This window comes from Bombus pyrosoma, linkage group LG10 (assembly GCF_014825855.1).
Source record: "Bombus pyrosoma isolate SC7728 linkage group LG10, ASM1482585v1, whole genome shotgun sequence".
In the NCBI taxonomy this organism is placed as follows: Eukaryota; Metazoa; Arthropoda; class Insecta; order Hymenoptera; family Apidae; genus Bombus; species Bombus pyrosoma.
Window position 1 is genome coordinate 12343520 of NC_057779.1, and position 288358 is coordinate 12631877.

Genomic DNA, 288358 nt, shown 5'->3' on the forward strand with positions numbered 1-288358 from the left:
TCATATGATCAAATAATCTTGACAAACACTGTTAATATTTAATCAATGATACATAAATGTAAGTATCTTTAATACGTTATCATACGATGTTAAAACACTTGACAAAAATTAGCCATACCTATTGCAAAAACTACATCGTTGTCGTCTTCATTCTGGTTGTGCCTCTGCTGTTCGGTCATCGTTATGTGAAACTCGGTAACGCGACGTCCGATCTCGTCCTTCGATTTCGGATGTATTACGTTCCTATGGGCAGAATGTCGTATTTTGTGGATCTTGATCGCCCTATGCATTTTCTTCCCGGCATGTTGTTTACGAGCGCATGTAACAGCGGACAGCGAAACAGGTGTCAACTTCGCAACGTCTATAACATCACTAACGGGCGTCGCAACACCCCCAAGGATTGGCGGTGCTGGGAAAAGGGGCACGTCCATTGACAAAGGTCAAGGTTCCTCTGCTTATGAAGTACAATGCTATCATCAATAGCGATTTCTTTCTTTAACCTAGTCCTTTGTTGGTTCTACACCAATGTATCAAGGTAACGGAGACATGTGTAACTTCTTTCTTTACACATATAACTACTGCACTGGTGATGCAATCGTTTCCATTCCATAACTTTTTATCCATGACCTTTCGGTATGGACAAATTTAATTTATAAAGAATATTTACAGAGGAACAAAGAAGTTTTGGGTTGAAACTGGTTCGTAAGAAATGTTTGTACAAGAGGAAACTGTTTGGTAGCATTTTATATTTAATGGATTTAAATTCGAGCATCTTTTGATACTTTTGATATTTTCAAGTTTTATGTTTTATTTATTTCTAGTTGTATTTAAAAGAGATAATGATAGGAATGTTCGTTCCATTTCGTGGTCATCATTATATGTATTGCTTTTGTAAAATTTACGTAAGAGTTATAGCTTACTTTATGTTTTTATTTCATAGAATATTATTATAATTTGTTCTTAATATCTTATTAATGCATGTAATATTAGAAAATTTTCTAATTCATTTATGACTTACTATTGCAACAACATCTGAAATAATGAAAACAAATTTCTGCGTTAGTTCAAAATATGAATAGTAACCATTTTGATTCTATTTATTTTCTTTCTATATTTTATCTATATATTCTATTTATCTCCTCTAGTCGATCACTTGCAAAAATTTAATTATTTAATTATACTAGATAAGGTTACTTGAGGCGGTGCTAGGTCTAGATTACTGCACACCTAAGTATATAATACCAGGCAAGGCTCAAAGAGAAAGAGAAGGTTGGGGTTAGAGCAGGGGAAGAGCTTTGAGATATGAAGAGAGTATAAGAAGAGGTGTAGGTGGATTATTAGGTAAAGAATGCGTAAAAAAAGAAAGGAAAATTAGAAGAACTGAAAGTATCAAAGCAAGAAAAGAATGCTTTTAGAGAAGTGATTGCAGCCAGCTAGGTGTAGAAAATTTAAGACAGCAGGAGATTAATATAATTAAGGTTCTGACGGAAAAGGACGAAGAGTTGCAAGGTCAATATGTAATATAATAGAATTTGGAATGTCAAATATAATAGTAGGTACAAATATGTACATAAGAATAGTGGATAAAGCGAAATATCTAGAGAATGAAGGAAAAGGAGGCAGCCAGAGGCCTGTAGACGGGAAAATCGTTACTGGTTGGAAGAGGAAAAGAGAAAATGTATTTTATGTATGTTAGAAATAGGCACTATAGATAGTGCTATAAAAATTATTAAAATGCTGCTAAGTTTCTAGCGTACTAAGAGAGGAAGAGACAGGAGAATAGGGTTGTCATTTATAAAATCACCGGATTTTCAGAGGTCAATTTCGCCCCCTTAAAGTGAATTTGAACAGGAGAAAAAATTTGCTTAATACATTTCTGTGTTTTCTCCACATATCCCCAAAGTTTCTTAATTTTTAGAATTTGCAGGTTACGAATCTTCCGTTGTCGAATGAAAAAATCTCTCCACTACTTCGATAGCCTACTTCTTTACTACCCTGTACTACCACTACCCTCCCTCTTTCGTCTTCAATTCAGTGGTTGGAATATTTGTTATTCTTTCCATTCCTTATACGTCACTATGACATACCTTTGTGCATAATACGGAAACTAGAACCAACCATCCTATATATGTATAATCTTGACAACATATTTCAAGGGCATCAAAATCAGTAAGGAGGTAACTATTCGACAACTTGGCCAAGTTTATTGATATTTATATTATAATCTTCTTTTACTATTCGAAAGAGCAAGATAACAAAACCTAATTTCTGTGTCACCCTATATGATCGTAATAAAAGCTTATATAACGTATTAATAGTAAGTATAATGTAATGAAAAGTTTAAAGATTTATTAAATTAATTTTCGATATTTAACTATCCGTTACAAATGATTTATTTTAGCATATTTTCTATCTGTAATTGTCGATATTATTTTTTCACATGCATATTTCGTTGAATAATCGTGTCAAACAAATTTACAAAAATAAGAATTATATTATTTATATGTTCTTTCACTTTTTAACTCTCATATAATTATACTTATTATATTATACTTCAAATGTAGTTAAGAAATATATAGAATTATTCGTTCAATCTCTGTTTAAAGAATACTAAGTTCAAACCACTCGAACGTACTATAGGTCAATCGTAGTATATCCACGATGCTCGATGCTTAAAAATTATAAACAATGCTTATGTTTCTATTTTCCTAGATATCGAATGCATGCTCCTTTTCCCTCGCGTTTGTGATGTAAATGTAATCTCAAAGTAAACGTTTAAAAAAAGGAGCTGATAAAGGAGTGATAACATAAAAACAAAGCTGATAAAGCTGCACTTAAAGGTCATGTAATATACGTGTACATATTTATCATACCGGTGATTATGTCTTCTTTAAATCTACTCGTGTACTTACCATATACACGTACGACCATTGAATGAAAGTCCACACATCAATATGTAGGCACGACCACACATAATAAACGCGGTTGGTACATCATAAATGAAAGGGAATGAAAGGAATATAAAGTTGAACTTCAAAATTACGATGTTTAGGAATCAAGACGAGACGATCCGTATACTCCTCCGAACAATTTACAGACTACTGGCTTCGAATTGCATTTCGTAGATTTGGCGCATTGCATGCTACGATGAAGGATGTAGTAACGTAAATGGTTCCCTATCGATACACTAAAATTAGAACGTAACCTTGGAATAAATCACGAAGATATTAGCCAAATTTCAACGCACTCCTCGTTTTCTCCAGTAAGATACATCACAGAAGGTCATTGTCGGATGTTGACCTAATGATATATGAATAATTTACAGTAAATACAGTGATCCATAACGCTTGCACAAAATTTTGATGTGTACGTTATACAAAACATTTTAATATTTCATTAACACTCCCATAAAACACAACTATCGTGATTATATCGATAAAATTTGGAGCGGTATTTGAAACGGTAAAATTTAGCGGAGACATTTAGACAGATTTAGGCCACGAGTCACTAGCGACAGAACTGTCGCTTTAATAGTTCTACAGGGTGAGTCACATGAATACTTGTTTTAATTTTGGAGATAAAGAGAAATGTTTGAAACAAAAATTGTTTGGTTCCAAGAAGACCATCATATGGCTGTCAAAACGTTTTATCCGGTGGCTGCGCTTAGAATATTTGAAATTCGCCGTCATTTGTTTAAGTGCAACTACGTATTTTTGAACACCTGCCATTGTAGCCACTCTCAAGGCGATTTCAATGACTACAGTGATTCTAGACCACAAAAGTACCTGTGTGAAAAATAAAAATTCATAAAGTATGCTTCTGAAACAGAACTTTCTATAATATGAAGGCAAACAGTTGTGGATTACTGAAACACTAAAACGCCTACTAACTTTGACACGAGATCAGATAGGATACGAACTTTTTCCATTGTTTTTGTTCCTGCTCACTTTTGAAGCGTGTCCCACATATTACGATACACCCCGTATATTAAAATCGGTTTCCCGCCGAATATTTTTGTTTATGTACGAGGCTGGTAAAACTGTATTTTATTTTCTCATTGGATCGTTTGTGGCAACGTAAAGCAAACAACATTCCCAATACGATAATCCCAAAGGTAAACGTCAACGATTATTAGCTAGCCAAACATCCATACCATACCTTAAAAGGAATTTCCACCTAGATAAGATTTCGGTCTGTGTGCGCAATGAAATATCAGATATTTAATTCACGATAAATTATTAAATCTGTGTCTGTGGGATAGGTCTATAGACAACGGCATGATCGTCTACATAGAGTTTTACTGGAAAGTTGGCCATTTTTAATGAACAGCAAAAAGATGTCTCATCACGATAATACCATAGTACAAACGCTGCATAAAAGCAACCTTGAAATTCTTCATAACAAACACGACAATAATGATCTGCTGATGACATTAAATTACTAATAATAACTTTAAATAGCTTACATATAATCCTACTAGCTATATTCTACGATATTACGAAGTACAATATACATATACATAAATAAAAAGATACATCTCATAATATATGTATGTATATATGCACATACACAAACGTTTTTTCTATTGTACAACATCACATGTATGTCTATAGATTAATATAATAATTTTATTACAATACCTATACCCATACAAATACATTTAATGCAATACCCATAGAAAATGAAATGGTATAGTCCAGTCGTGGTTTTAGTTGCCATTTATTTTATAGCGGTTACTAAAAATTTGAGCTGAGTTTTTCTGTGAATTTAAGCTGAAGTTTTTGTTTTCGTAGGTTTAAATTCTGGCGAATTGTATCGAAGGTAGGCACGCCTGCGCTGTATCGATCCAAAATTGACGGTCTCGTCTTGCCTGAACGGCAACAGCAGTGCCCAAGTACATCTCAGTTCAATGAATTTACCGCGTTTAGAACATGGAAAATTGTCTCTTTAACAATAATGCGTTGCTCTGGTCGAAAGTTCCTAATCTGGTTGAGTTTAATGTTCTTCTTTCTCCTGATTGGTCGTCTCTTGATCGATCGTGGATTCGATTTACCGATACTGGTGATCGGTACTAGCGATATCTTAATACCAAAAACTTATTCAAGTTTTCAGCAAGATGTACAGACTGGAGCACTTGCTTTCGTAGCCGGCATGTACATGGCAGGTCTGCAACCTAGGAACAGAAGTTTCTGCAGATGGTACCATGGCCTGCCGAATATGCTCTCGTATCCGGCATCCAAAGTCACCTGGAGCCCCGAAATCGGTGAGAAGAGCCCCTACAGAATTCTACCGTTTGTATTGCGCGGAACCGAGGAGAGGAACAAGCTGCCTCAGGTGACCCTCTGCACGCACGCCACTGCAGATCAAGTCTATGGAATCGTGGAATTAGCTCGGAGATGGGAGGGTCCATTAAGCCTGGCCGTTTTCACGCCTGGCCTCGACGCTGGTATCGCCGTTGCTCTCCTCGATCGGGCCTGTCGATGCGAACCTGAAATGTACAAGGTTTCCCTATGCACTCGCTCTCAAAACGGGTCGCTAGTAGTATGATTAAACTTCAGGCATTATATGCATATCGCATGTCTAAATCTATTCTCCATCGCGACTATCTCAATTTTCGTTCAATTTTAATTTAGTCATCGCCAACTACTTTGCTTGCGATACGAAAACAACCGTATCTTAAAAAATACAATCTGGGACAAAGATACGTGGATAGATAAAGGAAGTAGGTATCATCGAACTAGTGCTAGTATCACTTAGATTTTAGTACTTAGATTTTATTTGTTATATATCCTTATGGTATATAGATTATTTAGTTAGTTTAGTTAATTTGAAATTAACATTTACACTTTTGTGGAAACAAACTGTCTTCATTGATACCTATCTACACTGCCTGTCCACTTATTTCTGTCCCCTACTCTACGTAATTAACAGCACGCTATAATTTTCTACTGTCACGGTCAGAAATACTGCTAATCGTGTTTTACAAAAATTATGCTCTTTAAAGTGAAATGCAAGATTTTAAGTTTCCTCTACCTTAAAAATTGTATGAAAAGAATAAAGTAAATTACGTTGTTTCTAAATAATCTCTATAAAACACGTGAGTAAACATAAGTACATTTAAGTATATTTTTTTTAATTACTAAAATATATCGCATCGTATTTATATAAGATTATATTATATATAAGATTATGGGTTAAATATAGAGACGAATACACACGTAAGTACACGGAAGTACTAACTACAGTTTTAACGTATGCCCTTTCACAGGTTTCTGTTCATTTGGTATTTCCGGCGAGTCGCCCACCAGCTTTAGGACAGATTACTCGAATTCATGGTGACTGTGCGGCATCCGATCTTCAAAGAGGAGATGGAAGGACAGAAAGGAAACGAAGAAGCATGATTTATCCTATTAACGTAGCCAGAAATGTAGCCAGAATTCAAGCAAACACGACTCGTGTTCTAGTAACCGATATCGAATTATTACCTAGCCAAAGATTAGCATCCGGCTTTATGGAAATTGTCCGAGAAAAAACACCAAAAGGCAGAATCGTCTTCGTGGTACCAGTATTTGAGATAGAATCAAATGAAGTGCCACCATTGACAAAAAAGGAATTGCTTTCAGCAACGAAGGCTGGTCTAGCCGTTTATTTTCACAGGTTTGTAAAAATAATTACAACTGTGGGAAAATGATTTTACAAAATTCATATCGGAGGGTTGTTTTAATTTTATATATATATTAACATGTATTACGTTATATACACTGGCAACAAGAAAAAACGAAAAAAGTATTTGTACACTAATGCGTTTGTTATAGTTAACTAGGTCCAATTATAATAAATTTTGTATCACTTAATGATACATATTTTCATATGATTGTCATCAAAATTTGATATTACGTAAATGAAACGTAGAACTTAGTAAAAGAACGTTTCATTAGAATATAAAAGTATGTATAAATATTTCTTTTAGCCACTGTATAACCATAAAGGAGAAGATACAAAAGATTTTACAGAGAATTCCTGGTTTACAGATTTCTCTGTTCACATTGTCAAAGGTTCCCTGGACTTAGTAGATGGTTAATTAGACCTGATCCGGGTAAAGTGAAACCTCTTATTATTACGAAAAGGGAATATCCACATCATAGATGGGAGCCTGTATTCATAGGAACGCAAAATGATCCCTTTTATGCTGAAGAAATGTCTTGGGAAGGCAGACAAGATAAAATGAGTCAGGTATTGCGCGTATTCGACAGATTTACAACAGAAATAAAATATTAATAGAATTGTACTTGTTCTATAAAATTTTATGCACATATGTATTAATAAAATTTAGTATAACATTCTATTTTAGAAGATCTACCATAATGAAAGGATTTATTAAAATTAAATTTATAATGAATTTATAATTAATTTATATAAATTTATAACAATTTTATATACATATAAATTTTAGTATTTACAGGTTATTTATAATAAAAATATACATAGTAACTACAGATTAACGATTAATCATAAAAGATATCGTTTTAAATTTCAATTAATTTCGTTAACTGTACTGTACATACTAGGATAGATACTAATTATTAAGAAAAAGATGAGCAATATAATATAGTAATTAAGAGCTCAATGTAAGGATATAATATAATGTAAGAAACTAGGAATAAGAATGCAACAACCTGCTTGTAATAGGCTATTGGCCTTAAGTACAAATAAATCGTTATTGTTATTATTATTATTGTTGTTGTTGTTGTTATTGTTATTATTATTATTATTACCATTATTGTAATTATGAGTAATTTCATAATGGTAGATTTTTAAAACAGAATGTCATATGAATAATAAATTTTGTAAATAATAAATTGTGTAAGAAACGTGTTATATTAATTTTCAATATTTTCTTATAGATGTTCGAGATGTGTCTTTTACACTATCGACTAATTATACTTGATGGTGCCTTTTTAGTCCATACACCAGGTATTAAACGAAAAACAATAAAGGTTGACAAAGCAAAGCGAGAATTTTTAAAGCCTCACGAAAGAAAGAACGCTCGTATCTATCAACGTATAATTAGACGTTTATTGAAACAATATCCTGTTAATCGCAAATGCGCACAATAATATTTTTCGATGAAGGAAATCAGTATTCAGAGTAATCGCTTTTACTGTAGGAATAAAATAAACTTTTAAAGATACACGAAGTAGCTAGATATATGCTGCTTGTTTTCTAATATTGTTATCTACATAAATGATACGTTGTATCTATACTACCATCCATTACAAAAGAATGTTTTTATATTTATAAACCAGTAGAAATTAACCGAAAATATGTGCCTATTTAAAATACAAAACATAAAAAGTATCGTAGCAGTAACTCCCTGAATAATGACTATATCACAATAGTTTATTATTACTTAGTAATAGTATAATATATTGTTATTTTCATTTTTTAGTTCAACTGAACATTGAGAAACTTTGTTATTATACATAAAAAATATAAATATATTCTCCCAACTAAAGCGTTACTGCATGTGTTTGATAAAACAAATATAAAAGTTAAAGTTTTGTATAGAAACCTTAGGATATTTTTCCTATTCTGCAAATATTAATGATAAAAAAATATATTTACCTACGTATGTTTCGTACGTTTCAAAATTTTTAATTATCGAACGGAATTTTTTCTTAAATGTAAGTATTTACTTTAAATATTATACTTATCTACGAAATTAAGTAACCATGTTAGTTTAAACAATATTTTCAATTTTTTGCAATTACAAATAATTTACGCATAATTTTATTGAAACGACAATTAATTTATAGTAATGTATATTTAATACAAGAACTTAGGTAATTGTAAGTTTAAGGTATTAGTTTTCCTCAATACGGCACTGTGATAATGCAAAACTAACAATGAGTACAGATTAATTTTTAATGTTTGTTTTAAGTATTAAAATGCATAATTCGATACAGATAGATTATAAAATTTCGTAAATAATACTTCGTATACCAATCGTGATATGTATATATGTAAGACCATAACAAGGTAAGGCATAAATAATTCATAAAAGTATATATTATAATCTTAGTAATTTTTTTATTTTTTGTGACAAACTTTGATATTTCTTAAGAAAAATTAAAATCTTATATTCATTACTACTATTTTTCTGTTGGGATTAAAAGCGAGGTTATCCATAAAATGTTTGTTATCAGAATGATTACACACACGTCTAATGTACATTTAGTATTCGCAAATGATAGTTGTGGAATGAAAATAGATATTAATTCGAATAATCGATTTTGAGTAAGAATTTTGTGGAAAAAAGATAATGATAAGTTATCTGTTTATTTGAACAGAAACAAGAACAGAAATAAGAGTCAAAAGGAAAACTAAGTTACTCGTGTATTGGAGATTGAAGCTACAGGCTCAATCTTCGAGCGGTGGCGTACAAGCGCAGGAAGGTAGTTGAAGTTTGCTTTATTAAAGCAGATTAAGTATGTATTTCTTTAATTATTTCGGTTTTATAACATTTAGTGAATATTTACTGGAATTAAAATATAGATCATCGATTGCAGGAATTCTAATAATGGATATATTAAGGAATGTATCGTCGGCTTTTTGGTCAACTGATGTTTGGTTACCGCCTAATATAACGTGGGAAGATATCAAACCAAATTCAGATAATAAATATGCAGACTATCAACATTTAATTTATCCTCTGCCTATGGCATTTGTTCTTTTGATAATTAGATACGCCCTAGAAAGGTAATCACTCTATTCTTTTGTAATAATATATCAAATTTCTAATTGAACTAAGGTTATAGCGTATTTAAGTAAATATTTATATTTTATATCTTTTGAAATTCCTTATTATTGGAATTTTATTTTTTAAGTATTTCATTAAACTTTCAATGTAAGCTAAATTATAGTACACACATAATCTTTGACATATTATAATAATGTGTATTACATAGAAAAAGATCACATGATACTATGCAAGGACATTCTAAACTCTTACATCAACTCAATTAATTGAAATTACATGCTTTATTAATCTTTTTGTAGGTACTGTTTCGCGCCCATTGGTAAGTCCCTTGGTATAAAAAATACAAGAACAAAAAAAGCTACACCAAATGAAATATTAGAAAAAGCCTATCGTAGCAGAAAAATTAAACATAAACAGGTAAGCATGCATTAAATTAACTGGTTTCTTGATGTCATTAATAAAATTTCAATAAATAAAAATGAATTGTATTATATTTGTTTATTGTATTGAGGCTTATGCCTATTATAATCTTTCTATATATGTGCATGCTTGATACATTTTGTTTCTACCACGGTTTATTGCTTAAAGCTAAATCTTAATTCACTATCTGTTTAAATATATCTTAATGTAATGTGCAGATTACTACAAAATTTCTATGTGTCAGTCTTTGATATTTTGTCCTTGTTCTGATTGTTTTTCTTTGGTCTTTCTATTCATCTAAGCAGAAACTTTCTAACTTCGTGCTTCTCTTTATGAAGTTTGCTAATTCCCATATTTGATTTTTTTGTTTCCATTGTTATTATTTATTATTCTTACTTCTCAATGTGATTCGTCTGATTTCTGTACACATTGTCATCTTCCTATAATGTTTTGGATGTATTTTCTATTACTGTTTGTTGTATGTTGCTTTCCTCTGTTTCCTATAATGTATTGTTATTTCCATATCCAGATCGCTATAGTTTATGCCATAGCTGGGTGATCTGCTTCCCCTTTTTGTCTGGTACCTCTTCCTCCATTATCTTCAGTTTCTCACAGCATTTTCTCTGAAATCTATGTTCATCTGTGCTACCATGCCCCAGCAACTTCTCCTTACCCCTAATTCAAAGTGTGATCTTTCTGTTTCTATTCTTGTCATCTAGTATGCATTATGTAATAATGTTGCTTTTATTACTGTGTCAAATATCTTCTGTGCTGGTTTTTATCCAAATAAAAATTTAATTGTAAATATGTTATTTCAGTCTATTCTATTTGCATATTTTATTATAGAAATATTGATAACTATTTGAATAGTAAAATTTAATTAATGAATATTTTGTTATTATCCATTTTACTCAGTTAATATATAAAGAGAAAAATAGTTTAGAAATATTTAATAAAAAGTTATGGTAAATAGTAATTAGAGTAAATCAATGTTGATCTTCAATACTATAATACACCATGATATTAAACAACAATTATATTGAGAGCATACAAAATTTGCTCAGTTCTAAATTGTGTGTTCAATATTAATTTCTTCAAACAGATTCATGTAATCTAAATCAAAGCAACTGAGAAATTAAATGTTATGGAGTTTTTTGTAATATGTGGATATATTTTAAGATCCTGGCACTGGCTAAACAATTAGATTGGTCTGAACGACAAGTAGAAAGATGGTTGCGATTAAGACGTACTCAGGATAAGCCATCAACACTTACAAAATTTTGTGAAAACAGGTTAGATTTTTAGAGTGAAATATAAAAAACGAAATATACTTCTCAATTTTTCGTTTATATAAAAATTAATAATATGATAAAGTAAATTTTGCATTGAAATTCATACTATGTCTATATATATTTATTTTTAAATATTTACTATAATCTATTCTTTTGTTACAGCTGGCGATGTTTATATTACATATACTCATTTCTCTACGGACTAATTATTTTATGGAACAAGCCATGGTTGTGGGACATAAATCACTGTTATTATAATTATCCATATCATCCAGTTTCAAATGATATATGGTGGTACTATATGATATCAATGGCGTTTTACTGGTCTCTAAGTTTTTCTCAATTTTTTGATGTAAAAAGAAAAGATTTTTGGCAAATGTTCATTCACCATATAGCTACTATTGTATTAATGTGCTTTTCATGGGTTGGAAACCTAACCAGAATTGGCTCATTGGTGTTATTAGTTCATGATTGTGCAGATATTTTTCTAGAAGTAAGTATGTCTTATTCAAACTGCTGGTATGTAATACTGATATGACAAATTTGATATGTACATGGAAAATACATATATTTTTTTTAGGCTGCAAAAATGGCTAAATATGCTAACTACCAGAAATTATGTGATTGTATATTCGTCATTTTTACAGTCCTATGGATTATCACACGTATTGGTGTTTATCCATTTTGGATAATTTATAGGTATGTTCTGATAATTTTAATTTCTAATATATTTCCGTACAATTAAAATTTGTTCATGTTACATTAAATGTTGCAGCACATCGATAAAGGCACCTAAAATAGTACCTATGTTCCCAGCATATTATATTTTCAATTCTTTGCTAATTTTATTGTTATTCCTTCACATGATCTGGACATATTTAATTCTTAAAATCGCATACAACGCTTTCTATGCCGGCCAAGTAAGTTTCACACTTTTTGACACCATATAAATTAAATGTAATTGTGAAATGTTTCAGAATTTTAATTTATACTTGTAATTTTTCAGATGGAAGGAGATATTCGTAGTAGCAGCAGTGAAGATATTTCAGATAACTCCATTGATAGTACACCACTAAATAATTCTACGAATTATGTTACCAAGCAAAATTCCAGACAGAAGGTTCACTAACAAATAAATTTCTAGAAAAAAGGTTATTGCAACAGTAATAAGGCAAGAATTCAAATATTTAGCCGGGCGCCAATTAATTTCAGCGAATTTAATAAACCCTTGCATTTATCGTAGTATGATAATTAAAAACCTTAACTTCGATAAAGTTATTAAAAAGGTCATTGACCTTTAAAACATTCGCCTTCTTTAGTTATTATTTTTTTAAATAATTTAGCACTACAAAGAAGTCATTTAATTGTTTCATGAAACAATCATTCATTATTTTAATGTTTTTACGTGTGAAAGAGTGAATATTAAGAACTACGAATTATTCTTTTTATTATTACTCATACCATTTATTTATATCTATTTTATTTAATAATTTAAGAAATCGTGTTTTTCTTCCTTTTTAAGTAAATTTTGATTATTTAGTCAAACAAATGATGGACCAAAGTTTAAAAACGTTCAATATTTGTAATTTCTAAATCTTCTTAAAGTTTAGTACTTCATTATGTTTAATAATGCTTATTTATTCTTATATGTTTTACAAATGATGTCCCAAATTTTTGAATTAAGGAAATTAATAATAATGTATCAAATGGGGTTAATCCACTTTATCTTTAATTAACCTCCTTTATTATAGTTCTTTGAGGATATTTAATTAATTTAATTATTGTAATATTAGTGTTTCTTATATAAAAATAAATGTATTGTTCATTTTACTCTCCAAAATGTACATTGATATTTAGACTATAAAAGTTATCAAAGCACTATGAATAAAAATCTAGAAAATATATAGTATGCACTAATTTATTTACATATATGACAAGCAAAAAGAGAAATTTGTAAATAAATATTGATTGTGATATTCATCCTTAATGTATAACCTGTCTTGTTTCTACATGTTTCAATTACTTTATCAGTATTGTGATTTGTATAATCTAATTTACAAATATAGATGTAAATGTTAATAGTATACAATAATAATGATTACAATAATGATGAAAATTATCATATATATAAATTATGTATTATTATTTATTGTTATTCTTCATAAATATTATAATAAACTGCACACAATATGAAAAAAATATAGGTATAAAATATCCAAAGTATATAGTACTTACATACAGTCCTTTCGGAAAGTAAGTTAACAATTTTAGATTTAAATTTTTGGCGGGAGCGTTAATTTACTTTGCGGGGTGATTGTATATTACTTTCTATAACACTTGGCAAATAAGACAATTTTCCACTGCGATTCCACTGTTTTAATTATATTCTCAAAAATATGAATTTGCATACAAATTTGCAGTCAAATTATAATATATCAAATACTTAGAAAATTTAAAGTAGGAAGAAATGATTTGGATCATTTCTAATATCATACATTATTTACTGCATAACGAATGACAAAAATTTGAAATTAGCGCCAATTATAGTAAATTATTCGCCATATTTGATAGACATCGTTAAGTGGTAAAGCTTCCACTCTTAAAAGTCGTTTCATTGCAAGTACATACTTTATAAAATCGTATTTTTTTTTTTGACCGGTAGAGATTTGATCGATAGAATTATACTGAGGGTCACCTTGAAGTGTTACTTGAATTTGAGTGAAGTGTAAGGTCTCGTTATACTTTAAGTCGATCGCTATTTATTTTCTAATAAATTTATTTAAAAAAGATAAATATGGGAGGAAAATGGTCAAGTATGGATCCTTCTGAAGTCGAAGTTCCAGAAATAAATGCTTTATTGGAAAGAGATCCATACCTAAAACCTTATGAAAATGAGATTCGCAAAAGGTATTATGTACATTTTTAAACATATGTAAATGTCTGCTTTGGATATGTATAGTTTTAGATACAATTAAGGTAATTCAGGATAAAGTAATATCTAAATGACATCAAAAAGTTTTTATATTTATAATAATTTTTTTTTACCAGATATGCTTTATTTAAAGACTATGTAGAAAAAGTGGAAACCGGCGATGGCACTTTGGATAAATTTTCAGAAGGTTATAAAACTTTTGGAATTCATATAAAAGAAGACAATAGTGTTATTGCAAAAGAATGGGCACCAGGTGCACAAGAATTATTTTTAATGGGAGATTTTAGTAAGTAGATTAAAACTATAAATTATGTGAAACTAATATAAAATTGTAAAAAAGCAAATGTAACAGAAACAGCTTATTCAATTAACCAATATAGAATATAATTAACACATTGAATATTGCATAGGCTGCCAACAGTCCACTAATTGTAGTTATTTTGTATAAAAGAAAATTTGATCATGAAATGCTTTAGAATATAATCAATCGATGCATAAGTATCATATATGATGCAATTATAATATTGTGGGCCATGCATGGCCCATGAAGCCTAAATGAAAAGTCATGTCAAAGTAATTGAACATTTAACATGTTAATTATTAAATACCACTGTATTCAATTGTGTCATTGTATTTATTTTAAAAGATATAGCATGATATATTTGTTTGTGTATAATCCAGTGAATTAATGCATTTTTTTATTTATTTATAATACTAATATAATTGTAATTAAAAAATGAGATTGAGAAGCAAATGTTTGTTAATAGATTAATTTTTGTAAAAATCAGAGAAAGTTTTGTACTATATGTATTATATATACATATTTCAAAATTGAATGTATGATTTATTTAGAGCTTAAAAATACCTATGTTTTTTTAATGATATGTATAATACAAAATAAAACTTTTTTATTGGTCTTAAAATCTTAAGATATAGGATATGTTTGCAAATTTTCTGTTTACAGATTTTCAGATATAGTTTATATCTATTATAGGCTCTAATATTTTTGTTTGGTATTAAATAATGTGTGAATTAGTTTATCTTCTTTAGCAATTCACAATATAATACATAAATTCTTACGTAATAATATATAGCATAAGAGATGTATGAAACAAAAGTATTTTAAACATTATAATATTTTTATATTTTTGTTTCCAGATGGTTGGAATAAGACAGCTAATTCATACAAAAAATTGGATTATGGTAAATGGGAATTACATTTACCTCCTAATGCTGATGGTAGTTGCCCTATAAAACACCTTTCAGAAGTCAAAATAATTGTGAAAGACCATAACAATGAATTATTAGAACGATTAAGCCCTTGGGCTACATATGTTACACAAAATCGAGCAGAAAGTGTTACATATAAACAACGTATATGGCACCCATCATCTGAAAATGTATATATATGTACATAAATATGTATATAATTACTTTATACAACTAGAAGTTTACATTACTTCGAATTAGTTTCATAGTATGTATTAAGACCTCAAAGTGACATATTTTTATTTAGGTTTATAAATTTAAATATTCCAAGCCAAAAAAGCCAGAAAGTCTCAGAATATATGAATGTCATGTTGGTATTGCCACTCAAGAATTGAAGGTTGGTACATATTTAGAATTTGCTGAAAAAGTAATTCCTCGCATTGTAAGACAAGGCTATAATGCTATTCAACTGATGGCTATTATGGAGCATGCCTATTATGCAAGTTTTGGATATCAGGTGTGTACCTATCATGGATAATCTTAGAAGGTTTGTTTATAAAACTAATGTATGTGAATGTTAAATTTCATAACAATATATTTAATTAAATTTAATAAGGTGACTTCATTTTATGCTGCTTCATCTCGTTATGGTACACCAGAAGAATTAAAGCAGTTAATAGATACAGCTCATCAACATGGTTTATATGTTTTATTGGATATGGTGCAGTCACATGCATCAAAGAATACATTAGATGGATTAAATATGTTCGATGGTACCGACGCTTGTTTCTTCCATACTGGTAATCGTGGTCAACATCCGCTTTGGGACAGTAGACTTTTTAATTATGGTGAATATGAAGTGTTGCGATTTTTACTTTCCAACTTACGTTGGTACATTGAGGAATATAATTTTGATGGATTTAGGTATTCGTTTACACTTTAAATTCACTAAAATGTCATTTTATTATATAATATTTACATTGTAAATACTTGTAATATTATATTTTATAGATTTGATGGAGTTACATCGATGTTATATCATTCAAGAGGATTTGGACAAGGTTTTAGTGGCCACTATGACGAATATTATGGTCTTAATGTTGATGTTGAAGGTGTAGTGTACTTAATGCTTGCAAATCATATGCTGCATTGTTTGTATCCAGAAATTGTTACTATAGCTGAAGATGTTAGTGGAATGCCTGGGGTTTGCAGGTATAAAATGTTTTAAGATTGCAATGTTATATAAGTTTTTCTTTTAGCATAAATTTTTCATAAATTAATTACTAATTCTTTCTTTTTTCTATACATACTAAAGGCCAGTTACTGAAGGCGGTATAGGATTTGATTATAGATTAGCTATGGCGATTCCTGATAAATGGATTAAACTTTTAAAAGAGGTGAAAGATGAAGATTGGAGTATTGGAGATATTTGTTGGGCACTGAGTAATCGAAGATGGATGGAAAAAACAGTGGCTTATTCAGAATCTCATGATCAAGCTCTTGTAGGTGATAAAACAATTGCATTTTGGCTTATGGACAAAGAAATGTACACGCATATGAGTATAACGAGTCCACCTAACCCAATCATAAGTCGTGGAATTGCTCTTCATAATCTTATTACATTAATTACACACGGATTGGGTGGTGAAGGTTACTTAAATTTTATGGGTTAGTTTCAAAAACATATTTTTGTAATTGTAACTTCTAATAATTTAGAGTTATATATTTCTCAATATATAAACTGTTAGGTAATGAGTTTGGACATCCGGAATGGTTGGATTTTCCACGAGCTGGTAATGCAGATAGTTATCATTATGCTAGGAGACAGTGGAATTTAGTAGATGATGAGTTACTAAAATACAAATTTATGAATAATTGGGATCGTACTATAAATACTCTTGAAGAAAAATATGGATGGCTGCATGCAGGCCCTGTAAGCTTTAAATAAAAATATTTATGTATATTAACTCCAGTGATAAAACTTATGTGCTTTTTATAGGCATATGTAAGCTGGAAACATGAAGATGACAAAGTAATTGTTTTTGATCGAGCAGAACTTATATTTGTGTTTAATTTTCATCCAATCAAATCATTTCCTGATTATACTATTGGAGTAAAAAATGCAGGAACTTATAAGGTTCTATTATGTAGTGATGATAAAGATTTTGGTGGGGAAAACCGAGTTGATACTAATGTACAACATTTTACCAAACCAGAACCATTTTCTAATTATTCAAATAATATGATGATTTACATTCCTTGTCGTACAGCTATTATTTATGTTCGAGGTAAGTCATTATAATATTGTTTATAGTAATGATAATTTACATATATCAATTTCTTAATTTCAGAAAGCTAAGAGCTTTACAGAGGCATAGCCAGAGGAAGAATTGATTTTAGTGTTACATATAAATAAAAGTTACTATTTTTCCTACCAAAGTTTAGATCAATATATAGTGTTAAGTAAAAGAAAGCAAAATAATATATATTTAAAGCTTTGCAAAGAGTTCAGGAGGTGCAATTAATACAAAACAAGTTAAAAAAAGAAAAGTACAAACCAAAATACTCATGCAATTTTTTAAAGGAATAATTTTATTAAATAAAGGTTTACATATATATTGACACATATACATATATATTGAAATATGCATATTTATATTTGAAAATAATGTAGTCAAAGGACGCAAGTTAAATAAGTTTGCACTAATAATTATGTACAATATGATAAAAGATGTTTTATATTTTGATATCAAATTTTAGTATTTATAAATATTTTTAATAAAGGATTGTGTTTTTCAATTTGTGTATTAATCATTAATATATAGAATTCTTTTCTGGTTCTGGGCTTCTAAGAAAGCAAGATAAAAATAAATTACTTAAATTTATGTTATTAAATGCCGAAACAAATAATGAGTGAGATGGTATATTGTTGTGCTGTTGGATTGTTTGTTATTGTAAATTCGTATTTTTAATTTTTTGTAAAATAAATAACTTTTTTTCATTTCTATGTTTATTTATATTTTACATCACTAAATTGTGCTTCATTTACATCATAATCTTCCATTTTATTCTCTAAGATCCACCATTTATCTAAAAATCCAATATCTACCACTCTTTGATAAAAGGTTAGATATCGTGTTTTTAAGTAAGGACAAGCAGCTTTGTACAAAGAACACATTTTGTCATAGTCATCTAACCAGATTAAACTAACTACACCTAAATTCATCCGTCGCACAATTCCTTCATTGTAACATTGGCCTAACCATTGTACATATTGTTCAGAGATTGGATTACGTATAGCTTCTCCCACTTGCATTATTTTCATGGTATTTTGTAATAAATGTTCTTTGAAGGAACACTCATCTGGATTATGCCTGTGCAGATATACACAGGATCCTAAAACTAATTAAATAAAGTTTTTAGTATGTCGAAAATAGAAAGAACAATTTTTAATATAAACATATATTAGAAATTTTTATTCTTTATATTTATTTCATACTTTAATCTTTTACTAGTCTCCAGAACAAAAATATATACTAATAACTTTTTGTGCTTAACTAATATTGTTAAAATTATTATCGTTTGTTAATGAAACATAAATGTACGCACGAGAAAAATAAATAGATGTTCTAATAGGATGTTCTTTACAATCTTTAGCAGCACCCAATGCTGATTCTTTATAATCCATATAAAGATTCTTCCAATACTTTCCTGTAAATGAAGGTTTATTTCAATTAAAGCAATCTTGTTTTCTTAAAATTTCTTTGTCATAAACAATTATTGGCGGTAATATTTAGACACAGCACTAATTTCAGTATTTCTTTCTTTTAAAAATCATGTTGTTTATTCTATGAAAATATGTACCAGTTACTATACCTTGAAAATATATTCACAATTCTTTCTAAACAATAACATTTAATTATACAATAGACTTTTGACAAAAAAGAGGTTATCTTCTTTGTTCCTTAAATTCAATGCAGTCTTGGTTTTTATGTCTTCTAATATCTGCTGCAATTAATACTAATAATTGTGCAACTTCTGCATAACTTTTATTCATTTCTCTATAATAAGTTACAAGTTATCTTTTATCACCTACTATTCTTTCCTTTTTATGACACGTTAAGTCTTCTGATGTATTAAAAAATATTGATATTAATTTTTCCTGGCGTTCATTATGCAAAACAATTATACAAAATAAATCTATTTTGCATTCAAATTTCCAAGAATTGCCAGATTGCAGAATGTAAACAAATGTCAGAATGTTAGTATGATGTGAAAGTAAAACAATTTTTCATTAGAGACAGCTGTACTATTCAATATTATTTTTAGGAAGTAATTATTTACGCATTTTCAAGCTACAATAAATGGTACATATTCTTGTAGAATAAACAACAAGACATTAGATCATCCTCTCTTATACGAAGTAACAAATAAAGAGATAATATTCGAATATTAATGTGAGTAATTGTAACATAAGAGAGCTACTCACCCCATCGTTGGAGAAACGCTCCTCTCGTCATTGTTGACATTTTGAAACTTTTCTTCTTCAAAACGTCAGTAATATCACGTAATATAAATTGTTCATCTTAAACTTGTAGCGTGCTTGTAACATGTTATTCTAGTTATTCTACTTAGTCTAGTTACTTACGTCACTCTACGCCTGAAGTTATCTGTTTATTATCTCCCTAGATTTTGTAGTAGGAAATGTTACTCCTTTTATAAATGAACAAAAATTGATAATTAGAATTTATTATGAAGAAGAAGGTTTAAAATGTTGTATTTAACATTTTGGAACGACTTTACATTAAATTTTGTTTATTTCAAAATCAAGTGACAAATTAAATTTTGTTTGAACCAATCGGAATTAATAATTAGTACAAAGATTACGCCAAAAAGGAAATTTATACCTAAGTGAATGAAATAATTATGATTCGTGTTTATTAAACTTGTAATATCAATGTTGAAATGAATATAGAATCATTCATAATATTTTTTCAGCTATAACCAGGTACGATGTTTATGTTGTATGGATGTATTAAAATTGGGGTTATCCACGTGATTAAAATAAAAATTGAGAAATCTAGACAACTGATATCTTTATCTTTCAATTTTTTGAAAACTTCGTGTTCGTAAAAAGAATTCATTATATACGATTATTTACATTCAAAATAGTAGTAACATTCTCATGCATTCAAATAAAATGAAGTAAATTTTAAACATTATGCAAATATAAAGGTAGTGATGGATAAAATTGAAACTATTGGTTTGAAATAATTAAGGAAACTTTATCGATCTTTGTCATTATCTTATAATTGATAATATTGTTTTAAATTTATTAAATCATTTATATTTTTAAATTTTAATGTATCATTGGGCTGGCAAATAAGTAATTGCGGATTTTGTCATTACCACCTAATGTCATTAAATTCATAAATATAATTAAACGTAACGCTAATTACGTGCACTAATTAATTTACAACGCCTCGTTTGATGTAGCTGTTACAAAGTTCAACTGTAACAATTATATATACATATAACGTGACAAAAGTTTTTTTAAAACAAACATGAGACAAGTAATGTTAGATAAATTCTTCTCGTCAAAATTTTGAGAATCATTTTCTTGCAATATACATATGTACGGTATTATCTCTGTATTTGTTGCATTGTATAGGAGAAGATGAGTTAAATACCGTATTGCTTATTTTACGAGGATATAGACCATTTGTTGTATCTTGAAAATACGTAAACAATTTCTTCTTAACAATGACATTTAACAGTACAGTAGATTTTTAATGAAAAATTTATCTCACTTTTACGTCACGCTAATATTGTGACACCTGTTTACATTATGCAATCTAGAAATTCTTAGAAATCATTTGAACCGTGAAACAGATTTATTTTCTGCAATTCTTTTGTATAATCGACGCCAGAAGAAACTAACATCAATATTTTTTAATACATCAAGAGATTTGACATATCACAGGAAGGAATGAATACTAGTTGATAAAAGACAACTTGTATCTTATCATAGAGAAAAGATTGAAAGTTATCCTGAAATTACGCAATTATTAGTATTAAATGCAGCAGATATTAGAAGGCATAAAGGAATAGACTGCATCGAATTTAAGAAGGAAAGGCGACAACTTTTCTTTTTGTTAAGAATTTATTGTATAATTAACTATTATTGTTTAGGAAAGAAACTAATTATGTATTTTCCAGCTACGACAAATGGTACGTATTCTCGTAGAATAAATAACACGATGTTTAAAGATTCCTTAATCGACTTAAACGTTATTTTTAGGCCTACTGTCCACGAAGAGTCGCTTCATAGACGTATTAGACGCGTTGATGCTAAGAGCAAGTACTAAGTACGCTTCCATGCAGTGTTTATTGTCAAGTAATGTGCACCTGTCCATGAAACAGCAGCAAACGGTGTTCGTCGCTACATGTTTTCATCACGACGGCTGTCGCTAATATTGTCAGTAGCGAGGCGTACGTTGCAGCTATAAACGAATGCAACGATACAGGGTGAAAAAGGTTTCACTCGTCGCTCGACGTTTTAATAACGAATAACGAATAGACCGCGGATTTCTGATGTAAATTGATATTTTCACGAATACGATAAAATACAGGATCTAGATGGAGATTTGTTTTATCCACTAAGTACTACAAGAAGTACTGTACTTTGGATATCTTATATACTTTTACGTATTATGTGCATCTCTCACAATTTCTCACAAATTTCTCACAATGAACATCGGCGTAGACATATCGTCATGTCTAATAGACTATGCTTAGGCTTTTATGGAACGAAGTTTCGTGGACAGTGGATCTTGGAGTGTCCTCCTTAAAGCGCCAGACCACCAAGTATATTGTCAATATTTCAAGATTCTCAATTAAAAGGATCAATATGGATTGTCAATATTTATTGACAAACCTTATTTTCACTGAGAACTTTGATATATTGGCGATATTATTGATTGTCCGAAGGCACCCTTAGGAAAAAATTTTCATATTTAAAAGATATTTTCAAGCTACGACAAATGGTTTATATTCTCCTAGAATAAACAACACGATACAAGTCATTCTCTCTTACGCAAAACAATACGTACAGCGACAGTACTGTGTCCAAATATTACTGTGAGTAACTGTACACTGCCGAACGCACGACTACGATATTCCACAATTTGAGTGATAAAATTGGTAAGTGATTCCATTGGTAACGCCTTCTTCTTTTTCTTTTTACTTTCGCTCGTTTCTCGCCCTTTGAAGCCTGATACCTTTGCTTGTATTGTAGTATACGTATACGTCTGCCTCGACTGAATACATGCGCGTGTTACTCGGCAAGCAGGAGAACCCGTCGACGGGTTACTCACCGCGGGCGACGCTCCATCGATCGCGTCGCTTTGCGAGGGGTGGAATCGTGGCCAGAGACATTGCCGAAGCGAGAGAGAAATTAATATCAGAGCAGGAGAGAAGAGGCCAGCCAGGAGAGAGGGAGAAAGGGCGAGCGGAAGGGGAGACGAGGAGAAACGACGAGAGACGAGGAACAGTAGGGAAGCCGGGACTCCCCTATGTCGACGTTCAACTCTGCAATGTCGGCTCTTCGAGGGTGTATTTTATGGTGAAATAGGGGAAATGAGGAGCGACGAAGACAGGTTATACGTAAAAAGGAACGGAGCGTTGTAGACATAAAGAACGGAAAGGAGAGGCGAAGGGAAGGGGAGAGACAAGATAGAAAAAAATAGATAGGGGGTAGCAGAGAGCAATGTGGTGGGAGAGAAACCAGAGATTATAAAAGCTATGAGAGAGGAGGATGAGCGCTGGTCGAGGATATAAGATATCCATGAGAGGATTGAAAAAGGAAAGAAGTGTAAGATGGTGGGCGGAAGGAAATCGTAATATCAAATGAGAGAATTTAAAAAGTTATTTTATATGTATTTCATCGGTGGATGGTATGTAATTAATTGGACAATTATATCTATCAGAAATACATATAAGAAATATAAGAATAAGAATATAAATATTTATTTATTTGTTATGTATTTTTTATTAATTTCAAACTCTTTATTTTACATGTTATATATGCTAATACATGTATATGCATTTGCAGAACAAGTTTAAATTAATAAGCATGCAATTTAATTAACTGAACTAATATTTTTCGAGTTCAGATGTATCATGTACAGGCTGTTCCAGATCTCAACCGGTGAACCTTGTCAACATGTTTGGGAGGTCATTTTGAGTAAAAGATCATATATATTCCATGGATCGATTTGTCTTCCTTTTCGAGATATAAAGGGGAAAGTAGTACGAAACGAAAGTAATCAGATGCATTCAAGCTATTCGATGATAATCATTTATTTCAAATTATTTTCTACACTGATTCATACTGGTTTACACAAATTGTTCAAAATCATCTTGTTTCTATGCACAAAGAAGTTAAGTAGCTTGAACGTGTCTGATTACTCGTTCTTTATACTTTCCTCTCTCATATCGAGTTTTACAAAATCAAAGCTAAAATATCTTTTTTTAATTACTCATTTTTTGACTCAATATTTTTTCGCAGAGAATTAACAAATTGCATCGAACGATGTGTGGAAAGATATATAGTTTCATTTAAAAAGAGAAAACGAAGTACACCTTGAAATCTCAAAGGCACGTCCACTAAGATAAGATTCGTGACATTACAAAAGTAAGTTTTATTTGAAACACTTTTTCGAATAATGTGTAGATTACGAGATATTTGTGTGAGTCGCTAAAAATGAAACACTCTGTATATGATCGTAGATATAGATTTTGGCTAGCAACAAAGGAGTTATCGATTGTTTCAATTTTTAGTAGAAACTTTTAGTAGGGAATATGTTTTGCTGGATATATAACATACACAGACGCATAATTTCATATAAAAGTAAATATGTACAGCGTCATTTTATTCGTTGTATGTATAAGTATAAATTAATAACAATCACCTCTTTAGAAAGTTTCCATTTTTCTTTTTTAAAGAAAGAAAGTTAAGAGTAGTTGTTATCAAGTTTATAAACTAGCAATGACAATTGAATCGTAAAGAAAGGAGAAATCATTTTCCTACTGAAAGATATTTCTACAGAAAGTTGTTCGTGGACAAACTTTAAACGATAATTTTGTGGAAACATTGTAGAGTTTGAAATACTTTTATTGCGTAATGAAATTTTATCGTAGTTTCGTATATTTTACAAAATTTCGCATATTATATGAGAAACACGAGTAGAGTAAACAATAGCGCAATAAAAATACGGAAAATTATAGTACAAGATTATTTTTGCACAGGTCGAAAATGAAGAATTACACACGTGATATAAGAAGTATGAAATATTTTGAACAATATCGACGTAGAAGGTAACGCAGTCTAAGTCCATATCTACATATAATTAAGTTCGCAAGAACCTGGAATAAAAATTGGAAATAGGAAAATAATCTGCACGTTAATCAAATTTTTTTTAGTAAAAATTTAATTTATATAATAATCAATATTATAAAATTAGTAGTGGTATAAGCGAGAAGATGACGAGTTTATCAAGTTGCAGAGGTATGAAAGGGTCGATTAAACAATCGCGCAAAATCTTTCACAATTTAGTGGTTCAATATGCCGATCCTAAAGCACTATCATACATTAATTAAAAGTTTTAAGCCTAGCTAATCGAACGTGTATAACAGTAGATTAAATCGGTGCTTTATCAATTATCTCTCAGAGCAAATCATAAATCAAAATCAAACTCGAGCGTTCTTTTCATACGAGTTTAACTTCTTGACGTACAATTTAATTGAGATTAACTTGTCATTGTATACTTCGCGTACAATATTATTACCATTTCTTTCAAGATTTCAAGATAAGATTACCATTATATTTTATCCTTTCTATACTTACATATTATTTCCCTATTACTTTAGTACAAAGCTACTGTTATGCACGTTAATATTTTGTGTATAATGATACGAACGTCGAAACGAAAGGGAAGATACTTGAAAAGCTAAAGAAAGCTGTGGAAGCGTCGTCTCTTATCGTCTATCTATACCATTATTTGCGCGTAATCTTATGAACTTTTCACCGGTCTAGATTAAATTATATCATGTAGCAGAAAAAAACAATTTCTTATTGTATATTGTACTAAATTGTGGGAACAAAGGATTTTTAGAAAAAAAATGCGCTATAAGATTCAAAAGCAACACTGACTGAACCTATGCATTTCTTTCCTTATGAGAAATGTGGAATGAAGAAGATTTATTTTTATATTTTACCATCGTGTCTTTATGCATTTTAACCACTTTCTAGATATATGAATAAATATGTACAAATTTTATATTAAAGCTTTTTTATCTATTAAATCTTATTTTATGGTTGTGAAAATGTACTTAATTCGATGGATTGTATATATCCTGATTAACAAATATTATTCCCAATAAAACTATATATTGATTTGTGAAGAGAATTGGTCGCTTAATCCGCAGCAATCTTCAATTCTATGAATCTGCAATAGTCTTCAATAATTAATCTTCGATCGTTAATCGTTATCAATCTTCCACATATTGGGAAAATTTTATATGAAAAATTGATGAATTATACATAGATTTAAATTATTCGTAAATGAAAGAACAAAAACACAAATACGCACACGTATAGATATGTATATGTTATAATACCCCATTAAAAATGTACATAATATTATAACATATTCATTGTATTAATTCATTCTATACTTACGTTTTAATTTAATCCCTTCTCTTCTATTCTCGTCTCTTTCTCCTTTTAATATCTAATACTTTTTAATTTTTCGTTTCAGTATCTAATTAAAACATTAATTTTATGGATAATTTTGTCTTTCTGATACTCGCAATGTATTTGCTTAGACTTTTTTATGTTTTAATCCCATAAATTGAAAATGTATGTACTCCTAATACATCGTACGAGTTTCATATCTTATTGTTAGAACTATACTTACAATCAGTATGTTGCAAAAGTCGCGATACCTGCTATAGAGAAATCGTGTAAAAAAATATAAAATTATGTTTAAAAAAATAGAGATGTAACAAAATAAATGCAGTGCTGTTAAAAAAAAGATAATAACAAGCGTCAAATCTTTAAAATGCTCTCACCTTCTTTACTTTTTATCAATAATTCTTTCACTTATTGTATATTATATATAACTAAATATTTAATCAAAATTTAGTTCTCTATGCAAAAGTAAACAAGCACATTTACCTCGTCAATATGTTTTGAGTTTCTCCTAATAAATGGTAATAAATAATGAAATTATAAATATAATAAAAAATTGTTTAAAATTAAAATTCCTTTATTTATCACCAATTAATGTTTTGTTTGTATATTTATTTAATGTACCTTTTAATGTATAATATTACAACTGGGTCCGCATAATGTCTTCGTTGTCCAAATGGGTTCGCGAATGGAAAATGTTTAAGAGGCGCTGGAACAAGGCATGAAACGATACGATATTCTAAGCTTGAAATGATCCAATGAAAAAGAACAGGTTGGTGTTTTTGAAGCAAACAAAATACTTTATTGTTAGATATTATAGTACAGTACGTGTAGCCCGTGACACATTAAAACAGACCATTTAGTTACATTTTAAATAAATAGCCTCCTTACTCCATAACCAACCTTGATATGACCCAATTAGTCTTTCTTTCTTTCGTTCGCATTCTTTCATTCTTCTATTCTTATACATGCTTGCACACATACGCATACATATTCATCATTCGTTCATCCGTTCTTTCTGCTTTTATCCCCATTTCATTCTGTTGATCTGCCATCTTTCTTCTTTCTGTAACATTGTTTAAAAGCCAATTGTTAACAATATCAGTTTCACGTGCAACAGGGTAGAGGGAGAGTGAGACGACTTTTTATTAGAAAAAATAATTTTCGCTCAGCGTGTATTCTTTTTTTCTTCCCGTTTTTATTTTTTTAAAACTTCTCTCTCTCTCTCTCTCTCTCTTTCTCCTTCTCCTTTGCTCTCTATTTGCTCGCTATCTTTTATCTTTCCATCACTTTCTTTATCAACATTCCTTTCTCATATTGTTATTTAATATTCGCAGTAGCGTTTTTCGTTCCGTCGCTATTCTCGCAAGTAGGACGAAAGCATTACCGAATAGATTTTTCAAGAGAACACGTCGGATGAAACGATTCGTCTTCAAGGGTTATTCCCCGAAATTCACGTTTCCATTCGTTCTCTTGTGACGTACCGTTTCGAATTTTTATTGCCTCTTCTATTCGATATTGTGTCGTCTTGCTGTCGTCCGCAAAGCTGCAGTATGATTCCTGCGGAGATTAAACGGGTATTCATTTTAATCTGGGTCCAAAGAACGTTTTCACATTTCCTTAAAAATGTAGTATACTCAAAGTATATGTAAATGCGTGTGAAATTTTGTGGTAGAATTAAAAACATTACAAAACAACTTTTAAACCACGATCATCCCACGCCTCGGACGAAGTAAATACATGTCACTCAGGATCTTCCCTTTCATAATATATGTATATCTCAAGATCAAAGTTATTGGAGTTGAGATCCCCTTTTCTACATAAATATCCAGTTTACCTTTAAAACAAAAATGAAAGTTGAAACATTTCATTTACGTTTTGCTTTTACATTTTGCTATTTTCCAATTTTTATTAACGATTCTGGCACAAGAGACGAAAACAATTCCACGAATTAAAAGTTACCGAGCATTTCTCGTTTTCATGGAATAAGAATGTTGGAATCATGGTAAGTATAAAAAATGAACCTATCAACGTGATCTTTTTTTAACCTTTTTATTCTTCATTAAGAAACTATTACCGATAGCAAGATTATTATAAAGAATTTGCGAGTCTTATCGAAATAAACAAATTAGCAAAATTACAGACTAGAATCTGCCATAATCGAAACAAAAAGCGTAAAAATCCACTTTTGATCCGATTTTAAACGATTACCCTTAAAAATATCAGTAGAAACGAAAAGAAGTCTTTACAATTGGCTCCCTCGTTCGTATCCAAAATTCGTCATTCGCCAAATTTCTATTCACAAGCGAATTCACAGTGAAATATAAATAGTTGCAGCTGAAGTTGCCGGTCAGGAATCAGAAAATCATTAAATCGCCAAATCGTTGATCTGTTTCGTAAACCAATAGGTTTCGATTGTAACGTTTGTATTTAGTTATGTTATGTTGTTTTATTATCGTTAAACAGAATATATCTTGTAAGCTGGAATATTTCTTAATTAAAAAATTACTGAATAGTAATTTTAACTTTTGATTTTATTAATTTCCCAATATCAAAGTTAATTGTAGTTCAAACAAACGTTTAGCGTTTTCATGATTTTTGACAGTCTTTCATTGGAATATTTCGCGACGGCACAAAAAGGTTGCACAACTTACGTACATGTATATAAACATATACATATTATGTCATATATATATGTATATATATATGCAAGTACGCGTGATATCTATTTTTTTATGCGTGTACATACGTATAATAGCTACAAATATAGTCACAGGCCAACATTTCGTAGTACAACACAGCACAATCATTGTCGTATCATTATTTTTTCATGTCCGATAGGTTTCACATTATATTACGGTATCAAGTTTAAATAATATAATCGTAATAATATATAATATATATAATATATATAATATTAAAATTGACCGGATATATTCTATTGACTAGGCACACTTAGTTTATAACAAGAAAAAAATTGTTTCCCTTTCGTTCGCTCTCTCTCTCTCTCTCTCTCTTTCTCTCCCTCTTTCTTTCCACACTTGCATCCTTTCCTTCTCTCTCTCTCTCTCTCTCTCTCTCTCTCTCTCTTTCACTCTTTCATTCACTCCTATTCTTTCCTCTTACATTTCGTTTGTCCTTCGTACATATGCAACCCATTCTATAGGCTTGCAATTTAATGCCAATTTAGTGCATATTCTGTTCTCCCTTTCTCCGAGTTTTCTCCTCGTTCCATCGAGTGTTATTAATTAACAGGCCGCGAATTTTTATGCAGATTCATATTTTTATATACACAAATAAAAAAGAATGGAATGTAAGCAAAGACCTATTTCAACTACTGAATATTATAACGAATACTATATTTTGAATATTTGTATTTTATATGAATTCTGGGTACTTTTGTATCTTCAAATGCATAAAAATCCGCAATCTACTAATTGATAATATTAATTAATATCTATCGATATTACCAACAGCATTTAACATGCGGACAAGATAGCAAACAATTCATTCAATAGTCGTTAAACTTCATCATTAACTCCAATACTTTTCCTCCTCCTCATCGTCTTAATTCACTCTTTCCATCTCCCTTCTTTTCTTATCCTTGCCCCTTTCGGACTCTTTCTCGCCATTTCTCATTCTTGTGCAGCTCCTGCATATTGCTCACACACTCACACGTACATACATATTTAATAGTAAATATTATCGTTCCTTACCATAGTATGAAAAAATAGAAACTTCTGACAATAAAAACCAAACAAACGTGAATTTGCGTTCAAAGGGGTAAACGTTTCGTGGATGCGCGAATGTAAAGTGCATAGGTTACTGAAAAATTTTCACTCATCTACGATGTAGAAGAAAAGTTTTGTATTCTTCACTTACCCATATATTTACCCAAATCTTATTCGTTTGTTCTGAGAATTTTGTAAAATTCGATTCGTTTTAACGGCTGAAATCGCGCATCCGTCCATACCTCTTTGACTCTCTCTTAATCGTTTACAATATCGTCGTTATTATTATATTACTCGTAACTTGCTCATCTCTTTGCGTTTCCGCAACCTTACACTATCTATCTCTTTTCCCTCCTCTGATTTCTTAGGCCACCAGTCCACAAAGCGTCGCTGCATAGGCTAAAGGCCTCTATACACGTTGAAACATGTTGTGATGCATGCACCGACACTGGTGACACCTAGGTATCATGAAATTTGCACCAGTTTCAGTTTACCATCGCGTTACCGATTTTCCACAATTTATGGTGTGATGGTAACGTTGAAACACGCGAGTCAAAATGCCTGATTGTTTTTCAACGTCCAGTATTATTATCGATAATAGGAGGTATGTTGATTATAAAAAACGTTGGGATAGAGACAATAACGCCATCCAGCAATAAACAGTACACTTACGCGCTAGTGAACTCGTTAGACAGTTACTTTTAAGCGGTCAGCAAATAAAGTATTCTTGTAAGAAACGCAACAGAAATAAAGTGATCAAAGATTACAGATATACAAGTTCGATTAATCACTGTTCCATCAGTTTTGCCAGCAAAAGGTAAAGAATTAAAGACTAAAAAGAAATGGGTAGAAAGGTGGTTAATTGAGAGAAACAGATTCTGAGTCCACGTTATTAAAAGCATTAGAAACGTATGAACCGAGCGACTATAGAAATTATTTGCGTACGGACAGCTCTGCTTTTCAACGTCTATTGGAGACTCTACTGTAAACTACATTCGGTATCGGTGCCATCCTCTACGCGTCGGAACTTGCCTCCCCATCAGGCCTTGCTCACCAACTAAGACGGGATACCGAACTACATACATTGTAACATAATATCATGAAACCTAAGCGTCGATTCCAGACGATTCCCTCAATCGAGGGAATACACGACGTCACGTTACTTCCCACTGTCACTCTACAGTACGTCGTTTGTGCCACATGACACGAGTTTCGTCTGGGATGTTGTCTATAGTACGGCTCATAACGTCACAAGTCCACTAACAGAGGGAACTTTTCCCTTAATTCTCTCAATCTGGTAACGCTGGATGCGTGCATCGCAACATGTTTCAACGTATACAGGCGCTTTAACAGTAAGTACGCTTTCATGTGTAAGCAAAATTTATCTTGCTGACAGAGCTACCAGACGGTTTTTTAGTCGTACCTGCCATTGCCACCTGTCACTGCTTACGTGATTTTTCGGTCAATACGCGACCTTTATGATTGTATCGAGAGTGGCAATGGGAGTAGGGGTAATCTCTCCCGCCAGCCTGTTGTAGACTAAACAAGGCGTAGACGTATCGTCACGTCTAATAAACTACGGTTAGGCTTCTACGAAGCGACGCTTCGTGGACAGTGGGCCTTGGGTTTTCGCCTTTCTCTATGTGTTCTATCTTCATCCCCTTTGCCCGTCTCAATCCCCTATTCCCGTTTATAGTCATAATTCAAATTTGATTCCTTGAAGTAGTCACGATCAACTTATACTCTACTCCTGCATTTGTTTTTGATACTATTGAATATACGTTACATATATTTTCATATATGTATTACATGTACGTGTATACGTGTATATATGTGCACGCGCACGCGTGTGTACGCGCACAATGTAATATATATACAAAAACACCTACGCACAGCTGCACGCACACACACATATGCATATGTGTGCACGCACGAAAATGTATGCGTGTACGCGCGTGTTCTTCATATGTATATAGGTATATAAGTATCGTGTAAATACTTTATATAGTTTCATGTATGTATTAATGTTGTATATATGATTTTTCAGTGTAGCCTGCTCCCGCGTACGACAGCGGACAAAAGCAAGTATAAATACAAGTGGTAGAAAAAATATCATAATTTTACAAAACAGAACTGTATGCGACGAAAGAAACGAATAAGTATATAAGACGCGACTGCCAGCAAACGTAGTGGAAAATATCTAACACAAAGGTTCCTAATACGTGCATACAGCAACACATTCCAACTTTCTTCTGTCCGCTACTGTAAGTTTCACTTGTTTTTTGATTATTTCCCGTTACTCGATCGATACATGGAATGCTCATAATCGATTAACAAACTAGGTAGTCTCAAAGAAACGACGAGATCACGAGAAATGTTTATACCGTATGTGTAAGTATCGTGTACCTGCTGTGTACGTGTGTGCTCGTAATTAGGTTACTTGTTCCTGTGTATACAAAATAGGTTTATTCGCTTGATGGCGATCGTGTAGCGATGTGTGTGCATTTTTGGCCGATATTTTACGCTAAGACTTAACAACGTCAGATATACACGATACAAAAAGAATTGTCTGTGCTGTTGATTACCATGTCGCGGGATATCTTCGTCCCAATTAATACGGTTGTATACTATTTTCGATTGATAATGAATTGGTTTCGGTGCGTCCAGCCATCAGCTGTGCATCTTTCTGTTCGTTAATCGGCAAAGTTTCACTTGCAATGGCTTTCTTCGTGCAACGTCAATCGTAACAAGTGCATCGCAGTTCTCGAAAACTATTCAAAACAATTCTGCGGTCCGCCTAAAGCTGCGAGATTGAGATTTTGAGGATGGACGTAGAACCTGTTTCTCCATTTTTCTTCTTCTTTTCACTTTAACGTGCCATTAGAAAATGGTACCCCGTAGAGGATGGTTCTCAGAGTTACTTTTTAACATCTTTTTCGAGTAGAAAACAATAAGCTTCTCGATAACGATCAACAGTAATTTTTTTTTTTTTCAGATTACGAAGCACAACGTTTTTGCGAGAACAGTGAATCCATATAGAAAAATAGAAAATCTTTTTACAAAACAAATGGCATCAAAATAATTACGTTTGATTATTCCTTTCAGTTTTTTTCAATATTATTATTCGTTTTATGTTATTATTGCTACATATTGTTCGATAAGTTTCTAAATATGTATATGTTTTTAGGGTCGATAAAATAAAAACCTCAAAATTTAATATTAACAAATAAGACGGTGTTTTGTCGGTGTATGGTATAAACGTAAAAAGTTTATCGTAACGATATTACGCACGCTCACGGGTTTTACGAATCATGTTAGTAGGCCTAGGTGTGTTAATTGTGCAAGATTTTTAACATTTATCTTCTCACGGTGTTTTATTATCAATGCTCCATAAAGGCGTTTTGCAGTTTACTCTTGTAAGTGAAAAGCATAAAACAAGATAGTTGTGACTCGTGTCTTCAGCCATCTTTATATCTCATTTTATTCGTTCAAAAGTATCATTGACTCGTGTAAATATCTTTTCATAGACTGTCATTGTGAATTTGTTAAAAAGTTAGCGTTAGCGTTTCAGTTTAGTAGTTACTTTTGAATCAAATTTCGTGTATCACTCTTACGGATGGAAAAAGAATCATACAGGATTTCACCAAACCGTAAAAGACGTCGATGTATTCACTGAGAACCATAGTACTATAATAAGATTGGTTACGATATGTAGAAACAAATCGGATAAAGTCAATCGCGTCGGACATCGTAAACAAAGCTCAACGCCCAAAAACTTTAATACGAGCCGAATAAATTCGATTTTAATCGAAGTTTGTGCAAACATAGTACAAGATATTTAATACGTGCCGTGTACGGAGATATCAATTAATAACTCGGCATTAAATACCCTATGCTCTAATCATACGCGTACGTTACAGTTAATTTTATTCAAACGTGATATCTTTAATTTTTACCACTCGCTTACTTTTCACAATCTTCTTTCTTTTTTTTTACATTTTTTTTCTCCTTTTTCGTCTTTCTTCTTAATGATACACGCGTTCGCGTCGAACGCTCGACAAATTAGGATCGATAAGAAAAATAGACTAGATACACATGGAGAAACGAGCAACGTAATTTCAACGTTAAAAAAATAACACGAGTCGCTTTCTGTCGTGTTTTTCCCTACAGCGTTACGTAATTCTTCACTTTTTTTTTCTTTGTCTCAAGCATACACGTTTATCTTAAAATCCATACACTCATCCTCGCCTGTCTTCTTGTCGGCAAGCCCTTCTTCGTCTTTTTATTTCTTTGCCTCTTTCTAGTCTTTCACAAGCACGAAAGAGCGCTTGGTCGATTGCAGTTTACAATTCAACGTACAAATATAATTAGAAAAATATAATTGGTAGAAGAATATAGAGATAGAATAGAGTTAGAATCAATTGGCTTTTTTTTCTCTTTTCTTTTTTTTTTTCTTTTTTTTGTTATCGATTAAATGTTAATATTTGCTTCCCTCCCCCCATATTCGCTGGAGCATCAAAGTCTTGCTTTAAAAAAATTACATAACTATTTGATAAGTATGCGTAAATGGTAACATCTATGGCATTCACGCGTCTTCCAACTCTCACGCTAACACAGTTTTCACATTTTCTCTCTTTCTCTCTCTCTTTCTCTCTTTCTCTCTCTCTCTCTCTCTCTCTCTGTTTCTTCCTCTTTCTTCCCTTATTTTTCACACTACAGCTTTATCTTCTTCTGGTTGCCCACGATAAAATATGATTAGAAAGGTATCTCACTTGTCGCTATTCATTTTATTGATCAATGGAATTTCAAGATTCTTAGTTTCACGTCTCGATTAAAAATCGTTTTTCACGTGTAGTTGCACACCGAAGGGAATAGTATGTATTAAAATGTTGTAAAAATATATGTATGTGCCCCCTGAATCCATTTCAGAACTGTATTTCACTTGCCTATCAAAATTAACGTACGGAAGAGTTAAAAGGGTACGTGTTGATAAAATTTCTTTGTTACCTTCTCATCGTGTTGCTCGAACATTGTTCCGATTGCTTTGACAGCATGTATCAAGTCGAATTTGAACTTTTCTTCGAGCGAAACAGTAATATTATCTATGTTTTGTTTTAAAATCAAAATTTCGTTTTACCATAATCGTACATTGTATGGTGGAAGTTGCAACTGGAATTATTATACCGCATGTCCTCCTTTTGTCTCGTCAGGTTGGCGCAAGAACCTTTACACGTGTGTCACGTCATATTTTGCAAGATCAAGTATTCAATCTTAATGCGAACGATCGATGATAAAATCAAATCGTTATTGGTCTTGAAAAGAAATTTTACATACGTGTCGAAAGTAGAATGATTTCAAATTCACTGACTTTAATATTACTTAAACATTCAACAAGTTTCTTTGTGTCTTCTCTCACCTTATTAGGTCTATGATGGACATTTTCTAATCTAATCAGCATGAACGCTAACTTTTCTAATTAATGTCAGAGGATAAAAAAGAAAAGTTTTTTGCCTGTTGATTTATAACGCGAGTAGGAAATTTCAAATTTGTCCATCTACGACGTTACATCGCGTATAAAATTAACAGTGTCGTTTGGAAAATTGATTGGTTTGTAAATGATAATAATAATCGAAGCACGAATACACTCTGTTTTTCGTAACTTTTGGTAAGTATACGGAAAAGGACACGTACCTCGTCGATTTCAACGACCTTGAAATATGTTGCCAAGATCAACATTCTGAACAACTTTTTCTCGTACGTGTTACCACCGCTCGATCCTAATTTCCGAGATACTCGTAAAAGACTTCAATCAAATTTAGTTTCCACCACACTTCATTCTGACGTATAGGTGGCCACATTCTTACGTTACGTAGTCCGATCTGGACAATTTGGGCAATTTCGTATAAAATATGGAAGGAGAGAACACATATGGTACCTAATATTCTTTTTCGTATAATTGGAAAACTAAAATTTTTCTTTTTTATTTACACAATATTGGAAATGCTGGTCGTCTGTCTCATCAATGAATCGAGTTTAAATTGGACTATATAAAAATGCGACCACCGGCTCCAGAATGAATAAAAAGCGTCGTTATGCCGGGTACATTGCTGAATTTTTATTTCATCGGTATCAATTAATACCAATTTTTTACGAATATAATACAATAAACTATAATACGTGATAATAACAAGGAATATGATAAAAGTTACTCAGAATGTCGTTCTCTGCATAACATAATTGAAGGTGGTCGAAATTGGCGAGGCGTGCCCTTTTCTGTACAATTATCCAATCTTTTTCAACGTCATTCTCATTGTCGATCTCAAACAAATATTTCAAACTTAGTATACGCTCGACTTTCTACATTTTCACGAATTTAACGACGGAGATTAATCTTCAATTTGCTGTGAAATTCAACTGCTTAACAGGCTATAATATCCTTACCACATTACGAATGCGCGATTCTTTTTTTAACTACTAGAGTAACAGATATGAATATTAACAGTTATTTTTACGAGGCGACAAATATTATTTCAACATGATTGTTCATACGTATATCAATATTGCTCATTCCCATTTTAGCAACAAACAGGGAAGATGATATTGCAATATAACAACGAAAATTATTGAAGCTCTCACGCGACACGTGCATAATAAAAATATATAATAAGCGATGCTGTTCATTGTGTTAATATACACTTACGAAAAGTGTTAATACGTTAAATCGATTTTGCTTCAACAGTGAACGCCGGCTTTTGTACTGTGTCAATGGTTTCTTGTTTATACTGTATTCATTGAACATATTTGTACTATATACACGGATACAAAATTTGTTGTAACTAAAAGTTATCCGTTCCTCGTTTATTTGCGATGGTTCACGGAATTATTCGAACACTTAGGGAACATTTTTATGAACGTGTCATATGCATTATGCGAAACTATTTTAAATATCGTTGTGCCGTCATTACGATAATAAAATTTGTAATCAATCCGAAAATGTATACATAGATGGAAGACATTTATTGCAAGCATACACTCAGTGAAAAATTAGTACACAGCATGAATAGCAGTCTTAAACGTATAATTATCGCTGAATTTGGTCTCACTAAATATTATGATATATTAATATCGCGAATAATTGACTGTTCGAGTATTTTGCTGATCTCTGGAATCAAGTTATGTTTCCAATAAATGTCTCGTAACTTTCATGTACATTTTCAAGTATGTTTCAAATTTTACCAATATGATCTCTAGACTACGGATTTCTATGGGTTTATAGAAAATTAGAAAATGCAAATATATCCAAAATGTACAAAAAAAATATATATATAAAATATCCAAAGTATAGCGCTGTCTATCATACTTTTTACTTGATTATATTCTCAAAAATATGAACTTGCATAAAAATCCGCTAGTCACGATAATCGCGTCTCGTTGCAGCGCTAATAAAACTTCAAAATGTTTTGTGTAACACAGGCATAAAAAGTTTCTAGCAATGTTCGAATACTCCGTAAGCCACTGTATTTTAGATCAGTGCTGTCCATGAATGATTTCCTGATGGTTTCCTTTCCCTCCGTGCATCGTCGTTACAAACAACAGACCTTGCCATCTCCTAATTCTAAAATACGTCGACCGATCCAATCTGACACGACTTTCTTTCTTTTTCCATTTTACTGCTGCTAAAACGGTAGATGATACATGGGAGAGGGACAAGTATGGTTTCGTTCGCGAGTGAAGTCCACTGTGCACGAAGCGTACTCTCGTATGCTGTTCATAGACGCGCATTAGGCCTGGTGCAGACGAGCGGTTCGGGGCAGTGTCACCGGCAACCGCCGCGTTGGAGAATAGCATAGATTTATACGAAGCAGTTTACACGAGAATGCGAAACACGGCGGCGAATTAACGCAAATCGCTCGACTGCACCGGGCTAAAAGTTGGACGCGTAAACGTGGCGGGAAATTAGTTCGGCAGCTCGTCCGCAGGGTGCCTTAAGCTGCGTCTACGTTGGTCAAAGACCAGTCCAGTGCAATGCAAACTGCAGCACTGGATTGGAATTTAAGTAACGTAAACGGCGTTCTCGGTCCAGTTCGATGTTGCCATTGAAGCAAGTAACCCAGTCGAACGACTGCATCGAAAGTATACTTTTTCAATTACCATCACCATCGAGAACGCAACATTCCAGAGTTAAGCGACTCAATATCCAGTGCTGGCCGAAGCACTGCTTGTTATAGCCTGCCACTTTCAACGGTTTAAAAAAATAACGTAACTAAACTTTCGGTTATACGCGCGCTAGTGACAATTTGTCGCCCTCGCTCGCATCGATCAAAGTTCAATCTCTTCTTCTTCTAATAAGAAAAAGTCGAGCTGCAGTCGCGTCGTCAAGCGTGAACATGTCCATACAGGCGGATGCCCTTTTCGTGGACGACAAGTTGTCGTTAGTGCGCGCATGGGTTTCGTGCCGAATTTATACCGTTTCACTTTGCAGTAGCAATGTAAATTCGGCCTTAGGCGCAATGACGATAACAATACGCTTCCGTGCAGTGGCCACTGTAAAGTGCATATGTCCACGAAACAGCAGCGAACCGCTTTTGTCGTCACGTGTTTTCGTCACGACGACTGGCGTTGACATTGTCAGTAGCAAGATATACGTTGCAGTTATAAACGAATATAGCGGTATAGAATGGAAGCGTCTTCCTCGTCGCTCGACACTTTAACGATAAGACAAAATGTATCTTATTGAGCTTCGTAGACTGGACTGGGGTGCCCTCAGATTATCAACCTATATTGTCAATATTTCAAGATTCTCAACTAAAAAGATCAATATATACTGTCAATACAATATTGTCAATATTTATCGACAAACTGCATTTTCGTTGAGAAGCTTCAAATATTGACAATATTATTGAATATCCGAGGATACCTTTACGCCTCCATGATGCGACGCTTCGTGAACAGCTGACCTAAGACTTGGATAGTATATCGATTAGTTTTAGTTTAAAATTCACTTACAATTGACCTGCTCGTTTGCCAAGTCGGTTAACACCACGAAACAAAAAGTAGAGACAATTGGTAAAATTATGTAGGGTAAGCATCGATCAACTACTTTGGCACTAAAATTTCAAAAGTTTCAAAAATTAAAAAAAAACGGGGTTAACCGTTTTGGCTCATGGATGTCTCGGAATAAGGTGTTTCATTTTAGAGTCGTTCAAATTGCTCAAATTTCTGTCATCTGATCTATCTATCTCATTCTAAGAATCATTTTCCATATCCTCGTCTTTTCCCTTATTACGACGCGTTACCTACCATTTCCGGCTAATTTTCAACAAAGTCTTCGAACGCGAATATTTAAATTTGTTATTCGGAACAGCGATAGTTCCGGTTTTCTTTTGCATATCAAATAGAAATACGCAATCTTCTCTTGCAACTGAATTTCTTGATCAAATATTTTCGTTTTATGCATACTTTGTGTCAGCTTGGTCGTACTTATGTTTTATGCAGTATCGATAAAGCGTGAATAAAGTATAAACAATGCGTTGATTTTCAATAGAGAATAATACTTGTTAAAAAATATATATTTTTTAAACATGAGTGTTATTATTTCTTCAATGTTAACAACGTTTTCGTATACAATTTGATTAGATTTTTTCGATCTACTAAAATTCATACGAGAGATGGGACGAGTTATTTGCTTTTCTTGTGCGCAAGTATGCAGTTGTTTGAAAAAATTAAATACTATAAAAAAATAGTACACAAATATAATTATTTATGTCTCAGCCTGTTTATGTAACAAATATAATTATTTATGGAATACTTCAATCATTAATGAACGAAATTTTTTATTACAATAATCGGCGATTCTGGCGACAATATTGGACAAATTACTTTCGTATTTTCGATTAAGTAGATTTACATTTGCAAGGTTTTCGTGATATGAAAGCGATCGCTTCACCATAATCGTTTGGCAGAAGTTTTGTTTGAAAGCAGCAAGAAAATAAGGGTAACGAAAGATTGTGTTGACTTGTTTTGTACGAAAAATAATCTCTGCCTTTATTTTATATGGCGACGTGTTGCAATCTCCGTCAACGCGAGGATTAATACGAGAAATTTCACCGAGGATGAGTTTAAAGAGAATCACAACGAGACGCGTTTTAGACCACGGTAGTTTTCTTATAATTAGTCCATAAACGTTAGTTATGTATCTTTATCTTTCTGCACGTGTAAATTATTATTCGCGGAAACGAAGGAAGATCCAACTTTGTTTATGAACCAGATAGATGCCTTTTTCTATTTCAGAATAGCCGGAAACAATGCACAAGATATCTGAATATCTGAAACAAAAATATTAGACACGATTGAAACAAATAGCATTGATATAACGTTAAATTTGCTCTATTAGGCAGTGGACAAAATTTGGCGACATTTTTCAAAGATAAATCGATATCGAATTTGTCGTAGTATTTTTCAAAACTAGCGTAACGATGGTAGTTATCCATTTGCTTTAGAGATTTAAGCCGAATTCACACTGTTCCAGTTTAGAGGAACGTTTGGCTTTAGCTCCTAACACTACCGTTGTCTGATCTTTACGCAAAGATTTCAATATCGTTTGGTGACGAAAATTTCATTTCGTTAAACTGTCACTGTAGATATTCGCTATAGAGCAGTCGATCGAATCTGTTTGAAACTTGTGAGAATTCTATCAGCCGTTAGTGGCAGAATGCGTAGGACAGGTAGATGTACTTCTTCAACTATGAAACGATGTATTTATGGTTTCGCGTGGTTTCTCTGATTTGTCAAATCAGTAAAACTTAAAAGTGCAAAGATGTATAGAATGTATCTAAAGTGTAATACTCGTTGTAATATTCAGCGGGTGAAATAGACCCCTGCGTAAGTCCAATTCCTTCAATCCTGTTGAGAAAAATCCGCAGTCTAGAAATAAATTGTATCCGAAAGCCGATAACGAGACCAAAAGTATAGTTAATTCATTGTCTCAAATAAAAATGAAAAATGTTACGTGAATCGAATGTTAATACAACATTGTAGAAAAGTTTAATAAACTTGTACTTCGAGAATGATCAGATTGAACGAATTTCGTACGTACTACAAACCGCGCGAATGTTTTCGTTTGACATAATCGAGAGCGTTTTTCGGATCCACGTTCATATAACTTTCTCCTAAAGTTTGGCCACGTAACTTTGAAAGAGCCTGCGCAAATATGATCATTGAAATTTTGAAAAATTTATGATTTGGAATGCACGTGCAGCGCATGATTGCGACTATGAATTATATGTACTTGCTGCAATCGATATACGATAACGCAGAGTGGAAAATATTTGTTTGCGTAAGAGAATACTTACGACTTTTCACGTAACTAGATTTTACTAAGCTGGAATTTATAACTGCCAAGGCAAAAACCTTTACTCGTATAATCAGTACGTCACGTTGTCTGGAATCTGATAAAAGAGTCCAATTCCACGAATTGGGCATTGCCGTGACATCAGTTTGGATAAATGGAGTTCTACCGTATCGTTTGTCAATGTGCATTCACGTTAATACGAATATGTGTGCGTGTGTCGAAAAAAAGGACTGTTAGGTTCGAAAAGGAAGACGGAAGTGCAGCTTTCGCATGTTTGTGCTCGGTACAGATATTGTACGTTTCAGTCGTGTAATTTTTCTATCGAAATATTATTTTGATTTTATAAATTCCCTTTAAATGAAATATCTGATTAGTCTGAGATGCAGAAAGAAACGCAAAAGTACAGAAACTCTTCTAGTACAACTACGATAAGTATACGTATGTGTATGTACCAAATATGTGTAATTACTAAACCGGGTATTTTTATGCATCTATGGCAAATTTAAAGGTGCAGAAAGCCACGGATTGCATATAATATACGAAAATATATGTGAGATATGATTGAATATATGAATATATAAGAAGCAAAGTACTCGTCGTAATGTTTAGCAGGCGAAACAAATTACTATGTAAGTTTCGTTTTCTTTAGTTCTCTTCATATATGAAATAGCATAAAAATCCACGTCTAGTGATTACAGTAGCGGACAAAAGTGTAAGACGACTATCTCGTCGACAGCTTATCGTACTATATCATTGATACCAAATAATTAACAGTTTTTGTAGTTGTACTCACAATTATACAAAACACGAACGACACTTATGAACGATGAGTATGAAACCTTCTATGCTGTATCAGTTGTGACATTGGTTTGCGACTTTGAATTAATTGAACTACACTCGATAATAAGACTATTATTCAAAATAGCATATTAAATTTGTAACAACAATCGCTAAATTTAAACGAAGACGCGAATGAATGTACGTCCAGAAGATAGAAAAATTATTATACGCAGGGAGAGAAAATATTTGTCAAAGTAGCAAATATTATCGGAAAATGTGAGACAGCTTGTGAACGCGCACAGCTTAAATTTAGAAAAAGCCGATGCTATTATTATAAACGAAGAAGTGACCTCGACAAATTTTAGCAGAGATATACCATCCACTGTTTATTCGAAAAGAATCGTTGTTGGACTACTGAAATTGATATTCAAAATGAAATCTCTGCAACAAATGACTCGAACGTTGTTAACGCAAGGACCGTTCTATGGCGTCTTCGTGATTCTGGCCTCGGAAGAAGCCAATTTATACTCAGTCGTAAAAATCAGGAGCTGTTTGATTGTTTTCACAGAAGCGTGTAAGCACCGTACAGTACAAGATTGGCAGAAAGTGTTACTTTCTGATAAAATTAAATAGGATGCGATAGAGTGAAACTCAATAGCCAACTATTGGCAACTGTTGGTCATTTGGTAACTAGAATATAGTGCGACAATTTATCAAAAAGGTAATCGCCTTAAGCTTTGACTGGACACAGCTTTAAATGTTCTTACTTCGATCGTGCGAATTTTGTACTTTCGTGTAGCTGACAATGAGTTTATGTATGCGGTGTACTCTAACTGTTTGTAGCCGAATTCCAGTTTCCTTCCAGCCAGTTGTTGTGCAAAAATGTTTCTGTATCGTGTGCGGGCTGCCAGAGTTGTGCACCAAATTCTCGTGAGAACTGATCGTTTCTAGTAAACAGGTGCGTATGTTCACTGAAAATATAAATAAATGTCAATCTTTTGTGTCTCTAATGATCAATGATCAATGTTATTTGTTTTTAATTCAGAGAACATAATCTTTGTACATACTAATCATAATCTGTAATTGGCAATAACAATGTAGATTATAGGCGTTTTCCATATAGGGTTTGACAAACCCCGTGCGATTCCAAGACACGTGACCAGACAGTGAAATGTTAAACTATTATCCACTACTGGATATGCGAATAATGGGTTTTTGTTATGGCAGGAAAGTGTTCTAAATGAATATCTGTTTAGAACTGATTAACGCACTAGTCATCAACTGCGCCAATATTATCATTCTGTCATTTTCTTCGCATCTTCGCTTATTTTCTCGTATAGCTTTCATCGAATTACTGGAATTACGTTCCCTCATTTGTGTAAGTGGCGACAATACGGCAGCCGACATATTCAACAACGAAATTGACGCGTTAAATTTTCGAAAATATGTTTACTAGTATCGACGATATTATACATTTAAATGCATCCAAAATAGTATTTCAAGTTTATACACCGATCTTTTTTAATCCTTCTCGTCCACAAATCGAATCTTTTGTGAACATATTCGAATTCGTTTGAAATATGTATGAATGGAATCGACGAATTCCTTTTAAACTCGAAGGGAAGGTTATTTGCGATAGGAGGAGTCTAATTCTACGGTTCACTATTGCTAATCTACACACGTGACTGTGGTCGTCCTAAGAACGAAGCCACCTAATATCTAATTAGTTTTCGGACTTCTAATTGGTTACAGTTTATTTGATTTGCTCATTAAGATCGCTTAATAAACACGACTCACGTTTAAAAGAGGTTCTTCGTAGTATGAAATTTTCAATTTCGTTGCCATTTCGTTTGAAACGCGCCGATGCTTTTAATTAACCGTTTAGAGAAACGATATATGAATAATAAATTGCCAATCTTACTGCATTTTCAACATCGATATAGACTCATATATTTGCATTTTTCTACTGTTGAAGAATATTTCAAATTGGTAGAAGATATGAAAAAGCTCTTATTGGTGTGCACGACTGTTCGTTTAGATTTTCCTCAAATCTTCTTGAAACGTTAAAAATCCCCTTTGCTTAATAAAATGAGAGCAAATATATCATCTTAACGTATTCGCTTTTATCAATTTTCTATCAAACGTTGTGCTTTTATTTTCAATAATGTTGTCCGGGATGAATCAACGTTAAACATTTTGTCTAAACATTTTGGTATTTGTGTTAGTTTATGGTATATGAAAGAATCGATATTTACGACGCGAAAGCTGCATCAATTTCTCGTACAAGATCATTTAATGACAATATCAGCTCTATCTTGCGTATATAATTATAACCATTGATACTGAAATTATCGAGTGGAAATATCGTTTGCGTTTATTTGTTAGAATAATTTACGAAAGAGAATCTTGTGAATAATCGCGTTAATAACGATTCAATTGGCTCGAGAGGAAAATCACCAAAGTAATAAGATTTATTGTTGGATTCTGTAAAAGGCTGAAAACTGTTTGAAACGTTGTCTTACATCGCTGTTAAACGCGTCGATTAATCTCAAATCAATCTCGTCCGAATTACTATCATCGATATTAGATCGTTGAATGGAAACTATATCGAATGTTTTACAAGTTTCTATCGATCTCTCATCGACGCGATATGAATTACAAAATGTTTAATCTTCTAAAATGACTTCGAGTTCGCATACGTTGAGTCGCTCAGAAGCCATACTGATCAACTCCCTAAATTAAAATGCATAGAAGCATGACAATTAGAAACATCGATTTCAAAGTTCACCTCGTAATTTACGATTATTTATACTGCTATCACATTGTAAGAAATAAATTTATGAAAGTAGGATTTCTTTCTCGAGACTGTTGAATGCTAATTATGAATCTGAATAACGCAAAATTGATAACTTTGTAGAAAGTAGAGTTGGCTTCTGAGAGGCTCGTATTATATCAAATGACAACGTTCGATTAAACTTTTCAGTTATTACACAAAATTGTTTTTAGTCCTTCGACGTGCAAGTCGGAATCGCACTGAGCATATAAAAATTAACACGAACCTCTTTTAACAGGAGCATGGGTGCAATTTTATTCGGTAATATAACATACGTGACGGCTGTCGTGAAATATCGTTATCGCGTCGATACCCTTCTGTTTTCTTTCAAATTGATAACAATCGGAGATATCGACAACTCCGATAAAGCAGACAAACAATTTCAAGACATCGTCGATGCCTGGCAAGTGCCATTCTAGACACGGAAGAGATAAATCTTCCGAAAGTTGCGCGTTGCACTTAGATCTTTGTCTTTGACCGATGAAACGCGATAGAACAATAGACTTGCATTGTCAATTATATTATAGTATAGTTAGAATCGAAATCTATCGTAAACAAGGAGCTCTAAAGGAGCGATTAGGAAAGCATACAGTCATATCTTCGGAAGGGAGGAAATTACAAATTTTGAAAGGGTTAATTAGCTCTGGCATCAGGCTGAACCAGAGCATGTGGGAACCACGGCAGAGACTGATTCGGTACACTAAAATAATAAGAAAATAAACGCATGCTCGATATGACTTTGTTCTCGAGAGTTAAAGCTTTCTTCGTCATGCTAGACGTTACTCAGATCGACCATTTTCTGGCAAATGCATAGCTGGTACTGATCTTATTTCCTGATCAACTGGTTCTCCGGACCTGGATCAATTCTGTTATTAGTTACGAAGCATTTAAAATATCTTGTTTATAAAACGTCGGTTGACAATGTTGAAACTCTTCGTTAACGCGACAATCAAAGCTGCCGACGAATCTGCACGAGCTGTTCGAATAGGTTGGTCAATGCACGATGAGATCTATTCACGTTTGTATCGAATCTGGTCTCTTTGAGCAATTTCTCCGAACGTAGGCGGACGACTATTACAACACGAAACAAGCGGTTGCTCGAAGACGAGATCATATTGGTCATATACATATTTGTACGAATATATCTTATTCTAGCGTGCTGAAACAGTTTCTGCCGTATTTGCCAACCGGTACTCGCTCTGTCTAAGTTGGAAATAATTTAGATTAACGGTTTACTAATTTGAGCGTAAAAGTAAATGCGTGGTAGTGTTGCGTAAAATAGGACAAAGTAGGATAAAGCTGCGTCCTCACGGAAACCACTCCGCTGATTTTCCGTGCTTCTTGAAAGCGTTGCTGGTCGTTGTTCAGTGTCTACTACTACTAAACTACTAGTAAAATCGTGATTTTCGAGTTATGTCATTGTCGCGATAAATGAACAGAATGAGCGTAGTGCATACTTGTTGCTAGGAACAAGAGGCGCTTTAACATCGAAACGTAGCTGAAATATTCCTCTATTTATGTTGCTTCGGTGTGGACAAAATCTTCCTACAAATTGATATTTGTCGCGTATTGTTTGAAACACGCAAAAAAAAGTTCCTCGTTGTCGATTCAGCGAAGACGCAGCTTAATGCAACGGGGAATAAAAAGGCATGTAGAGAAACGAACGTGTTTGTTAAAGATATAGATATACATACGTATGTACCACCAGAGAATTAGAATACATCGTTAATTTACCATTATCGATTAGTTGCAATTGTATTTTAGCTGTATTCAGCGGTTATTTGTTAAAAAGGTTTCAGAAAGGAGAACAACGCCCAACTCTCGCGACACGATTACCAGGTGTTCGTGCAATATTAACAGTGCAAGTTATCTCATCGTGCGATCATAACGATCGAGTCTTACTTGTCTACGAGTTCTGCGAGATAAAGCTATGGCCTTACAATTTTAGTCAACAAGACTTTGTATCGTTACAATATTGGTGTTCAATTACAGTTTAAATTATTTTCATTCGTTCTCGACTATCTGACATTTTCTTCTTCTATCCGGTGCAATTAAACTAACGGATTAACACCCCCTTACTACTAACGCTAAAACACATTGCTAACCTTATTATCGTATCGATACGGCATATTTCTTACTCTTAATAAGTTTTTTAATGTTTGCTCGCTAGATATCGAAGTGTACCGAAACAACGATTGGTTGAAAGAGACGTCAAAAACTATGATAAATGACAAATACTCGACTCGCGTCGAGCACTCGTGTTTTAGTAACATTTTATGTTGTCAAACATCAAAAATTTCTATCCGATCAATGGGAAAATCCACGTATCGTAAACACGGTGTTCTGCTACTTTCATTCTGGCCGATACTAGTCCCATAAACGCTACTAGATCTAACTAGACTACTTAACCGTTAAATTCAATTTATCGTGTACATTTTTTTCTTCAGATAGCTATAATATGCTAACGTCATGTCTAATATCGAATAAAATACGCTATACACTTAATGTACATAGAAACACGTAAATATATTTAGTATAAAATGTAGTGTCATAGTGTGCAGGATATACAGGTGTACGATGTAGCAATGTATATGAGTCGATTCAGAAAAGTAAACTGAAATTGTAGACTCCGATTTTTCGATACAATCAATTTTGGAAACTCGTTTTGATACAATTTGTTTAATAGAGTGCGGACATTTACGCGAATTCGCATTTTTATAAATGCAATTGAAACGATGTAATTTATTTCGTCGTCCCTTTGTTACGTATTGTTGCTATTGGGAACATTTCGTTTACTGCAAGTTCCAACACAACCCTAAGAAACATAGTCGATTCATAAGTGTCGATAACGGCAATAGACAAAGTGCATATTCGTCGCTGTATTCTTTATGAATTCCAACAACGATTCGTTTCGAAGAGTTCAAAAGCGGCAACGTGATTTGGAGGAACTGCTGGCTGTGAATTCAGTACAAATGCAAGAACAGCTTGCGAGGCAGTTAGAGATGACACAACAAAGCATTTCGAACGCCTACGCGGAATGGGAAAGATTCAGAAAGAAGGAAGATGGGTGTTCTGTGAAATTGCTGCGAAGTGATAACGCCAGGCCACGCGTCGCTTTTGATACAAAAGACATCGTGATGAATCTTGGATGGTAAGTTACACAGCATTCGGCATGTTTGCCTCACATCGCTTCGTTAGTCTATCGTCTGTTTCGGTCGATGCAGCACAGCTTGTCGAATATGCACTTTCGATTAGATGAAATACAGAGATGGCTGGACGACTTGATTGATAACTTCTTTTGTCTTTTGACACGGAATTCTTGCGAAGTGGAATTTATCGACTGCCTGAAAGATGGCTCACACTTATAGAAAACGACAATGATTATCTCGAATAAAAAAAATTGTTTCACTTTTTTAAAATAAACCTTGAACTTTCCCGAATACTCGCTATTCTTACTATTCATACACTGTATGCATTCTGTGTATTTATGGAACATTTGGAGCAACAAAGTGCGTATAATGTACATAATACGCAAAATAAAATATCCAGGATACTTAAAGTACAGAAAATGTAGTACTCGTTATAATATTTAATAGCTTGAGAAGCAAATAGATCCATTTTCTAAATCACATTCGTAAAAATATGAAGTAGCATGAATATTCGCAGTCTATTAATTATACGTTGAGTTTTTATATGGTTCTTTTATCATATAATAAATATGATAATATAGAAAATGATCAGCTTGCAAACGAACCTTCGTACGACGTGCATTCTCGAATTTTGGCTTACTGTTGCACGACGAATCAATTGATATGCATTTATATCATCGATACTACTACACCGCAATGCTACTACGTTAGAGTGTGGATCCTCGTTAACGACGACGAGCACGGCATCAGTCGCAGCTAAATTTGTTAACGAGAGTTTCTCGATGATCATAGTTACATTGTACGTGGAATTTGATGAATATTTTTCAAGCGCAAGGTACGCACTACACATATACGTTGAAAATTTCAAATTACGGTTTTGCGACCCCGACGTTCGTCACAGTTACGTCTGGGATGTCTTTTGCACGAGAGCAAAAGGACAAGAGTTTTTAAATTCGATCGGAAAAAGGGTTTAAAAGTTAAATTTTCTTTTCAAACAAAATAATTTTGAAGTAATTCAGAGAAAATCTTAGCCCTCCGAAGTGAAAAACTTGGAAACAAATCGACAAGTGGAAGTTTGCTGAACGAGTTTGAGTATAGTGGTTCGATATATGCTTTTTATGCGCGACTGTTCAAGTTTAAACATCGATAGCTTAAAAAATTAACGATCATGAGTGATGCCTAAGCCATGGACAATTTTTTATTTACAGATATATACCCTATAAAATAACGCGCGAATTAGTTGAAATTAATATAACAGATATTCATGCCGTATATTCATATGTATTTGTATTTATACGCGAAGTTAATTATAGCTGGCCGTTAACGTTGCTATTGTTAATATCGTGATACATTTTTGCTATCATTATTATTATTATTGTTGATACTGTTGTTATTATGACCATTATTTGTACATTATATATCGTATGTCGGACCTACGAATGTAGGTTTATATAGGAAGTGAAAATAGCCTAATCGCGTAACATCTATATCGCCAGTTGCGTAAGAAAGTTAAAAGTTGAGAGGTGCCTCTCTCGGAAAGAGAAAAAGAGTCTTTCCTTAGTTCTCTGCGCCTTTCGTTATTTATTTATTTATTTATATTTTAATCGAAATTATACAGACGAACAAAATTTCTGCGTTATATTAGTAAGTTAATTAATGTAGTCGAAAAATACCGATTACCCAAGATAGGATAATTATTTTTAACAAATTATGAATTGATTATTAGTAAAAAATTGATAGGTGATTTACTCTTTTTATATAATAATACAATAATTTGGACTCTCTCTCTATACTGTAGGTTTTCCTATCGTTTCGAATAGAGAGTCTCGATGGATCTTTATATTTCATTCAGTTTGTTACTAATTGGAAAACTAATTTTCTTAACTAATGATCGCGAAATAGAGACTGCGACTGAAATTTTTCACACGATATGTACTTTTGAAAGGTTTGGATTCTTTAAGGCAAATAAGAAATTTTTATAAAAAAAGTGCGCAGTAAAGTTTGAACGTTGACACATCTCGATGAATATTGTTCTTTTATCTTGATTTAAGGGTAATGTAATATCAACAGAATAAACGCAATATATTAATCGGTCGTTCTGTTCGAACTCTATTAATCGATCTATTAATCGATTTTCGTTCGAAACAGAACGTTTTAATCAAACTCCGTTCGTATCTCGTATTAATCTTCAGTGATCCTCGCGCGGACAGGAATTGCATCGATTAGAAGTTTTATTGGTTTGTTTAAAAGTTCGATGAATAAATAAAGAATAATGCAAAATGCAACGAATATAAATTGCAACAGTGATTAAATAGAAAAATAAACAGAAGGGTAATAATTTCCAATTTTTCGTGGATTTCCATTCGTTTTAGCGTTATGGCCCATTTCGTAGACAAAAATGGAGAAGGATGAATAAAATGTAAAAAAGATATCAGTGGAGAAAGCAAGTACGATTCAAGGCAATGATATTCGTTTTACCATTCGAAACGACGATTTATCTTATATTTAGGTAGATAAGATAAATACCACATGTTATGGGCGCTGTATCTTTACTTGAATGTCGTATTCGGACTGCAGATGTTTATACAATTTTATTATTTTTACGAATGGAATTGAAGAAATGGAACTTGAATAAAAATTTGTTTCATCTACTAATATATCGTAACAGCACTCTACTTTGCGTGTTTGCTATATTTTTGCATACTATTACGTGCATTCTACAGACTTTTGGAATCTTCAATTTCCCAAAAATGCATAAATATCCGAAATCTAGTCGTATTATTCAACTTCTACGTTTTATTTATACAATTCGAATACCTGATATTTATACAAATTCTAGCAATCTATCAAGAATATACTCTCGTTTAGTATTCTTTTTATACAGTACTCGTTTAGTATGCTTGAAAAGTGTGTTAAATGTCTGTGCACACAAGATGAAAATATCAAGTATGAAAAACAAAATCTTTTAAGAAAAGGATTAATATGTTTGTATATTTACTCGTTTACGTGAAGAACAATTTTTAATAGATTAGAATCTATGTAGATTTCCTACAAAAAATTGATTCTCAGAAGGAAGGATATTCGCCCTTTTGTAATTAAAATTTGCATTCTCTGTTCGTTACTGCTCGTTTGCTTACGCCCACTATTGCATTGAGAAAAAGTAATTTTTATGACATTAAGGTGACAGCATGGTAAAGAATGCGCATAATTTTTTTTACAGAAAAACGAAGGTTTTCTTAACAGCTCCGTCTCTATTTATATCTTTTACGTTGAATATTCAACAGATGTTAGGTCAATAAGAAGGCAAAAACAAACTACAAGACCGCAGTGGGAAGTATCTACAAATTTTTCTCGAATGCATCAACAGGAATATTTAACGTTTTACGCTCAACGTTTGTACCCTTTCGTCAAAGAATCGGTTACATACTTTCGTTTCGGGTATTTGTAGACTATATTCGACTCAAACCACTTGTAATTACTTCTCTTTCCTTTTTCATTGTTTAGGCGTAGTTTAATAATTCCATGATCAATTTCCACGTTCACATAAATATTCTTACTAAATTGTTGGGACATGAACGCTATACCTCACAACGCACACACATCACTACCGTCAAATAGGAAAACAAAGTATGTTTCGAAAGGTAGTCTGAATATGCGTATTCGTGACGAAAACAATAGTAATATCTAGGCTGCGAATATTTATGCAAGTTCTAGTTACTGTGATCGCAACCGAAGAGCTGAAAACCAAGCAGAAATATCTTTGACTCGCTACTATACTGTGGATATTTTTTAAATGTGCACTCTGTGTGTTCCTGCACTTTGAAATATCCCATGATTGCATAAAAATCCGCAGGTCTAGCGATATCACTGAATTATACAGCTGGATTTACATTGGTTCAGTAGCATTCCAGTTGCGTGATCCAATCCAACACTGAATTGTAGCTGAAATAATGCGAACGGTGTTTTTTCATTTCATTCACACTCGAGTACAATGCCGCCGTTCCAGGAAATAACGTAGCCAAACGACTGCATCGAAAGTCTATTTTCTCAACCCAGTGTTTATCCCATCATCGAGAATACAACACTCAAGGCGTTACTCAATCATCTAGACAGTTCAATATTCAGCACCGATGTATAATAAATAGTGTATCCATTGCCATTACAGTCACTGGGTCACAGGTAATTGCCTTAACCATTTTCAATGATTCAAAAGAGATTGGAATAACGACATCGACCAATATCCAGTCAGACCAATCCAGCGACTGGACTCATGCAAATCCAGCTTAAACATTCTAGGATCTTGCCTAGGATCTAAGTGGGAACTGAAGTTCGAAACATTGGTTTTTTGTAAATGTGAATCTAAAAATTGTGAGCAATGCCTGAAACTGAGGAATCCCTTCGTCGTTCTTCGATTCGCACGCACGCTCAGTTACATACGTTTACACGCATACTCAGACGCACATACACACGCGCGCGCACCTACACACACACACACACACACACACACACACACACATTCTCTTTATACACATACGTGCGCGTAAGTATAATATACACGTATACTTTTATTTTTACTCTTTCAATCTTCTTTCCTTTGATCTCTCTCTCTCTCTCTCTCTCTCTCTCTCTCTCTCTTTCTCTCTGTCAAGAAGAAGCAGAAGCAGTGGACGAATGATTTTTATAAGTGGATGCACATTAGAAAATACGTCAGGTGGTAGAAAAAACACTTCTGGAATAAAAGATTTTCTCAGTAGTGCAAGGGTATTTTGGTATCACCCTCGTCTTTGATGTTCCCTAGAGTAATTGACATGAAGATACTTATATTTTACATTTTCTCTCTCTTCGTGTAACAAGCTTCGAAGACATCCCCTTATTGAACTTGCTCGAAAAGGAAACAAAGAAAAAAGGGAGACGAAGGAAGCCGAGGTGGGGTCGTATAACAATTGGATTTACAGGAAATACATATAAAAAAATCTCGCATTAGAAGAGAAGAATGAATTTTAACAACGATCCTCTTCAAAAAAGAACGAAGCTTCGCTTCGTCGATTGTGCTCTTAACAATTCATCGTCCGATCAGTTCTAGCGTTTTCGTACAGCTTTTCGAACATTTGATGCCCTCCTCCTATTTACTCGCTTGAACATCCACCGATAAGCTTTCGAAACTATATCCGGCTATGTTCGCCCGGCAAAACCAAATTCTCCTATAAATCGCGACAAGATTCGCTTTCCATCGAAACTACCCGACATGGCAGCAACGTTAACTCGTACGGCAGTATGGACTAGTGGAATGATCCAGCATTTTCATAGTGACGGAATATCCATGGTAATATCGGAGTGCAAAAAGCTTTCGATCAGACTAATGCGAAATTGGCTAAAAATATCTTTCTCGCTTTCGTCGTCGTGAATCAGTTTCTTCGATTCCGTCGATAAATCCTCGATGGGACTTGGATCGGGACCGTACGATGACCATTTTAGTGTTTTGATAGCATTCTGTTGTAAAAGAAACGTCTGATCCGTTTTAGCAGTCTTCGAAACAAGGCAAGCTCTCATCGTTGAGGTAGTTTTATAACGCGCGGAATAAACGATAGTTTGAGCGTGCAAGATCGGCAGAATATAGTGGATGGGATAGAACATTCCATCCAAGCTGCACCAATTTTTGTCGCGTAACGGTTGACACATGTGGTCTTGCAGTATATCGACGAACCATGTACGAACTCGCGCCAGGCTAACACGAGAAACACGTACTTGCAGAAACGTTTGCTTTACGCCCTACAGTTCTGCGATGACTAAACAACAATATGGGATTAGGCCAATTAAATTAAGATTAATAGACGTCGTTAAAACTCGGATTTGTCCTAATAGATGGTAATGAGCAATAAAATTATAGATAGAACGAAGAATTGTTTGAAATTAAACTTCTTTGTACGTACGTGATCGCGTGATAATCGCGAATGGAAAAAAGTTTAGGAAGCGCTGGTTTACACGAACTGCGAAACTCTACGAGGTTTTCGTGGGAAGAAATATCAACCATGATTTCTTCAATGCCACAACATATTATAGCAATCATACGCAAACGAGGAAACATGACAGAATATCAAGAAGACGTTAGTTCTTCCTAAATTTAAAATTAACGAATTTGGTCAACCAGTTTTTTCCCGAGACTTTTACATCGAGCGAAATACTTTTTCCACGTAACGCTCGTCGTTCTCTTGTTTCCTTTCGATCGTGAATAATAATAATTTCTGACACGTCGTTGTTACTTTATACCAAGTCCATTTTTTTTTTTTCTACTATTCCATTAGCTTCAACGATATATAATAACGATAGTATACGAAATAAATATTTTTAGCCAGTTTCACGGTACTCTGTCTCGTGAGAAACTTTTTGCCGGATGTTGTTTAGATATTTCGCGAACGTTCGTCGGAAACCAGATCGTACGTTCAAACGTAAGAAGACAAATACCGACGCATAAATGAAACTAAAGAGATCGATGAACGTATATAATAGAAATGAATAAACAAAATCCTGATTTTCAATATTTATTTAATTTCTGCACACTTAGGCTATAATAAAAGCGATTATAAAAATATCAGTATTTTATGAGAAAGAGAATAGTGTCGATTACAAGAAGTACACTGATAGCAATTAACCGTAACTGCCTTGTACATTTCGCAAACCCATACACTCCAATTCTATAACAAACTTTCACCGAATTCTAGAGCAAATGGTATAGTCCATCGTACATTAATAAGCGTATTTCTACACCCTGAAATATAACGTACTCAGCTTGCTTCTCCCCGACGTCGCTTTCTCTTGACTACCACAAGAACAATTTCATTTGTGAACCGTACGAAATTTCGTTAACACAAGGATCGATCGTGTCCATTGTTCGTTTTACAAATAATTCGATCGAGTATCGTTAACAGAATCTAGCGTGTTTTATGCGCAATAGAGGTTCACTATGATATATTATATATTTAACAGCAACGATATTCAGGACGTTAATACGCGTGTTCAGTTTTAAACGCAGTCTTACAACTTGAATATAGACGAGATCGGAGAGTCAACTCGAATAACCATCGAATGATAATAATCAAACGCGTAACAGAAATATTCAGTCTGCTAATCACTTGCCAACAGTATTAGTCGATTATTAGCTTGGCCAAAAAATTTTCTCGTTTCTGTCGGTAGATGACATTAACGCCTCCTTAGGCGTGAACGCTTTCTTTTCTTTTCCAAGGTTTGCGACTACGGCTGTACGTTAGGTTTAAGATTAAGCATTATGAACTGTGCAATCAATCAGGCTTCTAGTTTCCAGGTGTTGCCGTGGCTTAAAGCTGTTGCTCGATAAAAAGGGAAAAGAATTTTCTATATGAAAGGTAACTCTTAAAAGACGCCGCCTCTTGCAGCCCTAGGAATACCCCGTATAGTTGCTTGTATCTTTATCCGAACATAGGGGGGAAAATAAACTCGGAAATCATTTTTCTTTGTTTTGGCAAATGTGCACGTAAGAGAAAGAAAAATATTACCAAAGTTGATATAGTTCGCCGCTTGTTTCGAAGGGTTAAAATGGCTTTTTATCCAATTATGAGAAATTTAAAGATGGAAAAATGCATTTTATCTTGCTCCTATCCTGTTGATCTTACCGAAGATTGTGCAAATATGCTGTGCAAATATGAAAACAGATACATACAGCGTGTGGCGAAGATGCTAGTTGCACGTGGCAATTTTAGTTTGCAGAGGGGGAAATTTAAAAGTTTTCGAAAATGATAATTTTTAGGAAATTGGCCGAAAGGTGCAGTGGTTGGTGGAAAATTGGGGCGAATCGTATAATATAGTTCCAGTTGCAAAACGAATAGAATTAAAATTTGAATACGCTTTAGAAAAAAACGAGGAGACTTTTTGGCCAACCCAATACAAATGTTATCTTCTTTGGAATGTTTGCGACGAGCTGTCATTGCCATTTGTTACATCTACGTATATTACACGCTATCGGGGTGTTATTGCTCTGTTAAAAGAAAATTGTTTCTCGTTAAGCGATTCGTTTCTTCTTTGGAAGTTTCTGTTGCTTTCTTGTCTCGGATTTTCCTAACTTTCGTAATAAACCCGTAACGTACCGACGTTAACTTATCCAGCGTAAAGAGAAAACGAAGGGTGTGCGATAAGACAAGTATCTTTGCTTTCTCGTTATTTCTTGTACCATTTGTTTGTCACTTATATCTTAACAGTCTTCATTTCCTGCGACTAATCTTTCGTAATTGTAAAACTCGTCGTCACGTATCGTAATGGGTACTTTACGCTAGAAATCATAATAATGGCGATAATGACAGGACAGTAGCAATAGTAGTGGTAAGTAGTATGTAGTAACAGTAGCGGTAATAGTAATAGCAACGAAAGAACAAATAATCTTACGATATAATTGTTTTGGTCCATCTTGATAATTTTTCTCCAGCTAATTTCAAGCTTTTCGGATGAAACGTGTCAACGAAGAAAAATGAACCTGATGATTAGATCGTTCGCACTCGTATCGATATATATCATTTCAATAAGAACAGTCAACAGAGATAATTTTTCGAAAATAAATGCTTTTATTATCGTTAACTTTACAGAAAAATAAGGAAGGAATACCGGCCCAAAAATTGTCGCATCTCGCACGGATCGATCGATGGGACGAAAGCTACGCGTTTACGAAACTACGCTTTCCACTCTTTAGCGCGTTTCCCTCTGAAATATCCAGGAATGATGGATGTTTCGAAGGTTAGAAAAAGTTTAGCCGGTACGAGGAAAAACTTTGCTCGCGATCGGACAAAGACGATTTTTGAGACGGAATCCTCCGTAGTGTGCGCGTAATAGGTGCTTTGGTACACTCAAGACGAAGAGAGAATATATTATATGTAAATCGATCGTGGAATCGATCGAGAAAATGTTCGCAAATACGTATTTGGTAAGAGAAGTATCTTTGGTCGATTCGTTTGGCGAACGTATGCACACCGTCGGTTATTAAACCGCGGAAAGAAGATCATGCGACGACGCATCATCGGTGGACATCCGGAAGGCGGCAGGAGGACGTCAAAATGCACGGCCGCGTTCTCGTCGAAGGGTAAAAAGTATCGTGGATCGTACTTTGTCTCGTACGCAACGTCATCGATACGTATAGTAATAAGTTTCGTTTAGTAATGACGATAAGAACGATAATGGCGATCGTACAAAAAATAACGATGTCGACTAATGGTAATAAATAGTAAGTACAACTTACGAATAGACATCGGTGTGTTGTGTGTTCCCAGGTTTTAAATATTTCATAAATCGTCGCGCCCCCAACCCCCCCTTCTCCCCGTGCTTTCAACCTCGCACTCGATTTGCGCACAGCTCTCGTTTCTTTTATTTTCTACTTTGTTTTCTTTATTTTTTTTATTTTTTTCATTAGCGTTAAAATTTAAAAAAATACATATATATCCTCAACCGAGTTAACCGCGTTAACCATAACCGCGTAGATCGCGGTCTCCTAACTATTTTTACTTCGCTTCGCTTCGCTCCTCCCTCCATATTTTTTCGTATTTTCTTTTTTTTTCTCTTTTTTCTGTAACTTATCAAACAACGCATCCCGTCTGTGCACATCACCCTAGTCAAATTTAACTTGCACGATAAACGTCTGCTACATCGATCATTTATACATTAATCATGATAATCGTAATGATAATTGTAATGTCGGTGATGACGACGACGACGACGACGACGACGACGACGACGACAACGACGACGACGACGACGACGACGACGACAACGATGATAATGATGATGATGATAATGACGATGGTCGTAATAATAATAATAATAATAATAATAATAATAATAATAATAATAATAATAGCGATGTAATAATAGTAATAGTAGTAATAAAATAATGGTAATATCAATGATAATAATAATGATAATGACAATGGCAATAATAGTAGCGATGATAATAATAATAATAATAATCATAGTAATAATAATAATAATAATAATGTAATAATATTAATACAATACTATAATATTGATATATATATATTAATTAAATATATAATTTTATATAATATTTACATATATATATATATATGTATACGATATTATGTATTATATGTATAAATATATATATATATATACATATATATATGTACATTAGACATTCGTATGACATTAGTTAAATAGATATGAGTAGAACTTTATGCAAAATTTTAATGAATACGCTAATATATAATCATTGGCGACTGCGATCGCAACATCCATCATCCAATTACATCGACCGCAATGACTAGCAAAAGTAATGGCAATAATGATGACAATGACCACATCGATTTTGTTAATAACGACGGTAATGGTCGAGAGAATCGTTAATGTTACGTGTAAAGTAACGACATATATATTTATATATATATATATGTGTGTGTAATAAGTACAAAAAGATATGGATAAAAAAAGATATCGCAGATCGATACCAAGTAAACACAAATAAATAAATATTCACGGCGATAATAATAAAATAATATCAATATCAATAATGGCAATAATAAAGACTTTTGAGATAAATACGTTAAAAGTAGAGTAATAAAATGTCAATGATGAATTGACGTCTGGAGAGTATTGCTGATACTGGATACCAAGATATCGCTAGCAACAGTGTATAGAGTGATAAGAGTAGCAATACTAGTGATAGAACTTTGGCGATAATAGTATCGATAATAATAATAAATTATTTGATCGAGAAAAACGACAATAATACGAGAATAGATAGAAGTAATATAATGATACTTGTAAATATTAATAATGTATAAATAAATAAATAAATAAATAAATAAATAAGTAAATAAATAAATAAATAAATAAATAAATAAATAAATAAATAAATAGCGATTAGAATGTGGCAATTAGCGAGGGCGATGACGTCACAACGACACACGAAACAGCAAAACGGTCCCCTAACCATCAACGAAATTGCTGCCAGTCTTTCTCTTTTCTTCTACTACTCCATTCTACTATTCCATTTGCCACGTCATACGTAATCTTTTTTTTATTTCGTACGTGTATTATTGCGTGTCTCCCTGTGAACGTCTTCATTCGATGACTTAGATGTTCCGACGAAACCGAGCTGCTTCGATTTCGTCCGACCTATAATATCCATTGCATGCAACGTCAACTAATAAATTACCGAGAGGCCAGATAGACTAGATATTTTAATCGTACAAGACGTATTGTTTATCATTCACGACTTACGACACAGTAAATAACAAGATGGTGGGCGGCACGAGAAAAATTGGCCAATGAAACAACAGTCGGTTCTCTGCGGATGTATCGTAAATACGTATAGTTCTGTCAATGTTCCTTCTACTCCACCTTTATCTCTACTACGCTGCGCTAGCCTACTTTCTCGATCACAAACTTTTTAAAACCCCTTATATAACGTTCGACACCAGTCCGATTAATTATACCGGCAAACGATAATCCTTTCAGCTCTCCTCGTTCTACCGTGTCTCGTTTGATAAAAATAAAAATCGTCAGGGGGGAGGGGGGCGGGGAGTGATTAACGATCACAATTACACACATCATGGAATACTGGAGATCGTTTTGTCTCTACTAGCGTATAACACGTATAATAACGCGCGCGCTCATTCTCACCCCTGTCAAAGCTATCGTATTACTTACGTTAGAAACGATCGACATTTAATCCTACAAAATATACCTTAACTTACAACACACACTGCGCTACATGGCTGTACAATCAACGGATCCTACGTTATCCTACTCGACCCTTTTTCTCCATCCCTCTGCCTATCTTCGTTCTCTTTCAACTTTCTTCCAACGAGGAAAGACCGAGCGCAGAGACCGACCAAGAGGTTTCGTCGTCTTTGCAACCTCGTCTGCGACGACTCGACGCTCGGTGGTCCACCGTCGAGGCGAACGAACGAGCTCGTTGCCCGATTTTCTCCCATTCTCAGAAAACAATATCGTGCCACCCGTTTGGCGAGTGGCGTTCAACCAACAGCCGCTTGGCTACCAACGAGACTCACCGTCCACGCAGCGTCGCCTCATAGACGCGTATCAGATCCTCGATGATTCGATGCAACGATCATTGCCAAGTAACGCGCAGCTGTCCACGCAAACAGCAGCGAACCGTCTTCGTCGTTACTCGTTTTTGCCGTGATCTTAAATCGTACATGCGATTTTTCGGTCGATACGCGATAGCTTCGATCTACGATTCGATCGAGAATGCGCGGGGAAAACAGTGGGAGTAGGGGTAACGCAGCGATGCACGATGAAAGCGTCTTCCTCGTCGCTCGACGTTCCAACGACGAGACGAAACGTGTCACTGAACAAGGCGTGGACGCGTCGTCGCGTCCGATAAGACTGGACTTAGGCCTCTATGGAGCGAGGCTTCGTGGACAGTAGGCCGAAATCGTTCGATGGATGCATACGCGATGCCAACTATCGAATCTTTGCGAGAACCCGCGTTCTCGTTTGTTCAACAAAGTAGTAAAATCGTATCGTTTGCCCGTTAGTCGGGCAACTTTGATGAAAAGAGCGCGAGCGAATGAAAACGATATTTTGATTTGTCAGTTTCATCGAAGGATCGGCGATGGCTGCTCGGTACTTTCGCTCGATCCGCCCGTTTCACTGAGAATTTTCTTCTCTCACTTTTCCCATATTCCGCGTGCCAACAGCGTACACCATAAGTAAGTTTATGGTCACGAAGGTATATCTCTATCTTTGAAAAATAGTGCGCGTTCGTGAATCTTCGTTAGCCTATTTATCACTCAACGAACGTAACACGGTCTCTTTAATACACGAGAACGGCTTTTGCAACGGAATGCCCCTACGATTTGTAAGTTCCCAATTTTCCTCTTTTTCCGAAGAACGCAGAAGAATTTCATACACTTTGCATCGCCGCGAAATACAAGAATAACTTTTTCGCCTGGTATCTCTCTGGCGGATACCTGCACGCTCAAAAATATCCCCACCAATCTTTCGAAATCGTAAGCGGTTCCTTTGGAATCGGGGATTGTGCCCAATTTACAATGGATAGGTTTATATCGTATCTTGGAAAGACGAGTTCAGTTTCTTTCTAGTTCTTTCCACGTTGGTAAAACGAAAGTTACGAATCGCTGAGAATAGGCGAGAGTAGAATCTTGCACTCGGATTTACTTTGTATTTCTTTTCAAAAATTTCTCCACGTTGGTCCGAACTTACAGAGAGGATCATTTTGACATAAGAATATAACGTTAGCAAAGAGCGCGTACCAACGTAACTAAATAAGACAATTATCAAGAGAAAATTCCTTTCCTCTTAGATAACAACTCGATTCTTCCGGTTAATTGCAGCAATTCATCGCAGAAGAGATATACATAATTTTCTCGTAAATTTCGGCAACGTTTGCCGAATTTTATTTAGTAATAACCGGGAGCTTCTGTTCCATTTGTTCCTGCTTATTCTCAACGACTCCTACTTGAAAGTTTGAGACATCGTCGCCAATTTGGCAATCTGGCGATCGCCTGCTAACCGATCGCGACAGGTGATCCGCGGGTCTTGGAGCCCGACGATCACCGTAGCTGGGTATCCCCCACGTTTCGATAATCCTTGAGATCTCGACCAAAGAATCTCGATTCGATCGGAACAAAACGTTACGTCCTATGCTTTAAAGTCGAAAACGATTAAATCTTTCTCCGAGCAGAACATCGAATAAATAGTCGAAGATTTAATGGAATAATGAACGTTGGAGGTGTCTCGTGGCACCGTATCTCGAACACTGTTCTTGCTTCTGAAAGTTCTTCGATCGATCTCAGAATGTTCCTCGTCGATCGTCGATCGTCCATGGGTACACTGCGTGTATCTACGTACCGTTATGGCAATTGTAATCACGCGATTAATTAATGACCATGACGATGGTAGCGTAATGGTAATGACGATAACAATGATAACGATGACGATGGTAATAATAATAATAATAGTAATAATAATAATCGTAATGACGTACGTGTACAATAGTAATTAATACGTGTATACCGCTTACGGTCTAAGAAAAAAATCGATCGTGCCGCGACACGGAGGTTCTCGTCGCTGCTGTCCGACCGATTTCCAGTTTGTCGTTTCTTACAATTCAGTTATACCTCATTAGCGTTAAAACGTCGTTCCCGACTATAATACGATAACTAAGCATGCAACAATATTTGGAGTAATTACTTTTTTTTTTTCAAGTTAAAAATAGTGCCTCTCTCTCTCTCCAATCGTACAATCTGGCTCACCCGATGTTGTTTCTCGCTTTCTGTCATTCACGCGTGCACACATACGTTTCTTTCGTCTCTTTCGTTCTTCTCTCTCTCTCTCTCTTTTTCTCTTTTTCTCTTACACACGTAGACAAGTTTGCATGTCACTTTCACATCATCTCACTTTAGTCGTCTCTCAGCTTTTCGTTTTTCTCTCACAAAGTAACGTTACTTGGGCCCGGGGAGAGTATAACTTTTTGCTTTCATTGTTTCTTTTCTTTTTTTTCTTTTTTCGTTTTTTGCCTTGATTACGTACAGAGTCGCCGCGCGCCGCTACTACCGTTTGGAAATTAATCGTCGTTCGTCGAGGTGGATTTCTTTGCACTGCTGCCGCTTCTCTATTTCTCCTCCTCTCTTCCAGTTCAAGCGATCAATTAGAATCACCGCGGTAACATTTTCTGCATAGATTTTCAGATTTTTAACTTTCCCGACGACCAGCTGACGTATTCGTGATTCTTCCTGAATCGTCGTCAGGACTGTCCCGAACGATCGAACCAGAACGTTCACGAGACGTCGGAACAAAGCTACCGATAACGCGATTGAATCCCGAAGAATCACGAATGTGACGATTCTTGTTGTTGCTGTCACGAAGGAAAACTTTTTCTCTCTCTCTCTCTCTCTCTTTCTCTCTGCCCTCTCGTGACTGCCTGTCTTCAACGATATTCGACGCGATTGCCTTAAATACGCACATTGCGAACGTACAAAAATATATATTATGCGACATCTACAATCCGCTATAGGTATCTAAAAAGTCGTTATTTTTGTTTTTTTTTTTCATTAATATTAACTTCCGGCAATCGATACCGCCAAGCATCGTGAAGTTTCTGGCGAATTGCTTCTTACTTCCAGATCTCTGTTCGCTGTTTCGTTCGATTTCTTACGCAACCATTTCACTGTCTTCTCGTTCGACGATCCTCATCCTTTGCAAAGCCAGTGGAAAGTAGAAATACTCGTATCGATCAACTTATGGCGTTTGAAAAGCATCGTAGCAGCGCGACACATTCATATCGTTGAATGGATTTGAAATTATTCCTTCTTCCTTTACGATAGAAATGCACTTTTTTTAAGTACAAGTACATGGGACCAGAGGGCATCAAGGAAATTTGGAAATTTATTTTTCAATCGTGGAATATTTGTAGCGTCAGGATTTAGCGTTAGGAATTGCAATATGAAATGGACACGAGAATAGGCAAAAAAGAAACGCAGCTTTTTGAGCGAAGTAAAGGATTCATCAAGTTTGGACAGAAGTTTGTGGACATTTGATTGATCGGTAATCATTAATTTGATGCCAATAGCAAGTTATATGATGAATTATCCAACTAGGATTTATATAATAAAGAGTTTCTTGTATCTTGAATTGGTCTATTCGAAAAATAGGGGAAAGTTCCCTAACTCGAATCGGATCCTAAATCGAACCATAGTCTTTCGCTCGCACAGACATTGTCTCAAGTGACATTTTTTCGCATGCAGTTACCGTTCACATGCTGCCTGCAGTGTGGTGACTGCTTTGTTTCGATGCTGGCCGATGTAATTCTGCTTTTACTTCATATAAGTCGTTACTTCCGAGCGAGATAAATTATGAATTCTCATGGATATAATTTTTTATATAGGGGGCTCATTTTAATTTAATATCATCGTCACGTTTATCCGATACGAGTACTAGCTCCTGTTCATTACACGTAAACGTTAAGACTGGGTTAGTTCCTTAAACCGAACCACCCGACAGTTCTTAAATTGGACCATAGTCTTTATTCACATAGAGGTTGTCTTACGAAAATTATAGTTTACACGTTGCTTAGTAACAGCATTGAAACAAAAGAATGAATAATAGCTGCAGTGCGACGAATGCTTTATTTTCATGTAGGCCGATGTGATTCCGTCCCTAGTTCGTACAAACTGTAACTTTTGTCTGGTAGATAAATTTTGGATTCTTCGGAATATAATTTTCTTAAAAGAGTCACATCTTTAATATTATCACGACGTTTATCCGATACTTTTACTGGTTTTTCTTCGTCGCACGTGCACGTTAAAATTGAAACATCTAATGGTCCTCGAGTTAGACTGGAGTAAATTGCGGGACGTTTTTCTTTTCTTAAGGATAAAAATCAGTGTGCGAAAGATATGGGAAATGGGACGAAGAACTATGAAAGGGGCCATAACGGCGTATAAAAATGATATCGCAGGTTTAAACGAAATAGCTGGGGGATATAATGTACGAAAAGTTACGCGAAAACGTAGATCCGACGATAAGAAGGATATTCGAGCTATGGCTAAAGTGGAATTCCAGAAACAGAAAAAGCTGGCTTCCGTTGAAACTGTCATAGCCGCTACATTTCAAAAAAGAAACGGATTATGGTACAGGATTGTTCGAGTGAATCGGAGGATGAAGAGGATGAAGATCACATTCGTATTGTTTGGTTGTTTGCAATCCTTTGAATCAGTTGTGGTAGAAGAGCGGATTCATCGTAAGAAATGGTTCCATTCGAGCTGTACTAACAACGATTGATTATTTCTTCAAACGCGTATCAGTTTTTAGAGTTATTTTTTATCTTTCTTAGGATATAAGTATTCTTTTCTAAATATAAAGTTCTTATCCAAAATAAAGGAATAATAGACATGGTCCAATTTAGGATATCGACTTCAAACATCGAATCATCGACGCTATTTCGAAAATACGTCTTTCCAATTAGCCATAATAGCGTTTCAAGCTATTTTATCAGATGTATGTGCATCGCTTACAATGCTAAAATTGTTCTCAAATTTTCCTGCTCAAAGCTATAAACACGTTTTCGATGTACCTTCTTAAACGGTCCAATATAGGGAACTTTCCCCTAATTAAAAATTTTATAGACACGTAGTCCGTAAATTTTCCAATCGAATAAGTTGAAAATTTTCACTTGGTTTAGCCTTCAGTTTGTTCGTTTAAGTCGTGTCGTGAATATTAACGACAAATAAAGTTTGGCGTCTATTGGTTTCTTAAATTTAGGCCTGCAGTTCTCTCGAGTCGTTCTCTTCCTGTACGACGAATGAAAACTTAAGATCGAATTCCGCGCAGAAATTCGTCGCGTGCAAGAAAAAATAATGAGAAAACACACATCTGGTACTAAGTACATGCCACAAGCAATGTCTTCGTTACAAATAATTCTCGCTCCATCTTTCCGTCGTAATCGTATCATTTTCGTTCCTTTCTTTCCTTTCATCGTTAACCTTCAAAAAGTTTTCAACTCACTCGTCGAATACAAAAAAAAAAAAAAAAAAATCTCTTTTCTCGCGATAATAATGACATTTAGGAATGCTTTCTCGCGATCGGACTGCGGATTTTTATAAATTTATGAGAAATTTGAAGGCGCAAGAGCGCACACGGTGTACAATATGCAAAAATATGTAAAATATCCAAAGTGAAGTAGTTGACGAATGAAGAAGCAGTGCCAATGACCCAAAGAATCGCAAATTTTATCACTCAATTTTAATGCCACGATTTTGGAACTGAATTTTCATCATTAGTTTCTGAGACGCGGGAGGTGGAAGAAAATTACGTCAACGACGAATTTTGAACTTGGATATCATATCGAGTAACGTTTAATATCAAAAAATGTTCCAATCTTCGTAAGACACAAGGACCGATGTTCGTAACGTGAAAAGTTAGAAACTGAATAATAATTGGCACAAAAATCAATAGTAAAATTATAGGACCCAGAATAGACGTAAAGAACCCTGGGTTTTTGGGTCGCTCTTTTTATTTATTTTACAAAAATACGCAGTCGATGATACTTGAGAATGTCCGATTTTTCGAATCGTTCAAATTTTCGTAAAAGGAGGAACAAGCGTGGAAAAGCAGCACGATCCAGCTGGCGAATTGCATTTTGTAACGAAGACGTGTTTTTAAACGATATTAGAAACTATGATCGTAAAATATATATATATATATATATCAACTAATCTCTTACTAAAATGGAATGTTTCTACTGGAGTTTTCGAGGAATGTGTTTCGCAACGGGATTTAACTAAACTTAGATATTGAAAGAAATAAGGAAATAGGATGGGGAGGGATTTATCGTGCAGAAGGCAAAAGAAGCAAATGTTTTGATACGATAGAATAGTTTTATGATCGCGTCGAATTTCTAGTAAGAAATAACGTTACAGCGGTGACGCGCGATATTTCGTTCGATGGAAAAATGGAACAGAAAGGTCTTGAAATGTTTCCTCTTTGACAATTATACAATTCGTATTAGTCGAAGATAATTCCGACAATGAAAATAAATTATCTTGCGTTTCATTCTGTGAAAATTTATTATATTTTTATAAAAGTATAATCAAAATATTTAACAAATCGTGAACCGACGTCGGTTGTATCGGTAAAAGTGACAGTTATGAAATCGTAAATGTTTCACGAAATTTTGATCAACCCTGCCACGATCGTGGAATTTCTATTCTTTAATTTTATTGTTCGCGTCTTAAGAAAATATGTAACAAACAATCGAGTATAGCAGAGCTTCTTACATATTCTTATGGGTCGCGTAACGGAGTTACGGGGTGGTGAAAATTTGTCCATCTGTCACATATCAATCGAATGGAAGATGTCAACCATCTGTCGTTAATGAATTCATCGAGCTATCAATCGATATAGATATAGAATATCAGCATTTGAAAAAATCGCTTAAATCAATTTCTAAAATGTCCTTCGACACGATTATAACGTTTCTTACTATATATCGCTCATTTTCTGCAACAATGACGCAAAATTCACGACTTTAGGGAAAACGCGTTTAAGTGTTCCGAACTGTTATAGTCTCGTGACGATACGAATAGCGACGACTCTACCGATAGAAAGCGCAAGGAACGATTGTTTCTCTTATACCGGCAACTCAAAAACTACAAGTTTTTAGTTAGGTCGTTGTAGCAGATCAGCGATAATCATTGTCGATCGTAAAATCAAAAATATCGATTAACCGTGGGAAACGTTATATCGAATATTCAGTCGAGCTTCGGTTGTCGATGGAAAAACGAACGAGCAGGTTTATCTCGTCGGTGTGTAATAAATTTACTTTTGTCTCAACACGCGACTACGAGTAACAAAATTAGAGATATAACAAAGGATCGTTTTATCTTGTACATTCTTTCTATGTATTACAAGTAGGATAGCACATGGGAAAAGTTGAGAAAGTTGTGAAGCGCCGACGTATACCGACAACAATTTCTTCATATTGCCCTTAAAGATAGACAGCTACTTGATAAGAATTGGCAAATAACATTAGGAAAACACAAATGGGCCGATAATGGGCAAAAGAACGCAACAGGGTTAAGATTCTATCACGCGTGTACGTATAGTTGGGTGTTGGAACGATGAAGCGTAAATAAAAAAAAAGGTACACAAGTGGTGTGTTTTCGGGGACGAAAGAAGGTACGGAGAAGCGAGCGAGAGTAAGAAGAAATAAAGTGAGACAAAAAACTGACAGTTGTCGGTGTAATGTGAACTGAAAATATTATTAAAAAGCATTTTACAACAAAAAATAACTAAAAAAACAAACAAAAATACGATTTACAATTTAAATTAAGAACAATCGGGTTGTATCGTTAAAAAAAAAAAAAAATAACATAACAAACCAGTACAAAAAAAAAGGAGAGAGAGTCGCATGTTCGTTTTTCTTTATGTGCTTCGGTACCGCTTCTTTCGGATGCAAAGAGCGCGCGCATACAAGAAAACACTCAGGCACACACGCATACATGTACGTCTCGATCCTCACTTTGGAAATATCGAAGTGTATACCATTTTTTTCATTTTCGTTCGTATTTCTCGAAGGATGCTATGAGTAACGGAAGGGAAAAACAGTGGTAGTGATGGCTAGCTGGCAAGGTGGCATTCGTCTCGTTCCGATTTTCATTTTTCTCTACAGCCATACTATTATATTATAGTGTACGCGGTAATAATAATATTAATGATACAATAACTAATCGGTAATAGTAATAATAGTAATAATAATAATTGCAATAATAATAATAATAATAATAATAATAATAATAAAATAAAAAAATAATAGTAATACGAGTAATAATATTAATAACTACGAATCGAAACAAGAATACGCGATTTAAATACTAATGGACAGATACCTTGTGATGCAGATCTTAATGGAATAAATTGTTACGTACTTTGTCTCTAGTAAAGAAGAAAGTCCGATGTGATTGTTTCGACTCTTCGTCGTTTTCACCGAAAGAGAAAGGTGGAAAGACGAGAAGAAATACAAAGGCGAGAAGTAATTGAAAAATGAAAGAGAACCGTACGAAAAGGAAATGTCGATGATTTTTTTGGCAGTAAGGTATTCAATACGGAATAACGTGAAAATTTCCATGTATCTCAACCAGTTATCCCTTTCCTCGATTCTCTCTATGCTGCTCCTAACTTCGTTTTTACTTCCGTTTCTATCCCTGTGTCTAGCATACCGTCGCTGAAAAATTAGCTAGAATACTGCAGATGTACACGACGATAAAAATCTAATCTAATTGTCCGATCGTAATTGCTCCAATAGCCGATCGAATCGATACTTTTGTTGTTCTTCCGTCTGGCAGATCCGCGTAGCTCGGTCACGCCGTCTCCTCTCGTCCAGTCAAAAGTCTCGACAAAGAACTCGATGAAGCGCCGTCGACTCTACGGTATCGTAGCTCCGAACGAACAGGAGAGAGAAATTCACCCTGCTGCGCTTTTTCGTTCATTCACGGTCCGATTCCATCTTTTTAACGAAAAGTACATTGAAAAAGTATCTTCCTGCCAATCGGACAAGAATACGAGACGCGACTCCTATCGGTATGTTTTAATAACCGGTAATAACGACCTTTCAATTTCCAAAACGTTAAAGAAATTCTTTTTTCGTCCGCCGAGGCGAGAGCGAGATCGAAGCGGACAAATAGTGCGAGGATCGCGGCAGAGTCAACCGAATTGCACGATTCAGTGGAAGAACGTTGGTCGCTTATGACCGAGCGCGTGTCTGGCGTGAAGATGTTAAGAGTGAACCTGTAAGGACCTCGATTCGAATAGCGAACGATATAACGACGACGAATTATCAAGGATCTTCTATCAACTTTCCACAACTTTCCTCCTTCCTCTCACTGATATCATTGCCTTAATACGATTCCACCGTAGATTGCTATGAAAACACACACGAAAGAAGTTTAACAAGTTTTAAGACGGCACAACCTGTTTCACAGCGCAAAATATTTCAATAACAACTTGCTAATATGTATTGTGTTACAAATTAATTACGAAATAGATAGACTAAGGAAAATACGATGATTTTTAACGATAACGATTTCCTATTCAAAGAAAAAGATATTCGTCGTTCAAACTTAATGAACTAGAATACGAACGAACTCGCGTATTATTTATCGACGAATTCTAAGTACCATCTAACAATTTCCATCTAATTTGTCAATATACCGAATTTCATTCGAAATTCTCGAACGTTTCGAAAATTTCATGAGCGAGCAAGTAGGTGACATCGATTTAGTTGGACGAGAAATCCGAAATTATACGAAACTAGCACCACCGTGTCGTATCAAAAGGGCGTATCTGCAACTGTCGCCTAAATCGACTGTCGTCTGTCTGCTACGTAATGCGAAAACGCTTGCAACGTTTCATTTCAATTTCAAGTTTAGGTCGAGTTACGAACATTTACTTGTTCCGTACGTGTCACTGCAACACCGAAAATAAAAAAAAAAAAATCAGTAAATTTTGATAAAGATCGGATACTTTTGAAACGACAAGGCCGTGACGACAGTTTGTATGTGAGACACGTGTAAAATTAATTACCCGGCAGACGCCAAAAGTCATTTTACCGCGTCAGATATGCCCGTTTGAATCAACACGGCGATCAAACCAGTTAAAGAGAAATATAACAAGACTATCGATTTAACAAATTTTCCATTCAACGTCGTATCGGCTGGATCGATATGCCGAAAATTGCGGACCGACTTTCAGGCTTTCCGCAACTTCCGGGCGACCTGATCGTACGACTCCCGCGAATAGCTCGTATCGAATAAGAAAATTGACGACGTCTCCGAAGATCCTCGTAATTCATAGTTTTGTACTTTTCGACACCGAGGGACGCCAGCTAACCTCGTTACATATCCAATGACACGCTATCAGAAAATGGTTAGGTATATTCAATCGTCAAAGATATGCTTCAAGAATTATAACGCTCTCACGGCATCTGATAGTTTGGTGCTTAAATAATGAATAGATAAACATAGAAATGATACAATAATAATAATAATAATAATAATAATAATAATAATAATAATAATAATACGTAGGTACATACATACAAACATACATACATACATACAATAATAATAATAATAATAATAATAATAATAATAATAATAATAAAAATAATAATATTTGTAATAGTAAACATGCATGAAGTCGCGTGACAGAACCTCGCGCGAGGTTTCCATCATCATCGATTCATCCAACAAAATATATTAATACTATACATTCAAATTAAAAAAAGGTTACTAGCGTAACACACGTTTTTATCGATTATACTAAAGGAAAAGAAACCAACATACTCGAAAGAGGAAAGTAATTGGCGATAGTATTGGTGATAGTATCGGTGATAGTGGTGGTGATCACGACGGTGATGGTAATCGTAACGGTGTGATGGATCGCAATGACGGTGGTACAGGTGCATTTAGGGTAGGAAGGAATCGTTTCTGGCTGAATCACAACACGTCGTGGAGAAGGAAACGGTGCGAATGAAACGATGCAGAGAGGAACAGGAGCGAGCAAATGACTCGTTACATCGTTTCGCTACGATTCACTACGGCTACTCGCTACAGCGTAACACCACTACGGTTCTATTCAGCAAAATGAAATAAAAATGTTCAAGAGCGACTGAGAAACAGCTGTTTTCTACAGATTTCTTACCGTTTTTCATCGAACGATCGTAATATTCAAGGACATGCTTGAGGACGTCGAGGACGTCCATCGAACATCCTTAGAAGACTGCCCCGAAGAGGGAGATCAAGTTAAACGAGAAGATGGCGCGCGTCTGTCCAGCATTCGTCGATTTCATGGAAACGCGAATGATTTGGCTGCACGAAGGTTGAACCGAGGAACGAGAAGAACCAAGTTGTCAGTCTTTTTCGCGTGCGCGCACGCTCTCTCTTCGCAACCTTTCGTCGTCCTTCAGGCAGGCGGCCTCTCGACCTCACCATCGTCAAAATCAAAACATAAATCGTACGCGTTGCTTATCCGCGTGTGTTTAACCCTGCCGCGCTTCTCTTTTCTTCCTCCCGCGCTTCCACACTTTTCATCCTATCGTGCTCTTCTCAACCTTCAACCAACATAGTCTCGAGTCTGAGCAAAATACGAAAGAATCGTCCGTCGTCGACGAATTTTACGCTGAACGTTTCTTCGAGACAGTCTTATTTGCAACGAGCAGGGTTAATAAGAGAAACGAAATAAAGCAATACGCGAAGGAAAAGGTGCGTTAAAAGAAAACAAAAGGGAAAGTTCTCGAGGAAAACGATCCAGAAACAAAGGTAAGAAGAGTCGATTAAGTGAACAAAACTTCGACTGTCGTCAATGTCGTACTTAAAATACCGTATCTTAAGACGAATGTTCGTCGGAGTTGTCGTTAATTACTATGAAAAAAAAAAAAAAAGAAACACATACATATAAATATGTATACAATATAATATATATATATATAAAAAGAACATATGCTTAACCACCTTAAAAGAGGGGAAAAAGAGAACGACACGTAAGGATAAGAGGATTTGGAAAAGTCGATGCAGCATTGTCCGTCGTTAAAGAGGAAAAGTCTTCAAAGTTCACAGGCTTGCGAAAGCTTAAAGAACGGGACAAGCCTTGACAGCGTTCGATACTGATCGATACTGTCGATTATCATCGCCCTTGGATCAACGAGTAATCCGAGGCAGTGCAAAGGCATCGATTGAGTACTCCGCGTTATTTTCCAATTACGTATGCATGTGAGAGGAGAAAAAAGAGAAAGAGAGAGAGAGAGCGACGAAACAAGCTCTCGCAGGCGTCGATTCGTCCGTAAATCGGCCAAGTCGATGGAAAAATCCTATCGCTCTGGGTTGGAAGAAAACGAACGAGACTGAACGGCGGTGTTCGTGGAGTGCCGAGTTCAAGCCGAGTTTCAGTCCCGATTTCAATCGTTAGCACGATTCGACTAAGATACATGCAGAAACATAACGCACCTCGCGGTTTTTGTTCAGGAAATTGACGGAAAGGAGAATGAAGCGGAGAATGGGAAGTGTGAACAAGGGTATGAACGGATCTCCGGTGTCCCGGATTTTAACGGCCAAGCTTCAAATATTCAATATGATTGGGTGTCTATATAAGGAATAGATACGGTACAACCATGGATGGTTTAACAAGCTCGTTCAAAGGTTACGAGAAAATACTTTTCTTTTTTTTTTTTTTACTATCGAAGCGAAGCGAAACGAAAATAAAGGTAAAAACAAAATCGGCAGATCGACAATTACCATCTTCGAATGCTCTCGATTTTGTATTGTGAAAAAAAAAAAACTTAAGTGCGATTATACCATTATCTCGGACAGAAACTTCGTAAACGTAATTCCCATAAACGGACCGAGACGTGGGTGATCCGTTTGCGTTTGCGAACCGCGAGTATCTCGTATTTTCGTCGTAACTTTTCGACAAAGTTTTAAGCGATCCATGTTTACCTAACATCGTGTTCCTATTTAGATCCATGGAACGTTCCGACAAAGTTTCGATGTTACAGAAACTGATGCACCCTGTTTTTTTTTTTTTTTTTTTTTTTTTTTTTTTTTTTTTTTTTTTTGATGGGAAAAGGGAGACGTAACCGACAAGAACTGACAGATAGGGAGTAAAATGGGAGAGGCTTGAGAGTTAGGGTGGTGAGGTTGAGGATGGAGTGACTAGCGGCGGCGAGCTCTACAACTAAACAACAACAACAGTATTTTCAGTTATAACAACATTAACAAGTAATTTTTTCTGCGTGTATGCGTCTACACGTCTCGTGTGACTTTCCATTTTTCATGCGCGCGCGGCTACGTTCCGCACGCAACAAAATCGGCGTTCCAAACTCGCCTGCGTTTCTCCATTTCGTACGAGCATCTGATACACGTGCGCGTACGCGTTTTCAAGAGATTTGCACGCGTGCGTGTCACGAAGCGCCCATTCGCTGTCGAGTGCCCTACGAGTTTCCATAAATTCACCATCGGTTTCTTTCCCGTCTTTTTTCTCTCGTCAAACCCTCGAATCCTCGTCCGAAGAATCGTCGCGTTTAATCGTCGCGTTTAATCGTCGCGTTTAATCGTCCGAAGCGCGTACCCGCGTGAAAGACGTCACGCCTGTCCGAAAGCGACAGAGAACGTAACGTAACTCGTTCGCTGGTTATCGTCTAGTCGGCGCGCAGCTTGGTCGCACGCGCGTACGCGCCCATGTCCGTGTAAATAAGGCCTGTCATCGTCTGAAATTTCGACAGCTGTCGGGTCAACGCGTGTTCGCTCGCGTACGCTTGCATCTTGTTGTTTCGTCTCGTAATCGGAGTTTCGTAAACGGAAGTGAGGTGGTTCGAGCGGGCGAAGATGGATAGGTTAAGTGAGCGCGAGCGGTGATGGTAGGTGGGTGAAGAAGAAGATAGGCAAGTGTAAGTAAAAAAAGATCCATGAGATCGTGGCTGTGTGGCCGTTGAAACGATGGCGATAAAAACGACAACGACTACGACTACGACAACGACAACGACAACAATGAAAACGACGACAGACGATCGTTGTCGGCGTCGTGATTTGTCGCTGGTCTACATGCCGATCGGCGGTACTTGTACGTAACGATAAATGTAGAGTCGATAATCCTTGCTGGCTAGCACGACCGATCCGTCGTCCATTAAAGCCACATCGAAACATTGGGCATGCTTGACCTTGCTCTCGAGAGCGGAAACCAGTTGACCGTCTTGAGTGAAGATGGTCAGATTGAAGTTATTGTGATTGTCTGCTATCAGTATCTCGCCGACGGCGTTGATCCCTACCCCGATCGGGTAGTTGGTGATCCCTTCTCCGCCGATCTGTCGCAGATAGGCGCCCTCGTAATTGAACACCTTCACGCAATGCGCGCGATTGTCGCTGATGAAGATCTCCTGCTTGTCGTTCACCACCACTCCGTTTGGAAACTCCAGGTGCTTCGAGCATCCGAACTTCTGAAGCACGTTGCCGGTCTGGTCGAAAATTATCACGCGCATCACTTTGCATTCCACGACGACTATGCGTCCCTTCGAGTCGACCGTTACACCGCGCGGATGCTGCAAGATGTTCGCCCCAAATTTACGCACGAACTGACCGTACTGGTTGTATATTTGTATCTGATGGGTCGGCGAGCGTTCGGTAACGATTATGTCGCCGGACGTTTTCACCACGGCCACTCGGTTCGGGTACAGCAACTGACCGTCGCGTTTTCCACACTCGCCGAATTGGAATTTAAATCTGCCTTCTTTGTCGAATATTTGGATCCGATGATTGTTCGTGTCGGCCACGATGATGTCGTTCTGCGCGTTCACCGCAACCCCGGACGGCTCGGTGAACTGTCCCTCCATTACCCCGAACTCGCCAAACTTGCAATGATAGATCATCTTCTGTCGCTTGATCTGCGACTTTGGTGGGAATATCACCGAGGCGGACATCAGTTTCGACGTCAGGTCTAGAACGGAGTCGCTGGACCCGGCGTTCGCTGCCACAACGACGGACGTAGCCATTGGAAAGTGGTCGTTCGTGGACACCACCGGAAACGCGTCGCTGCCTCCGTTGCTCCATTTCTCATAAGGATTCGCGTTTATACCGTTCAAACTGAGATCGCTGATTGTGGCGGGGAACGGGCCTAGGCTGTTGGCCGAGCTGAAACGCTTCGTAATCACCGTGCTGTTGGACTCGAAGGACGATGGCGACGTGGACGAGGCGCAGGTAGAACCGGAGGATATCAGGCCGTTGCTGTAAGATCGATCCAGGAGCAAACCTCCCAGAGTCCCGATGCTACTAGATCCGCCGTTGCCGTTGCTTCCGCCGTTCCCGTTGTTCGACATCGCCGTTGGTCGAGCGATGGGTGGCTGTTTGCCAATCGGGCCGGCGTTGCTCTCGTTGTTGCTTCGAACGTAGCCGAACGTGTTTCGCACGCCTACCTGAATGGCCTGGTAGTTGCTGACGAACTCGAGATCGGCAGTCTGACCGGCGATGTCCGGCGTGTAACTGAGCAGAAGCTGTAGCTTCGAGTCGAGAAGCTTCTTCACCATCAGCACTTCGGTAACGGTGGCATATTTGGTCAGTCGTTCGACGAACTCGCAGGTCTGCAGCATCTTGTCGGCCATGTCGTTGGCTTTCTGCGTCAGAACGCCCAGTGATATTTGTTTGGTGGAGAAGACCGATTCCAGCTCCTTCAGCAGTTCCTGCTTACGTTCTTCCAGCATCGATCGATAGAACTGGAAAGTATCGTTGATCTCGTTCTGCGCCTTGTGATACTGCACTTGTAGTCGGGCTGCGCCGTGGTCGGCTGCCTTCACGGCAGCTCTCACGTCCGCGGCTTTCGCTTTGCACTCCTGAACCACTCGTGCCATCGCCTCCAGCTGCTGCGTCCCTACCTCGGAGATGTGCGCGCAGTCATGCAACGGGCCAGGATGGTCGGCAATGGCGCACTCTTTGCACACTAGCGCTGTGCAAGTACGACAGAAGTATTTCTGCTCCTGCTTGTGCCGGGGACAGTAAGGTACTTTTTCGCTGTTTCCGCTGGCATGAAGATTGATCACCAGATTGTTCTTCGGCAGTTCGGTGGTAGCGGAGCTGGTGGTCACCGTCTCGAGCTTCGAGTCGCCTAGATTGAGCACGCGATGGCCCTCGAAGCAGTGCATAAATTGGTGCGCCATCACGCAGTTTGGGCAGAGGAAATTCGCACAGTCGAAGCAACGAGCTACAGCGTCGGATTCTGTGGACTTGCAACCGGTACAACGAACTCCACCGGCGCCTCCTAATCGACACCGCGGACAGGGTGCCTCTCCAGGTTTCTGCGAGTCGAGGCAAAGGTCGCAGCTGTCGACGTCACAGATCGCAGAGTCGCTCGCAGGCGGGGAACTGCCGCTCACCGTAAGCGGGGACAGCGAGGCTAGGGATCCGATGGAATTCGCGCGCGATTCCAGCGAGAGTGTCGGCGAGGCCATCTTCAGTCAACCGGCATCCCTGTTAACAGAAATCGACGATTTGCTTTAGAAATCTTTCTCGGCTGTGCCTTACATTCCTTAACCTATCCTTGTGTTACTTTCGAATGCGTTTTCTTACAAACAACAAGACCAATCTCGACTTTTTCCCTCGGTTCTGCATACAGATTGCCGTAACCGCTTTTAATCGCTCTCTTATTTGTCATGGCGCAAACGATCGTTTCGACTGCAAGTTGTATCTTAGCGGGAAAATTAAGCCGTGGGGCATCGAGATCGTATCTTCCGACACTTTACTAATAGTTTCTTTCTCTTTGACGGAATGACCTGCGTTTTTTCTCTCTCCTCGCCGTTAAAGAGGTGAAATCAAAACGCGTCCAACCACGTTGACTTTCTCCCGAAACATATTTTTATATCGTGACAAATAAGAGAACAATTAAAAGGAGGCAGAGTTCTTCGTCTTTTATGTAATTTTAATATTTACGTCGTTGAATCTGCGATCCGTTAAACGTGCATTGTACGCTAAAGTACGCGAATAAATTTGTTCGCGTCGATTACATCTGTATGTATCCCGAAGAGTCGATCTTACTCAACACTAAAACTACTATCGCCATAAGAATTAATGTTTCTAAACTTTTGTCCACCTTTCCTCGTCTGACTTTTCCCATAATATACGAGAAATTAATTTCTCAATATCTATTCCTCTTTCTATTCCGTTTCTTCTGAGAAATATAAACATGTATAGCCTGCCTTCGTCCATCGCGACCGATCGTTTAACCGGTTGAGATACTTATATCGTACTACGAATATCGAGAATCTTGGGGACAATAGGCAATTTATTATGATAATGAGCATAATCTTATCGGCATGGAACGCGTTAAGTAAAGATATCGCAACGACGATAAAGGCACGAAAATCTGCGTCGAACCGCCAAAAATGTTTTTTTTTTTTACGATTACCAAACTACGTGCTAATTCGTAGTATTTACACGGTATTTAATGATTTTCATTGGAAACATTTAAAAAAGTCATATCGTCGTGCAAAAACTCGAGTCAGCAGGTAACGGAATCTTGGTGTTCATCGTCCAAGATCAATTTGCGCACGAAATCGTTTACCGTAACGATGCTGAAGCAGCGATTGTCCGACAGTCGCAACGGCCTACAGTCGCAATGCGAACGTAAAAACATAGCGATCACCGGCGTGACCCGCTTGTCATTTATCGACATCTCGCCCACAATGCCACATGCAGGAAGTCGTTCCAGTGCAATCGTTGAATCGTCTTCGCGAGTCAACTCCGACGCAAACTTGTCTCTCCACTCTTTGCGGATGACTCTCGCCAACGATTCATCACGGAAAAATGTCGCCTCTCTAATTAAATCGGTCGACTGGATGGTCCTGTTTTACTCGATTGCCGGTGGGTAGATGGACAGATGAGAGAGCAAAAGGAAAAAGGCAGTAGCCTGCGAGTCCAAGGTCACGAATGCGAAGGTTGTCGTGTCTCTTCTAGTTGGCACGACTGAGTTTACGACGTTCCACGCATTCGCTTTTCCACGGATCGAACTCGTGCGTTCTCTTTAAAAATCGTAGGACAAACATCTTGCAACGAAACTTGGGCATTTGATGAAAGAAGATGTTTCGCGGATTTCTACATCCTCGATTCGTTGGACATCTGGTCATCTCATCAAGCCTCGAATTCTTCATGCGTCGACCTGGCTCTTTCATTTCCAGCACGAAATTCCTTCGTATTTCTCGCAAATTTATAAAACCTTAGTGCCGCATGATTATATTCGCATTGTATGGTATGGTAGATGTTGTACAATATTTACGTACTTTTGTATCGTATTTATCGTAATGCCTGATAAGAGGTTAGTATATTTATGAAGCAGATAGGGATAAGTATACTCCATAGAGGAAGCAATTAACGTATCTACCACTGTCTGAGTAGTCTTCCAACGATAGAGGAACACGATACGATCGAAAAGAACGCAGAAAGTTTATTATAAAATCTTTTCGGAAAATTGGCCATAACCTTGAATTTCAATTTCGTGGCAAGTTTTTCAGCAGATCGATCCATCAAGCTGAAGATGTAAGATCCACCTATGGCCACCTAAGTACGGCCAGCGTAAAGCATTTTTCTACGCTCTGTGCATAAAACGGATAAGCGTGAAGAGAACGACGGCGACGCGGAGCGTGGAGAAAAGCGAGATGAGTAAAGAAGCAAAAGCAAGGAAGGAAGGAAGGAGGGAAGGAAAATGCGCGAATAACCGAACGGATGGAACAAAGAGCGTCTGGCCGCTCCAGGAAACGCTTCTGAAGTCGGGCTAGCTACTCTTCTCTCTGGTACGCGGTACCTTCGTGCAGGAATTTTGATCGAGTCCCAAGATAAAAGGTGAATGCTCCTAAGGGAAGCACTTGCGGACTCGAGGTCGCTAGAGGCTACATTTAACATAGTGAATATCAAAGGAGGCGTATTTCGAGAACAATGGAACATGGTTATTTCGCTTTTAATCGCCAGTAATCCAGCAAATTTATTTCAATGGATTATGTCACGAGAAAGTCTCGGGGACGAGTATTTAAAAAAAAAAGAGAAAGAGGAACGTTCTACTTCAATTCATTAAACCTGTATATGTAATTATAATTAAGTTTATACAACTGGTTCGCTCGCGCATAATTTACCGCGTATAATGAGCAAACACAGCAAAGCACGGGTATTGAACGGAACGTTTCGAACCGTACACCTCGACGATGTCGAACGTTATGTGTCGTTTAAAAATTCTGTTGACGAATCCAGCGAAGCTTGGAATCGACAAAATCCGAAGTACCATCAAACTGTTCCTACGCGAGAACGATAGCCGACGACGATCTTGTTCGATTTCAAACTTCGATCGATGTGGATGGACGACTATACGAAGAAAACGAAGATTCATCTTTGCTCTCGTTTTTTTCGATTTCCCCTTCGCATCTTGGATAAATTCGATGCTTAATATTTGTATCGTTTTCTTTCGAGAAATTAGTTTTCGAATTAAGGTTCTTTTCGGGTGTTTCAGCGTCGACCTAAAGCATCGAATGCACGTACGGTCAACTCGTTCGACATCTCTTGCCGTCTCCTCGTTGGATGTCCTGCAAGAATTTCTCGTTCGCAAACAAGTCCAAAGATGGCCATTTTTTAAGATCCTTCTTTGGCGCTAGTCATTTAGACTGGTTTGATAGTTCTAGACGTTACGAGAGCGAGGATTCCTCCTAGGAGGAGGTAACAATGGGAAATTGTAAATCGAAAATGAAGCAGAGAGGCTAGGAAATGGGAAGAATAAGGGGAAGGATAAGGGGAAGGTAAATGGGAAGGGGAACTTGAAAGGGAAGGGAAAAGGAAGGAGACGAGGGAAGAGGCAGGATGATAGAAGAGCGCGGTGCCGGAGGTAGAGTGCGTGCACCCCGATCGATGAACGTCGTTCAGGGGTCACGCCGAGCTGAGCCGAGCCGAGCCGTGCCACGCCGCGTTTCCCCTCCCAATGCTTGCCAACTCATAGACCCCACAAGTGTATTGACTCCCTACTCCCCGCCATGTTCCTCGTACAGCCGCTGTCACTCGAAAAGGAGAGAGGGAGAAGAGACGAAAAGAATACCTATAGCGGTGACCGCTGCGATCTACGACCTTGGACGAGAAAGGTCTCTCGAATCAGCCTGGCGAGTCACGGGGAAAATCTCTTAGCCGTCCGACCATGTCGATACTCTCTTCCTACTTTATTCGCCACCATTTTCCACTTACCGCTGAACGTTATCTCTGCTACGATTACGCTCGACAGCTTCAACCAGATACTCGAATAATGGCACTTGGTAACTAGATTACGGATTTTGATGCATTCGTAGAAAATCAGAAATTGCGAACGTGCGAAGAATGCACGTAACACGAGAAAATGGATAAAATATCCAACGCAGTACTCGGCAAGCGAAACAATTTTCTATCGAGGTTCTGTTTTTTAAATTATATTCTCAAAACTTCCGATTAACAAACCGATCGAAACAAAGTTTGGCTGCGTGCTATGGGAAGAGGTATCTACCTCGCTATCTAGCCAACTCAAACTGTGAAATTTTTATTTCGACAAAGCGTACGTTCGAAAGCTACCAGTCTCTTCGTATATACACGCCTAACAGATTTTCGACGATATTGAACGTTCACCGACTGACGCATTTTATCGCTTGATGCAATTACGAGTTACGGTTCAAGGATACATACGAGCAATCAAACGTGGCTCGATGGTTGTAATCGTTTTACGTTTTGTTCGTGCTCTTGCTCGCTAACACGAGAGATATTCCGATTAGATCCGATTAGATTGGATTAGACTTCGGTTAGTTCTAATTACCGAACTTGGTGACTAACAGGCTATTGGTAATAGCTGGAAAATCTGTCACGAGGATCAACTTCCCGACGCATGAATTACCACCAAAGCTGAAATTTCGCATTTCGAATCGATCGACCACCAATGCTACTGTAAAAAGTGTTCGTAACTTGGATATTCATTTTATGAAAACAACGTCTTTTTTCATCTCCGCTGCAAATCTAAATGCGTTATTTAAACCAACGTAAGAATAAAAATACTACGAGAATCTTTTCTGTTGCGTACAAGAGGGAAAAGAACCCGCGGTTCCTCGAAGAAGAAACAGATTTATATCTTTCAAACGTGAAATGCATTTACTTCTACTAGTTAACGAAATAAGCAGAGTTACTGGCAATACGGATAATGTAAAATGGTAATTCGGCTTTCTTCTTTCTTATTTTCTTTCGCTTCCGAGGAAGAAGATAGTGGTGTACCATGGACTACTCTCTACGTTCTGCAACGGTGTAAACCAGCGTCTGTGTACACGACAACGGCATTAATTCTACCGGCTGTCTAGGCGATTGGATCTCTTCAGGAAGAACGCTCTCTCAAGGGCGAACCATAAATCTTATCGCTCCTCGCCGGGCCACATTTGTAAGCCAGTACCTAGCAATCACGCCTAAGTGCATCGAGGAAATCGCGAGAGGCGACAAGGTGGTTTGCACAGTTCTTCCCGTATCCTTTTACACATAATTGCGGCTACGTAACGCACGCCATATAGTATCGGAAGTCGTTTTATTTCTGCGGTTAACCGTGTAACCGCGCGGTTATCGTCCAATCGCTTTCCAACGATTATTTTACATTTTACCAAGAGCACTGTGCCTCGCGTAGACGCGCAACGTAAAAACGTTGCAGATTTTGGCTACTTCCTATCTATCTTTAATATCTTTATATTTAGCTTTATATATAGAATACCATTGCCATTACGTTAAAGTGAAACAAGAAAGAGGAAAGAAAGATGGCTGATGCACTTTTATCGAGAGGAATCTTGGTAACTACGTTTTCTCGCTCGATTAGCGACGCATCGATAAAGAAAACTTCTGTCGCGAACATTTCCTGCCCTCCTTATTCCACTTGTGCGAAACAACTAGAGTTTTACGCGTATCGTTTCTTCGAAAACTTACTTTATCCATCCAACATTATGCTCGGCAATATAGTTTGGATATTTTGTACATTTTTACGTACCGCGCGCGTTTTATGATTAAATAACATTGCACAGACTACATATCGCTCCTCGATTATCAACATTCGCGAAATTCCAAAGGATCGTGAAACAAACGTCGAATATCTGCCAAAAACACTATCATTTATCGCGTATTTAGCATCAACCAGATGTTTTAGTCGAAACGAGCACTTGAAAGTGTGTGAAAGAGAAAAAAGAATTCGATCGTTCGCGCGTAGAAGAAGAAAAGTTCTGTGGTGAATATTTTCCGCGCTACTTATCTTACTTACATGCGAAATAACGCTTCACGCGCTGCATATCGTTCTTCTGTTATTAAAAATTATGAAATCGTCATGAAAAGAGCATCGGAAAACTATCGCCATGAAATATATATGACGTGAAAAATATCATCGTACGTATAGCATCGGCTTATAAAAAGTATAAAAGTACAAAGCACTTCAACATCATCGAGCGATATATTTTCGAACTTTCGTCGTAAATATTTCGATCGAGGTGAGCGCTTTCAAGCGCGCGGAAAAAGAAGTACGAAAGAAGGAAAATTGGATTATTGCTCTATACGGACAAAGACGATTTCTATCCTGAACATTCTCCGCACCCTTGTTCTACTTAGGTGAAATAACGCTACTATTACTGAAATTTATGAAATCTCGAGGATCGTGCAACCTATTTATCGAGAGAATGTTATCGTGAAATATATTTGCATGAAAAATATTATAATATCATCGAGCAGCATCGACGTTCAGGGATTATAAGAAGCTTAACGATGTATTTTCAAATTTTTCAAATGTCGTAAACATTTCGATCGAGGTACAAGCGCTTTGAAGCGCGCGAGAGAAGAAATTTGAAGGAAGGAAAATCGGATTATCGAGAAGATGATTGGAGTTGCTGGGCAAGTAACGATACGTTTTCGAACCAAGACTGCAGCCCCTCGGTTGAATGCACTGTAGGAAGGGGTGGCGGACGGCGCGTCTGGTTTCTATGGAAACACTGCATCGACCTCCCCAACCCTTCGACAGGGGGTTCCGACGAGGATCGGGTCCGTCACCGATGGTGGTGGGATTGACGAAGGTGGGGTTAACCGCCCCTGGAGAACGCTAACTGCCGGTGCATCGCCCTTCGACGCAACACGGCAATGCGTATTTCTCGTTTACAGGGCGATGAAAAGTTATCGCGAAACAAACAACGTATAAATCTTTCGTTTAATCTTGGTTTTATGTGCGCTCGCTGTAACACAAAAATACTACACGGTTGGTAATTTATACCATATACTAGACAAATAGGGCATCCCGCGTAACGCCATTCGCTGTTTCTCTGCCATTCGCGGTCACGCAACGAAAAATATTCCGAACCGTAATACGACGATGTACTACAAACGACGATAAAAATATTCCGAAAATACTATGCTGTCATATCGAAAGCAAGGTCAGCTTGGCTGACGCAAATAGAACCATACGTTGCTTTTTTCACGAGATTGTTGGCGACTTTATTAAGAATTCACAAAGCATATTACACGATATTTTGATTAACTCAATGCCGGGTTTATAGTACGCTTTATTATAACTATTCCGCTCTTTTGCAGAAATTTGGACGATCCGCTGTTGTTCAAGTGGCTGGATGTTCAACTCTACGTGATATAGTTCCACTTCTCAGTTCCACTACCGTGAATCTAGTATCGAGGGCAGATGATAGAAAATATCGTGAAACGTACACTTTGAATTTGTCAGAGAATCCCCTGCAATCTCGCGGATAAAACATCTTACGGTGTTATCCAAGGTGATCTTGGTTTTGCCATAGAACAAAGTATTTTCGGAATTTTTTGTCGGGCAAATGACAAGAAAATAGCGAGTTGCGTCACGCGGAACACAAGTGCATACCCACCCGTTGCTGTATTCTGCTTGAATTCCAACATGGAAAGGATGCTTAAAAAAAGCAGGCGGATCGGTTCGTCGCTTTGTACGATGTGTATGCGTTTTGGTTTGAACGGCTTACAAGCGGCAATTTCGGTTCGATCGACGCTCTCGGAGGCCCGCAAAAGTGCAACAACGACGGATAAACTACTGGCCGAGGATTCAGCGCGAAACGGGAAAACAGGTTGCGAAGCAGCTAGGGGTAACAACGGATAATTCGAAATCTCGCTCAGAGGAGAAGGGAAAGATTCAAAGAGAAGGAAGACGAGTATCTGCATCTGGCATATTCGCGCGACAATGCTCCGTCAAAACTATTGCCTGTTTCTACCGATGCAGCACACGGTTTATCCAACGATTAAATAGAGAAATGGCTGTACGACTCGATCAAATCCGGTCAAGAGACACGACGTTCTATCCACGTGGAATTCATCGAATGTTTGAAAGTAATTTTTGAATAAAAGATCTGTCTCGCGTTTCTTTCTACAGAAGCCTCGAAAATTCACGGAAAAATTTGGAGGATTCGTTTGATCAGCTAATGATTAAGTTCAAAGTCAAAGCAGCTTCTGACTCACGAGCGTCTCGGAGCGAATCGTTAGCTAGGTGAAAACATTTGTTCACCGTGAGAACCGTCGAGGATAAGATCGTACAATCCGGTGTACGCTTTCCGCGTCGTCGAACTCGTGCGAGCATGACGCTCGCGAGAGAACGGTTTTCCGGAAGTGACGCTCGTTTCGCCGTGAAACGGTTTTACGAGCGGCAATGTTACGACGCCGAGCACCGCCTGTGCACTGAATGTACCTAGAGGTCACTGTACCCGGCGATCTTCGCGATGCCGGAAGGTCGCTGTAACGCCACGCGATACAGAAAATCGATTCTACCTCGGATTCTCTCCTGATAACTCGCGCGCAACCTTCTCCGGGCAACTTGGATGCTGTTTCACATACACACATGTCAGCCTATTTGCTATTCGTGCTTTCAGCTCTTAATCCACGGTCTACGCTCGACCGTTCGCTAATCTCCGCTATTTCTCTTAACGAACGATCGTTTGCCAATTTCTACCGACCATCTATAAAATCCTGTCAGTCTGTTCCTACCATAATAAGCGATTTCTCTCCGTGGAATCTTAACAACATTTCGATCGGTCAACCTGTAGAATCAAGATGCAAACGTTATACGATGCGAATCTCTATTCAAATTACAAGTACGCTGCTGCTATATCTCTGTTCGTAAGTATCAGGACAACTCACGTAAGCGTATGAAAACGCGAGCATTCATAAAGAAATGATCAAAACCTTTAACCTAATTTTAATATCATAATTGAACTGTAAATTTTGTGGAAACATATATTACAGATTATTAGAGATAGAAGCTCAGAGATACGAGAAATAAAAGCTTCGTAAAGATTCGTATCATCCCATAAATTTTACAGTGACTACTTCGCTTCAGATGTTTTTCATATTCCCGTATATTACGTGCATTCTCGATATTTTCGTGCTTTCAAAGTTTCCATAAACGTACAAGAACCCGGGATTCTAATCGTAATAATAATCTCATCGATTTGACGCAACGAAATTAATTCTCTTCTTGTCTACCGTATGACTCGTCGTGTATCTACATCATTTGTTCAATTTTGACAGTCGTATAATTATTTCTTGCCTATCCAATTCACTCGTCAACGTATCATTATCGTAATTTACTGTATTGCTGTTGTCGTAGTTCCTTGAAATATCACCCATCTTTTTCTTCTATCTTTGTTAAATACATTGGATCGTAGTCTTGCAGGATATAAATCTCTGATCTGATACTTTAGACTAACTGCGCCGAGTTCCGCAAACAAACCGATCCTCAAAATTTCCTTTTTCTTTTTTTTTTTTTTTATTTGGTAGACTATTTACAATCAATTCTCATTGAGAATTATAAGTAAATTCTTTTGGCGTGGTACTGTAACTTGGATTATAGTAGTTTATAGTATGTTTGATTCTAGTTGAATAAAATGCCTCGATCTAGAGGCTATTTTCTTTTTAGTCTACGCATCTGATCCGTCGTGTCAAGTAGTTGGGTAACTAATTGGTTTTGGTGGTTATTGACAATATACATTTCTTCTTTAACTGTAGGTATCTTAAGGTCGTGATGTATTGTTTCGTTGGTAACATACCAAGGTGTATCTATTAAGGATCTTAGAGTTTTTGATTGGAATCGTTGGAATTACTCGCTGTTCCGCATAGTTGGATCCCATAGGTCCAAACAGGTTTTAATATGGCTTTAAGCCAATCCTCAAAATGACGTAAACTTGATAAAACACAGCGCGGATGTCATAATTTTGGCAAAAAATTGCCAACTCATGGAACGACTCTCTTGTACAATTATTAAAATCACCAACTTCCATTTCAGGCTTCTAATTGCGTCGCTGGGAATAACAGCGGCGTGTCGTCACCCCCATCCTATTAAAATCAAAACTATACCGCACAGGTACGTGTCTATTATTTAATTCTTGAATATCCAGCAGTATTCAACATTTCACGAAAGCTTATTTTCCCCGAAAAGCCAACAATGGAAATTACACCAATATCATTCCGCGCCACACAATCGTTGTGCAGGATACTTTTACTATTCGCTGTTAAATGAGCCATTAAGGATCATTGTAAAACACAGCAAGAAATAAAATATAGAGGAACATTAGAAATTTTGCTACTTCTTTTGAAATTAAAATCTTCGAACTAGAAGACAATTTAAAATCATTAAGGGTTGGTCGGTAGCTTTCTTTCGACACAGCGTGGCCCAGTTGACAAGCTTGATACGAAACCACCAGGTCTCCTAACGCTTGTGAAAGGCAGTGTAAATCTTATTCCTCCACGTTCAATCCCATGGACATAAATAAAATAACAGGTTTTTTTGAACAAAAGAGAAAGCATCGCGTACTTCCTATCTTACATTTGAACCAATCAATTTAATGGAAATCTCGAATACGAGAATAAAGATGAATTAGCAGGAAGGCCGAGTACACGCTAATTGTAAGTGGTGTTGCAAGAAATTCCATCAAACTGCAAGACACACTCTGGCAAATCGTTTTCTGTAAATGCAAATTTGATCGACCGGCTTAGTCGACCACCGGTGCGCAAGTAGCGCGAGATAAAACGGTCGATCCAAGTTGAGAAAATTTAAAAAGTGATGAACAGAACGCAACTACGCAATTTGCTACTAAATTTTTGTATTCGCAGGCGCAAACTTCTCTTGGCCACTTAGTCGACCGTTCGTCGCTTTCTTAGTCGACCAAATTTGCATTTGCTGAATGAAAATGCAAAACGGTGTGCGAAGAACCGAAAATACCGGGACGAGTCGAGTTAAGAATATTTTTCTGAGGCCCGGTCGGCTTCCCGGAAGTATCTCGTAATTCGAGATTCCCTATCGAGTTTCAGGATTCTCGAGAATTTTAAAATTATACACGCTACGATATATATAAACATAACAACGAAATGCGATAGATATAATATTTTATCATAAAGTATAACGATTTATTATAACTTTGTAATTCTCGAGAACCCGGAAATTCTCGGGAATGCCAAGAACTTGGAATTGCCAGATACTTTCGGGACTCGACTCGACCCGCCCCGAGCATCGGGGTGTTTCCGACATTTTCGAGTTCTGGCACACCTCTAGCATTTACACAAAGTAATTTCCGAAATTTTCTCACCAGTCGACCACTTGGTCGACCCATTTGTAGCCCTGCCATATGGTTCTACAGTCTCTGCTGATCGTTTCAGTACACACAGATTGCAGATATTTCGTCAAAGGCCGACGTAATGTTCACAACACAGGAAGCACGTAAAGCGCTGGAAACTTGCGAAAGAGAGGTTCGAATCACGGTTTAGAAGTTTATCAAAGTTGAAATCGCAGTTTAAATGTTACCAACATTCCGCGCTTACCGTTCGCCTAAATTTAGTTTATCCAGCGTACCGTAGTCTAACATACGGGATAACTTTGTCGGAACTTACTTATCGACCATGGTTTAACTTAAGAACTGCTTTTTCCCAAAATGGCCCAGATATGCTACAAACGCTCATTCGAGATTTCCATTCGATTCTCCTACTACTCTGCTCATGCTCTTTATAGGCGGAATAATCTTATTGGTCCAACGGTATCCAATACCCTTCGACTGGTCAAAGTTCAAAGCAATAAGAGGAGGAAGCAAATAGTTAATTTTTTGATCAACTGTATAAAACAGACGTAATATAGTGGACATCTCCGTTTATAACGTCGGATCTCGCTTTGTTCATGAGCTTGACACTTTAAAGAGATAGGGACAGGGAGAAAATACGACACACGAGCGTACCGAAAGAGGGAGATGGAGGCAGAGAGAGAGAGAGAGAGAGGGAGAGGGAGAGAGGGTCGGTCAAGAGAGAGGTAAGGATCGAGGAAAGGATTACCGCGAGGAGCAGTAGAGGAGAAGAGAGGAAAAGAAAAAGAGGGAAAAGGTTCAAGCACCATTTGACCGGTCTCTGAATCATCGTTAAGCCAACCGTTACACGACGGCTCGTTAAATCGTATCGTAATGTGGGTGGGTCAGATGATTCGCACGGTTCAAACAACACGTCCATACAATTGTAAGAATTCCGGTTGCGATGGTAATTTAGCATAGCTCGATATAATTCCAACCAAGCGAACGCCGCGTTCCTCACCGCGATGTATTAGAAAAGTTTCTAAAGAAAATAAATTACCGAAGTTTTTGAAAAGTTTCCTAGGAAAATAAGTTTCGCAAGTCTTCTTTCCACGGAGCAGATAAGAAGATTTGAAATTTCTGCCAGACTACGGTATTTATAGCTCTCCTTTCGTGCTAAATCGGTAATACACCGTTCTGTAGCCGTTTTCAGCATTCGTCGCGATGATACAACAAACATTTTTCGTCGCGATTTTTGATCCATAAAATTTCACTGACGCCTAAACTATCGCTAAACTAAAAAATCACTAAAACTAGCGACGAAAATACGCGCGAACGTAATTTTCAATCGAATCGAAAGGTGTAGAAACTGTCGCATCTTGCAATTTTTCGTCGTATAGATCGCGGTGTATGCAGATGCGTATCAGTGGGACGCATAAGAATGAAGTAGGGAGCCGAACGGAAATGTCTAATTTTAGAAACAAGCCTGGAATTGCCTACTCAAGTAGAATTTCAATTAAGCCTATCAATTAATTAGTATCCCTTCGAAAGGAGCTGTTCTTCGCCCGTTTCGTCTTGCAGATCTTGTTAAAAATGGCATATTGCTGCAAAATATGCAAAGGCTTACGACTCATACGTCATTAGCTTTTGGATTCTTCAATTTTCTTCAGTCGTCCCATTAGTTTTTGGATTCGCTCGTCTTTCGTTGATCCTCCTTTTTTATCCTTCCACGGATACGCAGGCTCTTGTGTCGTCTTACGCTATTTGAGACAATCCTAGCGGTTGTCCAAGAAAGAAGACAACATCTTGCGACACATAGCTAATAACGAGATCTGAAACTCCTCGAACCTGTATATGTATACGGTGACGAATTGTAAAACCTGACTCGAACCTCCAAACTCTTGCACGTCTCGATCAGTCTTGGATTAATAGGTCTTTCAAATATTTAAAGTCTCGATCATGTTGAAAGTTTTCATACGGAATATCCGATATTCTTGGCTCGATAGTTTGAGAGCGGGAATGATGTTTAGGCGCAAACACAGCGCAAACTTCACGGCTACGGTTCTAATGCGGCTTATCGTACTGAGACGCAGGCAAAAACGAAGCGGGCCAAAGAATCATCGTCGTTGGGACGGCAGAACCGACTTCCAAGATGAGCAAGATTCGAGGCTTTCGAGACCTTTGAGCTTCGAATCCTGTGTTAGAAGCGATTCGAAATTCTTGCAAAACATACGATAGAGAATCGAAACGATTTTACATCGCATGGCTGTGACATAGTTGTACGCTTCGAGTTGCAAAGGCGGGTTCCACAAAAGTTTGACTTTACGGAGGCACGCTTCGATATGTAGAGGTCTGGCTACCTTAAACTCGAGTTACAGAGGCGAAACAATGCATTCGGCAAATAATTCGAGTTAAAGCAAGTTTTACGCAGACCTATGGAAGTTTTCGCAGCGGAGCGAAAGGGAACGAACAAAGTTGTAGCCTTACAGAGGTTCGATTGCATCTCCAAAGGATCCGAGAATGATTATTTTATTTCAACGCTAAACTACCATCGTGTGTTTTCGAGCGTGGCTACAAAGGAGCAGTAGGAGGATTAAAGCGAAGCAAACGAAGGGACAAGAAGCTTTACAAGAGGCATCGACGAAAAGCGCACACCTGTGGCGCGCCTAGCGATTATACACCGACAAAGGAAGTTTCGCAAGAAAGTTGTACGGTTTGTGGCTGGATGAAAATGCGATATCGCGCACGGAACTGTGGATTTTCCACAATGGAATCACGTCCAAGAAAGAACAGTGTTTGTCCGTAAGAATAAAAGATATTTCAACCAGAAGATATCCTATAATATCCATTTAACTATTCAAAGAATATTTACTCCATTTATTATTATTATTATTATTATTATTATTATCGCATTAGGTTTAGTACTCTAGGCAAATTGTCTTAATTCTCTTTTTCCATCTTGTTCGACGTTCGCTTTCATAATTTGTCTGCTGTTTTTATTTTTGCATAATTTCGGTTCAGGTTCGTTATGCATCCTGTCACATATTTGGCATGGCTCTTCTTCATTTATATAGCTTTTCTATTGCTTTTTTCCTGCCAATCTTACTTGGGCCAGGGTTCCTTTGAATTTAATCGCAATGTTCGTTTTCGTGTAGTATTCGCCACTTACTTCAGCTAGCTCTTTTGTACAAGGACTCTTTTACTGCTCTCCTGATATCGTCCTTTTGAAATATTCGAGAAATATTCAAGTAAAAATGAACTATGACACTCTGTTGTCTTTAATTAATGACAGATAAATCCGCGTGCAATTTATTAATTCGCAACGCGTAGAACGCGAAAGGTTCCATGCTGTAAGCGCCAAGTTTTTAAACCTGTTAATAAGCTGTTTGCCACAGGATAGTTTGGAAACGTTTGCAAGGCAAATACTTGAAAATTTTACACAAGTTGTATTTACGATGTATTCAACATGCACTTAGTATCTATTTAAATGCGTTATTAAGTTATTATTATGTTATGGAATTAATATTATTGGTGGGTCGTTAAATTTTAAGCTTCTCCAACTTCAAATTCAAAGTTCTATTCGCGTTGATCAGAGTACGCATTGATCGACTCCGTAAGTGGATGGACAAGGAAAAATATATCGAATGCTACAGCTTTTTAAGAATTTCCTTGGAATTTACGCTTATTTATGTCACTTTGTTGCGGTAAATAAACTGCTAGAAGTAAATGATTTGCCACGTTATAAACCAATGCTATATTGAACGAAAATCCGTTTGATACTCGACGAAATTATCGAAACTTCTTTCATACCGTACGAACTTATCGGCATTCGTATACTGAGACCTAGAGAAAGTCAAATAAAATTAAAATAGAAGTTAGTCAAAATCACATAAGACGGAAGAATCTGAATCTGAATTTGATTCGACAAAAAGCACAAAAGAAAGCAGCAGGAGCTATATCCTCTTAGTCTTTAAGAATATCGTTGCTAAATATCATCGTTTGATAGATTGAACAGAAACGTTTAACAAATAGAAAGAAGAAACGACGTTGAGCGGTGATGCTCGTTTCTGCGATACTGCTTGGTGAAACGGAAGAAGGGAAAAGAGGCTTTCTTAATGACGACAGAAACATAATACGGAAACATGAGGGAACATTGTTGTTGGTTCACCCGCATGCATGTCCTGCTTACGCGCTCCTACGAGTTCCTATGTTCGCGCTTGTTCACGCGTACGCGCTTTTTAACGTTCGTCTATACACGCGAAGCGTGAAGGTAACGCAACAAAGAGATGCGGAAAAAAGGAATCGCTCAAGGGGAACGGATGCGAACAAACTTTAAAGGTCCGAGGGAACAAGATTTCCTTACAGTTTACGACAAGTTGACGCTTTCCGTCTTCCATTCGATGCTAGAGCAGCCTGCTAATTAAAACTCAATAGCTACACCGACAACTTTTATACATTTATGGAGAATCCGAAGATTCGTAAATGCAGAGAATGCAAGTATAGCAAAATTAGCCGACTACCCGGGTATCTCACGAGTCATCCGTCTGGATGTCTTCATCCGAAGACATAAGATAGTCGAGTCGTTTGATACCACATCCGTGGTTGGTTAGGCTACTTACGTAATACAAAGCACGCGTTGTTGGCAGTCGCTTTTAAATACTCCAATGGAGAAGCCGGCTTCGGCCCCGTCGTTTTACGTCTGCGCACGTGAGAATCTAAATAAAAAAATCTCGTTTCAAACGAATCGAGACGCACAATGCAGGCGGTTATAACCTTGATGTCGTAACGACGTCCGATCAACGATTTCTCGCATCGAGGTTCTCAACTATCTCATCAACCTCATGAGATACCCGGGTACCTGGATAGAGAGGACTTACAATTAAATGCTTTCACGCGTAAACAGAATGTAATTCAACATAGTTCAATGTACCGACAAAATTTGACAGTAAAAGAGACGTAGAATCCATAAGTAATTTAACAATTATATAACATTGACATTATGTCGTATTCCTTGCAATTATTCTTGTATTGTTGGTCTCCAAGTATAATAATAATTGTAAAACGAGACGCGGATTCTCCGGAAATTCCCTTATCCCGACAGTAGTAGACGTCTCCCTGTTAATCGGGATACTGAAGGTTCCATGGTATAAGAAGATATGAGAAAGCGAGGGCGGCAAGCATATGGCGAACCTCGCACCTAATACCCGTATCCTAGACGAATCGATAACTTTATCGCTACAATTAACTAACTAGCTTACAAGTAATTACAACGATACAGTTCTCCTTGCTATCTTCCTTCCAACTCTCATACCATTGCCATCGATTTACTTCTGCCGTTCCACGGAAGGCAATATCGTATATGCGTTATCACTCGTTAAGCTTCTGTTCGAACAAAATTTTTCTTTCTTTTCGCCGTTATTGGCATTTCTACCATACATCGATTTATACAATATACGTTCGGGTGTAAGTGGCCGAGATTTTTCCATATAGCAGTAATCCTAAAATTTAATCACTTCGATTTAAACAAATTCATACATACGTCGTTAGCTGCTTCAGCTTAAATATCATTTTGTCTAACGATGAAATTATCTCCGCGAATTATTTACTTTGGCAAATACGTAAACGGTTATTTTAAATTCGGCCATTATATATTTTGTCCATCGGGAAAACGATGGCGATACTTTCCCAACACTGTTCTAAATGCACGCCGTCATCAAATGCAATCATTGTACATCGACGATGACACTGTTCTCACGAACATTAATATTTATGAATGTGCGAGCGCTTTTTAATAGCTATTTCATATTTTTTATACTCCAGTCACGAATAACGATCTGTTTTTGAAGACTACCCGTGCCTTTACATATTCGCGATTCGTTGCTGACCTCGACTTTCCGACTTCTCCGCTCATTACGATCGTTAATTAAATTATGCACAGGCTACCGAAACTAATTGTCGACCGTCATGTGATTAATCGTAACGATGGTCTTTGAGGATGTATCGTTAATAATAGAACTACGGCTCGTAACATGTACCTAAATTTCTAAATGTTTTATATATCCACAGAGAGATCACCTAAATATCTAACTCGTTTATAATTGTATGAGAAATCTTCCCAGAAAGAATGTTTTCTCAGGTTCACTTTTCTAGGCTACTTTAATGTCATCGATATTTTTTCTAAACAAAACTCCATATGTTCCTTTACACCAGTGGAATTCTTATTCTGCGTACAAAAATGCTTACATCGGAAAATGCGTTGTTCGAAAGATTTTCCGAGAATCGAGCCACGTTACTCGACTCTTGTCCATTCTGACGTGCAGGCATCAAGGGTAAGAGCGAAAAACAGCCAGTGCGAATAAAGTAGAATAGGTAGAGTGTGCCAAGATACTGCAGAGTCAGGTCATTTCTTGCTCCTAATCACATGTTAGATGTTTCTTTAGCTTAGTTAAAAAATTGTTAAGATCTTTCTAAGAATTGAGCCAAATTATCCGACTCGTGTTCGCTCTACCGTGCTGTATCGTGCGTGCATCGAAGATAAGCGCGAGAAGCAGGTAGGCAGAAATGAGATAAAACAGGCGGAGAGTAACAGAGTAACAAAATACCGTAAAAGCCCCATTACGTATTACGTATTTCTTTAGTTTGGTTAAAAAAATACTGGTCAAGTATAGCCACGTTTGGTATCATCTTGGTTGTGCGAGTCTCAATAACCCGATTAAGGTGGACATTCATCTGGTAACAACATACTAAAAAAAAAAAAGAAAAAAAGAAAAAGAAAAAGAAAGAAAGAAAAGAAAAACAAATATTTTTTCCGCAATTCGATATCGGATTGAATTACATCGATGCGGATCATAGATAACGTCGAGGCTCGCCTCGAGTCAGCAGTTCCAGGAATTTGATGGGAATAACCTGTGGCCATATGAATGAACAAACTCACGGCTATACATATATATCCGGACACTACCTATTAATAAACGACTCGTGTTAACACACTGTTGTTATTTTGTTTACAGATTATTGACGATAAAATTAGCCAGCTATACATTGTTCAGCATGTGGTAAATAGGGTACATATTTTTTAGCGATCTCGTTTAATATGTCTCCCGTATAACTAAACTGATAAGTTGTAAACGTTTAGAATCGTCGTAGTAGTTACAAGTTACAATAAATTATAGCTTTTGATGTGCTCGTACAACGTATAAGCTCGACAGTGAAATGGTCAAATATGTACAAACGTCAGCAAGTGTCAATGTAATAAATGTATGCGCGACGATGACGTAAAATAAACTTCTGCTTCTTTTTGAACTTCTTCAGATATAATTTCACGAGAATTTCGTTTCGCCAACGAAATTTCCTCGATGTTCCAAGTATCGACGAACTGCGCGCGCTAATTTCACGCGTTAATTAACAGAAGTTGAAGAGACGGGATGGAAGAGCCGCGTCGAATTTATTTGATTCCAACAAATTTTGCTCCTGAGAAAATTTCTCTAAATTTGTTCGTTTCCATTTATTTACTTTGATGACACCTGCTTCTCCCCTTTTCCTCTTTCGTCGTTTTCTCGCCACTCCGAAATTGTGTTTCACTCGTTCGTTCGCGGACAAACTTTTTAATAAAATTTCACAGTTTCAGCGTTCTTAAGCATTTGCCCGATTACTGCAAGAGTAATGATTTTAAGGAGCACATAATTCCAGATGATTAATTTTTTTCACAGAAGAATCGACAAATCGTCGTTCTATTAAAAGAGAAGAAAGAAAGAAAAGAAGACAGCGAAAGTTTCGCATAAAAGAAAGTGCAGATTCTGTTCTTTAAGCGTCAGTACATTTTCTACTACGGACAGATTCTCGCCAACGTAATATACATAATATATTCCCTCAAGTAAAACCTATTTTCAAGTGGCTGGGCATTGAAGAAAAGTTTTAAAATGCTGCAAGATGAAAAAGGCTGTAAAATATATAGAGAAAAGGAAGTAGCTGTCATCGGAGAACGGAAAGAAAAAATATGCAAACTAAGAATAAAGTCAATTAATTCAGGGAAGCGTCTAGCGACACAGAAGGGAGATGGAAATCTTCAAGAATAGCACCAAAGACTCGCACGCTTAAGCTTGATCCACACTGGCGATCGCGGTACGGTCAGATCACGTCGAGTCGGACACTGAAAGTCCTTTGCATAATCCAACGAGAGCATTCACAGTAAGCGGTTCGGTCAAGTCGAATAAAAATGTATTAATCGTGGCGTCGGTTTGTTAGCGATCAAACAGTTGGAAACAAACACGGGGGACGAGCGTTCGATCGAATTCCTACGAGATTGCAGAGTATCGCATGATCTTGGCTACGAAAGATAGCGTGACGCATCTCACAAAATACAACATGGTCCTCGTCATAAATTAAAGTATTTTTCTTTTTAATTAAAGTATACCTGGGAAAATTGTTTGGTAAAATCCTCGAATTTTGTTGATCCTGATCTGGCCATATCTTTGACCGCTAGTACGAACCAGGCTTTAGACTTTAATAAAGCGAAGTACGTACCGAACAAGGAAGAGACGCACCTGCAAGACTGGAAAGTAAAGCGTAGCACGTTTAAAAGAAAAAGTACATGGACGAGCTTTTAAGAGAAGCAAAAGTTACGCGAAGGACGCAGGTAGGAGAGTAGCTTTAATGAGAAACTGCAAATACCTGTCAAAGATGATTACTCGAACCAGGGAGAAACGTTTAGTTTTTCAAAAGCAGATAAACTAAAAATTGCTTCCAAGATTTTATCGAAGTATTAAAAAATGACACAGCAAGAGATTCAAAAGTGGAATACGTAAACTCTCAAGCGCAAGTCGTTGCAAATCTGAGTTTATAATAAAACGTGAAAAAAAAGAAATCGATAGGAGAAGCCCGAATCGAAGGAGAAGAAAACAGGATTTGAAATATTTTTCATTAATATCGTTACTTTTACGCAGCAGTCGAAGTGGCTCCAGTTACGTGCAGCAACCTGTGTAATATATCAAGTTCGGCTCCAGATTGGCGGTATACGAAAATATCACTTCGATCCATAATTTTAATACCTTTCTGATAATTCAATTTCACTGTTCGTTACTTATCATTCAGAAGTAACCAGATTATTTGCTTTCGAATATGTATTCACACACACTTTCAGCTTGTTCGTACTCGAACGAATAGCCGAGTCGCGAGTTCTGCGGATAAATCAATAGCTAAATTTAGTTTAGCGTAGATTGATTGACAGAGGCAACTAATAGACCCGGAATCGACATATTCATGTTTATTACGTTTGTTGTAATAGAATCGAGAAAGGCTTTTGAATGCACATCGCTCGTTCTGTCATGCGACATATTTCTTTGTCACTTTTTCCCTTCGGTTCTAAACGTCGAAACACGCGCAATAAATCTCGATAAAAAACAGACGGCGCTCCTTCGTCCACGATTTCTCCTGATTAGCCGAAACAAAATTTTCATTCGCCCACTTAAAAAGAAAAAAAAAAGAAAGAAAGAAAGTTACGTCCAAATTAAAGTTGGGAAAGTAGACAAAGTTACAAAATTTGATTCTGTCGAAGCTCAAAATGAAACAGTTGTATTCGCCGAAGTCTCGCGTTGGTTTGCATATTCAGATTCCAATGGAAGATTATACAATACAGTTAAACGTACAATATAAAATATATTACACAATATACTGTATAATGTTCGTTGAAATAGTGCAAGTGGATAGATATAGTCGATATATATCTATAGACATAGATGTAGCATATGGTTTGTTTGTTCGATACGCAAAAGTTCGGGGGAAAGCGAATCGACAAACATTTGTATACGAAATTGATTATCTCGTCCGACTATATCCAGCTTATCGATCGAATATTATTTTACAAATTTCCATCGCGATGTTCCTTGAATTTGTTGTTAAATGAACCGTCCGGTTTGCGTTTGGACGAGGTAAAAATTTATTCTTGAAACATTAACGTGATAGAGGACGAGAGACGACGCAATTTAAGGCAATTTGACAAGGAAAAAGTTAATTTCAAAATGAAAGAAAAAGGGTCGAAGAACGATCTCGAATTAACGAATTTTTCATATTTCTGAGATAACGCATCTTGTACATTTTTATAATCTTCCCTCTAAATGCATAAATATAATGCAACGAAACGCAGAAGATTCTTTGAAATAAGATATTCCAGACAGCTCATAAATTTTCATAGATTTTTTCGACCGTATGTGCCCCCTCGTCCATGTTAAAGACCACTCTCTCTCTCTTTCAACGTGGAGGAGGCCTGAACGTTTTCTCCTCTTACCAGGAGGCCCCTTCTATGGATGACCCTTGTATCGCCGCCCTTTTCCGTGTCATGCAATTTTTTTTTTCGAGCAACGTCAATGTATTTTTAACCAGCGCTCTCATGCATCGCCAACAAAAGCGTTCGTCCCACGAGAGAGGAACGCTCAAGACAAATTTAAGCTCTTCCATAATCGAGATAATAAAGGTATAGCATGAAAAATATCGTAGATGACAAGTAGATTAAGTGTAGCGATCGTAAGAAGTAACCGAAAGTCATCCTTGTGCCGCAGAGCAACGCGGTTACGAATAAATATTCTTCAATTTTCAGAACCCGTCAGAAAATCGTCGATAAACGCGACAAAACCAAACTAACGTGCATTGGAAGCCACGTCAGAGACCCAGGTAACGAAAAGCTTGACCAGTCCGTTAAACAGGCCACCATGTTCTGCGACTCGAATAAATATTTTACGATCTCTTTTATGCAAGACTCTTAATTATAGACTCAAACGGTCGATTAATGCAGCAGCGAAAGAGAGCGCAGACAAACAGCACCCTTCCACCTTAAAAACATCAGTGACTCGTTCTTCCAAAAATACGATATAATCCCCGCGGTGTGACGACCCAGGAAAGATCACAAGTCGCTATCACTCGCGTCCGAATTCGTATCTATCGATGAAGGACCTCCTGGGCTGCCAAGATATTCCCTCGATCGTACTCCCATCGCCACCGTCACTGCCATATAGCAATATGGTCTTATCTGTATATGCGACTTTTCGGCCAGTACTGCTCGGCGAGCTTATCTTTATCTTACTATCGTATGGAAAATGACACTGGGAGCAGGGACAGCTTCTCGAACGCAAGCGATTTCAATTGAGCATCTGAGACAGCCGAATGTACAAAAGTTACTCGGTTACTCGGGTATCTCGCGAGGCAGTCGAATGCACGAGATAGTCGGGAGCCTCCGAGGTTAGGCTACTACGCTGTATAATAAAACGTATACGTTGCTGGTAGTCGGCTTTATTCCTTCGGATGCTCCAAAGGGGAAGCCGGTGTTCGATTATTGTACGTGTGCATATGCGAGAATTTAAAATAAAGAAGTCTCGTTTCGACATACATAATGCAGGCGGTATCATCTCGATGCCGTGGTCATGTTCGATCAGCGGTTTCTTCTTTAGGACTTTTAGCGAGTTCGATTCTCGCATCGAGGTTCTCAACTATTTCACTGACTCACGAGATATCCGGCTCGTCCAATTTCTGAGTCATTTTTGTCCACTGACGTGTCCCATCGGTAGACCGAGTATTCGGCTGTCTTGCAAGTTAGAGGCCTAATGCCGTATCATTCACAACGGTCCATCTTATTTCATCCTGGCCCAGGTATAACATCGCGTCAGTCACGAATTGGAGCCGTGTATTAACAACAATGTCGATAAGGACAAAATCCACGATCTGCTAAAATTCATCAAAGAAAACAAAACAACTGGCATGATATTTTAAGCACGTGCGACTCCTTCGCTGCTAACCTTGCGCTCAACGTGACGTTAAATCTACATATATGTATATAAAAAAAAATGTATACAGCATGAAAATAAATTGGTACAGTAGCTACAAAAAGTTTTGGCACACACCTTTGCTTTCCAATGAATCGTTTTCTCCCCATCAGACTTTAAATTTCACTTTCGTAACATCAAACGTTCGTAGCGATACGAGGGTACCAACAAATGACGCGAAATTTAATTTCCTTGAACCTAATTAATTAGCATTAATGATGCAATAAATACAACGCTGTTCCAATACTTTTTATATTCGATGTACGTTTGTGACTTTTGGACATTTGCCTCGTCTGTTTTATGAAGGCCAAACTAATAAAATCTACATGCGTATTATTTATTGTAGCTCTTTCTGAACGTAAATCATTGTGAACAACGTATACTATGAATCCACGTGTACTATGAGTTAATTTACTATTGTCAGCAAACTGTAGATAATTTTGCAAATCCATATTTTTACGAATAATACTGATATGATAATAATTAAATACTACAACGAATACCGTAATTCGAATGCTCCGTATGTTTTCGTATATTATGCTCATTCTGTGCATTTTGGCATCATTTTAGTTCCCCATAAATGCATAAATAGTAAATTTAAAAAATTTTAAATTTGACATCTTGAGTGATTTCTTATTCGAAAAGCATAAAAAATGGGAAATGGAAATGAATCGGAGATAAAGTGTTAGCCTTTTCCGAAATTTTACCGCAAAGTGACATAACGTTACGAGCGCGTAGAAAATCCGTACCGATCGTTTATTGCTCGATTTTCAATACCTTAGGCGTTCGTAGTTTATGAATATTTGACATTTTACAGACGTCTTAACTTTCATCTTGTAAAACTTATCGTACGAAAGACAAGTATAACAAATACAGAAGCAATGCCTCGTGTCTTTCGTCAGGGACAAAGGGACAAATGGGGGACGCTGTATATTTGTTCTCTCCTTTCTTTGAAAGGGTGTCTCGATGCTTGGCGCCACACACGCCGACGTTCAACGCGGAGGAGCACGTGAACAATGCCACATAAAAAAGAGACAAGATAAGAAAACTCCAGACACCCGCCCACCTAGTGTTTCGTCGAACCAGCTAATTGACAAACCGGCTAATTGAAACAAAGTTCGCATGTAATATGGTTCTGGTTAACCGAAAGCTCAAAAGACATGAATTTTATTAAGTCGTAGGCTAAATCCGTGCCACGCCAAGTACGGAGAATTATAAAACAGAGCATACTGTGCGGTATTTATCATGCTTTTGGAAAAGGTACTTTGTTATTTCAAGCTACACAAGATTAAAATTCGTTGCAAATTCCATTCATGTTGGCTGTCGGGCGAATGTTTTACGAGGCGTATCCAGCAAATGAATTTCGAGTGGCCGTTAAAGACAAAAATGACATTTATTTCCAAGTGCTTTCTTGTTCGTCGCATTCTACGCATCTTGAACTACTTTGCTACGTAGGTTTTAGACTTTTTGAGATACTGGTCGCAACAGGCCATCGGTTTCTCTATTCCCGCTGCATGGAACGATGCTACCTATTAATAGCAACGGGATACGAGACACTTCGAACGTGGCGGCAAATTTGAATCGCTTCGAACCGACTCTCGTATCTTAAAACTCGAGATAAAAGTCTCGATCGGTCTCGAATCTTGATAGGTCTTGAGTCTTTGAACTTTGAAGTCTCTCGAGTCTTGATCGTCTTCGAAGTCGTTATGCAGGATATTCGATATTCTTGGCTTGAGAGTTTCAGAGTGGAAATGACGTTTAGACCGTAATGGAGGCTGTACGCGGGCTTATCTTATTGAAACATAAACAAGCACGAAGTGGCCCAAAGAATTTGACGACAGAACACGATCAAGACCTCCGAGCTTCCAACATGATCAAGACTTTCAAGACTTCCAACATGAGCAAGACTCCAGACACTTTGAAGACTCAAGACCTGTTAGGATGCAAGAACCAACAGCTCTAAGCTTCGAATACTGTTCCAAGCGATTCGAAATTGTCGTCGCATATGCGAAACAGATTCGCAGCGACTCGAAACTGTTTTAGACCTCGTCACTGGGTGGAACCCAGCGTGAGCGTAACTTGCGAAATTCCAAACGGTGCTGTATCGCACAATTTCGTCGCTTCCAATTCATTTCCCACAAATGTTACGATCACCTTCCCGCGAAATTGCGTCTGAAACAGTCTGGAATTCAGCAAGTTACGATCAGCTGGGTGCCACCTTAGGCGCCACCATTCTACGAAGCCAGCATACAAGAACCGACGTCCCGTTATGACGAGTGTGTCTCAACGAAGGTAAAAACTGCCCAGGAAAATAGTTACCATAGTTAATAGGTAGCAAGTACCTAGAGCAAAATAGATCGAGATGTGGAAAGCAAGAAACGTGAAAGGCCTTGAGACTAAATTTCTGCTTTTCTTTAATAGTCGATAGATTGAAATATGCTACAGCCTAACATTTCATTTCTGCAAAATATTGCACGTATTTACGCCCTTTTTCCTACGACGATATCCAGTCCATTCGCATTGTTGAAAATCGTTTAGTCCATAAAACTTATCTGATTGTAATCGTTTTAAAAAATTTGAAAAGAGGTGAACGCTAGCCACCGATTACGAGTGGTACACGATGTGTTAACCGTTTTTGATAACAAGGCTAGCAACGTAGAGCTATCATGTATTCACCATCCGTAGGTTGTAATAATCTTAAGATAAAAACTCTACCGCAATATTAAATCAAAGGAACTGGTTCGTGCGTAGTATATTTAACAAAGATATTTTTTCCACCGAACTTCATCTCACATTCAAACAAGTGTTTCAAGGTGTTAAAATGTTACTGTTAGAAATTCAAGCAGAACGCTACTTTTAATGCTACGATTAATACAGGTATGAGCTAAAAAAAGAAGTAATTTAAGAGATAAGATCGAGTAGAATACGCGTGTAAACGTTTACGATGTCCTAAATAAACGTATTGATCCTGTCCTTACTGGAGTAAAATGATACAAGTTCGTAAAAAGTTGGCATCGTTCGCCGCCAGACCGCGCGGTGTTAATGCGTTTATAGAAGAAACGAATGGTGCAAAAATTTGCGAAATGCGTTTAATACGAACGAAATATAAGATATGGAAAGCGAAGCGGATAATATTTAGCAAATGAAATTTTTTTAATCACTTTCATCGACGTTCTATATATCGCGCGATAAATATACGGTTGAAAAGACAGCACGAAATTAATAACTTTTTCTCAAAGAAGCATAGTTTCTATTATAGAAACATAGAGGCAGAAACAATAGGCATCCTTGGCCGTTCGATATACGTATCCTTGCTGACGAGCGGCGTACTTTTATACAGCGTGCTGTGCGCACTCGGCAATGCTTACCACCAGAGCACCGACAATCCCCTGGCCTTCATTGTAAACCGGTAGGCTGTACGATACGTCACGCGTTTCCGGACCAGCTCGGACACGTTCGAACCATTCCCATGTAAAACACCGGGCGTGAATGCAGGCTTCTCGCGCAAGGGGGTAATTTTATTTCTAATCTGAAATACCACGATATCCATGGCTGTAGAGTCGTTGACTGACAACCAATGACTTTATTCGCGCGTCCATCGGACAACCTATTCTATATTATGTAGAAACCTTTATTCTTTCTATCGGCAAACGGAGAATTTCGATAATAGCGTTTCGGAGAATAAATAGCGACAGAAAATGAAACTACCGAGTGTGTGGGCTGGGCCGTGGGATCAGCGATGTTTAAGGCAGTTTCTAGCCAACTATGTCGGTCAAATTGTTCGTCGATAAATGATAAATACGTCGCCATTATTCGTAACCTTTTGTTTCGTTTAAATCGTGCAGTTGATCGGCGCTCCTCGTCTATGCAGGAACAGAAGGTTCGATGGGAAATGGTACATTTCGTTTCGTACACTAGCGTTCCGCGAAATAAAATAACATTTAATCGGGATCTTTATTAACCTAGAAAATGATGTTAAAAGATCTCGCAGTCGTGGAATATCGTATGACTTTATTAATCGTTATGCTCGTGAAACGATTATCCGCAAACGGGGAATGCTAGCGTTGCCATTGAACAGCGATTAGAATTGCGCTGCAATATCTGAGCAGTTTAAACGGATTATTTTGCGTTGAAACGCTATTACGCGTATTAATATGCTTCCCTTCTTCGCTTTTTTAAATGCCGATTAATTGCCATTTTCACGGAACGTGATATAAATAATTCAGACTGGCGAAACATTGAAATTCAAATTGTTAAATGCGATTGCGTGAAAACGAAATACGGATACACCAAGAGATTTGAAATTCTTTGCGTATAAACCGTACCGATGCCATAGATAACATTGCTAATTTTTATTCGGCTTTATATTTATATTTATATTTATATTTATCGAGTAACGAAAAATCGAAACGCGCTTCTGTAAAAATTTTCCTGGTACCAAAAAGTGAAGCGATTCAATGTACATACGTGTACGTGCACGTAGCCGAGTCCAGGAACACTGCACGTGTCGTCGTTTGTGAGTTTCTACGTCGTTACCGTTCAGAATTCAAGGTCATATAATTAAGCGACAAAAGGAAAATGAGAGGACCATAGTTACTTTAAAAGTTTCAGTCGAATAGAAGCGGAGATCTGTGTGACCACTTTTCGACGTATTACTCAATTAGGGAGCCTTTTTGGCGCAGTTGGTTTCATTGAATGTCCGGTCCATTCGGACCAGGACTCACGTTGCATCCATCCAAGTCGCGATCGCTCCAAGTGGAAAAACATGTATTTTTGTAAATACAACGAGATTCTAATGTATATTCCACGTTTGGAAAAACGTTGAAAGCAACGTTTCGCTACAGGTGCGTTCGGGCTCAATATCCGCCCTGCACCGTTGCTGAAACCATCTGCCGTTCGAGGGTTAAAAGTGCATAAAGATCCATGAAACAGTAGCGGAGTCAAACATTTGGCGATGATATCTCAAACACTTCGAATCGCGTCCAAGCTGTAACATGTACATACAGAGTGTATCATAACAAGTGGCAGCCACTTCACCAAGTATACAGCAGACACAAAAGCTATGAGACTTGGCAAGTCTAGAGTCTCGTATTTATCATAATCCGAATTTTCCAGGCTTTTTCCAATACTCTGCGTCAGTGATACTGCTTGGACAACAAAGTAAATGCTCGTAAAGCATCGAATACTCACGGAGGTTTTAAGACCTACACAAACACCGAAGGCCTTCAAGACCTCCGAAGATTACCGAGATTCGCAAGACACGCAAAAAGAATACTCGATATTAGGTAATTCTTGTGGTTCGGAGTCCATCTGAAACTATAAGTCAACCTTCGGCATTTTCTCACAGTTTTTACAATTATTATCCTCGCAGTTCCGTGGCCCAGTCAATCCATATTTTTCCAGTCGAAGCGGCTTAAAACAATAACAAACGACAATATTTCGCTCGCTGATGCATTTCAGAACTGCCCGTAGAGCCGTAGGCACTTGGATTCAGTGATAGGTCGTTGAAACTTTTGCAGGAGAGCAGAATGTCGTATCGAGAAAAGCGATATACAATTTGAACGAGCGTTAAAATAAAAAGCACGCGAACCGTACTGTAAACTTGGCATTGAGCTAGTAGAACTATCGGCTAATACGCTTTTTGATTTTGTCGTAAAGTCCGTCACGGTCTCCCGAGATAAACAACATACGGTCCTGTTTGTGTTAGCCGAAGTGACCTTGGTTTCGCTATGAAAGCAAAATATTTTTGGAATTCTCTTTATCCTGGTTTCTAGTGCGCTCCACACGGATACGATTCGAAGCTCTTGTCGCACGATGGCAAATGGGAGAAAAACGGCGAATAGCGTTACATCGCGGTACACCGTGTACGCACAGAATCGGAGAACAAGTCCAAGTGTATCAGATCCCATTGCTAGTTACACGTTTATAGGGAGTTTTAAAGGGTTCCATCTGAAAAGTGTCTAGACATTCGAACCGAACTCCAACGATCAAACTTTAAATAACCGACCAGCTGTTTCGATCACATGGTAAACGCCGTTAGAACGTTGGTGGGTGTATCTCGTTTTCGTGATAGACCATGGCGCATCTCTCGCGGTTAAAATAAACCTGTATTTTTAGAATACCCGCATGTATAGCGTAGGTGCTGTTTTATCTCTCTGCACGCGACGCGTCTGCAGGTCTATTCACCTCTTTGCGACCTTCGATCTTCCTTATTTTCTCCATCTATGAATACCATTCCGCGGTTTCTCAACTCTGAATCCTGTGTTTACGCGTCTCTATTCAGCCACTCTTAATTATCGTTAGCCGTTGATCAAACGATCGGAAACAAATTTTCTTTGGTGAAAGATGAAACGACAGTTACAATTTGTTCCTCATTTTTTCCGCTTGACCGTGTCGTTATGGTCATAGCGGTTGAAAGATCCTAAGACGGTCGAGCGTTCAAATACTTTATCAGCTTTTTTTGTAAAATTCACCGACCATTCATTTTTCTTCTTTTTTCTAGGAGGCGCATGTGCGTCTCAAGTCCGCTGCATTCCTCGGATCATTTTCGACTCGATAGCGTCGAACAGTTTCTCCAGTTTAGATAGCTTTGTTCGCCCTTTCTTAAAAAAATATTTCTCCATAAATTCATACCTTTTACGAAAACATTTAAATATTCACTAAATTTTATAACATTCTTTCATTTATCGCGCAACTGAATATCTATCTATTTTTATGTATACTAATTAGTTAAGTCCAAATATCTGCCTGCCTCTGGTACGTCGCGATTACAAAAATTTGACACCTATAATTGCGAAAATGGGACGTGGAACCCGATAATGGAACCGCTTCACTGGAAAATAAGTAGGATTTGGTACAAATGCCTATTGTAGTCACTGTATATCCACTTTTACGCGATTGGACCTATCGGAGTGCAATTTGCAAAAGTAAGTGGTTCCGCGGGGATCGTAACATTATACGGGGAAGTGTTGAAATGAAACGAAATGAAACGCAATAGCGTTCGCTTAGTAGCGGCTTGCAGCGAACAAGCGAGAAAGGAAAGTGGGGAAAACCAAATAGAGCGTAGGTCAGTTTTGCACAGGCGTGTGATTCGATTGCTCAGTCCCGTAAGATCGTAAGCGTTTAACACTGTCAACGCGAGGAGATGTTCGAGGCGTTCGATTAAACCGCCTGCGGTGTCTGCATGCATGTGGACCGTATTAAGCACGTTGCATTTATGTCACGTGACACGATCTTAAGCATCTGTAACTGCACGTTGGCATGCGATTCACCGATGGCAAGAGTACGCGTGATACGCAAGATAATTGCAGTGGTAAGAGTGGATGCATCGGAACAATAAATTTATTGGAAGAATAGAGAGCGATGAAACGATCGATTTAACGTTCTGGGTTCTTTACACGTCGAAGCTAGATCACGCAACGATAAGTACAGTTGTATTTCTTTGCTGTATATCGAGGCTCGTGGCTATTACGATCCTTTCTGCAACTTACATGTACAAATTAAACGCATATAAATCTACGTGTATAAAATTTCTTCGACCAAACGAATCAACAAGGATCCAAGAAAATTGCCAACAAGTGCCAGTTATTCACGAACAATTCCATATTTATGTCAAGCGCTGATTAAGAGTCGTAAAAGATGATCTTTGAAAAAGCTATGTTTTTAAGTATACGAAAAAGCTAGTTAAATAAGAGTCCAGAAGAGATCAGGTGATTCTTACGAGGCTGAGAATTTCACGCGCCAACCTTATACCTTCACACCTGTTAATTAAATGATCTAGAAAAGTGGAACCCCTGCAAGTGTATAGTCTTTGTAGACCCATCTATCAAACTGCAGAAAAAGAGCTAAATTTCATCTTCCATTAGAGTCCCGTTTATTTCCTAATAATCGAAACGATTCGTAAAGCGTCTCATTTAGTTTATTTACAGCGAGTAGTGGATGTTTTGGCATAAGGAAGTACTGCCGCGTGAATATAACAAATTACGCGATCTAATTTAAACTGTTGTGGCCACCTATGACCTATAACGATATCAACCGAGGGTTAAATGATTCTTCAATCTTATCTCTCCAAAAAAAGTTCGTATCTGAACGTTTTTCAGCAGCAATTAGTCATCGATAATGACTTAATTGATAACAAAACTCAAGTTCTCTTTAATGCTTTCGTCGATATCAATTTAAGTCGTTGTAAGAGAAGAAGATTCCACGCCTAATCCTAAACCTAATCCTAGCAAAGAATTTTCACACAGTAACTGTCTTTAATTTGCCAAGCTTAATATACGCATTCTCGATCGAAAACCTTCATATTTGGTAAGATTAAATTACTCGTTATATCATACAACAGATCGTATTAACGTTTTATACGTCAATTACACATTTGTTATATAAAATATTAAGTTTCACTCCACCATATCGTATTATTTGTCCAATATTGTCCAATAAATTTGTCCATTTTCGAAACGACTACGATGACTGTTCAATACGAATTATTGTCAAGTACTTTTCCATAATTTTCGAATTTCTAGTTCACACGCCATACTCGAGTGGATACCGCGCACAATCTAAAGACCCATATACGCGAAACATGTTGCGACGCGTGCATCGATACCTAGGTTTCATGAAATCTGCATCAGTTTCAATTTACCTCCATATTACCGATTCCCCGTAGCTTGTGGCGCGATACCAACGCTGAAAAGCTTGTGTCAAAATGTCCGATCGTTTCCCAACTCCGGTACTGTTATTACCGATAATGGGAATGTCGATCATAAACCATATAAAATTAAAGATTTAAAAAAAGATGGCTAATCGAGACGAACGGATCCTTCGATGCCACGTTATTGAAAGAACTAAAAGAAAACGAAAGGAGACCGAGCGATTATAGAAATTATTCGCCTGTGGATGAATTTGCTGTTCAACGTCTGTCGGATAAGGTTCGCCGAAAGATTAAAAAACAAAATACAACGATGAGACTCTGCTGTAAATTATATTCTGTATCGGTGCTACTTTCTACGTGTTTACACTTGAAACCTGAGTCCGAATCGTGCCTCGTCCACTGACTAAGACACGATGATTCTGATCGGTGCACCGATACAAGTTGCTTGCGATGCCGATTCTCCGATATCGAACTATGTACATTGTAGCATGTATCGTGAAACTTAATCATACGTCTGTCTTTGTCGTTCTTAACCGGGGAAACGAGGAAAGACATATGATGGCGGCGATATCGCGCGGACAAAAGTCGCTCGCTGCATCGGGCCCAAGCGTTGATGCATGTGCCGCATCGTGGTTCAAGTTGCAACATGTATAGGGGCCTTAAAAGCATGCGCCGAATCGAACGTATTCTTCGAAGTTGTCAACGAATTGGCAACGAATTTAAACGTCGTAACAAAAATTCGTTGAACGTTCAAGAAAAAGATGGGGCAATTATTTAGAAAGAGCTGCCTGCAACCCTGGGTTTCGATGATCTTGAATATATTGCCGGGGGAATGATTCCGAACAACTTTTGGCTATTTTCGTACGTGTTAGCGTTCGCTGTTGGCTGGATAAACCGACGCCTTACTGAAATTTATACAAACCATAAACCAAAGACAAGAATTAGGTTGCCTGGTTAGCTGCTGCTCTCGCAGCGCGAGGAAAAATTCACAAGAAAGAAGACTATGGGACGAAGAAAATGGGCCACCTCGGAGCAGCGAACCACTTTCAAATATTCAGGAATATGCTGGTGCAGACTGGTGGATACATGAATTTGCGGCTATTCCAAATAGTTATGTTTTCCTGTAATTCTTTTAAAATTTGATTTTATTACCAAAAAGGAATAAAATAAAACGAATAGAACTTTCCTTTTCTTGTCTTCTATTGTAGTATCATGGATGAGGGGTCTGGGGGCTGTCGTGTGAATTATAAACGAGCGGTTGCCGAGCATGTATGTAGCGAGGCTAGGACAAAAGACAAGGGGTGGCTAGGGCACAAAGAACGAATTAATAACAGTACGAGTTGAGGTGTCAAAGAGTGCGGATTGCGTTGATGAGAGTCGAGTCGTTGATTAATTACTTAGTTGTGCTGATTATTATACGTTTGCTGCGATTAGTTCATGTTTAACGAACATTATTCTCTGCTCAATTAACACCTGTTCAATCTACTTATCATTAATAAACCAACTACAGTAGTCACGATACTACACTATGAAGATATAGTAACCCGTATTGGATACACTTTCTGTCTTGCTAATATTACTTCAATATCGAAAATTCATAGCGTGGAAAGCGCACAAAAGTTGGCGTAAGTTGAGCGTAAATTTACGATTGAACGCCTATAAAAATCTTTTTTATCGCGATCGATTTTGTAAGATTAACATCCGAGAAACGACATGGTATTCCATATTTGACTACTTTCCTTTACCATTATGCGCAGCTACGTTGATTCCTAAGTACCAAATGTAGCAGTTCGATGGGACCGTAGGCATTGTAATTAGAATATATCTTGTCGGAATACTTTTGAGCGACTGTGTACCTTAAGATAAGAGGGTGGAAATCGTATGTCAAAAGCCTAACGTGGAAAAAGGATCGTGTAGGTGCGCTGACTTTGCGTTCTCAGGGCTCGGGGAATGCAAAACGGTGAAAAAGAAGATGACCGAGGGTTCGTTCGCAGGGCAACAACCAAGTTGCCGCGAGGCAGGGGAAAAGAAGAAGAAGGAAGTGGAAGAGAAGGAGAGGCAGAAGAGGGAGAAAGCGAAGAAAACGACCGTAGACCAGCCAAGAAAACGACCATAGACGAGCAAAGAAAAAGAGCTCCGGTGACGTAGGAGACAGCAACATCCTTAGAGGCTTCGATGTTTCCATTGAATTAAAATTGGATTTTCTTTAAAGAGATCGATATTGTCTATCAGACTGGATTTTTATGCAAATTCAGATTTTCAGAATACGATTAATAAAGCGAACATCGGTAAAATGTTTTACCACCAAGTACTTTAGAAAATGGTGAAATTTGAATATTTCGTACATTTTTTCGCGTACGCGCAACTGTGTGCGATCTTTCAAATTTCCTATACGAAAATCTATAAAAATCTACCTTCTATCGATTATGGTACTATAATTGGTATGGTTCTATAATTATGGTACCATTTTACGTATAGCATTATATATTATTACTAAGTAAAGATTAAAAGATTATCAAGTAAGATTAGAAAGTAAAGAGATTACGAATTCGCTTTTTCTATTAACGCTCATTTGTTTAAAATTCATCATAGCCATTAGCGCGCGTACTTTGCACGCTCCTTGCAATTCTTTAAAAACGCATTTTAAAGTCTCACTTGACATATATTGCCTACTCTCGAGAGACTCGTTTTCCGCGTATATAGGGTTAAATGCATCGATTGTTGTTCCATTTTAAAGAAGCACGAAGAGCAACGAGTAATTATTTGTACAAGAATTTGTAATTAATCTTTCAACATTTATATTAAATAGCGCACAGAAGGACGATCTTCTTTAAATAACATCGAAGAGTGAAAATACCATTTTTTCTACTAATCGTCTTATAAAATATACGCTGCTACAAGTATTTCGTAGAAATGAATTCCTCTTATTAAAATTGTAGAAATTATTTCTTTCCATTAGAATTGTAAAAATTATGAAATTACTTTCCAACTACCGCGCACAAACACGCATTTTCTAGTTTTCTATTTTAAATATCACTGTAACGAAGCTAAAAGCTTCTGCATTTTTCTATTACATATACAGTAGCGAATAAAAGAAAGTTAAAAATTGGTACACTACGAATCTTGGTAATTGTTGTACTAAAAATTGTTTGACATATCGTTAACGGTAACCTACTTTGCGATACGCAGTATATCTATCACTCTTATCGAATATAAATTAATTTGTAAAATTATCCTTGTCCTTTTACTCTTCTTATTTCACAAACTTCTTTCTGTCCGCCACTGTATACCAGCATATAAAGATATGGCCAATAATTTTCCCAATAAAAATAAATCCACGCTGCAGGCCATAAATATTAGGACACCTATTCGTTGTTACATTCATCGAAAAAGCCTAACGAATTTGTCCTCGATAATTACTTCACGATAGGAGGTACGTACGATGCGAATAAATTAACCTATCTTATCTACGATAAGATGGTTAGGAAATAAAAGCAAGGAAAAGTATATTCGATGTCTGCTAAATATCATCAGCAGTGGGTTCGTTCGAGACTATTTAGTTTTCCTTAATGAAATTCCGTTTCTATTTCCTACCGTCTGAAAGCTATAAATTGTCCTAATCGCGTGGCCCGTATTGTATAGTAAGCTATTACAAATATTTTCATTTACGTTACGTTACGACTTCGTTACGACTTCACGTTGATTCAAGAGGCTGTAAAATCGATCTATCTGGACACATGGCAGCTTTGCGAGGAAAGTGAGAGAAGCTTGAAAATGTAATTTTCCAGTTATCACTCGTCCACCAATTATGAAAATCTCTTTCATTTATCATCGTAACTCGGATGCCAGAGAACAGTCACGTCGCTTTTCCCGATTTATGTGGCACTGTACTGTATCTGACGAACGTGGTTTCTCAGGCTGAAGAACTGAAAATGAAAAAAGCGTTCACGAATCTGATTTAATTACGCTCGAAGACAGGTTTTCGCTTCTTTTCGACAACTTACAATTTCTCGCAAGGCTGCGATACGACCTACCACCTATAATCGAACAAGAATCGCTTATCGTGGAAATTTACAATTTTTATCAAAATTCTTTTCAAATCAAGTTTCTTTTACCTTATGTATAGATTTTTTCATAGATGGACGAAGATTCGCTCGTTTGCCGATGCAATCAAAGCGATATCAAAATTCGACATTCAAATGTGGAAAGTTACATGGCATTTCGGTCGAATATCGTTCGCGCGAGTGCACCACATGATCGTTCAGTTCCACAGAGAAATTTCTTCCACTCTACTTGCTCCATGCAAGCCCTGTAGCATCGATGGCTCGCATTCTAGGCTCTGCAGTTGCATCACCATAAATAAGCGCCGGCGAAGCCCCCAATTAAATGTCAAACTATACCAGGCTATTCTTTTTTTAACGACCTATCCTTATCGATGAGCGTAGCTGTGTATCACCTAGACGTCTATACCACGGATGAACAGAATCTCCATTCTATTTAATTTCCGATCAACATTCTCGCGCGTTCATCTTTGTGTTGCTTGTTTGCGCAGCTCTCCGACTAAGAAAATGTGGTTTGATCCAGACAAGACGCGTTACCGTTCTACGATGAATATATCGACAACGAGCGAGAATCAATTGGTCGATCGAATTAAACGGTTGTGAAATGCGCTCCAGAATTCCACCACTGAAAACGAGAAAATCACGAGAGTGTACGTACGTATGCCTTTTACATGAAAATTAATCGGTAAAAGCAGCTTTACAAATTCTTTTGTCGCGTTAACGTATCGTTGAAATATACCGCGATTAGCATTTATCTTTGCTAGAAAAAAACAAAAAAAAGAAGCAAAGCTTACAAAATACGACGCAAGACAAATTAGATTTTCGTAGAATATAGGTATATCTTTGAGTAAAAGTTTAAATTACCCGTGGCCCAAATCAGTTTCCTAGATCGCACCATTTATGCATCAACTACAGCGCTAAAATTGTTCCCAGATTTTTCTGCTCGAAACTACAAACACGTTTGTTAACGATTCATGGGCTGATTTACGGGATATCGTGCGTTGGATTAAAGATTAAACGACACAAAGCGAGAGACTCACAGGTCGATTAATATCGCCGTGGTATGGAAAACGGTGGATTTGTTTGGCTCGACTAGGCTTAGTTCGTTTCGCATCGGATCGTTGGCTAGGCAGAGGATGCTGCATGGCGTTAGTTACGAGATTAATCGATCGTCTGAGTTGCAGTGTCTGGGGTGCGCGTAAAGTACAGCAGCGATTAAACGGCACGTCGAGCAAGGCCGTAAAATCTTCGCCAGGTGCACTGACCTACCCTACACGGTGATTAAGAGGAGTAAGAAGCGTTCATGGCGAGTGACGCGGCCGGAGAAGGCAGCGCACATCGAATAATTGATGGCTGGCTCGAGAGAGTAAGCCGCCTTTGCGCGATATGCTATGCACGTATGCTTGACGTAATAAAACGTCCGCGTGTGCACGCCGAGGCTGTTACTTTTTACTCGACGAAATATCCTCTCTCGCCCAACTCTCATTCGCGAATGGTCAACCGAAACGCAACGTTATCGTCTGCCGATACCTATCAGTACGAATGCACGCTTCGTTATCACGACGGCATAACAGGATTAATCGCTTGCTCGTTTCCACCGTTCGTTAACAACGTTGAATAACTCGTCAGCAAATTACCTAAATTACAAGATATTGAAACGTAAGGTAATTGTACGAAAATTTCATCAAAAAGATGTACCTGTTCGCTTATGTAGTGCTTTGTAACAAATTTGATGATCAACGAAAAGCCTCTGAGGAGAAATGCGAATCGTCGTTGCTAGAAGACGATCGGGTAGACTATTATTCGTATTGTCGCCGTTGACGTAAGATCAGTTGTACGTGGATCATCGCATCATCGCAGTATGATGCTAAGTAGAATTAGTGTGCATACATATATGCATACGTGCACATATTTTCTCTTCCTTAGATGTAGCTAATTTTCTCAATCGCATTTTCTTCTCTTCAACTTATTTTATTACTTTGAAATTCTAAAAAATGGCGAGGTTATAGCACCGCTGCATTCTCTCTATTTTACTCGAAATCAAATAAATTAGTGTTTAGTATTTTTACAAGATCCATTTATACGAACGCCCTTACGTGACCCTTATTACTCTCGTGCTTCGCAGCCGATACGAGTTTGCAACATTGTCGAGGAATCTTCTTCTATGAATGCGAAGCGACACAAATTCCCACTAACTGAACGAAAAATGGTTATTGTATAAACGATCGTACAATCTACTTGTCTCGCAACAGATTCGTACAAACAGAGTTCTGCGGTAATGCTGTTCTCAACGCAGATTTTCGTGTTCTTTCCCATACTCTTTCGCGTGAAAATGGCATTCGTGTTGTTTACACTGGCAGACGTAAAACAGACGTTTATTGATTTGTAACACGGCACGTTTTTAATATACGTATGTAAACATACAAACAGAATACTTTACCCTCAATGCATAAGCTTTGTAGATCTCGCATATAGGCTCTCACAAACTTATCGTTTCCAAGCAACACCTCTCAACAACAGTGCAGGACTCACCTGTAAATAAAAAATAAAGTCTGCGTTACTTCGAGTTGAAAATAAAAGCGATCGCACAGTCGTTGAAATATTTCAAATACGGCGATCGGTTAAAATTTAACTAGAAACTTTTTACGTATATGTTATGCGAAACATTTTAAAACTTCATTGGCATTGACACGAACATATTGACTATATTTGTAAAATTTGACACGTGTCTGAAAACACAGTTTTCAAGTTACAAGAGATTCGTTACAAACACATATTTCACAGAGACTAGCAAAGTATTTGGTCACTCGATTATTCGCTGCATTTAGTTGCACCATCTTTAACGCTAATTGCGTGTTTCAGACGGCTATTCATGCTGTATGCCAATTTTTCACCAAGCGTGTGTTTGCAATCAATTTCTCGTATCTCTGAATGCAATTTCGCATCGATTTCGTATCTTGCTATTATAATTACGATAGCCGTGTCTCATTGCAAGACTATAGAAATTTCAAAGACTTTTGCATATTCGTGAAAATGTTCGAATACCTTCGTGGGCCACTGTACGTAGTTTTAAAATTTTCTTTATCCCCATAGACGATATTATATCAAAACGTATAAATATATAAATGGAAGAGCATAGTATAACAGTAAAATCTACTACAAATATTGATAAGAGTTCCGTTGAATCGCACGCACTATGTTTTCCTAAGCGTAAGGGAGATAGGAAAACCAGAAAGCAAATACAATTTGTAGAAGTAAATCACATTCTAAGTGCAGATAAATAATCTTCGAAGATAGTAGAACGTATTTCACTCATTCGCTACGTCTAACAAAGTATTTCAACGCGGATCAACGACCAATTAAAGCCAAGTTACGTATCGCGCTAGTCTTGGAAGATTTATCTCGCAGCAAGTCGCAACGTATAGCCCAACTTGTACTTCTGCGAATATAATTTCTCGGTAAAGACGACGACCGGTGACAAAGATACTTTCCACGACCGACTGAACAAGTACAAACGCCTCCATTGAGCGTCAGAATAAAAATGTCATTTCCAACTGGCAGAACGCGATATAAAAACAGTTTAAGATTCCCAAAAGAAGTAGATCATTTGCACCATTTGCCTATAGATTTATACGAAACTGGACCAATTCCTTAACCGAGTAAATCATCCACTAATTAACAGCACTGACTGGAATAACTGTACCGAGTTGATACGTTCGGTGGGAAGTCGTGCGATGCGTGCATCGATATTTATATATTTTTCGACAATTCGACCCACGTTTTAGCCATTTTTCAAAGGCAACCAAGCGAACAAACTTGTTCTCAATCTTTTCAATATGGAACGTAGAGATCGTAGAGATCCTTCCGCGTTGAACGCGTTAAGCATATAAGTACTATTTAAATATTTATTTATCTATAGAATACGTGTAATTATAGTCACTGATACTCATCTGCTGCCCCCGTTCCTATGTTTTTCATACAATTGTAGATGGGACAGATACTTGGGTGATCTCGTTTAGCCGAGACAGCCTGTATAATGAAGAAATATCGAGTACAATGCATGGTTGTCGAAATGTGAAGAAAAACCGCGAAGGAAGTCGTAGAAATAGTTCTAATAATTGAGAGAGTTCTACGCGTTCGTTTATTTAATCTAAATGTTCGAAATTTTCCATTTCTACGACAATCGTGAGAATGTATCGCAAGGTGCCTCGAGTTGAGAAAGAAAATGCTCATAGACGTAGCAAAAATTGAAGTCGTATCTGCTTGGAATTCAACCAAGTAACATAAACTCCGATCCTGTCTCTTGAACAAGAATGGTACAATAGCATAAATATGCAGTTGGAAAAGCTAAGAAACGACGCTCCGTGTAGCATAAATTTATTTTCAGATACCTACGGATAACCGGAAACGGTGCAACGAAGCGAAACTTCCGGCGAAGTGGACATCTATACACACGCGCGCGCACAATCGAAATGGCGTGAAAATGTTCACCGCCTAAAAGACGTAATAATTTAGTTAGTTTCTCTGATTGCAATTCGATACGTTTCAATGCCATTTTTTTACATACGTATATTCGTTGAACGAAATAAGGAAAGCACGCCTTACATGTCATGCACGTTCTGCTTAGTGTGTAGCTGAAAATGTTTGGTCGGCAAGTTGTTCAAATTCCGATTAATATACGCTACGCGATCGTTTACGAACTTTAGTTTATTTATTAGCACCGTACTGTTGCATTCATTGTACTATATGTCGGATCTTAAAACGGGTCTACGTTACTCCAAAAGCATTCCAGACCACTGATCCTATCCAGCAGTGGATCGCAACCGGAATAATGCAAACAGCGTTTTTATAATCAACTAGCGTAAACCTAGCTCTACAGGCTTTGAAAGAGGCCAAATTGCTAACGCCCATCCAGCTGGTACATCGGTAACAAAAATCTGGAATTTTCCTATCCAAGCATACGTAGCATTATGGTTTATCTTGCGGAACAAAGTTAGGAGCAAATTTTCTCTTCCGACTTCACTAGTGGAGCTTGAAAAAATACGAAAATTACACGAAGAACGATACGATACGAATTAAATATCGCTCAAGATCTGTATAATCCTATTTAGAGGAGAATGCAAACTGTATCACATATATTAACGAAGAAATTTCCAAATTAACGAGCCGTTTCCATTACTCCGTCTCATTGTTAGATTACTATTTAATATTTCACAATTGGCGCTTTTCATCAAAGATACCGAGGCACTTTAAATACAGTGGCGAATAGAAGAAGGTTTGAAATCGATACCGTATGAACTTTAGCAACTTTCATACATTTTATTTTTTAGCATATTCGCAACAGTCGTCCGTTCTGTAATATATTTACTCGTCGCTCTTATTGAATGTAAATCTGTTTCGGAAAAATATGGTGTCTTGCCAGCACGCTATATTAGCTGACACTATACGAGCTATTGACAGAGCTGTTTTCAGTTTACTCGGATCTAGCTGGGATCTGGCTATTAACATTTTAAACAATGCAAAATTTCATCCTTCCCATGTTTTCCAACGACAGTGATGTATAAACTATCACAAATCCTTGAAAGGCGCGGTTTTTGAATACAGAAAGGATATTACAACTGCAAGCACGTCCAAGCGTCAACTAATCACGCAGTCGTTCCAATTCGAAGGAAACATGGATTTCAACCTTCGGTGCATAAAACGGGATCACAATAATGAGATCCGTTCGGTGCAAGGTGCCAGGATACAAAGAAGTTGTAATTGTCATCGGTGAATCTAAATCATCGTCCATGAAAACTTGCTACAGAAATGTGGATCTAGTGAAAGATCTACGAATGATAACTACTCGGACAGTAAAATTTGGCACAGCGAATACACATTTCTTTTGGTTCAATACTACTTTTTCCAATAAATTGGCTAAGGGTAATAAATAAGGTAATAAATTATTCAATAATCTCGAAAATAGCACGAGTTTACGATTTTGCGCAGCTTCCTACGAAGCACATGATCGAAGATTGTACGTAAAATTGAGGCTGAAAGCAGAAATCGACGAAATCAATAACGAACGAAAGAAGATGAACAAGACAGATCTCGATTTTCTCGAAATACCGATCGGTGGAATTGTCGCGCTGTTTTGGGATTCATGGCCACGATTCTTATCGCAATTTAAACGGATTCTCGTTCCATTATCGATATTTCAAGGTTATCAACGAAAATGCGGCTTTTCAATAAATATTGACGATGCATGTTGATCCTTTTAGTCGAGAACCTTGAAATATTGACAATTTATATGGATGGTCCGAGGCCGCGCTTATATTTCATAAACTTTCTTTTGTCCACCACTGGACGATATTATACAAATATACTGCAGATACGTATTCAACGTTTTCTAAATAACGTCAACATATCGTCTCTTTTATACCAAAATCATGAATATGTAAATTTTTAGTTTTTCATTAAAGAAATGGGTTAAATGTTTTTCTCTCGTTCCGAACTATATATAGCGTTTAGCTTTTGTATTATGCAATAATGCTGGTCTACATTTTAGTAAATGTATTAGATAACTGTTACAGAAAGATTCTCGATGAATTTGCCAAATAAATCGGCCGAGCGTGCGTCAGTCGTAGCAGGATCGTTTTACTCGACGGTGTCAGTTTGACGTGTTCTTTCTTTTTTTATTATTTTACTATACTCGTTTGTGCGTTGTCTCGTTGCTGACGAGTATCTACGAGCTGAATATCGCGTTTTCAACTATTTAAAATTTCAAATATGCACATCCAGTAGTGGTCGAATTATGCAATATTCCGTGTTTGCATTACTTTCTTTTTGTAGGTTGTTTTATTTATAAGATACCAGGATGTCCCCTTTCAGCAGGAAGCGGAATCGGCAAAAAAGGAAAACGGCGAAACGATGGCTCGAGTCATAAAAACGATTCGAGAAAAGAAAATGGGCTGCCTGGAAACAGCAAAGCACTTTCAAGTGGTCACCAGTGTATGGCTACCGAATTCGATATCTGGATTTGCGACTACTGCAAATATCTATTTTATGATACAGTTCTTTTAAAATGTGACTTTATTACCACGGAAGAATAAAGTAAAGAGACTAGAACTATCTTTTGTTTGTTTTCTATAAAAATATAGCACCTAACGTTAGTATTCCATATTTTTGTACTCGTTCCATATTAAGTACAATTTTAGTCTCTCTAATGTTACTTCGCTATTGGAAATCGTTCGTAGCGTCAGACGTACAAAAATGATCCTAAGTTGAGCGTAAGTATACGATGTAGTTACCTACAGAAATCTTTCTTCGCTCTTTTTCTTCATTCGAAAAATAGCGTGGCATTCCATGTCTACTTTCTTCTACTACTACTATTACTACTAATAGTTTATAGTTCAATAGATGATAAATGATAGGATACGTAATAGCGAAATTGGAGCGAAATGAGTTTGTGCGTGTGAGACGATTAGGTGAGAACGCGAGGCAGTAAGAGAAATAATTGTAAATCGAATTCCTTCTATGGCTGGGAAGCTGAAAAATAAACTGCACTTTTACCTATTAAATATCATAAAGAGAACAGCTATACTTTGTATATTTCATATGCTTCCGCTTATCGTGCGCGTTCTATGTATTTATATATCTTTGGATTTCGCATAATTGTACATAGTCACTAAGGTAAGCAGATGGTTTCAGAAAATAACAGAAAATTATTTCTGGGCGATCATTCCATACAAATACCTGCAATAAAGAGTGTACAAAGCAAGAAAATATTTGTCACCGGCACGATAAGATAAAATAGAATAAGTGACGTGTCAAGGAAACCTGTTGATGACAAGGAGAGACGACTTCAACGAGGCGTGATCGACGTTTCAATTCGTTGCACAGTCATTTGACAATATTGCGATTCTAGGGTGACACGATAATATTTATACGGCTTCTTTCTACGTACATAGAGAATACCGCTGCAACTTCTTTAAACGAGCAATTGAAAAAACGAAACGGGAAAATACACGTCGCGTTTCAACTCTAATCACGGGCAGCCTTAAATTATTTTAAGAGCCATACACCAGCCTTTCGGGAGGCAAACTTGTCAACGCCATTTTTCATGCAGTTAACATTTTTACGAGCTACATAATTGTTACTCGCTATTTCAAAAAGAAATATTATTTTCATAAATTTATTTGCCACAGGGAGACGGTGAATGAATAATTTGCAAATTCTAAGGATTTTCTTCAAACATCGCATTCGATCGTTTGCAAATTTTATCATTCAAATATTTGCACGAATCGCGAACATACCTTTCTTTTACCTTTCTGGTGTATAATTCACTGAACGGAGCTCCGTATTTAAATTACATATTACACCATTTGATGAAACTAAAGGAAAATCAATAACGTACAACTCAATCTGCTGCAACGCAGTGACTAACCTACAGGTCAACCGTACAGTGATTCAACAAGTACCGCCTTGACCTCGATCGATGAAATATCGAAACGAAAGGAGAATGTTTAAAAAGTGGCCACTTTTCCACCTCCTTGGGTCATTCTCCTTGATACCGTTTATCAGAAATTTGCGTTAGTCACGCGTTACGCTTGATCTTCGTTTTCTTCGCATTCATTCGAGCCATCAAACGAAACAATTTTTCAGACATTTTGCTGGCAATTCGATTTAAATTTGGAATCGAGAAAACGCCAAATATCACACGATCGTTGCTTCCTGCGAACAGCGACTAACGACGCATTCACCAACTTTACACGTCATGCATACGCTATAATGGCTTTCAATCGGGTTTTGCTCTTGTCGATTAATACGCCAACGAAATATTTGAAATTATTCGAGTGCCTAGAATGCAATTTTATTTTAATCAGAGCGTCATTGTTCGGTTGTATTTCGATTTGATATTTTTTCTGACCAATGAAATCGGACGATACTGTAATTTAATATTCCAAGTTCCCATTCCAAATTATCCAAGCAAACAGGTGCGATACAGGAAAGTCTCGTCTATTTACGTCCTTCAACTAACAATATCTCTGATTATCTCCGATCTGCTCCTCGCGCTTCGTAATTACTTCAAACTCGGGTATTTTACGTTGATTCTGTTTCTAGACCGAGTGCAGCTCGTTCGTAACACCGAGTATATACATATACGGATATAACTTGGCGAGCGCGTCGTCGACTATTGTTCTCGCCTAGCGATAATCCGCTGGTCGGATTTTCTCGATTCCAAACGTCCATCGACTTATCAGCAGAATTTCTGTACAATTAGTACGTCGATATACGTCGCTGAATAATTATTCTGTAGCAGCTGAGTCAGAATATGCAAAGAACAAAGATCAAATGTAACGCAGGGTTAAATTTGACAGCCCAACTTTTTCATCCTAGCTCTCCTTTCTTTTCCAGTTTCCCGTCACATCTGGCACAAGTTCTAATATCATTTTCTTGCTTGACAGACGCTCTTAAATGTCTTGGGAGAATTTTTCGTTCGCAAGGAGATCCAAACGATTTTCGATAGCTGGGAAAAGGCTCGTAAATATATCTATCGATATATAACATCGACTTCGTAATTAATTAATATCGCGTGGATGAAGGTATATTTAAACCGAATACGTGGCACGTATATCCGACGAGGTGGAAGTAATCGAAACAAAACTATTTTTTAAATCAAACGAAGAACACCTAACCGAATATTGCGTCGTGAAAAACAATTTATATTTATTCGTGATAGCGATATCACGAGAGCAATAAATCCATACATAGTCTGTTTGCTATGCGAAAGTGAGAATAAAAATGAGAAAAGAAAACGGAGGCCTGAGAGCGAGCTAATGACGTGAGCGAGTGACGCGAGCTCGTAAAACCTGCAGGTGCGCGAGCAAGAATAGCGCAAAGTGGCCGATGGGAAAAATTGAAAAAGAAAAGTGTTCGTTATAAATTGCATCAGGCCATAGAACTGTCAAGTCAATGACGTAGTGAAAGATTGGAGAGGAAACGCAAGATTAAACGTTTACGCAAATTACGTGTTTGTAATTCGTTAACCGGCGTCGACGTGGATCATCAGATTGCACGAACCGTCGAACTAATTTCTTCATCATTGCGCAAATCAATGTTATCGAGTCGAAGTTACTGCATCTCGACAATGCGTAATACAATAAATCCGGAAATACAATTAACCGGTCAACAAGGATAAGAAAAAAATGTTGCGTGTTAAAAGAAGAAGACGAATGAAACGAAAATATAACTTCAATTCAGAAAATTCCACTAAAAATAAAACAAAGAGGTAAAAATAACGGTAGCAATTGACGCGACGTTTGACATGGTCTAATGTGAATATAATAAGCGTTTAAGTGTTTATTACGTAATCTCAATTACGAACATTGCACTGGAAATAAAAAACAAAGATGAACGTAGCAATAAAAAAAAAAAAGAAAAAACAAGACAAAGTAACGCCGATCTCAATTAAAAAGATTCTACGTTTGTAGAATGTGCCACGTTTCGTAAGCTAAAAAGCCGATAGCAAGGGAAACATGTGTGTAACGAGTTCTAAATTTGCAAATTCGCTTCGCTCGAGTGATGCAATGAAACAGATGATGCGAGAGAACTGCGAGTATGAAATTTAATCCTTGAAATATGAGGCCAATTGGTGGGAGATAAGCATTCCTAGCGCGTGAAAAAAGAGAGAAAGAAGCAAGGAAATCCTAAACGCTTTAACAGGCCGCCAACTTTTACGAGCGAACGAAATCATGAAAGGAAATCAGGAAAAAGTTTCTGTAAAGGAAGTGGGAAAGAAATTGGAGCAAAATATAGGATTCGGGCACCAAAGCACCTACCGGAGGAAAGTAAAGCAGAGGAACTAAAGATGTTGGCGAGGCTTCCAATTAGGGAACGAATGGAAGACTGGTAGACGTTGGATGAATCAAGAGCGAAGGACGTGCAGGATATACATAAGGAGAATCTGCATGACGGGTGATGACAATACGCCAAGTAACGAGAGAAAACAGCTCGGTTCAGGAGCTGATGGATAACAGCGACAAGGATATAAAATGTTAGAAAAGAAAGTGATAAAAAAGGAACTGAAACGCGAGGAGAACAAGTGGAAAAAGACAGGGACAATGTCATCTTGCTAACGATTCGCTCGAGTTTTTTTTTTTAATATAAAATAAGAGTAATTACGTTGATTACTTCGAAGATTTAATTCCAGGTCGAGTCTGAGATTAATACAAATACAAACATACATACATAGACGTAATCCGTACAGATTTTGAGTAGCTTTTTATGTGTATGACTTATACGTATAGCTGTGTGTGTGTGGGGGGGGGGATGAATGGAGATCAAAAGAAATACGAATCTGAAAGAATAGATCCGAAAGAATTGAAGAGATAAATATATCCAAAATAATTGCACGAGTGACTATGGTTAAATAAAAATGATAATCTGAGATTTATTTAGCCAGAAGCGGCACTAATTTTGGTGGTTGCGATAGTCGCTTCAAACATCTGGTGGATAGATGATACTAATCTGTCGTAGCGTCGCATTGGTCGTATATGACGTCACCTCCTTACATAGATAAGATATGGTGTGGCCAAGTCGTCGTGTGGTATACGTATGGTAGTATACAGATCCACCCGACCTACGGCAATTCTGGTTGTCGCTTTACAAAAATAATTTGAGAGGAAAACTTGGATTATTTTCGAACCGTTCGTTTCTTCCAGGAAATTCTTTCGCGTTCCTACTACCCTCGACTCCTGCCACGCAGCTGTTTGCTACCAAGTCGTACCAGCAGGGAACGTTTTCGCTATACTTTAATCCTGCCGAGTCTTGGCTCCGTAGTCTCTGTATTATGTTAAAAAGTTGGGATATGCGGCAACCCGATTGAGTCGTGTCCGACGAAGTCGACGCGCACGTACATTCGGATGGCCTGACTCAGACCTCCGATCGACCAGATACCCGGGTTACTCGCGAGACAACAAAATAGACAAAGATTACACGGATGGATATCTGGTGAGATACACGAGGTAGTTGGGAACCTCCAGGAGAACCGAACTCGCCGCAAGTTCCGTAGAACGCATATGATGCGCAAAAGTATACAAGTATAAAACGTTAAAGGAATACTGCTTATTAGAGAAGTTTCATTTCTTTAACGATCGTGTCCATAAAGATGTAAATTTGTATAAAAAGTCCGCAGTTTATTCAAAACTGTTGGACGATGGAAAGTTTATAAGGACAGGAGAGGTTTTTTCTTAAAGCGCAAGTGCCATTTATTGTCTCGCATCTGGCGCGGTCGTTTCCTCTTTATTCATATTGCAACTGTCATTCGTTTTCAGGAGGATCGTGATAACCAAACAGGATTGCGAGTTTCCATGCAGATACGTAAGAGATGTATAAAAGAATATTTGAAACGTAACGTCGTGCGTTAATTTTATTACATTATCGACATAACGTTACGAATCGTAATAATCTTGAACTTTGAGGCAACATCTCTATATAAAAATTCAACTGCGTCAAATGCTATTAGAAACCTGACAAACATTTTGGTAAAAACTGGCAATGACGACTAGACCGCGAATTGTTATGAATTCAAGTAAAAAGAAGGACGCGCGTTTGTAGCTTTAAACTCTCTATAAATACATGAAATACATGATGACTTAGACGTACAGGCACCGAGTACTTAATTTACAAGCGCAGACAGGCCGAAATTACATTTCAATAAAACGATCGTGATAATAGATCCTTAAAGTGTTGCGTTAGTTGCAATCAACCATATCCTGTTTCATGAATATATGTATTATTCATTACTATCGTAAAATATTGGTAATTATGCAGAATAGGGGACCCCTCGCCGATCCCGATGACTTTGAAACATGCCGTCAAGGTTAACATTCTGAACGTTCTTATCCTACACATATAACTCTGCCGCTCGGCTATACTTTTCAAGGTATATAACAATTTACGTTCGATATTATGTAACAATACAATTTACACATTTTCCTTCTGTGAATAATTTTTCAACAACAGCGACTGCATTCATTACATTTTTCGTCGATCGAAGACGAGAATAAAGTGCAACGTTTCATACATTAACCGATTAATCGACAATTATTTTATAATAGCTTCAAACGAAATTAACCCAGGTCAACCTATAACCCACTGATTTCTTTTTAAATTATTTGTACAGTGTTAAGAACGATTATCACGCTGATAAACTAATGTTTAATCTGGTCTCTATAAAAATACGGCCGCCTACTACGGGATGAAATGCAATCGACAATTAATTAACTTAATTAAGCCGAGCCATAACTGGCCTGATTTGTCAATATGCAACGTCGTGCTTATGTAATGCGAACGTGTGCAACACGGATTACAAAATTGTAACGATTCAGGTTTTCCTTCGTGATCGTAATTTAAGAAAAAAAAAAAAAAAGATAGCGGAAGATTAAATATTAATATTTTAAAAATATTTTATGAATGCGGCGATATGCGTTCAACTGCTCGTGAAATGTCGTGTCTTACATTTTGCGTGGTTCGTGTAATTTTCCGATGAAAATAAATTATCACTAGCCGATGAAGTATTTTTACTACGTAAAGGATCAATATAAACTTGCAACATTCTTCAGCGAACGACGAAGGAAAGATGCACAAAGTATTTATAATGTATACGTATATCTACTACAAGAGCGTCCAAGTAGGCATTGCAGATGCGTTTAATACATACTGCGAAGATGCATCACTTTACTTGTAAAAACAATTTTTTTTCGTCGTAAGAAAACAAATATTTTCAAGCAAATCGTTACGTTAGAGGGTCGAAACTTACACAGATATGGTAAGACCGACGCTTGAAGAAGTACGAAAAGAAGTTCATTTCGGTATATAACGTCTGATACGTATCTCAGACTCTCGTATGTCGTTGAATGACAATCTGCAACATACGTTGAAGTATTCGAAAGAAAAGTCAAAAAGAACTTGATCGTATTTCCTTTCCTCGAAAGTTTGTATTACACATACAGAATACACATATTATATACATATATATAAATAAATAAACGGTCCGATACTTCGATCAGTTGATTTATTCTAGATAAATTTACACCTATATATAGTAGGTTCTTAATCTACTTGGTCAACACGACTACTTTCCTATCGCTTCATCTTTTTCAACGGCAATTGAGCATAAGGACTCTCTTATCACTCCAGACACTTTCCTTCACCGTCTGCTGGGACTTCCCGAATGAACCAACTGATAGCGATAACGATAATTTCGTGATTGAGGTACCTAGCATACAATACATAAACACGTATACACGTGTCAGTATATAGACACAGGCCAACGGCAGTCCCTTCCGCTTCCTGTTGCGATACGACCATCACACGAGGAGACTGTGTTTTTCGTGCTATTAGGCAATTAGCCCACTTAAGGGTCACCCTTTGCGCCCTAAAATGATCTGTAATTTGAAATCTTGTTCGTGTAATGTATTAGGTATACGAACGAATAACCCGAGTTCCTCGCGGAAATCCAAGGTTTATTTTAAAAAATGACGAGGCGGGTATTTTGCTCGGAATAATAGCTATTATCTTCTATGAAATAAAGCGATTCTATGAAGCCATCTATCAGGCAGTCGATGAATTCCACTTGGAAGGAATGCCGTGTCTTTTGCCAGGATCAAGTTGTCCAGCCGTTTCTTCTGCGCTTCATCGGTCGAACGAAGGTGCATATCCGACGAACCGTGCTGCATCGACAGAAACAGGTCGTAACAGTCCGACGAAGAAACGTCAGGTGAACATGTCGTATGTTACGTAGTTCCTCATCCAAGACTCAGTGCGATGTCTTTTTATCAGAAGCAACGTGTGATTTGGCGGTATCGTGCAGCAATTTCACAGAACACCCACCTTCCTTCTTGCCGAATCGTTCCCATCTCGTGTAGGCGATTTGAAATGGTGTCTCGTGTTACTCCCAACTGCTTGGCAAGTTGTTTTTGCGTCCGTGTTGAATTCTCGGCCAGTAGTTGTCCCAAATCATCGTTATTGCACTTTCGTAGGCGTCCAGAGCGTTGCTCTCACACATCGTACGATAAAATATCCTGACCGAGAGAGAGCGATCGATCGATTCGCCTACGTTTTTCTCGTTGGGATTCGTGAAAAACACGGCGACCAACACGGGCTTTGTCTATTCCCGTTACCGACACTTGTACATTGGTTTTTTGGGTTTATGTTGGAACTCCACCAAGCAAAATGTTACCAATAGCGACGATACGTAGCGAGAAAAGGGCGGGAAGATTATGAAATCTTGAAACAAATTTGGATTATGTAACCAACTCGCTGATTTTCGAAAATTAGTATCTACGTTTGTGTCGACTGTCGTTTTCCATGACATTTTCCCACCTCTCTAAACCACCATTTTAATTCCATTTTCAATTATTTTTTTTTCTTTTCGCAAGGATTTCGATCGAACAATTCATTCTACTCTGCTTTTGTGTACACCATATCGTTCAATCTTTTATCAGTTAAAATATATTGCAGCAATTGAAATAGAGAGAACTCGCTATAAAATCCCAATTATGATCGTTACTTTTTAAAAGATTGCCTTTGTCGTGACCCGCGGCGATAGAATTAAATTCCATTGCCATTTACTAACAATGAGTTCGGTTTTCCATTAAAACTGTATCTAACCCGGACAGGTCTATTATCCCCGTCTCCTCGGTTCGATTATTATTTTATCAGTTTTCACGTGGAAGCTAATCGTCAAGATGCCAAGGAATATTTTTTATCGGTATCAACGGTTCAAGGTATTTTAGTAAAAAAAAATTATAATTAGAGAAATATATACATATTTCAGAACATAAAACATTATTATCATAGATACTATCTCAAGCCCAATGTGTGTTCTCTAAGGTTAATATTTACATATATGCATAATAAAATTTCATGTATATTTATTTTTATTTGCAAATTCAATCGCCTATCAATTATATATGTTTATAGAACCCGTGAACTCCCAATTGTTGGACGATACAAGGCACATACGCCGACTAAAAGGACGCTACTCCTAAAATCTAAGGCTACACAGTAGATTCGGTTCAAATAGAACATTCGGTCACACGAAAGCCAACTGTTAAGTAACTTGAGATCATTCCCCGCGCTGTTGTAATACGCCAGCCTAATTTACTTATAATTAGATCACAATGTTTATACACTTTTTGGGAACTTTTAGATTTCAAAAATTTACAGGTTGCACATAATATGCAAAAATATATATAAAATATTTGAAGCAATGCATTCATCAGCACGATACTTGGTGGATTGAACAAATTTCTATTTAGATTCCACTTGCTTAATTGCGTTCGCGAGAATATAAAATTGCTTAAACATCCGCTTAAACGAAAATTGAAACGATAATTGTAATACACTGAATGAGTAAAAAGAAAAAGGATTGCACGGCGAACAATATCCTACGTATTTGTTTCTCCAATTTCTCTGCATTATTCGCTGACGCAGGACACGCTAAGAGCGTAATAAAACTTAACAACAAAAAGGTCTACGCTCTGGTCTGGAAGATTCGAATTGAATGACGAGCGACTGGCTCTCGCCTTGTCTTATACACTGTCGGGAATGTGCGGTTTAAATACTGTTTAACAAGGAGGATGAAACTTGATAAAACTTCACCATACAATTAATCGCCTCGTAACGACGTCTGAAACAACGTTTAAAATTAGATCGTAGTCGGCGTTTTCCTTGAAATAAAAATGGAAACACCGCGATACAGAGTTTTGTAAAAACTTTCGATTACGTTCTAAACACGTTGGTTCGATTTGACAATGTTAGTTTTAATCCGGCTGCGTCTTTTTTCAGCCATTTTCGACCTAATTATATTTTTGATCGCTAAAGGATATCTCAAGCTTGAACAAAATGCGCAAAATATTATTATTGATACACGCATGATTTATCGTTGCAATTTCGCGTTAAATATTTTCTTAAACCAAACCAAATGGAACAAACTTTTGTCGACTGCTAAAATTAGAGCAAGACAGAAGTAGAAAAATTCAAACACGAAAGCGAAAAGCCCATCGCTCTTATAAAACAATATATTAGAAGATTAACAGATTGTGTTTTATTTTATTAGACGCTGAGAAGAATTTTATTGCAAGAACACATTGCATCGATTTGAAGAGACAATGACCGATCGTTGTATCAATGTCCTCTCTCCTTGGAAAATTCAATGCTTAAGTCGAGCGAAAAAGAACAATCGCTGACTTTGAGAAAATAATTCCGAGTAGCGAGGAGCTTATACTTCACGGCTAGGTCATTCGGACCAGAAATGATTGTAACTTCCAAGAAGAAAATGACATCACGCCCCGGCGGAATCGTCGAATTCCATCGTAGTGCTGATCCGCAAACGACCATACATGACGCGACACCATACGAGATACGAGATGTACCGCCTGGTTTCTCGTTTTAACGATACATATCTCGTTAGGAACCACGATCACGCGTTTGACCATATGAATTATTTTCTCTAACAAAAACCAGATGGAAGCGTTTCGACCGATTCTCGCCAGACTAGCCAAACATCGTCAGCCGTGGATATATATTGCGACGAGCGGTAGAAAGTTTAAAATTGACGCTCTGCGACTGGCAATAACTTTTCTAAACGTTTTCTGCGATACAGCAAAGTCTCGGTGATCGGAGTAGTGTCGTTCAACCGAAATTCCGTATTATCCGAGGTGCTACGAACTTTATCGCAACTTCGCGAAAATGTATCGTGAAAGTAGTTGAACATTCGATCGATTAAACGATCGATTAAACTTTAAAACTTGTACAACGTTACGTTATCAACATATTCTTCGCGATTGATCTCATTAAGACGTAGCAACAGTTTGGGGACGAGAGTTAAATTGTAAAGGTTTACGTGTCACTAAATCTCTTTCGGGAATCTCGATAGTCAGGCTGGGCCATCCAGACCCGGTTTAATTGTCAAGTAGCGGCTGTTTGAAAAATAGCGGCGATATCGAATCGAAAAGATTTGCCGACATACTTTCAACATCGTAGATGTTTCGATAAAAAAAAGTGTAAACGGACGAAGTGACATCGTATTCAGAAAAAATCTTTCCAAAATACATAAACAAAAAGCAAAGAGGAAAAGCAAACACCGAGTCTACTTGAACCACCTTTGACATTTAATTGAGCTGTCTAATCTATTTTTTATAATATCCTGCCACTATGGAAATAATATTGCGTCATCGAAGCGAGTTTACTTTTGTTAGGAACAAAATATTGGACAGGCAGAAATGTTAAGCAACTCGTACAACTTGCTTATAACCAATGAAACGTTCGCTGTGGCATTTCCATGATCGTTAATGTGACAGCTGGTCGTTTATTTTAATATTTTAGTACAGCGTAATATATTTGAACAAGTCACGTAACGCAACGAGGTTGTTGGCGATTTAAAGATGCTATGACACATCGTAGCCGTGCGTATGGCCCAATTGATAATAACGAAACAAGGACTTCGGAAACATGAATGCCACATCCGGTGATAATGCTATACGAGTACTGAACCGTGCTGAACAAACCAGCTAACTTTATTCCCTGATTTAACTCTTTCGAAATCCATGGCCGGTGGATTTTTCCTACTGTCACAAATGTTTTTTATCAGAATGTTATAAATAGGCTGCGGGTATTTATAGAAAATTGTAGAGTGCAAAAATTGTAACACCAATTGTATCGTTTGGTAGATGAAACCAATTTCTGCTGGAGTTTTTTTTAAATTTTTCTTATACTTAACGCGGCATTTCTTTCTAGTTCTTAGATATTACGAAACTACCTTTGGTACAGATGCGTGCATTATGCTTCGGACAAGAAAATTTCCGTTGACGTATTATTCTACTTAACTCGTTAAAAGCCAACCAATCTGGTTTATCATAATGTTGCAAGTCCGTCGATTTCCTTATACCTCGTACAACGGCACAGTTCCGATAGAAGAAATAACCACGATAATATCCAGCGAATCTTTACAATTCTCTTTCACTGGCACGTTGCTAGAAAATTGAATTCGACGATACACGTTGATTGGAAAAAATCGCAAACGAAATGTTGCATTTACGGCTAATTACTTATCGGTCTTTCTATCTCGATATTAAAAATCAACGCGCTGCTCGATAAAATATTTTTGCTCTTTTGAAACATTGCACAGCGACAACCTCCATCCGAAGATAACGAAGCTAATCGACATAAAAACACGATGTATCGATAACACGAAACATCCGTAATAATTTCGATTCGTAATATAGTATCGCACCAACACGATTTGCTACAGGAATTGAGATCGACGATAAAATAAAACGCGAGTATCCCTTTTATCGATTAAACGATGATTAACGATAGCGAAGAATGCATAGAACAGTGACAATTTATAAGGCGAAAGTAAGTTACATTGTCGGCAACATTCCGTTTATCTATCATCTATCATTTTTACTTTCGCATTCTATATACTGTACGTGGTATTAAATTAGAAATATCTTCGTCATCCTGTTCGCACAAACGTTGCTCCTTTTTGCGCGGCTTATTTCATACACGCGACATATTCGATGTACTGTTTAACAAGTCGATAGAATTCAATTGTGCATTGTTATCAAATTACGCGAACATTGTTTTGAACGCAACTTCAGCGAATGAGTTGAAGAAAAATTATCGCAAAAAGCGCGAAACAAAACGAACTTCTTAATACGTACAAACTACATATAGTGAAAATATAACAGACATAAGAATAAAAATAAAACGAAATAATCATATCGAATTATACAAATACATCGCGGAATTGTTTTCCTTCAATTGTAATTCATTAAAATATATACAGATGCAGGAAATTGAAATTCTTGTCATTCAAAATTCAGACCTGTTCGCGCTTTTATATTTACCATGTATTTAATTAAGTTACACGGTATTACACGCTTATCGTATTATAATATTACCCTTATGTCATACCGTATGCGGTAAGAAAAATATAACAAATTCGATATACTTTCGTTCTCGTGTAAATCAGATTGTGGCAAAAGACAATGAAATATCTTGCCAAGAAGCGAAATAAAAAAAATCGTTAATACAGTAGCCACTTGGTATATGTTCGAAGGAGATATTGCGTAACTCAAATAACTTTTGGCAACCAGAGTTGCGAGAGATTTCGGAGGTCAACTGAATTTTTGTTGAACAGAGCGTCACACTTTTTTATATCACTTTATACGTTATAAAACAAACTTAATCCATCTAATATATCTATAAGAAAATAGAAACTTTTAAACATTTAAAAAGACATTAAAATACAGCGCACGACATATAGATTCGGAAAAGGAAAAATTGAAATACTTTTTTCGTCGACAGTTCTGGTTACGAACGTGGAGTAAACAGAATTCGAATATAAATGTTATATTCTATTAATAGTTTAATGCATTATACATGTATTTTCCTTCTTGCTGCGGCAAACGTTGTTTCAATTAACAATCACGTACACGTCTATTTGTAGCGACGAAACAGAACAAAATACTGGAACGTGTAGTGTCACGAAAATAATACATATTGTATTTCAATCGTAAACTAAACACCCAGACCATAAAAATCCTTGGTGATTTGAATAGTTGTAAAACTGCGAGATTATGTTTACAACTTGCGATTAGCAGCAATTGACAAAGTTACGCGTGACTATCTCTGTACAAACAAATTGTAAATTACCTCCAGGAAAATAATAAAAACGATATAAAAACGATGTCAATGGTCAATTTAGCTGCAAAGGATTTGCTAGCTATAACGCAGTCAGAAACAATGACACGCCACGTGCACAAACGTCACTTCTCCTCGACACAGATTTTCCGCTTCTAATGCAATTTGATTTACGATTCATCGATACGGCGCGACACACAAGATTGCTCTTTATGACTTTGTCGAATGACCGACCGATGATTTCCAGTGTTTCATTTCCCGAAAACGTTCATCCCACGTATAGACGTATATACAGGGTGTCTGGTGTTATTTGGCGCAATTATCTCCTAAACTATTCGTCGTTCGAGAAATTAATTATTATTCCATTCGTTATTCATAATGAAAAATTTCGAACGAAAGTTATATTGTTTGGCGGTAGAAGTCTTTCGATGGTCACAAATCTTATATAGATGGAAAATTCAAATTTCGAAATTTCAGCTAACATTCTTATACAACATTCGATGCAATTTTTAATTCTCTACGGAAAGGTATTAAGGTACTTGGATCGAAAAATGAATAGCTTAAAAGATATTTTAATTGTAATCTTGTAAAGCTCGTCCCATGAAAGTGCAAGGAAAGGTAACGCAAAGGGTGTGTAAAAAAATGTACAATTCCAAAGAAGAAGGAACTGAGGTCGCCTCGAGATCTCGAGGACGCCTTCGCTTAGACAAATCTTCTATTTTTCAAATGCTATATATATTTTAGGAGATATTTTCGCGAGGCGATGAAAACGAGACACCCTGTATATGTATACGGTATACATATGCTTGAGTGACATAACATTACGTATACATACTTTGTAATACTTGAATACCAATGAACGTGATAATTAAGACAGCATCGTGAAACGCTAATTACTCAGTTTCGTGTAATCTGTAGAATAACATATTCATTATGTTTGCATTTTATATTAGACGAACAGCATCGATTTTATAAAAACGCATATGTATACATATGTAGCTACATGTACAATTTATGAATACAATCAGTGGGAAAAATCTAATTCCTAATATCTTACAACATATTATAGTAAAAACTCTAATTAGCTCTATTAATTTGTTGACATATCAAGACACATGCTGATGAAATGTAACACGATTTATCCACTTTCGTTTTTATTAAACTTTCAATTTCTTTTACAAAATACATTAACGATAATCGATACGCAAGTATAAATAATTTGGTGACAAAGTGGGTTTTTAGTTTCTTTGGTAAATGCTTGTATCGTATTGGAATATGTACCCCCTCTGTATTCACTGTTTTACAAGAAACTTTTACAGGATTTGTTCCTTTACCAAATCGTGTCGATCGTGAATGACACAACTCAAAAATCACGGTCTTAGAAAAAACGAATTTGAACGATCTCAACTGTTATGGCTGCGCGATGATTTGAAGCATTAGCGACACGACGGTTCTCACATGGTGAACCTTCCAAGTTTACTTACAGAACCCTACCAGTAGAAAGCACAAGGAACAGCTTGTTCTTTCCGTACCAGCAACTCAAAAGTTAGAAATTTTGAGTTACGTCGTTGTTGGAGCAAACGAGAGATTTTTATTATATTTATACAGCTTACGATTAATAATAGTCTTTGGTATGCGTACTATTTAAACAGCTGTATATCTCATCTACTCTAATCAGCAAGAAAGGCAATTGTCGTTTATCGACAACTTTACGCCCTAACTTTCCATTTAACGACCCTGCTTTTTACTTACTTAATTATTATGCCTTTCGTTATCGTTAATAAACAGATAACGCCATTGTCCTTTTGAATTTTGTATTTTCAAAGATTACTCGAGCAGTTCTATAAATACGGGGATATTCGCTCTCGTTTGTAAGTAACAGTATTAAAAAGTGTAAAATTAGAATTTTAGAATTCGTGTAAGGTTACGAGCCAATATATGGGAGAATGAAAAATTTGTTAGAGCAACGCAGTAAATTATAATAATTATAACTTGACAGTTTTTCAATCCTACTGGATCCTACTGAAGAGATTGAAGATGACCAGACAGAAGTCTGCTCAAAATCTGAGTCCGTGTTATAAAATTCTCTGTATCCAGAACCGAGTCTCCTCGGCCAAACAGCAAATTAGTAATAATACGAATGTGAAAAATTGATCGAAATGGTGATCAAAGACGTGACAAGTATACACAGAGGAGAAGAAAATTAATTCTATTATATAAAATCGATGAGGTTATTATCACAACGTTGAGTGCATACGTATGAGTTCATTATGGCCTAATTTTCCGAACGCTGGTCTAAATATACGAAGTAATGACGAATTAATAATCCGAAGCAATTCCTACTACATTTTTGTAAAATCAACGTTATAATATGAAATGTAAATTGTTTGTTTAAAATCTCATCGCACCGTTCGTCAAAGTATCGACTGGCTGTAGACATTATTAGCAAAATGAATCATGGTAATTCCTCTACAACGATGAAAGAACTTGCAGCTGGACAAACAAACAAGCTGAGTCATCAGATAATGTCCTTAAATAATAAACCTTGTCCCTTCGTATTTGACGTTTTGTACATCTTCTATGATTTATTCTTTCAAGTAAAACGATCGTTCTGAAAGGTTTTGGTCATTTTTCATGTTCGTTCGTCTTTGCTTACGTTCCCACGGTACGTTGCCATATCTCTGAACGGAGCTGTACTTTTGAGCGACAATGAACCTTCGATAATGAATGGAAGTTGGCATCGCATAATATTTGCATCTTGATTATACAACTCGACTTGACGAAATATCGTTGAAATTCCGCATAGAGAAATTGGTTATTATAGAATAAACAAGCTGAAAGGGTTTTATAGACGACGGATGGTGGAAATTGCAAAGCGATCGTTCGTTAAGAGAAACGGGGAAGAGAAGCGAGGATTAACCAACGCTCGAGTGCAAGCTGTGGATCGAAACGTGGAAACGCGAATAGCAAGTAGGCAGGCATACGAGTGACAAAAGCTGTGAGGAAAAGTGGTACTGGAACCTTTCAAACGCGAAAGACTAACTAGGCTCGTTTGTATCCATAGAAAGTGGTTTTTATGGCAGGCGCGATCATCAAGCTACAGTTGTTAGCGAACCAGCCTCGAATCATTGCGATCCGAATCAAACTCCTAACGTGTGACTTTCCTGCGAATAAACATCCCAATCTTGATACTATGGAATACAATTGCAAATACGCGGATAGGAGTGACGCAAGTAATCAGACGCGAACGAACGCACACCACGCGACCAAACAGCGATTCGGTCTTGTCCCGTTACCTTTTCCGAGTCGATGACGAAGAGTAAACTGATCCATATAGATATAGGCACGCCAAATATACGAACAGTAAATAACATCGGTAAAGATCGGACTCGCACATTTCCAAGCACCTTTCCCAGTTTTATCCGACTTATCTGATCTTTTGATCCTGTTGAGACGCATACGTCTCGGTAAATTTTTGTGATCCTCTACGGAACAGCTTGTGTCGCATACGTAGTTTATTTTATTTTCTTTCCTCTTTTTCTGTTAGTCTCGCTATATCCGGAATGATAACTTTCCAAGAATCGGGCCAAATTATCCGACTGGTGCTCACTCTACCGTGTGTACATCGGAGATAGAAGTGAGAAGCAACCAGCGCGAGTGAGACAGAATAGGTGGAGCTTAACACCGTACCGTCGAGCCTGAGTCGTTTTTTACTCCCAATCGCGTATTACATGTTTCTTTGGTTTAATTAAAAATTGTTCGTCAAATATGATCAGGTTTGGCATCGCTCTGGTTGCACGAATCTCGATAATCCGACTAAGCCGTCATTTCGTAAAGATATGATGAAAAAATAAAAACAAATATTTTTCTTCTTCCTGGTAATTCCGTAATTCGATATCGGATTGAATTACGTCGATCGTAAATAATGCCGAGGCTTGCCTGGAGCGAGTAGTTTCAGGAATTGGCGAGGATCTCCAACCTCATCCCCGAAACTCCTGACCATATATCCGGACAAAGTTTTGGTCATATATCCCGGACACTGCTGCACTATCACGACTGACTATACACATACTGACCATAAAGTATGATTGATTGACAATCGTAAGGATAATCAACGTAGTAACGTGCTGGATAATATTTATTTCGTTACTGCAGAATCATAGCGATGCACGTCTCCTTTCTCACGCGCGTAATCCAACAATTTTCTGAAATATTTTATCGTAGCCTATCAATTTATTACATTAACCTTAGAAGGTTATTAAATTATGTCTTCGTTCTTATTCCTGAGAACGATCGACATTAAAACGCGCGTCGATTTTCCAGGTTCGAACAGAGATATCTAAATTTAAAAAAATCAATGTAAAAAGAATCGTGAGAAAATGGAATTTTTCCGTCGTGAAAGTTATTACAATGTTGCAGACAAATACTACAAACTGAATAAAGTCCTATTAATAGTAACGATGGCGGAAAGTAATCATTATTCTAGTTACATTATCTTATTGTATTCAATAAGGTTGGCCACAGAGAGTTATAAGATTATTGTCTGAAAAAACACAGGTTCTTCTAAATTAGTATACCACGCGTTTATGTAATTGATTTAATTAGCTCGACACTGATGAATTTATTTCGAGTCAGGATATTAAACGATGAGGATGATACGTTAGAAATGAATAATAAGTTCGGCTTCATGTGACGAGAACAAAGAGAAGAAACATAACGAAGAGAAAGTATGTCAAGGTAGTAAATTTGGACACGAGGATTGACAAAACGTTACGAGGATGTATAATGAATGGGTATGTATCAGCGTGCCGAGCAATCGATAAAATGAAATTACGTAAACGCCATTAGAAACGAAAGGAACGTATAAACAACTGCGATAAAAAATTCTCGACTGTTAATTACCAAACGTTTGGTCATCGCCTCGAATAACCATGAGAACATCCTCTGTACCCTACTAAAATATTCAAGAATACTTATTTATAATAAATAAGAGCGAGCAACCTGCGAGTAACGTAACGTGTATCAACTACTATGAACCGTGTCGTAATGGAATGCAGAAACTATGGCGCTGCGAGAACAATAGTAAATCCGCCAAACGATATGAACGGCATATTAAATTCAGGCGAAAGCTTAATAAATCTCAGGCAAGAATTCAACTCGGTATAGAGACCACGTGTCAAGCATTTTCAATGCGGAAGCAACAACAATCCTCGAAGCGCGCGAACTCTTCAACGATCAGCAAACGAAAAATTGAGACGTATCTTGAATGACTCCTTGAGTGTAATTACAGCGACACAAATCTGCGGAATGAAAACGAAGTAATCTGAAGCATACAAGAGCTACACGCGGAAATACCCAATATAGGATGTACAATCGCCATCACCTGGATTCCCTGTCATCAAGCACATCAGAGAACGAGGAAGCTCTGTCAAGAAACTCCAGGGAATATTCAATTCGAAACAAAGTAGCGACAACCTCCTGAAATTTATCGAATCGACAGACACACGGGACGGGATATGGACGTAAACAAAACCGTGGCTTAACGAGCGTGTTGTCGATGCGACGTTAAAGAACGAAAGACGAAGAAGAAAACATCTCGCGCAATATCTATTCGCATCAAAATATGTATCAGTCAGACATTTAAAGACCCAGCGTTCTCCGGATAAGCGTTTTTCTTCCAGATGTTACATTCTTGCGGTTGATCGGAGCCTGATCAACAAGATCCTACCGTGTTGATAAACTCGATTAAAGTTGATCTCTTTGATCTAAATTCAAACACGTAAGAAAAGCTTTGTATGTATTTGAGTAATAATGGAAGAAAAGTTCTTGAACGGCGGTTCGAGTAACAATGGGTACTCGGATAGCAAGAGCAAGTAGCAAGAGCTCTACTTAAAAGCAATAAAAACAGAACCACAGAATTCAAAAGCGTAGTTTCAGACGCATTAATCTCGCCTATTCCCTTTGTTTCGTATCTAAAATTATTTAGTAGCGTAAAAAGGTTTTTCTTTTGTTGCACATATCCCTACGCCATAGCAATACAACAAGCAATAGAAACAACGGTACAAAATTGATAAAACATGATTACTAAATGTTTGCTCGAAGTTTGAAGGAATAGACGAAAAGTGGCAACAAGAATTACAATCGTTTATTTACTAAATATACAACGAACACTGTTAGGTAGACAATGTTGGGACAATGTTATGTTACGACAATGAACCTATGTATATTTCTTAATATAAAATATAGTATTTTGAAATCGTAGATAGCAAAGGCTAAAGAAAGCAAACAAGTCGAGTGGCGAGCTATGCCTGTGACTGTAACGAGTACACACTCTGACATATTTGCCGGTAAGACATACGCATGTACGTCATGAGTAAACGAGTTAAAAAGGTTTGCAATGTTGCTATCCCAACTGCAAAATCTTACAAAGATCAGACGATGTTTGGTTGTTCGCTCTTCAGTATAAAATTTCGATCACACTAAAAAATCTGCCATCGGCATCCCCGCCAACTTTTTCATTGGTTTTTAAGCAATGTATGTCAAATTTTTGGAAATTTTGATTCGACGACAACGTGTCATTTTGAAAATTTAGGTTGGACCAACGTGGACGATCGCGTGCTACGTTAAAATCAACGAAAAAGAGTTCGTTGGACGTTGACGCGAAATTTTTTAATTCGGTCGTTACTTTTCTTTCGTAAGGTGGACAAATGAAAGCTTTGGTTGGACAAATGCAAACAAAAAAAATCTTAGGTATTTTGTACGCGACGCCAACCGTTCAAGAAAATATCAAATCGTTTGATTCAATTTTTTTGAAGATGTTTCGTTTCAAAAAGCGTCTACTTGATTCTATCCACGACCATTGATTTAAGATACCATACGTTTTTAGAAACTAGGTTTTGGTTGATTTTCTTTCGACCATGCTAGATACCCACTGTACACGGCAGGAACTGAGATGTAATAAATATTTGCGCAAATACGCGTACAATACGCGCATAATACGCACACTGCGTTCACATTCTTTTATAGGCAGCTCGCCAATACAGGTTGTTCGATTAAAAAGGACCGGTTCGTAATTAATCGATCGACTCACAGTCTGAGTTCGGTGTGCCGTCCTTAACCTAGTTCTCGTCACCGTTAGCCGTAAAATTACGTTCCTCTGGCTTTCGTACGAACCGATCCCATTCGCGTGAACAGCGAAATTAGACGGGACACGAAGGACGGGTAGCAGAGAGAGAGACGGTTAATCGGAGCATGGTTACTTTCACTTTTTAACCAAGACGCGCGTGGTTAATGCCGAATTCCGAGATTACGTTACGAGGAAATGAAAGTTAAGGCAAATGTCGTAGATCGCGCGACGTAGACATCCGAAGGAAGGAAAGGCATTCTCGAATCGTCGGACACGTACAAAATTGTCGGCAAACTCCGTTGTCACTGCTCGTACCAGATACTTTATCTTGGAAATGTTCGAGGTATATGTGTTTCAAAATGATTTCCAGATGTTTTCCATGTTTCTTGGCGATAAGTTAACGTATACGTATATCACACATAACACGATGATCGCTGATTCCATTGTTAATTCTTATCGACTAATTATCGTTCGAATACTTGCTTATACCAACATTCTATAATAATTCCAGTAAGATGCGAGTTCATTTTCATGTTCTTGTATCTATATAATCCAACATTCTATATTATAGGAAATAAACTAAATTACTAGTTTATTAACAAGAGATTTAGAAAGCTACAAATAGAATAAAGCTTTTACGTTGCATTCTGAGAGAATTATGCAAGATTATGTACCTTGATAAATGTCCAAAGCGAAGAAAACGAACGCCGTGTATTTTAATTTCTCGTTACGTAACAGTAGAAATTCGTCGAATTCTATCCTTACTAATTAATTGCCAATTACTACAACGTCTTCCGATAAGTGTTATCTCGAGATAATAATTTCAACAAGAACAGGTAAAATGACCAGTGAGCGTGATGATGAAAGCATCCCCTTTCAAGCAGAAACAAAATTGCATTACGAAATATTAAGCCTGTATCGTATCTTTTAACGTACACATAAGTAAGTATCGTCAAAAGTGTTCCATCTACATCTTTACTATCGTCAAATTATGCTATTGCTACTTTTATGCCATATTTATCATTATAAAAATACCGTGAAACCTTCTTATCCAACAATATTTACTTTATGTGAAACCAAGTCCAATCTCTTGGCCATCAGACTGAAATAAATAAATACATCGCATCTAACAACATCTATTTATGAAATAAGAAAACAAACCGCTTCCCTGCCTGCCTTCGGAAGCTACAAAACGATACGTAACGAAGTCAAACAAATATTCTATTCTTAAAAGTACCTGTCATTCTGGAACAATGCGTTATCTTGCGTTCCCTTTGGCAATTGTTTTAGGAATGCGTGGCAAAATAATCACGGAGCGTTACACGATTTGAGAGTGAAAACTGTTAAAACATTTGATCGGATATTATCCGGGCAATTAGATGGCATAATTTAACCGCATAATACTTTTTTCTTGCAGGCTTTTCTTTACAAATAAATGCTGTTCGAGAAGCGAGAGCGAACGTACCTTTCGAAACGTGTGAAAATATAACGAAAAATGCAATTGAGATATTTCAGACATTATGTTCCATGCATAAGCTCCGAGTAAAAGAAAATAGTCAAATATGAAACAGTATACCTAGCATGGAACCTAGTGCTGTTTCTAAAAGTCTGATAGATGAATATCTGGGAAACGACTGTAGACTGTACACACTTACTCAATTTGGTACCGCTCACGTTGTGATTCATCGGCCGAGCGAACGTTAATGTCGTGGCAGAATCCTATTACTTTGTTGCTGTTTGAAAACTTTCAACGCTGTGTAAATTTCACGCTCGTATTTCTTATTCGTATTATTATCACAATTATTTGTGGTTTTTCTTCTTGCTGACATACTTGTCTCTGATACCCGTGAGTATTTACGAGCTGAATATCGTACTTGTGACTTTGCAAAATTCCAAACATAGACACTGAGTAGTAGCCGAATTCTCCGATACTTTATATTTGGATTATTCTTTTTTTCTATATGTTGTTTTATTTATCGGATATCAGGATATCATCCTCTCGCGGTATAAAGAAAGTGAGATGGCTCGAGCCACAAAAAGGATTCGAGAAAAGAAAGTGGAGTAACATCAAAGCGGCGAACCGCTTTCGAGTGGTTCACAAATGTGCTGTAGTAGAGTTTGATACTTGGATTTGCGACCAGCGTAAATAGCTACGTTTTTACGTAATTCTTCTAAAATCTGATTTTATTACCAAAGGAGAATAAGATAAGAAGAATAAAACTATTTTTTGTTCGTTTCCTTTAAAAATATAACACCTAACGTCGATATTCCATAGTTGGCCACCATAATAGGTATTTCGTACTTGGCTACTTTCCTCTGTCAATAAATAACTTGTATTAAAAAGACTGTTGTTTTTAATTTTCTCGAAGGCTGTTCTCGCGCTATAGATTTCCATCGAGGACCTTGAAATATTGATAATATTATTGATCGTCCGCGGGCACCCTAAATGTTATTGACAATGAAAATCAGTCAGCTATATATTGGCCAGCCTGTACCTAATCGTTGTAAACCATTATAATACTCGTTGTTGATAACATACATAAGTAGTGGGGCTTATATAACGTAGCAAATGCTGTTTCACAAACAGAACTTCCACAGAATATCGATCCACCCGTATGGAATGTATTATCGATACGCTGTATTCGCAAATCTAAGGCTACGCACGACTTTTAAATGAACGTACGATCGTAGAGACATAGTTCTTCCGAGTAACAGTTGTAACACGCGGAAATCGAACCAGCTAGTCGGTTTATGGTGCAGTAGTTAGGCGGAAGTTCGAATCGCATCGTCGCATATGACGTACCGCGACGCTTTCGCACGTAATACTTTTGCACGACAGGTAAAAGGAAAATGATCGCGATAGTTCTAAATGTTAAAGTAAAAAGTACGCAGGTAGACTTTACACGTACTTATCTGGAACAATGGAAAAACAGTGACGTACAGATAGGTAATACGTGCGATTTTTCATATTTCTGCGCGAGATTTACCGCTCGCGTAAATTTGACAGTCGAATCGCAGATTTTTACGCAAACTCGTATTTCTACGGTCGCGACTCAAAAAATTAAACTCGAGCGGATATTTATTTCCTGCATTAAACATTACGGGAAGTATTATATTTGGAATATTTTATATATCTTTGCGTATTACGTGCGTACTGGTTTTTTGAAACCTTGAAACTTAAATAAACGGAGATCTATTAATAAGATCGATCGATCAATAAGATTAATTCACAGTTGTGAATTACTCCATGCTGAATATTCGTTGATTCGTCAAAATAATGACAACAAAAAATCTATTATTATTTAGAATGTATACGTACATTACAATTATAAATAAAAAGGTTATGTTTATTCATTATACGTCATTATTATTTTTAACAATTACTAAACACTTACAGCGGAGTAATTCAAAATTATAAATTAATCCTAATTATCGATAGGGCGCAGATTTGTACGTACTGATGGGAAAGCTGAAAGTGCAGAAATGCATAGAATACTCGTATACTTTTATAGATTCTACGACGTCAGTTGTATTTCTGTTTCTTATGGAAAACCGAAGGAATCGATCATTCAAGTGGAATTTTATGGAAACGTGATACGTCATAATAGTTTACCTCGCATTAAAGCATTTCGTTTGGCAACGTAAGAGACGCAAATGAATTCAAATATTATAGGAATATTATACGTGATTCGATGTGGGAACAGCCTTGCTTCGGTTTGAAGTCACGTTACGAGCGACAGAACGAGTTATGAGGTAACAACACGCATGGGAAGACATACCCTTTCACTTTGGCATTTCACTCTCGCGGGAGCAGAGAACCTCTATTATGATGATACCAACTGACGATCAGCGAAAGCGTAAAAAATAATTACGGTAAGCAAATTGTCATCGACTTCCAAAACTACCATTCCTTTCTTATTTTTTTTTTTTTTTTTTAACGTAATAAGCGTAAGTTTCGAGTCTTTTTTCAATTTTTCGTTCTTCTACGTTTTCTATCAAAGATTCATTAAAATTTGTAATGTTTGCTAAGTTCGTTAAATTTTAATTTTACGTTTAGATCGTAACATCAATTCACGCCGTTTCTCTACACATCGTATTACGTATTCTTGTAACGAATGCAAAAACAGGACGAATTTATATTAAAACCCAATATTAATTTTTTTATCACATCTTTTATGAAAATATATTTACATACGTAATTGATAGTACGGCAAAACACAAGATAAATGAAATAAAAAAGCTAGAACTCGTCGTAATAATTAATCTACCTGAACGAACAAGTTTTTTTGCTATATCGATGAATATTAATTATTGGTAACGTTAATAACAATCGACACTGGTCGAACGAAGCAAAAAAATTTTTTCGTCACAGATGACTATCGGTAATCGAAATAAAATTCCGGCCACCGATTACCAACAAAACCGGTATTACCGATAAACAAAAATTCCAATTATTTATATATCAATAGTTACTGGCTAAGACTAAATTTGCATCGTCGACGATTATTATTAACTGGGAAAGCTTTCAATCGTTCGCTACGATTATTCGCGATCAGAACGATCACAAACGAACATTTTCTAATGGTTTCATTTTTTGAAAAATTTCCTTCTCGCTTATCGATAAACCGACAACTTCCATTCGAGTAAAAATGCCTACTCGATGACTTTTTTGCGTAAAGTGTTCAAAATAACTGTTACTTTGGATGTCTGGTTCCAAGTGGCTCGTATGTATATAATCTTGGAGAAATAAACGAACGAATTGAAAGCCAAGAGGCTTCAGCGAGAATGCGCTTCCAAGTAGACGCGATCAACGTCAGAGATATGTAAGTAGTTTGAGCACGTAACCGTGGTAACTTTCCCACAGTCTAGTGGGATCGAATCGCGATTAATATAACCCGTGCTAATACGCACGCTAGCCCAATGATCTCGCACGAGTACAACGAAACGTAATTGGCTTTCTTACTGTCTGTACGAGGTTACGTAAGATACAACAACGGCTCGTCGATAGAAGTTTATACGCGCGCTTTCAAGCACGATAGCGAGACACTTTCGTCTCTGCGAGTGAGCAGATAAGCCGAGGCAACTGTTCACCGGTGCAGCAGTGCGGTGTAGCAGAGCAGTGCAGTGACAACCGTTTACTTTCGCTGCCTAAGGCCCGTCCACACCGTGTCGCTCCTAAATAAGGATCGATCGGTACAGAAACGGGTTCCGTGCGAGGTAATCTCGTTAATTAGATACGCCATGGCGAGCCTATCTATCCTGCGAAACCGTGTTACGCGAAACCCTGCCCGGTTTCTCTTACTCCGAATTTTTCTTTCGGTCAACGTGCGTAAAAACCGTTTCCTAAAATTCGCGGAACGGCAGATTGAAATCCCGAGATTCGAAAGATCGGCATTTGTATCCGACTGCGTAACTCTGCCATTAAGCAGTAAGCACTCTGATTAAACTTGTAAAATGTGCAACGCCTACGTACAGCGAGAGGACAAAACGATTTTTACACTTGCAACATAGAAATAAGAGGGTATCGTTCATATTATCGAATATATTCGAATATATTGAACTGTATATTATAGACAGACACTTGTTCTATTAATGCATTCTCGCAACCGATGCCATGGAATAATGCCGTGCAGTATCGTCGGGTATCTCGCCGCATGGCCGATGACGACACGCGTATGTCATCGGTATTTTCAATCGAGTCTCGAACAAGTATAAATAACGTTTATACCTATTATATGCATGTTGTACAATTTTCTCGTTCTTGAAATAAATATCATTGCCTTTTGCGTGTTCTTCTTCTTGAAATTTTGGTCGTTCGACGTCAAGATTATTACGGATGTCCGATGACATACCGTGTATTTACGATCTAATAACTTTTTGTTATTTTCACATTGATCAGCTTGTTCTTTTAATCGTAAATGCAAAGAAAAGTTTTCAGTCATCGCGGAGAAACACTTTGCGACAGCTTCGTACCATAAACTGTACATTGTACATAGATATTTTCGAAAATAGTCTGCTTCAAAGTACAGAAAAAATGGGCTTAAAAGAAGACGATTATCCATAGCATGATGTCACTAAAACGCGAGCGTGGAACGTGCATAATGTTCTGAAACGCCTAAAAATGCGCGGATATAAACGTTATTGAAAATACATGAGACGACCTGAAACGAAAATTACGGAAGAGTGGAAAAATATTTCATTAGAGTATTCGTCGATCTGATAAATTCAACGAGACGACGGCTTCCAGTGATAATAAAATCAAAAGGAAACTCCACACGGCATTAGGATAGTTAAAATATCGACTTTCTCTCCTAGATATTTGCTAATATTTATAATATTTATTTAACATAAAAAAACGTAGACGTCGCATCTTTGTTATGAAAATTATTCTCCAGTCTCGTAAGAATATGCGCGTGTTCCTTATTTTTTAAAATTATATCAATAAACGATGTTCTATCGTAATTCTGTTCAGATCAATTACCGTACGAATAATTTTTACTTTGGCCGTAACTACACGCTGCTTGCTCTGCCATGGTCGATAATAAATTTCAGCCACTTACATAAATCCGGAACTTTGATTTCACTTCTTTGAAGGCTTACGTTACACGTAAGATCGTTTACCGGAGCGCGAATATAACTTCAACTTTTAATTACACTTTCTGTTTCGTCCTTTAATCGTCGAAAACCGGAAACTAATTAGTACAGTTGAAGTATTTCCGATGTTTTACATTATTTATCCAACGCGTTAAAGCAGTGGGTCTCAACCGATGCACCTCTGGAATTAGGCGTTCCAGTTTTACCAAGACTTTGATATTTATAAAAGTAAAACTTTTGCAAAGATTTACGAAATAAATTTTTCAGTAGATTACTTCATCTTGTAACTGTTTTGTAGAAACAGAGAAAATAGCGAAGAAATTGCTGTTCAAAACTATGATTAAACAAAGTGACAAACTATGAGTAAACTAAACAATAAATTTCATTCCGCCCCTGATTTTTATAAACAAAAGTATTTCGGTCAGTTTTCAATTCAGGTATCCTTTCTTTGTTCTTACGTAAATCTGTGATCTATCAGTTTTATTAAAAGAGATGTTCATGCATACTTTTATCGTTATAACCTTGGTGATTTCGATATTTCAAAAATTTTCCTTGTAATCTCCAAGATATTACGTGACTTCGAGAAGATGAACTGCCGCGCCAAAGCTTTCAACGATAGCAAGAAGATGGTAAAAAACGATACAAACAAATGTTTATAAATCTTCGACCGTACAAGAAGGAAATACGTGCTACGAGGAAGAATGCAGCTTTCAAATGATACATTTCTAACGTACGTCGTACGCTTTGGGAAAATGATCGGTCGGCTCTGAGAAAAACCGGTTTGTCTCGTAACAGAGGAGGCCTGGAAACTCGGGCCCAAATATTTCACGCGTCATTCAGGAATGCGACTCACTTTCTGAAGGTAAAGGTCTAGAAGAAACTGAAATATCGTTACGCAAGAGATCTCTTGGAATTGTCAAAAAAGCTGCGAACAGAAACGAAAATTTCCAAGATTTAAAATACCACTGTATTTTCTGTGTCTTTTTATCGAAACCGGCATGTTTCGATGTTGTATTTTTAGAAATATCTAATTAGAAAAATTCAATAACGTTACGCGTCAACATTGCAAATTTATCAATCTATATATCTATAGAATGTTATCGATGATTGTTCTAAATTGTCTTCTGTTTTCTATGATTAAGTCCTCCGGTATTTTACTCTAACTGTAAGTAGACCTTTACGCAAATTCATATTTTTATAAACACAAACGAGTAAGTGGTACCTGAACACAGACTTGTTTCAGCCATCGAACATAATATGCTATACTGTTTTGGACGTTTCATCTAGTTTTGCGATTCCAAATTTTCAATTTGAACGACACTCGTACAACTATCGTTAAAATAACGGCACTTACGATGCGCAAAATTATTTCGTACTATTCGCAGAGATACGTTTCGCGTCAATGTTGCGATAGATACCAATTCCGTGTACGTTATATAATATCTTAACGATTCAATCCCGTGCTAAAATAAGACAATCGATGATTAGAGACAAGCGCTATAAGCGATATAATGGACGCGTTAATTATTCGCAACTACATACCTATTTCGCATTCACGAATACGTATTAAACACTTGCTGACAAACGAACTGTGCGCGATAATTCAGACACCTCACGTGTACTATGAATTTCTAGAGCTTATCGAAAAATAAAATTTACGAGTTGACAAGACTTTATATTCGATTTTCACAACGTGAAATTGATTGCTCGGTAATAGGCGAGAATTCTTTTATCATGGAAAAAGGTCTTGACCGATCGATGAGTATCGAATATGTACAGTGGCTATGAAAAGTGTTTGTACAGCTTTGTATTTGTCATACCGTTTATATAATAATTGCTTAAGACCACGTATATTAAGTTTCACCTTCTCTGCTGTTATTAATATCAACATAATATACAAATACTGATATATGATAATAACGATAATAATAATATTAATTTATTTGTGCTTTAGGTCCATAGCCTATTACGAGCAGGCTGTTACATTTATCCTCAGTTTTTTACACTACATCATATTCTTACATCGAATCTTTTTCACTGCTCTATATTGGTATTTTGTTGCGTTATGGCACATTACTTCTTTTTATCCTAGAGCATAAAATACATACACTAGGATGTTTATATCTATTCGTATCTATATCTATACGTATATCGTATTTACATCTACATCTCCATATGAAGGTATCTTTCCCATATATATGTCGGGTTAACATTGGAATTTCGGGCGTTTGACGAATCTTCGCTCGAATTGGACATCGTGGTTATGTATTCTAGCTGATCTTTATTACAAAAATTAATAGTTGTTAACTTAGTACTTACTAGCTGCGATAGGACAGACGAAATGTCGATGACGATGAATTTAAGTTCGATAGCGAATCCACAGGCAACAGGGATGACGAACGCGACGTGACTCAACGTACAAGTAGAACTTCTCCGAGTGAACTGACCCGCAGTCCGAGTGAAACTACCCAGTTATGTCACTTCGAGCCCAAGCTCACTGTCATAAACCTCGGGCGCCCATACTCCGGTTAGAACAATACAACTATTTCTCAGTTTTATTGTTTAAGTGCAGCTATAATAAAGTCTGGACTAAAGTATCGGTGACCTTTCCTAATGTTCCAAAAGAAAGGCCCCGATATGTCCTTTCATCTCCGACATATAAGTACTAATATAGCGATACAAATATTATATCGATATTATGAAAAATGTAACGTAAAAGCTGATAAAGAGGAACGTTTCATGGGAAGATAACGAGTATGCACAAAACTCTTTGTAGCCACTGTCTTTAACACGGGATAAAACTTTTTCACGATGATATTAAATTGATCGATATCGCTTGCAGCTTAATCATTTACCAGAATCCTTTGCAGCTTAGAGGATTATTTGCTTCTTTCAATACGGGCTTACTTGTCAAATTTATCTATATACAAGTTTAACAATCTTCAAAGCTTAAAGCAATTAAACGATCACTTTTAGAATACTTTGTGCAACGATATACGATTTCCCGTGGGTAAAAATTAGTTGTAAACGAGCGAACTACCGATATTCCGGTTGTAGCACACTCATCGATGGATTAAACATTTCCCCGGCTAGTTCAACGAATCTCTAATGAAATGGAAACTGATTAAACGTGCTTACGTAACAGATTAGCGACAATACATTAATCGCAACGACACGTTGAGAAAAACAATACTGTAGGTACTTATTGATCTCCAACTCTATATACTATATATTATATGCAGAGTATGCGTTTACAACCGATTGAATTAATACGACAATATACCGAAGATTCGATCGATCGCAGATTATATTTATATTCAATTTAAATTTTATTACAGAATATAGCTTTAAATTTTATAAGACTTATTGGAAAAACTGAAATGAAAAGGAATTTCATTTCTGTTTCAAAACTATCTATATGCCAAAAAGGTCCAGTTCCGTATAGGCAACAAGCTGATCTAGGAAAAGCTCAGAAAGCTCACTCGCTTTTGTTACTGTTATACAACGTTATACATTACTCCGATATTAACAAGCGTATAAACGTAACATTAATTAAAAACGAATATCGTAAGAATTGATTATTAATTAGACTTTAATTCGTTCTTTGCATCGTGTCATGATTTACGATTATCTATGAGGATAAATTATAACAGTACGTATGTACGTTGAACGCGGCGTGACATACAGTTATCTCGTATAAAGTATATTTACGCGGAATCACGTAAAAATGACTCACTGCAATGTTATGTAGCGTGTATCCCCGTGTTATGAATGAAACGATTCTATAGGCTCGACGGGCTTATCAAGAATTCCCTTCCATTTTACAAGAATCACGATCATTTACAGATGCAAACGATCGACTTCCATTATCGTTTTCCCATATTCCAGCATCGTACAACATATGTTACCTACTTGTAGCGATAAATTATTTCGTTTAAATTGTCCACAGTTTATAAGATTCAACATGCTATTAGCGATAGATTGAAACATACTGTATGTAAGTAATATTTCATTTTTGAAAAATAAATTCCGTTACGTCCCGTAACCTAAGCAAACACCAAAATCCATACCTCGGTCAAGAGGGCCATCGGCTGTAAAAATATAATTAGCCGGATGGCAATAATCTCAAGGAACTGTTATGAAACAAAGCATTTTTACTTTACCGTCAAGGCCCTTCCTCGCTACAAAACATCTTTCAGGTCGAGAAATTCCTCAGGGTTATTGTTCAAGCAGGTAAAAATGGGGAAAAGCGGATTTTTCCCAGGTTTAACGGTCGTTTCTACCCCCGAGCAACCATTGGTGGACCCGACCATATTCTATTCGCAAACGTTCTTTCTGGTAATGCTTTCCAAATCATTTGTATGGTTGAAAATTTTTTAGTCCATAAAATTCCTGGGAAAAAATATAGTGACGTGGGTCGTTAACGAGCACCGTGACAGCTTTTTAAACAAAACGAAGCAGTCAGGGTTTGTTACATTAGCAGAGCGAATGAAATTTACAGAAGAAAAACGATAACAGAGATATCAGAATTTAAATAATATTCTCGTTACAAACAAATTGGCTTTGTTCGAGGTATTTGTTTTTGCCGCCGTTCGGTTTCGTTTCGTCCTAATATTATAGCTGCATCTAATCTAATTTCTCAACAGTAGGCGCTGTTCAGTCGTTCACTGACAGAAACCTCGTTGTGTCGAAAACGAAAGAAATAAATACACGCGGCCTCCGTCGGCGAACGTGCGTTATTTCATTCGCGAATGAATCATCGATTCGAGTGAGACACTCGAGGGCATAAGTATAAAATCAGAGTTTCACGAAAACCTCTTTAACTCTAAGAACGTTTATCGCCGCTTTCCGCCTTTTTAATGAAATCCAATTACGTACAATTCGCAATTCGTTTAATACTTTTTAATCCCTGTCGATATTACTATACTTAAAGGGAAGAACAGTTGTTGAAAATTACATAGTTTTCAGATATTTACAACACATAAATATCAATCAGACCTATAAAAAAAAAAAAAAAAAGTAACGAATCAGCGTACGAAAATACACGATATAGAATAGCTTCAAGAATTATAAATAATGATTTTTATCCGAGAACAAATATAGAAATCTAAACGACCTGTTACAGAGCAGACGATAAGTAAAAATATCGTAAATGAGAAAATCTATTAACAGCATAATTCAAGGAAGGAATAAAGAACGTCCGTTTTGGTTTCGTATTTGTATCTTGCACATTGAAGTAACGATAGTCATTGTCCGTTTATAGAGATGTAATTGCCGAATATCAAACGTCATAGTGTTTAATTGTAAATGAATTTAACGATCAATCCACACATGTTATACTTCAATGATATAATTTTGTTACGTTATAACATCGATGTAAAACAATACTTAACAAATACAAGAGCATGTAAAATGGCGTAACGAGCGTTACACGTATCGATGCGTGTATCGCTAAATTTACGTAATTTCGTACGTATCAAACATTGTAATACACTTTTGCACACAAAGTAATCCGTTATAAAGAGAGTAATAATTTACTGATTGATTTAAAATCAATTTCCTTAACAAGGTTTTGAACGATTAAATCGATCGGATCATAAGATTATCGAAATTTCACATTATCGCGTCAAAGTGTATAATTAATGATCATACTTTTGAGTAATTATCCCCTGTCACCAGCAGACGATAAACATCGAGTATTTTTCAATCGCTGCAACGTCTAATTAAGCTCTGCTCGCTACATGATAACGTATCCGCTAGTATGCATAACTTTGCGACGTGGTCAATTTTCGAAATGACATAGAAACGACAAGAGTTTTATTTTGTCTCGTACACGAACGTGACATTCGACAATAGCAGATCGTTTTACAAAACAATGATCGTAATTCTATATGGAGGTAATAATATCGTGAAAGCGATTTCATAAACGAAACGATAACTTTACACACGAACAGAGAGCTCTTAAATTACCAACTACATTGTCATAAAGAAGAATATTTCAAAACAATCGATATTTTCTATATCTCTACCAATTTGCTCCGATTTGCAATTACTTATTTATGCTAGAAACACCAGAATCTCCACTATTTTTAATATGTAAATTCCTAATGTTTCAACTTTCTCAACCAGTATACGTTACCATATGCGTGTAATTGCTATTATTTTTCCGTCAGATTTTACGAAAAACAAACGAACAAATTCAGCCATTCTTGAACCACTCGAGAGTTTTATCAAATTATATCTCTTCGATTCAGAAGGAGGTACTACCATTTGCAATAACGAAAGAATTCAGAGTGTTACGATCTTTCCAAGTATTTATATCGTAACTAAAAATACGTGAAATGTTTGAAATACATGCGATTTCGCAATTGGCACGTAAGATAACAGGAAAAATAATAAACAGAATTTTTCTGCCTAATAGTAAGTAACGTAAATTACGATTTGTCTCGATGATCCTACCGTAGCAAGGTTATTCTCGAATATTCCTAATCTTTGCTTCTCTCTCGCTTTAATGGAAACAAATCAACAAACACGTAACGAGAACGCCATAGGATATCAAAGTGCGCAGAAAAGAAATAACGGTTTACAAGGTAATCTGGTCAAAATATTTTCCGGGTTTTTCGTTTGACACAGTTACGGTCGTCGTAGTATTGTATACACGGTAGCTTGAAAAAATATTCAAACAGTCCTACAAACCAATTATATAAATATCGTAGAAAATTTTAAAACGTAACAAGACACGACTATCTTGATATTAAATTTTGAAAGCAGGTTAAATTTGCAAACTATATATAAAAATTACGAGATATTTATAGTTTTTGAAAGAATACGCTTTAGAAAACATCACCGAAGCATTTGATTTATTCCATAAGATTTATTCGCCGTATTGTCGATTGTATTTTTAAAATTATTATTCATGCTGTGTACTAATTTTCATCTAAGAATATGGTTCCACAAACGTCTCGTAAAGTCTATGTACATCTTCGGATTGCATTCGAATGTTCGTACGATAATCACGATAGTCGTGTTTTATTGTAGTAGCAACGAGATTTCAAAAAATGTATTGAGAAAAAAGACTCAGCGTTGAGCGTTCCAATATCTTCGTAAATGTTTACATTCTACTAGTCCAATAAAAGATACGTACTCACCGTAAATACGAGAGTAATCCGTACGTAGTTGAACGGAAGAATACTGCTTTGCGATCAAAGAATCCTTCGATTCAAGCAAGCACCGTGTACTCGTGGCACATGTCACACAAAAACGTAGCAAGGAGGAAAAATAAAGGCAAACGAAGAGCCGGCGTACTATAATCGAGGAAAGATGTATCTCGTAGTCACTTTCGTCCTTTATTCAGCTACTCTGTTCCACCATTTAGCACGGTCAAGTGACACGCGCATCAAGATCGGTTTGTCGACACGTACGCGTGACGATTAATCGCGGATAATTGCGCGCCTACCCTTACACAACGGTCGTTAGATTAGGTTGCCGGTTAGGTTAACTACGCGCGCACAAAATTGCCAACGGAAAGTCCAATTTTTTGTCCGTCGCCGTTCGAGATTTTCGTTCGACCCACAGGCTTCGGAACGCGAGAACGAAAGCACCTTGAAAAATACACACGCGCGAACGACGCCGTATTTGTTTAGCACTTAGGTCGAGTTTCGGCGTTGATTTCGAGCGAAACGATACGCGAGAACGACTTTGCAACGTACACAAAACCGAGCCGATTTCGGTAAAAAAGATTTTGATAGGAACGGCAAATTTCCTCCACTTTCTCCACTTAAAAGCGAAATCGTCGCCAACTAACTTCCGGTAGGGCGAGCACGATATTATCTCGCTGTTTGCCTGTTTTCTTTGTTTTCACCGGCAAGCCGGTGCACCGATGCACGCTTTTCCTTTCGATGTTCGTAGTACTCTGGTTCTTCCGTTCTTCGTTCCTCACGGCTCGGCCGCTGCTGCGTGACTGACCGTTTGCTGCCTTTACCAGACACACCGCACGAGGCGCGCCGAAGGCAAACGAAGGGGGACCGACGGTTCGTCGATCGGAAACGACCCTCGGGTTGAGGGAGCCTTCCTTTGTTCAGGCGAGACCATGCAGCATGCCTCGCAACGTACTTTCTCTCTTTCTCTCCCTTTTTTCCCTTCCCCTTTCCCTCTCGCTCCACTCTTCCTCTCTATTTTTCACCTTCCTTTTCCACTTTTATTTCTTTCTCTTCCTTCTATGCACGACGCTTCTTTCTTACGTTCCCCGCTCGCTACGATTCCTATCTCACCTCTTTATTTTTCTTTTCTCTTTCTCTCTCTCTCCCTCCCTCTCTCTCTCTCTCTCTCTCTCTTTCTCTCTCTCTTTCTCTCTCTCTCTCGCACAATTCTCGCGCTTCACAGCCTGCAATGCGAACGATCACACGGTCTGTTAGTAACTGAAACGACAGCGACGGTCACACACGGCGTCCCGACGTTGGTAACGATGGCGATGGCGGAGGCGGAGGTGATGGCGTCGGTGGTGGTAGCGTCGGCGGAGGTAGCGTCGGTGGTGGTAGCGACGGTGGTGGTGGTGGTGGTGGTGGTGATGATAGTGTTGGTGGTGGTAGTGGAGTGGTGGGGTTGGTGGTGATGGTGGTGGTGGAGGTTGGCGGAGGTTGATGGTGGTGGAGGTGGTGGTGGTGGTGGTGGTGGTAGTGGTAGTGGTGGCGGCGGCGGCGGCGGCGTCGGCGGCGTCGTTGGCGTCTCTCTTCGACGAAGCAGACTTGGAGGCGGAGGGGGTGACAAATACAACCGTTACTACCACTCGTTCCTACCCCCCTTGTATTACCTTTCGGGATGCCGAACGGCATTCTGCACAGTTTGCACAGACGAGGCATGTTCGATTCGCTTAAAAAAAAAGTCGATTCTCGATCGATTCTGAGCTCCACCATGAGAACCGAACAACGACGAATAAATTTAAAAATCGTAAATACATATGTGTATACGTATAATTTTGTACGATTTTTAGATTGATTTCTAGGGTGCCCTCAGACAATCAATAATATTGTTAAGAATCGATCTGAAAATCATAAATATGTATGTATGTATAATTTTATATGATTGCTAGAGATTGATTCTTAGGGTCAGACGATCAATAATACTGTCAATATTTCAAGCTTCTCAATCTTTCATGGATATACGTATATATATATACGTAGGTATATATCGTTATCTTGCACCTTACACTAAAACTCATAGATGTGTAACTTTACAGATTTAAATTTTAGATTCTATAAATGCTAAACTCCAAACAACCTTGAAGTATTATCATTACTGCTATTATCCGTCACATGCAGGTTCAATCGTTTCGGAATATAATTGGGAATAGAAAATGATATTCGATTCTTAATCGCAAACTGGAAATTTGCATGTTCGTACCGTACGTTCGGCATAAGAAGAATCACCGCATTGCTACGGTGAGAAATCTTCCTTCTTAATAAAAAAAAGTCGATTCGCTGAAAAACCGACGGTAAGGAATCGATTCCGATTCTTTAACCGAAAGAATTGATTTTTTGAAGAATCGAGTCAGAATCGAATATACCTAACTGCACATCGATATTCTCCTCGCGCGTTTCACCATGCCATCAACTCGCGGTCATCAAGGCGGGTGCGCGAATCCGATGGAATATCGCTTGAAAGATATTCGTCGCGTACTTCGTTTAAGCGTCATTAGCTTTCACAGGATTTAAGGAATGCCTGTCATTTCATTTATAGCTATTCATAATCATACATACTTGGGATTGTGTACTTGTGGAATTAGCGGGTACATTGTAATTACGAAGCCTCCATGTCTATTGCTTCAGTTATCATTGAATCAGCGTAATACAAATATCGTAGAATATGTATTAATCAAAATGAGTTCCGTAAAATCTCACGAATTTCAGACAACAATTATGTACATAGAGATGATAGTGATCTAATAAATATGCGAAAGAATATAAAAGCGGATCAACAGTTTTCATATCTTTGCTTTAAAGGAGTGATTAAATCGAATTTATCGTTTAAAAAATCTTCAGAATTCATCAACACGCTTGAAATAGCTAAACAGCAATGGAATTATAAATATTTTTCAAACAGAATATTTTTCAATATAGCAAACATGGATGATACTTAAAAATTGGTCTTCAGCAATTAATAAAATCTAATATCAGATCTCTGCTAAGAGAACAGTTTCTTCGTTATTTTACTAATATCCGCAAATATGTAATTGAGAATGTACGAGAGCTCGTGACAAGCTGAGTTTGCTTAGCGAGCGTGGAATTAGTCAATTCACGATTTTTCATTTGCTAAACGTGTTACATGTTTGCTTTCATTTGGAAAATATGCCAAAATCGCGAAAGACGCTATCGCTGTTTTTAACGATAATTTTATGAGACGATTGTTCGTATTTTCTAAAAGTAATATTTACAGAATAAAGCAGGAACAACGTGACTATTTATCAAAAAACTATTAAGATATGAAGACGTTCCAATGAGAAAAATAAGGTACTATAATATTAGTATGATTTTTAACATTGTAAAAACAATTCAATACATTTTTAAAGTTAATTTATTATTATTTCGAGTAATAAATACAAGTAGGCGCTGCCGGCGCCTATAGATCATATGGAAGTTTAAAGGTGAAGTATAGAAATGATATTGTGAAATAGTATCCAATTATCAGAACAGAGCTTATCTATACCATAACCTATGATGCGACATATGCAGTCTTTCACGGATCGATAACTCCCTGTTGTCTCGCAATCTATCTATCGGTTGCGATAATCCGACAATGAGATGAGTTATTTGTTTGTTAAGATTTCCTTCGCTTCGCTGACGCTTGTTGCGTAACAAAGAGCAATATATTTTATATGATTATCAAACGTTTTTCAGTTGTAGATAATAAAATTGCGCATATATAGGAAATATTTGTAAGATTAATCTAAAAAGCTCTGCTGTAATAAAAATCTCCTTTATATTACCATGTACACGATTATTTAATTTAATTTAATTGAAATTTTAACTTTGTTAAATTATTTTCATTTAGCGTCCCAACATATTCCCATCGATATTATTTTATTCTTTCCTTCTGCTTCAGACTAAACGTTATTCCTAACAAATAACATAACAATCGATATAACAACATAAATATGCAATAAATATACAACGATCCCTAACTTTGCTTCCCAACACATAAGATTTATACGAGACTCGAGCGACGAAAAGCTTATTCATCGTCGTATTATTTCTATTGATCAGCGTTTCGCATGTTTCATTATCGCGTATTTTCTCGCAATATCTGTACATACTATCTACCTTCTTCATTTTACTCTAGTTTCACAACTGTGACGAAGCTAAACGAAAAGTAGTTACCACGACCAACACTTTTATTTCTCCATACGAATCGTCGTTGTACGTTTATTCCAGTTTGCACCACTTTCTCTTTACGCGGATTTTCAATATTTCAAACTTTTATAGTTTCTTACTCGACGATGGCGTATTCCCAAGTTTCCTCAAGCCAATTAAAGCTATAACCCATTGTCCAAGTTTCTCCCTTAACTCGTCGGCTGCGAAACGGCGAAAAATCAACCAAATTTTTAAAGCTGACGAAAGAAATACGATAGCGTTTGACCGCAAGGGAGCAACAAGGCGCGCCTGCTTTGCAAGCGAGAGACGTTACGTGCAACGACCATAACCTATGTATTTTCTCTGCTTTATGGTTATGTTCCGTTTCGTTCCATTCCGTTCCCAGCAAATGAATACAAAGACCAGAGGTTCTCAGTTTGTACATGGAAAAAGATGAGAAATTCCAACAAGTAACGAGTTGAATCTTTGCTAACAAAAAAAAAAAGTGTATCAGATTAACTGGATTAATTTCGTGGTAAAAGTATGTGACGTAGCCGTTATACCTCTGTGTAAAAATCTACACAGTGATTATTCATTCACCAAAGTATTCAAAGATATTCAAAATAGAGTATTTATCGTAATATTTAGTTGCTCAGATACTTCTCTGCTTGCTTTCTGCGTCTTTAATTCTTTGAATTTATAGAAGTATCATTTAGCATAAATATCCGCGGTTTAGTTTAGTAAAATTTGAAAATTTATATATGCACAGGTTACGAGATATTTATTGCAAACATATACTTTGCGAAAAACTAGTATACAGCGTGAACAGTGGCCTAAAATAAAAAATTGGTGCTGGAAATGATCTCGCTACGTACTGTGGGTTATTAATACAGCGAATAATTGATTGTTCAAATACTCTGACGAACTTTCGCGAAGCGTATGCTTCTAACAAATATCTTGTACTTCTATGCACATTTTCAGATCCGTTTCAAATTTTACACGTACGATCAGGATGTCCCGTTACGGCGCTAATGATATTTCAAAATATTCTATATTTATTTTATATTTATATTTATATACATATAATATATATACATATATGTATGTGCAAATAATTTTTCACTAATCACACGATTTACATCGATGAAAAATTTGAAACCGTTTGTGGAAAATATTATAATGTAACTGCGTTTTTTCGACGTGACCACATGTTTCCTCTACTGGAGTGGCCTGATAAGAAAACTGAATGACGTAAGTATTCGTTATCAGATAGTCACAAGCGAGTAAGGACTTATTCTCAAAACTTGTTACATTCATTCTGCAATTTAAATATTCCGTTCTAGTACGAACTGTATCTGAGCAAAGTCAATCTAGTCTGTAACGATACGTTTGAACGAATTCATGAAGATCTTTTGTTCGTTAAAAATTTGGTGTATCACGCGGGATTTACTTCACACAGGTACACAGGTACAAGGTACCTATACGTATATTATTACTCAAAAAATTTCTGTTCTTTGTTATTCAAACAATAAATAATTCAAACTGTTCCATTGCGAGTAGAATTTCCGTATAATGAAGCATTTTTATCGAAGCTGTAGCAACTTTCCCAAATTACCAAAACGATAAAATATTGTATTAATTGAATTTTATTAAGATATACTGTTCTTTATTATATCGTAAAGCTGGAACATCGTGAAACATTGTTGAAAATATAATAGATAATATAAATCACACCATGTTAGTGAAATTGCAAATTCTAATTAGAAACGGAATATATAATTCGAATCTTTTCGAGATAGAATAATTCGTACCTTACTGTGTATTTTATAAATTATACAAGTAGCCGTAAAATCATTAGTCAGATTTTACTGACGATAAGTCAACTTTTGTTTCCATTTACTATTATTAATTATACCCAGAAATTTCTTTTCAATTAAATGCATCTTTTCCTCATCGCTACGGTTAAATAGCCAATATAAATATTAATATCCATTTATTCATCCACCTCTCAATTCAATTAAATAGTAGAATTATTATATTTCCTTACTTTTTTAAATCAAGAGTTTCATGAAATTACACAAAAAGATTATTCGATTAATATAAATATTCTTCCACGTTTTCTACCGCCCTTTTCCATTTAGAAACCAACTCTTTTTTATTCCCAATTTGTAGCAGTTTGGTGATTGGCAATTTGGTCGACGTTCTGCTATCAAAATCCATTTTTGGCCTATTTGTATCGGTGAAAATACTTGGTTTCTCATAATTGTACGACGACTCGAAACATACGCGTCAGGAAACAGCTGATTCTTCGGAAAAGCAGCAGCTGCAGTCGCATACGCGTGTTTGGCGAGCAATGTCAACTCTGTCCTTTTTTTTTTTTACAAGATACTGACTATAATTTTACGTTAATACAGAGCCCGTTATACAGCCCCGTATAACATGTGCAAGCGGGCACGAGACGATTGCCCGTGAAACCATACGAAGAAAATATAGGACGCAAGTTTTTTATACGGCGCTCTGTCTTCGACAGGTATACATGAACTTGGCTAATTGCCGCATTGGTATGTATATTAGTAAAATAAGTCAGTTTCAAAATTCAAAAGGGACCAAAAACGAGCGAAAAATCCTCTCGATTTTGGGCTACTCTTTGAAAGATACGGTAAAGTATCGAGTACGTACTTAGTCCGTGGAAGATAGGTAATCGAGGATCGAAAAGACGACTCGCTGATCCTTCGCTCAGTTCCTTTATCGATGATAATCCTCCCGTCGATCGGTTTCCTCGTCGATCGAGGCGTCTGGTTGGAATCGAGTGTAATCATGTTGGCGTGTGCCACACCGGAAAACAGCTGACTTGTATTTTTTCGTTAGGGAAGCAGCTGGCCTCCCAGCCCATGGGCCAAGAGTCGTCTGCGTTCCTTATACCGGGTGTTCTTTCGATTAACGATTCGAAACATACCTTTCACGTACTAGTTGAATTTGAAATGATCTCGTAACAAACAATTATGCAAACTAGTACAAATAGAATTAAATAATACGAATGTTTGCTGTACGAATTGATATCTTTGCAAAACACAGTCAGGAAAGAAATAGAAGAAGAAGAAGAAGAAGAAGAAGAAGAAACTTCGCTTTATTTATATGACAATTGTGTAACCATTTATGCGCCCCAAAGAGAGAATTAAATGATAAGAATGTTTATTTTAAGAACCGATATCCTTACACGCAGCTGCAGAAAATAGAAGAAGAAGAAATTTCACTTTATTTACACGACAATTATGCAACCTAAAGCATATTTACGTACAGCTGAGGAAAATAGTACTGTGTTTTATTTATATGAATTGAATTCAACGTCTATTTGATAATTTTAATCAGTGAAAATCGATACAAGTCACTATCACCTGGCATAGGAATTAGGCTATGCAAATGATAATATCAGTAAATGAATCCGTTAATAAAGCTAATCCCGAGTTTCTAGTTGCACAATGTGAAGCGCAGTAACGAGGGTGCACGCACCGTTATGAGCTCCCCGTCTAATTTTAACATCCAGGTTACATATTATTCCCATAGCGAGAAGTTCAGAACGTTTCACGCATAGAAACGAGAGAAAGAAGCAATAGAAATGCCATTCAGCTAGCCGATAATTACGTAACTTTCACTTTCAATCGTTACTTCCACCTTACGTTCCGCTTCCCTCTGATTTATTTTATACTTTGCATTTATTTAAATACCAAGAAAAGATGTCGAGGCGTTCCATCGATTCTTTAAACTTATTCTTATCGAGATTCAGGTAAAAACATAGGAAAGAAGAACGTTAAAAAATGGCCACTTTTAGAGGCCTGCTTGCCATCGAAAAAATTCTTGCGAAAAAAATTTAAGAGCATCTCAAGAAAGTTGAAAAGAATAAGCGCAAAGACGAAAAAGTGGTAGCGGCTCAATCTACCCATGCGTTGCGCTTGATCATGTTCTTCAAATACTGATCCATCAACGAAATAATCGTTCGGTAAATGGTCAATAATTGAAACAATAATTGTTGCTACATGCGAACAGCGACCAACGACACGTTCACCAGCTTACAACCCTATGCAAATGTTACGATGGCTTCCGATTCGATTTTGCTCTTGTCGATTAATACGTTAACAAAATACTTGAAATTATTCGAGTGCCTAGAATGCAATTCTATTTTAATAAAGAGCCGTTATCAGATTGTATTTCGATTTGGTATTTTTGCTGCTCAGTGGAATCGGACGCTACTGCAATTTGAGATTCAAAGTCGTCCCTTTCAAACATCGCAGTCGACGGTTGCAACGAAGAAAAAGTCTTATCTGCTTACGTCTTCGAGCTAATAATATCTCTGATTACTCTGATCCTCTTCGCACTTCGTAATTACTTCAAACGCAAGTATCTTACGTTAATTCTGTTCGTTATGACACACGGCACATATACATATGTATACGAACTCGGCCAACATATTGTTAGCCATTATTCTCACCTAGCGATAATCTGGTTGTAGCTGAGATCTGCTGGATTTCAAACTTTGATCGATTTATCAGCGGAATCTGAAAAATTACAATAGCACGTCGATATAGTCGAAAGAATGAATGAATAAATAAAGAACGAACGAAGATCAACTGCAACGCGTGGGTAAATTTCACCGCCGTTACATTTTTTAAATTACATAGAGTCCTACTTAAAAAATTGTATAACAATCGTTGCATACTGTAATGGTTACATGGCGTGCAACGTTTTATACAATCACAAGTTCACAAAAGATAAAACAGGAGTTAGCAATTTAAATATCGCAGATTTTTAAATATTAAAGAACGCACGGCTCAGTTCCATCTTCACGAGAAAGTTCCGGATCGCGCACTCCACGTTTTATTCCACCGAAAAGACGAAACAATTTTGATGAAACTTGTATTTAATACTTTACCGATAGTATTATATTTCATTTATTAATTAAATATACTTTTGTTTATAATTCTTTAAAACAGTCATTATCTATCATCGTCGGAAAATCAATTGATTCAATTTGTCTTTTTATATCCTACTCTAATATATATACGTCATCTTTAAAACAAATTTTGCAGGTAATCAGTGAACGAACCGTTATGATTTACTCAGGTAGAAGATCGGCTCGTTAAATTGTTGAGACGATTAAACGCATCCTCCCTATGCAATCCGCTATACTTGTAAATCCACTGCTAATAATCTACGTATAACATAGCAACAGCACAGTTAACTTTTAAACCTCTTGACAAAAGTCAAAAGATACCGTGAAAGATGAAAATTGATAAATATGGTGAAAACTGAAACCTGAAAAATATAAACTATATTAAAGTTATAAACTTAAAATATAAAAATATAGACAATATAAACATTGAAAAATATTATAAAAAGTAATATTTCAAAAGGATCGCACAAGAAAAGCAGTAAATTGCTCACGCAACAAACACCCATTTACAAAAGAGCTAAGCGGAGTAAATAGAGAACAGTATATAGAAATGAACCTTCCAATTAAATTCAAAGGAGAAGCCAAAGCACAAACGAGGCTGGCAGGAAGGAAACAATGGCAAATCAGCGGAATAAATGAAGTATCAAAATATGTAAATGAAGAGGAACTAGGTCAAAATGTGACAAGAAAAGCTGGTATCAATGGAGCACACCCTAAGAGAGTGACCGGTGTATAGCGAACTTAAATTAGAAATCTAGACAAATAAAAACAGCAGGCTAATTAATTATAATTACGAAAGCGAACACTGAAGAGGTTGTAAAAAGACAGCACTACCTCATACACGGTGCAATGAGAATTAGAGCAATTTGCCTGGAATACTATGATAGCGTACCTTTGCTTGGCACAATGTGATATTAAGTAAGCCAGTAACGAGACTAGAAATGAGGCCCAGAAAGATTGCACCAATCAACGCTATATCAAAGAGAGACTGTTAATTATACATGTACTCATATATTTTTGTAATATCGTTACTTTAATTGATACTTGTATGCGTAGAACTTGCTTATTACCTACGCTCGTAATAGGCAAAAACCTAACACAAAAATAGTAATAATAAACAACAGAAAAAAATAGTCGGTTTTTCACGATATTACTTTATGTAATAGTATTTTATGTAATATAAATAGATTCTAAAGAACAAAATAATCTTGAAGAGTATTAAGGACGAAGATATGTCCGCAAATATAGAATCACTAATAAAAAATAGTAGATCGTCTAAACAGTGACAATAGGATCGTTGAAGACATAAAACGTTTCAGTGTAGAAAGCTTTTGAGACATGAATGGTATCGAAACCGAATTTGCTGAATAATACCAACCTACAAAGACTAAGGAATATTTCACATAATATTAATTATACCACTATAACATTAATTACACGATATCTCATAAGATACACCATTTTGAAACGAGAAGCAGAAATAAAATATACCCAATGCAAAGAAATATATATACATTGCTATATACTACATTTTGCTATATATATATACTATACTATACTATATTATTATATATATAAAATATATAGTAGAGTATAATATAATATAACATAATATGGTACAGTATATATAATATATATCAAATCATATATATACATGGAGTCATAAAAGAGCCAAATTATAATTACCCCCCGAAAGAGACAGGTCTATCGCATGGTGAGAGTGAGAGTGTTCGCGTTGCTTTGACGATTTTTCTTGCGGTGAAAACAAACCAAGGTTACAACGCTTTGTTGCGTTGTCCGTGAGCTCCAATTTCTTGTGTAATTCGTTCTGCCGAATAACCATTATAGACAAGCTTTGCGTAATTTCAACCATCATCGAATGACCCTGAATTTTGCGTTTTCCCTTTAACCTTCTTTTTATTTTCGTCAGTCTTTTTTTGTTGGTCTGTACAGAGTGGCTCACGAAAGTATTCCAACACTGCTACAAATTTTTTATGCACCTATCATACAGAACATTTAAAAATCTCATTAGTACTGTAACGAGACACGACTATCCTGATTATATTGGTACAATTCAAAACGCATTTAAAAATGTATATAAAGGAGCTAGAACACATTTGTCGGATACATATACTTTGCACAGATTACCAAAGTACAGTAGAATCACGATTATCCCAACTGCTGCTGTCCAAACTCTCCATTATCCGAATAGTTTTCGCACGTGAAAGATGCAATCCTCCATGATAATTTTTATTGACCATCAACGATACTACCGTCGAGAAGACGACACAACTTTACAAGCAACGATATTTAAAAGATTGCTGTTACGTGGTGGCATATGCTTGGCTGGTACTGAGTGTGTAGTACTAAAAAGGGCTTGGTAAAAACTAGCGAGTTACACCGAAGACACGATACAGAAAGAAGCGGAAGATGATGACGACGACAGATGTAGAAGAAACTCTTTCTGCATCGCACGCAATACCAAGAACGGTGATTGTGATAACGCCGGCACGATAGAATGGTTTCAATGTGATGAAACTTCGTCGATTGACCATGCTACTAATGTTCTCGTGTGCTTCGAATAACGAACTGGAACATCGATATAATGGCAATGATGATATTCCTCGATATTTTAAAGTATTCAAGGCTTTAGAAATAGAGTTAGGATGGTAGAAGGAACGAAAGAAATGTAATTAAATCTTACCGAATTAAATCTGCTAAACAAGTTGTACGATGCAGCAGCTAAAAAGATTTGCGATCCATAGATCTTTGATGAAATCACATTTAATTTCATTGTTGCTACTAGTAGTAACTTCAACTTATTAATATTGCTATTATAAATTATTATATTCTTTTTCGAAATACACACGCGAGGAAGAACATCAGGAAAGTACCTTTGTGGCTACGAAAGAGAATTCCAAAGATTTCTTCGATATTTTTCTCGTCGCTGTTTCCTCCAACTGGATTTTACGATTTTATGAAACATAACAAGAATTGATGTATTATAACGTTTGGTCTTTTTCGAATTTAATTCGAATACTTTCCTGAGCCACTGCATATACGCGATTTGAGGTGCATAAACAATATTGAACATAATTCTTTATACAGGATGCTGCAAGTTATATAGAAACGGGGGCGAGACAGTTCCACGCGAGACAAGAAGAAAAAAATATGGAATAAGATTTTCTTACGGAGAATTCAGTTTTCGAGAAAATTGAGTTTAAAGTCCGCTGCATGCATATGCAATATGCATATACGACTAAAATATAGCAAGATACCGTTTATTAAGGGACATACAATGGCCATCGTGTTTATACACAATATTACACGACTTTGCTTAGTGTCTTATTTACATGTTAGTCTTGCTACCAGCTGATGCAAATAAGATAAACCACGACAGCGATGTACACGCGAACAGGCAGTGTCTCAGTACATACAGATTATTCGCCATAGCTAAGAAACTATTAGAAATTACAAATTGTAATTTAAACTCTGATTGAAATGACGAGAATCGACGTTTTTCATTTCGTAAACATTGACATATTTTCCAAAAATGTGCGGCATATTTGATACAATTTGTTTCACAGCATACCGTCCACGATACGTAAATTCTATTTGCAAGATCGTAATATTAAAACTATAGTTTATAGTAAAGGCATTGAAAGTTTGAATCGATAAAGTTGAGCAGCTCTTCGGATTACGGACGTTTTCAAGATATTCCCTTTTTCCGATTACCGCATTTTCATGATTTACCAATTTTACTATACATGCCTCTAAATTACCAATGTTCTGCTGCAATAATTCTCTCAGATACATAAGAGTTAAACGGAAAAAGAACATTTCTCTTTGAAGACATTTTAGCTTTTACGAAATGTTGACAGAGAATTTTTACCAATTTCCATCTCGATACTTTGAAGTAATCGTGTATTTCTTTAAATCTATCTTTTGTAGCTTTAATAATATCGATAACTCCGATGCGTAACGCATTGTGAATTCGCGTTCAAAATTAATGCGTAATTAATTAATTACAAGAAATTATTGACAATTAAATTTTAATACACAAGTGGTTTTACAAATGTTTCTTCCATTATTGGCATAATTTGACATCAAATTAATTAAGCTACAAGTATAATCTTTCCCTCAAAATCTTTTCTTTATATCTACATAAATATGCGTTTAATGAGATGATGCGTATATTCTATACGCCTAATTACTTTCAATGTAGTAATAGAAAGGAGTTCATAATCCTCTTTTGAAAGCTTTGTCATTTTTCATTGGAAGCAAAATAATCGTTCTCTTTTTCGATGTAACCATTCTACAGGTTGTTCAGCGAAATGGATGTACATTTTTCAAGTATTTCCGATAGGGTAGCCAAAAAGTGTTTCAAACAAAAGTCGATGTGTTTTGAACCAGCTACAGATTGAAATGTTTAAAATCGCCAGAAAAATACTTCTTTCTATAGATAATCAAGATCAACTTGACGTTTTTTAGATGGCACGATGTATTTTTGATTACATAGAATTATAACTGATGTAAAGATGAGTTCAACGGCCTCATACTATGATCTTCAGTTCAAAAATTTTAATATCAGTTTAATAGCTCGGATCACTTAGTTCAGACGTCTATAATGACGTTTGTGTTGTCGCCAATATCTATAAATGGAAGAAAATTTTAACTCTGAATGTTTCGAAACACGATTCTGGCAAATACGTCGATATCCCAAACAATTGCTCGACTAGTACCAAGTATTAATTGCGCACTCGAAGGTTTACAGAGTTAAACGTACTAACGAGAATACATGCATAATTAGATGAGCATAGCTTTACATATAGCAGCGAGGATAATAATTTCAACCATTCTGTAATAAAATTTATGTAGTAAAATATCTTCTTTATGCGTCCTTGAACTTGTTAACTCGTAACTGTTACCGGAGACATTGTATATAAACGCGATAGCCGTTATTATGTATATATATATATATATATATATATCGCTCGACAAACTGTATCTTACTTAGTCGTCACTACATAGACGTATTCGATTTTTTCGAAAACTGATCATAACTTTTGTCCTTATTTTTGTAATCGTTACTTTGACTAGCTTCGTCGTTTTCTCTTCGATGGCAGGATAAGTTAAAACTTACAAATTTTAATATTTTTGACAAAAGCTATACTTGTAGCGCTCTCCAACATTTGTCAGCATAGTCCGTTTTAAAAAATTTTACTAATCAATCCTGCAACAAATTCGTAACAATGACTAAAAATTGCTGAACGAATTATAAAACGATATGATAATAGAAATATTTACGGACCTCTTATCACGTATTTTATGCATCGATATTTTTTTAAAGTAATGAACCAATAGTAGGGAAATATGTGATTATTTTGACTAGCATTATCGAGAATTTAAAACCAATTTCTCAATTATTTTACGTGCACACACATAGTTTAAATATCTTCAACTAACGCCCAATATTATATTATATTATATTCTACTTTTAATTTATTCGCAGGGCTGTTTAATTAAATTCGCATCTTTAATTAATTTTGATGTTTCCCCTTTGTGTGATAATTTTAATTTGTTTATACTTGATTTTCACTAGACTGATATAATGCTTATTATATTGAGTTATCATTAAGATGAAGTATATACATTGTACATGTATAATGGATTCTTTTAAGTATGACTATCCTCGTGAACATTCCGGTGGAAAAAGCCAGCATGTGGTTATTTTTTATCGAAACAAATTTCACGGCTACAGTAGACTACATAAAAGCACAACAACTGTGTAAGGGAGAACCGAGAGATAGAGCTTCAGAGAATCGAACGTTTTTTGCTTCTGGACATGTACACGAGGCTAAAAGCTGACGAGAATAACGAGAGGAACGTTTATCGCCCTGATCCGTCACCTCCGGCGCACATGCTGAAGAAATTAAAATTTTTTGTCCATTTCCTCGAACGAACGACCAGTCACCATCCACGGCAGACCGTCGTGGGATTCCAACAAAAAGAAAATAAAAACGAGAAAACGAAGAGGCGTCTGACGCCATCGCCGCGCGATGCTTCCAGAATTCATTAATGGAAATTCTACTCACCGGCATCGTTGTCTTCGATCACTACTTCTATCTCGCTCTCTTCCGGTAATAGACGGTAAAACTTTCGAAATTACAGAAAATATGATACGTACCTGCAAATAAAAAGAAATAGAAAATCAGTGGAAATTGCGTTAAAGTTTCTACAATTGTTCAAAGTAAAACGATATGATCGAATATTGACAAAAATTTTTGTAACTTGCGCTTTTCAATCTACTACCGATTTAATGTATATTTCGTATATATAGGCTCGTAATATACGGATAAACCATTAGTAAAATCGATAAATCTCGTTTGTCGTGGATTTTGAAACAGTTCGAAACAGTTTCATTTTTTCCAGATTCCATCCATCCTTAGCATTAGCTATGGTGCACGTTGATCCAGCAAAAATACACTCATAAAAAGGATCATAAGTTTCACATTACGTTCATAGATTCATAATTATTGATTGCATGAAATTGATTCCATATTTTCGTTTTACATTTAAATACTCTCAATCAGTGTGACACATATGTATTGCACATTTTACGAACATGAAGCGTGAAACAATAAACCGCGGTTTTACCGTGGAATTGCAATTGACGTATTTCCGGGGCGAAAACAATCGCCCAATCACGCCTTAACCGTCGATGCACTTCCGCTGTTCAATTACTCGATCACTGGGCTTTAACAAGAGATGCGAACACCAGATTGTTTTGGGAACGGTGAAATTTACATCGAACGAAATGAACATATTCGAACGTACATTTCTATTATAATTCATAAAATCAAATTCCGCAGAATACAACTGCACGTTCATTTTTGACGTTTAACGTGTAACACTAATAAGCGTTAGTAGATCGCAGACTGTTCGAACATAAGTTACATTTAGATATGCGTTGATATGTTATTAAGACGTTAAAATCAATGATCTGAGTCTTACCTTATGTATTGCGTTACAACAGTTGTCAAACGAACCGGTACTTTGAATGCGATATGCTTGTAGGTTAGGTTTTTGCCGGCTCAAATACACAAATGTATATTTCTTTTAATTCACGTTTTCCAACTTTCGACCGCTATAAACTATTATCTTGTATCGTCTAACAAGCCGATGAACGATATTGTACGCGTATAATATACATTTTAGTCGTAAAATTACATATCAGACTTCGTTTCACGCTACGTGCGACTCGATGTTACTCGCAAACTCTCGTGTCGGACTCGTGTAACTTCGTCGTTGTTCGACCAGGTACGTATCTCGATAAACAGGGAGCTACGGTGCGAAAAGATATATAGATACGAGATTTTAAGAAACGATTCGATTGCTTAAATATAATTATATTTTTAATCTACTATGGATTATTATTTTTATACTTTCTTATTTAATATGCAAAGCTACTATTCAAGCAGTAAAACTGTTCTTTTAGCAATAATAATTACGAAAATATACCGGTTGTAACTACAGATATTGAAATGAAACAAATACTTATATAGTAGAAATATTTGTATATAAATATAATGATTATAAAGATATAAAGTAAGAATGTTTCTCAAAATGCCTCCTCTTTGAGAAGAATACAAATACTTAATATCAAGTATGTTTTAGATACGTAAATGTATAAAGGCTATTCTTTTAAATGAAAGACAATTTAATTGATTGAAATTAGATCAAACGAAAACTATATATATACAACGATGTTACCGAGGAACGCGATACCTAAATAATGTTGAAAATCAATTTATATGCAGTCGATCAATCTAAATCTAAAATCGACAATTTTGCTTACGTCAAATATTTCCGAATTTATGTTACGATACAAATGCTATATAGTATCGATGAAATACACCATACTGTGTTTAAAAGTTGTCAAACATATATCCATTATAGCGCGAATCAGTTTGTACGAATATGTATGGGCAGATATTGGCCCATACATATGTATTCGACAATATTGCCATATACCGTACTAAAAAATATAGTAAAATCCATATATATCCATATACATACACATACGCGACCATAACCCATACTCGCATTACACGTATAATATTATCTACTTTATGAACTTCATAATATAAACCTTATCTCTACCTTAGTTCTAAATTCATTAATTTAACCTACATTTTACCACTAATCTACATTTTAATCTTACTCCACCTACGATTAATATATTACTAGTCAACTGCTATCTTATTCTTCTAAAAGTCTGTAGTAACAAGTGTTGGTTTATCGTTTATGTTACACTTTTACGTTTATATATATATATATATATTTTTTTTTTTTTTTTAGAGAGAGGAATAAATAGTTAATAATAATTAAATTTATATAATCAATAGAAAGTGATAATCGTTCAGTTTGTGTTCCGGCTGAAGACTGAAAGAAGTAACAAATACAAACAGAATAAAGACATTAGAGAGTGAAACAAGATTTCAGAATACAAGAATCGTTGATCGGTGTTGGTACGACACATAATAAACGGGTTTTCCTTTCGCGCCAGGCGAGAGTAAGAGTAATCCTGCAACTTTCATTTGCAGCACTCGTTCGGCCTCGTGATGTCATAAATATAACTCTGTATCGTAATCCGAATCCGTGTTCTCGTGGTGAAAGGTTCTGATCGAGAAAAGAGGTTAGTATCGTGGGGTATAAAAGCGAACCACAATCGACTAATTGAAATTACATAAATATAGCGTTACAATAAAAATTTGTATTCTTAGTATTCGTAGAATACGACGTTCCACGTGCGTGGGATTGTTTCCCAGTATTTTCATTTTATCGTATTATATTAATTCCCTTGCCATTTTTAAATACGACAAAAGTTACGATGTAAAATTAGTACGCGAGCAGGAGACAAGAGCATCTTCACGGCAAAATGGAGTAGTGCGTTTTATTCTCTGTAATTATGTATGTATGCGTATACGCATATTTAAATTAGAAATTCAAGGATCACCATTTTTATGGGGAATCGTCGATCCTTGACCTGTTATAGTCGCCTGCAAATTAGTCGCGCAACAATCAATCTAAATTCAGTTTGAAAAACACAGCCTCATCAGTTTGCCAAGTTCGTATCTCTCGAAGATACTGTCATACGAGAAAATTAGATGGGAAAGTGAAACTGAACGTTTTGTTGGAAATTTTACAAAATCAATTACTTATATCCAGCACGTTGTTAACTTTTGTTCCCGGCTCAAATTACCCTGTATTTTAAGGATAAAGCTCCTTCTTTACAACGATCGCTTAAAAGTGGGTGCTCTATTTTTTGTTGCAGTTTTATTGCATTTATAATAAAAAATATGCCTCCGGCGGTAAAATAACTCACAGTACATCCCGAAGAAATTGCACAACCAGACTTGTGCCTTCTTACGTGCATATGTTTCATGCGTACCCTCGGTGAATGTGTTTAGCGTGTACCTTTAGTGTGTACGCTTGACGTCTTCTTTATGCCTGTGTATTCGGCATGCATGTTGAATGCGTGTGTTTGGTACGTGTATTTGGCACGGTACGTTTACGCGCTTATGTATGTACAGTATAGGCTCGCATATTGCGGATAAGCTATCGTAGATATTTATTATAGCATTTGTATCTTGATCAATTAAGTCCAAGTTAATATCAAGTTTCATGTGATTCGACCGTATTTTCATACGAGTTCAAGAACGTGATACTATGAAAATGAAATATGCAACCTGATAGAAAAACGCTTCTCTGGAAAATAAGGTTACGTACAGTTACTTTCTGTAGCCACTCTGTATTTTAAAGACACGAGGTACAAGTCCGACCGTATAACCTTCTCGTGGTGCGAGTACATACCTTGTTGTTATTCTAATGCTAGCGGCACTCTTTTTAAGGGCAATAAAACAGCGACAAAAAAATCATACAGCAACCTTGTATGACAGCAACATTGTAAAGAGGAAAATTTCAATCTTTAAATGCATGGTTATTTGTTCATATACTCTTTTCTATATTTATGTCTAATATTGGTGTTAATTGCGTGTTACGGTTTAGGAAAAAGATTATTATCCTTCATTATATACATTTATATCGTTTCATCTGGAAATAAAAAGAATTGAACGTGTGGCAACAAATCACAACCCGGGTTCTTTTTCGTATAAGCAACCTCCGCGTGAAAATTTCAAGCAAACGTTACCACGATGCAACATTTGTACAAAGAAAGTTTACATCAAATACAAGCGTCTGTATAATAGGAGCAAGAGAATTTTACAATTATTTTACATATTTATATTTATCGTATATTTATTATGATTAATATATATTTCACTGTCATTTACTAACTTGCTACGTTATGAAAGAAATTATATGCGATAGCTGCGTTGGATTGTAAATCGAAACGGTGCAACTCGCAATCCGATTTAATAATTTCCTGGATGAGAGTACGTGTATCGTATAGTGCACATTGACTACGTAAGAGGCCGGAAGTTATTCGGTACGTAAAATTTCTATCCCCGGAAACCACAAAGGTGAAACGACTATGATCAAGGAAGCACTACAGCGTCTCTATACGAGCAGATGGTAATCGATTCTCTTCTCCGCTGGTACAATTAATACTCTTTATTCTACATTCGTGTTTTCGATCGGAGTTCTTAACATTTAATGTTGCCAATATTACGTAATAATATGTAATGATTGTTTTACCGGAGAGAGGAAACTTTGAAGGGAATTTGAGCCAATTTTTGAGAACGTTACAACACGAGATTAACTTTATCGTCGAAGAGGATCTACTTAATTTAACAAGATGTGTTTTGATTCTAAAACGAGGAATTAATCAGACTAAGACGACTTTGTATTACGAAGCGCTGTATTATAGGCGAAGTAAATAGAGAACGGTATACAGAAATGAATCCTCCGATTAAATTCGGAAAAAGCCAAAACATAAACAAAGCTTGCAGGAAGAAAACAATGGACAATCAGCGGAATAGATAAAGTATCGTAATATGTAAATGAAGAAGAGCTAAGACAAAACGTGAGAGGAAAAGCTAGAATCACATCATAAAACACCATCGAACGCATCATAAAATACTGATCAGTGTTTAGTGAACTTGGATCAGAAATCTAGACAAATAAAAACAGCAGGCTAATTAATTATAATTACGAAAGCGAACACTGAAGAGGGTGTAAAAAGACAGCATTACTTCATACACGGTGCAGTAGAGTACTATGATAGCGTACCTTCGCTTACGACAATGTGATATTAATTGCTAGTAATAAAGATAGGAATAAGACTCGGAAGGATAGTACCAATTAACACTGCAATTAATGTTTTTATCACATGTATTATTGGATCGCGAACGCGTAACTTTGAAAATGAAACAGTAAAAAGAACGTTAAATAGGGTTCGGTGGAGATGTTGCTAGCAAAGGCTGAGAAAAACTCTCGTTCACCAAGGTTATAAGGACGTAATATGGAAATGTAAGCATCGAAGTACTCCTAACCAAACGAAACGAGATCCTAAAACGGGATCAACGAAAACTGCTTCAGCGAAGATGTAGCCAGAACAATACTAAAAATACTATGTATTTCTCTATGTCTGTTCAAAATTTTCCCAAAGGCGAAGGTGTGTAGAAATACGAAAAGTTCGAGGATTCTGTGCACTTAGAATGGAGGATTGATGTATCAACAGCGTATCTGGGCCAAGTAAAACTGGTTATGGAAAAGCCTTGCTACGACGCGACTACTTTTCTTTTCGAAGATGACCAAAACTGGTTTTGACCTTGTCAGGGATTTACCCTTGACGCGGATCGCCGATCCTACGTTAATTCTATTAACTTTATATATAAAAAAAAAAAAAAAACGCGACGATGCTTCGATCAATAACCATAGAAGGATTCGACGACTTTAATCGAATTCAGAAATCGTAATTGCGATCTTATTGCGTGCCAAGATGTGAAAGATTGATCGAAACGTACACTATTACAAATCTATATCAATATCGATATCCATTAGAAAGTAATAACAGAAGCGCAAACTATAACGCTACAATGGCGACCGAAAGAAAGTTTATAGACTAAAGGTTATTAAAATTTACAAATTAAATTTCCTTTTACCTCAACCGTATATAGTTGAAAGGGAAAAGAAGATGTCTCGGATACGTTGCGTTGAAATCGAAAAACAATCGCAAGATCGGTTTCACTTATGTGGAAGTGGAAGGACAAGCTTTCTTTCGTCCAGTCCGTTATTAAAGATACGCGTATAGTAGCATGGAAAGTCCTGGAAATGCGTTAGGGCACTGACACATCCCGGAGGAGTCGAGGTCGACTCCTTTGGTAAGATTAAACAGCCTGTGCCGTGATATACGATGGGTCACCATATAAGGAGAACAATAATTTGAAGTTAAACCATAATATCGTCTGTGAGTTCAGGCCTATACTGCGAGCTTCCTCGACTCTGACCAACAGACTGGTAAAGAAGACTGTGGAGGTCCCGATTCGTGGAAGTCTCGTACGGCTGCAGCACAAGAGCACCAGTCCGTTTCTTCCTTTCCTCTCTTTTCTCGTCACCCGGACGGCCTCCTCCGTCTCCTCATTCTCGTCTCCTCCCTTCTTTCTTCCCATCGTTCTCTTCTGTTTCCTCTCGCGAATAGCTTCTTTATTTTTATCCTTATCGCACCGACAAGTAAGTCATTCATCTTTCTCTCTTCCTTTCTTTCTCTCTACTACTCTACGCCGATCCCTTTTCTCGCCCCCTTCCACCTCGTTTCTCTCATACCTTATCCCTTTTTGGATATTCCTCGCGTCGCTGATCCTCGGTCATCAGTCCCTCTATGCTCTTTCTCGTTTCTCTTCTCTCCGTCCGTGGATTCACCCTTCTTCCCTTTCTTCCTTCCTAGTTTCTCTTTCGTATTTCTTCTGCATTGCACGTACACTCCCGTTCATAAGTTCACTTCGTGTAACAGATGCTAATTGGTTGACGCTATCGAAGAAAGATCGCCCAGTAATTTCGATATGCAGGTACTCGAGAATTTGGCGAACCAGCGTCAATCAAGTCGATCGTGACTTTCTATGTATTTACGTGGGATAAGACGCAAGGATTCGTAAAAACTCTTGCGAGAGCTAGAGAAGGAGCACGATGAATTAACTGTGTACGTTCATTGTGTATGACGCGTGTTCGAGTTTCGTACGTACATAAAGTAAACATAGAGTAAAGTATTGTATGCGTATTATTTGTTAGCGTAGATTGCGTAGCATCGTAGGAAATGAAAATCGGAATCTCCGGTGAACGTTCTAATCTCTCAATCGGAAACTCATCGAAAATTTTATCATCTTTCATAATCCGCAGTTATTTTTTTACAGACAAATTTCAAGTTAGATAATAATTCTTAAAGAACACTTATGGATAGGGGTATACACATATACATCGACTCCACACTTTCACCACAGTGCATCTTTGTCGGTTGCAGTCTGCCTGATCACACATTGCTATATCCATCGTTGAACGTCTCCTTATCGACAGCGTTACGTTTAAAATATTTGTGAAATTCTGTATCGTCAAACTGCCAATCTTATCGATTTGCCAAATACCGACGAGCATAACTATTGACAGATCAGCTAATGTACGCATAGTGCGAATTAAATGCTTTTCGTCGCTCTTATTTTCTAATTATGTATTTTATTATAAATGTTATTATACATACGGTATATGTATCTTTTAATCTAAAATGTTATGCGAAATAAAATTTATTACGGCTTCTTAGTAAATGTGTAAGTCCTAATACTCGTGGCTGGCAATTTAAACGTCGTTAAAAAATAAATATTCGCTTTGAATATATCCAAGTGCGAATTGCCTTTTAAAGTGCAGCGAGGCGCAGTCAGCGGTATGTGAATGCGAAAAGAGAGGTTGAGCGTATAATTAATCGTAGGCAGGACTAACTTTAAGTTTAAAGATCCTTCAAATGTTGCAAATATCAATTTCTCGTGTTCATTGCGAAGTCTGTGCTTACCTGTGTTTGATGACAGAGTACAAAGACAAAAAACGAATAAACAGCAATTTCCAAAGATCCTTTTTAATTACTTTGATGAAACGTGTGAAAAGTGTTTTCCCTACAAACTACAAACATTTTAAATATTTACAAATATTTCTTTCGTTAAAAAATAAAAAACAAAGCTATATGCTCTTTTTAGAAAAAATTGAAAAGATGGAAAATATTTAACCAGCGAACTTAACGTTCCACTCGTTCATTGCAATTCTACAACCTAGCCGATTTACCTTGTCCCTTCAACAGCGCTATATCCATGGATATTTTTCTCGCATAGGAAGAAAACTTTTTTTCTGCCGTACCAGCTTCGTCAAACGTAACCGTCGACCAACACGGTACAACGAAATTACAAGGACACCAATTTTTCAAACTCCAGAGAAACCTCAATTAGTATCTTTTCTTTCAGAGCAACCTCGACTAAGTTCCCCGGGAACTTTCACCCTCCTGCGACGCTCCAAAATATTCGATTCTGTCGTCAGCAGCTTTACCACAATGGCAGCCATTAACTTTAGTTTTCCCATCGAAACGAAAGAATCTCGTCGACTGCCTGCAGCAGTCGACGGCGAGATCGTGAGATTCCGTTTCTCTTTTTCTCGCCGTATAACACGGTCGTAGTTTGTCACAAAAGAGAGGGAGTGGAATGACTTAAGAGAACGTTGTGGAAAATTTTCGAGACGGTCGAACTTTGGTTTTCTGATTGGCAGAGTACCAGAACGGTCGCTGGGCCTTGGGACCCCTTCTGATCGCCATTGGGGTTTGCCATTGCCGGGGACAATAGAAGACCGTTAAACGTGCTATGGGTTAAGGATAGAGGCTCGAACCAACCATGGGAAGCCCTGAATCGAGGGTAGACGCGAAGCAGCAGGATCTAAGCCGATGGACCCGTGAGCAAGAAGAAACTGGTTTACCTGCCTCGTCCTTTCTTCTTTGCTCTTTTCGCCTCTGCTTCGATCATCCACCGTGCATCACCGAAGAAATATCTTTTCACCAATAAGCGTTATCTTTTCATTTTTATTTTTGTACCTTCAAGCGTAATGCGCTGATTTATATACTTCAGCAGGGAATTAATTTGTCGAAGAGAATTAATTTTGAAACGTGATTACGTTTACTTTTCGCAGAGGCGAGTTTACAAAGAAAAGAGCTGTACCGCAGCTCGAAGATGAACTTTGAAATTGCTAAAACGGACAACAGTTGTGTCGTATCGAAGAGCCAGCAAAATTGCATTTAATTGTATTTTAGTAAATGATCATTTACTATTTGCTATTATTTATTCTATCGTCATATTATTTCCTATTTTAGTAAAGTGTATGTAGGATGAAAATTTGTACGTATTGTATTTGTACGTATGATATTCAGTGGACAAATCAAGAAATTTTCTCTCCCATTGCGAGCAACAAATTTATTTTTAGTGGTAATCGTAGAATGAAGATACACCATGTACAATGACAACTAAATTTTGCTCTACCATTACAAATTGCATATTGTTCGATGTTAGCTACGTGACGTCTGCGTAACGAATCGCTTAAATCCGTACAGGCCTTTTTAAGCTTTTCCAAAATATCAACGTTTGTCACTACTACACGTTACTTTAATCTTTTCAAGCAAAGTAAAATTTAAACAAAAATACGGAAACGACGATAGATCGCTTAAAATTATTAGTCGAAAACGACCCAATATGCAGATGAAGGGTTAAGATACGCAGTGCGTGTTATAAGCTGACAACAAGGATATTTGCACGAAACGTGTCAAAATATCTCATTCAGTTTCCCGAGACAATTTCACAGACAAAAGTAGATAGTTGGACGAAAATAGAAAGATAAAAATTGACTCGGAGAGGTATAATTTCGAAATAATTTCAAAATTAACTCTTATTGATTCTATATCATTATGAACCTGTGGCTCGGTGAAGAATGCGAGGACCGAGGTGCAGGGCCTTGCTTCTTACGAGCGAGCGAGAGAGAGATAGAGAGAGAGAGAGAGAGAGAGAGAGACAAGACCGAAGGTAAAGAGAAAGAAAGAAATAGAATATGAGAGAGGAAAAAATAGAGGGGCGAAAGAGGTTCGGAGGACAATAATCGTCCGGATATGCTCGCATTTCATATTCGTTCCCAGAGTATGTTCGATATAAAAACACGTGTTAATGGAAATGGCCTATATATATATATACACATATACAGGGTGTCCGATTTTCATCGATCCACGTAAATATTTCCCAAATACACTGTTGGAAAAAGTGTGTCAAATAAAACTAGTTCCGTCTCAAGGGCGACGTCTTACGATGACCACCAGATTTGTCTAGGCGCGGGCGTTCTCGAGATCCCAAGGTGACCCTCGTTTCTTTAAATGGAAATCTTTTTTATACACCGCTTCATGTATCTTTCAGTTTTCTACAAAGTTCTCTGCAAGACAGTATCGAGGTATTTGTATATGAAAATGCTCGGTTCGAAAGATATTTCAATGTTAATTTTATCAAATCGTAGCGAGTGTATGAAAGACGAGGGAAACGTAAACATAAAAGCACAGTCTTATCTTTCCTTGTTTTTCACACGATAAGTTTCACGAGATTAAAGTTAAAATACTTTCTTGAACTCGTCGTTCTTCGACCAAAGCGCTTTAATACACTTTTGCAGAGAATTAGAAAATGTATCGAACGGTATTTTAAAAATACTATAAAAGATGTACGTTTCTATTGAGAAAAGCAGGTCACCCTGAAATCACGAAGTATCGCCCATCTGGATAACATTCGCGACTATCGCAAGACGTTCCCCTCGAAACGAAGTAAAAGTTTTTAAAATTAAAACGAAACGTACATCGTACGTTCGTTGCAACGACGACACAACTCAAAAATCTCGATTTTAAGGAAAACGAGCTTCGACGCTCTGAACTGTCGTAGTTTCCTAACGATGCAGTAGCACAACTGCCCCCGTGTGATGAATTTTTAAAGTTCGCTTATGGGACTTTACCCATAAAAAGCACAAGAAGCAACCGCTTCTTCCGTACCAATAACTCAAAAAATACAAATTTTCAGTTATATCGTTGTTCCAGAACGATTCGTACATATAAATACATAATACAATAAATTATACAAATATATATGCAATTGCTCGTAAAATTGTCGATCATATAAGCTTTCAATTCTAAGCCACATACAGAAGAAAGATAAAATGCATAGAATATTAGCGCGGATACAATTTGAAAGATACAATTACATGTTTGTTTTCGAGTGTTTTATTTAATCAAACAATTAGATAATTAGAGATATACGTACTTTATTTTAGTTTCGTGTTCCACATACGTCGAAGCAAAAGTCGAAACGTTTGAAAAACATCATTACCTGTTTTCCAATTTACAGATGTATTTAATCGATCGTAGTTAGAGGCAATACGCGTTCTATTTTATTTTCTTGTTCCACATACGCCGTAATTAAGATTCACACATACCCGCAACTGACATTACCCGTGTCTTATCGAGACTGTTCACATGTAATTCTGTAATCACATGTTAATCAGGTGATACGTAAGCGTGTAATGGGACAAGCGATTTTATAACCGTTTATTTTCCAGCTCGAATGTCCACCTCGATAAAGATTGATCGCGCGTCACGTCGTAACTAAATTTATAGACTTTATCGGTCAAAGCGAATGCTTTATTGCTTATCAGAATTACGTAAAACGAAATTTTTTATAAACTCGAGACGTGTAACTTATTTTGGTTGGTTATACTTGTGGTTATTCTATGCGCTGGAATGCGTGTTACGCGTTTCGTACGCACTTTACCTTGAAAAATAAACGGTTTTTAAAAACCGTAAAAACCGACTTTTAAAATAAACGATTCGATTCATTCAGTTTTCAACAATTCGTACGATCTAGGATCTATGTTGTACTGATCGTATGTCAGCGGAGCCTCCATCCTCGTGTTTGAACACGCGCGTCGATAAATCTGCTTTAATTATTCCATCAAGTAAGAAAATCTGTCCTGGCACTTACAGTCTTTTCAAGGAAACTACGCGATGGATTAACGAACCACATTATCATCCTTCGTATTACATTCTTCTTTAAAGCGTAAAATTCTTTTTACCGTTAATTAACAGGTTGAAATGTTAAAATAAGAATATCGTACGGTTATATAAAGCAGCGTAGTACACGTATTTACTGTACCAGTATAGTACGATAAATTGGTTTCGTTTGCATCGTTTCGCAAAAAATTGTATTGCCATGCATCGTTATCCATAAAACTTTAGTTTTCACACTCTATTTGCTTGCACTCTTCAAATTGGAACATTTAAACGAAGGATGTAAAAGGAACAGAGAGCGCGAGATGAAAATATGAATGGAGGATATTCGAATTTGGAAGATATCGAGAACGTCAGCTGTAGACCGCGCTTAACCACGCGTACACGCATTTTCCGGTTCTATCTTTCTCTTTTCTTCGTTTATCCACCTCCGAGCGAGCCGTAGCTTCGTCAATGGAACAGACGTCGAGCGTCAGGTTGAAAGTTCTTGGTTTCGGATTTCCGTGTAATACGAGCCTCGCTCGGCACATGAAACAGCCAGACTCCCAACGAATGATATATTTATTATCCTACATTAATTAGAGCAAATAGTATAATTTTCCATCGCTGTATACATTCCGTGCGAATATCTTTCGATCATCGTATAACGCGAATTTTTCTGATTACTTTTGATTTTCGTTGCTTTGCGAAATCTTCAAAGCCTCTCGATATCGTCGAAATAAATTACACGGACGAGTGAAACGAATAACTTGGAGTAACAAGGGAACGGAGTAATCTCTAGCGTAGGAGGTAAATACATATTTTCACGAAGACTAATTCTTCGTTCAGATTAGAGTGGAATGTAAACTCATAAAAAGTTACGTATTCCATTTTCATGTTTTAACATTTACCTTTGCGGTGGAATTGTATTTACGCGAATTCGTCGAGGGACGAACAGTTTATAATTGAAATTCGTATAATAGCAACTCGACGATTTTACTCGTTGCTTATTGTTTTTCGCTCGTGTAATAGGTGCGCGCGTTTGGACAAGAGAACTCAACCAGCAAAAATTCAGTTAATCGAGCGAATCGTTTAATCGATTAAAATTTCGTTCCAATAAATGTAGTTCGGATAAACAGAGTCCCGCTGTATGAAGTTTTAGTCGTTACTCGTCTTTCATATGTATCGTAAAAATGTAATTTCTAAGTAGATTTTTTGCTTTCGTAATCCGATGGCTATTTAGCGCTTCGTCGTTGCATTAATTATCGAGATAAACACATTCGATAACCACAAAGGAATATTGACAGAATTCATATAGGAGAATCGTACATGCAGTTAATTACCCGCACAGTTTACAAATATATGTACGTGGTATATGTATTAGACAATCATGGCTACTGTATTTGGTCATGTTCTCGGCCAATAAATACATCTCATATTTATGTATGTATTTATCGCGTTGCTGTTCGAATCTGTGCTTTTGTTCGTATGACTTTTATAGCTTACTTTGTAGCTACAGATATCCTGCCTTATCGGATTAGCAACATCGTTTGAAAAACGAGTATTGGAAGTTGATGAATGATAATAATAAGAATCGTTGTCGATCGTAGTTAGGAATTGCGTCGTATAGAATTTCTTACCGGAACGAAATGAAAACAAAATTCAAGAAATCGTATAACGTGGGAAAATAAAAAATCTTAGTTTCGAAAGCAAAAATTTACGAATCATTTGATATTCGTATTTTAACACTGGCAGATGGCGATGGAACGTTGATGCCTCCTTGATTTTACGCATTTGTTTAAGAGATAGAATTCTTGTAGATATATAATCATCAGTTTTTATACTACGTATTGCTTAATTATAAAATTTGTATAAAAGTTGCGCATGTAATACTAAGAATCGATTAATGGAAACTCGATGACATTTGTCGATAAAAATAGTTTCATTGATACGCCAACTGAATCGATATAAGATTGAAGCGATATTAACGCGTAAAATTTGTTTGAGATATTATCGTAAAATTTCGTGTCCACTTTGTTTCTTTGAGGAAAAATCCCATTCGGTTTATCCTTTCTTATCGAGGGCTCATCGTTAACCCAGGATTATCCGTTAGGAAGATATCCTCAACCCGCTTTTCTTTTTATGATATTTCTATCCCTTACTTAGGTCGGCGAAACTTGTTCTCTCAATTTCTATCAACGATAAATAAAAAATACATTTTTACAACGCAGTTCGATATTTCATTAAAATACGCTTACCGTCAAATGCGACGTACAATAACAAATACATTTTGCATTCGGTAGAATTTCGGTTTTCTGGTCACTTAGCTTTCATACGTGTATTTTTCATATCGTGTCACTCTGCCCCGTATATTTAAGAAAAGAAAAGAAATAATTTGAAATAATTACAACGTCGTAACTTTTAATACCTTAGATTTTATTTACCCCTAGGAAAGAATAACAGCGTTGATATGAAATTCATCGTATCGACGAAATTTCAAATATACATGGAAGTTTATGGTCAATTGTCTTCTCGTTAACACCTTTAAAGAACCGTTGAAAACATATTTCGTCGAATGGCTGCGAATGACAGAAAAATAGCGGAGTCGCGGCCTTACGTGCAGCACTTTGTACATTTGCTTACGTCGCTCACGCTCAGGAATCATCGTTTCATAATTGTCGGTAAAGTACCCGCGGGAACAATCGTTGCGAAGGCGTTGCGATATTGCGATCACGTAACCTTTGCGTACGTATTTCCGTGGCAAAAGAGTATGCTTCCGTGAGTACGTGCCTGTGCAAATTACGATGGATTGTGATTTCTTACATGATACGGTGTACACGCGTGGAAATTGGATTAACATTCGTAATTTATGCGCTCCTGAAATTTCCGCAATGCGACGACCCAACTCTTGTCTTGCACGGCCTCGAAAGCAGCTTTCTCTTGTACGCCGATTACACGCACGGTGATGTCTCACGTGTTTCTAAAGGTTATCTAGTCGAGGACATATTTATTTCTCCGGACTGGAAATATCCAATGACCTTGAAATACGATGCTCATTTACAGCCGCTAATCGCTTCCAAGCTGAATACAAATGTACACACAGTCATTCACATCGGTCTTCCAACATAGTACTACGCGTGTACTTGTTAGTCTGTACGAGACTGGATGGAGCCAAAGTCTATCGTCGCCTGATTTCCAAGTGATTTAAATATCGCGTTGAAAAATATCTTCTAGAAAAATATAACCCAACTATAGTAGCTAGAAGCAACGCCTAAAATCGGTCTGTACAAATTTCCAGTCGCATAAACAAATCCTGTTCGATATTTCGGATTAAACGAATTAAACTTGAACGAAAACGTTCCAGAGAGAACGAAACAAACGGAAATTATTACAAACTCGATGCAACAGTTTGAAACGAGAGGCTCGAAATGGCGCAGAAACATCAAATTATTAATACATGTATAAAATCATTATTGAACCTACATCTGTACGTTATTAAACCATAGTTAAATTATTATTAAACCATTATTAAAGTTTATTAAACGGATTACGAATCCGAGGCACCGCGGCCAAATCAAACGCAGGGCAAAGGAAATAGAAAACGCCGAAAGGATCGTCTCAAGATCCTAAACGCGTCGTAGTTTGTTAGAATTCGTCCGAAACGACGATATAAAGAGAAGGTTAAAAGTTCCCACAGTTGAAGAAAATATTACAAGATACGCCAGAGCACACCTAGATAGAATAAACAAACGTACTTGCTAAAAACTGTTACACAAACTTACCAAGAGGCATCTCGGTAAGAGGCTTCCTACCGCTCCTTTTGTTTACTCGTGCTCGCACGCTCACACATTACACATGCACGCACACAACGGCACGTACAACACATAGAAGATTCCAGCGATTGCCGATAACTGAATCGGATTGCACGCGATTCTTTTTAATCCCTTTTAAAGAAATATAATTGACTCGACAATTATTGTATAACGATTGTACTCGACAATTGGCAACATTTAATAGAAGGGATAAAAAACGGTTATCGTAGCTTGAAAATATATCTTCCCAATAATAACGTTTAATCGTATAAAAATGGCAGATTTATTTAGAGTGGTTGATTTTGCCCATGAGTATTAAAACACAAGTTAATGATGGAAATCAATTATGAGAGTGAAACGTTTCGAAATGTTCGAAACGTTTAACGCTGATCGTTATATCGATATACGTATATTATATTGGAATAACACTACGATAGCTTCATTCTTGTCTAAAATCATAATACTTGGCCGGTAATAGCTTTTCCAACGTGCTACAGGTACCAGCATCGAATGCGTATATTGTACGTTCTAAAGTGAAAGCCACGTGGAAACGGGCATCTTTGAGGAAAAGACGTGCGTTCGTAGAAAATTCAGCAAGAGTATGATGGAGTGGGGCAGACGCGCCTATGTGTTGAACTAAGAGATTGGAAAAAAAGACACGAGTGGCAAAAATCTGTGCGTCAAAAGCTATTACCATGTATGTAGAACTTGCTATAAATAGATAACTTTGATAGAACGTGTCAGCTTTTTTGGCACGAGAGGCAAAAGAAATAGCAACGTATCGTTGCGTTTCCTCGATCCTTCGGTTAGAAAATAAGATTAAAATGCGAATTTCAGGATACAAGGATCGCTTCTGTGCGAAAAACCTTAAGCGCGTAGTTGGATCGATCGCGAATGAAAGACGCTTTCATCGAAGCGTAATTAAGAGGCGTATAAGCGTGATAGATGAACGAGACGAGAAGTCGCGCGATCATTGACAGTGAAACAAAGGACCACGTTCGTCCGGAATTTTGGCACGACGCTCAAGGAATTTCGATTCGAGATCGTCTCCGCTGTATCCGCGTGTGCCCGCGCGAGATGCATGTGGCCGCGTCTCCGCATCTTCTTGCGTGTGCAGTAGTGTGCACGCGCGGCTGGTATTCCAAGCTAGGCGTTTTGCGGTTGTAGTCTGCTGCAGTTGCCAGGATCCTACAAGTGGTTGACCCTGGCCGCGACAGTCTGCCAGCCGACTGTCGAGGTCCGCGCCAACAGTAAACCGTGTCCCGAAGGCTTTTTCGAGATTCTTCCCTTCGTTTCCCTTTTGAACAGGTGTACGCGCCACGGACGCTGCTCTACAAACTGTGAAACTAACCGAACAATTAGAATCGTTCCATTACTGCTTTTTACTCGAGTGCCGCTCGCGTTTCCATTTCATACCGAGCGTCTTTCATATCCTTTTCTCTTCTTTTTTCTTGCCCGCCTTTATCGAGACGGTCATAAAAATCGATCGTTATAGTCGAAAAGTGGGTTGACAAACCAATTTTCTTTCTAAAATACACGGTGACGGACGAAAGAGAGTTCGAAAGATTTCATTCTAGTGTAATTTTACTGGATTTTTAGAAAACGCGATTCCATTTAACAAGAGCAATTAATAGACGCGATACGTAAGCTGTCAAATATACTCGTCATATTGTTTCACGAAATTATATAAAGTACGTATCGATTCACTGCTTTGGCGCTAAATTTCAAAAATGTCATGAAATGGAGATGACCACTTTCGTACGTCGCGTATATCCAAAAATACACGATCGTTATACAGCTACGAATAATACAATAACAACGAAGTATGTAATACAAAGTCACTAATACTGGTAAGTTGCAGTCTTAAATTTTCTTTCAGAGGCGTGCGAGAAACCGAAAATATCGGGTCTGGACGAGAATATTTTTCCAGATCCGACTTTTTTCCGGATTCTCGAAAACTTCGAGAAATTGAATCGCAATTCGGAATTAGCTGTCAGAAGTCTTTTCTTTTTATCATTTAACTTGTACTCTGCAATTTGTTCAGCTGGACATTTGGTAAATTTGTCTAACTTAATTGCTAAATAACACGTGGATGGCTACCGCCAGCGGGATACCATCTTCCAGTCTGACTATTTTATTTCTTTAGTTAGGTCAGTGGGGTGTTTTCTTTTTACTCTTCTTTCTATCAGAGTTAGCTGTCGAACCTGAGAACGTACTTTACGCCATATCGTAAATACACTTACGATACGTCGTAAACGCATGTATTATACGTCGTTTTCGAGATCACGTTATACGCGTCAAACTGTATCTATTATTCCATATGTATTTCTTTAAATTTTTCATCGACGTAGCTTGATTTAATTCAATCCTTTTTCGATCAGAATTACAATCTTAATAAATCGACGTTAATAAATTAAATTTAAAATACGTTTTATAGGATAGAAACACGTTACATATATATATATATACATTCGTTCCAGATATTACGTCATTTACGACACATTTATGACGTTTACGACTTGCGACACGAACTACATTTAAGACACATGTGGCGTGTATAAAATGAAAAATTCCTGTCTTTACCTACCCCTGTTTGCTCTGCAATGTCTATCCATTTCATGACATTGTCGTATCAATAAAGCCAGTTTCGAAATGAAATTTTTTTCTCGATCCTCCCTCCAATGACATTTGAGATTTTTCTTTTCAGCAAATGTTTTATGATGAGGTTAAGCCCAAAGGATGTTGTTTCTTTAGCCGTCTTCCGTTTAGTTTGTCATCAACTTTTGCTGTTAGCCGATCGCGGTGTTTTTCTATTTTTAAAAAGGGGTCCTTTTCGGTATCTCTTAGTGTACTTTACTATTCCTTCGGGCACGCATGATATTTTTAAAGCTTTTCGTATATCCTCATTTCTGAGATACCATGGTGCATCCTATCGTGGATTTTACTCGGAATGCTTCCACCTTGGCTATACAGCTTCTTGCTGGCGTGCCCCGTAATTGTACTCCGTAGGTCCAAATAGATTTCGTTATTACTCGATTCATTCGCAGTTTATTTTCTAGATTCAATTTGAACTTGTCACTGGTTAGCCGCTACGTTTTGCGACTTTGGACTTTTATATTTTCGATACGACATCCTGTCGATTTTTCCTGTCGTTTAGCTTTATACGCGCAGTGCCGTGTTTTCGTAGTGTAAGAATTACGAAATTGCGTTTGTCTTTATTGTTTTATTTGCAAACGAGGTTTTGTAAGGCTGTATTTGCTATTTGGCTGTCGCGTTATCCTGAAATGTACATATTTTTTGTTATTTGATGCGGCCTGGCGTTCTCGACATTGTCGAGAAGCCCGATATTCTCGAGTCTGGAAATACTTTCGGGACCCGACCCGACCCGACCCGACCCGACCCGACCCGATCCAAACATCGGCTTCCCTCGACATTTTCGGGATCTCGCGCACCTACTTTCCTTCCTTCGTAACTGTGCCTTTCAGAAAGTTTTACTACTGCCGTTGCCTTAATTTATTTGCTTTCTCTAACAAGTGAAAGCTTCGGAATTGCGAATGATCCAAAAGTTACGCAACGGAATGCAAACTACTCTTGCCACTGATCAACGAACGATTTATGTGTGCTTCCCCTATCAGCATGTTTCCATTCAAGTAAAAACATTTACGACACTGTCGTTAAACGGTTCGTATTCAAGGACGTTCCATGTAAGATTTCCTACGCAGTAAAAGTTATTGTCGACCTTTTCACAATTTCAGTCACCCATCGTTTCTGGTGCTATAACTTTGATGAGAATTGCTACCGGGCGACGCGCCGTATAAATTGAGTTTTAAACGTCCGCATTAACGTTACTAATTTCAGATACTTTCCGATGGGAGTAGTGTTAAAAAAGCTTTAATCAAAAATCAAGCTTCAATCAAATAAATTATAGATTGTCAGAGGTTGTAAAAAAGAAATCTGTTAATTATGCACAAAAGGGGGCCTCGTCTCCAGTGTTCTTGATCTTGAGCTACGTCGTAGAGGCGAGCATCCCGAGTAACGTGGGTCTTGTCCGAGGCGTGGCAGGATCGTAGTTGAAAATTCCATGGAAAGAGATCTAACCTAACCTAACCTAACCTAACCTAACTTAACTATGCCCTACCCTTGTTAGGGTCGCAATCCTATACAGATATACAGGCAGTTTCATTTTTAACTTTTTACGTCGGAGTAAATGTAACGTAACAAGTATCATTTTCTTTTCGTCGTAACTTTACAACCACGCAAGGTGGTATTGCTGTAAATTCGAAGCGAACTTCCGTATACTGAGGAACGATTATACCTGCATACACGCTGGTGTTTCCTTTATCTTATCCACTCGAATATTTCTGTTATTTTTGCAGATACGAAAGAAGGTACGAGGAAAAGGTTGTTTGGTTTGGAACTACGAATATCGCGGTTCATGCTTTCCCTTCAAGGTCATTTCTTCCCCCCCCCCGAGCGTTTCAAGGTCGTCGACGATTTTTCAATAATAGTGGAATATTTATCGTCGTTAAATTTTATCATCGTATTATTGTGGCTGGAAAAAATGAATTTTAAACGCATAGATATGCATACGGTCGGTATCTACGTGTGTTTATATCTTTTAATGTTTAAAACATCGACAGTTGCGCGAGGTGGTCTCATTCTCATTCTGGTAGAAATTTCTTTATCCCTCGCCAATATCCTGTGCGACTTTGACTGCATACGTTATTAACCGTAAAAGATGGAGAAAGATTTGTTACTAAAATATCTCGTGCTACTAATTGTAGTCCAGAATCTGGATACATCGGAGAGAAATCATCGTTTTTTTTTTTTTTTTTTTTAAATAAATCATTTTACAATTTGTCCATTAGGACATTTGGTAAAATATTATAGAAATCATCGTGCGAGTGAAGTTTTAAACGATTGCTACCACTAGTAGCAGGATGTGCCCTTAACGCGGTATCTTTGACAGCCGTTACGAGGAAATCCCTTTTCAAGAGATCTTCCGAGAAATTGTTCTTAGAAGGAAATTCTTATCCGGACAAAATCCTCTGGTCCAAGTCCCAAACGGTACGAACCATTCCGTCCTCAACGAGGGTGGCCGATTGTTTAGGTTGGAATCTGAAGAGGCGTGGAAGGTATTCTGGCTGTTCGCTTGGGTATATAATTCGGACGTGCAAGGGACAACGTTGGGTGTCGAGTTTTCAAGCATATCTCCGGTTCGGTATCTCCGGTTTAAGCCACGTGGAAGCAACATAATAAATCAAACTTTTCCCAAAAGTTCGGACTAAGTTGTGCACGCATACTGCATAATATTTCCTGTCGTTTTTTCCGTACAGATCATTCACTTTCGCTTCAGTTTCAGATCTGCCCTGGACAAGCGAACTGAAATATTGCGTTAAAAATTATGCGAAATATGAAATTTACGTTATGACGCTAGCTTTATTTTTGACAGTGTATTAACGTAACGCATCTGTCTCCTCCGTTTAAATAACATTAGACTAAATTTTTTATCAACGGTATCTAGACTAGAACGAGAAACATCCTTTGATGAAGGTATAAGGTTTCAAAGACCCGGACATATATATCAAATTAGTTTTATCTCTCTTTCGACGACTGTTGGAAATACGTATAGAGATTGCGAGAGCAGGGGAATGAATTTCAATCGTATCGATATCGCGCAAATATCTACGTCGTTACAGAATGCCAAACATGGAAATATTAGTGGAAAAATAAGTACTAGTAATGACATCATCTTGATGCACGTGTAACAACTACGGTACACACCTGCGTCACACTTGGCAGCATGTTTGCACTCCGTCTACGACATATACGTTCCATTCTAAACGAAGTTTATCTACCTTGCTCCTTGCTCTTGTATGCCGTTCTTGTCTGTGTTGGCTACGTCAACGAGCATTTGACAAAAGTTTCTTTATCTATTAAATCGATGTTAACAATAATTTATTTGTTATTTCTTATTTGCAAATGAAACTTTATTCTTTTATTTGGATTTAGTTGGCGAACAAATTTTATTTTGTACAATGAAAAAATCGTTAACTTAATACGCTTATTTTCCAATAGACAAATCACATTTTTAATTTTAAAACTATTCGTTTTTCGGACAACCCGCCCGAAAGTCTATTTGACCTTCGCGTATTCTTCGTGGCTGACAGATATTGTTAAAAGTTGCAAAAAATAAATTTGTTCAACGCTCGACAAACGACAAATAAAAACAGATAAAAACAGTGAATACAAAATAATTCTTTATTCGTAAATAACGTAATTTATTTTTGTTTTTTATTTGAACTCGCAATAATAAATGATTCTCTGTTCAAAGAATTATTTGAATGAAAATTTATTCGATAACGATGGTTACAATAATTTATGTAAAGTATCACAGCAAGGCATAGTTAACTATTCAAGTGTGCATCGTATAATATTTAGTTGCGCATCCTTCCAACATACGCGCTTAAGAATTCCATATTCGAATTAATTCGTCAGCCGCGGACGAGTTTCATATTTTTCTGTCGAAAATCGCCGACGAAAATATTTTGTTTGTACACACTACCGGCTGTAAGCAATATCGCCACGCTTACTGGTATTTGGTGCAATGGGGACGCTCTTCTCGCTACATTCTTCACAAGGTGACATAACTCGTAATACAGTACCGCGATTGTATTGTTATTAAAAAGTCTAGAATTAAAGTTTCCTTTATTATAAACCGTTCACCCGTTTTTGTGAAATGTCTAGCATATTTTTAAAATTTTCCACTATACACAAGGTAAAAAATAACTTTAATAATATGCGAGACAACAAAGCAAGTGACGTATCCATTAGGCGATATGTATCGAGAATAAGTGTTTTGTAATCACGTCTTTCGCGTACGATATAAACACAAGTCCAAAAACTCGTAACTTACTAATGATTATATCGTATTTACAAGGGAACTCCATTTATGTGAACTTGTCGGAGGACAAACAGTTTGTACGATTAATTGGAATTGGTGTAACAGGAGCTCGCAATTGCTCTTCTTATCTATTATTCTTCGTCCGATTATATTTTCGTTCGCGTAATAGGCGCTCACATTCGTATAAGCGAATTCAAGCAGCAAAAGTCCAGTTAATCGGGCGATAGTCGAAATTTCGTGCGAATAAACGGAGTTTGGATAAATGGAGTTTCGATCGCTGTTCATCTTCGATGTATTCAAAAAATCTGTTTTATCATCGTATTATTTATCGAATTGAATATATTCGATGAGTACGAAGGGATATTGACAGAATCATCGAGGAAAATCGTATATGCAGCTAATTACTCGTACAGTTTACAAATATACGCGTGTGTATGTACATGAACATATGTATTGTCTAATACAGTCGTGGCCACTGTATCTGGTCATATTTTCAGTCAATAAATGCATCTCATATTTATGTATGTACTTACCACGCTACTATTCGAATTCATGCTTTTTTTATTCACACGGGTTACTGTAGCTTTTTTCAAAGCGAGCGTCAATTATAAAATTTTGCTGCAATAAACGGAATTTTGCTAAAATCGCGTAACTGTTTCAATATCATTTTGAGTAATTTAAAATCGCTGCTTCGAATGCAAATATACTATATTCGACACCGATATATTCGATAAATTCTATAGTTTCCCTCCTAACATGTTTCCAACATGTTACTTCTAACATGCTTCACAACGAAAGTGAAGTATCTAGTATGTTTGAGTTTGTTGATGTCTCACGCAATTTGTATTAATATTGTATTACACATATTGTATTACAAAATATTGTATTACACATTCCCAAGTACGAGATCGTGAATACAATCATCTAATTTTTATCTTTATAATAATATTATCGTAAAACGTTATATTTAAATGCAATTGGAATATAATTATAAATTATTGTAATACACATCATACACGCGTCATTTTTGTTAGCTGCTAAAGGGTCAACTCTTCGTACTCTCATTGTATTCTCACGTTTCGATTATTACAATACATCGTTGCAACTACGTCAGCACGTCAATTCGTATTCATCCGATCAGGCAAACTGAATTTAATTAATTTTAATAACCAATAAGTAAATACGTGCATACATATTAATAGTTAGCAACGTTATATATGTACCTACGTATACAGGTACCCGCCATGTGTCCCGGTTAGGAAAAGCTGTAAATTTGTAATTACCATGACAGCAGGGATGAGCGTAACGTATAATTATCTAAAATAGAATGCGTTTCGAGATGCGTTTATCTCGAAAAGCAGCAAATTCTTCGGAAATGATGGATGACTCTCGCTCTTGCTCGATTAACATAAACAAATAAACAGCGCCAAACACGTGGAAGCCACGCAGCTGTCATTTATTTCCTTCGTTCTTGAACTACCGACAGTGCGATATCTTTTGTATTTGTTTCCTTACCTACATGTTGACACGTATTAGATAATTTTAATCGCGAATGTATTTCGTAGACTATGATAAACGTGCAGTACCTATTCGGCTAGGTGTTTCTACACAATTTAAAATTCAAGATCCATTTAGCTTTGAATTTCTAACGATATTGTATTTGCATACTTTGGTATTTGCAGTGAATTAAAAATTTAACATCCAAGTGGAAACACATCGCGTTTACGCTAAGAAAAGATCGAATGTCAAATGTAGAAACGAACAATACAGAAATACCCTAAACAAATCAGATTTCTCATAAAAAAAAAAAAAAACACGGCTGTATCCAGATCGCTTAATCGTATATTTTGACGGATTACAAACACAGTGAGGAGCTGGAGTGTACACACTGTGGAACACTGTGGAACAGAAGCGCTGTAACAGTGCGTACACCGAAGAAGATACAGGTTTAAACTGCTCGAATTCTTTTCAGTCCTTTTCTGTGTGGCCTAACTAAAGGACATCGAGAAAGTCAACAATCAAAGTGTCCCAGCACGTTATCTACACCGATTCCACGAGTACGCTTTCAGCTCTAGAACTTATCAACTCCGAGAGCCTGAATAAGTAAAAAAATCTATTAAACTGATTAGCGACGAGTAGAATGGAATTCTGTTAATAATTTTTTTGTAAATTAGCAGCTCCACATTAGGCGAGAGTCTAGATGCATTCCTAGATAGGTAAGTGTTGTAACTTGCGATATCGTAGCGTGATTGAATGACGTTGAAGAAGGGAATACCTTTCCTTAGAACGAAGCCGATATGTTTGCTTTCGTTGGCATTTACTCTAATTTTTCGTTCATTCGACGTATAGTTCGATCGAGTAGGCAATAGACAGATAAAACTCGAATCGGAAAGAACCACAAGCCAGAGTACAAAGAAAATGCAATATAGTGGAGCAGAAAAGTGTCTGTTGGAAAGAAAAACTAGGGAGAACCAAGCTATTGGCAAGTGCGATGTAGCAAGAGCTGGCGATAAGAACTGTGATAATTAGCAACACGAGCAATCAAACTCAAGTATCTGGATACGGATCGTAGGTTAGAAGAATGTAGTATGAGATACGAAGCAATGTAGCCAAGTCCGTTTCAAGGCCAACCGGTTGAAATTAATAAATAAGCTGTTACTATAAGAAGAATTGATATTTAGTTAAAAGTTGTCTATTTGGTACTGGCCGTTACTGGCTGGTACTGTTAGTGGACTTTGACCTTTTTTCTAATTTATGAGACATTTAAAGGCATACCAATTTATAGAATGCATATAACATGCAGAAGTATATAAAATGTCCAAGGTAGGCTACTTCCGAGGTTTATTATCTCTAGCAAGTAGAACGAGTTTCTATTTCAATTTGATTTCTTCAACCATGTTCGTAGAAACATAAATTTGCGTAAAAGTCCGTGATCTAGCGATTACACATTTAGATTTAATTGTAAGCGATTAGTAATGTCAATGAGTAGTAGAATTTTAAACGTTAAAATAGAATACTTTCATTCAAGGCCAATTTTTAAAGATGAAAGGTACATTTTCTAACTTTATTAATTCTAATAATTATATTTTATTTGCATAGATTTATTTCTAGAATTAAGACTAACTACTAAACTATTCTCAACTTTATTATTGTTAATATTCGGACGAATAATATAATTCCCTGTATACATACGTAACAAAAGAATCATTTAATTACTTCAAAAAACGAAGGATTGATACTGAAAAATAACTTCTTCTGGTTGAATATCACCCGTAAAACGTTTAATGCTTTGAAACCGTATGGTACGACATGTTACACGGAACTGTATCGTTAATTTATTTGCGCAAGCATAATGTTAATATTTCGCAGTGGAAGCGAGAACTAACTTTGCTTGGTACTGCACGCTACACTGCACGACTTTCTCCTTCAGCATGTGTTACGCGAAATGTTCAGTATGCAAAGTGTATTGTCACAATATTTTTACATAATTTCGTTTTAACTAAATTTGATCGAACTCGAGTAGGTTGGAGTAAACTAACTGCAGTTTCTGTCAAATTGAAGTAAATTAAACGCGTATTTAAGATACATCGAAGATAGACGTTAAGTTTGTCAAATGTCAAGGTTTAAATCTGTGCTCGATGAAGAATTTCGCTTTATCAAATCGTATTGTAGCATGTATAATAAAGCGACAGGAAACGATGCTTTAAGTCGATACTTAATAGCAAAGATTTTAACGGGAACCACTTGATAAAAACAAGTCTTACTATTATTTCTAGAACACATTAACAGCGGAGTATTTAGAATTTATCTTTTCATTAGCCTGGTTGCAGCGTGAACGCTTGAGATTATCACGCAGCTTCGACATTTAAGCTAAAAGGTTTCTAAAAGGCATCTTTTTCGCGATGAAATTTTATTTTCTTTCGTTTCCGCTTCGATCGAATAGCCACGTTATCAGAAAAGTCGCATGTTGCCGCGTTAACGAAGCAAAATGAAAATCCCAAGGGACATGGACCCAAGTTCGTCTTGAAAGTAGCGCAAGTCCATTTTTTCTTTGTTTCCACATAGCGAAGTGTTTGCATTTCCATTGAAAAATCCTAATAAGGTCTACCTAGTTTTTCCACGCTTCTACGAGTTTAAATAGGTGCGAATTCATTATGCGAATATCTTTTTTAAGAATTAATTAGACCGATATCTTTGTTCAGAGTTATAAACGGACTTGCACACTGCTTTCAAAATATTGGTAAATCGTATAATTAATCAAATATTAATTACATAAAAACTATGTTCCATGCTTTCGTTTATAAATAAGAGCAGGAAATACAAAATACTGTTTTTTAATTTTTAATTTTTTTAAGTTTCTAGTCATTGGTGCCTCGATTATTTGCACAAGTTACAAACTATAGGAGATGGAGTTGCATCACTTCTAAAATAAATGATTACACAATTTCATTCGTTATCGATGTGTTCGATCGATTAAAGCAAACGAATATTCCGAGATTTAAATAAATTGAAGAATGATTGCAGAAGACTTGTTCTTTTATTGGAAAATATTCTGCATACCAATGAGAATATTGTAGCATATGTAAATAAATCTTCTTGTCCTCCTGAAAACTTTGTTTTTTGGTACTTGCGATGTATTCTACGAGCACTTGTTTACAAATAAGAAGCTCGCACTAAAGTAGATGTAAATTCGTCGTTTCCTACATTTTTTCACAAATGAACTTGGGACATATCGGACGATGAATATTGTCAATATTTGAAGGTTCTCAACGAGAATGCAGTTTGTCGATAAATATTGACAATATTGTATTGACGATACATATTGATCGCCTTAGTTGTGAACTTTGAAACGTTGACAATATACGGTATTGATATTCAGCTGTCTGAGGGCAGCCTTGCGCTGTAAAGCACGTGCTAAATGAGTGGCGAAAATTTCAAAAGGAAAGGCAACGCAGCATTCCAATCTAAAAATCTACCACGTACAAATAAATATATGTATGCACAACCATAATGTATGCAACGGTCATAACTGCAACGGTCATAACCGAAACGCACATATAACGTTACCTACTCTAAATCTTTGTTACTCGAATTTTATCTCTACCTTGTCTATATTTTATTAATCTAACCTAATCCTATTTACCTACCATTGATATAACGCTAATAAACTATGCCACTTTCTTCGGTCTAGCCCTCGTATTCTCCAAGTCTATGAAATAAACGTGTAGAATAATAAATTAAAATAATAATTAACAAAGCAAGGTAATAAAAGTAGGCGGTTGACAAAAAGAAAATCAATTTCCTGGGAGTTTGATGGTGACTTTGCCGAGAGATCCGGCGAATAAAGAGGAAGCGGTCTGACAGCAACTGTGAAACTAAAGTATTGGATTACGTTCGATTCTGACCGTACGGGGCAAACCTCTCCATCGCATGTAACCATTTCATCCGGTTGCGGTTAAGCCGAACCTATTGCTTCAAACGTGTTGCCGCTTCCTTTTCGCAGGAAAGTCTTTGAAAAATCCTCTCACTACCTCCGGCCTCCAGCAGGCTTCTCACTAGCATCGCCTTTCATTCCGCCGGCTTTCCTCCTCTCGGAATTTCATGGCCACGTTTCTCTAATTGCATTTCCTGTGTTTCCGACCGACTTACCAGTCGAACTTTATTTCCAGCCTTGTCTCGAGGTTACATTATTTTTTCCCCCTGTTTGCTGCTTTATCTTCTTAACGTATTCGCAGCGCGACCATATCCCTCGAAAGTAAAACACGCTGACATTCGAAAGCTATATTCTTCCCTCGCGTCTGACATATTCCCCTTTCTAGGAAGAAATTTCTTGCCTGTCTTCTTACTTTCTACGTGTCCATACTACCGAACAATTCGGAAATGGACTTTGCCCTTGTCCACCTAATCGCGAAAGAAGAACCGACGTAGCGTGAAAATCACGCAAAAAAGAAAAAAGGTTACAAAGCGTACACAAAAATCACTGTCACAAAACGTCTACCGAACGAGCGGCGAAAATTTCAAAACGAAAGGCAGCCACGCAGCGTTCCGAGCAACCTCGAGGCGATCCCGAATAGGAAGGTACAAACGAAACGACTCTTACAGTTTTCAAAAGGCACAAACCCTTGCCTGGCGATCTAGTCGCAGAGAAATAACGACTTTGGTCTACTACCATCTACTACGATTGATACGCGTTATCGGTTTATAAACACGCTCCTTGATACCATATAAATACGGTATATATTTACGAGCAAACAACAACAACATCATTCTAGTTTAACTCTAGTCTTATCTAACCTTCATATCGCATAAGTGTGAAATACAATTGCGTACAACCGTAGTTGCCGATAACCCTGAGCGGTGGGTGCGATTCTGAATAAATCAATAGAAACATTGAGAAACAAATAGAATGGCAACTTTGCGTTACAAATATGGCATTTTGCGCGCCGATCTTATCGATATTGTTTTTATTCGAAAACAGCGAGGTGCCATTTTACGCAATATATTAGCTTTTTAATCATTTTGTAAGAACCGTTTATTCGTAATTAATCAAAGTCATTTCTACAGCGGCTTATTATAGGAATTACGTGTTGAAACTTTCAGTTTCGAAGGTGAATATCTTCATTAAGGCTAGGTAAGGCTAGGTAAGGCTAGGCTCTCTAAAGTTGAATCGCCTCTAGATAATATACTAAATATCGTCAAAATTTGAAGGAAATTGTAAGAAAAGCGGTCCATGCTACAAATACGGTAGAACCCATCCTGTTCCCAACGTTTTAGTATCAGAACACATAACATTAACAGATTTAAATAATACGTTCAGCGTCACGGCATATTTCTCATAATCTTTTTTCAATTCGCAGTCTCTTTCGATAAAGCGAAATGCTTCGACTCTAAATTTTTCACGTAACGGTTTACGTAATTTCGAACGAATTAGCCGTTTCCACGATGTATTCTCTGTTGTTTCGTTGCTTTTTTCTTCTTTTTGTCGCTTCATTGAGCGAGATAAAGCGATAAAGGGAGATAAAACAGCATCGCTGTCGGTCGGTCAATTAAACGTTGACATTTGGGAAATCACATGGCAATTCTTATCCATCGTTTAATCCCGATTGCTTTGGAATTTGGTTAATGTTCTTTAATTACATTGCCTTCGACATCAGCCGACAGTTCTCGATAATACGTGCAATCGATTTGCAAAAACGTTGAAACAAACTCTCTATTTAATTACACGTTTTAATGCGATGAACATTTCTGTACCTTTAAATCTCTTTAACCCCGATGAAATAATTTATTCCCTTAGTTGTTCGTTTCTGATAAAGTATCGTAATGAACATTCGTGAAAGCTTAATTATTATTTTAAATTTGTTTTTATAACGCGATTGTTTCGTTATAACGTGCATACGTGATACTTGCAGTAGAAAATAATTCAATCAGTAATACTGCGATACTGCAATCGATAGAAAATAATTAATTGCGGAGGTTCAAACGTTGACAAATTTTTATTTCATAATCCTGTTTTCCATTTCGTATTGCGTGTTAAATCAGGGCAATATGTTACTGAAAAGTGCTATTTAAAAAGGTATAACAATAAAATATCATTGAAAATGCGTGGCAGACAATTCTAAATACTTTTAATTCCGCGCTACAACTGAACTTGAAACTAATCTAAAACCCACTTTCCACTTTGTCGTTTTTCTTTAGGAATTCGTTTACCGTGCAATCACCTTTCGATAATTATTTTTCATTTTTATCGCTTCTAACCAAATACCAAAATATTTACCATGTCTCGTAAAGGGATAAAATTATACATTTCCCAAATAATTTTGTGTTTCTCTTTGGACGATTTGTTACATTTTGGAAAATATTTTTCCAATTTTCGCAATCATTTAGAATCCGCTTTATTTCGAACGGAGTACGAGCACTTCAAATTTGTCGGAGCATTTCCTGGAAAATCATGTACGTCGTAGTAAATTAAAAAATTACTTAATTGGCTACTTGACGTTAATACATAAATTACCACATCCAAAACTGATAAGGTTTCGTTGAAAGCAAGCACGCGTCCCACGAAACAAATTGGCTTTCATCTCGTTATAACCTCCTTTCGTTGTTATCGCGAAATCGTAAAATTAGCATGAATGCTCACGAATGTCGTTTCATCGTGCGAAAAGTCGATCGATGAAATTTCACACCGATTGAACCGTCCTGTATCGCGAGTTTATCTTTTGCTAACTGATGAGAATTTCATTTATTTCGGACTTGTATCCAAGCCCTTGCTACCTTCAGTTTTTAGATCAATTATTGTATTAAGATCAATCTTTGTATTTACTACGATCTTTTTGTTTGTACCTCACCTTGACCTACAATTTTTTAACGACAAAGTGTCGAATAAACAAACAACCTATTCGATGCATCTACGCAGGAAATATTGGTCTATTTGTATCTGTATTCTACTAATTTTTGCCTGCTGGCTATGAAATGCGAATGATTTACATGGATTTCGCATTCACGTTCAACCTCAATACACACTACATTGTTACACACTAGATCACCCTGTATATATTTACCGTACAGTTAGTTATCTTATTGAACAAATTAATTCGCAGAAACTAACAGTAATTTCCCTATTGTATTATTTTTATACTTTTCTCAGAAAATGTTTCTTATTATCACACCGTGCTTACGGTGGCACATGCTTTTCCTCTCCCCAGCTTCTCTCTTCCTTCCTCACATTCTGTGTATCTGTTGTCTATCGTTACCGGTTCTCAGGCATCTTTCAGTTTCGCCCTCGTACGGACAAACGCTTGCATAGTCTCACAAACACGCCACCGATACACGGCGCTTGACTAGGCACTCGAAAGTTCAGAGTAGATAGTTTGAGCACCGACTACTCTACAAGTAGCTGCTACTACATGGGTGAACGAGCACGCCGTTATTCCTCCGACCACTATCAGTTCTCGTCAAGTGCATTAGACCGCGGCATTTCCTATAAGAGGGTTTAAAGGGTTGCGTTCCAATATGCGAAATTTACACTAGCAATTTGTCATTCTTTTTCACTCGCGTTCATCTTCTTTTCGTTCCGATAGATATATATATATATATATATACAATAGCCATTCGCGTTGCCTGATATATTCCTTTTTGTCTCTTTGCTTGTTGTTGGCTGATTTTGCTGGAATATAATTATTTGGAAAGAATAAAAAAGCACGATCTACGTACGATTCACGAAGAAGCATAATTTTAGGGGCGAAGCGAACATTAGAAAGTTGTAAAAGGAATTTGTACAAATGTATACACGAATATATTCGTAAATTTTCGAGTTCTCGGTTTAGAATTCTGCTTTCGAAGGAGGCGTTGAAAGTGATAGCTACACTGCGGACTCTTATGCAGATAAAACGTATCGAAATATGCAAAAATCATGCGAACAATATGTTAAGAAGGTGTTCTGCATTTATACGAATATTACATAAACGCTGCTACAGGTAGATTTACAAATAGACTAGCTATTTTTTCTATTCTACTTTAATTTCCGATAGAATCGTATAATAATCGCGTACTCGAGATTCTCTACCGTGAAACGATATCTCTTGTGCGATGAAATTAATTTGTAGGCATCAAGAACTTATTCATTGAAATTATATCGAATAAGCTACCAGTAAAATATAAAGTGATAGTTATACCGCGGATGTTTATGCAAATTTATATTTTTATAGAATACAATCGAAAGAATGGGACCTAGGTAGAAAATGTGAACGTTGTAACGAGTAGCATACTCTGAATATTTTATATACTTTTGCATATTTTCTGCATTCTGCGTATTTTTGCATGTTTAAATTCCTCGTAAATGCATAAAAATCAGCGGTCTACCGATTATGCAAATTATAACAAGTTATAACATAGGTTGTCACAAGGAAATGACAGACGAAAAGTATCTACGGAATATCTTCCGTAGGAAAAGTAGGAAAAGTAGGAAAAAGTAGGAAAAGCGTAACATGTTCAGTCCTATCTCTTTTACGTGATATATGCAAAACGTATGCAATATGAAAAATATGCATTTGCATAAATATCCGCAGTCTAATTATAACTTTACATTCAAATACAAGCTTGTAGACACCTGTTCGTTGATTTTCTGACAGTGTGCGAGTTTCAACTATAACGAGGACATTTAACTTGGAAAACTATTTTATCTTACAGGTTGTCGTCATAAGTGATTTTTATCGGTTCTCGTCAATCGCAAAAGCATCTTCGATGGCTGTTTCCAATTCGAAAATCACCAAAGAAGTTACTATTTAATTGGATACTTCATCCTTCGGAAGTAACATACAGATGTCGAACATCAAGATGTTCATCTGCACTTAACAAAGTGAGAAATTGCTCGACAGCAAATAGAAAATCTAACTCATTTGCATCTATCTACGTTCTATGTATTGGAGTATCAGCTTGTTTAAGATGAGTCGAAAATGGAAACAGATAACACCGCATAATATCAGAGGGGAAGTAACAAAGTTTTATATTTTAAGCTGTCGGTAATAGCGAGAAACAAAAAGTAGCCTGAAGCCTTTGGTTTAATTGAAAAATTAAAGAAAATTCTCATACCTTTGTTTAAAGAATATTAGTAACTCTAGATTCGTCGGGAAAATAATATTTTTGAACAAATTATCGTTATCCACGTTATCGCAGAATTTTCCAAACTTCAGGCCGTGCATCCGTCAAATATTGACGAATACAGAATTTCATACTGTTTTTCACAAAAATGATTGAACATCACGATGCTTTTAACTATATGTTCTGCGCTTTACTTTACTTTTGTAATTATTCTTATTTTTATAGGGAGGAATTTTCCACCAAATTGTTTTTCGATCGAGAGCATTGGTTACAAATGTTCATTTTCAGGAAATTTTATAATGAAAATTTAGCGATATACATTAGATTCGAGAATATTTTTATAGCGTGCAAAGTACGCGTCTCTTATTTGCAGGACGATATTTAAAAAAAGCTATACGAGATAAGCGTAGGAATATAACGTTTATATCAACTGCTGGCATTACAGTTTGACGTAATTTAAAATATTTTATTTATTCCTGCATTTGAAAATGTATTTCATGTTTTTGAAAATGTAGTTAAAAAGGTTGGACCTACGGGGCAGATCGTTCTACCCACTAAACATTATAACGAGTATACTCCACTTTGAATATTTGAAATATTTTTGGATTTTACGTGCATTCTGTGCATCTATACGCGAAAAAATTCCCCGTAACTGCAACTTGGCACTGGAAACTCACAGTCTAATAATTACGCTATTCTATAGAGGTAAAATGTTTTTTCTATCGATAAATTCCATGGCCATCGCCACCATCGCCAAATACCGACCAAGGTATCGTAGTTTCCTTGTTACGAAGGTTCCGCAATTTTATAAGAAATCCAACAAGGGCATATAACAACCGGCCTTACGAAAAGTGGAGATTAAACGAGCATAAGCGTATCGAAACAACGCGGAAGGCGTGTAATTGAACGCGACTAACGTGGCTTACTTGCAAGTTGATCTATAAATACAAGTCGCTGGTATAAGCTTCGCTTTATTAATGCAAGCTTCCTCGTTCCTCTCCAAGCTGCACGATTTGCCTTCTGCAGTCGCTGGCGTTTATCAAACGGAGAATGGAATATCTTTTCGAGCAACGCGATACCAGTTGTTATAGTTTCTGTCGCGCTGTGTTAACAAGTTGCGCGCATTCGATGGTTACGATTTCGGCTAACAATAAAATAGCATCGTAGAAGCTTCGGTGGATTTACGCATCGTTTAACCACCGTCGAGTACTAGACGCCGCCGGTAGTTTTATGTATCAAGCCGCGTTTACACTGGCATATATCGACCGCATACATTGTCCGCTGACAGTCGCCGAAAGGCGTAAGTAGGACTGTCTGCAGGCAATGTCGTTTGTCCACTAGGAGCGTACCAGGTATCCGAATATACTCCGGTGTCGACGAGTCGAGAATGCATTGCGAGAAACGGTGTGCATCGAAAACGATTTTCGAAGCAGTTCCGTCTTGAATCCGATACAAGTTGCGATATTTGAAATCGCCAAAAAATGTTTCTTCCTATAGGATCACTTTGACTTTTTTAACAGCACGATGTATCTTTGATTTCGTAGCATCGCAGATGACGCCAAGATGAATTTAACCGGATGAGTTCAGATGAGATCTGAGTTGAGAAATGAATTCATCGATTCGTAGGAACATTAACATTAACAAACTTGACTTGACAGAACATTGGGGATCAGATGTCTGCAACAAGGTTCGTGCTTTGAACAAATTGCGATAGTGAAAACGATCAAAGTGAATTTTTAGTGAAGAGTTAGTTGCTTTGCATCGGTTTAGGTATCGCGAAAAGAATTCTTAACAGTTCCATCCGTCGATGGGATAATGTTGTATCAACGACAACTTTGTACAACGCGCTACAGGTAAAATCGTGTGAAACAACAATATTGACCTTGACACTACAAGTTCGCTATGTGGCGTTAATGTCAAAACCACAGAGACAAACGTGACAGGGGCGAACGTTCTACTAGAAACGTCTGGGATACGAGAGACGAGCCAGGCCGAAGAGATTCTGAGAAAAAGTAACAACTAAGGCAGAGAGAGTCGAGAAATCTTTGATGCTCCCTACAGACCGACTTGCTTTGGCCCGCGAGAGAATTTCAAGCATGTCTACGTCTCAAAGTATCATCGTTTAGCCTCCTCTAGTCTCCGTAGAAATTTCTCCGAGACGTCAACTGTTGCACAACACCTCGTCAGCTTCAAACGTTCAGCCGCAGACGAATAAGCTGTCTAGTCGATCTAAAGCGATACTAATTCTCTGTTGGTGATGATTTCTTTCGTTCTTTCGTATTACGATGTTTCATTTTTAAGACATTAATACCTATATTAATTATTATTTATTAAAAATAATTTTAGAAATTAATTGCTGTATATAAGAAATATGTTAAAATGAAGTTCCCAAACTTGACATAAAAAGTACAAAAAAGTAATCTTTCGAGTTAATGATCATGTCCTGTCTTGTCCCGTACACGTGGCAAAATGGGTCGCGTCTATTTGCACATGTTCGTTGTTGTCAGACCAAATAGCAGGCCCTCTATATTTCTTTTAGACAAAATATTAATTCTTCCTCCTTCTCGAATCAGAAAGGACAGTTTGAAAACTCTCAAATTAGTCTTCACAACATCCGTCGAGGATTTTCTCGGTAGAGAAGTCCAAAGCCGCGATCGATTTTCGATCCAACTTTGTCGCTCCGTCCTTTATCATCGAAATCAGATCATCGTTCATCGAAATGATATTTTCTTACATATATACCTCCTCCTATCGTTTTGCGTCTAGTCTCATATCATTATACACCTTTTCCAAGATCGTGAAAGTAATATGACCAACCATTAGATCCGCGGAACGTAAATCTCGTTTCATCTGAAAACGTAGCTCTCCCCACCGTTTTATACGATATATCTCCGAGCAAATTCCATCCGATCGTCGATGTATTTATTTTTCATCGATAATGATTTTCTTTTAAGTGTCCTTCTTTGAATTTTGTCAGACTTGTTTGTTTGAAATTGTTCTAAATTTGAGATCATCTTTCTCCAAAATACGATGGACATAGCAGATTATTAGCGGCCGTTGCGTCGAAACAAAGAAAGATCCTTATGATAATTTTTTAGAATCAGAATGACGAGTCAACGACCTGGTTGACCGATGGAGTAGCACTTACAGTCTGTTACAAAAATCCATGTACGCTTCTTAAACGTAAGATATTTGTAGTAAAAACTTTGGCCGGATGAATTTTGTTCACGCATTAAGGACACGTATTGTTAAAACGTAACAATCGTTTATTCTCATCTTTATCGAGAAAAAAGAAGTAAGAAAATATAATCGTTACAAAAATTGATAATTGTACGCAAAAGGGCGTTGAGGCTCCCTTCTCTTCATAATTATCCAAAAATCATATACATACATCTGCTACACCTATATGAAATTATAAAAGTGGCAGACTGGCTGCCTATCCCACGTACGCATCAACAATGTCCTGCCATTCCCTTGGTGTTGAAAATATTAAAAGCTTTTTCATTTCCGGTCTAATTTCGTTCCAAGATTTTTATCAGATAAATGTCTTAATTTTTCTAAGTCGTCTTAGAAACACGCGAACGATAATTGCGTTTTCATTTTCTTTGATGGGTCGGATAGAGAAAATTTGGTAGGTATACGTGGTCTTTCGTAACTGACTGTACTTACATATGCATTACGAAATTTAAAGATTGATATGCACCTATGCGCATATGAAACGGGTAGCCTTAGTGATAACCTAGTTTCACCGATACATAATGTGGAATGCGATCGAGAGCAGAGAGGGTGAAAAATACGTTCAAAAAGAATCGGACCATTGTGAATATTACGTAGGTGCAGCTCGTATGTTGCACTGTCCGCATTCAAACTGAAACGGTCCTTTCGCCACATTTCTGTTATCAACAGTTAATACCATGCTCCTTTTTCTAATGCGAATATCTATTTTTTTATAAGAGATACAGAGTTCTACTTTGAATAACTATAGTCACGTAATCGAACGAATCGTAAATTTCATCGAAATTTTAACGATGTCGTCCGTTAGATTAGGTAGATGTCGACTTACATTTTGTATTATATAGAGTAGTTGATTTTCTCCAAGTATTCCCATACGTTAATTACGGTACTATAAAAAACTTTCTGTTCTTTGCTTCGTTCCTGTCCGAATCAAAAATCGTTTGCATATTTTACAATAGAAAAATCCCAAATTTCTCTCAACATTGCGCGAGTATCAGACCTAATTACGATCCGTCGTCTGATCACTCGGCTACGATGCTAATTCCTGTGAATGGAACAACAGCACGAAAAGAAAGATGGTGTTCGTTACACAATCGAAAGGCTAATTCGGTACAATTCAGAAACTGCATAGTCTTTTACTTAGATTATACTATGGTATGTTTATATTTGTTTACGTTTTATCGGTAACTCACGTTACTAAATTTTTCAGGACGATCAGAGTCGGACAAAATTTCGCGGACTAATAAATTTTATCAACAATGCGAACGATCTAAATAACGTTTAAATGCAATACAATATTTTGCAAAAATTGAACGTTATGGTGTACTATTTTTCAATATATTTTGCCTCTCAGGGGAAAATATATCGATTTCCGTGGCAGTTACTTGTTAAGCAACCCACATCGATTCCAACTCATTACGAAAACAGTTTTACTGCATTAACCAGCGTGCACTCGATACCGTAGAGTATATATAACGCAAAAAAGTTTGCAATATTGCCCAGGCAATGACATGCATGCGTTTTTACACGTATCTTTTTGTCCAGTGGGGAAAACACGTGGCGATTTTCTCTCCGCAACAATTTATGACATGTTCTCGTTTTCGATGATACGAGACTCGTCTTTTAATCAGGATAGTAATGCATTGCCAACAATAATTACGTATCCAGTATATGTTCGAAAAATATTTTCAAATATAACAAATGTAACGACGCGTTTAAAAAAATACGACATATCGATGTAAATAAACTATTACAAAAGAAATATTGGCATCTACGACGAGTTAATTCGATTCTCTCATGGTCAATTAACAAATTATATAGTATTTTCAAGGGTTTCGAATCTGCCGTTTAGTAGCGATTCACGTGGCGCTTTATTCCTTCCATCTAGGATTTCTCGCACGCGAACAACCTGGATTAATGGATTTTTAATTACCGTCGGATATCTGATTTTAATAGACGAACGACTATAAAGGGCGTCGACGACGTCGGAGATATCAAGACGTCAAGAGGTATTAGAGTTTAGAGATTTTTTTAGATCGGTTAGTCCATTGCCCACCTAAATTTTAACAAAATTTTAACAAAATAGATTCAAAGTACGGAGATTAAGCGTAAAGCAACGTCTCTCGTTTTATGCCTTCTACTAGGTCGTCCGAGAAGTTTCTTTCGTTTCAGAAGGAAATAATGGATGCACAACATTTTTCGTTTTATATTATTTTATCGAATTACGTATGATCCATATTGCTTTATCAAAATAAAGATCGCAACGTTCGACGGATTAGGTTTCATGTTTGTATAAAGATGCGTCGTTGTAAAAGACGTGTCTGTAAAGGAAAGACGCTTTTCGGACAACCTAACGTAAAACTAATAGTATTTGAGTGAATGTAAAAGGAAAATGCTGCGAAAAATCTGCTTACATTCGTAATATTTTCTTTTCTACACGGTTGTTCCCTTGTTTATGTTTTTCAACGAGGGGCATATTTTATACGAGGGTGAAGCTTCAAACACCAATGTTCTAAGTAAATCGAATAAAGCTGCTTAGTACTGATAATACTGCAACTACCGACATTTAAGACAAAGCTATTTAGACGAAAACCAGCCAAGATGACCGGTCTTTAAGAAATACGTAACGATAGAATGTTTTTATGTTTATTGATTTATTATTTTCTTACGAAAGGAATTCCATGTTACGTAATTCCGTGTTATGTAGTACATTTTTGATATTATCAATCCGTGTGGGACCATAATTTCTAAATGAGGGTACATTTATAAAATGTTTTGGTTTTGACTGGTGTAGTTGTAGTACTAGTGGTAATTGCGAGATACGTCATGCTAATACACACATATCTTCATTTCGAAACAACTATAATTACACAGTTTTGTAGTGCAACTGTTTCTCGTTTATTAATCTCGTGGCATATACAGTTAGTCACATTAATATTTAGACGCAGTACTATCTCTGTATTTATTGTCTTGCATAAGAGGAGACGAGTTAAACATCGTGTTGCTTATTATACGAAAATGTGAATCATTTATCGTGGTCCTTAGCCCTGTAGAGAGCAGCAGCAAAGGGCTAAAGTCGCTAAATTTAAATCACTGCAATCGATTCTACTCGGAACGGTTTCCCTGCCGCAGATCAGGAACGAAGACCTACGGAAAGATCTAAAAATATCAACTGTTGAAAAGGAAATTAAGAAACGACTTGCACAGCATGCTGATTGGTTGTCCTTGCAGATCGGTGACCAGATTAGACAAAGATTAGAAAGCAAACATCCAGTCGATCTGCTATGGGACTCTCATGGGATAATGAGCTATTGGTGAGTCACGCGCGGATGATTTAGAGCTAGGAAAACTTACCAAATGCCCAACAGGTCAAATTTCCTGTATCAACATTTTTCGTAGATGATAACTTTAAACACGAACTTTGCTGGAATTTTTACATTTTTCCTTGCTTGTCAGATGATTCACAAGTAAGTCATTATTTTACGATTAAGATGTACGACGTTCCACACTTCCTTGTTTATGAATTATATTTATGCTCTTGTCTACGAATTGTATATATGTAAGTAACGTCTAAAATATATGAGATTCAACTTCTACGAAGAACAAACCTTGAACCACTAACCCATGGGTTACGACCCCCAAGAGAGTCGTAAATGGTTTCTGGGAGATCGTCACTGTTATTTTTAGTTATAATTATTTTCGTAGGAAATTTTAACAGACAAGAACTGCGCCGGTACAAAGTCCCTTCTCTAACCGTGTACAGCCAGCTTCCCGGTGTAAAAGAACAAAGTTAACTTTTTTATTTCAATAAAAGTATCGTTCCACACGTTGGTCCTTACACAACCGTGTAACTTTGCTGAGCAACATTTACATGAAATTTTAGTTACAGTAGAGTAACATTTTCAGGTGTTAATGTTAGTTAATCGTACTTTTGAAATAAAGTACAGAGCAGCAGAAAACGGAGAGAAAACGAGGGGAAATACAACTCGTAACTCGAAACTGAGAGGAAAAATTTCTCCCACGATAGAAATGATAATCCTTACAATATTATTATAAAAATATATTATTTATAATCCATACAGGAAGAATTGATGTACAATTTAGTAAAAACACTTTTTTACTATAAATATTATTACATTTATTGTGTTTAATTACGTTTGCGTTCGTCTTATATTTAATAAGTTAATTAATCCTCCGGCCGCAGCTTTACTTCTCTGCTGACGTCGTCTACGTACCGAGTCGTTTAAATCTATGCAGTTCCTTTTAGGTTTTTGCGGTTTACAAAATACCTCGAAACTCTTGAATACTCTTCCAAGTTTCTAGAATATCGTCTAATTGTTTTTATTGCTACGCGTTGCCTTAACTTTTTTAAGCAGAGCAAAATCTACACACGAGTACGGAGAAAATGAAAAATTACTTAAAATTACTGGTCGAAAACGAGGCAGTATGCCGTTACCGAGAGTTAAATATTACAAATACAAATTTTCGCATCTCTATACGTTTCGTTCCATCCTCGAGGAATTTCTCTTGATTTGAAATAAACTTCCTACATCTCGTCATAGCATGCATCTTGTCTGCACGTACATTTACGAATATTCGTAAATATTTGCTCAGGCTCTACAAAATAGCTTTAAAAGCAATCGCTTGCTTCTTGTACAGCTGTGCTTATCTTATGAGAAATTTTCTTCTAATTGTAAATCGTATTAGTAAGTACTGTGGAATTTGCGCTGGCAGTAACCACGAAGGGACGTATCGCGCTATCTGATGGAAATGAATCATTTCAATTTATCGTCTGTTCCTCGATTCACTTTATGCCTCGTGAGATGTAGCTTCCTAAGGAATTTGCTTCTCGCGATATTCACAGGTTGTAATTTCGTCGTTAAACAAATTTGTATTACTCGCTTCGAGGATAAGTCGCGTAAAAGTTTTATGAAAATTCCCTAATTGGTAAATTGATTCAATAAAGTACAAATCCATTTCTTTCCAGACCAATTCTTTGCCTTTCTTCTATAAATTTTTGTATATTTCGTCGTACTCAAGTTACATTCACACTCGAATGATTCGAGAAAATCAACGAATGGAATACGAACAAGGTTACGAATATTACGAGTTTATTTCACGGAAATTTATATTTCATTTCAGTGTCGACAAAATAATACACCGATACTGTGACATAATATAAAAGTGTGGCAGACTCGTTATCTTGCTTTCGTATACGTACGTATTGATATGTATACGTATATAATAAGTTTGTACAATTGCTATTGTATGTCAATGTACGTAATACCTACATAATTGGCTGACATACGGAACCGAATCCGAAAATGCCGAATCAGAAAACCCATTTCGTACGAATTAACTTGGAAAGTTAACAAGTTAGAAGTTGTTTCGCTGAAGGTGTATGGCTTTGGTTTGTGGCTTTCGATTTTGCCCCAAAGAAAAGAATTCATGAAATAAGGTCAGTTTACTGTTTCCTTGAGAAGCTAATTTCAATATACCGGCAACTCTTTCCTCAGGATACCATTCGCTGAAGGATTGCTTATAACAACGGAATTACGTTTCGTACCAGATGACGAATAGCGCAACGATGATGATGTATACAAATTATTTTAATTATCTTTCTATCCGAGAACAACTACTTCTCTATCTCTCTTCGACTGCGTTCTCATAGGAAAAGAACGTTTTGTATGGCAGAATTTAAAAATAAATTCTTTGCAACTTCATCGATAATGATTTTCATCGAGAAAATGTTTTAACATTGTGGACATTTTTACTGATCTATCGATGTCACAACCAAATGGTAAACCTATAACAGACGCAGACTTAGAAATTTACAAGAAACGAGGCACCTCGTCCCAGCGGATTGTTTAAATCTTTACGACAATTTGAACCGTGTTCGATGTAGAACGTTTTCATCACTTCGATACGGACGATACTGAAACTGAAATTGCAGAATAATACTAATCCACAAAAACTGTAGAAAATTTAAAACGAGATTAATAATATTACACGGTGTTGATCCTTTCGCGTTTTCTCTTCATTCTTGAAACCCTTTCACCCATTTGTAAATAGTCGGTGACTTCACAGCATTCTGTCTATGCGCTTCTTCTAGCATGTCAGCCACTTTGACTTTTTCGAACATTTCTCTTCCGAGTTTTACGAGAAATTTCGCATTAATGCGTTATTTTTTAAAAAGATCACCAAGCGTTTTCTGGACGTGCGACAGCCGGAAGAAACATGGGCATACTAAAGACGTTACCATAAGCGAGCGGCTTATCGCTGGATCGTGAAATTTAATCTCTTTACAGATAAGACTATAACCTGCATTCCTCAACCAGGTCGCCGCACAGTTGCTGAGGTGACAGTAAAAAAGAACCATTTTATGAATTTTTCGAGCATATCGAATATCTACCTATATGCTCTTTATGTACTTTTTTAATTAGTATAGTATGTCGCTTGTAATGCCATTTCTTTCGAAATTATGACACGTTCCAAATTTCCGAGCGGAAGTGCAAAAATAGAAGAAACTGCGACCATTAAACAACGATTGAACCTGTTAAAAACTTGCATTTATTGCTTACTGCATCGTAAGTTATTTTTTATTTCTCCTAGAAGCTACACATATCATTTAATCCAACTGATTTTATTTTACATCAAGTATCGATATTATAATTGGTATTAAATAAATGCAATCAAAATCTTCAACAACGGTAGTCATAAAGAGTGTTGGCCCACTCTTCCACTATGATTATTTATCATAGCGTTTACATACTAATCGATGAAATATATTAAATTTTGTATCATTTGCTAGTACTTTTCTATGATTATAAAAATTTGACTTGATTATGAAAATGAAACATTGAACCCGATAAAAGAACGCTTAAAGGAGACGAGGTTCTCTCACATTTACGATTGAAACATGAAATTTGTAATAAAAATGCAGCGTTGCTTGTTTCCTATTCTTTCTACAAAATTCTATTGGCTTTGCGTTTAACTTTATAGTTTTTAATCGTTTTATCGCGCCTCTGCATTTTCTCAATGTTCCACATTTTATTTTGCAACAATTTTCGTGTAGCTCGTACGCTATTATAGTCACTGGCAGCTAAAGTCACGCATACGTGACACTCGTTGTGAAAGTGTTAAAGTAGATATGCGATAGTTGTAATGTAAATACTGGATGGTAGATTTTGCTTTCGAAAGGTAGAACGATATCTGCGTGCTTGGAAGTTGCTCAATCAAGATGCTGTGTAATTGATTTACGTGACGGATGAACGTATGACTGGTTCAGAAACCACGCCGATCAGTTCCATACATCGAACAGCAGAGAAAAGAGACGATGTTGCAATTATGATTATTTTTAATTTACCTTGGAATTTGCTATTATCCGTGTATCATCTTCTTGTACAGATAGAGAACTAGAGTTTTACACCAAGTATATTTCATATACATGTTTGCGATCGTTTGAAAGTGCCCAAATACTGGCGCAACAGTAGGGTAATTAAAAAATTGATCATTATCGGTATACTTGAAGCTATAAGAATTGAAATTGATCGATTTCAAGCGCCGAGACGCTTGGTATAGGAGCGCAAATAAATTATCACGATAGAATTAGCTTGAATAACAACGAGATAGAAACGACAGGTTGAAATTGGTCGCAGACTATGAGGATTCGCTTTGACGTTTCGTAAAGTACGATAGTAGTCTCTTTCTCACGATACACCCAGCGATTTCTGGACGAGAAGGACCGCTCGTGAGGGCAACTGCGAAATCTTATTACTTTCTGTAGCGAAACGCGGCGGCTCGGATCACAAGCTCGAGAAGAGGCTAAGAGAAGAGAAGTGGAAAATAGCGGAGGAGGAAAGAAGAGGAGAAGAGGTGGATCGGTGTGCGCGCGCGCTCACTCTCACGACGTGATTCATCCGGCTTTCATGAGAAAATGCAATCTTTACGGCGAAGCCAGCCCCGACCTTATGTCACGCGCTATAACAGCAGCCATTACGACCGCCCCGCTAGACATCGCTGAGACAAAGCTAACCGGTTGTTCCTTCTCGGATGCACCGACACGACGCCTGCATTACCGTACCACTTGCGAAATGAACGGTATGTACACGTAGGTACACTGCATATTACTACATATGCGCAAACGTGTATCGCATTCCCTCGAGTATGCCGCCTGACATTTCGACCCGGAAATTTTCTCTTCGATCAACTTCTAAAAATGTTTTCGCGCTTCTTTTCGTTTTTCGAATATATTAACGCTTCTAATGTACGCCAGACAGGCAGACGTAGATAACGCGGAACATTACGAATAAATACTCTCATTATATACTAGGTTATAACATTCCCTTTTCCCTTTTCCCTTTTCCCTTTTCACACCTTCCCGTTCCACATTCCCTTGAGTCTGTTATCTGACATATTCACCCGGATATTTTCTCTTCGACTAGCTTCCAAAAATCTTCTCGTACTTTTTTTTCTTTCAGTTCGTTTCTCGAACGATAACATTTCCAATATATCAGGCATATATAACGTAGAATATCACGAATATACACCTGCTATCATTGTTAGGTTACAACATCAATGTACTATATATGTACATAGGTATACTGTGTATACTGAAACGTGTCTTGCATTACTTCGGCGCTATTGCCTGAAATTTCGACCCGGAAATTTTCTCTTCGACCAACTTCTACAAATGTTCGCGCACTTCTTTTCGTTTCACTTCGTTTCTCGATATTAACGTTTCTAATACACAGGATGTTTCACAACATGCGCGACCCACTTCAGCAGTGGACAGGAGACGCAGAGCCAATGAAAAAAGTTGATACAAACGTGTGTCCTGTTTGACCTTGTTTCAAAGTTACAGCTACTTTCGTGTCACGATAATCCGCGACAGCTTATCTTCGTAGAAAGTGCTCGATATAGTGTCAACAAAATTCGCCATCTTTCAATATGCCACCAGCTGTATGTCGCATAATGCAGACCGAGCCATTTTCAGCAACTTCTACGAAGCTAAGCCAAGCAGTTGCGGATTATCGAAACACAAATGTGGCTATAACTGCGAAACAAGGTCAGACAGGACACGCGTTTGTATAAACTTTTCTCCTTGTTTTTGTATTCTCAAGTATCGAGGCTGGTCCCACGTGTTATGAAGCGCCCTGTATAGCACGTAATTTTTTACGTAAATAGCGTAAAATGTTATGAATACACATTATTATTATTATTAGGTCATAGTATATGGAGTCACCTTTATTCGGGCGAAATAAGTATGTATGCTTTTACTTTTTATCGTAGCAGGTCTATTAATGGAATTTGGACGTTTCGTTGGAATCGACACGCTTTACCGTCGACAGACAATATCTTTGATGTCGTGTGTTTCTAAAATACTCTCGTTTTAGATTTTGCGAAACTTACCTTACACATTTCCTCTACTCTACATTTTCACTCTACGTTTTCAAGACCAGTATCGCTAAGGTAGTATTTAGGAGGCCAGTACGTTCACTGGGACGACGCTTTTAAAAGACTTTTAACGTAATGTGTGGCTTTGATCGTAGAATAATTGTCAATAAGCTTAAGCAAGAGAAAATAACATGCAGATTTATAAAATAAAAAAGCGTAAACCGGCCTCCAATATTATATAAAATATATTGCAAATACACAACATACTTTTCGACACAATTTATACCCATGGAAAATGAAAAGAATTTAAGCGAACATTTCATGCTCACACAGTCATGCTACAAGTTGTCATTGTAATATGCAGTTCATGTAATTTTGAAAATAATAATTCAAACATTTTTGGTATGAAATATCGGATAAGAATAATTCATTTATTAATAACAATAATAACGTATCACCATGTGGTCAGGCAACTAAATTCTTGATGAATTCGTACAAAACAATAGTAATAACGTATGCATTTCCAGGCTATTCGGTTAAATGAAAAACTTTGACACAAAATTGACTTGAGATTGGATTAAACAATTAATTATTAAAACACCAGCTCGCTACATTTATTGAGAAACTCGAATAAATTTTACTTCATTTAGTATTTTGCATTAAAAAAAAAGTATGTCACGTGACTGAAATAAAATAACTAGGAAATAAAAACAGTGAAAAGCATCCAATAAGTACTAAATAAACATTATATAGCATAGGAGAATATACTACGTATATACACAGTTTTTATAACTATTTTTATTTTATAACTTATTTATATTTATTTTTCAAAGGACGATCGAATGTGTGTGTTGTCGGCTTCAATTTATTAACTAATTATCCCACGAATTATATAATTGTATACATGTAGCTACACGTAATTTAAATTCCTTTAGAAACGCGTTGCACGAAGATTCATTCGCGATGGTAAGATACGTTCAAATAATTTCAGCTCGATTTAATACGAGAAAGTAACGTTTTCCCTCCTTTTATATTTGCATAAAAGTAATATTAAGATTGGCACCCTATCAGCGCGTTTCGTATCGCCAAGTGAATTCGAAAGTGAAAATCTTCGTTATCGCGAGAATCTGAAAACGATGTGTACATGCAACAAATGAGCTGACGTTAAGTAATAGCTTACTTTTCCTCTTTTCAGGCTGTATTTGTTTTTGACAATTGCCGATTGTGTAAAACGTTAACGAAAACGTCGATAACTCGTTAATTTACCGTTTTATACGTAATTAAAGTTCTTTGTCATTCACAGCGGTTCACGAACGCATTCGAACGCTTACCATAGAACATTTTTACGAATATATTGTGCACGATATGCGAAACCTTTTCAGATTTTGTTAGCGCTGTAACCAGACACGACTACTGTGATTATAATAGAAAAATTCGAAACCAATCCGAATATGTAACTCTTTTTTTATATTCGCAATACTTTTAAAAGAAACATGTACGCTTTTTATATTACGTGAAATCGTGCGTCGAGAGAAATTCATCCATGTTCCATACGATGACTGTCAAGATCGTACAAGATCAATAATGAAAGAATTGTTTCGGATGTTACGTGCCAATGTGTTTACAAGTATCGTCCTTCGACAAGGCTACAGTAAATGTTCCATACGATCTGCTTCAGCACATTTCAGCTTTATGAATAACATTTTTGGAATATATAATATATAGAATAATAAATATCTATGTTCTGGTGTACAGCGATGATAATAGATCAGCAATGAAGGAATGCCGGTATCTAGATATACATTGTACGAACAAGTTTTGTAACGCGGAGAAATATATTAGAAAGAAGATTACAATGAAAGTGACGATAAAATTACGTCTTATTTCGAAATGTTTATGATGTCGAAAAAGGGACTTGGAATTAGGTTTGGTTCGTATGTCGAAGGTTCGGCTGCAATTGATCGTTCCGATACTTTGTCGATCTCTGCAAACTACACGTTTCCGATAAATATTTTCCAACTTCTATATACATTTACGGATTCGTTGCAAACATTGCAAGTGCCGCGACGATAGTCGCGTCCCGTTCTAGAGCTAATGAGATTTCGAAATGTTGCGTGTAAGATTTATAGGACAAAACGTTTCTAACTGTTCGAATAGTTTCGTGACTCGCCGTATATATATATATATGGTAACACCATGGTTAACTAAAAACTGGAAGAAATGAAGCAGCGCAAATGAAGCAGTCCATCGCTGTATAATTTAATCGTAATTGCGATCTGCTAAAACTGTCGTGAATCGAGTGGAGCGAGTCTGAAGGCAGTCGGCGGGCGCTATATTTTGCTGTAACAAGATCGAATCTAGAGCTACAAATTCCAGAATTCCGGTCAACAGAGAAAAGGCATCTACTAATGAGTGAGTTTCGTGGGAAAGGACAGTTTTCTCGTGCTATGACGACGGCTTTCATAATTGTCCGCACGAGAGACTGAATACAGAGTAATTAGTAATTACGGCACGACAGAGCGTTCTCTGTCTGTCTGTGCGGGTAACTAAACGCAATATACGTACCGATTGATATATCGATTTTAACGAATTCGTTTTCATTTTCGTTTTCCTTTTCGTTTCTCGTAGATAATCTTTCCATGTAATATGATAATCGTAATTTTGCAAAAGTTATTTTGAACGTTCTCTTGTGAAATATATTTTGTGATTACGCATCTACAACATACACAGCTCGAGTACCTTTGTACCCTACAATAAAAGTTTGAATATGTTCGGCCTTCACCTCGCCGTTTTCGAATAAAGGTAACGCGTAAATACGTAATATCGGTAATTTTGACGACCAAAAATGCCGTATATTATAATGCGAAGTCGCCGTTATGTCCTTTTCTGAATAATTGTTCGTTAGCGTGCGCTCGTAAAAAGTACAGACAGCCAGGAAATTTCTCCCCAGAGGGGGAATCTCAGACACGCGCGAAGAATATGATTCAGCGCGTTCTACTTTTGAAGGATATTGTCGCGCTACAAATACAGTACAGTCGGTTATCCGACGTGACGTGGAACGAACCTACCTCGGATAATCGAGATCTCGAGTAGCAAGAAGGCAGGCTCCGTGGCTGTTAATAAAAACATTTTAACGTATTGCTTGATATAATATTTAAACAAATATGTAAGCATTTTGTTGCCATCTTTGATACGATATTTAACGTAGTATTGTACGTGTAGTTAAGTTTAATTAACTATTTAATCGATTAAAATTTTGATCAACTGCCTCAACAATACCATGGTATTTACGCTTTTGTGCTCTATATGTTAAACTGTCGAAAAAGATGAAGTTATGGTTAAGCTCAAAGCACCTCGGATGATACGGTAGAAACATTACCGTACTTCTCTGCAATATCTCAACGATAGAAATTTAATTGAAAAATGAAACTTGAAATTTGCATGTTACACAATGTTTGCCATTTTATTGTGGTCTCGGTAAGTTCGTAAACCGGTCAGATCCGATAGAATCGAACGATGAACGTTCATGTGTGTGTGTAAGTACATAAGAGAGCGTGCAGACGTCGTGAAGCCGACTTTCTCCTTCGCCGAGCAATAAGGCGGTATTACGCAACCACGCTCTCCGTACCTTTTACCATGTTGCAAACAGAGAGCCGTTGGTCAGGCCTGTTTTCATCATCCGCACTCAAGCTGCGATGTATACGCGTGAAACGTTTCCTTCGAACTCGAATGACATATACTGCGTTTCTCTCCAGCCTCTTATCAATTACTCTACACTGCCAGAAGTACATGGTACTTTCTCATGGATATTAACGTAATTAGTCCCTTCTTAATTGAAGATTTAGTTACTGTATTCTTTGCGATCATATTTTATACGTATATACGCGGATTTCAATATCATTATTCATTATTTTAGGCTACGCTTGCCGCTACTTATTTTTACAAATACGACATAATAAATGGAATGTGTAATAATAACTGCGGATTTTTATCCGTTTATGGAAAATCGGAAAGCAGAGTATATACGTAAAAATATATGTAATATACGAAAATATTAAAAGCGAAGCGTGAAATAAATTTTTATATACGTTCTATCGCCTCAATTATGTCAATAATAATATGAAATCGTACAAAACAGTAATAATAATAATAATAATAATAATAATAATAATAATAGTAATAATGTCTAGCTGCAACCTAACAATAACTGTTATATCGAAATAATATAATAACATAATTTTAACTGAGATTTTGTTTACCTTAAAATGCTTCGCTTCTTCAAAGAATCTTTACATATCGTACACTAAACCTGCAGCTTAGTGCCTAATTGTTATTAGTAGTATAAAGTTAATAACGTAAATTAAGCCTCAGCTGTATAACCGTAGAATTTTTCTTTCACTTATGAGAATAAAATTATAGTTGATTAGAGGTTTTGCGAAATAGTTTGGAAACTAGAAACTATAATAACTCTTATTAATAAACTACTCGATATCAATGTAATGATATAGCAATAAATTAAGTACAACGATAAAAAGAGACAAGAGCATGTAGATACAGTATCTTGTAACACATACAACGTTATATACGATTATAAACATTTTACTAAGTAATATGAAAAGTTTAGCATCGTAGAGGCACTTGGAATAATAAATATGCACATAAAACTCGACCTCTTTTTTCATTTGCATTGAAACTACGCTCATTACGTTTTACTTTTATCAGTTAGTATCTTTTTTTACATTGGAACTTTATGTTGCGTTTTTTAATTGCATTAATTATTTTGAATAGCTCGCTATCCTTTTAATTAGTACATTGTAATTTCTTGCTCAACTATATTAATAATTACATACATAATTCCCAAAATAATAAATTAGATTTAATCCAGTTGAAAGAAATAGCTGCTTAATGCAAATATTTGCATTGGTCTAATGCAATCTGTACGACACATGTATAATTATATCGCGTATAACATATTTAATATACATGTACATCTGCTTATGCAATTTATTCGAACGTATTGCTATTATTAATTAGTTAAATTTCTCTTATATTAGATCTCTACTACTGTCAATAATTAAATTTGGTATATAACTACTTCAGTAATTAAAAATATATGCGCGAAGGAAGATAATAAAAGATTGTACCACTTCGTGAAAAGTGCATTGAAACTAAAGCTCCTTATACGCGCTGAAACGTGTTACGATGTATGCATCAACACTTAAGCCAGATTTACGCTGAATGTCAAAAGCACGGTTCACGATCGATCAAACTCTAGGATTTTACGGAGCTATTCGCACTAAAGCCTGATTCAGAATAACGATCACGGTCAGATCACGTCAAATCGGGCATCGGTCAAGAGATTTTCATTTAACTTGACCGATCCGCCTACCGTAAATGCTATCATGTTACATGTAAGAGATTTTCACCGGTGTCCGATTTGACGTGATCTGACCGTACCATGATTGCCAGTGTGAATCAAACTTTAGCTTCCATGATGCGTGGTACAATGTATGTAGTTTGGTATCGGCAAATCGGCACCGGAAGCAACTTGTATCGATGCAGGAATCGGAATCCTACGTCGAGCTTAGTCTACACTGGCAGACATTTATCCTCAGACATTTGCAGGCTATAGATAAGCAAGTAAAAACACGAATTTTAGTAATTTTAAGCGTTTTAAAATCATTTATACATTTTTGAGATAGTAACAAGCGCACGCCTAAACGTGATAAATGAATAATTAAACATTTCCTATTAAAATTTATTTATATTAATTTTCGCTTGAAAGATACAGTGTCGATAAGGAATCTTGGAATAGTATTCGACAAGTTCTTTACAAGTACCGTATCATTTATTATGAATTAAATTTTGGCTGGCTAAAATTATCTTATAACAGGTGTTTCAAAACTTCCCAGCATAGTTATAAATTATAAATCATAATCTATTTGGCGAAATTCTCAACGATGTGACAATACGTCGGAAACTTCGCTGATTGCCACTGTTCGCAGAATAAATAATTTTGTCGAATTAATATTAGACTTTTAAACGTTGCTTTGATTTTTCAGTTGAAATAAATTGCTGCGTAACGGAACGATTAAAGATTTGAAACATCAAAAAATTTCAACATCTACTTTGATACAGTGCTATTAATAACTTTGTAGAATTACGCGCGAGTATTGTCAGAATTATGTTCATTAGAGAGCATTACCTTCGTGAGTCACGTTCATTGAAAATTCGTCGCGGTGGTTAATTAGTTTTATCGTCGTAAAGGTAGTATGTAGTATGTGACCAAATGTAATTATATAGCATCTATCTTACAGAAGAGATCATTAACATGGTTATTATACATGTGTACGTCGTACATTGTCGTCGTTGAAAGGATAAACTACAAATATGTTACAAAATTGGAACACCATTCGTCCACCAAGCGGTAAAAACCATTTCATGTGGTTAAACCAGACTAAATCCTTTTCAAACGATGGAAAGAGATTTTCTTGCGTATTGCGCGCAAATATTCGTCCAAAGCTCTTAATCTTATTTCAATATTCATTAAACTAAAACTATTGATCCTATCTTGATGTTATCTATATTAAATTTGGCTGAACTTCAAATTGTTTCGTTGTTAGCTATAAACGTTTAAATATTAATGTTCGTAAATCTTATCGATATAAATAAGCAGAAATATAATAATTTCTGGATGAAAGTGATCGGTAGAACAACGTCACCGAATATGAATGAGACGCGTGCTTCATACGAAATTCCATCGTATGTTTACAAAGAAGTGGAATGACACCGAAGTAGGGTTTACAACCACTATAACTAATGACAACATCGTCCGCATGCGATTTTCATTTACGCGAATACGATCGTTTCAGTAATATACCATTATGTTCTCTCCTGTAGCGAGTTTTTATACTCATTTACAAAGAAGGTTTGCGCAACATTAAAAGTAAATTATTTGACCATTTTCTTTATTAGCCTCGAGTCTTTGTATTATCAACTAATTGCGTTATCGTCTATACGAACCATTAATAAACCGTTCTCATATCGATTTAACTTCTTTTTCCGAAGCCAAGATGTTCCTAATATGAGATACGTCGTCGAAAACAAAAGCATCTTATGGATATTCGGAAATGGAGCAAACTGACAAGGAAAACAGTTCCGAATCGGAATTAGATTTGTGACGCAGAATTTGGTTTGTGTCTGTATTCTAAGGACCAAGCTAGCGAACGATAGCTGCGATACATCAAGAGCTAGAGATGGCTGCATGAATATCATGGGGCTACTAACGTTGCCTTCCTTCGTGTATCCAATTTATTTTAAAAAGAGGCAAAAAATAGGTAGCTTTTTATTTTACATGGCAATTTCAACTTTTCATTTGAATTTTAAACAGGAGCATTGTTTTAAAAGCATTAATTTTGTACTCTTTTATATTTCCTGTATTTTCATAGTGAATAACGGTATCTATGAAACTCGTAGCTTTTTAAGCATGTATAAGTGAATAACGAATGTACAAGTACAAAAATTTTTAAAAAGATTTTCTCTTTCTATTATCTGATATTTAATTAAACGCAAATCCGATACCGTTACCCTATTTTATTATTTAATTAATTTGATTCTTTGATCGGGGATAATAAAGCGAAATATAGTTTTTCCATTAATTAAAATTAACGAAAACATATTTCGTGTTACCATTGTTTAATAAATATTAGCGAAGAAGTTGGTTGCTAACAAGAGTATTTCGCAACAATTTTCGACAAACTATCAAAAATTTTACTTCTAACCAAAAAAAAAAAAAAAAAAAAATTCAATCGCGCGTTACTATTATGCTTGAAACAATAACGATTTGAGTCTGTATACGATTGCACATACATGAATGGTGCTCCAGAGTGAAAAAACTATTGTCGCCGACAGATCGATCCTTTCATCCCACCTCTCCGCTAGATGATACGAAAAAATATAAGAACGCTCTTTTTATTGTTTTTAACGTAGATTATGATGCAAATAAAAAAATTTCGTTCGAACTTTCCAAAGTTATTTGAAGGTCACTCTGTCACTCGCCATTTAAAAATGGTGTGCCATATTTTTGTTCCCTTATGACAAAAAGAAAAGGAAAAAAAGAAAGTCGCGTTCAATACGGTACTTTTGAGTGACTTCGGATCGAAACAAGGCCGCTCGTCATAATAAAAACATCGTAAGAAACAACAAGGAAAATGTTCCAATTTTTTATTTTATATCGTCTATCGTTTGTCAGTTTCTTTAAACGGGAAGAATTTGTAGACACCCTGTATGTAGTAAGATATCTGTTTTACGCTTAAAGCTACCTGCATAATATAAAAGTGATCTGAATTTCACTCTTCCGAATCTTACGTATCGTTGCGTGTCTTTAGTCAAAGTATTTTGCCTTTCACAGGACGCTCGGTTCGGCTGGATATCAAGCTGATTCACCGCACTTCCGTTAACCGCGCGTACGAGCAGTTCGAACTTGTAAACACATTGCGGACCGAAATAAGGTTTATATATTAATAGCTCGTTCCCAGATGCATCCGGATGAAAGTGGCCAAGCTGCGAGAAAGAGCGACTTCGAATCGGAAACCAACCAACACTGTGCCGTACGTGAAGAGAGCGTTTCTCCAACGTGCTCTTTGAAGCTTATGTTAAAGGCATCAATTGACCTTGAGTGGCTCGATGGTCTCTAGGAAGTACAACAAGTGCTTGAAAGAGCGTTTGATACCGAACAAGTGACCGAAATTCCCACTTTTGTATATTATCCTGACTCTTCGCGATATTTCATTTTTCAGTAAAATTGTACAATGAGAGTGATTTATTACGAATTATCGAACGTATAAGCCAAATAACCGAAAACTTATTTAGAAAAAAAGTACGGCAAAGTGTTCGATCAGAACATCCACCGTTGCTTTCTATAACTGTAAATCGTCTGTAGTAATGCCCACTTTAGCATCCGCAGTTGGGACCAAATCGGGACGCTTATTCGGGCAAGTGATATTCTGCGAATACAGCAAAAGCAAGAAAAAGGAACGAAAAGGAACGAGTGTGAGTGACATACTGATACGGATACGTGCGAACGCGGGCTCGAGCATCAATCGATATGTGACCGGAACGATCGACGAGGATCCGTGTCAAGTTTCATTCGACGCTTTATCTCATTCGGTGTGCTCGAGACTCATTCCGAGGTCCTATTTCCAAGAATTGGTGGGGATAGCGACGGACGCTTGAGCGAGCAAAAATCCGCACGCAAAAATGGACGCTACTGTATTAGGCAAGAGATGAATTCCATCGTGGAAAAATGTCGCGTCTTTAGACAAGGTCTCATCGTCAGAATATTTTTGTATCAGCGTTGAAGAAGCAGTGTATGGTCTAACGTTGTCATGAAGCAATTTCACAGAACGTTATTCCTTGTCAGCGATCTGACGATTAATAATTCTGACGAAATAAACTCTGAGATTCACTGAAAAATTTGGATTATTCGTTGATACGCCTAACATGTACAGGGTGTCTCATTTTAATCGGTCCCTAAGCTATATCTTATTTGAAAAAGTGTATCAAATAAAACTTGCGTTTCAATCTTATGATCATCACCAGATTTGTAGGTGTGTTGGAGAGATGTTTCCGAGATCTCCAGGTGATCTTTATTTTTTAAAATGGAACTATATATTTTTTTATACACAGTTTTTTAATTCTCTGCAAAAAGTTATCAAGGTACTTTTATCTGTTTATTTTTATAGACATATTTGGCAGGGTTTATATTATATCATGTTGTAAGGCGATATTTACGCAATTTCGTATTATATTAATTTCGTGTTATACGTCGTTTCTAGTAATAAGATATTCTAAATTTTACTAGTAATTTTTGTACATTCTTCGCTTAGAAATTTGTATCATGTTGTTAGGTAACAGTAACTTAAAATGGAACTTCGAACAGATGAAATCGCGTGCCTTTGATAAAATCTCTATTGCCGCAAAGTACATACATAGCAGGCTACTATATCGTTAGATTATAGAAAGGAGTCCGACATTATACCCCATCGCCTTCCAGAGGGCGGCGGGGTGTCCGCGAGGAAAAAAAAGAAAAAAAAAGAAGAGATTATAGAAAGGAGTGGGAATAGTGTACTTACAATAGTATCAATAGCATATTCATGTAATAACACGTATAAATATGGTATTAACATTAGTTTCATTAGCAAAGTTAATGGTATGAAATTAACATTAACGTCAGTTGCATAATTTACCATTCGTTTCGTATTTTCTTCCTCGACCAAAATAGAAATTTAAATTTTGACAAACAAGCGATACGAAAAAGATTATGATATGAAACTAACACTAACGGTAGTTACGTAATTGGCTGTTTTTCTTTCTGTGTTTCCTTCGCCGATCAAAATAAAAACTTAAATTCTTGCAAGAAAAATATCCAACTTGCTAGTAGCAAGTGAAAATAAAAATTAACGAGGAATATTAAGTTAAGACGCGTCTATTATATGCACGAATAACTCACTTTGTTTCGATGAATCATTATTTGGCGAGAAAGTATATTTTCGTGTCGTGTGCTCTTTCGATCGTCACTTCAACGAAGCATTGGACATGTCGAATAAAGGGACTTGATGATAATTTAGTTATATTCGTCAGGAGCATTGAATGAAAGGGCACAATCAATCTACTTGACATTACACAATTGAGGAAACAATAGTTATTAAATTTTCTATATCATTATATATCACTGTCATATCTTATAATCCTGTATTTGACCTTATCAAACTGAGACTACTTTTGAATAGTTAATAAATTAGTTTCCTTACTTGATTAAACTGTCCTTTACAAAGGCGACGTTAATTTCTTAATTTAAATTTATTAATAACCATATAAGTTTTCATATACCTTAAAAGTGCTCATCGATGTACTTGCAATTGATAAAGTTTGTAATTTTTTAGAAAATTATGCCCATATCGTGAGTAGCTGAGCGCTTTAATAAATACGGAGATAATTTGATAAAGTAGATTCGTTGAAATTTGTATAAAACCAACAGGAGATATTTAACAGTCGATGAATATTATAGAAATTGCTAAGTACAAAGAGTAATTCATAAATTACTTTCTTTTTGTAATGACTAGGTTTCTTAATATACTAGTTCCTCAATCACGAATAGGTTATGAAAGAAATTCAGACAATCCTTTCTATTCTAAATAATTTTGATACGTAAGCATTATTGCCTAATTAATCGAATACATTCAGCTAATTTAACCTCCTTTCAAAAACGTATCTATACAAATCGTATTGTTAAAAATTTAGAAAATAATAAGAATTTCGATCGAAAATAATAAGAATCGATCAAGATTTACGTAACATTAGTTAACGCGTTACCACGTTTTTGACTTTATTAACGCTAATAACATCGAAAAAGGAAAAGATTAATTGAACGTGTTAAAACGATCTTGAAGTTGCTTACCTTGGGCTGGCCATGCGATGACGTTTCTTCTTCACATTCGCCACGTGATAATAGTCCAAGGAATCGTGTTCAGAAAAATCCGAGACTTAACGACAACTGGACGAATCGAACCGACGATCAGGATCTTGTCAAATCAAGAAACGATCGCCAGAAGGAAATAACGTATTCACTAGAAAAATAACCACCGAACGATAACTTTGAAATTTGACAAAATATTTCTTTGGAACTCGCGAAAAATATTCCAAGTGTTCCTAACCTTAATACGCTAACGAGTGTATAGGGCCGACTTTAACCGAATTTGGACCAATTTTAAACGAACTTGGACCACTCGAGTACGCATCGACGACCGAACTTTTTCGCACGAGTCGTTACGGTCACGTCAACGACGGCGACGACGACGACGACGACGACGACGACGACGATGCTGACAGCGGCAGCCGACGAAGCGCGGATACACGACAGGAATAGAGAACTCCGGGGAGAGTAAAAGGGGGCGGTTGGCGGTAGCCGCGGAAAGGGGGTGGGGAGTGAAGTGAACCTAAGCGCAGGTTTCTGCGCTCGGCGAGTACATTTGCCTATCGAATGCACTTTTCTGCGATATGGGAATAGTCGTAGCAACAGGGATGCGTTTCTTCTTTTTTATTCGCTGCGAAAGCTGCGCTATCAACGCTTTTATGAAACATCTACGAATAGATTTTCTACGGTTCCTTTTTAATATTAGAGGAAAGTAGCCAAATATGGAATATCATTTCGTTTTTCCAACCTCATTCTCACAAAATCAATCACAACAAATAAACACTTTTATGCATATTCGACCATATATCTACGCTCAATTCCGGATCATTTTTACACTTTCAACTCTATGAACAATATTCGATATTGGATCGAAATTAAAAAGGTGGAAATCGTACCCAGTACGGAATAGACACCCAAATATGGAATACTGGCATCGGGTACTATGAAAATTAAAAGACAAACGAAAAATAGTTTCATTCTTTTTACTTTATTCTTCTTGATCGTAACAAAAGCACACGTTTCAATAATTCCAAGATGCAGTTATTTACAATAGCCGCAAGTCCGGGTATCAAACTCTGCAGCAGTACACTCGTGACTACGCTAAAGTGGTTTGATGCTTAGAGGTAGCCCATTTTCTTTTCTCGAACCGTTTTTATGGCCGCTCCAGCCATCTCTTTCTCGTCCCATAGTTTTCTTTCTTATTGATTTTTCCTCCTGCTCGGGCAAGATATTCTGCTATCTTATAAGTAAAACGACCTATAAAAAAAAATACTACTTTCCCCTGTTAAATTCAATCCTTTAGTAGCAAATTTATTAACACATATAGCGTCCCACCTAACTCTGTCACCTCTAAGTACTCTCTTATTCGTCACGATACAAAAGAATGTTTTAGACAGAATTGCATGGTATCGAGGGGATCATACCGTGCTTTTATCTATCTGACCATGCCACGAGCTCGAAACGTTTAGTAAAGACGACATTAAAATTTCTAAACGGATATTCTCATTTTTTATTACATATCCCTGTAGACATTTAGACGTTTTCGAAACACTGGAAACTTGTGTCCAATAAAAGCACAGTATGTTCCTCCCGTTACCATATAACTTTTGTTTGAAACATTTTTTAGTATTATGACGAGTAAGAAAATACAATGCAAATAGATAACTAACTTTGGTCCAAATAATAATAATATCTTATATTACGCTTGAATCAAGGTAATTATCGACTTTTCTATATACAGTGGCGAGCAGGAGAAAGTCTAAAATTGGTAGTTACGTATATGATCGTAAGTAAAACTTGTGTTCAAGATTTTTTACTAAACATTCGTCTGTTATATTATATCAAATTATATTGTACATTTATCTCTCTCGTCAATTATAATTCAGCTTTGTAAAATTACCGTGTTTCCCTTTACTTACTCTTTAAACTTTCTCTTGACTACCTCATTTAATACTTTCTGTACCAATACTATATTTCATTCATTTCAGTCGGAATGATGTTCTCTTTCGATTACTTCTCATTTGTATCGTTCTCAACGAAAAAAACACTTTTGAATAGCATAAATGGCGTATTATCATCTTAATCTTCCACTGTTGAACTGTCTTGTTTAAAGTTCCCTTGCAAAGACTAGAAACAAACGTAGACAATAAGAAGAAATGGTAATCGAAGACAGTCCTGAGAATTGTTGAAATAACGGCGTAGATAAAATAAACACATATTGACGACCATGACGAAGATAATTTTTAGAATAGGAAATATAATTATGGCACCGACAGCGCTTAAACAAGAATAGATGGCGTAGAACGAATAAATTAATAAATTGTATCAGAAGGAAGATTAATCGTAATTCAGCAACGTTCATTTCAAAAGATAGCACGCTTTTGCATTAATTCATTAGCACTAATGGTTTAAAAAATGTGTACAATGACAATGAAAAGTGAGTATATATATCTTGAAGGCACGAAATTTATCCGGAAATGCTCACGGGTTCGTTGCATTAATTGAAAATTGATTGGAACGATACGGCGTACCAGGAATACAAATTAACGATAAAAAACATAGGTAAGTTAATATTATAGGAATTTTGAAAAATGTATACTCGCGCATTATTCGACAGCGTCTAATTTGCCAGTTAATAGCACGCGAGTCGCATTACTCGGTGATCGATACGGAACGAGAATTTATTTTCCGTAATTTTCTGTCGGAGGCAAACGAGCTGTCGTCGGAAGTAACACGTTTGAAAAGACCTTCCTACTTCAAAGTTTCCACGGGTATAGTTAACTGGTCGTGTTGTTTGTACTCCGGTCGGTTTCGCTACAAAGGAATTCGAGTTTTCTCTACGAGGTGAACGGTTGCCACGGAAGAATTTCTGTTTCGGCAGTATCGTTTGGTTAACCGCCGTTCCAGAGGCAGCAGTTTCGTGTAAACGTGAAAGATTACACAAGCTTCGTGGCATAACGTCGTGTATATAACATCGCAACATTGTACCAACTTCCTTAATTTACTTTTACGCCACGCGTTCGCCTATTTATGCCCGCGTCGCTATGGGGATGCTTTTAGCTAATAACACGTCGTAACGACCCTTCCTTTCTTCTCTTTTATTCACCTCGCCGCGTCTCCTTCTCGCACTCGTCCCTTCGTCATCCTTGTGTTCCTATCCTCGAAGGATTTACGAAATTTTCAACGTGACTTTCCGTGTACATCTTATCGAAGGTGCTGCTTTTAACTCTGCTATGATCCTTGAATTTCTATATCTGGATTTTATTCAAGGTCGACTCGATCATCTTTTATCTTTTATGCTTGTCAGCGACAGCGATTAACAAAAGTAAGGCAAGTCGCAAATTTAAATAATGGTATTTATACATTTTGTATGTATTATATAGCATACACGATAAAATTGCGCTACAATACAATTCAGTTAACCTACAGTTAAATTAATACGATACGGTCTATCTCGAAAGTAAATCGGTAGTTTACGATATCGTAATTGGCGATATAGATGAATATCTTTGAGAAAATAAAGAAAGATTTTCTCAATGTTTTTCGTGACTTGGATATCTTATTTGGAAGAGCAAATTTAACTTTGCATCAGGGAACGTTGCTACAATTAAGAAAAAGAATCTACACGCGACATACAGTCGCAGCAACTGCATTTATTTCGTTCATGTTTGGTTATAAGACGAGAGTGTGTCAGTTTAGCGTGCCCAATTCTAAGTCTGGTGAGAATAATTTGCTCTTTCCGCGACCGCTTCTAGATTAATTGAGATTGCTAGTTCGGTAAAACGTAGCTTTTTAGTAATATAAATCGCAACTTCTCCGCTCGTACATTCGGTATGAAACAACAAAAGAAACTCGTAGATCATCAACATTCCATCGTAAGAGTTTATTTCTATCCGTATTGATGATACTTTCTTGATTATTCTTTAAAACTACAAATAACAACATCAGACTAAAGCAATAGAAAATGTCCGTCTCCCTTGTACGTATCGATACTACGCACATTCGAACTGCTGATGATTCCACAGACAGTCCGTTGTAGTTACATCACAATTTCTCTTACTTTTATTCTTATTCCAATAAACAAGAAGATCCTCGATGTTTCAAGAAAATGAAACGAAAAATCGTGTACGCCAATAAAGATTGGAAACATGTTACCATCATGTGAAGCGATCTCGCCCGCCATCATACAACGCAAATCCATGCAACCATGCACGACATACATGAAATACATCGGTTCACACTTTTCGGATGTCATCGTGGAAGCACGATGAAGCATGTGATTTCACGTGACGCGATACTAACGTATTTCTATCTCGAAGGTCGCCACCCATGCAACAGCACGACGTCTGACCAGCATCGGACCAGCATCGACATATTCACAAGTGCCGACCATTTAGCAGCGCAACACCGGCACAACGAGGTTCCGCTATCCACGCGTCGGCAACACACGACGCCATATTCTCAATTATCGCCCATTTTACAAATATATCGAAACTTACTATTACAGGAATGGCAATAATAGCGTCGCTACTTGACGAGGAGCAAGACAATAGAAAAAGAAGAGAAATTTGAAATTAAAAAAGAGCAAATACGAGCTTCATACGCTATATGGATTAGGTGTACAGACGAGTAATTTAAATGTTTCAGTGAGGCTCAGTTTATTTAAAAACTAGTACAGCAAGTTGACCGATCAAAATATTCGCTGTTGCTTTTTAAGCCAGCTATCAGGCGAACGATGCATTTCATCATGGAAAACGTCGCGTCTTCAGGCAAGATCCGATCGTCGAATTATCGAATTTTAGTTAATGGTTTTAAAGCAACGTTAAAATCAATTAAAAAGAAGGAAAATGAGGTCGGGGTTAGGTATAACGACGAAGAGAGCATGACGGGCTAAATTGTTTGATTTCAATTCTTGACGGTGCGATAAACTATCCTCCAAAGAGTGAATAACGATACAAATCGTTATACAGGATAGCCGCAAAATTGAGATAATGCGATATTTTTGTTTCGTAGCACGCAATTTACGTCACCCCTGTATATTGACTGCAATTCCATACCCATTGATAACATATAATCCGGTATTTTAACGCGTTTAGCGTTTAAACACGGTCTGACGCAAATCGCCATTTCCATTTTCATTACTTTTCGTTTGTGACACCTTCCGTTTATCGTTTCATTTCTTCTTTTATCTCTTTGTTTTTGTATTTATATCGTAAATTTGTTCGATCGAAGATACGAACAATTTCATGATAATTGTTTCACAATTTTGAAATTAACGAAGAAGATTGATTAAACGGTAGTATATTTGAAATAAAAGTATCCTACATGTATGCGTATATGCATAACGATAACATATATACGTGATAATAATAATAATAATAATAATAATAATAATAATATTCTTGTTTTAAATTCAAATAACGCGAAATAGACGATAGACGTATCATACCTTTTACAAGACAGAGTTGGCAAGAAAAGGGGTCTTTTTAGACCTTTTTCTCTTGTTTACAGACAACACTGGCATAATACTAAATGCACAAACGAGTAATCCAAATTTTTTAGTAAAATTCAAAGTTTATCTTAAACAGAAGGAAATTATTTAATCAAAGTATTTGATTCATCAAAGAACTTGCCGAGATATTAGCGTGTCTCGTATTAGGTGCTGTTCCACATTAGGTACAGTTACTCTATATGTTAAGGTATTTTTCTGAACTATAAGCCATCATTCGATTAACATCAGCACAGTACGCAGAAAAAGAAAAATAATCTACGATTCGACCATATTCTACCATATTTTATATCGATTATTTTTATCCCTTATTGATCGCATTTTTCACGTTTGGAAGATGTAGCACGGTTCCCAAAGACTTGTCAGCAGTATCGTATACAGTCGCGTGCAAAATGTAAGTAGATCGTGGGAAGCATAAGAACGTATCGTAAGGGTATTAAACGAGATCCCTCGACTCGTGTTAAATATTGTATTTCATTTTAGAAGATGGGGGGATTTTCTAGATTCTAGATCGAGCAGGAAGAAAAAAACGAGCTCAAGGGACATCGAAATGTTTTTCCTTTTCATTTTATTATTCAAGGTAATGCTAATTGCCTGAGTTATTAGCGACTACTTTTCGATACATTTAACGTGTTGCTCTTGAGAGGATCGTTACTTGCGTACGGAACTTGGACGCATTTTATTTGGAATAAAGTAAAATAATTCAAATTTGAAATTTATTATTCTTATTTTAAAAACAACACAGAGAAAGTAACTTTATTTTGTAGGAATTCAAATAAATAATTTCCAAGTAATTTCTTGTCCGAGTTGATAAAATCATTCAATTAAAATAACAAATAATCTGACATAAGAGGTTGCGATCAGATTACTTGTTATTTACGCGAACGGACCAACTTCCATTCGACCACGATAAATGTTTAAATTTAGAGTCCGTGAATTTTTGTAATGTAACCACGCTTGCTGCAGCAGAATTGTTCTTGCTTCAAACATTTCGGCAAGAAGACATCCATATTTATCATTGCAGCAAATGGAAAGAATCTCTCCACGAGATAGCGCAGACAGTGGCGGTATAGCGTTATATTTAAAAAACATTCTCTTCATATTTGAATAATCTTCGAACATCTCTATTTCTCTATGGAAATTCTTTAAATATCGAATAGTGCGTGTTTGCATGCGCGAGACGCTCTAGGGAAATCTGTATTTCAGAACAGTTTAAGATGTTGATATAAAGGGATCAGAAAGTACGTACTTAAGAAATGGTTTAAACAAAACTTTATTCAACTTTTTTAGACTCAACTTTTTTTTATAGCTCCATAGATTGCCCGCAATTCGTCCTGGTGGAAATTTGGCAGGTTGTTTCAAATAGAAAATAAGAGAATAAAATAAAAAATTTGGCAGCCAAATACTCGTCGCAGTAATAACCTCGTGGCACTTGCTACGCACACACAGCTGGATTGTCGGCTAATGAAATAATTTAGAGGAAACCATTTCGTGCTCGAATGAACTAACGCACAACCGTTTCAAAAAATTATTTATGTAAATTCATATTTTTGAGAATCTAATTAAAAAAATAGAATCTCGGTAGATAATTATTTTATGAAATGAAATATTACATAGAACACACTATACTTTGGACGTTTTATGTACTCTTTCATACTGCGAGCATTCAGTGCAATCTTGCACGTCTAATTTTCTTCAAACGCATAAAGATCCGCAATTTAAGATTAATATATCGTTCAAACAAATATTCTTCAATTATGTTATTTGAATAACGCGTAATCAAATATATTATTTGAATCGACGAGCTTGTCGTGTACAAGACTTTAGTACTCCAAGGCGTATCCGAGGAAAATACGTGTCTGCGATGATGGTCGGACCTTTAAGGCTCACCTACACTGACAGACATCGTCCGCATATATTTTCCGCCGGCGATCGTCAAAAGATCGAAACTGCTAAACTAACTAAAATTATCTAAACTGCCTGCAGGAAATATCGTTTCTCCGCTAGGGGTGTGCCAGGGTGGTATACCTCGGTGTCGATGAGTCGAGGATGTGTCGAAAAGGATCATCAGAAATATGATTATCGCCAAGCGGATAGTCTCCCTCAAGTACGAAGAAGATACTTTAAACTTTTTGAATGCTGACTTTTAAACAATAAATATATACGCCAACTTTTCAAGTAAGTTATTACATACATACAAATAATTAACATTATAATGACGAAAAACTGCTCTACGATGAAATACTACACCTGAGTTTGGTCGTTAATATTCAACAGAAAATCGGAATTTAATGATCCTATATACAGATATATAGAATGATCGATGTATTAAAAGATATATATAGTTTCATTAAAAAAAAATAAAGTTCGATTTCCGAACAATTCTTTGCGACATATCCCCGAAGAGGTGGTACGTGCTTTCGTGGTAATTTCGACAATCAGTATGTATTCTTAAACTTTCTACTTCCGCCTTTCCTTGTCTCATCATCGCACGGCAGAATCGTTGCTTCCCAAACGAGATAAAACGCCCATGTCCCTACATTTGCCAGCACACGTTATCTCTTGTTTTTCATTTTGAGAGAAAACAAAATGCTTGTCCTTTTTAGGTGAATTTTACGGTGCTCTACCTGAACGACGTATAGATATAGCTAGACTGCAAACACACGTCAGCCGACGATTGTCCGTCAGTGCGAGCCAGGTTTCCATCCGTGGAGTCTCCGTGGACCTGAATCTTCTCCCCCGTCGTCCGTGGATATTCCGCGGAAAACAAAGGCAAATTGTCCGGAACTACGTGTATGTGGAAAAGTATCAGCAAGCGTGGGCTGGGCTTAAGGTCACACGGCTCGTCGTGGCGTTAGCCGGAAGGTCGAAGGATCGAGACCGCGCCTGCGCGTGTATCCGCACAGGGCTGCACCGGGGAGGTAGGTCGTATTCGGTGGGTGGTCGGCGAATATTGACGCGTCGCAGGCGAGCCAGGGGATAGCAGGTGGCAGGAGCTTTGCAGAGGCCAAGGGCTCCTGGGGGTGGCTACGGGATGGAAGCACGTTCGAGGAAGCTCGGATCCCGCGCGTTCCTTCTTCTTCGTTCCACCGCGTCTCTTTCCAACCCGCTGGATGGATGAACGCGAGCCGAGATCAAAGTTTCAAGATCGTTAGGTAATCCGCTCGACCATCGGAGTATCACTCTCATTTTAATTATGGAAAATTTGTCACCGTTCAAGTTACATCGCGGCTGTTCCAATAGCCAGAAACGGTCTTGTTTTTCAACCGAAAGCCAATTATACTCTTTAAAGGGGATGGAGCGATCAAAGAGGAATTTACTGTGGTTCGCGAAATTACCATCTTACTTTGCCCGATGACGTCTAAATTTTGGGCATAAAACGGACGCGTTATGAGCAAAAATTGTATTCGTTGTAAAAGTACATAGTTCGGTTCGACAAAAGCAATATTTTGTACAATTCTAAAGCATGTAGCTACGAAGAGTACGTGAGACAATGTCAAAGAAGAATTTAATATTCTTTCATATCACATATAGAGAAATCATAGAATCTTTTTTACGAGTACATTAAGTGATAAGATTATAAGAGCAAAATTTGGAACCCATCTGGTTACGTACGAGTATGTAGACGTTACGTGACATTTATTGCAATGATACACTTAGGGAAAAATCGGCATGGATAGTCTTAAACATGCAGTTAACGAGGGTGATATCGCTACTTATCGCGACTTATTGATATAGCGAATAATTAACTCTACAAACAATTTGGCGATCTCTATAAAATGTTCCTGATTTGTCCGTGCAATATATGATTAAGAAATTTCTAAGAGTATTCGAATATTTCCGTGAGCTGTTGTACATTGTTTCACGCTACTTTCTAACATAAGTTTCTACCTGTAATTGTTTTGTACTTGTAATTGTTAAGTACACTTTTTTACAGTTGTAACAAACATTATAGTAAAAGTCCAAATGTGATCATGTTGATCATCCTTATTTTCTTCGTGTCATTGATCGTTTTAATACATCAAAGGAATATTCTGTTATACACCTTCGAAAGGAACAAATCTTTTACATTTCCTGGAAGAACTGGAATTGTTCTGAGCTATACACGTAGAATCTTATGTCCGAATTCTTAAAATTAACGAAGTTATGTCTGTTTAAAAAATACGATGTTCAATGGTATTAAAACAGTGATACGAAAAACTTTAAACGCATTTTCCTCGAAACTAAGTTTTTCGAATTGACGTTCACGATATTTCAAGATCTACTTGGCCGATTGGATTGAAATTTCGCTCGCGTCTCCGTTGTACATCGCTGTAGCCTGCACCAGAATCAAAATGAATATTTTTCCAATTTATTTAGGCGGCGAAGATTGAAGAAAGATTGATAGTTCAACTTGAAAGTGCAGTGATGCTTTTAGTTACCGATTTTATTCCTTCATTATAGTGACCATCATAGTCTAAACTAATTCTGATCAAGTATTTTTTGCTTTTCTTATCCTCGATAGGAAACACGAACGTCGCGAGAAGATTTTTTTTTGATAAAGCGATAACAAGCGAGGCTTTGCAATATCATCAAGTTTCATTATTGGTTTTCTTATGAGATTGTAAATGTCACTAAGATTAAGAAATATACTTATGCGCAAAATGTTGCCGGAGAAAGGATAATTCTTTTGTTCAAAAATGATAAAAGAGGCTTGAAAGGAACACGTTCTATAGCAGAATACCTCTTTTAAGTATCCAATTAAGATCTTTCTTAAGAAATCTTTTTAGTTTCTTCTAGAAATAGACTGATAGTGATTTTATAGATTTTATGGATGTATAAACAATCTTCTGGCAGAGAACATTTTCAGCTTATTGGTAAATCGGATGCACAAAATTCAGGTGTATGCACACTATTGTGACTGACTGTATGCACGTTTAATTATCCGTTGGTTTTAACTCATTTAATCGAATTAACAATCGCATCGATACAAATGTAAGGGCGTCGGCCAAACGGAAGAAGGATTTGCCGTGCAACGAAACTCTGCTGTTTAACAAAGTTATATGTTTCGCTCTGTAATTCTGTTGTACTTTGTAGCAGAGTGTAAAACAAGTTAGCAGAATGAAATTTAGGCCGCGTCCCTGAGGAACGAAGATATCCTCAACCCTAGTGTACGTTATTATGCGGCGGATTTGGTAGCATCTTGTTGGTTCAGTATCCAGATGTGAACGCTAGTTTGAACGAAGACGGATATCATAGGACAATCTTAAACGTCCACAGTGGAATATTTGCAGCGAGAAGCTGACCAAACCCAATATTTTATGTTTGTTCAAAACGAACAATATTTTCTCCCTATGTTCCTGAGTATATATGCATATGATTTACAACATTCTTCCTGCGTAAACTATCAAACTGTACGAACCATTTAGTAAGAAATTGAGGCTTTAAATTTAAACTTAACTTTAAAGTGTTTCGTGTCTTCTTGTGTTTAAAAAGTGCAATAAAAACATATGTAGGATACAGAGGAAAATAATTTGACAGCTATTGCCCTTTGCTTTCTTTTTCTCTTTTCTGAAATAAGACTTCTTTGCACCCCATAATGTCTCTTTGTTTTTTATTTACTGTTAATGCTTGGACATTGTTATACGTAATGTTTTAAAAGTAAAAACCGTTAAAAATTAAGTGCCAGAACTACATATTTTTTAAGCAAAATCTCTATAACGATGTATGGTGATACGTGTATGGTGTAAATCGACGTATATCGCAGGTATGATTAGTCTGGTGACAGAGTAATTGAAGCTTGGACGGCAGATGCTTGGAAGTCGGCAAGGTAAATCATAATTTCTGATCGTACACATAAAAATAACAAAAAATATTGTCATTTATTTATTTATTAAATATTTTGCCGATAGCACTCGGCAAATGTCAAGAAACTTTTACAGTTTGTCATACTACTCTTTAAGGGTGAACTTTACTCCGTGTACTTTCATTTAGACAAAATTAACGTAAAGAATAAAAAATTAGAAAGTTCAATGTTTAAAATGATTTTTGTTTTGTGTACCGTATGAAAGTAAGAGATGATAAACGAGCTACGATAGCCACAAAAAGTGTGAGCACACCATTGTATTTATTACAGAATTTAGATGCTAATTAATTAGGTCCTAGTATATCAAATTTTGCATTGTTTAATAATACTTCCATATGACTATAAAAATTTGATACTATGAGAGTAGAAAGATGCTTTATTGAAAATATAGAATATATATACCAATACTTCCTCCAGCCACTGTATATACAGAGAGGGTCGAAAGAACGAATACACATTTTAACGAAAGAAGGACCTGTATGTTAATTCAACTTCGTAAAAGTCCACGGATAACGTTTCTTAACGTGCGCATACATTTTTCTGCCGCCATCTGCATAACAAATCGAAAGTTGTAAAATTAACAATAACATTATGCATATTACGATAATCACGGTGTTTTAAAATGTAAATTCTTCTGAGAAAGGGAAAGAAGTTTCGTTCTATTTCAAAAGAACAATCAAATTTGCATTCAGTACTTTCAGAAATGCTATGTTTGAAACTTGCTCGTTAGATTCCTCGTTGGAAATACTACGTTTCAAATTTGCAAAAATTATTATATTAGATAACAATAACGTTTATTTGTTCGTTTATTTATTTATTTATTATCACGTGCAGGTGTTCTATGTTTCAGGGAAGAAGAGAAGTTACAGCAATGAATAGTCGATGTACAAGAAGGAAAACAAAAATCAAAAAGAAAATGTAAATATATAAAAAAGTATGTAGCGGCCCATGGCCGTAGAGAAAGTACCAGGGTTGAAACGCGTGTGTGCAGGCCGCATGGCCTGCGAAACGACGTCCGAGGCCAGGAAGTCGAAGAATAAACCCTGGAACTTACTAAAAAGCCCATGAGCCTTCCAGGAAAATTTATCGTTTTATGGCCTACGGCTTTTTCCATCCCCACCTTGGAAGAAAACTTTCTCTTCCAAGGACCTCGGCACATATAAAAAGGGAAACGCGAAAAAGCTGGGAGAGTCAGTTAGATTCATTTTACATCGACTCGGTATCGAGTTCAGTTCGTTCAGTATCGACATCGCGTGAGCTCGACGTGTGTCACGTTGCGTAGTCCGACCGAAAACGACGCGTGCAAGTCATCATTGGTAAACACTGTTGAAATAATAAAACACCGAGTGCTTTAATAACATCCTACACGTCCTTCATCTCAAACGTATGCTTAGATTTAACTTTTTCCAAAGAAGTTAAGCGTTAAGACTTGAAATATTCATTATATCAGTTGTTTTTACTAATTAATTAATTATTGCTGTCACGTATATTGATTTCAGGGTTGTGCATATAGTTTCAGAATTTAATTGATGTTAACGGAGAGGAGCATTAATGTTCAACGTCACTGTAATAACAGTGTAACAACTTGATATTAAAGGTGATTAAAATATTTTATTAAAGAACTTGTCAGACAATGTATATTACATTATTCTAAAAATATACAGCATGGTTTAATCTCCATAATAAAAACTGTATTCAACACGAACCATGTTTCAAAGAGGAGGAAGTTTTCTGGAAGTTTGTTTGAACAGGATTTTTGCAGTTTTATTCCCTGAAAAATAACTTAAGTGGATGAAATTTGTCTTATGAAATTCCTCTCGGTTTGAACTAGCGTCTGATTGCCACGCAACTTGATTGTTTTATTTAAAAAATGTCCTTGCTTTATCTTAATTTCATTTCCGTCCATAAAAATATTTTTACTCTGTGCGTTGAAATAACAGTTAATTGTTTCAAATTTTTCGGGTATCTGGAAAAGTTGGAGAATTTGTTAACTGTACGTTGATTCGCGTTATACGTTCACGCTATATGAACAGTAGGATAGCCTTTATCGTTAGCTATAGATACATTAACAAATTCATACTTTTGAAAATATAATTAAAAAAGTAGAACCTCGATAGAAAATTGTTTTACATAGAAAATGTTGTAGAGTATGTTACGTGTTGTCATTACGTGTATTCATATAACTTTGCACTTTCTAACTTTCTATAAACGAATAAAAATCCTTAGACCAGCTATTTGTTTATTTATTCGGTTAAGCCGAGACGCTATATTACAAAACAGATACAGAAAAGGAGAGGATTAATCCAACAAGATACAAATGTAAAAGTACAGTGTGTTTTAAGAGTAGAACAGTTTCATAATCGCTTGTCTGTATTTATTAATTGGTCCAGTGAAAAGATCAACTCGGTTAGCAACATTAGCATAGCTGGGTGTACTGGTGATACAGTCAATGAGTCTAAGATTGCTATTAAAAAATTCAACACGGAATATAAGAGTGTTTCACGGAGGACGTGTTCGCGCATTAAAATTAATTAGTTGAAGCAGCGACGGACAGAGTATACTAAGTTATTTATGACGTCGAAGAGGAATAAAATGTCAGCTGAACTTATTCGGTTCAAGCGACGAAGCGTCGAATCTGTGTAGTATAGCGTCGTAGCTTTGATCACGACCGTGAATAGGATAGTTTAAGGAACGTGATAAGAAGATAGGAATTTATGTTGCGATCTTTCGACAAGCTGGACATATTTACTGTGACGTGTTTGTATTGCAGGTTTTTCATTAGCTCTCCCGTATCTTCCGTTGATAGTTTATTTCTTGGTGGACGATGAATGGACGTAAAAACGATTGGACGTGTGTCTTCAATGTAGGCTCTTACGGACGTAGCTTGCAAACGTTTGAAAATACAAAATGTAACTATATTTCAAGATAAGATAAAAAATATATAGATTTAGTGTGATGTGAGGATCACACGAAGCTTTACGTACTCTTATAGGATCTGACCAGAGAAGTGTACAGAGTTTTCAGTGTTAAGATGGTTTCTGAAATCTTTTGAATCAATTCTCTTGAATCTCCAAACAGGATTGGAATCTTAAAACTCTCGAAAGACTCGATTTAATCTTGAATTAGTCTCGATTTAGTCTTGAATCTTAATGAGCCCTGACTTCTTTGAGCGTCTCGAGTTTTGCTCATTTTGGAAGTCTGTTAACAGTCTGATAACACAATAGGAACGTAATTCGTACAAATCGAGCTTATCATTCGCATTTCCATTTCACGTTCTGTTATATTCCTTCCGATACGAAAACTTAATATCAACGTATATTGTACGTACAGAATATCTCGTGTATATTCCGCTTAAAATTTTGTGCGGTGTTGTAATGTCGTTTGCGTTGATAAGATATTGCTTTTCATTTACATATTTCCAATGTACATTTCATCGTTTACGCAAATTTAATTGCCTTAATTTTATTTATCGTACGGACGAGCGGTTCTTTTCGTATCATTTGATAACGCTAATAATTTCTACTCTATGAATGTTTTCCCAGAAGTCTTTTTAGCTCAAATATCTCTCAAAATTTATAGCTATTTTGTACATTCTTGAATTTGTCTTAATCTTTCGTGAAACGTAGTAATCGTGTGACATACTAACTAAAAATAATCTGTAAGGTGTAATCGTTGCAATCGTATTTTCTTTATGGACCATCTATTGTATTAAATTGCAGAAGGTTTGCACGAAAGAACCAAGTTCGATCCTCCATCTGAGTTTCATTTAGTTCTCGCCAATGAAAAACTACTTGGACGATACGGGTCATTGTCACTATCTTCAAAATTATTTTTTTATGCTTTTTTCGTTAAGATTTGGAAATTTACTTCGAAACGTCCCGATAAATAGATATCGATACTATCTGTAGTATTTTTTGTAGATCTATTAACAAATGTAGTACTTTTCTAGAGCAATCTTTCCATACGGTTCCCACCTTGTCCCAACTTCCCCTATTATGCATATAGGAATGTTATTAAATTAGTTTATAGGTAACAGTATGATAAATACGATATCGTATTATACGTATACGATACACAACGACACAACGATTTTCACACGATCACGATAAATTCAACTCTGACAGCATTTACCATGCTCATTTTTCCCTTAACATACCTTGGTAACGCTCACAACGCTCCTTGACAACATTAACATATCTTGACAACGCTAATAAACAATTACCCCTCACGCTACGTCCTTCCATGATGTCACACTATCCCGCATGCATGTGTATGTGTATTATGTTCCACGTATTCTATATATAGTCAGAATGGTCGCTGATAATCGTAAGATTAACGAAACGTTAGATAAATAAAACAATGACAATGTATTTACGATGTTGAAGAAATCTGTCAACATGGAGGAAACGATCGACGTTTGACATTTTAATGGAATTAGACGCTTTACTGCTGTAAGGTAATCGTGTAACAGGTTTGCTACAGATGACGACGAGGGCGGTCTGATAATTTCACCCTTGCGCCGGCTCGGTCAAGGTCATTGCCTCCAAAAGATCGTCACGGAGAGATCTGACGACCTTGCAGCTCTTGGTGCCTGCACAACCGAGACGAGGTTCGGGTTCGATGTCCTCCCCTTCCTGACCTACGTCGTGCACGTACGCGTGCGCGGTTCTCGGCCATACACCATACGATTATCCTCAATTATGCTAATTAAACTGTCGCGATAACATTGTCTTTCAAATCGATTATCCGCTTTAAAAGAGATATATGACGTAGTCGTACGTTTCATTTATATCTGAACTCTACGTGATATATACGTAAATAGAATCACTCTCTTACGTTGCATACTTTTATCGAAATTCCTTTATTATTAGTAGACTGCGTAGTTTCTGTGAATTTAGAAAAAATCTGAAAGTGAAAAATTGCTCGGAACGCAGATAATACGAGAAAACATGTAACACGTCCAAAGTGCAGTAATTTCTATATTATTTGGTAGACGAAACAATTTTCTACGGAGCTTCTATCGTTTTAATTACATCGTGAAAAATATAAATTTGCATAAAAATCCGCGATCTAATTATTAGCCATTGCTCGTAACACGTGTTCTAGAAACTAGCTGGTGTAACAGCAAAAATTGCATCTACAGAAGAACCAAATCAGCCGGCCGTGTGCACACATCGCGTTATGACAAAATACAACGTAAACTCGCTCCATTAATGAATTCATAGCTTCTGTGACTAGAAGACAAATGAAGAGTTCAACCGTAAAGAACAAACCGCAATAATAAGTTCAGGACACGCTCAACTAACACACATGTACGTAGATACTGAAAGATAGCATCCTCCTGTTTAATTAAACGTGATACCCGCAACGTGAGACTATCGATCAGCCACATAATTATAGAGTGTTTTATATACAACGAGGAAGTAGAAAAACCTAACGTCGACAATAATCTTAAGGATATCGTCACATCGATCACGTCCCAACAAAAGATCACGAACTTCCGTAAACAAATTAAGATTTTGAAGAGAATGCAAAAAAGGAGAGAAACACGAGTAATAAGCCACAGAATATAAAAATAGTTGGCAATGAACATGATAGCCGACGCGACTTTAAATAAAATAAATAACAATGATAATGATAATAATATGTTTCGACACTTTTCACTCATGTATTATAGTAACAAGAAAAATAACTTCTTCGTAGAGTTATTCTTCTTTCGATTATGCGAGAGTATGGGAAAGAAGAGAATGTCCCGTTTGCACTTGTTACAATTGTTTATTGCCATTATTTATAGCTTACAAGCTTAGCGCTGTATTTTACATCTTTTAATTTATACATTTTATATCTTATTTTTTATATTATATATTTTATATATTATTTACATTTATACAATGTTTGTAAAGAGCTCTTCGGAAACTATCTATGAGTGTGACAATGAAAAATAGAACGTAAAAAGGTTATGGATAGTGGGGATAAATTGAAAAAAAGGTTTGTTTCGAAAATTTCTCAGATGCACGATATAGATCATGAAGAATACCACAACTTTTAATTTAACTTCTTTCCTGTACATTATTAGTTCCTAAAATATTCACGATAATACGAAAAGTTGAAATTTCTTTGTGGGGACGGGGATATCTTCGTCTCTAGAACCGTTTTTCAACAGAGAAAAGAAATTGTTCAGCTATTAGCATCGCATAAACTACAGTGGAAATTTGTTTATCCGAACTGGTCGGGGGACAACGTATTCCGGATAATCGATGAGTTGGGATATTAGAGGCTCGCTTGCTACCCTCACCAGCTGCTGCTTCGATGATAGACTTCGTATAACTGGCTGTAAACAGAAACGCAAAGAAAAACTGGTTCGTAAAAACGAGATTCAGACGAAAACGTGGTTTTACCGTACATTAGTGCAGTTTGAAGTTCTTTTGAATTTTCGAGTTTTCAAACTACTCTCGTGGGTAACATATCGTCGAAACTTTAAAAAATTACAAGAAAGTCAATCTACTTTACAAATATGTATCTTGAATTTAGCGGAATATTGAATGTATACAAAAGCCCGATACATTTGATAGAGACATTTTCTTCAGTTCGAAGAAAGGATAGATTACGTTTCCTCGCTATTCCCGCAAGCGTTCCCTTTCTTCTTTTCGTCAACGATCTGCTCGTTCTTTCGGTTTCTTTTTATCTATGCCTCGTCCTTCTCCCGGAGAAAGGGAAGACGTCTAATGGATTTAGCTCCCCTTGGAGAGCAGCGAGGTTGGTTTTGAAAGGAAAGAAGATTTTCTTCGGTGCTCGAATCGTCGACCGGGCTGTAAGATTGAAAAGTGAATAAGTAAAATCGTAGAGAGTATCCCGAGTCTCGCAGCTATTCCACAAATACGATGATGGAACAGCCTGAAAAATCAGTGACAAGAATTCCTCCGATTGTAGTATGAATACATTTACCTACGATCCAAACATATTTTTCAACTATTATCTAAGTGTAGCGTTTAAAGCGTGTAAAGAACGACATCAATATTTTGCATAGCCACGTCGTTGAGTGAAAATTAGTTTTTTGAAAATATACTATATTGCTCGAAGATATTATTAGTTATGGGAGAGGCATTTCAAATCTCTTGTTTGTAAAACGTCGGTCGACAGCGTTCTGTACTGTTCGTGGACATGACGATGAAGATCGCCGAGAAAATCGCCGTGTACGTTGTCCGACCTATGACGCATTCAGGTTCCTATCGAAGTTGAACCTGGTCAGTTGGAGCTATTTATCTGAAGGTGAAGATAAGATAATATCGAGCGTACGTTTATATGAAAAATAACAAACGAATTCTGATTCTAATCTTAAAACTGCTGAAAGTTTTGGTCGGTCTTGAATCTTAATAGGCCTTGGTCTTAGAGTTTCGATGCCCTTGAAAGTTTTGATACGGGAGATATTCGACATTCTTGAGAGTTTGAGAGTGGAAATGATGTTTTCATAATTTTTTAATATTCCGCTATTTCGTTTGGTTTTTGTAGCTCTTGCACGTTTGTAGCTCTTCGTTTCACGGATAAAATTTTTCAAAGAAAGAAGATATCCGAGCGGATAGAAACGTGAGAAAGAATCGAGCAGAACGGCAGGGTTAACTATGTGTAGCAAATACATGTAGGAAAGATTAATTGCAACGAAGCAAATATTAAATTCTATGTGATGTGTGAAGGTTTACTGCGAAAGGATGGAGGAAATATAGAAAAATCTTGCCTTCGCTAGCGTCGATCAATGTTCGATAAAGTAATTAGACGTACCTTAGGGGTGTGCCAAACAACCTCGCTTCCCAAGAGGGCGAAGATTCAAGTTCGATAGGGGTGGCTTATCGAATTTTGGCGGCCTTACCCTGGGGAACATGTTGGAATCGAATTCACCCTCCCGCAAATATACTTGTGTATGTATTAATGCCACACGTATACATGTACATAGAACACATATACATATGACTATATATTTATACGACCAATACGCACCTAGTAAAGCGCGTTCGTAAAGGGAGCGATAAGATGAAAAGACTTCAATCCTTGTTATTGTTCATTTTCTTTTATATCCCACTAGATTCAGCATTGACAATCGCATTATTAGTCTGCGAATATTAATGAAACGTAGTTCGATAAGGCCGTATTTATTACACGATTATGCATCAGGTAAAGGCTAGTTTGCAATTAGGTTTCGCTAGTGCGAAACACTATATATGCGCTCTATATGTATATACGTACACTGCCTGAAATTGCCACAAACGGATCTCCCTTTTTACGTTTTTTTGCAGAAATATTATCAGATTTATTATCTTTTCTCATCTACGATTATATTTACTTGAAACGTAACATAGATCTATAAGTATCGGCTCGGAAATGTTTAAAGCTAAATACAGGTACGACATTTCTATAAAGCCACTTACAATTAGATTGCGTTTTGATTTTATGTGCACAACTACAGCCAGATGCGATTGGAGAAGTTTAACTGCAATTGAAAGTTAAGCATTTGTGTTGAAGTTGATCTACAGATTCATAGAAATTGTATATAGTTATACTTTACTTTGTCATTAGTCAAATGCCACGAGGAAAGTCATCGGCAAGCGAGGGAAAGGAATTCGCTGATGCATATAGAGATATGGCATGTTCCAATCGTACAATAGCGAAAAAATTAATCGATCACGTACTCTTGTAAATAAGTACGTAAATTTGGCTAAAGAATATGGCAAAAGCCATCCTAGAGGTGGAAGTTGGAAGCTAACCAAGAAGCAGCATTCGCTGTTGATGAGAACTGCGACAAAGAATCGAGAAGCGCAGCACAACTTTGCGTGAAATTAGGCTTGCCAGTAACTACGAGGCGAGTGCAGCAAATTTTAAAAAGTTTCGAGCAGTTTCACTGGATAAAAAGCGTAGAAAGCAGCATCCAAAGCGGAACGCAGATAAGCCTACCTGAGTTTTGTTCAGACGCACGTATCATGGACCGAAGAACGGGAATTTGATATCTTTTCCGACCCTTCTGGATATACGAAATATCACCACAGGGTATGACAGCGAAAAGCCACATGGCCAAACTCCGGGCCCAACAATCGATCATCTTAGCTTTAATCGCGCCGTGATACGTAACGAATCTGTGCAACGACGAAATGAGGGAGGATTTAAACATCAGTACGATGTCAGCAGAAATAATTAAAGCAGCTAGCAGCTACGAAAGAAGGATCGAAACACGCATTAACTCGCTAGCCAATAACGTACAGGGTGTCTCATAACACGTGGAACCCATTTCAAGAATGGACAGGGGACATTGAAAACGATGAAAAGGATTCATATGTTTAACCTTGTTTCAGAATTACAAGCATAGCCATTTCGAGCACTTTCTGTAAAGTTAAGCTGTTGCAGAGTATCGAAATACAGAAGTGGCTATAACTTTGAAACAAAGTCGCAATGTTTGTACGAGCTTTTCTATTGGCTTCGTGTCCCCTGGCCACGTCAGAAGTGGGCCCCACGTGTTACAAAAGCCAATACGTCGAGAGCTCAAAAGAACACATTCCGCGGACCTACCGAAAGAGCAAACAACTGGACATTGCTCAGATCGGTAGATCTTATCGACACAGACGTTGTCTCAACGGAGATACCGTGATGGTGATATTTTCACATATAACAGTTTGTTTAATATTTATGCTTATAGTAGATATATACGATTGTAGTATACATTTGTAGCATGTATATACATATAGTAGGCATTATACTTAACAGCTTACAAAGTACACAGAGGATATATTAAAGAAAGGAATCTGTTTTAACGAAAAGAAGTTCATTTCAGATGGGCCAGATGGCTTTATATATTACCGCCATGATACAAGAAGGAAAAGAAACGTGACAAAGAGTCGTAATCTCGGTGGTGGTGCATTAACGATTTAGGCTGCTTTTAGAGCTGACGCAAGGACACCGATCTGTCGCATGACTCATGAAGCGAATGCTGAAGAATATAGGGAATTGTTGGGAACAATTTTAACGTCATTTGTTGAAGAAAATGGGGACGATAATTTCATTTATGAACGCGATAACGCTCAAACGCGTCAAAGAACACGATGCAGTGATTATGGTAAAAAAATATCAGGGCTTTGAGATAGTCAGTATGTAACCCAGATTTAAGTCCAATAAAAAATCTTTGAGGAATAATCGCAAGAAAAATATCATTTGCGAATTATATGCATATTAACGTTTCTTTTCTTAATAAATACTATTTCTATTATTTCGACTAAAACGATATCCTATACAAACTTGTCACAAGTACGATATTATTGTCAGATATTATCAAGAAACACGATGTCTTTATAGACGTTTCGATCACTGTGGTTATGTGCTTACGCCATAGAGATTATCATCCATATCATCCACAAAATTCAGGTATTCAAATCATAACAATGAACAAGAGTAATATTTGTATAAAATAATATAATATTTGCAGATTTATAGAAATTCGATAGAAAAGTGTCAACGAAAATTCCTTCGACAAATTTGAGAGACAAGTAACTCCATTTTCCTTGTCATTAATTTATTATTTATAACATAATTCGACTTAACGCTGCTAATTTATGTACTAATCGTTCTATTAAGCTGATTTGTATTTACATACCATTTTTCATACAACTAATAATGACGTAACTGATGGATGGTAATACGTAATACGTTAGCCGCGCTGCATTAATTTCCAATGAATGCTAAACGCTAAATACTCGAAATAGAGACAATTAAATATTATACTATTCGTAGATCATACGTACCTGAACGTTATAGGCATTACGCAGAAAAGCTAATTAAATATTAATACGCTTTCCAATACCGCTTAAATGGAAATCAATATTGAGTTACATTCATAAATGTAATAAATGTTTAATAAATGCATATAATAAAAAATAGTAGTACATAATAAATAAAGATGTGATTATAGGGGACAGAGCAGAATCTTGGATAAGTAGGTTATTTCTCCTTTTTTGCATTACGAGATATATTTGAGGAGATTCCCTGTAGGGCTCAACTGCACACTGAATCTCTCGTGAAATTACATTATAGGGAAGTCTGCGCGAAATGAGAGCATCGAAGATTTGCAATTACCCAACGAAATTTCATTCGAATTCCATCGACGTTCCGAGAACCCACGAAAAACGCTGCAAATATTGCAATTTAGGCAACCCTCGGCGACTTTAGCCAAACTTTATTAGATTTGCTCCGTTTCACGTTAGATATTTAGCAATTGCCCTCGTGCATAAATAAGATATTATAAATGTTACGTTATATAAATTCCGAGTAATTTAATGCAGTTTATAGAATAAAACACAAGATTAAAAAAGGACCAGTTTGATTTGTAGTTAAACGAAATTACCTCGATAAAAATACATAAATGAATAAACTTGGACCAAAGAGAAAAAGCAAAATGTGTAGGTTTATTAAATATGCTTTTTAGCTGCAAAAGAAACTTGGCCCGATTAAGAAAGACCATCAGGTAAAATTGGATGAACGGTAAACGAGAAAGGCATTACATATTTTATTAACAACAATCTACATTGCAATCTATGTAATAGAAAAGAAATGGAGGCACTGCGACGTATCGTAGTCAAGTGTCTTCGATACAGGCAATGCGGATCAATATCCTCCCTTAGCTCCTTAAAAAGTATAGACATTATAAGTATCCTTTGACTTCAAGAAGAAAAGCTCATAAAAGATACATGTATAAAATCATGCATGAGATTAAGATCTCTGTACTTGGGGAAACGAATAGAAAGGCAAGCCAGACACTACAATAGGAACAAACGGAAGAAAATCTAATCTGCCGAACTAGTTAACAGCAACGGACTACAACTTTAATCCATTGTATAAACTTGAAACACGATTTACATTTTCGCATATATGTATATCTATATGTATGTACAGGTTGTAAGGGAACATGTGGGATCCATTTTGGAAGTTGATTGTACACTTAAAAGCAATGAAAAAAGTTGAAAAATTGCGTAAAAGGAAGATGCGAGGCTCGTGAGAAATTACAATAGAGGATCGGTTTTAGACGAGGAAAGCTAGTAAAAATAAATTGTGTAATAAATCGAACGAATCATACGGAAATTTTGAATTCAAGAATAGTAAAGGAGAAAGATACGATTTAGATACGTATGCTTATTAACTACATTGTATTCGTGTCATCTAAAAGTAGACGCATTTATTCTCTGTCTTGTTATGCATCGAAGAGGATATTCGGAATTTAACCTAACGGTTTTACTCCTAATAACTTGCATGATATTTCCATAAAATGAAAGATGATAAAAAAAAAAGCCCGGGTCGACAGCTGGTAATTAAATTCCGGGGAAAACATTAAATCAGACTGCAGATTCAAAAAAGTAAAACGAGGAAAGCTTCGAGTAGTGAAAAGCGTTAAATTCAAATGGACATTTTTAAAAAAGCGATGTTCGGGCTATGCTAAATCAAATTACATCGTGTAAAAAGAGAATTGGGATTTTTTTCTAAACCGTGTAAAATCAAATTGCGCAAAAATATATATATATATATAGAAGCAGAATTGAGCGCACGTCTGAAACATAAAATTCAACTTAAATTTCATTTATTAGTATCAACAGATATTTACATCCTTCTTCGTTATTAAATGTATTATTTTTTACCTATACTTATATTTATAACATTTTATATGAATGTTTGAACATTTTATATGAAGTCGGATTGCACTGAACCTTATTACATTTCATAATTGTTTCATATTCGTTACGATTTTTATTAAAATGATCTATCTTGTTGTATCGTATAAGAAAATATTTTCTCAAATTCAATTATATACTTATATTAAACGGGACGAAATATAACTATTATATATGTAAAATGTAATTATTAGAAAGTGTAATACTGCTGGAAAAATTGTGTTCATTGTTGGGAATTTGGTCATTATCACAGACACGATAGATGAATAAATTTCAATTTTCAAAAATTTCAGTCGAGGATCGATAAGAAACTATAAGTATTGTCCCGATCTTATACCATTTTATTACGATTTGTCTAGACTTTTACGAGATTCGTTTACAAGATTGGAAAAGAAATTGAACGCTAATTGCGAGAATTAGGCTGTGAAAGCACTGGAAGAATATTTAGATCATAAGAATGAGAAAGTTTACAGAAATGGAACAAATAAATTGTCAAATAGTTGGAAAACAGTTATATGTAATGACAATAAGTAATCGAGATACGTATATTAATAAAAATTTGATTAAAAAAATTACACTTACTGGTGTAAAAGTAAATTTATTTAACGTTCGATAAATAACAAACAAAAATAACTAAAAACAATAAATATAAAAGAAAATTGTATCTTCAAGTAACAATTAATCTAATTATTCTAAATAATATATTTAGACTTGTACAAATAATAAATAACTTGTTTCTGTTTTCTACTTGAACTCCGACTCTACTTGAAGTAAAAAATGATTCTCCATTTCAATGACTATATAAATAGAAATTCATTCGATAATGGTCAAGATTGCTTGATGCGCTCTTTCCAGATAAACGCGAACGAACTCGTTACCGAACCTAATATTTCTCGCAATTGATGAAATATTTAATGAAACTTTTAACTGACGTGCTTTTTCCTCCGATAGAAGAAGTTTTCGCTGTCGTCGGTACAAGTCATTCGATTCAATTTGGTCTGAAGCTGGCTAGATTCGAAAGGCGGTCTGATTAAATTCCTTCCGGAATAAGAGTACTGCGAGAGAATGAGGGAGGAGCGTGAGAAGATGGCCAACGAACGCTCGAAATCAGCCTCTTCGATTTCTGCCTAGTTCGATCGATTCGCCGCTGACGAACGAATAAAGATCGCTTCCGGCCTGTGATCGCGTTTTACTGACTCAGACGCTGTTCAACGTGTCAGTTGTCTCCGAGAATTGGATAATTGCAACTTCGTCACTGAAATTTCTTGTCACGCTCGATATTTTAATCAACCCCACCAAAGCGTGAGAAACGAAATAGATTTCGAACATTGGCCTCTATAAGGTGTACCTATGAACAGTATTGGTACTTGACACTTCCGCTACCACCGTTCAAGGAAAATGTCGCTGTTCACGGCCCAAGTTCCAAGTTTTCAAAATCTTACATAGTACGATATACTGTGCTGTGAATAATTATCAACTCAAACATATTTTTCGCGTTACTTTCTATCGAGTTTCGGATTGCGTTGCGAAAAAATGACAATGGTATGCGGGACAATGGTATTCGTATCTCTGCAACATTTCGAAAGTGCTGTCCGACTAAAAAGCTGCATCGACTAAAGTGATAATCTGTCGGTGACAAATTTGTAGAGTACACCGCGCGTGGAAGAACTTGCCACCCCAAGTGGCCATATGGGGCCAGCTCACTGTCGTTTCGTGAAGTTGTGTTTTGTTTGTTGTCACCAGTCGATCGTGAAGCTGGTGTTTCAGATAAATCAATATCAAGCGAACGATCGTACTGAAAGTCGGACAATTTTATCGATTAAAGGTAATTATACAGGATCGCTTGAAAAAAAGACTAAAACTTTTGCATCCAATTAATAACTGGATAATTGGTAAAATTCCTTCCCTCTTTTTCTTTTATTTTATCTCCAATTTTATTCTTATTTATCGTTTTTTTCGCCTCTGCCATTAACGTGGCACGCTTTAACGCAACAATTAACGGTGTTAACGATGTTTGAACAAAAATCAATGATGCTCGGGAAGCGGCACGATGCCGATTCGGTAACTCGAACCCTTTGGACTCGGAGTGGCGGATGCAGGAGGCTTTCTTGGCGCGAAATGTGTAAAAGCACACAAGCAAGTACGTTTTTGAACTTTTTTTTTACGAAATTTATGATTCGTTTGCAATTAATATTTTAATATTTCTATTTGACATTGCAGATTAAATAATTAAGTTCGCATTAATTGTATATTTAACAAACTTTTCAGAATGTGACATAATATGCCTATATCTTATTACTCTTGGCAGGGGAAGGAGGCGATCGTCCCTATCGTAATATCATTCCAAGAATTGCTTGATGTTGAAAACATGTAACAACAGTAGTTTTGTAGTACGTATTTACGTAGTGTATAATTTACACGTGGGAATGCGAGGATACGTGTGTTCGGAGAATTGATGCGTAAAATTTCATGAAGTAGAAATTGCGAGGGGCACAAACGAACTGCAAGGAACATGAACATCAATACATTTTAAGGGTTCGGTGTTCTTTAACGTTGAAAATAGAGACGAGAGGTATAGGCGGTGTAAACGTGGCGAGTAGAAATCATTTGAGATCTCTTTTACACTAAATTGACAGGCGTAAACGATTTAAACGATATTAATCGTACGTATATAAATGTAAATCATTTGATGTTATCGTTTAAATAACTTTTGTAAGGAACGAAAGCTACAATTATATTCTGAATATTTCAATACCTTCTTTTTCTTCTTTTTGCTATTGCAAACGATTTCGCGTTAATAATCCAAAGGCATTAAAAATGTATCGACGATTATATGCTGAATATCGCAATAATTATAATACGAATTTGTACGCGTTTATAAGAAATTTGAAAGCGCAAGATATGCGATATGATGCAAGTACAAACGACGTGATAAAATACATGAAATCTTCTAAATAAAAATTGCGTTTTGAAAAATATAAAATTGCGTAAAAGTGCGCTAAACAGCTAAAACGATACGGTACTTCTTAGTCGTTGTTCAAATAACTCTTGTAAAGAATGTATAATTGTGTTCTGATTATTCGGATATTTGTTTCTGTTACTAGAAACGATCTCGTGTTACTAAGCAATTAAAATAAAAATGACGATGATTAAAAGCCTCGAATCGTCGCTATGGAATTATACGACGAGTATCGTAGGAATAACAGCAAAAGTTAAATAATATGGCCTAGTCGTTCGTCAGTCGCTACCCCATAAATCATTAGAGATTCGCAGGCGGACCGTTTCCCTCGTAATTGTCGACTGGGAACCCCTCGTCACACAGCGTATCAGCAATTACGAGGTACCACGTTAGCACGATGTGTGTTCCTTCGTGCAGGTCCGGCGCAGTATCATGGTGGACCTAGATTGTATATATATATACACAATGTATATATATATATATATATACAATATGCACGTAGGACAGAATCGACCACAAAGACAATGCAGCATGGTTACACCATTAATCGAGCCGATTCTCGGCCATTGTAGCGTAATCGGGCATAGTACGTGGAAAACGAAGAGCAGCTACCTCGAATCGAGACCCGATCTCTCGTTACGACACAACGTTCCCTTGCTGAAGCTCCTCCGACAAGGCAGTCGATTATCACTGGGTGAACAAAGAATCGTTTGTCGCCCACGCACAATTATGTTAAGAAATTGCAGTTTGGTTGCCCGTTGCCCGCTCTCTCGCGTCTAACGGTTCGTTAAAAACAGCGAAATTACGTGTCAGCGCGAGAACGCGTGGAATGTAACTCAACAGCATGTTATAGACTGTTCCTGTACACGCGTACGTGTAAGTATGAATAGCTACATATCACGCGCCAGTGCATCTCTTGACGATGATTGCATTCCGTACAGATATTGATTTTCCTTTAGTTAATGCGCGGTAGGTACTACATACATGAAATATTACTATTTCACATTATGGTTCTCCGATAATTGCTCGGGCGGGTTAAAATAAGTGCCGTTTGATATAACCAGCGAACGGTAGGTGATAGGACAAAAATATAGGCAGAAGTTTTATCTGAATGTGTCTTTTCCGAGGTATTTTACGTTACCAAAGGATCGATTACTAAAGGTTTGACCGACGATGCCTCCTATGATACTCGATAAATTTGGTAAAAGAAGTTTGCATTTCTTCCATCATATACTTGCAAATGCGAATTTGCATAAAAATCTGTAATTTGGTTGTCAGTATGAAAACGATTTTCCTGCAGAAATAAGAATAATTGTTAGAAAAAGTTGGCGCGAAAACGGAAAGAAACGCGAGAATCGTTGCCGGATCGTTGGCGGAAGTAAAGAAAATCAGAGTGAAAGGAGCCTGTCAGCAAGAAGACGATTAAAGCGGACGAACTGCGTGTTCCCATTTGCGCGTTCTTTCAACGGCTGTCCGTAGACGTGGTTACACGTTTTCCATTCCAATGGGAAACAAAATATTCGTTTCGTAATTGAATTTTCCCTGGCCGACGTATACGGACTGACTGCGGACACATGCTTGCGATTGAAGAATGCTTCTAGAAAACAAGTATATAGTGTGCTCCACGTTCATGGAAAAGGAAAGTGTATCTGCGAAAAAGCTCTATACGTGGCATCCTTTAATCGTAAAGAAAATTCAATGTTCCATTCGTTTAGACAAAAACTGACGTTTATCGGCGCTCATACTTTTTCTACGTCTCCTAACATTATTAAAAACCATTTATTAAATGGTTTTAAAATGGCGCTTAAATTCTATTCCGCGGTATTCTCATTGCTACGTGGAACATTTCCCAAAAGACAGTTGTCGATCAGCGTGGACGAGGCTTAATCCGCGGAGGAAAGCACATCGCAGCCGAGAAACCGCGGTTGAACGTTGAGGGCGAAAGTTTAACGCTCGCTCATTTCATGGTAACGTCCAGTTTCTTTCGACTGTATATACCGCACTGCGACATCCTGGTATAACCTGATGCAGCTGCCATCGCAAAAAGTACGACCTTCCGCAAGTATAATAAAACTAATACGACTGCCTCGTCTTTCGTTGAAATTCACATGCCGGAGGTATTACGCACCAGTGCTGCGGTGGTTTGTCTTTCTTACGCAAGGATAATTAATCGCACGTTGTTGGTACGTGTTCTTGCAACGAGAAAAAACCAACGTTCTTCTGGAATCTATAGCAATTACGATCGAATAATCGAGCCATTATGCAATTGCTCTTTTAAATAATCGATTGCGATAATAAAGCAACAAATATGTTTTAAATGTTTCAAATACGAGGGATTTGTAGTGTCTAAGTAAATGTTGCGCGATTCATATGCAGAAAAAGCTATTTACATCTTTTAAATGGGCTGCATAGACATGTGATATTTATGCGAATTCGTATCTTCGCGAAGATGAATAAAAAGTGGAGCTCAGCTGGACAATTTTTTATTCGTTACGTGTTATAACAAGTACTATACTTTGTATATTTTATATATCTTTACAAGTTGGATCAACTGTATGCATTTACGCATCTACCAATTTCGCATAAATAAATAGAAATAAAAATGAATAGAAATCAGTCTAGTTACAAGGTTTATATTTTAAATAGCGTTAAGAATTTTTTCGTTGTAACTTTTTATCATCATGAATGTGATGATGAATCATGGCTATATATTTTTCCTTGCGTTGCTGCTCTTCGTAACGTCATACAAATTAACGTTAAGAATGATTTTTCATTCAGACATAAGTAGATTATTTATATGTGATCTTAGTTTGATATTGCTTTTGCTATGCCGATGCAACGAATAAAACTGTATAGCTTGAAAAACGCCTAATTTTCAGAGAACCGTATCCTCCTCTTCGAAACGAATCACTACATATAATCTTCATGATATAACTTTGACAAGTTATTAGTTTAATAAATATGTTTTGATCAAAGAGCAAAATTTGCAATATACTTGTCACTGTTAGTAGAAATACATTTCATTTATAATAGAAAAATAACAAGAAAAATTAAATTTGTTTATCGTACGATGTTGATTATTCTGCAATATCGTAAATTTGGAATTGGTAATGAACGATTTATTTATTCTACGTGTAGAGTGCAGTTCTTTCAAAACATAAATTAAAAATGCAATTAAAAATTTGATAGACGGAAGAATGGCCACACAGTCTTTAATTTGAGAAACTAACTTGAAAAGCGTTTTCAGGGATATATATATATATATATATATATATGTGTGTGTGTATATATATATATATATGTACACGTTCATTTGTATACGTCATGAATACATGGATCCACGTACTTATCGTTGTACTGCAGAAAGGACTGCATTTCGTTCGATATCACCTGCATTTCCAATTTTTTGCCTTGTGAATGCATCGTCTGGCATAACGAGGGCGAGCATTAGAAAGTAAGATGCGGTGCTTCCCCGTTAATATTAATTACAAAAGCTTTGTGAAGAAATTGGAAACGTAATAATTTGCATTTTATCGCCGCGTAATTCCACAGAATAAAATGTATTGAACGTTTTATATAGAATAATTTACGGTAGACTTAATATTAATCACAAAGGTTTTGTTAAGAAACGTAGATTGACAACTTAATAATCGCCACTTTATCGCCATGTAATTGCACGAAATAAAATGTATATGTAAGAATGTTTTATGTAATTATTTTTTAGTAAATTTAATGTTAATCGCAAATGTTTTGCAAAGAAACGAGAATTCGAAACTGGAATACAGGAAAATACAGGAATACAGGATGGCCCATTCGAAGGGATACACGCAATCATCCCCTACATTGTTCTTTGTGCAAAAGAATGTTTCAAGTAAAATTTACGTTGTTTCCAGAGGTACATCTCGCGATGCTCACGATTCTTGTCTAGATAGACTTGGCTTATAATATGTTGTTGTTCCGAGCTCCTTCAAGGTCATTTATTGATGTTCAAAACTTCCCCTCGTGGAACATCCCCGGGATTTGACTCGCTGGTATATTTCGTCAATTTCGGGCATAAAAGCGAATCATAATCACGCTAACGAAGCGACTTATTGTTACTCTTGTTTACAAACAGAGGATACTGCTGCTACATCGGATTTCAGGATACTCGAATAGGAAGAGGAAATAGAACGCCAAGGTCTCTGGATTTAACACCTGCGGATTTTCTCTTCTAGGGTTCCATAAAGGATCAAGTCTATCGGAAAGAATCCGCTAGGCCTGATAATATGAAAGACTTGCCTGCGAATTACTTCTGCAACATTGCACGAGATGCGAATATCTTTCAGGGGTAGAGTAAGTCGATGCGTCGGTGCCATTTCGGAGGTCGTCATCTCGAATACCAAAGATAAGGATCAATTTCTGGCCCTTTAGCGAATGAAAGTAATTTACGAATGGCAATGAACGACCTTCAATGTCCTTGGAACAGCAACGTATCAAAGGTCAATAAATTCGTCATGGTACGAGCTACACGTCTACCTGAATAAAAACACTCCATCTAAAGGAAGCAGAAATCGCTCTGAGATCTCGAAGGTACATCCAAGGCACACCCTGGCCATGTCGCGGATAAAATTTGTGGTCGCTTCAAGCTGCTCCCCTCGAAATAAAGTAGAATTTATTTCGCATAACGTATAGGAGATAATTGCGTTTGAATAATCCGAATCACTTCACATGAATCACCCTGTATATTAAGCGTTCTTCATACGGGGTGTCCCGCCTAACTCTTTCAGACTTAGTTGTCCTTATTTGTCGCGATATAAAAAGATGTTTCAGACAAAAGTTGTATGGTATCGAGCAGGATATACTGTGCTTTTATCCATTTGACCTGACGATGACCTTAAAACATCTCGTGAAGATGACATTAAGGTTTCAGTTTTCTAATGTGTCCAAAACGGTTAGCCAGTTTCGGACAGTCGCTTTCAGCCAATTCCTTGTATCGCTCTCTCGAATTCGAAAGCTCATATCTCGATGGCGGAAGCTGCAAGAGACACGAGTTCGTAATGTTTTGAAAAAACATGCCATGCAATGAAAAATGAAAGTAACCATATAAAAGCTTTAAGTCTGGATTTTATTACATACGATAAAGCGTATTAAAAACTTTTGATGTAATAATTTTTGATTGTTATACTTTAGCACGCGTACGAAATGTTCGTGTATGTACAGCCAATATTAAAGTTATTAAAACAATTGAAATTCGCATCCGCTTTCCGAAGCAATTTGTGAATTGCAGAAGAGTTTTTCTCCGTTTGAGATGGAAAGGGGATGAACAACAGGCTTTGGTCCAATCATACACCTTTTCTGCCTTTGTATTCCTGTAATTGCACATCCGATATAGTCCACGCGTAATGATTTAATTTTAACGAATGGCGTCATCATATAGGAATGTGATCATATCACAGCCGTGTAGTAACAATAAATGAGATTGCCATATATGATAGCATTGAAAATGCAACCTGCATCGCTTGTTATTTTTTAAATCGACAAATATAACCCTATTTTTTGTAATTATCGCGTATTTTATAAGTATATTTAGAAGATATTTTATGCTAACAAAAGTCGTTGCTTTTTGTTGACTAAAATTTTACGATCCTTCTTTATTTACGTTGAATCGACATTTATCTCGTGTTATAGTTTAATTTAACGTTTTCGTGTTATTTTCATATTTAGGTTGCTTCTCATAAGTTTAAACTTTGGTGTTTACTTACGCAGAACGATATTTTTAAAGATTACGTAATTCCAAATACCATTTTGGATTATCCGATGCAAATATATTTCAACATTCAGTTATAATTTTTCTTAAACAAGAAGATAAATGTTTCGTAAATTGCACTGTTCTACGCTAAAATTGCAGGATAAGATTTATGCGTAGTAATCTGTTCTTATATTTATAAAAATGCTATCTTTCCTATCTATTACTATATACGTTCAAAGTTTCTATGTTAACGATACAATAATGAATCTTTGCAAAACACTGTTAATATTATTGTACAGACTGTCGTTCGTTCATACGATATCTAGTTGCTGACGATAAAATTGCGATACAATTCAAATGCAACGAAACAAGGAACAGTGATGTTAATTACGACGAGAAGTTAAAAAACATTTTTGTAGATATTAATTTAAACGAGAAAACAACTGTCTTAATTACGTTCACTTTGTTCTTTCTTTCTGCTGCTCTTAATTAGTGTGGTTATGGTGTAGTGTATGATAATAGTTACGATTAGACTGCGGATTTTTATGGAAATTCATATTTTTGAGGGTGTAATTGAACAAGTAGAACCTTGTTGGAAAATTGTATTTTCTAACTAGGACTAGCAACAAAGTGCTATAAAAAGCACTGTATTTTGTATATCTTGGATATTTTTTCATATTATTCGCATTCTGTGCAACTCTGCACTTTCAAATTTCCTATAAATGAATAAAAATCCGTAGCCTAGTTACGATGTTTACGCACGCTTGCATTTCCGAGGCAAATATTAAAGAAGGAAAACGTAAATATGCTTGGAAAATAAGAACTTCCTTCCTTTTCTACCAGAAACGGTAAAATTTCATCGAGTAATAACCAGGAAAATTCATATATCGAGCTAATAATTAGAAGGTAAAACTAGTACGCGTTGTAATTGTGTACAAGTATCGTTTAATTAATACATCACGTAAGAATAAATATCGTAGATGCGTATCAATGGAACGCGATCTACATCACAATTTATATTGCTCTTTTGGCAAATCTTATGAAATTTCTAATGAATTATCGTTTAATATCGTAATAATAATATCTGTTTAATATCTGTTAGGTACTCGCAACCGAAAACAACTCTCACTCGTCGTAATTACGAGAACGTAATGCAGGCAAATATAATGATTAAAGTATCCGTAATCGGACAAAAGGAAATCTTAAACAGGATTAACAAAAATTTTCTTCAGCGAGGATATAGCCAGAACAAATGCCTGCGCGTAAAACGTCTTTTATAAATACCTTAAATACTCGGAAGCAAAGAGGAAAAGCAAGATATATAGACTTAAATGTACCTCTTAGCTACAAAGGAATCCTGGCTAATTAAGACTACCAGGTAAAATTGCATAGACGGTGAACGTTAAGAGTATTGCATATTTTATTATTTCCTCTGTATATAAACAAAATTGCACTGGGCGTGAACCTCGCACAATAAATAAATGCTACCGCTATCGTTTAGCGTTAAAATTTCACAAAATTACGAATGCTTTGTTTGTACCGTATCGGAGTATACATAAAATTTTACACAAATTTCGAGTAAACTGTGAATTGCAGAGATTTTACAAATTATACGTAAGTTAGCAACAGAGAAACTATATTTTAAATGAGAAATTTCATACCAATCTGCCGACCAAAAAAAATGACAGAGTTTATGAATTGATATGATACGTACTTTTCTCGTTTGCTCCTGTAGGTGGAATTACGAATCCGATATGTCAGCGCGATCGATTTAATTCGACCGCGTTAAATAGATTCCAAGGGAAATGGCAGTACAGCGTTTGTCATGTACGAGTCAGGGGGTTGTAAATCATTCCATTAGGATAATCTCACTACCATTGCGTTTGTGTCAGCCTATGTAATGACTCGTTTGTTATGTCTTCTCTGTCTCTGATATTTCATCGACGTTACGTGATACGAGCTTGTAAACTGAATATTTTTAGGCAATTACATAGCTGCGATATTTAATTTTTCAGGGGAATTTATATCGAACTTGGAATCTCGTTAAAGGCAAGTTTCACACTAATCCTAAAATTTTACAGTTCAAGATCATTTCACAGAAGATTTCGAAGATTTCTACGAAAATCCTGGAAACTTGGGCCCAGCAGACTCTTTGAAACTCTTTGTTTGAAATCATCTCAATTACGTAAGAAACACTTCTCTTTTTTTTTTTTTTTTTTTTTTTTTTTTTTTTTTTTTTTTTTTTTTTTTTTTTTTTTTTTTTTTTTTTTTTTTTTTTTTTTTTTTTTTTTTTAACAAATAGCAAACATATTTAGGTGGCCTGTTACAAGCTGTACAAGCAAAGCTCTGCTAAGCTTGATTGTCCTTTTCGAAGAGTGAATTTTCATCCGGAACAAGTACATTGTACGATTAAATTGAATCTCGTTTGAAGTTTCCCGGCATTGAAATAAAGTTTCGAGTGCCAAAATTAACTCGTTTTACTCTTTCAATGAATCCGATGCGTGTTAAATTCGAAGCGTTCCACTTTCGTCTCGGTTTGCATCGGGGTGTACGTTGATGCTCCAAATGTTAATTTCTCAATCAATGACATCCTGACTGTCGCAACCTACGCTCTCATGCGCCCTTAACGAGTCTTCTACCAGTAAGCGATATATGTATCGGAAGAACGTATGGTTGAGAGTGCAAGGCAAATAAATTTTTCGTGGCTAGGAGGCAGACTAGACTACACTAGACTAGAATAGACTTAATAGCCTATTATAGAAATCCCTGTTTTTTCAGCATTATCTATACGTAATATCGATCAATTATACAATTTATTCGCATCAACTGGTCCGTTTTAATTGAGAATTTTATTTAATTGAAACTTCATTGGAATTTCTAAACGAAAGAAGCAATTGTTCAGTGTCATTGGTGGAACATTTGCATCGAAATAGAGCAGCTAATGCAATACCGTTTCAGAAATGTGATAACAAGCGAATGAATATTTTGCTCTCAGCTCGTTCCGTCTGTATATTCCAATATTCATCTATAAACGTCTGTTTCATGTCGCAGACGAATTTGAAAAAAATTACTTTTTCTGATAGATAACTTTTATTCGATAATAAAATATCTGTTCCGTATGAGAGCAGGGAACTAATAAGTTAATTATCATCGAAATCTTCTAGTATGTATCATTATTACAACATTTAATATCTAGTTTAATAAATTAGAAAATATAAGGGAATCACTTTGAATTTATGCAGACTGCCTTTTACATTTCATAAGCGGTAAATGCTGAAACACTGTGGCCGGTGGAATGTGGATTAGCATAATCACGTGGTTTATTATGATTAGACTGCGTACATTTCTGCATTTATGGGAAATATTAAAAAATATAAATGTTGCGAGAGAATAGGATTTATAGGTAGATGAGTGGTTGCAAAATGAGGCGAAACATTAACTCCGGCAAGATACAGGGTGTTTCATAACATGCGGGGTCCACTTTAAGAATGGACAGGAGGAACCAAATTCATACGAACGTGCGTCCTATCTGATCGTTTCGAAGTTATAGTCATTTTTTCGTTTCGATTCTCCGCAAATGCTCATGTTCGTACAAGTTCCTCGAAATAGCTATTCTCGGTCTGTGTTCAAGCATGCAGTTTCCGCATCAAAAAATTTCGCCATCTTTTGAACAACGCCGGCCATGAATGTCGAACGCACAATTGTTTCCAAGTGGCCCGAAAATAAAAATCTAACGGATTTAAATCCAGCGAACGAGCAGATCTATCCATTTATGAGGAAATCGCGAAGGTAGACAGTTACGGACTATCGAAACATAAAAAATGGCTGTAAATTTGAAACGAGATCGGATAGAATACACGTCCGTATGAACATTTTTCATTGTTTTTGTGCCTCCTATTCGCTCCTGAAATGAATCTCACGTGTTATCGTACATCCTGCGGTCAAATAACAAACAATAATAATGTTAAAAAAAAGAGCAAAATGCTTAAGGTAGCTGAGAATTTTTAATATTTACCATGTGCGTGTTGTCGCTGTCGAGTCTCTGCTTCCATCAAAGGTAAGAAGGATTAGAATTTTTGAAACGTGCATGGAACGAACGAACATAGCGCAAGTATGTTTTATTCGTGTGTACAACAGCAAAGTACATAAAATATGTACTATTTTGAGGGAGAAATAGATTTCTACGTGGGCTCCAGGTTTCTTCGGTTACGTCGATCAAAATATGAGATTGCGTAAAAATCCACGGTCTAGTTACGATATAAAGATTGGAAAATATAAAAACAAATATGCGTAGCGTAGATCTTTCAAACTGTTTGCAAAGTCTTGATTACACATGGCAAATATTTGCCAGCACATATTTATTTTGTTAGCTGCGATATGATATTATTCTGTTGCGATATGAAAATAGTTACGCAGGTAGTGGCAGTGTGGTACAGACAGTGTGAAGCGATATACACGCGTAATGTAATTAACGATAAGAATAAATCGCTTCGATTAATCTTCGAACAAGATTCGATAAAGTTTCTAATCAAATTTACTAAAAGGTTTTTGATCAAATCGCGCAGAAAGGCTATTCACGTTCTAGAAATAGATCCGCTAATGATTCTCGAAGACGCGTTTTAGTTCGAAGATAATCCTTAGCAAGGCGGGAAAAAATCGAGCAAACGAATTATTTCAAAGCGAACGAACGATGACAGAATGATCGTGATACTACAAATCTAAGGATCCTTTAACGAGAAACAGCGAGATCTTTACAAAGATCGTCATGTAATTTGGGAACCCTGACAAAGTAATAGATCTTCACCTACAAGACAAATACAAGGGGAATCAATGCTCAACCTTTATTGGCTACATACCCGGAAGCAGGATTCGTACGTCCTTCGATCTCTTCTGGGTGAGAAAAGGGGAAAGTCTTTTGGGAAATGGACGCTCCATCTCAGTTTCGGGGGAATTTCTCTCTTTCTCGCCTGTCCTTTTGGGTTGGCAAGGCGATATAAACGAGGGACTGAGGGTAATTCAAAGGAGCTTGAACTCAAGATCGAAATTTATCCGTTTAATGAACTCTGTGACGTCCAGTCCTTTTATGTATCTGATGTACAAATAAATAATCCAAATTTTCCAGCGAAACCGAAAATTACTTCGAAAGAAGTTAAAGTTCGATCAAAATATTCGTCGTTGCTTTCTACCATCAGCTTTCAGCCATCTATCAGGCAAGTGACGAACTTCATCATTGAAAAATGCTGCATCATTAGACAAGATCGAATCGTCGAATCGTTTTTAGTAGTATACAAGGTTAGGCTAACGACTAACTAATTATTTACTACCTACATATACGTGCAATTATAATCACTAATATTTTACCGGCTGATGCGACGAGAAACAATTAATTACAAAAAAGAAAGTTTATTTGTCTACGATGTATCGTGCAAGGAAATTGATAAAATATTTTTACCAAAGCTTTCTCGTGAAATTAATTAATAACTTGAAGGTATAATAAAGTCTGCATATGGAGAAAAGACTATTCTTCGAAGATTATGTTATCGCAAATTTTCTTCTTCGAAAGTTTTTCTGGATATTAAGAAAGTTATCGAATTAATAGAGTTCGTTGGTTACCCTGTATCGTTCTTTTTCTTCGTATTTTAAAACTTCCAAAAAAAAACTGCGTCCGCAATTTCCCTCGACTATTAATAACTTTTATCAGTTTGCGTTCACTGCACTTTGGAAATATTCTGAAATGTTGGCAAAAATAGTTGTTCAAGTACCTATACGTGTCAAACTTTGCAGACGGCACGAAAGGTACACGAAACTAATAATTGCCCGGCGTTTTGTAAAGTACTCGTAGATTATACTAAACTTTCGTGAGTTTAGGACGTTGGATATGATTGGCACCGCATCATATTCGCATCGCAGACCGAAACTTTGTTCTCTGTGCGTCGTATATTCGTCGCTTGTTTGCGTTTTATTACTAATTTCATTTTCTGGGTTACGATAATAGTTTTAAAGGCAACGCGTTAGATATCATTGGCATATTAAAGTCAAGTTGAATAAAAAATCCATCAATCGTAGTTACAGCAGTTTCCTTGATAGCTAATCGAATCTTATCTTCTGAATACACACAGGCAAACTATTTTCGTGATAGGTGGCTTAACGGTGATCTTACTCTCTTTTACTTTTTACTTAACATGGCAGTGTTTCTTACGATGAAAAAATTGTAAAGGATATAGAGACCTCGGAAGAACGATACGTACTGTTTGTTTGTCCCAGGGGACAGACTTAAGCTCGACGAGAGTGCTTTAATGGGTTGGCTAAGGCGGATTGTATTTACGGTAATATAACGTTTCCCCTTTGCAAATTTTTCTTTGTAGTCGTATATTTCTCCCCTTTTCTCTTTTAATTTAATCGTTTCTCTTTGTTTCTTTGTGCCATGATGCTAAATTAATAGTTATGGTTTATCGTTAACAATGAAAACAGATTTTTAAATGCCATTGAATCGAATATCCTCTTACTTACTTGAGATATTTATAATTTATTATTATATTATATACTTAAGATATTTATTATATGATTATTTCGTAAATTCTACCTTTTGAACCGTCCGAATATTTATATCAATGGATCAGTAGAAATCGTAAATTGTCCATTATATTTTGTAAAATCACATTTTATACTTTTACTGGAATTATATAAAATATAATTTTACGAAAATTCAAAGTAACCCAATCTGACATCGCAAGGCACAAAGTGTTACTGTAACAGTGTAGAGGGCCATGTCGATATGAAACAATGGAAAATATAGTGCTCTCAAACGAACAAAACATCACGGGCACCGCGCTAATTGTAAGCTCGCAAAACAATACCGGCCGCCGAGTGCTGAGTGGTAAACGCGTTACCGGTAGTCAATGCTCCAAAAAGATTCATTTGTCCCTCGCGCGACAAAGCGTTGTACCAGTATGATGTAGTCTAGACATCGTTTTATAATACATTCAAAGTACGTTAACTAATTTCGTTGAAAAGTCACAAAGCCAACTTCAATTACAAAGGTCATGGCTTCTCTGGTATCGACGAACTCTGTTCAACGAGCAATCTTATGCGTCATACGTACCTACGTTCTAGTCGTTATACAGGCTGTTTCAAGCTTAAACGACCAAACTTTGCCGCTACAGTAACGACCGCTTTAACGTCCAGATTTTTGCTCGCTTAAGCGCCATTCCCACCGATTCTTACGAATGGCACCTGGAAGTGAACTCCAAGTGTGCCGAATGAGATAAAGTGCCGAACGAAACTCAACACCGATCCTTATCGTTTGTTTCGGGCACATATCGATTCACGCTCGAGTTCGCTTTCGCACGTGCCGGCTATCAACATCTCGCTCCCACTCGTCCCGTCTCCTTCCTTCGCTTGAATTCGCAGAAGTTACGTGCCCAGATAAGCGTCCGGATTCGATTCATTTTGCGGAGGACGCTAAAGTGGCCACTGTGTATTCTATGAGCAGAAATAACAGAAAAACGTTATATAATCGCAACGCAACATAAATATATAAAATATTTTATATAACATAAGTAGAGTTTATCATTCTCCGAATTTCGTGTTTATCTTGCTTTAGCTCAGTGGACGTGCCGTTAATCCTTCCTATTAATTCTTGTCGCGAATCCACTCTTGTACCATACGCAATCGCTTTCACTGTCGAAGGGTCTAAAGTATAAAGCGCAAGTTTAACGTAGCGTGCACCAAGCGTAGGTGTAAGATCTGACGATCTCGCGGACCAATTACGTATCCTTTCTGACCAGTCTGTCTTTCGTAATAGAGTCCGTCTATCGCCGTTGGGTTTCATATTTTCGTTACAACTTTTTTGTAGAGCGTTTGCGGACCTACGTTTATGTAACGTCTTTCTTTTATTTCTACTCATAAAACGTACTGGTGAAGTTTGATCGTTTAAACTTGCGATACCTCGTATGCGCTCTTTATGTAATCATACGATGCAGTTTTTAATATCTACACTGCAATTTGATACTTCTATGAACGGAACCAAGGAAATGCAACCTACATGTAGACAAATAACTATTTTCCTGCCTTCCGGCCTTGAAAAAGGGTTGACACGTGACTACACGAGTTGGTCATGGTTACGTTGCATACCTTAGATATAGATAATATAGATAATATAGATATATACATCAATACAATACTTTAAAGACTATCGGATCCTTTTATGCGAAACCCTACCAGGGCACCAATCACCTGAAAGCGATCAAATTTCGTTTAACATTTCGATCTTTGAAAGAATTCCACCCAATGTACAGTTCTTCTCTGTTTTTATCCAGAACCTACTAATTCTTTTGTCATCATCGGTCGAGCCCTCTATATTCCTTCTTCGGATGCTTCGCTCCATTTTCCTCGTTTAATCCCCTGTATTTTCCGTTGTACCTTCCTTTTGCTATTCCGTCATAGGAACCTACATATAAAAGAAGCAAACGAAAATGAAATGGAATACGCTGCAATAGGTAGTTTCTCGTTATGAAAATCATGCGAAAATCTTCGCTACGTCGCATCATAGCCTTTGATCAAAGATTCAAACGGATCAAAGTATCTGGCGACAGCGTTGAAAGAGATCGAACAAAGCTCGAGAAGCCTCGTATTACTTTCACATTTTGTATTTCTTTCGACACCAACGATATTCTGAAAAACGTAATCGAATTACTTGGTCCCGGATGATAAGACTTGTTTCAGAGGATACAACCTTTTCGTGAAAATACTTTCAGCTATCTTGTAAACCAAGCATCTTCGGTTAAATAAGACATACGTAAATGAAAATTGCTCCTACAGAGAGAGTTTTTAAGGAGTTTTAAGTGCAAGGATATCCTAAATATAAAGATAATATAAAATTTGATCAGATCGTCAAAAAGTCTGCGAGATGATCATTGAAATATCATGGAATTTATTAGGTTGACGATAACCGATGTTTCTCGTTCTTTCATGTTAATCAAATATCTTAAAGAAAAGAGAAAAGAGCAGGGTGCTCGACTACGTATCGAAGAAAGGCCTAACATATTTGGCCTAAGCTGGACTCATCGTCCACTCCTTGTGTTCCTATCAAACAACGCATGCACGTTCGCACGGGTAAATAGGACGAGCCAATGATCATGGAAATGACCAAAGGTAAAAATGTAAAAAACCACGAGCTTATCGCTTATTTGGCGTTGCGTCTATTTACGTCAGAATAATCTGAAAGCATCTTTGCGAAGCAGTGGAAATTGAACGCAAAACATGAAATATCTTGAAACGAAAAATATATGACTTGTGCCACTTTCGTAATCACCGGCGCATATATGAATGTAACGGCGATCAGTAACGCGGTCAGTCTGCATGCCTGATTAGACAATGACCGAAAGGGTTTGTATGCAGCGTTCTCCTTCCACTCCCATATCCTGTCCACTTACACGGTGACATACGACTCGTGTATTCTATCTTTGTATCCGAATGTGTGCAGCTGTCCACGAAACAGCAACGAACTGTTTCCGTCGCTATGCGTTTTCGTCATGACGAGTGTCGTCGGCATTGCCAGTAGCGAGGCGTATGTCGCAGCTATAAGCCTAAACGGAGACGAGCGATTGTTGATCCGCGCGATATCGTTGCGATCGTACGGTGTTCTTTGTTTGTCCAGTTAAGAACAACGACGACAGTCATACGATCGTAACGATATCTGGACGAATGCAGCGATACGAGATGAAAGCGTCGCCCGACATTTTAATAACGAGACAAAATGTATCTTGCTGCGCGCTTCGTGGGCTAAACACCAGCGTAAACGTATCGTCACGTCTAGTAGACTACGTTTAGACTTTTACGAAACGACGCTTCGTGGACAGTGGGCTATAGTCTTTCGAATGAAGACGAGGCTCGAGGCAGACGTCGTACGTGTTTCTTTGTCCTGCCGGTTAAAAGCAACGAAGACGAGCGTGCGTGGCAGCCAGAACGAAACGGGGAAAAGTCGCTCGTCCGTGCCAGGTCTTGGAAAGAAAGCGATCGACGCGAAGAAACAAAGCGAAAAATAGTTGAAAATTGGTGTGTGCGTTTCCTTTGTTCGACCGTGGCCGCCACGCGGCGCGGCGCGGCGCGGCCGTGCCGAAGTTTCTGGCACGTTGGAGGGGCTCGAATCCGACATGGCGATGGATCGATACAGCACCAAGGGGTAGTGTTATGGGGGTGGCTTGCTGGTAATACACGGGGGTTGCTGCCATTGCCCGATGGTGGAGAGAATGTACGCGTATTCTACTCCACCCCGGCGTTAGATCCAGAGGTAGCACCCTATTCGTCAATCCTCTTCCTTCGTTCCGAAGGCCCTTTCTCTTTATTCGAGTTCGTTAAACTTCCAGTCGGTCGGCAGAACCCTCTAGACTTCTCGGCCGTTTTCTCTTTTTCCCCCCGATATCATCTTTTTCTGTTTTGTCTCCTCCACTTTGTCTCGCTCGGAATTTTAGATATCTTAAGTGTACACCCAACCGGGTTTTTCATCATTTTCACGCCAAAGGTCAAGTTCGTTATATCGATACGAGAGTTCCTCATTTTTCAACCAAATATACATCGACGGCAAAATTTTTCGAGCTGAAGATAAGACGAGGATAAGACTTAATTTAACGTTCTGTAATATCTAATTTGCGTCCTCGAGTATAAGTGGGCTTATCCAAGAACATGTAATTTATTGTACGTTTTAAACTCGAATGTCATATCTTGCTTCTACTATACCGTGCGGATTTTCTGTCTGTTTAAAGCACTGTACGAGCGATGCTATTTAGCCGTATGTTTAGTAGGCTGTCTGACCAGATTAAACAGTTTACTACTTGAATAACTGTTCTAACGCGCTCCATACGTATAATTACTCGCTACTTAGTTTTCATTGTTTAGCATCGCGCGTTTTAACTACCGTTGTTTTCGTCCTCGGCAAATAAATCTAAAGGAAATTAAACGTACCTGTATATGTACAAAATGAGTAATTGAAACGCTTTGAAACGCTTGTTCTTTCTACCCAGCAAATTGTTTCGCGTTAATTAACATTTCAATGAAGGTATCTAAGTTGTAAGGATAGAGAATGACGCATTTTTACTAATTTCCACGTATTTGAATTGCAATAACCGAATGGTAACTGTAATCCTTTTTCGCAATTTGTTATTTATTATCTCAAAATTAAATAGTACCGTACTTGTAAATTTCAAACTATTTATCACGTCAGTCAGTGTACATTCCTACGACCATAAAAATAGCATTTGTTTCCGCGAATTAACAGATGGATACCTATACAATTTTTTAGATAATGCGGCCATAATCCGATGGTATAATTTAGATCCGCAGTTCTGCGCGATCTTCCATGCAAATTGGAAAATGAAGCGAAATTGGATCGTGTGAGATACTGCGCGTAAATCGTATGCTCTTTCGTTATTAATACATCTGAAAAATGCTACTTGGTCCATTTTGAAAATTATGCATAATTTTAAACATAGTTTCTAAAATTATACTTTCGTATACGCTAACCGACTAGCTTTTTATGCTCTACGAAAATGTGTTAACGTGTACAGGTTGATTCAACTCGAACGAACCACCTCAATAACTCTTTCACTTTGAAAGAATAGTCGAATTATTAATCGAAATATTCAAGTGGCTCGTTAACAATCTTACTTGTTAACTGAGTTGACACTCGATCAAAAATTTAATTATCACTGTAACACGTAATCAGCATAGGCATAGACATAATTCGTTAATACTAACAGATTGTGTTTTGATAGAAAGTTTCTTTAATTATGACGTTTAATCCATGTCGGTGTAAATATGATACGACTTGTTGCAAATAGATGCAAATAAAACACATTGTTTTAAGAAATCAATAAATTAGTAAATCTAACGAATCGTTGGATCAGAATTGTACGGAACTTACGTTATAACGTAAATGCGAACGGTTTCTTGTTGCGTTTTAAATGTTCTTCCATTCTCTTTTTCTCGCGTAATCTCTGAGACACGAATAGCAAACAGTAAACTCGATTAGTTCAAGTTAATTAGACTTGAACAGTACACTTTATCCTTTAAGAGTCCATAAAGAGCAGTAGTGTAAACAGGGTGCTACAAGATATTCTATTTTGATAATTTCATGTAGACATAACAGGTGTATTGAAATATTTGTAACACCGTATTTTACATTTCTTTGCTTCTTTTATCTTCATAAAGATGAAAGCGAATAAATCGCCAATATTTGCCAATGTGTGTAATAACGCGTCAGTGAAATTCTCATAGAGTTACCGTTTTCACCGTGATATTTTATATTTAAAAGGTGCATGTAGACTTTTACGGCCGACTGTATTGTATCGCAGAATATATTATTTTGGATCGATGCATCACGAGTATAATTAGAATGCTTATCTGATTTCGTGCAAAAATTAACTGCGTTTAGGGTTCATACGTTCTCACCATTTACGTTCTCACATGCGTTCTCGACGTCGTTACTTTTACTTCTGTCGTACCGTGAAGTTCTATTGTTCTTTCAGGTGACTAACAAAGAGGAGAGCGAACGTTCTGGTACACTTACCTCAAAGTGCGCTCTAACAATAGAATAAACTCGAAACGATAAAAGAGGAGGCGCAAGTGAGCGAGACTTCGAGGAAGGTGCACAGCACCGTAACGATGATTATTTTTTATAGCCCTACGACCGAGGCCAGAAGATCGTGTTGCGTTCAAGTGGAATAAACTTTGCTTTATCTTTAGCCATCTATGTTGCTTTCGTTATTACGTTTTACTCTTTTAAATGATCCGCTAAGATCAGGTGCTTTGTTTTCGAACTTTATGATCCAGTTAATGCCTTCTAACAGACTTTATTGTAACATTAAGACGAAGCACAGAGTTCAGGCGAGAAACACGTTTGCCGGTTATCGCGATAGAAAAATACGAATCATCGTACAACTCATACGTAATGGTATATAGGGAAAGTTGGCTCAACGTGTAAACGTTTATGACAAAATTCTTCTAGAATGCTATATTTATTGATGTTGTACTTGGAACAAGTATTACATACGCATTACAAAAGCACAAAAAGATCATTTTTGAAGATCGTAACAATGTCCTGCCTTGCCGACGCCACATGGAACGCATCTATTTGTACATGTCCTTTGTTGTCGGACTAAATAACAAGTCCCCTATTTCTATTAGATAAAATACCAATTCTTTCTCCTCTTCGAGTGAAAATACAGTATGCAAAGGTCCTAAACCAGTCTTTGACATCTGTCGAGGATTTTCCCCGAGAGTCAACTTCCTTGGTAACGCAGTTTTGGGAAGATTCAAAACCGCAAGTACTCTATACCCAGATAGCCCATTTTTCTGTACAAATGCTTCATCGACATTCCGCATTGATTCTTCGCTCCGACTTTGTCGCTCTGTCTTTCCTTCTGTATGTTCATTTTATCTAAGAACCATATTTCACGGAAATGGGCTCATCTTGCCCTAAATGTCGCATCGAGACTAATCGAACGATAATGTTCGTTTTTTCTTACGAATAACATTCATAAGCACGCAAGTGACGAATACCTTAAAAAATTGCCTAACTGATAATGTTCAATTACTTACTGATGCTCGAAAGATTTACTTTAGATATTTTATATACAGTCGTGGAAGAAAATAAATGAATAGGTAGTGTAACTAGGTGTCGATGAAATTTCGTCGAATTGGTTATTTAATAAATAATTGAAGTTAATATTTATATCGTTGTATGATCTTATCTAACTCTATCGATACTTATTACCACTATATTACAACTTTTTGTCACTAATAGTCTTCTATTGTATCCAAATTGTCAATTGTTTTCAAATTTCCTCCTTTCTTCGTTGTTTACTATTTATTTGATGGATTTCAGCGAGTACCATCGCTTTTACTATCTTTATGATATAAGAAATGAATACATAGCAGGCAAAATATTCTTAGAAACGGTCTGACTCTCTCGATTTATCTTTCAGTCAGATTATTCTCGCCGTTTAACAAAAGAAACTGTTTCCTCTTTATTTTCACTAGTGGAATATAGAGAACATTTTTCCCAGGAAATAATCATTGGGTTTTTGAAGGCACTTTTCTTATTCAAAGTCTCTCCTTTCTCTAGTCTTTCTAGAAAAGTCTTTTTCTCACCGTCCGTCGTAAATGTAAATGCAAACAGATTTTCAAAAAAATACCAAACGTAATATCTATCTATGCTTATTGAGGAAAATTAAATATTATTTCTTTTCTAATGTGACATTACGTTTATTAAAAATAAACCAAGTATTTCTGAAACCTGTATGTAATTATTAATTTAAAGGGAATGTTGTACTACTACCTTGGTAAAGAATAAGATTAACATTTAGATAAAGAAATAGATGTTTAACTTTTCGTAAAATAAGCAATCTCACTTTTATTGACGTCATCGCGTTTTATTTACGTATACGCGGACTTTTTTACGTTCCTGTATTTTAAAAATTCCAAAAAAGTTCTTGGATATTGTTCCAAGTTTTTAGAATATCATCCAGCAGTCTTTATTGCTAGGTGTTGCCTTAATTTTTTGCGGCGAAGTAAAATTCGAGCAAAAATATAGAAAAAATGAAAAATTACTTAAAATTGTAGATAAAAACCGACCCAGTAGGCAGATGAAAGGTTAAATATCGAAGTAAGAATAAAGAACAAATTTCACTGCATACACTCTTCATTCAGTTATCGTTGAAAAAGAAGGAGAGGCAACCAGTGCTGGTTGCTGGAAATATTGCTCGGTTGAATTATATTAATAATATTCTGTAGACCGCAGATTTTTACGCATTTATCGAAAATTTAAATACGCAGAAATGCATACAATATGTAAAAATATATCAAATATCCAGCATATTCATGATAATATTAGTACTCGTTATAGTGTTTACGTGGTGGGTGAAATATTTCTCTACATAAGGTTTCATCTTTAGTTGTATTTTATAAATTCATTGTTGAATAAATAAATAATATATCGTAATTCAAATAGGAAATCTGAATATTCATCGATATGACTGTTTCCGTAAGTAATCGGACCGACAGAAAAATTATCCGCAAAATTTTCCTGTAACAAATATTTATCCTCTCTCTCATCCATTTGAATAAGGGTCGACGGACAAAAAGGTATAATAATGCGAAATGATAAGCAAGAAGAGAGTATTCTAGTAACTTTATGCTTCTACAAATATGTGGTTGGAGTGGAAAATAATATTATATATTTATCTCTCTATCCATATAGATGTTTACTTTCTGGATACAAGTCAAAATTATCTTGAGCCTAAGTTAGCCTTAAACATTAGATGTAAAACGTAGGACTTACGCTGACCTGCAAATATAAATACCTGACCTATAGAAAAATATGATCCATAGATAGATAGGTAATCTATAGTAACATTTTTTGGCCTGATCTAATCAATATCATACTTTACATTTGGATTTTGATTTGTTTTATTATTATTATCTGACAGTTTGGTCGTACATTTTGTACGTCTAAATTTATGAACTTAAAAAACATGTCTCGATTAAAAATACGATATTCCATGCTTTTTCCTGCGAACAGAGCATCAATATACAGTAGGAGCAAAAATAAGGAAAAAGATGTCATAAAAACACGGGCTGAAAACGTTTTATTAAAAAGTTATAACTAGACTGCAGATTTTTATGCATTTATGGAAAATTTAAAGGTGCAAAAATGTTCAAAATGAATAGAATAAGCAAAAATGTGAAAAATATTCAAAATGAAGTGAGATATTTGTTTTAAAATTATATAGGTAAAATATCTTCTAATTCTAATAACCTTTAATAACTGATAACTTTGCGCTAGTTATATGCATTTTGAAAAATGTAAAAATTATCTGCAGAAAAGAAAAATCGACGTATCCAAGCTTTTTGATGAAAGATACACTTTTATAGAGAAATGCTATAAACAAAATCATAGTATTAAACATTCTGCGTGATCATAGATTTTAATACGCTTTAATACGTCATATATGTTAGCATCAATTATTGAATTGACTTTTGTAATGATTTTCGTTTGTAATTCAAACAAGGCAGCAAAGGATAAAATTTTACGATATCAAACAAATGATATACAGCCATCGACGTCTAGACATATCGACGTCTAGACGTATCGAGTCTGAACGAAACATTTGTCAGAAACCGCGAATACGTATTTGTAATCGAGTACGTAGAAGAATATTGGGTGACCATGCCATTTGGCGTGCTTGCCGTGGTTAACCATTAATAGTTTACGTATGTATGGAAGTATTTCCATTTCTATACCGATTACTTATTACAAACGAGTGGTCTGTATTTAATAAAAAAAAAAACGTTTCTACATTCGGTTCGTTTAAAAAAGTTATAAATCAGCAAATATTTATGCCGTATTATGTTACGATACGTGTTACGTTTCAAACTTTGCTATTGATTGGCCAACAAATAACAAGCCATGATTTTTTCGTAACAGTACCTTCCTGCTGTTTTCAAAGTAAAAGACTATTGGTAATCTATAAATCTACAGCTAAAAGATGAGATTTTAACGTGTAATTAAAAAGAAATTCATTATAATTGGTTAAATATTTTTAACGTCTGCTAATACTTGTAATTGATATAAAGATTTGTTTCTCGTGTTTTTAAATTTTCCATAAAAGTATAGTCTAGCCGTAACCAACGTAATTAGCGTGGATTGTGCAAACTACATGGATTTGTCTTGAGATCCAGTAAACAATTAAAATCCATGTTTACGTGATTATATGTTTATAGGGGAAAATTATGGTAGAAAATGATGTGAAATATCGTTTCGCAACCTCAAGTTTGACTTTAGTCATCGAAAGTTCATCAGAATCGAATTGGTATTTACGTATGAATAGAACCTGGCCCCTAGGATGCTATATACAATGTATAATGTCACCTATAAAGCAACGCTTAATTGCAAGTTGTCTAACTGCATCTGGCTGATTGTGAGTAAATCGAGGTCACAGAGTTTGATATTTCGACGTGAAGACGTCGTCGTAGCGCGTCTCTTGTCAAGAAGATATTCGATTAATCAATCATAAGGATTAAGAAAGTTTAACAGCGAGGATATTCAACGTTATATAAAAGTCTGATTATTAAAAGTCCCATATATATCAAAGCGCAATAATTATATACATTAGCAGTATTATGAATTTGCATATGTATCATTGTGATTGATGCGTTCTAATATATGAAAATAATTGAATCGAAAGAGGATTTCTCCTTTAAGGTTTTGTGCTTGTGAGATGAATGTTTAATTATTTTCTCCGTTTATTAAAGTAAATTTGTTTTGAAAAATTCATCGCCAATCTTTCTAAATTAGTTTTGAATTATAAAACTTTTGAAAATGTTGAATAATTAATTATAATTATTCCTCTATAATAATATCTTTATATAATATAATATTCCCTTATATAGTTTAGTTACGATTGAAATCAATAGGTTAAATGTTATATTTTTTATTTTACGTACCTAATGTGATCACTAATCTGCGGATATTATTCGCGTAGCTTAAGATTTTAACAGTGTAACTTTTGATATTTTATGTATCTTTGCGTATTGTGCGCGTTATATGCATTTTTGCATCTCTAAATTTTTCATTAATGCAAAAGAAATTCGCAGTCTAGAGATCACGTTTAAAAATTTCATACTGCAAAGAATTCTCTACGATAATAAGGATTTTAAATCGTATTCATCAAGTAAATTAAAATTAACTGATACAGTGGAAGCGAAATCATATAGCTTTTGATATGAACTGTACGATACTGTATAACGTAGAGAATAAGCGGGGAAGTTTGCATCATCGAAAGCATTTGAAAGATCTATTAGGTAGTAGTAGGTTAACCGGCAATCCAGGCCACGATAGAAAGTTGATATTACCTGTATTACTTGTAATACCTGCTGGTAGTTAAGGCAACAATACAAGTCATTAGGGACATTAAATTATATAATTACTTACACACGTACAAGGGAATTATCGCGACCACAGTTGTATCGCAATCAGTCATCAATGTTTCTTTCAACCGAACACTTTTAAACTTTGTCTATTAATTTCAATACCACTAATTTGATTTCATAAAAAGTCATATCTTAATCTCTTAACATTTCTTTCTTATTTCAATCTCTGTAGACCATCGAAGTTCGAGCATAATCCTCTCCAGAAGACGATTCGATCTTCGAGTTGTTCGAATTTCCAATCGAGTTCTCGCGTGTGAAACAATCTAAATTCAAATTCATTGTAAGACAGCTTAAGTGGCTGACTCGAACGATCATATTGGTCAATAGTAAAGAAAAAGAATTAGTTTGATAATCGAATGTATTTATTTATAATGCTATCGAGCGAGGGTTACTAGCTCTTCGATGTTGATGCTTCAGAATATGTTTTGAATATCAAAGTCATCGTTCTGAACAATCTCTCGTTATACACGTATAGGCTAGTTGCTTTTAACTTTCTAGTTATACACAAAAGTATATTTGCTATCGTATCGTATAACATAACATGCTTTTTGTTTCGTAGTTGATTGCTTTCTAATGCTGAATTTATATTACGTATTTCAAATCACCATCGGCAGATTAATATACTTTTACAAAATGTATCTTGATGATTAATTAATGGTCGAGTAATTTATTCTATAAATATCGCCGTCTCAAAAACTTAAAGTATGATGTATCCATGTTCGTGAGATGTCTTGCTGGGAAAACTAATTCAACTTGGGAACGAATCCACTGGGACTGTTAAATACGCTCTGAAACTCTATTTTGCAATTGAACTTTCTTCTCCTAAACCGTTACATCTTGTCACTGCTAGTTTTATATATATTTATATAACTTTTATACGCAAAATAAAATAAAATTTCTAACTGTAATTATAACGCGTATTTCGTTGTACCTTTGTGCAACGCTTTGAAGCTTTTTATTTTTATTATACCCCGTAGAACCCCGTTTATCTGAATCTATCGATTGAACAAACATAATTAATATAATTCTTGTAACAAGAGCTATCTTCCTCGCTACCTGTTAGTTTCTCGTTCACACGATAGGAGCTTATGCCGAGGTAAAGTGAATTTAAAGTTCAGTTAACCAGGTATTAACTAGAGTTTCGTTCCAGTAAATGAAGCTCGCACAAATGATGTTCTACAGTACATATTTAGTACCTATATAAATGCAGGATATCTCTGGAATTGTAGTATAATCAAGCGAGGAGCGATCGCTCATGAGAAGATTGGCCGAAAATGTAGAAGAAAGTTCGTATAGCAGCAGACTTTCGAGTAAAACGCTTTTAACGTGCCCGATACACGTGTCAGTTTCAATTTGGCAGGCTTTGGAGGCCTGGCTCATAACGTCCACATCGCGCATTTAACACCAATCTATGGAGAAAAATCGTTTGACACCCACAGTCCAACGTCTTGTCCACCACGTTCATTCGACCTAAATCCCCTCGACCTTTTCTTGCAGGTTTTCTAAAAAAAACAGGATGCGTACAGAACCTTTTATTTCAGTAGACGACACGAGAGAACGAAACACAGGAAACTGTTCGATCATGAGTGCTGGATAAATGGACAATGAAAAATGTAAGAAAATGTTTAGGATGCGGTAGTGGTAAGTTGGAGCGTGCGCTATGAAAGATAAAGCGTACAGTAAGGAGAAAAGTATCGAGCTTTTCCTGATATTACCCTAATACTTTTCTGTTCTGAATAGCACGAGAAATCAATTAACGTGAAAAAGTAATGAGATTCCATTTGAAAACAGAGCGTAATCGCAGTTTGCAACTGCACCGAAGCAAAAAAATTCGACGAACGATGGAAAATTTTTCTGCACAACATTTTCCTGCCCGCAGTAGAAACGGAATTATAGTCTGGCTGAATTACTAGACTCACCCTTTCTAGGAACAAGTTAATTTTATATAATTTAGTAGAAATATTACCTTAATACGTAACCTGTGTAATGTATAGCGTAGTGGTCTGTATTGATTTTGAAATTAATTTCACCAGTTAACGCAACAAACTAAAAGCTGAACAAATTCACGGAATTTTACTAACTTTGCGACCAACTTGCGATAAATAAACTTTTACGTCCAAAATTAAAATCCACAATTTCACTGAAGGAAAGATTATAGAAAATTGACTTTTTTTTTTTTTTTTTTTTTACTTAGCAGAAAATGATGCACAAATTTCCAAATTTTGAATATGTATTAAAACGAAGACAATGTAAGCACAATATATCGTGATTATAAAACATCTATGCTCTTCCTGTCTCTCTTCGGAGAATTTCTATCGCGAATTTATCATAGTTTGTCGGTCGTTAAATTAATCTGTAATCTTTATTGATTGTCCTCGCAACATACATTTTTCTGTCATGTAAAGAGAAGAATTTTAACAACATCCGATATAATTTTCGTAATACATTTTCCATTCACTGAACATAGTCTAAAAAAAGAATTATTCTTCTATTGTCTTTCTCGTTGCTATTATATTGTACTGCTTTATGCGGCCATTCATTCGTGATAATAAATTGGAAATTCAAAGAGTGTTTGCATGCACAGTATTGTTTCCCAAATTACAACTATAAAGACGAAATTTTTCATTCAGAAGCACCGAGTCTCATTTCGTAATAAACTGAAAGAACAAACATTGACATTTACTCGCAAGAAAAATAAATATACGAATGTAGTATTTTCTTTGGAAGTATTCCATTAGTCGAAAGTGAAGATTTTATTGACTCGAACAGTCTGTGCGCGCAAAGGCAGGCTGCCACTGAGGACGTCGGCGATGTAGTTAAGGAGAGGAGGAAGAAACGAGGAGAATAATTCTGGTGAACGCCCTCACTGCCTTGACCTCAACGACCTCTGCTTACATTCACGGACCTGAGACCAGATTCCTTCCGAGCTGTAGGTATCGAGAAAGAGAGAGAGGTTGAGAGAGAGAGAGAGAGGCGGAGGGAAACAGAGAGGTGTATCCACTTACTTTGCACAATGTTCATCCGATGGACTAATTAACTACATTTAATGTAAATAACATTGTACTCATTTTCATACATCTGGAGTTCCAACTATAAGCATGGAATTTTATTCAGTTCGATCAAAGGAAAGATTATGAGTTTGCAAACGAGAATTAGATTTCAGTTTCAACGCGGACACGGCTTTCTTATTTCATATACATATGGACAAACTTTTCTGTGCCACCTGGTAGCAATGACTTGATTTAAGCGAAACTTGCAGACACGTCATTTCGACTTACTACGATGATCTTTGCTTCCAATCAATATCTTGTAATTTCTATACGCATTTTCAGATCAGTTGCAAATTTTCCCGATACAATCACGATAGCAACGTCACGTTACAGCGCTAATGAAATTTTTTAATGTTTTGTATAGCACAGAATGAGTTTCACAATAAAGCAAAAATCTTGGGGATTTATTCACACTATGTGCGAGATACTGCATCTTCCAGATGACCATTTTCCACTTCACAAATGCGAGCTCTTTCTACGACGTCTTCCATTACGCCAGTTAATTTGTAGCTGCACTGCTCTAGTTCCTACACGAATGTTGTCTCGCAGTTGTGGGATTGCCCGAGGCTCGTTCGTTCGCATACACCCTTGCCTTCAGGAAACCCCACAAAAAGAAATAGGGGTGCCTATCAAATTTGGAGACCGTGGCGGCTAATTAATTGCAGCTCTACTCGAAATTATTCTTCCTCCAAACGTGTTCCATGAGACATTCAAAATAAAGCTGCAGGATTTCGGTTCGTTGTACAGCGATGAATTTTTCTATAATAGATTTCCAGACTCTTACCTATAATTCCTGAAAAAAAAAAAAAAAAAAAAACAACATAAATGGGCCGTTTATTTTGAAAGTGGCTAAAGTCCGTCTCTTCTTGTGTTGAAATATCAAAGTATTTGCGTTTCCATCGATTGAGAAATCCTTAGGTCTACTTAGTTTGTCCGCGTCTCTATGTGTTTGACTATTTGTAACATAGCATTGTACAAATGTCAGCTGATTAGAATAAACGAATATTTTAAGGATTAAGTTATAAATTGTTTATAAATAGAAAGCTAACATTAAAGTACATACGAGTTTCTCTCGATTTTTTCAACAGATGCACTTATACCACTTGCAAAATAAACGCTCCAAATTATACTGCAATTACGTATCTCTAATTATCAAACGAAATATTTCTAAGAATTGTAAAGCCCTTTGCGATTTATGGTTTACCCTGTATATGTAGATACGTAAAATGTTTCTTGGAGCGTTTGAATACTTACGCCAGCTGCTGTACACGTACTTATTAATAAATGGAACTTTGGTTTGACAAATAGTAACAATCAAATGGATTCTCGGTATACGTGATATTAATTTGTGCGTATCTGAGGTGGTGCGTGCAGAGTTTAATTAGATCGTCCAATGATGCATGATGGAGTGACCGCGATTGGATCATATCTCACGGGATGTCCTGTAATCCTATGAATTCACCCTATTCTATAACACGATAGTCTATTGCCTCGTTATAACAATTGTATCGTTCGCTACTGACACGAGCACATTAAATTTAATGGTCCAATTATTTTAATAAATATTAAATTATATCGTTTAATTAATATACAGTATATTCAATTTGTTTTTATAAATTACGCTACGTGTCGTTATTGTAATAATAACAGGAGATATTCATTTCGCTCGTACTATTCGCAATTATTTTTCCGCGGAATATTAGAAAATAATTACTGTTTTTCTAAAAACTAAAATCAAACGAACAGAGAATATCACTTAAATACGAATGGCAATACTTTCCTCAGTTCAAAAGTTAGAGTTGCAAGATGGAACAATCAACTCGATATATTTAAAATTCGTATTCCTGCCACTTAAACAAAAATTGAAATTTCAAACAGTATTGTAAAAACTGTGCTTGCAAATTTGATTCATCGATATAATAGCCCGTATAAATATTTCCATCAATTAAGTTAACTTGTATTTTTATTCATATAGAGTTTTATAAACGGAACGACGAATATTTAAAATACATCGATCAAATATTTATCACTAAATCTAAACAAGATCTAATAATATGATTTAAAAAAATTTCAAAAAGACAATTTTCGATATCGTGTAGCCCATACGATTATTAATGCAGTAACATCTGACTGCGTATGTATCGCACGTTCTCCGTTGATCTGTATTCAGCTTTGCGTCAAAAAATATCGCAAGTTTCGTTGTTCGACGTTTAATTAATTTAATCAGTATTTCTTTCTTCGAACGTATTATTATCGATACAATATTTTTGCTCGTACTAGTTCCGATTCATATTATATTGGAAACTTTGTTATTAATAAACCATTTCGTCTACGTGAACGCGAGTAAATATCGTTATTATTATTCGCTTCATACTTTATTCTATGATTGTTGCAGATCAATAAAAATTACTTGCGCTTGTGTAAAGCACGCTATGCCTTAACGAGAAATTGTGGCGTCATATGGTTTCCAGTGATTATTCACATTTTGTACATTTTTAACAAAAGGCCTGCTGGCCTTCGGTGAAATTTACTCCCGAAAGTAGACGATCGTTATAGCGCTAATAAGAGGTCTGGCGTTAGCCTCGTGAAAAAACATTTTCTGAATCAAACATTTTCTGCAGGCGCGAAATTCTATAAAGCCTCGACGTCTCATCGAGTAGTTCGTGGTAGATCAGAGCGAGAAGAGTCACTCTGATTTTTGCAATGTTTTATGAATGGGGGCCGCGCTTTATTATTCCACGAGATGGCATTTGAATAAAAAAGAAAGCAGTGGTAGGCTGGGGCATAGAAAAAAGGACGGGGTCAGTAGGAAGAGGGGAGCAGAAGAGCGGGAAAAAGGAGGAAAGCGAGGGGAGAAAGAGCTAGGGTACGTAGACATCTGTCTCAGCGACATGTAAATTAGTTGACGAGGCCAAAGGATTCGCTGTAGGATGACGCGTTTCACCAAGAACTTTTGCTTCCTTTCTTCTCGTGCATCACGCTGTGCTAAAAAACGAAACTAAAATGAGATACAGATTAGAATATTGATGGCTTTAGACGCAAAGCCATTGATAATTTTACTTACAAATTTATTTACAGATTATATAGAACAAACTATTTGGTGGGAATTTTGATAAATAGATTGAGAAGTTTTATGTGACGACTAGAAAATGTAGACGACGTCCGCGAGAATTTTGATTTGTTGTTGTAATTTTTAATTTTTAAATATATTTTTATCGATAATAACTGCAAAATCTCCAAATATGTTGTTGTATAACACTTAAAGAATCGTATACACGCTTTCCGTCGCAGTGCTCCGTTCATTCATACCGCTATTCGTGTCACTCCGACAAGTCCAAGTATTTATCCTTTTATGTGCCCGATCCATAACAGCGTTTATTGTTTTATCTGCTTATTTGTTGTTTTGTGTACTTAGGCCATAATAATTTACTCAATATTTCATGTACGGCGTTCAAAGCCAGTGAACCTCGAGGAAAACGCTTTGATAGATCAGCAGTTTAGTTTCAAAGGAAAACCGTGTAGTTTCTAGTAAAAGTGTCATGCTGCAATGTTTCGTGCCTCTGGCGATAATCCCTTCTAAGCCGCTGCTCGCACCCTCGAAGCCCCTGGTAAGCAACTCACGGTGGATGCCGACCCCATCGCCAAACCAATAAATCCATTCGGCGCAGTATCCTGCATGGCCAAACTCATCGATGCGTCGAAAAATCTGGCGAATACCCCGCGAGAAGTTACAACGCTGCGTGCAATTATCGAAAGTTATCGTGCGTTCGCAATGTTTACGATCATAAGAACAGCATCTGTATATATTTGGTTGGTCACGAAGCCTGTATACAGGGTGGACGATATATAACTGACTGATTTTCATTGTCAATAACATTAAAAAAAAAAAAAAATAAAAAACAGTTGTTAGCTAATTGTTAGCAATTTAAATTCCTTCGCGACTTACGAACGAGGTATTATTTTACATTGTACATCTTAGATTCGAATACTTATTAGCTCAAGTTGTGCCACTATCGATGCCAGGCAACGATATGGTATATCAATGGAAAAATGAGAAATCACCGGTAAAATGAATATGTACATTCGTTTCGTATTATTTTATGGTATAGCTAATAGCCATAAAAATAATTTTATGACGATAACGGTGCTTGTTTAGAACGTGGAACGTAGAACGTGCTTGGTAATAATTTTACGATAGATATTGCTTGGGATATTGTACGAGTTTCGATTATAACTGTTTTGCATTACATTTTACGAGGACAGATATTATTCTCTTAAAAGATATATCGGTCAAATCGTCCTTTCATTCCATAAATCACTTTAAACGGAATTTGGAAAGTACGGTTTCATTTGTTATATCGCTTGTAATACAACGCTTCATAGATCATGTTACGCTTCTTTATTTACGACAAAGATTTATAAAACATTAAACCGCTTTTTGTATCGGACATAACTTGTTTTTGTTGTCTATAATAGGTAGACCTTAAAATACCTCTCGTTATAACGTCGAGACAAAAATATAACGGCACGTAACAAATTTATATTTAAAAACATATACTTGATATTATATCATAAGAGGTATTATTTTAGTACATTTCACGATCAAGATATTTATGAGAGAAAAATCGATGCCATCGCCGGAAGTGGGTACCTGAAATAGTCCGTAACGTTTAATATAAATACTTACAGGTATTTGCAGCGTAGATCGGTTCTCTTACAATTCTTCTGACGTTTCGACGTCACGTTATTTAGTATATTATCTATACATGATTCAATTTTTAGACAGTCTAGCCTTATCGAAACGAAGATATTCATCTCCAAAGTTGGAAATTTTAACACATAATCTCTATAGCAAGCTTTCTGTGACGAAACCAGGATGTGCTATGTCTTTCGAGATAACGTATCAAAATTTAGATTAGCTAACAATGTTAGCAATAAATCAATAGAATTAATAGCAATTCGATATCGCTCACAATGAACCAAACAAAAACATCATTCTCGCCAATAACAAGCATATCACATTCATCAACGATATACACAGTTCTGATGACATCGTGCTTGATATATTGGAAATAAATCACTCTGTAATTAATGATGGTGGGACAATTTACCGTTCCATGAATTATTTCGTCTCGTGTTGGCATTCCTGGTAACGAATTGGCGGAAAAGGCAACAGAGGACGTTGATGGGGAAACTTGAAAAAATTTCTCCCAGTAATTTTTTTAATCTTCCGAAGAAAAAGCTGCAACGAAGCCTCGTATGCGCTCGAAATCGACGAAAAATTTGTTGTTAACAAGGACCTAGTTACCAGGAACTTGGACCATCGACTTCAAGTTGTATTAAACAGACTTAAAATGAAATATCCAATCTGAATGTCTAACCAACCAATCTGCAATATCTGCAATTGCCGAATTACCCTAAATACAATTCGCAACAACTATCGGATAAAAAGAATTTTAAGTGAAAAATTTTTCACTGTGATAAAAATCAAGTTTTCAGGTGTTTTCTCGTTTTCGAAAGATATCGTTATTTAACAAAATTTAATTAATAAAAAAAAAAAATAACGAGGATCGCGTTGTTTCAAGGTAATTTTCAAGCTACTGCGTTATAAATGTTCTGTTCGAATCAAAATGATTACTCAAACGAATCAGAGCTTGTCCAAAATATGTATATGCATAATTTATTATTGGAGAATCGCTTCTATATATTCTTCTGCTTTTTCTACACAGAGAAAATATCGATGTTACTTCAAACGGGCAAACTGTTGTCCGATTCCACTCTTCGTTCTATCGTTTATACACAGCATATTATATACAGCAGTATGACGTGCGCGTTGATCGCAATGGAGGAAAAAAGAGAATCGCTATAAAAAAAGGAGAAGGAAAAATATCGTGACGAAATCGACATTGCAATGAAATTTGTGGACATTTGGTTATTTTCATCATCGTAGTATTCGAACAGTAAATTATCTACTATGTTATAGACAAATAACAAATGTGGCGGTTCATGTGGCGGGACCAAAAGGCCAAAAGGCCAAAAGGCATAAAACAAACCTAACTACTATCAATCACCGATATTTACTATTTTATTATATTAATTAATAAGCAACAATACACAGTGAGAGCATCTTACATGCAAACAATAATCCTCGTTGATTGATCTTCACGAAACATGGGAGCCCACGCAATTCAGATACCAGGCTATTTCTCAGTTTCTAGAAAACGAATTCAGTTGAAACGTAATCTGCTTTATTTCCCGGGCTCTAAGCTATGCAACAGAGGAAATTCGATCAAAACGCGTTCAGTAGCTTTTACGTGATACGAGTGCAAACAGGCGAACAAACAGACAGAAAAGTTTCAAAAATTCGTTTTTAGACTCTTCGGCTTATGAGTCGTTCTTCGATGATTGTTTCATTCCTTTTTATTCAATGTAGAGCCACAAACTTCCTACTGATTTATTATACACATGTGTATAAATTTAAGACCAAATGTTTCAAAAGACCAAATCCTCTTTTATGAAACTCCTACTAATTGAACGGAAAATCATAGGTGGTGGGGAGAAATTGGTGAGCTCTTATATTAGGTATATGGACGAATTTGTCCCCCGACAGGTCCATATGAACAAAGTTCTACCGTACATTCGCCAAAACTTTACCATTATAATTACGATAGTCGTGTCTCATTACAGAGCTAATGAAATTTCAAACATTGTATGCACGTGATATATTCATAAAAATCTTTTGTGGCAAAGGCTGGAATACTTTTGTAAGTCACTGTGGATGAAAAGAACTCGTTTAACGAGCGTATTTCAGGAAATAAATGATGTAACTCAGACACGATGTGTCTGGATTAAGTTACGCGAAACTGGTGAAGGGTGAAAGTTCCGTCCGAACCGGTTAAATACGATGTCGGCGATGGAAGAGGTCGAATGCTACGAACCTCATTTGTTAGAGAACGCTGCACGTCCAGAGAAACGAAGTTTCACGATGAAAAATGTAGCTCTGAAGTACAATGAACATATGGCGATTAATAAATTTTCACTATATGTACTATAAATCAACGCTTCTAATTTTACGCAAAACGGTAAAAAGAAAAGTTCTCCTCCGACGTCTAAGGATTTTCTCCCAAGTTGAACATGCAATAAAAATTTCCATCATATATTTGTAGTGTTACAATTACCAATAGAATTTGTAGCATTAACAGAGAACTGTTGATTTAACAATGAAAATTGTACGCTAATACAACACATGAATTAACTTCGTTTCGATCATTGTAATCATTTTTACAACGAATTTTAATGTTTCCTCCATCCTTTCTTAACCAAGATGTTACAGATTCGACCGATTAAATGTGAAAAATACGAACTGATTCGAAATTGTTATCACATATACAAAACAGATTTTCCAATCTGTTTTGCATCTCATCGCTATTTATTTGCACTCTACGAAGAAGATTAAGATTTGATCATTCACTCGCGAAACAAAGTGCACGTAGATTGTTTCACATAATATTTACGAATTATAATAAATACCAGCACTTTGTACCGATTAAATTTTTGTTCTTTACCACCATATGGTAGGCATAGCACTCCATGGGATCCGATTACCTGCGAAGAATTTAATGTGTAGAATTTTTTGCCAAAAATCTTGTATCATGTTGTGGATCTTGGATCGATTGATCGAATTCCATATTCTGTTCCATTCTTCTCTTTCAGTGTTGTTGTTCGCTCCCGTCGTTCGCCTAAGCTCGTGGCAAGGAACTGGGTTATTCGATTCAAAAGCCAGGCCAAATGTGAAACGTGTAAAAATCTACCCTTTAAGAAGAGACCCGAGTGTACTTGAATATTAATCTTGAATAAAAGCAAATTTACATTGTAGACAAATAGCTTGGAAATTGTAATTAAAATAGTAAGAATATAATCATCTAATATTAAACAGCGAGTTTCACAAAATACGTAGTTGCGAATAAAGAGTTCATAATTTCATAGCCGTGCCGGCTATGATAAGATAAAGAGAAGACAATTAGACGTTGAAGGTGCGTCATTTGCAGCAGTAATATATTTCTC

The 288358-nt window shown here is 36.4% G+C and overlaps 7 protein-coding genes, 1 long non-coding RNA gene and 1 pseudogene across 20 annotated transcripts in view; 5 read left to right on the forward strand and 4 right to left on the reverse strand.

Moving 5' to 3' along the window:
* The window catches only part of LOC122572177 (open rectifier potassium channel protein 1-like), a 10888-nt gene extending 7837 nt beyond the window's left edge, over positions 1–3051 (reverse strand). The window contains exons 1-3 of one of the 4 annotated variants that reach the window (XM_043736843.1): positions 2913–3051; positions 1019–1032; positions 119–243 (exon numbers count right to left, since the gene is read on the reverse strand). In XM_043736843.1, coding sequence (XP_043592778.1) covers positions 119–179 — 61 coding nt within the window. In that variant the 5' untranslated portion in view covers positions 180–243; positions 1019–1032; positions 2913–3051. The other 3 variants (XM_043736842.1, XM_043736844.1, XM_043736841.1) reach the window with 3 other exon arrangements.
* A 1905-nt stretch (positions 3052–4956) lies between these two features.
* Positions 4957–8521, forward strand: LOC122572178 (beta-1,4-glucuronyltransferase 1-like). The gene is made up of 4 exons (XM_043736846.1): positions 4957–5502; positions 6269–6657; positions 7032–7233; positions 7905–8521. The coding sequence occupies exons 1-4, from the start codon at positions 4957–4959 to the stop codon at positions 8115–8117; spliced, it is 1350 nt and encodes a 449-aa protein (XP_043592781.1). The 3' UTR covers positions 8118–8521.
* Positions 8522–8845: 324 nt separating this feature from the next.
* LOC122572179 (ceramide synthase 6) lies at positions 8846–13473 on the forward strand. 3 transcript variants are annotated; one of them, XM_043736848.1, is made up of 9 exons: positions 8846–9039; positions 9351–9488; positions 9556–9759; positions 10060–10177; positions 11360–11472; positions 11635–11965; positions 12053–12171; positions 12248–12392; positions 12479–13473. In XM_043736848.1, the coding sequence occupies exons 3-9, from the start codon at positions 9581–9583 to the stop codon at positions 12599–12601; spliced, it is 1128 nt and encodes a 375-aa protein (XP_043592783.1). In that variant the 5' UTR covers positions 8846–9039; positions 9351–9488; positions 9556–9580; the 3' UTR covers positions 12602–13473. The 3 variants fall into 3 exon arrangements, with proteins under 3 accessions (XP_043592783.1, XP_043592782.1, XP_043592784.1); XM_043736847.1 differs by lacking the exon at positions 8846–9039 and having other exon boundaries at positions 9146–9488; XM_043736849.1 differs by lacking the exon at positions 8846–9039 and having other exon boundaries at positions 9146–9488; positions 9570–9759.
* A 622-nt stretch (positions 13474–14095) lies between these two features.
* Positions 14096–18618, forward strand: LOC122572062 (1,4-alpha-glucan-branching enzyme). 2 transcript variants are annotated; one of them, XM_043736598.1, is made up of 10 exons: positions 14096–14379; positions 14521–14690; positions 15563–15804; positions 15921–16130; positions 16230–16537; positions 16625–16825; positions 16929–17281; positions 17362–17546; positions 17613–17901; positions 17965–18618. In XM_043736598.1, the coding sequence occupies exons 1-10, from the start codon at positions 14267–14269 to the stop codon at positions 17970–17972; spliced, it is 2079 nt and encodes a 692-aa protein (XP_043592533.1). In that variant the 5' UTR covers positions 14096–14266; the 3' UTR covers positions 17973–18618. The 2 variants fall into 2 exon arrangements, with proteins under 2 accessions (XP_043592533.1, XP_043592534.1); XM_043736599.1 differs by having other exon boundaries at positions 14305–14448.
* LOC122572063 (mitochondrial import inner membrane translocase subunit Tim29) lies at positions 18185–20240 on the reverse strand. Of its 2 annotated transcripts, none has more exons than XM_043736600.1 (3): positions 20103–20240; positions 19223–19324; positions 18185–19015 (listed from the first exon to the last, which is right to left on the reverse strand). In XM_043736600.1, exons 1-3 carry the CDS (start codon positions 20140–20142, stop codon positions 18624–18626), a joined length of 534 nt encoding a protein of 177 aa, XP_043592535.1. In that variant the 5' UTR covers positions 20143–20240; the 3' UTR covers positions 18185–18623. The 2 variants fall into 2 exon arrangements, with proteins under 2 accessions (XP_043592535.1, XP_043592536.1); XM_043736601.1 differs by lacking the exon at positions 20103–20240 and adding an exon at positions 19490–19803.
* Positions 20241–21281: 1041 nt separating this feature from the next.
* On the forward strand, positions 21282–26251 carry LOC122572064. The gene is made up of 4 exons (XR_006318365.1): positions 21282–21844; positions 21915–22816; positions 22911–24308; positions 24923–26251. It is a non-coding gene; the product is annotated as an uncharacterized LOC122572064 (long non-coding RNA).
* A 32142-nt stretch (positions 26252–58393) lies between these two features.
* Positions 58394–226932, reverse strand: LOC122572061 (brain tumor protein). 6 transcript variants are annotated; one of them, XM_043736596.1, is made up of 3 exons: positions 226762–226932; positions 226506–226674; positions 58394–76735 (listed from the first exon to the last, which is right to left on the reverse strand). In XM_043736596.1, the coding sequence occupies exon 3, from the start codon at positions 76714–76716 to the stop codon at positions 74320–74322; it is 2397 nt and encodes a 798-aa protein (XP_043592531.1). In that variant the 5' UTR covers positions 76717–76735; positions 226506–226674; positions 226762–226932; the 3' UTR covers positions 58394–74319. The 6 variants fall into 6 exon arrangements, with proteins under 6 accessions (XP_043592531.1, XP_043592526.1, XP_043592527.1 ...); XM_043736591.1 differs by lacking the exons at positions 226506–226674; positions 226762–226932 and adding exons at positions 114793–114884; positions 153915–155077; XM_043736592.1 differs by lacking the exons at positions 226506–226674; positions 226762–226932 and adding exons at positions 114793–114884; positions 153911–155077.
* Positions 101410–155406, forward strand: LOC122571698 (glycine-rich cell wall structural protein 1-like). The gene is made up of 2 exons (XM_043735759.1): positions 101410–101576; positions 155196–155406. Exons 1-2 carry the CDS (start codon positions 101410–101412, stop codon positions 155404–155406), a joined length of 378 nt encoding a protein of 125 aa, XP_043591694.1.
* On the reverse strand, positions 211020–211766 carry LOC122571699 (annotated as a pseudogene).
* Positions 226933–288358: the final 61426 nt, after the last annotated feature.

Bases quoted from the DNA above. Each gene is read 5' to 3' on its own strand.
- LOC122572178 (XM_043736846.1), top strand. From the start codon at position 4,957: ATGCGTTGCTCTGGTCGAAAGTTCCTAATCTGGTTGAGTTTAATGTTC. The intron at 5,503-6,268 runs GTTTCCCTATGC...GCCCTTTCACAG, and splicing joins GCGAACCTGAAATGTACAAG to GTTTCTGTTCATTTGGTATT. The intron at 6,658-7,031 runs GTTTGTAAAAAT...CCTGGTTTACAG, and splicing joins CTAGCCGTTTATTTTCACAG to ATTTCTCTGTTCACATTGTC.
- LOC122572179 (XM_043736848.1), top strand. From the start codon at position 9,581: ATGGATATATTAAGGAATGTATCGTCGGCTTTTTGGTCAACTGATGTT. The intron at 9,760-10,059 runs GTAATCACTCTA...ATCTTTTTGTAG, and splicing joins ATTAGATACGCCCTAGAAAG to GTACTGTTTCGCGCCCATTG. The intron at 11,473-11,634 runs GTTAGATTTTTA...CTTTTGTTACAG, and splicing joins ACAAAATTTTGTGAAAACAG to CTGGCGATGTTTATATTACA.
- LOC122572062 (XM_043736598.1), top strand. From the start codon at position 14,267: ATGGGAGGAAAATGGTCAAGTATGGATCCTTCTGAAGTCGAAGTTCCA. The intron at 16,826-16,928 runs GTATAAAATGTT...TACATACTAAAG, and splicing joins GGAATGCCTGGGGTTTGCAG to GCCAGTTACTGAAGGCGGTA. The intron at 17,282-17,361 runs GTTAGTTTCAAA...ATAAACTGTTAG, and splicing joins AGGTTACTTAAATTTTATGG to GTAATGAGTTTGGACATCCG.
- LOC122572063 (XM_043736600.1), bottom strand. From the start codon at position 20,142: ATGTCAACAATGACGAGAGGAGCGTTTCTCCAACGATGGG. The intron at 19,325-20,102 runs GTGAGTAGCTCT...CTTCATTTACAG, and splicing joins AGCGTTTCTCCAACGATGGG to GAAAGTATTGGAAGAATCTT. The intron at 19,016-19,222 runs GTGCGTACATTT...TTATTTAATTAG, and splicing joins AACATCTATTTATTTTTCTC to TTTTAGGATCCTGTGTATAT.
- LOC122572061 (XM_043736596.1), bottom strand. From the start codon at position 76,716: ATGGCCTCGCCGACACTCTCGCTGGAATCGCGCGCGAATTCCATCGGA.
- LOC122571698 (XM_043735759.1), top strand. From the start codon at position 101,410: ATGGAGGCTGTACGCGGGCTTATCTTATTGAAACATAAACAAGCACGA. The intron at 101,577-155,195 runs GTTAGGATGCAA...CTGAAACGACAG, and splicing joins ACTTTGAAGACTCAAGACCT to CGACGGTCACACACGGCGTC.